The 288,358-nt window shown below is 43.5% G+C and overlaps 5 protein-coding genes across 6 annotated transcripts; 3 read left to right on the forward strand and 2 right to left on the reverse strand.

The window, feature by feature from the left end:
- Window positions 1–27,294: 27,294 nt before the first annotated feature.
- Window positions 27,295–71,581, reverse strand: LRRC9 (leucine rich repeat containing 9). The gene is given in 33 exon segments (XM_050897933.1): window positions 27,295–27,518; window positions 33,118–33,184; window positions 37,745–37,840; window positions 39,726–39,787; window positions 39,979–40,203; window positions 40,796–40,932; window positions 42,341–42,360; window positions 43,609–43,716; window positions 44,972–44,998; window positions 47,004–47,108; window positions 47,610–47,732; window positions 48,465–48,522; window positions 48,524–48,683; window positions 49,080–49,229; window positions 49,232–49,256; window positions 51,543–51,680; window positions 53,426–53,617; window positions 54,716–54,775; window positions 54,777–54,836; window positions 56,135–56,147; window positions 56,314–56,501; window positions 57,560–57,681; window positions 58,662–58,750; window positions 58,752–58,806; window positions 59,931–60,013; window positions 61,496–61,604; window positions 63,354–63,367; window positions 63,945–64,094; window positions 65,549–65,671; window positions 67,007–67,203; window positions 70,749–70,850; window positions 71,428–71,475; window positions 71,477–71,581. Coding segments are annotated over 33 exon segments (3,435 nt in total).
- A 29,828-nt stretch (window positions 71,582–101,409) lies between these two features.
- RTN1 (reticulon 1) lies at window positions 101,410–223,637 on the forward strand. Of its 2 annotated transcripts, XM_050897223.1 has the most exons (9): window positions 101,410–101,599; window positions 169,796–170,533; window positions 174,975–175,757; window positions 218,297–218,504; window positions 219,646–219,784; window positions 220,680–220,749; window positions 221,135–221,181; window positions 221,272–221,330; window positions 222,851–223,637. In XM_050897223.1, the coding sequence occupies exons 1-9, from the start codon at window positions 101,410–101,412 to the stop codon at window positions 222,891–222,893; spliced, it is 2,277 nt and encodes a 758-aa protein (XP_050753180.1). In that variant the 3' UTR covers window positions 222,894–223,637. The 2 variants fall into 2 exon arrangements, with proteins under 2 accessions (XP_050753180.1, XP_050753181.1); XM_050897224.1 differs by lacking the exons at window positions 101,410–101,599; window positions 169,796–170,533; window positions 174,975–175,757 and adding an exon at window positions 206,552–206,612.
- A 41,702-nt stretch (window positions 223,638–265,339) lies between these two features.
- On the reverse strand, window positions 265,340–270,427 carry JKAMP (JNK1/MAPK8 associated membrane protein). The gene is made up of 7 exons (XM_050897226.1): window positions 270,415–270,427; window positions 270,111–270,202; window positions 269,227–269,381; window positions 267,974–268,180; window positions 267,306–267,487; window positions 266,517–266,593; window positions 265,340–266,198 (listed from the first exon to the last, which is right to left on the reverse strand). The coding sequence occupies exons 1-7, from the start codon at window positions 270,425–270,427 to the stop codon at window positions 265,980–265,982; spliced, it is 945 nt and encodes a 314-aa protein (XP_050753183.1). The 3' UTR covers window positions 265,340–265,979.
- A 242-nt stretch (window positions 270,428–270,669) lies between these two features.
- L3HYPDH (trans-L-3-hydroxyproline dehydratase) lies at window positions 270,670–274,406 on the forward strand. Its single transcript, XM_050897225.1, has 5 exons — window positions 270,670–271,210; window positions 271,493–271,662; window positions 271,991–272,113; window positions 273,011–273,148; window positions 273,908–274,406. The coding sequence occupies exons 1-5, from the start codon at window positions 270,670–270,672 to the stop codon at window positions 274,031–274,033; spliced, it is 1,098 nt and encodes a 365-aa protein (XP_050753182.1). The 3' UTR covers window positions 274,034–274,406.
- Window positions 274,407–276,116: 1,710 nt separating this feature from the next.
- GPR135 (G protein-coupled receptor 135) lies at window positions 276,117–277,400 on the forward strand. The gene has a single exon (XM_050898483.1). It carries the CDS (start codon window positions 276,117–276,119, stop codon window positions 277,398–277,400), a length of 1,284 nt encoding a protein of 427 aa, XP_050754440.1.
- The last annotated feature ends 10,958 nt before the right edge of the window (window positions 277,401–288,358 follow it).

Below are 288,358 nucleotides of genomic sequence, written 5' to 3' on the forward strand. Positions count from 1 at the left end.
TTGTACTATTTCAAGCCATTGAAAGTTTCTTAAGGGAAGGAGAAGGCAGCAGTCAGTCTCAATGGAAAAGACACGTTGACAATGGAGAGGGGAATTCATCGCAGTCAGCTCAGGAATTTGAAAATGTAATAGGGACACACCCAACTAAAAACAAATTTCAAATGTAATTTAAAAAAAAAAAAAATCACAATTCAGCCAATCTTGTTTGGAAAAAGAAACACTCTTTAGAGGGCTACACAGGCATGAAACTAAGTTGCTGTGAAAGTTACATGCAGTAGAAGATTTATATGCACGTAAATGGTACAAGCTGAGTTTTAAAAGAAACGTAGAACCAAAAGGTGCATAGTTTTCCTTGAAAAACAGTTTTCGGGCAGCTGTGTTTTTCTGCTCTAAGAACGGCTATTTTTGTTTCAAGTTCTAGTCTGCATTTGTGTTTGTCAGTTTATATTGCTAACACAATATTAACAAAACATTCCTCTTACAGTTTCTGTGTAAACAATAGACATCTTTGTGTGAGACAAAAATCTACGCACATAAACAATATAGTTCTACTTGGCTATACTGCAAAACGAGCCATAAAAAGATGTGAATTTATTTATAAATGAAAATCCCCAGACTGAAGCTCACAAACTATGGAAACGATACCCTTGACTATCCATCTGGCTTCCAAATAGTCAGGTAGCACGTTAGGACTTCAAAGAGGCACTCATGCGTGTCTCGTTATTTCTGTGCAAAGCCCTAGCAACAAGACTCCACACATTAGTGAGTGTTTACAGGACCTGGCTTCAATATACATTCCTAACATACAGGCCTGGCCTGACTTTGACAACTTGCCTGGTTACCCAAGCAATCCGCACCACAACAGTTTGTCATCACCAGCAGGGATCCATGCAACTTAGATACTATCATAACAAGGATGGCAAAAGGACTTTAACACCATAAAGTTTAACAAGTTCCCCTCTGCAATATCCTCTCTGTGCCCTTATTACCAAAGGAAACAAAGCAAATCTTGCTCAAATTCAGGCAGAAATTCACAGGAGGGCATGAATTTTTGTCTAAACGAACATCATCCTTCACGTCCACTGATGGTGGATCCGCTCAGTGCTGTCTGGTTTTATTTCAAGCAGATTACAGGAGAACACATGTACAGCTCTCAGCCATCTAAGCCGCTGAAGCACATAAGGCTTAAAAATACTTACCTCAGTGGTCTTCCAGGTCTTTTCATGCGAGACTAAGTAATGGCTATAAACCACCTGCTAGCACAGGAGGGAGGAACGCCAGCGCGGGAGGCACAGGGGGTGCTGCGGGCAGCCCCTCTCCAGGCAAATCCCGACGCACCCCGTGCCCGCCTGTGTGCCCAGACACCCGCACCTCTACTCCACGGTTAAAGATCCAGCTGTGCGGCAGGCCGGCTTCCAACCCAGGAGCCAGACCGAGCAGGCTGGGGGCCGCTCCTCAACAGCATCGATGCCATCCCCCAGTGAGATCGGGAACGCAGTGTTTTAGGCCAACACGCTCCATCCAGTTATGGGAAGAGCATCCCGGGACCACCTTTGGGAAGGGCTGCAGACCACCTCCTTCCCGAGACACCTCTGCACCTGACCAGACGGCCTCCCACCAGAGCCACCACACTTCCTACCCAGCTACCTCTCCCTCAGATCTTCCGCAGGAACAGAAATTAAAATAATCAACCAAGCGACCAAAAATAAAGCCTCTCCTGTTTTCAACTCCGGAGGGGAAGGGAAACCAGGCAGCCACTGGGCCCGCCGACGCATGGCCGGTGGGCAAGCCCAGGGGAGGGCAACGCCGGTCAGGCAGAGCCAGACAGGACGGGCTGCCTCCCTCGACCGGCCCCCGGCTGTCCCCGCACCGCCGCCTTCCCGCTTCGGGGAGGCCCTGACGCCTCTGCCTGCTCCAGTGAAGGGCCCCGCGGCGCCTCGGCTGCTGCTGCCGCCCCCGGGGGGAAGCGGGCAGGTGGGGGTCTGCACCCCTGCGGCGAACGGCCGGGGCCGGCGAGAGGCAGCCGCGCTAAAGAGCCTCTGCGAGGCGGGCACCTACCTCTGGCCCGGACTCGGAGCAGGTCAGGGGCTTTGCGGGGCGGGGGGAGAAGGGGAACGGGGCTGAGCCTGCGGCGGGGGGAGGAGGAGGAGGAGGAGGAGGATGGCAGAGCGCTCCCCCCCCCGCCCCAAGGCTGTCCTCAGGGAGTGTTGAACGGCGCAGGCCGCGGCCGGGCGCTCCTCCCCGCCGGCGGTGCCTCTCCGCACCGGCGTTGCTGCTGCTGAGAACGGCGGGGAAGGGGAAGGTACAGGCGGCGGCTAGCGGCGGCGGTGAGGCCCGGCCTCGCCGCAACGGCCCCCTCCTCTCCCCGCCCCCTCTTCCCTCCCCTCGGCCGCGGCCGCCATTTTGCCCGCCTGAGGCAGCCGGTGGCGGTGAGATGCTGCGGGGGTTCGCGCTGCCTGCGGGAAATGGCCCTGGCCCGCGGGGTGGTGGTGGTGGCGGCGGGGGGCTTCCCCGGGCGTCATCTTGGCGGGGTCGGCACAAGGGCTGCGAGCGGCGGCGAAGGCGAGGGGCTGATCGCCTTCCTGCTCGCCTGCGGCGGGGCTTGTCCCCACGGCAGGCTGGTTCCCCGAGCCCGGCGGCCAGCCGCCGCCCTGCCCGCCCGCGCTTCCCTCGGCAGTAGGGGTTTTCACAGCTCTGCTTTCCACACGTAACCATCGTCCTTCTGTTGTAAAATTAGGCGTGAGGCATCGCTCTGGCTGTGGCCTGCCAGCAGCTTCCCGCAGCGAAGAAAAAGAGAAGGGTGAAGAAAATCCCTCAGTCCGCAGAGGAGCTGTGTCAAGGCAGGCAGGGGCTACCTGCGGCCGCCATCGCCAGCCGTGAGCCGGGCCTTGTGCCTCCCGGGGCTCCTCTGTCCGCATCAGTCCGTGTCCCGCCTTCCAGCAGCGCAGCTTTTCGAGGCTGGTGCCTCTTTAGCTGATTAATTTGTCACCCAGACGGCTTTGGTTTCCTCAAGTTTCTTTCCGTCCGTCTGAGAGCTGGCATGGAAATGTCAGAGGCTGTTTTTTATCACTTTTTTAGTCGTTTTCATAATCTTCCCACATTAACAAAAGTGCAAAACCAACCAAATTAGTCTGTTTCTTTAATTATTACAACATTTAACATTAACATTCAATACACAACATTCTAGTATTACATTAAAACGTTTAGCACAAATACTCAATCCACAGCATTCTGACATGATACTTGAAATACTCTTAAAAGTTTCCTTAATCTTGAATGTTAATGGTCTTTCTCTGTTTATGTATAACTAATTCAAGATGAGAACACTGGTTCTAGCCTCAGGTAGAGAAAAATGCATTCTCAGTTTTCTTCTAGGTTAAATAAACTTGAGCATTCACTGGCAAATTGAAATGTAAATCTAAATACTGCAATACTACTTACCACTTCAAATTACACCCATTAAACATTGAGAATATTTAATAGAGTAAGCATGCTTAATGTAATTTATATCTAATAATACTAAAACGTATAATTCACTGTATTCATTAGAACACCAGGGCATGCACGTCTACCTTAATATCTATGTTATGACAATCACCATATAAATTCCTAAAAACAGTTACATCCATTTTAATCTGAATCCCTAATTTAACACACAGGCACATGCTTAGAATTTTAGGTGGACTAAAAGATTTGCTGTAATTGATTCTTATCAGAAGCATCTTAACCTTTTTGTAGGTCTGTTAATCTTTATTCTTCAGAGATAAAAAAAGGCAGGCAGATTGGAGTATCCAGTGTAAAACCTTGGAAACACTACCAAAGAAAAATGCTCATTTACCTTTACTGAATTTCTTTTAAATGAAGTTCAATGCTACAAATGATACTAGAGTCCAGCCTCCTGGAAGACAAATACAAGTATCTAAAAAAAAAAAAATTGTTTTTTTTCAGGATCCTTGACTTAAGATTTATTCACCCTGTCCTTCAAACGTATCTGTTGCAATCCTATTAAAATTAAGTGTATGTCTTATAGATATTCCAAGGTAAATAGCATCTCTACAATTCACTAAAGGTCTGTAGCAGGTATTTAGTTTTTGGTTGACAAGTTTCATCCTGTCCCAGTTTACCAATTCAGTTATGATTTTGTAAAGATGATGATTCTTTTCTGGAATATGTAAATCCTAAATAACAATTGCAGGGGGAGAAGCAGACATTAGATTTATTTCTTTGCAAGCTCTGCCACTTGTGTTCCAAAACTCAGAGAAGGCTTCTTGCCTGTCCTCATTTCCTATTGATTTCGCTCTTGCTCAAAAGAATAAATCAGAATTTCAGTCAGTGCAAACTCCAAGCTATTTACTGGAGAAGGGAGCATACTAATTTATTTCTCTTAAGAGTTCTAAGAATTTTCTTGGTCCTATAAAATAAGATAAAACCTGCTAACAGAGTAAACTGTTCTAGGTAAATTCTGCCAACCTCCAGCTGTCTTTTGCAGATAATCACACAATGTGTAACTGCAAGCATGTGAACTATCCCACTGAAATTAATAGGACTCCTCATCTGCTCAAAATTATGATACATGTAAACTATTTGCAGACTTGGGACTTGGTTTTTGGCTTGCTTCTTTTTAGTTTGTGAAAGGACTATTAGTACTGACTCCCCAAATAATAATTTTGCATATTTCCATATTTTTAATTTACTTTGTTTAGAATGATGCATGCAGGAGCAAATATTTTTCTTACTGACCTTTCTCCTCTTTAAGATAAACGGGAAAAGTGATTTCTATTTTGGAATGCATCTTTGTATACAGCTATAAGGGTAGGAGAAACAGATGCTTCCTTGCATTTACTGATTATTAAGGAAGACAGAGCTTGTAGGAAATGATTCTTTTAAAGAGAATTAGTGCTAGGTAAAAAAAATGGTTACTTTCAAATCAGATCATGGAAGTTATTTATTCTTTTTCCTGACGCCCAAAGTTAATTATTGTTATATTGAGATCTGTAGGCTGGCATTCCCAAACAGAAGATGTCAGAGTGAAATCTGACTCCTCGTTTTACTCAGTCCTTTTGTTCTGCATCCCATAGGGGACCCACCTTGCATTTATCTGTGTAGCTTTCTGGAAAGCTGCGTATGCTGGATGTATGTTATCCATGTCTACTTTTCTATGGCTCCCTTGGAAGTAATGCCTTTTGACAATATGAGCTTAGGCTGGCAGAAAAACATACTGAGGAGCTTGCTTCTTTCTGGATGACTTTATCGCTTTAAAATAAACTTTACGAAAAAGTACTCCCTTCCTATATGTGAAAGATACCTATGTTTTCCTGAAGGCAAAGGTTTTGATGACATTTCTGAGCTACCATTAAGAGTTCAAGGGTAACGATCATCCATGTAATGAGTTTTATCAATTGAAGTATCAACTCCCGTTCAGCTACCCTTCCTGTATGGCAGCTAAGCATATGCTTCAAGTCATTTCAGAATTGATATCTAGCTATTTATTATGACATTAAAGCAATATGAAAGTATTTCTTATCAATTTAGTTTTGTGTATAATGTGGTTTGGATTTTATGAGAATCGTATTCTTCCAATATTGCTCCCAGTGAAGGATAAAACAGTCTGAGTTTGCAGATTTCCTTTTAGTTTGTGTAGGATATTCTTAAAATCAGGAGCTGTGAGCTGAATTCTTTTTGTTGTTTAACAGAGCAAGGTTTTCCTTTTTTTTCCTCCTTGCATCTAATGCTGAAAAAGTCTTGATTATGGAAGCAATCTAGTTAAATATTTTATGTTTTGGGAAAGAATCACTTGCCTTGGAAGTCTCTTTCAATTGATGTGTTTTGAGAATCTCTCACTGATCTGAGGAGAAAGGGACAGAGAAAGAATTACAAATTGCAAATTTGTGTACTACTAGAATCGTAAGTGACAACCCAGGATTGACTATGGGATATTCTGCATCTTTAGTTTGACAGGGTGCAACAGTCCTGTGGCCATGCAGACTTCACAGCTGTCATTTATACCACAGTCTGTGACCACACAGATGTTGTGGTTATAAATGGAGACAGATAGTGCGCAAGACACGCCACTCCAGCGACACACAACCTTTTACGGCTAGACCTTAAGGACAATTTGTAGCTGCCATAGCAGTATTAAAGTTTGTATCATCTACATGCAAGGCAGTGTATCCTATGTCCTTGAGCACTTCACCCAATTAAGAATGGTCATATTCACACGTGCTAGTTGTTAAAGACTAGGTTCAGATTGCCGCCATCCAGCATCCAACTTTGCACCGACTTAAAAAAATATTCTTGACCCCAAAAAATTAATTCAGAGATCTGAGAGAGACATTTGGGCTTTGTGCAAGATTGGGAACAGAGCGAAGTAGGTGTCTCTGGAGGATAGTTTGATGCTCACTAAGTGGAGAGCTGCCGATGTTAGCCATTAGCAAACATCACTCCAGGAGCAGGTCTGAGCTGCTGTCTTAGTGCATCTGGTTTGTGGTTGTGCCTGAAGTGCCTCGATCCACTTGGAGCAGTGATGCCCCTGGCAGGGCTGGTGCCTGCTTAAGAAGGACTAAAAGGCAGTGGTATGGTGCCAGGAACTGCCTTTTGTGAAGAAGGCTAGTGGCTGCCCGCCCCGAGAGGAAGGAGGCCAAGGACCTCTTAGCCTGAAAGAGTCCAACTCACTGTGCCACTCTGTAAAAGATGTCCGAACCGTGAGGCTACAGACAAGGCTGTGGAAGAGCCATTATCTGCTATTCTCGTAAAATCAGACTAGAGAGCGAGCCTGATCCCATCACCCAAGGACAAGCATTTCCCTTGTGTGCCTGACTTAAAGTATTAATTAGTCCTTACCTGTTGCTTCTAATTATGTCTTCAAAAAAGCAGACCAGCGAGGGAAGATCTCAGTGTGAAGATTCTCATGTGAAATTCCCACAATATTGAGGAGTTCAGCTGTGGTGTCTTGGTATACACCAGAATCATCACTTGCTCTTGCAGCATTACAGACTGTTAGGTCTGCTGATGAATCTCCCACATGGAGAAGAGATTCACTGCCAGCCATCAAAATGCTTCGCGGGAGCAAAGCTGGCCCTTCAGAGCTCTTTTGGGTGGCAGTATTGAATAGTATGCTTAGACAGTAGAGGAACATTTTGGGTCAGTTGGTTGCTCTTGAGAGGAGCTTGTGAGCATGCCTCTGTTTAAGCCTGTCCAGGTCTGTCCTAAGTAGTAAAACAATATATAGAGAGACACAAATGGTAAAGTACTGTTCTGTGCTGGTGCTCAGCACACTGCAATACTGTTAATTAAGCTTTGTTAGTTTGATGTCCAGTTTTTCTGACATGGGTTTCGGTCTAATCTTGCAGAATTCTAAAACTCTGCCTTTTTTCTTTTTATGTGCAAGTACATTTAAAAAAGATTTTCATAATTTCTTTGTGTCCAGCTTCTCTAATGAGGTTGGACAGATTCTCACAGTTTCTGTTGCTAATATGATTCCTGGCAAATAGAGCAGAAGGTTCAGGAGAACAAAAGAAATGATCTAATTTTAGTAATGGTGCAGACTGAGTCTGTCATTTTTCTCTCTCTTTTATCCTCCCACCCTTTCTGAATGTCAGAACCTCTCCCAGCACTGCCTCTTTTCAGTTTGAATTGAATTCTTGTTCTTCGTCAAGGGCTGGGCATGATGAGTTTTTAGATACTCCTCTGAACAGAAGCTGGAGTATTTGAGAGGCTTATCAGTGAAATTCTGACTTGTCACAGGTAATTTGCTAGGAATGAACCACTTCCAGTGAAGCTGTTTTTGCAAATTAGAAAACCTTATATCTGAAATTTCACTTAAAATGTATGTTATATTTCTATTATCCATTTTAAATCTTAAATTGAAGTTTGAGTCTATTACAGTGTAAAGACAATAAAGGAATTTAGTTTCTGAAAGGCAAAGAGGGTTGCATTTAGTGTAGTAGGTCTGCTCAGCTTGCAAGGTGCTCAGACCTCGATCCAGTGAAGTTCTTTAGCCTGTGCATAATTGAAGTATGAGAATTTCTATAGAAGCCTTAACATAAAACGTATTCTTTCAAAGGTAATGGAAATACTAACATGTTTTAAATTAAATATATGCTTACAAACTTTGCTAGGTTTGGATTGCGGGGGATTGTTCTAGTGAACAACAATTACGTTTGTCTTAGTCCACCTTTATTCTTATTCTTCTGCTCCTGTTTTGGATGTGAGAAATAAATGGGCTGTATTTGCAATTTGGAAGATGGCAATTATAGACATCTGATGTGCAGAACTGGACAAGAAAGCAAAGAGTAAAGAGTAACACGGTTTGAAGTGAAAATTGCTTAAGGAGTAACAAAACGCAGAGGACGTCCTTTCTCGGATGTTAATTTATTGAGTGTACAACAAAACCACCAGTATGGTTAGAAATAAATTATAGTTCAACATTTAGAGACATAATATATTACAAAATGAAAAATAAAGCCAGCCTAAAGATTAATTTTGTTCCTGAACAGGTCTACTTAAATAACCATGTCAAACTTCATTAAAAATGTGCAACCATTTTTCAAAATAAATCATTCCTTAGTATCTATCTCCAGTTTGTTTCATTTCATGTCATCTATGTAGAAGGGGGCAGGCAAGCATTGCAATTAAATCTATAAAACCTACAACCATATTCACGTTAAAATAACTTCCTGTGATTGATGTAACAGACCACACTATTAGGCCTAAAATTGGGCTTCGGAATACACTTGATGTACTTTAGAATAGTATTTTCATCTGCAAATGCTCAGTAAATAATTAGACAGACCTCCTCCCCTAACTTAGGTGATGGACTTAAAAACTAGGCAGAACGATTTTGAGATGGGAGAAGTATTGCTTCTCAGCTCTGTGTCTTTAGGAATTATATTTACATTGCTTTTTCTGAAATCATTAGGCCTGAAAAATTGAAAGCTTAAATGTATTCCAGGAACTGGAGCTTAAAAAAGCCCTCTGCCAAACAGGCAAGGTTTGCAATGAAATCTCCCTTATCTCGACCAAGCAGCTCATCATTTAACCAGGAAATGGGAGGGAAGGACCATTCTCTCTCCATTCCTGTTTTCCACGCATGAAGAGGTTTGGATGGTTCCACCCCGATGCTCAGCTGAATGCAGCGTTCAGGCTGGGACAACGTCCCGTACCAGCCTGTGGGGCTGGACGGGGCAGGTTGAATGGTGGTGGCGAATGGCTACACAGCAACGTGGCTGTCCACCGTGACACAGTCCTCCGTGCCCGTTGCACCACGCAGCGTTAACAAGAGTCAACTGCCTGCTTCGTCTTCTCCTTCTCCTGCCACAGTAAATATACGCATGGCTGCCAGCCCACCTCTTCCCAGCAGTGTTCAGTCTTGCTTATCCCTTACCTCTTTCTGCTCTGGTGCCTGGCCATTACTCCCAGTCCACCTACAGTCATGGAATAGCACAATATTTCTGTTTAAATGAATGTTCATGAAACGCTGCTCATCCAGGGGCTGGGTGGAAGACTAGAAAGGGACAGGAGGATCTGGGGGTTGCTGACAGTTTTCCCCAGAGTACAAGGTGGTCAGCTCTCCCCGGCCTCTCTGCTGGGTGCTCTGTAACCATAATTCTTTCCTATATCTGGCACATGTTTGTCACAGGATGATTTTCTGGCCCAGGCTAAGGCATCCGTAGCCCTTTTGCTGCAGCAGAGCCTGCGGCACAGGCTCAATCACCATTTTAGCTAGCCTCTCCCATTGCTATCACATGCAGCTCTTATCAGAGTGCTAATACTGTGGCTAACGATGTCTCTGTTCTTGAGGCACATTAAGAGATCTGGCATATAGCCCACGGCTAGAGCTCAGATTCTGCAACAATAATGTTTACGTTGGCAGGCCTTTGAACAGAAACTCGCATTCACTCCAGCTGGCTGGTGTGATTCTAGTAATTAATTCAGCTTTTCCAGTGGCAAGAGTTTGTTGATACAGCTTGTTGCTCTTCCTGTCGCAAAAACACATCAATAACTTGGAAAAAAACTGGCTAGGCAGTCACAGAATCACAGAAGCGTTAAGGTTGGAGGGGACCTTTGGAGGTCGTCTAGTCGAAGCCCTGCTCAGAGCAGGGTCAACTACGGCAGACTGCTCAGGGCTGTGTCCTGTTGGATTTTGAATATCTCCAAGGACGGAGACTCCACAGCCTTTCTGGGCAACCTGTTCCAGTGTTTGACCTCCCTCCCAGTAAAAACTTTTTATGTTTAAATGGAGTTTCCTGTATTTCAATGCATGTCCGTTGCTTCTTGTCCTCTCACTGGGCACCGCTGAGAAAAGCCTGGCTCTATCTTCTTACTTCTTCATATCAGGTGTTTACATACATTAATAAGATTCTCCTGAGCTTCTCCAGACTAAACAGTCCCAGCTCCTTCAATCTCCCCTCATATGACAGATTCTCCAGTCCCTTAACCATCATCGTGGCCCTTTGCTGGACTCATTCCAGTAAGTCCATGTCTCTTTTGTACTGGAGAGCCCAGGACTGGACCCAGCACTGCAGATGTGTCCTCACCAGTGCTGAAGAGAGGAGAAGGATCACTTCCCTTGACCTGCTGGCGATGGTTTTCCTAATGCAGCCGTGGAGGCTGTTGGCCGCCTTTGCTGCACGGTCACCTTGCTGGCTCATGGTCAGCTTGTTGTCCACCAGGACCCCCAGGGCCCTTCTTGCAAAGCTGCTTTCCAACTGGTTGGCCTCAGCCTGTACTGGTACTTGGGGTTATTCATCTCTGGGTGCAGGACTTTGCAATTCTCCTAGTTGAACTTGATGAGATTGCTGTTTGCCTGTTGTAAGTCTTTATAAAGAACCACTTGGGAAAGAGCTGGAGGGATGGAGATTTAAGTATCTGAGGTTCCTACAAAATCCACACATCGTTAGTTGTCTAATTTTTTAACTCATGACCCTCACATCTATAAGACCATGTCATCATCCTGAGCTCTGGAGGCTGTCACAAATCTGAAACGAGGACAAAAGCAATCCATACAATGATTAGCTTTGCAAGTCTATACAGAAAGAGGAACTGCAGGTATTTAATTCTCCGTGTTGTAATCTGAGTCCTAAAATTTTGTGTTTATAGCGTTTCTGTTTTAACGACAGGAGTTCTGCCCAAAAATAAATGTGTGTAAATGGAATCCTCTTGGTTATGAATAAAACACTTATTTTCTGTATGTTTATATAACTGAAATTCATAGTTTCTTCTGTATACTGTGTTTTTTCTGCAAGGTTGTTCTTTCCAACAACAAGGCCTCACCGCCTCTGCCCTCGGCTCACCTATGGTGAGGAAGTAGAGTGTCCGTGTTGTTTCCCGAGTATACAAAATAGAGCGAAATGCTAGCTGTGAAATGTCACTGACTGGAATCGCCATCAGATTGCCAAATGTCCTGAATATGTCCAATTTCTTCTTTGCCTTTATCATGTTGCCTGTTATTTTGGGGGTAGAAGGGACCTAGAGCCTCATGGAGCAGTTTGATAGAGCTCTTGGTTTCTTCTTTTACCCGTGCCATTCACATTGGACAGTCATCGATTCAGGACATGGATTCACACCCAATTGTGAAGATTTGTTACTTTGGGCCCTACCTTGGATCCAGACTTTCCAGTCTATAATGGATGGCTGAGACAGTGCATTAAGGACATTGGGAGCATAATCTTGGTTTCTGGGGAGTCAATAATGAATATGTGTTGGAGGCAGCCTGTCTTTTCAACCCATTTGGAGGTCAGGAGTACCCAGGCCTGTTCTTTCATCCACACTGAGAAATTTAAGCACATTCAAAACCCTCTGGCTACCTTTCTTTACCCAAACTCACTGAGTAATTTTTAACAGATAAAGATAGTTTACTTACTTTTTAAATTTACTTCTTTGGTTTGAAATGTCTTTGGTTTCCTTCAGGTTTTATGCTGCAAATCTATCAATAGCACCAAAAATTAGATTTGTCAAGAAGGTGTGCAACCAGAATAACAACATTATAAAGTGAATGTAGCAAGGAAAGGAAGTCAAAATGTTGCTAAAATTCATTTAGGATATTTACAATTAATCTGCTCACTCCTAGCTTCACTGTTGGAGCAGGTCAGGGCATAGGGTCTTCATGGCATGGTAGTGTGAATCTCTTTGGGTTCATGGAGGTCTGGGCTGCAGATATTAACCCCTCAGCTCCATTCCTTGCCTGGCTAGATGTAGCCCAGTGCCTTGCCTGGGGCTGCCTTGCTGTCTGCCTGCCCTGCAAGTACAGTGCCCCATGCCTCCCTGCTGGGACGCTTTGATTCGGAGGGTGGAAGAATGGCCTTGTGTTTAAGTTACTGGATTGAGATGCTTCCAGGCTAAAAAAGTGGAAAATTGTTTTCTTTAAACAAATGTGGCTTCATCTGACCTTCAGTAAATCTGCTAACTTCAGCTTTCCCCCTGCAAATTAGGTACTGTCAGGCTAAGTTGGTTGGATACCAGGTGGTAGGAGGGAAAACACAATTATTTAAAAAAATCCCAAATCCTGCTTCACAGACAGAGCTCATCTCTTGTAAGTAGGCCAGAGTTGTTACAGAAAACGTAGCAGTAGCCACACTAATGATAGGCTCCGGTTTGTTTAATATGTCCTGTTAACATTTAAGACTTTTTTCCCCCTTTTAAAATTTCCATTTTGAAGTCAGATGATTCATGATAATACGTTTTTCCTTTTGCGGTTAACACGTTGACCCGGTGTCTTGGCAGCAGCGCTGGGAAGCCGTGGTGGTGAATCCAGGTCCTCAGGTCTCTGAAGGAAGCACCCATGAACGGGTCCCTGGGATTAAGGAGGAAGCGGAGGTTTTAATGAAGCAGACTCCATTCTTCGGAGGGGTGAAGGGAGGTAAGGGAAGCTTCTGTTGCTTATGTGATTATTGCTAATTACTGTAATTGAACATCCTCATGACAGGAATATTTGGTGCCTGAGGTAAAGCTTGTTTGCTTCCTTTCCTTTTTTTTGACTGTCTCGTGGTGCCCTCTCGAGGTAGGAGAGCAGCCCATTTTATTCGCTATTTTATGGCAGCTGGAACACAAACTGGAAACACAGACCCCGGTGAAGAAGCTGAGAAATTGCTGTTTGCTTTGAAAAACAAATCAAATTTGCTGTAACGCGATGCAAAGTCAATGTTTTTTGGATTCCCACTTAAAAAAGCACGCCAGTCCCTTTGCCTCCAGCTTTTGCACTGGAAAGGACACGAAAAGCACGGGGGATGCTGCTTCGCAGTGCCCTGAGGCCACAACTGTGCTTTTCCCCAGAGTGCGAGCCAGCGGATCATTGCAAGGTTAAAGGCTGGCCGTTTCCACAAAGGAAGGGAACGCATTTCCCACAACATGCTCTTGTGCCCTTGAAGTTTAGCACAAAATGCATCAGGAAATGCTGACATGTTTGGATACTGAAGTGGATTAGGAAACCTTGACATACTAGGAAGGACGGCCTCAGGGCTCAAGTCAAATAGAGAGTATTGTGCTTGTGGGGAAGGTCTGTGCCTGAGGTGCCTGTCCCTCCTGGTTGGATGTGATCACCACCTTACTGTGAAGGACTGCAAACTGTAAGTTTCTCTTTAAAAGTGACTATTAGATGCTTGGCCTTGAAATATCTCTTGCCAGGTGACAGCAGATTGTCCTTCCAAAAATGCCTCATCTTAAATCCAACAAGGAGCAAGGATTGGCAATATGGTGGGTCCTCAAGAGTCAGTGAATTAATCACTTTTGTTTTGGACTGGGATAGGGTTGATGCTGAGTGTTGGGGGCAAGGACAGCCTGTTTGAGAGATGAGCGCGCTATGGGTGCACGCTGATTGATTAGTAGTCTCCCTTACATCTGAGTAGGATATATTTAACCTCACTGTGCAAACTCTGCCGTCACCTTTTCACAGGATCCTACTGAATTGCTCCAGGCTGTTTCTATTTCCTCCCATTCAATGGGGGTTTCAGGAGAATAGGCACAGGAGCCGATTGCTGGCTGTATTTTGTTAAAGTCTGAGTCCTTTCAGACCTCCTGCCCCTCTAGGTGCCCCAACAGCAGCAGTCACTATGAAGTCTGCTATGTCCATTTGACCAAAACCTGCTTCTTTGTTTCCGATGTACCCTTCAGACTAGGAGAGCACAGAGTGCTTGGTACGGACTTACGTTCAGACCTGGGAGCAGCAGAGGCTGTGGCACACCACGGAGGTAATGGCACCCAGCGCCTGTGTGCCCACAAGGCCCACCAGCATGGTGGGGTGACGAATACGACTCCGCTTGGTTGTGTTAGCAAGCCGTCCGACACCTTTTCTCCTCCTGATAGCGTGACAGCTGTGATTTTCTGAGGCACCTGAACCGGTAGGCACCTGGGAAGCAAGATTTTCTCCATGAAGGGGTTTTTGCTCTGATTTTCCTCTGCTGCTATTACAGACTGGGGACTTCATGAACTACAGCCCCTCCTCCATCCCGTCTTCTATGTGCAGCTCGGTTTTGGAGTTCGGAAGGCTTTTCATGTGTTGATTTTGTGCCCATATTGGATACATTTTAAAAATACTTCTTTTTTTAAATGTCTCTGCTTCTCATAGATAACTTTTGATGGGGACATTTGGAAATAAATGTAAACAAATGCTGAACAACATGCTGAATCTGAAAGCATAAATCTCCTCCACAGAGCTGCAAATTGAAGACTCAAAGCTCCTGTTGTGTTGAAAAGAGGGACTCTTGGGCCCGACAAGGGGTAAGATGTTAATAAAACCTTTGTTCGCTGTTACAATAGGGAACAGCTAAGTGTGGTTTGGGGTTTCTGCCAAGTTAACCCTGACTTATTCCCATTGTCATAAGTACTACCAAGAAACCCCTTAACATGTTATTAAAGATAAAGAACGGAAAACAGTTAATACTTTTCATTTTGAATGCTGTATTTAAAGCAAAAGCTTTCATTTTAAAAACATCCTTTATTCCCTTTCCCAGTTGCTAGACTAGGGGCTTTAAAGAAAATTCACATTTTATGTGGCATTAACTTTCTTTTTGTGGGGAAAAAACAAAGTTAGCTTAAATGGAATGAAACTGGCACTGTCTTTAATATTACTGGAGTCTTATTTTCTCTAAGATAAAAGTGCAGGTGTTCTGAGTCCCCCCGAACATGCTAACCTGGCTTATTTGATTGTTTCCCTCCCTGTGGTCTGTTGGGCTCTGCCCATCCGTGGTCTCTCGCCCTGTTGTTGTTAGCTCCTTGGGGCAGGAACCGTGTGCAGCACATTCAGATCCATGTCCGGACAGAATTGCTATGATAATGTGAATAATAACAAAAAGCCATGGTAAAATAAGAAAACATTCAATCAGCATGTTTGATTCAAAAAATTCAACTTTTTATTTCTTCAGTGAAGAAAGGCAAAAGAGAGACAGCTTCTGTCTACAGTCCTGCCTTTCGTTTGCAACTGTGCTGTTAGGGAATGAGAGGCTACTCAATACGTGGTCTTGGAAACCCTTTGGATGAGTATTAGGTTGTAGGAGGCATTGTTTTATGTGCATCTCCACAAGAAGCTGATAGTGGTACGATGACAAGTAGTATTATCTTGACAACTAGGGAAGAAACGAAGGAGAGAGGTGGCAGGTGTACCTGGGTACTCTCTGGTCAGTTCAGGATGTCTTGAACATCGGGGCCACAGAGGTCCAGTGGTGTCATGTTTAAAAGCAGGCTGACAGGATACGCTGGGGTGATAGTCACATTTCTTCCAGCCCTTATACCCTCCTCTGCTCTCCTTTGTGCCACCCGCTCATCTAAGGAAAGGTGGCATCTTTATTCTGGTAGAATTAACTGATCAAAACACGCTGTTGGTGATTTCAATTATAAATGTTTCCTCCTATTCTTAAAATGTTTCCACTTGTTTTCTTGGCAGGACCTTGAGGATCTCTCCTGAGAGTTCCTTTCACGTAGATATGCACAGAATGAATAGTTTATCTCCAGCTCCTGCTGACTTTCATGAATAATTTGATGTAAAAAGCTAAGTTGGACTTCTGCTGTGTCGGATAACTTGGGAGTACCAGCTTCTAATATTCCAGCCACAGACCGAAACAGACTTTCTAGTTTTAGAGGCCAAAGTGGCCTCTCTGGCTTCCACTCGCCTGCAACCTTTCTTGGAAATTTCCGATACCTTACCTTTCCTTCCTTTAACTACCTGGCTGCTTTGGGCTCCCCAAAAAACGAGAGAGGCTCTAGAGCTTCCAGCTGACAGAACTTCTTTTGTGAATGAAAGCTATTTACTTAAACAAAGAAGATTTGGTGGGACATACGACCATGATTTTTACTGTTTCTTGTTCACCTCCTCAGGTATATGCCAGAAGATACTGTGGTCACTCCTGAAGGTGAGCAGCTTGTGTTACGAGGTGTATTCATCTGCCCAGTCTCATTGAAGGCAAACAGAATTGCTTATCTGAGTAATATGTCACGCATGTGCCTAAATGATTGCAAGAGACTGAAAGGAGTTGGGAGTAGAAATAATAGCACTACTTCATCTCTCACAGAGCAGCGCCAACAAAATAATGAAGCCATGTGAATAAAGAACCAACATAATAATCAAGCTCTAACCATTTTTGGAAAATTAGCACTTCTTCCATAACAGTAACAGCTGCTGGGAAAATGGTACAAAATATTAACTGTCAGGTTAAGCACACCTTAATCAACATGTGCCGAGTCCCATTGATGTGTCCTCAAACCTGTTACTTAAGTACTTGTTAAGGCCAATTAAATAAACAAAATTTTAAAGCCTAATAGCATAAACCACATAAATAACATAAAAGAGCCATAATGGTTGAATGGGTGGGTGTTTAGCCCTTCTTGATTTAAAACAGTGAAGTGAAAAATGTCGGAGCCCTTGAAGGTGATTTTGAAGACGAGGAAGTGACTGTGCTACACAAACAGCAATCAGAGACAATTAAGAGAACTGGGACAAGTGCCTCATTCTCTCCGCAGACTGCATGGGAAATTGCGCTTTACATTTCAGTCTCGTTGCATTTCAAATAAAGCCCCCAGCTATGTCATTTTTCAAGTCCAACTCAAATCAAAAGATATTGCTTAAAATCTTCCTATTACTCCAGAAGTGAAAGGAATGATTGTCTATGCTGATGAGCCTGGAAGATTGTCTTGGAAAGAATTTGACAGTTTTGTCTCCCAGTCCCATTATAATGTTATTACTGCCCCTGAAGAAGACTGACAGAGCCTGAATACCAGCATAAGTACGGGGGTAGTTTAGGATGGCTCTCTGCTGCTGCAGATTTCATGTTGTTTCTCTGCACAGTAGAGAAACTGTGTGCTACGCTGTGCATGTGTTTTCTTTTAAAGCTTAATCTGATGAAGAATCTTAGCGAGACTGTATAGTAACAAAAGAGCAGAAAATACAAGCAAGCTAAAAAAACCCCATAAAAATGGAAAGAATGAAAATAGGGAAATTTGGAAATAATTATCGACGTCTAATTATAACCCTATCCCGACGCAGAATGCGCAGCCCATGAGTGATACTTTTTCAAGAACTTTCTGGTGAGCATGGAAAGGTTTCAGTACGTGATTCAGAAATTTCCTGACGTGCAGAAGTGGCCTCACTTTTGTAGCCTTCTTCGCAATGGCAGGAGTACAATGAGCTTTCAGAGCTCTTGTAGCTGTTTTGGTTTGTCATAACATACTATGGTGCCTAGAAATGAGCACCTTTTAGTTTTTAAACGTGCTTAAATACCTATTTAAGTGACTAAGTTTCCCCTGGTGCAAATGCTTGTCTGCATGTCATTTGTGTAATACAATAACTTTTGCTGGTGTTTATCCTCTTAGTTATGAAGAAGAAGTAATTGGGAAGTAAGATGAACATACTGAGTTAAGTTCCTTACTAGACTGTCAGTGCTTTTTAATGTGATGCATACGCAGGACAAGCTGTTTACTTAAAAAAAAAACCAAACAACAAAACAGAGGGGCTGGAAGAGGGGTTGGGAGCAGGGACATGTGCTAGAGGCACCGCTCGCTTGTGCCGTCTCAGGAGCAGTGCTCAACTAAACGCCGGCGTCTGTGTTTCCTCCTTGCTGCAGCCTGGGAGAGCCCCGAGCCCTGAGGAAGCGCAGTCCCAAGTGCCACTTGCTTCCCCCGGCCTCCGTGGAACAACCCTGCCTTCATCTCCGGCCGCCTGCCGGGGCAGCGAGTGGTGGCCCAGCCGCTGCTGTTGCCCCGGCACACGCTGGAGTGCAGAGGGACACGGGGGGACTCTGCGCTTCGGCTGACTGCCCGTGTGGTGCCCAATAAACCTTCCCTTAACCAGCCCTGACTTCTCTGCTCACCGTCATGAAAACTGTAAGATGGAGGGGCTGTGTTGTGTACATAGAAGTAATGCAAGCTTTGCCTTACAGCAATTTTCCCAAGGAAGTATCCATGTCAATCTCATTGTACTGTTTTCTTTGCATAAGGCACTTTTTTTCTTTTAAAGACTTTTTTAAAATGAAAAAGGCTCTAAATGTAAATGTTCAGTTGTAATGCTAATTAATAGAAAGTTAGTATAAGATCTGTCCACTCAGATACAATCAACTTTGCATAAGCCAGGTCATCTTAGAAAACAAGAACCTAAATCAGTTATTTCCAGATTAAAGATTTAAACTTTTACTTTTCACTGTATAACAGTTGACTGAGAGAGAAATTACGGTTACAATGACAACTTGGTACTTGCTCTCCTCAACCAGTACATAAGCTACCTACATCTCTGAAAAGAAAACCAATGCCTTGTTGATTTTTGCGGGCTGCAGAGCAAATATGCCCACTGAAAATAAGAGGAATTTGTAAAGGAAGCAGGCTGCTTCTGAGCCAGGGATTGCAGAAGTCATTTACAAATTGCGATGACCCCAACAAGAAGCCTTTCCCAATGTGGTGTCAGAAAGCAAGTCCAGCTAGATCATTCACATATGGAGCTACACAAAAGAACGAAAAATACTGAAAAACCGTATTCACTGCTCTCAGAACCTTACCCTGGTACCCAGAGTCGTGATGGATAACGTCTCCAGCAGAAATCTCATTCATTTCAGTGGGGCTTCCTTGGAGCACAGTGCTACTCAGCTAATGACGAAAAAGTTGGCTCCTAACCTGCTTGTTTTAAACGAGCTTTAGCAAAAATATATTTAGGGGCAAATTCTTGTCACAGTAAGACCAATGGGAGTTTTGTGACTTAGTTTCTATATTATATGACAATTAACTTTTCTTACATTTTCATGTACCTCAAATATGTAACTCCTAACTGGAAGGAACACATTTATGTACATAAAAATGATGTATATAAAAATGCAATGTTTATTATTTTGTATTCACTAGTAACTCTATGGCTCTGCATTAATATCTCTCTGTCATTTTCTGAAACGGAGCCGAAAGGCCAACGGGAGCGAAATACCAACCTGAGATAGCAGTCTAGCAAGAAAAGCAATGCTGTCACTGCAGAGGGACTTCTAGCAGAAGAAGTGACACTTGCAGTTACTGAGACTGTCAGTCCAAATCCACGTTGCTTTGGTACCCCGGATAAAGATCAGGCCAACTTAAGAGCTGGCGACACGCCACGCAGACAGATGGACAGATTGGTGAGCAACACAGAGACCGTGTGGAAGCATCAAGTGTGGATTCTGAAGGCAGCGTTCCCAGCTGGGAGACTGCAAACAGCTGGCCAGCCTGAATTTTTTAAAAACATTTTCTGTTTTAGGAAGTGCCACAGTTTGTTTGGTTCTAGATGACGTGACGTACTGAACAAGCCAGAGGTAGGAAAGGGTATTGTTATTTAGTGTTGGTAAAGTTGGCTTGAGCTGCACAAGAAGGAAGTGAAGAAGGGGCATTCCCTCCGAGCCCTGGGAGAGCGAGGATGAGAACTGGTAATAGAATTTCCCTGTGCTTTTCTGTGGCAGGGCAAAAGAGATCCCACACACTGCTGAGCAGAGCAGCAGAGGGAGTGCCAAAGCTGCTCATCAGAGATGGGGAAGAGAAACCTCACCTTGGATTCCGAAGCTGGAATTCATCATAAACTCACACTTCAGCCTTCCTCTCCAAAGAGGATCAGTGTCGAGGGTAGGGGCACTGTGGGACAACTCCTTTCTTGGGACAAGGGTAGCATTTACTACACAGGATAAACTTGAACTCTTATTACAAGCTGGAAAACTGAAATCCAAAGGTGCAAATCTGATGCCAGTGCATTTTGTTTTTGAAGAAGATAGTTTAGAAGAGTTTATCTGAATTTAAATATTTAGCTTTAAGCAGTTTATTTCCTGGCACGCCAAACTTGAAACAGTTAAATTAAATGATTCAACTCTAAGTAAAAATTGGGCTGCTATATAGGAATTTGAATGATTGGTCCTCACGTGCATCAGCATCCCTTTGACTTACAATATTTCATCCCTTCTGTTTGCAAAATGGATAGGGTTTTCCCAGGCAGATACTCTATATCTGGACTGTGCTATATTCTGGCTTCTCATAATCAGTCCAAGCTGCATTTCAAACACCACTTCTACTCCATTTTCTGTATTATTTCATTCTTCATTTCTTTCAAATTCCTGGGTTGCCCCATGTATTTTGCCAGCGTTGATGCATATTGGGCAGTCAGGTCTAGAGTCATTCCAGGTTGCTCTTGTTTGTGTTACTCTGGTTGTGAACTCAGCTTATATTTAACCTGGGAATAACAGTGATAAAAGGCCAACACACACACACACACACAAAAAAAAAAAGAGAATGCATCCAGTGCAGCCAATATCATGTCCAGTCACAAACTGGGTTAGAAAGGGACAGGATGAGTGAAGGGACTGATAAAGGGCACAAGTTTCTAGTTTTTGGACTAGTTTAGATTTGCTAAATCAGAAAACTTTTACCAACTGTGAGCACTGATTTATTGCTGGGTTCATCTCTTTGGGTGCACTAAAGGGATAACAGAAGAAATGACACCAGCAGACACCCCTGTTGTTGGTCTTTGCAGTAGAAAGGAGTGTATGTACTTACCTGAAACTTTTGTTCTCACACATGCACGGGATCACATTCATGTTGTGGGATCTGAGTGGGGCCGTGCATGTGGCAATTACAAAATAACACACTGGGAGTTTATTTTGATGGCTAAGAAAAAATTTAAAGCAGCACCTTTAATGGACATGAGCATATTACGTGACTTTTTTAAGAAATGGAAGAAGAAACCTTTCCATTAATGCACTTAGGCCTAAGACCTTTGGTCTTCTATCAGAGACAACCAGTTCCCATTAATTTTGCATTGAGATGGGCATGCAGCTGCACTTTTTGGGCTTCTACAGATTATGCTTACAAGCCTAATAACAATTCTATGCCTACAGCACATTAAATAAAAGAAATACATTGAAGGAACATACAGGGTATGAGGATGCCAGCAAAACAGTCGAGTTGTTTATACTTCAGAGTGAAATCCTAATCTGAGGACTTCAATGGTATATCTAAACCAGCTGACCCATGAATGCTTCTAGTGCCATCTCAGGACAAGACTTTGGGACATTCCTCCATCCTCCACGGCCTCTATAGTTCCCACATAAAGGTAACATGCACAAAGGCTAGATGGTGGTTGTGTTGTATTCAGGAGGGCTCTGATTTGGATCATCAGAGGCCCAAGACCACAGCTATCAGTGTAGACATTATCTAACTGTTGGCCCTATCTTGGCTTGAAAAAGATCAAGTGCAGAACATTGTGCGCCACCAGCAAAGAGAAAGAAAACATTACCGTGACCCCAGCTCTAAGTCAGTGATGTTACAAAGGGGTGAATCTGGATTTAAGTCTGCCTCGGCCTTTTTAAGGTCACTGATTCTCTCTAAAGAAACAAAACAACACCTACTTGTGTGTGCACAAGCACACACATATACAATAATTAAAAGAATTAATGTGGGACTTAGTTTGTGTTGCAAATCAAGATTCTTCTTAAGTGGAAATTTGCCATATGCTCTCCAACACTAGAGACAAAGAAGAGCCATTTTCCTAACTTAAACCTCAGTTTTGCTGTAGGACTGGAATGCCCATTGCTGTGGACTGGCTTGTTCCATTTCGAGCGTTAATGTTTATTTTGGGGACTGTATATCAAGGTTACTTGGAAGAAGTTTTGAGGAGAAAGTAACACAAATAATAAAATGCAGAGGTGCCAGTGGGCTTAGTGTAAAGAAGACTTGGAGGTTTATATGTCTTCTTTCTGGTTTTTTTTTAAACAGTCCAATTATGTACCACATAGCAGCAACTGGGCTAACAACAGCCATATGATGGAATAGCTTGTAATCCGGTTGCGGGTCTAGCTCCATGAGACAGACTCCAAGTAGATGAGTTTTAAATCTCCTTAGAATTAAGAAGGGTTTGGCAACCAAATTAATTGTTTTGGAAAAATCCTGCTTTATGGATCATGAAGAGGATAAAAAGGGAAAAAACATGTCATCTGTAGTGCTTAGTCAGATGTTCTTTTGGAGTTACAACGATTTCCTCTCTAATTCCTCTTCTTGTTGACATTCCCGTTAAAAGAATAATGAGTACTATGTTCGTTGCCTTAGTGCTACTCATCCCTGTGTACATTATGAAATCTTTGCATTACGCTACCCAAATGGATTGAATCATATTGTAAGGCAGACATTAAAAACAATTGTACTCAACTGTAAGCATGCATAAAAGCGAAGTATAAACTGATACGCTATGATACAAGTGATAATAATCGCTGGTACCCTGTACAGTAGTTCGTTTTGAAGAAGTGGTGGGGCCCAGACAACCGAGCGAATGCATCAATCTGGTTTAGCAGGACTGAATTATTTTACTCCTTGGATTTTTAATATTTATGTAGTTACCCTTTTACCAGTGAGGTTGCGATGCTTTGGAAAAATATGTTATATGTATTATTAACGCCATGTTTAAATAATGGGAGACAATTAAACAATCACTGGGTAATAGTTTCCCAGGTGTATTTCTGTTTTATATATTTTGTAGATATATAATGTATTCTCACAGAGGCTGCATTACTTAATTACCCAATGCTTTTAAAGTATTTTGGTAAAAATAGGTGTGCAAAAAAAGGTATTATTATTTCACAGGTGGCATAAAAGCAGCTTCATTAAGGAGGCTGGTACTAATAGTCCTTTAATACAGAAAGGCAGGAGATGGTTCTTCACATGGTACATTAAACAGTGAAATATGCCAATTTTGACTTGATTTCTATGCTGCTAAACTACCCCACATTCATTTGCTTCAGCTTTAAGCCCTTCCATTCTAGTATTCTCTAGCCCCGGTTACAGAATTGCAGCTTGCTTTTCACCTATCTTCTAACAGTTTAACATAGATGTCTGGGTCCAGTCCATTGTTCCAATTGTATATAGTTTAAAAAGCTCTGCAGTATTTTACTCTTTCCATTATATCTTGGCTTCCCTGAGCGCTCTGCTTGCTGCATTTTGCTTGTACTGGCTCTGTTTTCTAAACCCATTTATGGCTTTTTTTCTGTACACGCTTGTTCATTGGGGAGCTTAAATTGACTTCTCTCCATTCTGTTTCCTTAACTAAAAACGCACCATTAGGGTTGATTGAAGTCTTTTGAAAACACTTCATAAAAAATGAAAGGCCACAAGAAATTAGGCTACCAGTGTTTGCAAATACCTGTTTTCAGCCAAATTGATGGGAAGGAATAAGAGCTGAAATTTAAAAATGCTACTGATATATATTTGTTTGCTACTTATTTTTATATGAATAGAAAAAGCATGTGTAAAGCATTTTGAGGAATAAAATACTGAGACATTAACAAAATACGCCATGCAGTAGCTTTTTGTTGCAGAAAGCCTTTTCCCCAAAAAACATCAGGCACAGTTCTGAAGAAAGCAAATGGCAGAATGAACTGAAGTATCTGGATCAGTTATTTTCATGATTTTCTGTTTTACAAAAATATTTTTTATTCTCAAATATTTCTCTTCAGAGACTACTGAAAACTATTTCTTTTTAAGAGTAACATTTGAACCATGGAATACCATTTATCAGGAATAGGAGGAGTTCTTAATAAATTGCTTTACAAATGGGAGAAAAAGGAAGGTTAATTAAATCAGCGAAACTTTGAGTGTCCTTTCAGCACAAAAACATCTGTGCGGTGGTTGAGGATATTAAGTATGTTTTACATTATGTACATGTACACTTAATAAACAAAGTAGCCTCATTTCACAGATCACCCAACAGGAATAAGGGAAGTCATTCTGAACAGCATGCTGAATTGTCAGGGAAACTTTTATGGACATATGGAAATGCATCTGCTTTAAAAAGAGAAATATCAAGAGGGATTTGCACAAAGTTAAAAGCAAAGCAAGTGCTTTAGAATCAAAAGTGATTACATAGAAAATAGCAGCTTGCTTGTCAGAGCAGCTGGGACGGCTCCTCACCAAACAAAATACTCATCGTTCCAGCTGTTTCCAGGCTCTCCTAATACTGCTGCTTATCATTAAAAAATATATACTTGAGAAATGTGGAAAGCTCTAAAAGAAAAATTATTTGATTTTAGTTTATTTTTAGATAATTTTTCACACAACTGCCAAACATTTTATTTACAAGATCTATTACTTCCACGGCTTTTTCTCTTTTCAGAAATATAGATATTAATTCTGACAGTCATCTCACTAAGTGGAGACGTCTAAAATGCAGAAGACTTTCAGTATAAGACTTCTGTTACAGAACAGCAGCCAAAAACCTGCGTAGTGTGAGTTGTACAGTTTTAATAGACTTTTTCCAACAAAAAAAAATCTTAATATGGAAAAAAACCCCTACTTAGCCCCAAGATCAAACTCAGGTTTGAATTCAAGATCAAACAAACTTGTAAATGAAAGCTGTTCCCAGGCTTTGCCTTTAATAATACGATCCATTTAAGATTTTTGTTCCTTTTTATTTTATAAAAGCAATAGAATAAGCCCGCCAGCCCTCAAATGCGGTAGTATTTGATGGTGTACGTGAACACAAATTGCAGCATACTGTATCACTTCCTTTAAGAATTCTCCCGTTAATGGAGGAAAAGAGCAGTGAGATCAACAAGAAAAGTAGCTAAGTACCAGGAGGTCACGCAGCAGCGTTGAGTTCTGTAGCAGAGGTACAAGGAAACCCTGTCAGCTTCCATCCCATTAAACAAGCTATGAGCTATGTGTTGGACTCGCTGGGATTACCAGCAAACCCCTACCAAGCTGTGTGCTAGCTCTTGCTCACATCCTCTATCAATTATTCAGCTCCTTTTATGCAAATAATGTTTCATAGAAGCAATGGAGATCCATAATGGGCAGAAGAGTAACATCCATTTAGAAGAATTAAATGGTAGATGAAAAGTGTGACACTTTGCAGGCAAAAGCTATTGAAATGGTGCAGTACCAGTACCTTTTAAATGTCTGCATGCACGCACAGATGGGGATATTCAAAGTTTTGTTTGCCTTTTTTTGACGATCAACTTTATACAAAATTAAATAAGAAGGCAATAGACAAAGACTCCTGCATTCACAGTTCTGCCCAGGGGACAGTTGCAGAAGTGAGGCCTCTGGAGCAGATCTGTCTGTGTTCTTCAGGCTCTAAGCTTTCATTTTGGATTTTACAGGGAATGTATGCAACAAGCCTGGATGCAAATGGTGTTTATACTAAAGAGGGGCTTCACTGTTCTTTAGAGTCAGGAGTCAGAAAAAAACTAAGGGCCACTCCTGCATCCTTTTATCAGGCAAAACATCCCGTCAATTTCAATGTATGTATGGGATCAAAATTTCTCTGCTGCAGCACCACTACAGTTCACTGGGCCAAATTCGGTAATGGTGTATGCAGAGGCAATTCCGTACCCGTCAGTGGAAGTAAGCCTGCTGAGTGAGATTCAACAAAGATGCTCCAAGAAGGCTTGCTTTCCTCTGAGATTCTTCCCACAGAAGAGATTGATAAGTAAATCCTGGGTGCATCCAGCCAAAGAACCGATCATGTCTCTGTTGCAAGCCTTTAAAGCCTTGTCTGGGATTTTACTTGACGGGTTATCCCTTTTCTTGTCAGGAAAGTAATTATAGTCTTCCTGCTGAACTGTCTGTGGGCTGTTTGACCACTTACGTCTGGGTCTGCACTGGCATGTTTGGGAGTGGTGATACCCCACTAATGTCTCCCCACTGCAAAGACTGTGGTGGAGCTGCTTGTCATGAACATAAACAGGTCAGTGGGGGTAAGAAGACCGCCGTCATCCTGTGCGCTCCAACATCAATTAGAGAATCTCATAATAACCTTGAATTTTATATCAGAAAAGCAGTGTTTAATAAAGGCAGAAGCACAGAAATAGGACCACAGCCTCAAGGCTTCTATCTCTGTCCTGCTGCAACCCCTTTGCCACACTTTGCTAGTGCTACTCCTTGTGTGCAAGGAGCGTGAATCAAAAGCAAACAAGATGTTCTTAAATCTTTCAACTTAATTTTGGGAGACGACACCCGAATGCTAAGAAACTTCTCACCGCTTGAATCTGTATTTCCTGGAACTCACATACATGCTCCAGTGTTGTACCTATGTCTTCTAGACACGAAGACATCTCTTCTAAAAGCTTTGTAATGCGAGTGCCCTGTATATTTATGGTGCTTCTGCATTTAACTGTCTTTAATTATACTGTTATTCGCAAGGGAGATTTTTTGCTGAGACAGGAGAGACTGAAAGTGTGTTTAAATGGAGTGCAGTTAGTCCCCCAAACAGAAATATGCTTCCATTATAAAATTCTGCACTTAAAAAAGCCCTGGCAATAGGCAAAGGTGGAATTTAAAATCCCTGAAAGAGATGGAAATTTGAAAGAATGTTACGCACAAGCACAGATAAGTTCAGAGAATTAAAAAGAAGCAAAGCTATGGGGGGTACACACATATTTCTAATTTCACATTCACCACACTGTGCTTTTACAGCCTACAGAAATGAAAGCTATTCACCTGTAACAGGCTGGCAGAGCAATGCTCTCCATCTCAGATGGAGGTAGCATGCCACAGCAGCTCCAAGTCCTTTAGGAAACTTTGGCTGCTTTAAGGCACAGGATATTTCTGCTCAGGATTATACAAAGGGCTTTCTGTAGGGTTCAAAATTACACAGAGAGCACAAGAGCAAAAAGCTGCACTGAGCAGTCTCTGCAGAGAGCTGAGCTCACCCTCATCCCTTTCCTCTCCCCTTATCCCTAGTTAAGGCCAGTTGTTAAGTCTTGCCTTAAAATTCAGTTGTTACCTGCGGAGGGCTGGGACTGACCTTGTACAGAGATCAGTTACACAAGGCCATGAGTATCACATGCTGCATGAGCAGTCCTACTCTTCTTTTTCCTCCACATACTACTTTTACAACCAGTTCACTCCTAAGGGGCTCTCATCCGTTTTGTGTTGTTCCTCTGCCTGCATCCGCTCCACGTGTGCTGCTCTCTCCTTTGGGCTCACCTTAGAGGTACAAACTGTTTTCCCTGACACCGCTGTGTCCTTGTTCAGGTCCCTCTGGCTCTCCTGCAATGAACAAACCTGACTGCTAGCAGGGCAGCGACCTTTAGGTGCAACATGATGCAAGTTGTCTGTACAAAACCCAAACCAGTCACACTCAGACCCATTTCCCAAGAAGTCAGGGCTCCAAATTAATCAGAAAGCAAAAAGAATCTGACCCAAAGGCTGCGCTGCTCTCACAGACCCGCGTCGAGCTCTGCAACACTGCAAGTGGTCTTTCCTTGCCCTGAAATTTCAAGAATGGGATTTAAATCTTTGATTTATTCTGGTGCAAATCTGCCATAAGCTGGCTGAAGTGAGGGGGGAGTCTCTGTTACCCTGTGTACTCCTGGCATGTCTCAGCAGCCCTGATGTAGCAAATCAGCAGTACAACAAAGACACCTCGTGGCTGTCCTGCAAACCGCACACGAGACAAAGGAGACTTCCCAGCCAGAAAGGGGATCTGACCCCAACAGGGATGTCTGTGGTCTGGTAACAATCTTCACGCTTACTGCCTGCCATCTACTTGGAAGGATAATTAATACTAACCCCTCTTTCAAATCACCTAGGAGAAACAAAAAAAACCCAAACCAACCAAAAAAAAAAAAGTATGAGTATAATAATCTCTTAATTGTAAAAATTAAATCATATCATTCATAGAAATTTGATGATGGCTTCCCAATTAAGCATAGAAACTCAAATTATTAAATTAAAAAACCACAGTAATTTAATTTGACCGGATATGTGAAGTGAGTGCTATGAAAAATTTATCAAGTCTGGAAGTAAGCTCTTATATTAGAGATAGTACTCTAAGTCTTCTAAGAACTTTAATTTCATAGTAACATGGTAAGTTATCAACATTTACTTTTAAAATACTTATAATTTTATTAGAAATCAGCAGATATATAACATGTTTATAGTTTTGTATACCAGTATATTTTTTAAAACCCTATATAATCCTATACACTATACCCCAAACCATATATTTTAAAAATTATAATATGAAAATTGAAATGTATTTTTAAAAAAATAGATGGAATAATAAAGCCCATAATTACATTCAGATGTAGTTTCATTGCTATTCCTTGCATCAGTTCACACACACACATATATGAGAAAGGCTCTATAGATACAGTAAGTGCAGCTATTATAGCAAAGTGGCAATTTTTGTGATTATCTAAAACTGTATTTCTGAACAGCAAAACAAAATCTTTCACGGTAAATTTACCAGCATAAAACCTTGATCTGAGACATACTTATGCTTTTTCTTCCTCACCTTTACCTTAAAATTCATTGTCATATAACCCATGATATTTTCCCAGTTTAGTGAAAAGGAAGAGTAATTAATTCAGATCATAAAGCTCCTGGAAAAAAGACCAACCCACTATGTAGTAAAGGTGGAGAGATCAGACTCTACCCTCTGTTTTTCCAGTGCAAATCTGAAGGAATCATATTGAATTCAGACTTCTTGTCAACTAAATTCTGAGATTTTATTGCTGATTTATACCAGGGTGAGTGAAAACAGAACAAGCCAAAGGGATCTCTTTGAGTCCTACAGGATCCAGATATTCTGCATGTGCATAAATGGTTGCTTCACTGAATTAAATAATTTCATTACATAATTGATATTTCTGATTCATTATACATTCACAATCACTGTATTAAAATAAAAGTACAAATGGCCAAATTCTCACTTCAGTAACACCACTTAAGTCTGTGGAGCAATACTCAGAAGATTTTTTTTCCCAGAATTTCTCTAATTTTCACAGTTCTTTTGACTCCTATGGTTGATTTAGTGTGGAGAGGCTAGAAACAATTCCAAGTCAAACCACAGAGACTTTTTTTTAAAAAAATCCATTAATTTAGAGAAGTAATAATCATAATAATACATATTTAATACATTAATAACATGATATTCAGTCCTGTCATGCACTCCCATGACAATAACTTTATTATGTGCCCTTCATGGATGAAATCAGGACTTTGCTTAAGTAACTTGGAGATCTACTGCTAATACAGACAAGCCAAGATTTCACCATGTACTTCAGTACATCCCTCTACAAGCCTTTTTAGAACTTTTTTTGTTTTATGAAGAAGAGATTATTTACAAAGAAGATGAAATACTGAATTCCCTTAGGATCAGATCTGTAAACATACCTAGGTATTGTTCTGTTAGCCCTGCAAGGCCTAAATGTCTTACTAGTTTTAATCCTACTGAAAATCAGCTCTCATATTCCCCATATTAACAGGTGCTTCACAAATGACGAGCAGAGAAATATGCCATTAGTGGTTCATAAACACCCTGTTGCATCTTTTAACTCCAATCTAACTTGCTGAGGTCTCTGTATAAGGAGAAAGCTTTTAACCCTCTTCCAGTTGTGATAACATGAAAACAGTACTCCCTCATACTAGGGAGCATGTGTCCCAGAATGTGACCTGAAAGAACTGGTAAGACAATAACGTATTATCTTATTATCACTCTCATCTACAAGCAGCTGATGGATGGAGTGACCGCCTACTGCTTTGTGCCATCGAAGGATAAAAAGCCAACACTCTTAAAACACAAGTGTTTCCATTCGGGTCCAAATTATCTTTTTTTAAGCATCTCTTTTTGGTAGACTTTGCTTTCTATTGAAATATAATTTATAACTATAATATATAAAACTGACCAAAATGAAGCCTGCAAGGTCTTAATATTCAGAAAGGCAAACAAATGTGATGTTCTGTTTTAAGCAGGGGACTGTAGAGGGGACTCCAGTGGCAAAGTGAAGTTGATTTGCACATTAAGCAAGGATTCAGACTCCGTCTTTTGTACATTAAACAGCACATGTCTTTGTACATTAAACAGCACATTACCAGCTCACTAATAGAATGGGAAAATTCAAGCAAATTCATTTGTTACTTTTTGAAATAAAATGAGGTGAAACTCTGCCTTTTAAGAGCTTTGCCTTCCTAAGTGGGTTGTTTCTCTTCCTGATCATAACAAAGAAAAAATACACGTGCTTTAAACTTTTAAGGGAAAAAGATATATTATACATAGACTGCACTTGAATAAATTAGTTGGCAGTAAATTTAAGTTACTAATAAAAATCATACACAAGTGTTATGATAAACTAGGTCACACATAAACCTAGCACAAAAATTCAGTTAACTCCAAAGGGTAACTGTCTTAATATGCATCCACCAACCACTCACCCTGTGGCCTCCAGTGCTAATTTTCATACAGCATTTCCACATGCTGTAGTGGCTCACTAGCATAAAATTGTTAATTGAATGTTAGCTGTTCTAAGAAATGTCATGGCTGCACGGTACCATGAATATTAATGGAGCAAAGGACAGTGGGCTGACTTTGGGCATTGAAAGAGCATTGTCGTAAGACCTGAAGCAACCTTAAAACCTTAAAACTTTTTGGACTCAGGAAAGTAGGATCTTCCTTCCTACACAGATGCACAGTCAAAGTGGAACTTAGATTACCATACAAACTAACTCTTTGACTACCAAAGATTAAGGAAGAAATGCATGGGTTAACGAGTTTTCTGGTGATGGAATGCAACTATAAATTTAGCTTAAATGATTACTGTAGTCTTCCAGCTTTGATGTATGAGTGACTCTTCCCTGGAGTTCAAAAAATAAGTACTGATTAAAGACAGATCCTGTAAACAGAAATAATGAAAAGTATCATGTAACAGCATTCTTGTTTCATTTTTACTTTAGGGTTGTGTGCAGAATTTCTCATTATTAATAAAATGCAAATAGAAATTAATAAGTAAATATCAGTAACAACTGTAAAATGCTAAGAGATGCTACAAATATCATCTAAGTTAAGAAATTTAGGGAAGATAATACTTCAAAGAAATCTAACCACAGTAAAGTAAGAATTAGGCTGTTAAAACACCTGAATAGCTTTAACTCTGCCTGAAGAGATGCCATGAGGGGAAAGGTTAAAAAAAGGCCTGATTTGTCCTAAAACATCACTTCATCTAACCTGGGATGATGTGACTACTGTTGCTTAATCAGAGGCAAACTTTTTTTTTGTTTTTTTTTACTATCTGGGTGCCTTTGTGGTGTTCTTCTAATTTTAGCACGTTGGATTTAATAAAAAGTAAGATTAAATTGGAAACACCCAGACACTATGCATAGTTTTGTAATGTTACAACAGGCTGAGAGAAATGGGAAAAGATCAAAGAACACATGTGGCATGTGAGGAAATGCAAACATAGCTACTGATAGAGGATGCTTGCTATAGCATCTCATCTACCTTAAAAATACATGGCCTCCATGTGTTTTTTTAATGTGTGAGGATCAATCTACAAGATGGGGAAAAAGTCATACATGCTGCTTTAGAAAAGCCTACTTTTTAAGTAAAAGAGAAGTACCTGTAAAAGGATCCTGGACAGTATGCAGTTAAGGTAGAATCCAGTCCTGTGAAGAGGCCAGCTTGGATCAAGGCTAGGGGCAATTTAGTTCTGTATCCATCAGTCACGCTGAGGAATGTCACTTCCTCTGACCACTGCTTTCTAATCCGTAACATCTGAGTCAGCATGGCACTACTTGGTTTAAATAAGGTTTATTTAAAGTGTTTCCCCTCTAGAGGTTTGGTGATATCAGTCACCAAAAATATATGTTCCTTTGGAAACTACTCCTATCGCCTCTGTGCATATGTAAATACCAGTTGAAGATGGTTGTGGAGAAACACCTTTGGGAACAAGCCCTTCATTAGCTCTCTCTTTTTCATTGGCAAATATGGCCTACAGCTTTTAAACACATTTTTCTAGCAAGGAAAAATCATAGCTTATGCCATGGTGTATACGTATAATAATATATTAAATAAGCCTAAGAAAAATGCTTGTTTGGGTCTGATCTTACACAAAAAGCAACTATGCATACTGATTCCAGAAAGAATCACCTCACTGACTTACACAACTGGTTTTGACGGAATCTCTTTAGGTAGTAAATATTAGTAATCAAGATGGAAATGTAAAAGTCCTAGTGTGAGACCTGTTTGTTCACTTCCTTGTCGTGGAGAAACGTTTGATACAGTAAGACATGTTGGTGTAGCATTCAGTCACATACTAGCTCGTTCCAGCTGCCGGCAGTCAGTAATAGCAAGATACTGCTGTTTGTATGACAATTATTAGATATATTTAACCACAATAACAGCTTTACCCTTGCATTTCTGCTTCCATACTTAATATATTTAATTACTAAGCAAAACTAGACTTCATGTAACAAAAAACAAACAAACAAACCGGAAAGTCTTGAGTTAGTGATAGAACAGGATTAAGCATGGATTTGGGAGATACCAGTTTATTTCTGTTAAACAGCTGGCTCTGTTTTATAGTATAGTCATTGTTCTAATTGCAAAATTTTAAATTGTTGTCTAGATGTTTTCTTAGATGCATTGCAAGTTTTATCAGAAGAAAGAGAGTAAACACATTTTTGGTGGATCTGGAAACTGAGGTAAAGAAAATACAGCAGCATTTAGAGAAAGAAAAGCGATGTTTGAAGAGAAGTGCTTTGGCTGCACACCCCCCGCTAAAAAAGGAAAGGAGCAGCAGCAGTGTTTAGGGCTGGTAAGAGCCTCACCTGCCTGCATTTTCTGTATTGCCCTGATACAGTTGGCTGGTTCGAGAAGTAGCACTGTGATGCACCAAATGGTTTAGAAGATTGGTTGCTGCTCCTTTGGCTTACCTAAGAGCTCTTTCTGCATGGATGCTTCAAAGATTATTTGTTGTAGTTCCTGGGTTCTTAGACTTATCTGTAATACAAAATGCACATGGATATTCTCCCTGCACAGCCTCAGCCCAGCTGCCAATCATCAAGTACTGCACTCATTCTTCTTTTCTTCTTCTTAATTTTCCTCACCAGAACAATGTTACATCATTTCCTTTCAGTTCCTAGCATAGTTAAAACTTGAATTTACAGACTGAAATTGATTAATAAAGTTAAAAACCCCACAACCCAAAGCTTTTGAAGGCACTGAAAGGCTAATTCTTCTATCAATGATTCAGACTGAATCTGAAGATCCATCCCAGGGTGAAGAACTGAAAAAAAGATAGGTATTCCTCCAGAAAACACATTTCCCAGCTCTGGAAAGGTTGTGAGAAGCTTACACACTTGCAAGATACCCAGGAGGTTAACAGCGGAGCGGATATCCACCTGCAGCCCGTGGAGGACCCCACGCTGGAGCAGGGGGATGCCCGAAGGAGGCTGTGACCCTGTGGGAAGCCCACACTGGAGCCGGCTCCTGGCAGGACCTGTGGACCCGTGGAGAGAGGAGCCCAGGCTGGAGCAGGGGAAGAGTGTGAGGAGTCCTCCCCCTGAGGAGGAAGGAGCGGCAGAAACAACGTGTGATGAACTGACCCTGTTCCCGTCCCCCTGCACTGCTGGAGGGGAGGAGGTAGAGAAAATCAGGAGTAAAGTTGTGCCTGGGAAGAAGGGAGGGGTGGGGGGAAGGTGTTTTTAAGATTTGTGTCTCATTATCCTACTCTGATTTGATTGGTAATAAATTAAACTAATTTTTCCCCAAGTCAAGTCTTTTGCCCATGACGGTAACTGGTGAGTGATCTCCCTGTCCTTATCTCGACCCACGAGCCTTTTGTTATATTTTCTCTCCCCTGTCCAGCTGAGGAGGGGGAGTGATATAGCGGCTTTGGTGGGCACCTGGCGTCCAGCCAGGGTCAACCCACCACGTTATGATAGAAACGTCTTTTTGGTTTTGCAGTAATATAAACAGTAATGATCAACTTTTTGTGAGTAAAGAACTGTAGGATCAGTTCTTGAAATTACTGTTGTGAGCTTAAGATTTGACTATTGCACTTTCTAGATCAGCTGTCAAACACAGAAGCTATGCAAGCTGTGTACATTAAAAAGCACCAGTAGCTATGAAACTCAAATGCTTGAGACAAAATTGTAACAACTTCAAGAACAAAGCTACTGTGATGCACTGAAGCTGTTTTTACTGAGAAAGATAGAAAACAATACATTTTCACATGTAAACTCATTACAGGGGATGGCTTGCAGGGGGCTGATAAAAATTCAGCTTTGGAAGGATCTTTATAATATTTAAAAATACTTAGTAGTTCATAAGTCTCACTTTGTGACCACCACTTCTTGTAGCAACTGATTTAAGGCTGTGTGCCAGTCTGTGCTGATTTGTTAATTTTGTTAAAACTGAGTACAGTACAATGACAACGGTGATTGATTGCCTCCTGTAAATCATCTCTAATTCAGCCGTGACAACGTTAAAAGAGATTTAATCAATAGCATGAAAAAAGAAAATATTACACACAGTGTGTTCTGGTGTCTACCTAAAACAGTACTAAATAAAGTGCTAGCCTACTTTCTGCTGGGAAAATCTCTTTTGAAGCTTAAGATCAAAAGCACTTTTTAAGCTTAAACACCACCATACGGTTTCAATTCTTGCTTTCTAACAAGCACTTTAAAAAGCACAACTAAAATGCAACTGACAAACTTGAAAAATCTTTTGTGTTGTTCCACTTGAATGATCTAATGAGAAAATGGCTCAGTTCTGTTGTAGCTAATGAGGTATAACATCTTCACTGAACCTGAATATAAAACAGAGATTTCTCTAAAGATATAGTCTTAACATGCTTCTATTGCTTTACTCATTCTGCCATGTTTTTATTTAAGTGATGTCCAATGAATAAAAGCACAGGTCAGTTTTGAAATAAAACATTTACACATGAAATTACTCAATCCAAAAGTGCTTTGAACTCTGTATACAAGCAGTGTGGCTTCAAGTGGGAAAATGTGTTTCACCAGCTTACTAAGGTCCTGAGTCTACAAACAGATATATTAATGTAGCCAGACAGAGACCTGTGATAACACATTTTTGACAGATGAAGTTCTGAGACAGAACCCAAATGTACACGGATTTTAACCTATCTGGTTTCAGCAGTGACCAACTATCAATGTGAAGACTGAGATGTGGCAGAACAGTGAAGATACCACTAATATCAGTATCAAATAATAGCATTTATTCTGGTAGTACCTAGAAGCTAATATCCTGCTGAAGGGCTTTATTTATACAATAAAATATTTATGCCAAGAAATTTATACAAGGATACAATAAGGGCATAACCCATAGGTGTGAGAAGCATAAGATAACAGCAAAGGAGTTAGGTTCAGTGCATCAAGCAGCATTTGCAGCTCAGCAACAGTTTAGATGTGGTTGGGCATGGTGACAGCATCATGGCAGTAAAAAATTTAAGGAGACAATTGGACTAGAATAACCTTGTGGTGTAGGTGTCTACTGGTAGTGCTTCTTATCTATAAAGCAAAGAGGTTTGAGGAAAAGCTGGACAGGTTGATGAGGATGGGAGAATAAAACCGATCGTACTGATGCTTCTCATCATCCTTAGTACTTATGTTTCAGATGTGTAAAAGAACTGTTTCTGTGCTCCATAAATATGAAACTGAGACACGAAGAGAGAACTGGCTTGCACAACACAGAGTGGGAACAGACTGTAGATCTCCTCATTACTCTATTGATCCTTCTGGGGAAACCAATGGTTAAAATGCATACTGCAGTCTTTTGAGCTGGAAGTATTCCGTTCATCAAACAAATCTCCAGAGAAGTTTCATGCTGTGATACAGAAAACACAGGTCTGCTGTGGGACAACAAACTCTTTCAGTGAGTGGGGTCTGAGTGATAAACAGATCCACAGAGACAATGAACCTTCTGTTCGTAGGAGACACGTGCTGGGCTAGCCTCCTCTGACTCCTTGCTGTTGTTCCTGTTATTCTTGTATTTAGGAAACCTAACAGTGAATCCTACTAAAAATCTCTGTTCCAGTGAATTTATACTGTAAAATGAGATGAGGCACACCCAATGAATTCAGACAGACTGACAGATGGGTGAGCACAAGAAAATAATGAGCAATAAAATTGGTCAGTGTGACAGACAATGGTCACAGCAGATGCCTAACTGTTGTGAAGCTTTCTTTTGGTTTCATAGTCAGTGAGAATTTCAGGGCGAGGTCTGGAGGAAAACAAGGTAGCTTGTCCAGGGAGCCCCTTCTCAACAAAAAGAGTAGCAAAGGTAGAAATATGGCAGTGAAAAAGGGGTGTGGATGACCAGAACAGTGGTGAGCTCATGGTATGCAATTGCACCTCAAGGCATTAGGACATGACCTCACTCTCAAGAAGAAGCATGGGGATAGGCAAGACTGAACCACAGCGATGGAGACGAGTACTTTGATGAGGAGGGACAGTGTGAGCTAACACAAAGCAACAGGCTTATGGGCAAAGCAATAAATGAAGAATGTTATCTGTGTTAAAGTATTTCCAATGGACACAGATGGGACAAGATAGTATCTTTCAAGACAAGACAATATGATGTTGCATTATCAAATTACAGTTGAAAATAATTATGAAGGTAACTATCAGCAAGAGGAGAAATTGGAATCAGGTGTGTCAAGAATCCCATTTACCGAGAAAAGATGGACAGAGAAGTTATAACGGTGAATACTGCACTTTGAAATGACAGTTTAAAACATTGACGCAGCATTGCTGAAATACTGTATTATGTAATAACATCGTGAGGTAAGAGAATTAGGTTCCTCTGAAACTTTTATAAAAAATTATCAGACACAGATACCCTGTGAAAGTATGGGTACTTCCGTTCCTTCTGTTCTTGTTCCACATGGACATACTTGCATGACACTGGTAGTGCATCTGCTTAACCTACGTATGAGGATTTGGTTCATCAAATGTGCACCTGCAAATTTAATTTCTCCCCATGACCTCATTCTACCTGTAGTCCAGACTATCCAAAAGCTGTGTAAGTGCACAGGAGTATGAACTGAGGGTGAACCCTGCTGGAAAAAATGAGTGGATTTACTGCAGCATGGAACTTCAGGGTAAGTATAAATTACTACTGGGGGTAAATTTCACATTTCTGAACAATAAAATCTATGGTGTTATCTGTAACTATAGCTAGATAAGCCTGAGACTCTAATGGGTCTCCTGTAGTGTTTAAATGTTTGGTTTGTATTGCAATTGCCTACCACAGGCACCGCAATGAAGGTATCACAACACCCAAATAGTAGGCACCTTCCTGGCAGGATGATAGAAAGAACCTGTTATAGGTTCTCACACTCATTTAATTCTGTGATAAAGAAAGGGAGCAGATAGTATGTCTTTTGTTTTTCCTGACTTTACAAAACCTGAGATTGCTTCAGAGAGTCTATCTAGAAGGAAAAAAAATCTATTCTAATGCTATGATAACCACATTAGGCACCCATTATAGGTGACATGAATATTGTCCTTGGAATTTGAATAACATTTGCTTTACTTGTTCCAGGGGCTGGTAGTCAGCTCTCATCCTCTCTTCTGCATTTACTGGCAGTCGAAACACAAGCAATGAACAGTAGTTCTTCTTGAGAGAACCCTGTGCAAAGAAATACAAATTAACCCAGAAATGAGGTTCTTGTCCAAGAAGTCAATCTGATAGTATCGCGGCTCCACCAGTAAATGTCTGAACCAAACCTTACACCAATGCTACTCTCCTAGAAACAGAACCCGAACTGTGCATAAATGACTTTGAGCAACATTTTTCGGCTTTAAGTGCCCATGAATAACTGACACTTTGTACTGACAAAGTGGCATGCTGTGGGCAAATTTATACCTTCCTCATCAAGTTAGCCTGGACCATGGCAGCTTCTCATGGCCCTCGGCACGTACGAGGATTCGAGTGCACTGTGTGCACTGCGTGCACTGCAGAGATGTGACTAGGAAACAGCCTTACAGAAGGCCAAGTGTTGAGATGCAGGCTGTGCTGCAGACAGAAAAGGCTAGCAATATTTTTCTGTTTTAATATACAATGTTGTTGAAAATGACAGGCGATAAGTTATCTGAAGTGTGAACCATGGTGGTGGGTACTAACTGATGCTTACTAATACACTGTGAGATGTACCTCTTAATGCCACATTGTATAGGAGACAGCTGAGCCCACCACCTTGATTCCCTTCAGGAGAAAGTCTAGGCCTGCAATTCTAAAGAAGGAAGCCCTGGATTAGCAATTTCGCAAGAGGAATCTGTTTGTCTTTTTTCCTTGCGAAGAGCATGACTGGTCTTGCCATTACTGGGTAACATTCAGTTTGCTTGACATTCTCCTGCCATTTCATCACCTATTTCAGAAGCCAGTTCATTTCCCACTCTGTATAACCCTCTGAAAGTTGGTTTAAAAAATGTCATAAGTGCAAAAATATTCTTTTGAGTCAAGCACTGAAAACAGAGTGCACGACTGCACCATATGTACTACTGCTCCAACATGTCCCCGCCTTCTCTCTTCCTTGTGTTTCTAGCTGTTGCTTTAGACCAAAAACTGCTGGTTTATGGTAAATGGAAGTTAAGGGGCATTTAGAACTTGGACTTTCCACCTAATCTTCAAGGGTCTATTTATGAAAACATGCCGTATGAACTATATTTTCAACTGAAATTTAGAAAGCCACATTTTTTCTCAAAACTAACAATGAAAAATATATTTTTGTTTCCATTTATGTTTGATGCTTCTTTAAAGCTCAGCAGTGCTAAGATACTTAAATACATGAAGCTGAGATCCTACAAACTTTATTCAAACACTTGGCCCCACTGAGTTCCACTTGTCCTTTTATGGTTACCAGGAAAGCCTTTTCTAGTGTGTGAAAGTGTTAGCTGTCTTCTGTCCCATAGCTATGTATTCATAAAATCAGAAAGGCTAGAGTCTTCTTTACTGTGTTCTAATAGTTTGTTGCCAGGGATAAAAAAGGCAAACCAACATTACTACATTGAAAAACAGAAGCATGTCTGGAAAAAAAGAAACCTGAAATTTCCCTTCGGGACTTTTTCAAGGAGTGATGTGCAAAACAACAAAAAAGATTGCTATTGAGCCATTTTAAAAATAAAATCAAGTATTTCAGAAATCCTTTAACATTCTTTGACCTTTCTTCACAGATCTGACCTGCTTTGGAATATTGAAAGGACAGCCTATCACTGCAACGTACTCATGCAAACACATACATTTTAAATTTATCTTGCAGCACTATGAAGAACAGTATGCTGAAGAATGAGTGCCTTCTGATCACAGTATGGCACTGAGACAGGCACAGTGAGGCAATGTGATCATCATGCATACTATGAAGCTTTCAACCTTAAAACAGTAATAGCAGATACTTAGGCATGACCTGGTTATGCAGAAATTCTTAACAGTTTTAATGATTAAGAAGAGTAAATATTCAGTGTATTAAGTGAAATACACATCTAGTTTATTTAACAATGCAAATGAATATACTCACTGGATTTCTGTGTTTTGAGAGCACCTTAAGACTGGGAATAACTTGAAGTTTTTCTAGTTCAGGTGATTCCTGTCCAAAAGTTAAAAAATACACCATATGTCAGGAGTTCTCAAAAATCTTGCAACTGGTATATATATTTTGGGGAAAACACTGGTAATTTTACTCAGGCAAATCCATAGAAGAAAATGGGAATTTTGTTTGAAAACAGTCCACCACATTTAGCCCACTGAATCTACAGCATTAACAAAAATATATCGTATTTGAATTCTGTTGAAGTCCAGAAAGAGTTTCTGTGATTTTACCAAAGGTTGTAAACTGTTCAGTTCTTGTATTTGGTTTTGCTCCAGATGAAGAGTCAAAAGACCATTCTGACTAGCAAGGAAACCTTGTGAAATCATTGTAATGCAGTTATGGTCCAATACCAACTCCTGCAGAAATTGGACACCTTCAAGTCCTTCAATTTGGCTGATGTAGTTTCCTAATATAGCAAGAGTAAATGCATGGAATCATCATTAATGGATTTGGATTCCTTTCCAGCAAAAAATTATCTTAAGCAAAAGCAGCTCATGAACTTTCTGAATTACTTGTATGTTGTTTTGGACCACTTCAGTGACACTGGACAACAGTGTGTTTGATTTCATCTATCTATCTGCCATCTCTATTTAAAGCAAAATATCTTCCTAAATAAAATCTGGGCATCTTGAGGAACAAGACTTAGGTCAATCGTTATCGTCGGTATTGCTTATAGTGAGGAGGAAATTTCCTCAGTGTGGAGTTTGCTGCTGGCCATGAGCTGACAAATATATCTTCCACATGCTGGCTACCCTGCTCTGCCCTTGTCTTGTAAAAGACAAGTGAGGCACAGTGGCGTAGTATGGAAGAATTTCCCTGTTCAATATCTGAAGGATCTTGGAGCCAGGGCAAGAATTAAAGCTAGGATATCATTCTTATTGGGGTCAAGACCAGAGAAGACTGTCCCCCACAAATTCAAGGCACAGAGTGAAGACTGGACATAAGGAAAGTACTGTAAAATGCTTGAATGAATGTACAGAAAAGCTGCTACCACCTACTCTGCAAAAACAGAAGTTTCAAGTTTTTTAGCTTGCTAAGCTGTAGCCGGGCCATGTTAGTAATTCCATTATAGCCCAGATGAAAATCTTCCAAACTCTGCATTATGAGGGGCAGGTTTTCTCCAAATTCTGCATCCCTAAACCAATACAGCAAATGAGTATGATGCCACAATTTTCCTTGGACAAAAGAACTTCAGCATTTCCCACCCCCCCCCAAAAAAATTTATGAGGGGTATATGTGGGTGAGTGCAATTTCGTTAATCACTGGAACAGGTTTCATAGGAATTACACCTATATATGTTAAAAAAAATCTGATGAAAAATGAAACAAATCCACTACTTCAAGGTGGAAATACTCCATATATAAACTTCTGTTCTGTGGAAGCTAGGTCAAGTTTTCTGGATCCAGACCATGGAAATCAAACAAATAAAAGAACCCCTCCTGTGCTCACAGAAGTCTGAGGACATGAAAAGAAAACAGCTGTAAACTGCTGCTAAATTTAGTAAAATACTTACGGCAACCTTTGGGTGTGTTCTCACAACAGCTGAATGACAACAGGGCAAAATAAAATAACATGCGCTGTTCTACTAATTTGTTTGTAAAAGTTTCATTTCTGTTATGTCTGACCTACAATTAGGTAGCATGAACTAACAGATGAAGAAAGAGAAGGGAAAAAAGGGTTCTAATTTTAGCTTTGCTTCTTCCTTATGACCCAGCTGATGAAACAATGTGCTTAGCAACCTCAGCTTCCATAAAAACACTAAATATTGGTGACTGCTGAGCACGTAGTGACTTGATTACAGTCACACATCACAAACAAAATGATATCCAAGCTGTATGTGAATATGTAATATTAATTTGTGTTAAGATGTGTAAATATGTAATATGTATATTTTATGCTTTACATAGGTTTATCTCACAAGGCTACAAAAATTAAGAGTTAATTCAACTTCTGAAGAAAGTGTCAAGAGGATCTGGGGAAGGTTTAAGAACATTTTTGTTCCTAGAATATTTCACAATTGAGAAAGAAGGCAACAGTCATTAAAAAGACAGTATCCACATAGTGGGAAAATAAAAGCAGCTATAATAAATGGAAAAATAAAGAAATTGACAGTAAGAAGTAAAAATGTGCAAAAAATTGATGAAAAGAGCAAATGCACATAAGGGGACATCAATGGCTTGTAGCATTAAGAACAGTAAGAAAGAGTTTGAAAGTATATCAACAACAAAAGTAATCCTGACAATGGTATTGGATCGTTACTAGCTGAAGATGATAGAAGTATCAATAAACCTGAAATGAAGCATAGTTGTTCACTAAATACTTTTGTGCTGCATTTGTGGGGAAAAAAAGGGCAATGTTATTCATATCACACAGTAATAATGAAATAATTTCCGTTCCAGCGTCGACTTAAAGGTTGTTAAGTAGCAGCTACTGAGCTAGAATCTGACATGTTTAAATCAGTGACTCTGAGTAAGTCACATTTGAAAAAGCTGGCTGAGAAACATCATGGAATATTTATGTTGACTTGCACTAAGTTTGGGTACATCAGCCAAGTTTCAGTGACCTGCAAGAAAGCTAAAATTTGTCAATATTTAAAAAGGGAAAGGGGAGGAAACTAGAGGGCATTAGTGTAAAAAAATCCCTCCCATCAACAAGAGGGGCATTCCTACAGTTACTGAACAATTATTTCAAGTCCTTTTTGAGCCCCCAGTCTATATAAAGAATGTTCTTCTCTCATGAGGAAGCAGATAAGCAAAATGAGCACAGATATTTGTCATACTATGATGGAAGCCCAAACAGCCCATATCCATGTGTGCTTCTGCCAATATCCCTTTTCCCCAGAAAATCTGAAAACAAATTCATGTTTTTCCCACACTCTAGATGCTGAGCATATGCAAAGAATGAAGACAAGAAGAGCTGGGCGAAGTCTTTAGAAGTATGCACACAACAACTAGGTTTTGCAGGATTCTCTGATGCTCTGTCACTGTTACTTTTATAAAACTTGACCAATGTATAGAAGGAACTCTGCATGGTGACTTTGCAAGACTTGTCTGATATGATAAAACTGAATTTGACTATGGATGTTGTCTTATTCGTGAAGAAATAAATAAATGAATCCTGACAAGTCCCGGAAGTTTCAGTCCTGAAAGAGTGCACAGATGAGAAATGCAGACTGAAAGGTAATTTGAAAATGCTCTTTAGGACACAGGCTGATCTAACGTTGATGGCAAAAGGAAGATGAAAGAAGTATGACCATCTCCTTCAGAGGATGATGAAAAGAATATCACTTATGAAATGAGCAAAGGAAAGGAGGTTTAATGGCAGGATGAATGACTGCTTAGGCTACACATGACATTGAAGAAGAACTTTGGATGAATATACAAAAGCCTTCTTTATGCTCATAAAAGTTACTGTAGTCTGAACTGGCTGAACTCACTGTTTCTAACAAGGGGTTGTGACTGCCATCAGAATACTACACAGTGTAAGGCAGCTGAATTTTCACAGGTCAGGCTCAAGGGACTGAAATACTATCTCAATATATTCCTCACTATCTGAATATATTCCTAAAATTTTGTAGTGTAGTGTACAAATTCAAGTAAAGAATGAAAACAGAATATCAATGATCAATCTGATCAGAGATACACGTCCACAGTCTCCAAATCAAACCAGCAGCCAGAGAGAGGTAGGTGGTTCCCTTACTCAATATGAAATCCTTTGTAGGAAGGTGAAAAAACGTCAATGTATGCAGTATGTATGTAGTTTATCATTAATATTATTACGAAAAATAGAAGAGACTGTGTCATGAACCCACCTTGGTATTAGGAAGGAAGATTAAACCACTGAAAGACATGAGATTATTGTTCTGTAAATTTGCGCTGCAGACATTTCTAAACTGGTCTGCTACACCAGCTCTACAGCTCTGAATTAAGTAAAAAAAGACAAATATGGATTGAGAATACAAGTAACATGGAAAAATAAGATAGAAATGAGATATATAGCATGAGCAGATCCATAACATGCTGGCTTTGGGGTAAGAAATGCAACATGCTTCTATGAAAGAAGCACCCTAATGAAAATCTCACAAATTCACAGTTCTTTTTCCAGTAGTAAACAATTGATTTGATTCCGACACCAAAGGCGAGGGCTTTCAACAGTCTGCTCTGTTTGCTTCTATATCACATTACTGACATTCCAGTTCCATACCTCTTAGGGTGTTCTCATTGCTTTCCAGCGGCACTGGAGCTGCAATTACTCAGATGGAGTATTCCATTCTCCACTTACCCTGAGGCCTGCCAAAGCACCACACAGACTGTAATTGTGTACCTCAGCTGCATCAAAGCCTGCTTGCAAGGTATTTGTTACTGCTTAATGGTAGAAGCAGGATACTCTATTGGTCAGAGAGACATTCCTCAAGTAATTTTTAGGAATTCATAACTGTGCTGTTGATACATCTCTTCAAGAAATTCAAAGCTTGCAATTGTAATACCTTAAAAGGCACATAGTCAGTGTTATAGTATTGCTCGACAACCTTTTACAACAAAGCCTGCAGGGAATGAATGTCCTTGCAGAAAATAATCTTGACAAGAATGTTTAAATACTTGTATCTGTCCTCACATCTTAAAACAGTCTCTCGAAACCAAGAGTCAAACTAAAAGGCCTTACAATTTCTTTATGAGCAACCCCTACTCAATTCCACCAGAGTATTGACAATGATATTCCTGGCATGGTGATTCTGTTGCTGAAGGCCGCCTAGGCTGTTTAAGATCAAAAGATGAAGATTGTGGACTGTGCCATAAAAATTGTCTTCACATGTTACATCAGGTAGGGACTTTCACTGACAGATGCAGGATACTGGGAAAGAATAAAATATAAATGTGTCTCTAAGAAGACAAATACATACATACAACCCATCAAAATGCTTTCCTAAAGATTAATATCAGCGATGATGTCTGCAAACAAGCGTGACTAGTACTGTGTAAAATACTTTTGTTGCAGAACAGTGACTGTCCCACTGGGTGCACATACTAGTGTTCCGTTAAGGATGCATTTAATGCAACCAATCACAGGTCATTCTTGCTCTAAATTCCTGTAGATCTACAATGGACAAGGCAGCTTTTTCAGAAATCAGAAGATTGCAGAAGCAGCACTGCACATACATACATGTCTGTTCTCACTTTGGCCGAATTTGTTCTGAAACGAATCAGATCAGGTGGGTTTTGATCAAATAAAATCTCTCTTCTAGATATACTTGGTCTGGAGCCAGTACCCTATCTCTCCTAGACATTTTCTGTCAAGCTGTTGTTACGGATGAGTGATTTAGGATCTTTAAATGTGTAAGACTGGACATGTAAATCTGTAAATCTGCGACTTAACAGAGTTCGATGGCAAAGTTCACTCTATTACTTACTACATGGGAGAAATGTACAAAGGAAAATCGAGTTAGAATTGATTTTCCATGATTTGTGGAGATCAGAGATGCTAAAGGGTAAGGGAGATCCTCCCTTTGAGTCACGAGGTTCAGAATGGAGTCCCTTGCTTTCTAAACTCCAATGGAGCTTAGGTGCGGCTAGATCCAAACTTAGTCTCAGACTTGGTCAACAGTTTACATCTAAGAGATTCAAAGGGTAAGGAAAACCTCCCATTGAGTCACAAGGTTCAGAATGGACACCCTTGCTTTCTAAACTCCTCCTCAGAGAGGAGTCTAGGTGCGGCTGGATCCAATCTTAGTCCCAGACTTGGTCAACGGTTTATGGCTAAGGGAATTATATGTGCACAATCAACCCTTTATAGCATTTAGTTAGGATTTCAAAGTTTAGCATGCTATTAATCACTTACTGATCCATCCAGGCATCCGGTGTTAGTTTGCACTGAAGTTCGAGCCCTCAGTTTCCCGAAACAGACTCTCAGGCATCGAGTCTTACAAAAATAAATAATTTAATAGAGTGGTACAGCAGCTGGGTCAGCTCTAGCTGGGTGCCCCCAAAGAGGGGTGGGGGGGGAAGGAGAAGGAAAGAAGGAAGGAAAAAGGAAGGATGGAACAACCCGAACAAAGAACACCCTGGGCAATTATACCTTTATAGACTACTCACCCACCCCTCACGCATTCTTCACTCTCTATTCGTGTGTCTTCCACACGCCCTTTGGTCCAATAGTGATTCTCACCTGACAACTTCTGACTCATTATTGGATTCCTTCACTGTCTCCAGACAGGCTGTTCATTATCTTGGCCAGTTGCAGGTGCTGTTGGCAGTTGTAGCCTTGAAGCCTCCTTATCTTCTGATTTATGCTGGCTCTGGAAGCCCCTGTTTTGACTAAGTAGGTACATGTTCTGTAAATTTAAGTGAAAGTTTACAGCTTGTGGTCTAAGATTTCAGCAAATCTAGCTACTCATGCAAAGTAAGTACAGCTAAGCAAACAGCATACTAAATCACACAACATTATAACTTTAAGTGATTCATTCTATTTAAAACTTACTTATTTAAGCTAAATGACTAATCTTTCTTAACATTGAGAGGCATCCCTGCTCAATGGGAGAGTTGCCTGCCGTGCAGTCCAGTTGCCATCCAAGGAGAACTCAAATTGGGCTCATCCAACAATCTGTCGTCGGTAAAAGATCTCATTGCTGGAGATCACCGCCATGCAGCCATGCTGCCTAGCACGGAGAGCTCAAAGAAGGCTCACTTAGGCTGTCATATTTATGGGATAAAGTGGTTGGCTTGTAGTCAACTTGCATACAATGGGAGAGGTATGCACGAGACTCCTTGTTCCCACAACTTTCACTGTGTCGCTCTGCTCCTTTGTGGGTCTCCTAGAGGAGTTCTGGGCCTGGCTACGGCTCAGGCCTTTACCTCCTTTGGAGTCTGTACTGAACTGCTGCTGGTTTGGTTAAGGGGGATCGAGTACATCGGTCACAACTGTGTGCAGGCAGCACCTCTCCCTAAATGAAAAATGGAAGCATCTAGAGAAAGAACATTTCTTCCACGGAACTGTGGAAAATAGCCCTTTGTGATGAAAAATTACACTTATTTTATGGGTCAGTCAAGAGAATTTGGCCTACAAATGCTAGGGAATTATATCAGGCATATTTGCTAAATACAGATTCTAGCTTTAGATTTTCACATTCTATCCACAATATTAGATGCTACTTTTAATAGACAATGCAATTCTGAAAATCATTCCACCTGATATTAGAAGCTGTCCTATTTAATTTTGCATTTCTGTGAAGTCTGAATGTCCCAGTCTATCTGCAATCATGTCAGAGGTGAGTTTGCCTCCAAACAAATCTTTTGCACTTCCTCCTTCTGTTGGTTCCTGTTAAATGCATTTGAAGTGATGTCTGCTATATTAATGCAGATCTAGAACTATCATAGTAATATAGGCAAGAAACATTTTACAATTCAATGAATTAAAAATGTTTAAAATCAAAGTAACTTAAAAAGTGTTATTTTGCCTTTATATGAGCAGACCTGGATGACTGTTTTCTTATGGAACAGATTAAAGGAGATAGTCTGTGTTCTCTCAGTTATGTACACTAATTTCATAGGTGTTAGAAATGATTAAGCTCCAAAATCATAGTTAAAGCCTTGGGAATCCTAGCAATGTGCCAGGACACTATTGTGCTAGGTACTATTACAAAAAAAGGCAATTTCTACCCCAAAATGACTAAAGAGAGACAGAAACAGACAGTGGAGTATTATGGAGTATATGAAAAGATTACACACATATTAACAAGTCTGATCAGCTGGGTCTTGATTTGTTAAAGAACTATTTTAAAAAAAGTTATAGTAATAATCTGCATACAGAATAACTTACTACTGCAATGCCATCTAAGGCTTTGAGAGAGGGAAGATGGAATAATACAAATAGTTGGTAGTGATCTTGTTTCCAGACTATTAAATTTCTACTCATGTCCAAAATTATCAGATTAGTTAAACCCTAAGTAGAAAAAAAGCACAGGTTTATTAATATAACTTTAAAACATCCATATATAGGTGCATTCAGACTACTTTGTTTTCAGCTCCTTCTTCAGCCATCATCTGCATGACTCAAAACTGAGAAATCACTTAACAAAATCCAGATATCTTCATTTAGATTAATAGCACTGTTCAATACTCAAGCCACAAAGAAAGCTCTTAAAGTGAGTGAAAACTATACCGACATTGCCTTAAAAGCCTTTGTGCTCTCACACAGTTTTAGAGAGTCTGAACATAAATAAGAATCAGGGCCTCAGTCTCCAATTAGTGTCTGAATCCAGTCAACAAAGTTTATAATACGTACATTAGCATTTCAGGTAAGCTGAAAAGAACTGGAACTGCTGCAGGTGTAATTGTTTGTTATTTGACATGAGTTGCAGAATTATTCCACGGATTGTAAATCTTCATTTAGCCTACCTGGTATAAGTAATGTTTATCTCTGCAAAACATTTTGAGCCTAATCCACCTGGAGGGTTCAGCACCTCCTTCTCAGGAGTGAGTGTCAATCCAAAAATGTTGGACTGGGGTTCTCATCAGTTTGGGTTCCACTGTAAAGATGGATGAATGCAGCACCCACAGGCAGAACCTCCAATTATGTTTAAGTTTAGCTTCCTCTATACTTGAACAAGTGGGGAAACACTGTATTTCTAATATAATAAAAAAAAAAATTAGTTTTGAAATAGTAAATATTTACCTTTAAATGATGTATCTCAGGGTTGGTATAGACAAAGTTATTACTTATGTATAACTCTTAGGGAGTAAGTTTTCTTCAAACCAACTAAAGATGTGATTCTGCTGTTCACAATGGAAATGTAATGAGGATAAGACAGATTTTCAAACACACGTCTTTTGAGGCTGATAAGATGGCTATTGTTTACACTATGTCTTGTAAGTTTGGTGAGCTTTGAAATTCCTTGAAAAATAAACATGATGCACTTAGTATAAAGTGAGCTGTAATAGAAAAAGGTGGCTGATACAGAAGATAAAACAAGTTACAAGTGACGCAGTTTGTGTTACTGGGTCCAACTGTAACTAGATCAATGATCATTAGATCAATTAGATCTTTAAACATAGATAAATATGCACATTTGAATAAGAAATACTTATTTTGCTGGAACATAACTGTTCTGCCTCACTCCCTTTCTTCAGTTCTGCTAAAGATATACTCAGATCTTTTAATATTTGAAAAATTCACTCTATTGGCAGCGAGGAAAAAACTCACCCTCTATAATATTTCACTATAAAGAAACATTTCTACTGTGTCCCAGCTTAACAGCCTGCATTATCACTACCACGGTAAATATAGTACCATTTGGTGTTGAAATGTAGTTTTCATCTAAAGTGAGTTCTTCGAGGTTAAGACAAGACTCTATTCCTTCTATTTGTGTGAGATTGTTGTTGCTAAATGACACCCATCTTAAATTCTCCAATTTTTCCAAGTTGGAAATTTTGAAGAGCATTGGTGATCCAGATTTAAGACAGCGATCTGTAACAGAACTCAGAATTGAAAGAAACCAACCAGTCAATTAATCTGTAAATTAATTCTACCTATTTATTTGTGCTCATTTTTTATGTGTACATTTCCTGTTAATATCAATGGCAACTTCTTGGATGCAGGATGTGATATTTCCCCATTATGCAACAGAGCTACTCATTGTCAGTACATTTCAAAAAAGTTCAGCTTCTCCTCCAAAAACAAGAGCTCTACAACATAAGTATGCCAGCTCCCAAATGTACTTCTGCAGTTGAAGCTATCTGAACATAGACATTTTTTTCTTGTCTGCATTAGATCTTAGATAGTTTTGTTCAATTTAAATCCTTCTGCAATACATGATTATTTTATTGGCTAGTCTGCTTTACACATCCTCATTCTACATGAGGACTTTAATGGAAACAGGATTTCAGCCCAACACCAAGGCTGGATATTTAGTCTAGAAAAGGCTGAGTGCAAAGTCAGAGTCGAATTTATCCTAACTTTATAGTTCTTCATGCTTTTTATATACAAACTAAATACTCTTTTCTCTGTATCATAGATTAAGAAATTCAGTAATTTTCTTGTTTGAAATATTCTTGAACAGAAACAAATAAATGTCGAAACCAAACATATATTTTGCTGCCCAGGTTGTCAAATGACTTTCTTACACAGGATCTGACTTTAGACGCCTGGCAGCAAGCTTCCTGTAAAGACAAGGCTGTTAGTGATCCAATCTATAACCTGTTTGTATGACTATGACTCCGCCTTTCCAATAATATTACAGTATGTTAGCCAATCATTGCACAATAGAGAAAAGAAAAGATCACAGAGTCCCAATCAAAAAATTCAAATTGTATTGTAGGGGCCCAAAATATCCAGTATTGTATCATCAAGATTGTATCTAAGACAAATAATCACTTAAATATTCAGTGCCATTAGACTAGCTTTGGTGATGACTAAAGAACATTTTTTGGCTGTATTATTTTATTTTCCAAAGTATTTATCTTACCCTTTATGAATTCCTTCTCTCAGATGTCACAAAACTTGTATGACATATGCTAAAGCATTAATTTTCCTGGCAATTTTTCTAAACATGAATTCCCTAATGCACACAGAATGAAATGCTACGCTTATCAGCAGAAATATGTTTTCCGCTAGCTACTCTATAGTCTAATAACAAATTGAGCTGACAGAGGAGCTTTTAACCTTTCATACTGGGTAGATTAACATGATTTCAGCTGATGGATCAGAACAGGTTAGGATGACCTTGGATCTTCCTCCACTGACTCTTGTGGCTTTTTGTTAGCTCAGTTTCCTAAGGAAACAAGGCTAATGTGATTGTGCTATCTGTATATCCATCTGCTAGCCTTACCACTAATTTTTAAACCTATTGGTAAATTTCAGCCCTATCTGTGAGACAAATACTACTTGACTTCCTACAAATTCCATGAAAGCGAGCAGCTGAATTAGAGTTATAAACTGATGATCCCAGTGAAGGCTGCAATATTGGCTCAGCTACAATGCCAGACACTAGAGGATCCAGGAGAGACCTGTTCTGAATGACCTGAGAAACTCTGAGGGCTCACACCTGATTAGGCACTAGATAATCCAAAGACAAGGCTCTGTATTAACTATAGTCTGTTTTTTTGTGAAGATATTTATCCAGGTTTTTTTAGAAAGGCGTGATCTTACTCAGCATATGAGCAGACATAGTTTCATTGTGACTGTGTTGTGATCATATAAAAGTTGTGTTAGCATGATGCTGAGTTCAAACCTATACAGCTCATTGAGTGTGTTTGCTTAGAATCAGCCTAGGATTCAGGAGTGCTTTGGCATGTAGTCCAGAGCTTAAGTAGAACAAGTTTGTGCTCAGGGGTTGGGAAGGACTGCTTCATATCTGCATATAAAATACTCTGAAAAATCACCTACTGAAAAGACCTTAAGACAAGGAATTTGGCACTAGATACTTAAAAAAGCATGTAGAGCTGTTGGTTTATCCTGTTATTTTCCTCCCCATTGTTTCTATTTGGCAAACATAGGTACTTTCTTGCACTCTGAATTGAGCAGAACTTGAACATGACTGTTTCCAAGGTCACGCCAGAATATAGTTTTTGGTACCAGCAAAGATCTTCATAAGATAGGTGTTCATTAAATAATTCCTGACCTACTGCCAGAGGCAAGAACAAAACTTCTATCTTCACAAAAACCAGAAAACAAAATGTTCTTTTAAAAGACAGGTGCAGAACTGTTCCTAAAGCTTTCCTTTTCCATAGCACTTGCTACAAGTTACAACAAAACAGAACATCAAACCTGGGTCATCTTTGATCCTGCAATATGTTGTAATGCTTCTGCAACTTCTTCATTAGAAATCAGGACTCCATCTGAGTTAGTGAGAGCCTTTAATTGGCCAGTGACACTCAGCTGAAATGAGGCTGGCTTGAAGAAAGAAATTTTTTTAAATTGCCAATATAGTTTGCATACAAGAAAGAGATTTTAATTTCCTTTCTGTTTAGTGTACTGTCATCTCGTGGATGTCAAGAGCTAGAGCTTTGCTATGAGCTTCAACAGAGCCACTGTGTCATCCCTGCTTACGTAGTTTGCTAGAAACACATGAGACAAGGGACCTTTGGGCCAGTTTTGATTGTCCTGATTTTATGTGACATTGATGGTAATAAACTGCTCTGGAGTCACATGGGCTAACTCAGAAGTTTACTAATCTTACGAAGCTCACTAATACATAAGATGTATTAGTATTTGTTTTTATAATCTAGGAGTTTCATTTATGACCTAGAAATATTACAAAAAACAAAGAAAGCTTCATAGGACACGTGGGAAATGTTTAAAGGATTTGGAGGTGTCACCAAAACCTCAAGACATCACCACAAACCTACCCTATACATACAGAACATGTTAGACTGCCCACTAGTTTAAAATATAATACATGAAATATACACTTCTCACATAATGAATAATAATGTCTTTGTTTGTGAATGGAATATAGAAGTATTTTGACAGCCAAATAAGCCAAATGCAATCACTTATGAGCTAGATGGTAGAACATCCTCTGAAAGGTAGTAAGGATTTACTGCTTTACTCTGAACTGAACTAACTAGACATTGTGGTTGGATGCCTAAGAAACTCTGGAGAGGCACAAGTTTAGTGATGTGTAATACTCAAGAGTACCACGTTGACACACAGAGCTGACGGCAAAGAACACAGCAAAATTAAAAGTTTAATCTGATAAAAACCTAAGTAATAACAACAAAGAACCAGAGACCAGAACTGGTAGCTCTTATTATTTCTTTTTCTATCGTAGCGTGTATTGAAACGATTCATTGAAGCTTAACTGACAGGCCAAATAGACAAGGCAGCATCTTTCTGGATGCCTCCTGGGTGCCCCAATGGAGTTCTGTTTCTTGTGTTGGATTGTTCAAATTATTTGAGAGGTATTCTAATCAGATAGTACTCTGTTTGCCTGACTTTGACTTGTACAAAATATTAAATTTAGTGTTAAATGATCATTAAAAAAGCTTTTTTAAGAGTCTTTCAGTGCCTCAAATTTGTAAGGTTTAACTCTGCTGATTCTGACTGAGCCCTTTAAATAATGTTAAAATGTACTGATTCAAAGGGAATAAAGAACAGAGAGAAACATTTGTTCCAGAAGCTGGTTGGACAATAGGAATGAATGAGAGTCAGTAAAAGGGCTGAGTATTGGCTTTCTCACCAAAGCTCCAGCCAACACAGCTGTGCTGCTGCAGCCAGATACATGCAGTAACAGAGAGCCTAACAGTGTATATGCACGTCCCCAAGGCTAGGAACTGTCTCTGCTCCCACCCCTTACTCAGTGCAGCTGAGACAGCAAAACTAAAGCTAGGGCTTGGTTTTTGATATCTGGCACAGGCCACCAATAAATTTAATTCTTAAGGGAAGCAAAAAAGAAAGGAATTATGCCTCAGATATGTCTCTGAGCAAAAATGCCACAGAGCTTATTCACTTAATTAGGCTGTGACTACAAAAAGAAGTGAAGGCCCTGTGAGAACAAAGATGCCGTAACATGATCATAAGGCTTCTTACATTGCAAGGGCCTTAGAATTAATAAGGTGCAGGACCAGATTTTAAGCCTTTATAACTGCGGTCACAGTTAGAAGGCTTTCCCAGGAATTTCAGGTGCTGCTATGTACCTTATGCCATGGGTTGTGTGTGATGTCAAGACTGAGTAAGTTGGGAGTGTGTTTCTGTAAGATGTTTATATCTTCCCTGGACTTTTTCAGCTGGTTCCAGCTCAGCTTGAAGAACTGCAGTTTGCTTAAGCCTCTAATGCCCTCAGAAGTGATCACATGGTTGTGGCTCACATCAAAATATTCCCTGTTCGGCTGCAAGAAAATGCAGGTTTGAAAATACTTGTAGGGCTAAAAGTATCACAAAAGAAACTTTGGTTAAAGTAATCAGACACATTTAATCTTTAAACAGACTTAACTGGATCCAGTGCCTGGTATTCCCCTTGCTCAGTATTGGGTCTGTTGAGGGAGACCTAGTGTGCTCCAGCCATGTTACTCTATTTGTTAAAATGAAATGATCATTATAAAGGTCAGATGGGTGATAAAGTGATACCACTGTAGTATTGTGATTCAAACTGGAGACAATATCAACAGGCACCAAAACTGTGGGCTGCTAATAATATCACAGTATTCATGATCCTAGTTTAGTCCCCCTTCTGTTCCCCTGCATGCATCCTGGCCCAATCCTGTCTTGTGAGTATCCTGGTTTCGGCTGGGACAGAGTTAACTCTCTTCTTAGTAGCTGGTACAGTGCTGTGGTTTGGATTTAGTGTGAGAATGATGTTGATAACACTCCGATGTTTTAGTTGTTGCTAAGTAGCGCTTATCTTAAGCCAAGGATTTTTCAGTTTCCCATGCTCTGCCAGCAAGCAGGTGTGCAAGAAGCTGGGAGGGAGCACAGCCGGGGCAGCTGACCTGAACTAGCCAAAGGGGTGTTCCATACCATGGAACGTCATGCCCAGTATACAAACAGGGGGGAGTTGGCCAGGAGGCGCGGATCGCGGCTCGGGAACTAATTGGGCATCGGTCAGCGGGTGGTGAGCAATTGCATTGTGCATCACTGGTTTTTTTCTCCCCCCCCCTCCTTTTTTTGTTATATTCCTTTTCATTACTATTATTATTATTATTTTTCATTATTACTATTGTTAGTATTATATTTTTTTCATTATTACTATTGTTAGTATTATATTTTACTTTAGTTATTAAACTGTTCTTATCTCAACCCACGAGTTTTACTTTTTTTCCTTTCCTTTCCTCCTCCTCACCCCACTGGGAGGGGGAGGGGGAAACGGCTGCGTGGTGCTGAGTTGCTGACTGGGGTTAAACCATGACAGTGAGCACACCCCACAATGTAAGAATATTTATGCTAGTAAATGTTCCTTAAAAAAAAAGAATTAGAGCTTAATTTCTCACCAGGTCATAAATATTATTTAAGGAAGTAAATTCATTAAAGCTAATGATAAGCTTTTGAAGTGTTTTTAAGTCTAGAGATGTCCTGCAGCATGCTCAGCCTGTTCCCATTCAAATTCAAAACCTAGGCCAAAAGTAGATCAGAAATGACAATTTTACTGGACACGCAGCCAAATTCTGTGATACTCCATGGCTGTCTTTAAAATGAAAAAGCTTCAACTGATGGAGTGCAAATACAAATACTATGCTACTGGTAAACCATAAAAAGACTATAAAATGTGAATGCAAACTAACATGAAATAGTGAAAAGACAATAAAGGCTATGATGACTCTTTTTCACTTATTTGAAGACTATTTATTCTCTAACTTCTCCCCAAAATAAAAGTGACCTGGGTAAGATGGGGGGTCAGACAGTCAATCAGTTCACAGGAAGAGATGCTGCCGACACTAAGGAACTGGCAACTCTTCCATTATGAAAGAGCCGTATGGGAAGAGTGGAGCCGAGCAGAGACAGGCAACAGATCCTTAGGAAAAGGCAAAGTGAGAGGAGAATTGCTAGTATCTCGCTGCAAACACAGATCACTGGAAAGATGGCACTTTGGTAAAATAAGAGAATTGTTATTCTCCTCTTTCTTAACATTGTCTCTAAATAAGCTTTAGAAAAGACAAAGTTTATTTGAAACTGTAATGTATACCATCAAATATAAGAAATAACACCCCCTCGCAAACTAGAGTTAAAAATGGGACAGTTCAGAAACTATTTCACAGTTTCATGTATCAGATATTTAGCAGGGCTACTTCATCAGAAAAGGGGGCTACTGAAGGTGCCACACAGTAGTTATGCATATGAATGCAATGTCAGAATTATGCATATAAATATCCACCTGAAGAAGTGTTTTTCTGTACAGCTATTATAACAATATGTATTTCTGAAGCTAAAATCTGTATCCTGCTACAGTTTTGATGTGTTTTTTTCCCCAGGCTACATTCTTGTGATGTCAAATCTGACAAAAAAAAAAATCTTTTCAAGAACAACTGGCATAATGGCATGAAGTCATGTATTTCATAAAATTCAAGAGAAAGGCTGATAGTTTAGGTCGTGCCCTATTCTCATATGCATTCTTCTTAAACTGTTTTTCATTGAAATTATGTGTCCTCTACACAATAGGAAATGCAATTAGGATTCAGCCCAATAATTGTAATTCACATTGCATAATAACTGCTAGGTGGAGGAACACAAGTTCTAGTGATGTTAAGTAAATGTAAGCAACATCAGAATCAAGCCCAAATGGAAACATTAATTTTTAACTTTTGTGTTTGGTTTAGGTCATGAACCAACCTGAATAACAAAGTAACAATTCGAATCATAGAATCATAGAATCGTTTAGGTTGGAAAAGACCTTTAAGATCATCCAGTCCAACTGTTAACCTAGCACTGCCAAGTCCACCACTAAACTATGTCCCTAAGTGCCACATTACACATCTTTTAAATACCTCCAGGGATGGTGACTCCACCACTTCCCTGGGCAGCCTGTTCCAATGCTTACATAGTACTTTTATTTTACCAAAAATTTGACAGCAATACCTCACCTGTACCTGACTAAATATTGGCCTTAGCCACTGAAAATATTGTGTTATTTTCATTTAAGCAAGCAATCTGAGGCCTGACCTTTACTGTCGGTTCCATGTTCAAAACTTCATCATCACGTTGCAAATCATGAGACAGAATAAATCTTTCTATGCTTCTCTTTCCCTCTTCCACAATTATATTGCACGTAGAAAACAGACACTGGTCTTGAGCTATATAAAATAAAAGGCATTTGAAATTTGTAAACTTTCTAATTTTTAATTAAATAATAAATTTAATACTGAGCATAAAATGAAAGAACTTCAGTTAGGAAATTAATAGCAATTAAGTCAGGAAATCATCTTTCTGTAACACAGATCTGCTAGAAGCTGGGTTTAATTGCCTCATAATCAAAGCATTGCATAATGTTTTTGCTTGTATGGGTTGTTGTGTACCATACAGAACTCTGGCTAGAGTCAAAAGAAGTACACCTATGCACTGAAATTCCCAAAGTCCAAGAATCACAGTAGAGCAGCCTAACACGGGACCATGGGACCAGGCAGACCTGACTCATCAGTGAATTCGACTCTCTTCTTCCTTTCCCCAGAGCTGAACATCCCACTTCCCCATACTCTCTTGTTTCTAATAGACAGAGTAACTCAGAGTCTGAAATGAGCCCTTCTAACTTGGCAGCAAGTTATGAAGTTAGATGAGTGAAAACAGCAGCATTATATGCTTGTAAAAATGAGTCGAGGGAATCAAGGAAAAACTTGTTCAGAATACCAGCTGAGAATAAAATATATTTTTCTTTTTTTCAAAACTGCACATCTCACAATTTAAGTTAAACAACTAAAGATCATTTGCTCCTGCAAGACCCCAGGAAAAAAGATCCTTTGCACAGCCAATACTCTAAATTTTACTTTGCATGGTACCTCAGAGAAAGTAGTTCTTAGTGAGAGAGGACTTAGTTTTCAGCTGCATTTCATTTAATCTGTTGAAACTTAGAGGATCTTTGATTTCTTTGTTATGCTTTTTATAAGTACAAAATAAGATCCTCAGCCAAATCTCACTACAATGACTGGAAAGTTTCTCACTGACTTCCACAGAAGTTTTATCTGGCTCTGACAGAATGGACAGAGAGAATCAACCTTAAATTTGGGCTTGTCAGGTCACGTTAGTAGAACAGAACTTAATTTTACCTACTTGTTTTTTTTTTTTCTCTTCATCTGTGAAATCCAAAGCTTGCCTTCTAATATCACAGTAGGAAAAAAAATTCACACCGGTGTAATGTACTCAAACTCAGCAATGTATTCTGGCAGGACCAGCTCATGGTCAAACACAAACCACTCGCAATGCCAATGGCTGCAGTCACAATTCCTCTGTTCCAAGGAAGCCCACATTTCTAAAGTGGATGAAACAGGGTAAATGTATTATTGGTTTTTAGCTAAGTTTGGTATTAATTTCAGAATGTTAATGAGTCAAAGGTATCTCCTTCCATGAAGATGCATCAGTTTTATTCGTTTCTACCATTAGACTTCCTTTGCCATACAGACTCGCACAGGCTAATAAAGGAATTTAACTTGGCTCTCTAATACCCTAGGTAGAATAAGCAACTGTCAGATTCCAGCATGAAGATCACAGCCTGTCAAAGACTAGCTTAGATCCTGAGGGCATGAACAGCTGTCCTGCAGTGCCTTCATTGCTGCACTGTCCAAAACTACTCTATCATATTATGGTGTGATCACCTTCCAAATTAGCTTTCATTTCCTCCCTTCTAAGAAACCAGAAACAATCCCAGCTCCCAGTTTATAAAGAGACAGATGTTGCTCCCTGTTAGCATCTGAAAGTTTGGACATCTGAAAGTCAGAGTGAAGAGGTAAAATTATTACTCAATTTCGACTCTGTTCTCTTGCAAAAAAAAAGAGTAAAGCAGAATCTATCACTCAGATCTGGTTACTTATAACAGTGTATTTCTCAGCAGTACTCATTTTTATTTTACTTAAAGATAAAGGCTGTGGATTTTACGGGTGAAGATTTCCTCTGCAGTATATGCATATTGCCCTTTGCAACACTCACTCAGTCCCGCTGTATGAAGACTAGGTATGAAACTACATGAAGTGAGCTACTTTTACTGTGGACTAATGGCTAAATAGCAGTGTGGCACAACACACTTTCACCCTGTGAACTAAACAAGCACAAATATTTATTCAAAGACGAATCTTCTTGCTTGTTATTGTCTTTGAAAAAATGCACTTCAGCTGAGCAGAGACTGTGTTCTGAGGAATGAAACTTCTTGACACAACCCAAAGTCAAAGATGAGTTTAGAATACAAATGTTAATTTAACCTTAACTTTATGCTAACAAGTGCCTACAAATATGTACCATTGCCAGAAGTAGATGCATCACTTTCTAGGCATTTCCATGGCCTGAACACTGAATTAGCTTCTGCGTAGTTGACTTGATAGATGGGATTCATTGCAAGCTGGAGCACTGCGGCCAAGGAAAACTTTTGCAATTATCACTTTCCCTAAGTGAGGGAGAAAAGACACTTAATGCTTCTAATTCTAGCTTGGGGGTACAGACAGGATAATACAACAGTGATGCTTAATGTAATAACAGGCAGGCTGCATCTTGGGCTGGCAAATGAATGCTCTAATATGTATGTAATACAATTTAATAAAAATACGTATTTTTATATATGCTGTGATTCTGGTTTTATGTTTTTTATGAAAACAATATACTTTGGCAAAAAAGATTACACTGTGAAATCTAACATTTGTAGCTGGCTAATATTTAAAGCCAGTGAAATCCAAAATACAAGTAATTTCATAAACAGTGGAACCTGTGAGGCCAGGTATCCTTCGGACTTGTGTCTTCCAAATTCTTTCTTCCATACTGCAGTAAACCTAGCTTCCCCAAGCTCCCTATGACACCAAGGCCAAGCAAAAGGTAGTACGTGCAGTGGCTAGTCTCGAGCTATATATATGCTGACAAACTTGCCAGAAGTCCATGCTGACTGTCCTGTTGGGTGATGCTAAATGAACCCTAGAAAAGCTGAGAAATGTCTCTTTTCTTTGTGAGAAGGAGGAGAGGGAGGAGAGGTGTCCTAATTTAGGTTAAGCCACATTTCTACAAAATTCATAAATACTTAATTACCTTTAAAACTTCTATATGTTTTTCAAATTTGGTTGAAATTTGATCATTCCTAAGTCACTGCAATGACAGTCACACAACATGACTGGTGTTTTTCCCTTCCGTGCCCTGTCCTGGACACAGGTTGACCCAATGTATTTGTGTCTTTCCTCACTCATCCGGTAAAGATCAGGCATATCTAATTATTTCTCACATGAGGACATCTCTCATAGACACTTCAAACTCCTGCCTGTGAATTACTCCCCATAGCCGAAGTCCTTTGTGGAGCTTCCTAATACACAGAAATGCCACTGGGACAGATTTCAGCAAAGTTTCAGAGCTCCTTTCAAGGCTGCATATGCCACCTCATGGCCATCTACAGTATTTACAAAATGTCCTTTGTAACAGCAATTATACAAGCCATACAGCACGTATTTTACAAGATCTTTCCAAACTTTGAATTACCATACTTGAATGACTTCTCAGGATCACTGCTGTTTTTGCCTTCTGCCTTAGCTTATTGTTTCAGAAACTCTGTTCTTGGACATTCACATATGCTTAGACTGTTACGGAGAAGAAAAGCTTTTTTTTTCGTCAGACTGCTGCAAAGATTAAAGCAAGGGCCAAGTATCCTTATTTGACTGAGACCATCCCTTGAAAATGTAAACAAATTTAAGCAGCATGAAAATATAGCTATGAATTATGATAAGGGATGGCAGGCAGGGAAAGCGAAGAATAACGAATAAGAAAATAGTTTATGGTGTCATTATTCCAACAGAATGAGAGACATGGACAAGAAGATCAGATTGTAAGCTCTGTGGGAACAGGGCCCATCTTCCTGTATGCTTATATCGCATTTGACATCACAAAAAGGAATCTCAGTGGGGCCTCTGCAAACTAGCATGATATAAACAATAATCAAGCAAAACAGGACAATAGATACTGCATTTGAAGATACAATCTTGCCACCCAAAAATCTGATCTCTTCTCAGAGCAAAAAAAGAAAGGCAGGTATGCAAAAGGTTGGAAAGAAGAAAAGGAGAGCAATGGAAGTTGAGCAATTCTTCTCAATGGAGAATCTCCTTGAAACCTGAAAAATACCTTGAATATCTTAGATATTCAAAAGCTGTCTGGACATGGTCCTGCATAGCCTGCTGTAAGTGATGCTGCTTGATCAGGTGGGCTGGGCAAGATGACCTCCAGAGGCCCCTTCCAACCTCAACCATTCTGTGAATCTGCAAAAATACTTCTATTCGTAATTTCTTACTCAGCATGAAATAATATATTCCATCTGTCTGGCTATGTTACAGTCTGGAGATGGAAGGGGTCACTGGGGCAGGACTGACAGTTTCTAGGGTTATGACTGGTCTGACAACTAGAATCCATTCCAGAGGGACCCTGTGTTTAGGGCTAGGTATCTGGAGATACCAGACATAAATGGACTAGGATTAAATTTAAGATTAAGGACAAAGGAGGCAGTGATTTAAAGTTAGGATGAGGCTTGCAAGCCAGGACCTGGGATGCTATATTACTAGAACTGAGACTGAAAGAACTGAAAACCCATGCTATGCTTTGTGCTTGCACTGGTAGGAAGAACAAAATAATACCAAAATGATACTGTGTTCAAACAAATACAAATGAAAATTATAAAATAAATGGCTGAAGAAACCACTGAGCCAATCTGTTCCACAGGCAGTAAATACAAGTACTTCATCTGTTACCGTGCAGACTTCCAAACTAGTCCTGTATCAGTCCCTGCAAACTCTAGTGGGGGCACTGATGAGAAGTGGTGAGTGAGAAGACACAATATGCAACAAAAAGAGAAAGGGCAAGGAAAGGACAAGAAGGTGATGAGACAAACTGGAAAACGCTAATCATGCCTTTGCCACAGATGGTGTAAAGATGTGAAGAATGCAGCAGAGGTAACACGAAGAAATATAATGAGAACAGAGGAAGAAAACAGAAGAAAGATTAATAGAAAAATGATGAAAGGAGAAAGGAAAAGAGAGTAGCACTTTTCTGCCTGCTCTCTTCTGTGCTATCCTTTACTAAACAACAGCATTCTTCTGTCCACAATGCAGCACACTCTATCCACTTCCAGACCCTGGAAACTATCCTCCAGCATTTGTAGCAGCTGCTTTTCCTTAACTGGCAATTCAGGGCTGCATACATAAGAGAGAGATTCCATCTTTTCTTATTAAGAAAGTACAAAGAGATAGGGAAAGACTCCAGGTTTTCATTATGCTGTTGCAAAAGCAGACAAAAGACAAGAATAGACATTCTGACCATATAAAGTTTATACATTGCACAATATTTACTAAGGATAACAGACTATAATTAACACAAATTCCATAATACTGATGTTCACAGTAATCATGAGATCACTTGCAAGACTTTTTTTTCCCCTGCTTCTCAATAATCAGTAAGAGTAGTCTCCATGTTCTGTATTACATTAAAAAAAAAGATCTATTTGTTTGCCTCTGGAACCACAAGTCTTGTCTTTGCTGAAGATCCCTAGCAGGAAGGTAGCAACAGCATGAGAAGAAAGAGAATAGTACAATAAATGTTGACAGCAGATCCAGAACCCCATACAAATACTACAAAACTGTTGATAACTTATTTTCTTCTTGAAATTCTTTTTCATAAGGATGTAATTTCTGGTGATTTAAAACACTGCAGTTTGAGCATCAGCAGGTTAGAGTGAGGATTTGATTAATTATTGCTGGACTTCTCTGCCAAAATAAGCATCAGACCATGAGGTTTCAATTTAAGAACAGTGTTGGGCTGATAGTTGCTTCTCAGGGAAGATGCATAAATTGCCTATCACCACCTGAAATGGGGTCTAATACATATGAATGGAGCTGATCTGGCTAATCCATAGTAGGAGCTAATACAATGAGACAGTTTTTCATACAACCTGGAGGATATCCTACCAGCATGATACAGAGTGCATTGGGGAGCTTCCTGAAAAGTTTTGTTCTCTTCAGGTAACATGAAAAGAGCTGCTAAAATCATTAGCTGTGCCAATCTGACTTCCCCATGGGCCAAAAAAAGTGCTGGAAGTGGGTAGTTGAATTGTCTGATACAGCTTACTACCTCAAATAATTTCAGATAAAGCTATAAGAGTGAGGGTCTTTTTGTGATTCCAACTTTATGTGAAGAATAGCAAGGGGTGAACAAATCTGTTTTATGTTGTATTGGAAAGGACTAGAAGCTCAATAGTGGTGTTTCAGCTATGGAGGAAAGTAACTTTTAGCTAAAGGCTTATAGGAAAAAATTTGAAAGTGGTATGATTCACAAGATCATCTCTGCCCACCTCTGAATGTTTCTCATGGCTACGCTGTTTCTGGGTCAAACCATACCCCACCCCCCCAACCCCTAAGCAAACAAAAAACCCCTACCTGCCCCCCCCCCCCCATGCTGAGCCATGTTATGCCATTAACTGGAATACTGCATCTCAGAATGGGCATGCTCTGAATCCCAGGGAATTTGTTTTGATCTTAGCAGCTAAAATGTCCTGAGCTCAGAGGGCACCTGTTGTCCCTCAGGGAGATAAGATTTTGCTTTCAAGATTGAAAAGATCTTCCAGCTCCCTTCAAGCATTCAGCTCTGATTTCTACACACAGAAATCACACATACATTTATATGTATAAAATAAACTTTCACATACATATAAACATAGTAAATGCACATAAAAAGATTAAAAGCACTGTATTAACCGTACTAAAATCATAACAATACAGTCACACATATCAAGTCAGTGAACTGCTCAGTATGCAAAGAAAGAAATGGGTTCAACAGGAGTTCTGTCTCATAGCTACAAGTGGGCAACTGGGTGTCCTAAGACCATTGCTCCACTGGTGACACAGTTCTACAAGCTGCTTTGGGCAGATGTTTCCCAGTGCTTATGACAAAGATCATGGCTGCATCACAAGTCTCAACCTTGGAGGTTGATTCTTGGAAGGCAGTGAAATAAATGAGTACAATCACACAAATTTCAAAGTTGAGACTTACCCAGAAAAACTTAGGACTTATCTGCATAGATACAAATCTACCTTGTCACTGTCCCGACATATGCATATACTCTCCTGTGTGATACAGATGAAATACAGATGCATATACATCTGGGTGGGATTTGTTTTGTTTCTGCATTGTTAATCTACCACTGCTTTCCACTTTCAGAAATCTGGCCATTCATAACAATATTTACTCTGTTTTCACAACCATATTAGGAACAGATGAGGTAAGACCCAGATTCTAACAGCAAAAATCTGAACCAATTCTCATGCCTGGTATTTTCTACCAAGCTACGGACCTCTGAAGTCCAAGAGCCAGTCATAGAAACACCAAGCATAGGGACTTTGGGGGACTTCAAGCCACCTCTATCTGGGTAAAACTTCTCAATAATCCTAAATTATTTGATACTTTGCAAAATGTTTCTGTTCTTATAATCACAAAGTTAACTTTGTTCACAGGGCAGTGCTACACTAAATAGCTCTTAAAACTTAGGCACTTACACTGAAAACTTTTTACAGAAATATTTGAAATTTCTCCTTAAATTTCAGCCTCAGAATTTGATTATGCACTCTAAAGATGTGATTTATTTTCATTCCCATGATACTGTATGCTCTGAAGTCCCAGGTACAGAATCATGATTGAATTATGTAACAACAAGAACTAAACCTGTGTGCAGAAATGCACAGAGGAGAGCACTAAGTTAATAATATTTTCTTCTTGTTTTGCACTGAATTTTTCAGTGCTATCTACATGATTTTCTTCTGTTTCCTATTCAGAAGAAAGAATCGCAAGCAATACCTCTAGCCTGTTTCATTTCATTTTAACTTTGTTCTCTCAAGTGGAGACAAATAAATTTACCTTATTTTATTTAAATGCTGCATTCAAAGTTAAGCATCAAATATCAGTATCTAATCATATGTGATCCATTGTGTTCCTTTTCTCTATTCGCACTGTCATATTTAAAATCTGTTTAAATCCTTCTTCACTATGCAAATGAGCAGTGCCACTATAGTAAGCACAATCATGCATAAAGCGAGCATGGTTTGCAAGAACAGTTTCTACAGTCAAACTTGAGAAAGAGGAGACAGTCCGCTGGCCAGCCAGGAACCTGGGGGCAGAAGCTCACCTATTCCCTGTGGTACACAAGTCAAATCACTTAAAAATATGTGGCCATTTTCTCTGTGTCTGACTAGGAAGACAATAAACTCTTATACTTCCATCTGGTACTGTAAGATTCCTTAAAGATTATGGGGTAATCAGACACCTTAGAAAGAGAACCAACCTAGAAATGCAGTAGGTTCTCCAGCTTTTCAATCAGTGGGAAGTTTTCTTAAAAAAGAAGATATAACAGTCAAAATCCTTACTGCAACTAATAATAATATCGCTCTTTCTCAAAAAGATTCTGTGCTAAGATTACTCATCCAAAAACCTTTGGTTTGGTTTTCATCCCTACAAGAGTCATTTATTAATTTCTCCTTGCCAAAACAAAAAGATCCTTGGCTTGAGAAAGTGGCATTAAAAGTAACCAGAGTGCTATTTATAAACAACCTCAAATGGAACTTGTAAGTACAGAAGTACCTGCAGCTCTAACAAACATCCCTGAACACAAAAAGAAGGCATACCTGAGGTGGACAAGCTTGGAGTACTCAAGCAGAAAACAGTCCTTGAAATACTGCCAGTCTAAATTTGAATCTCCCCTCAACTGAGCGCCAAGGTTATTCATACAAATATTATGTAAACAACTTCTAATGCTTCTTTACAGGTAAAGCTGTGTAGGAACTTAGAATAATCATTATCACTGTTGTTAAAAAGGAATTGGATAGCTTGCTTACTCTTTTATCTGCCTTTTTAAAAATCAAGGCTTCATAAATAGGTAATAAAAAAATAAAGGCGACAAAAAAGTCAGTCTTTGTGGGCTCAAAGCTTCAGCCTAGTACACCACCAAGAGAAGGAGAGGGGAGAGAGTGTTTCCTTTCTTGTCAGCTAGCTGCAAATGGAGTCTGTGGAGCACTGATGCTTCAAAATAATCCAGAACCCTGTAATAAATTTGTTTTGTTAAAAATTATTAACTTGGAATCATAAGAAACAGGTTCTAGTTTCAGGTTTCTTTAAAGGTTTACCATGGATTATTTGATAAACCTTCTTCAAAGTGAATGTTTCCCACTGTTTCCAATTCCATCAACAAAAATTGTACTACCAAATTAAAACTCTTCTTCATTTCCACTTGGAAATCTTTTTAAATTCTGCCTGGAACAACATAACAGGACAAATAAACATAATTTTGATTTTTTTTAGAACAACAAATTTAGATGAATGATTACAGAAAGATTATTATTTTTTTAAGTCTGAAAGACTACAACTGTGGATATACTGATCCTAATATGTGCATATACTGGTCCTATACTGATCCATAACACCAAGCTTCATCCACTTCACCCTCAGCATTGCTCTGTAATCATTAACTTAAGGGAATCACCTCCTCAAGTAAGAGAAGGTTGTAGTTTGCTATTTAGTATTCATAATGATGTCAGTCCAAACAGCAGCACTAATGAAACCGTGCTGGACTTGGGTGCAGTGTGAGGCACTGGCATGAAATCAGTGGCAAGTAACAGCAACAAATTTCACAGTATGGTTATATTCTCCCACACCTCCATCAGTTGTTCCTTCCTCGAGATGATTGACGGTCTTTCCCTCTCTTTATTAACAAGCTTTAAAACAGTACTACTTCAGTATATAATTTCCACCCAAATGCAAAATCTAAATGATTTGATTCTTTCGGGGCCTGATGCACTACAGACTCTTTGTACTACCCTTGTAGATAGGAACAGTGTTCATTAGTCTTAGACGCAAAAACAAAGGAAAAACTGGCCAGATGAATGGTATGCCTTAGCTGTCCTGCAGAGCATCAGAGAGAGAACAGACAGCTTTCTACTTATCAGAAGAGAGACATCCAATTCTCCCTTCATAAAAATTCTGTAGAATGAGCTTCAGATCCGTGCTGGCATCCAGCACTAAGTCTATGGCATCACTGATATCCTCCACATGCCCTATTATGAAGGATTCTCTGTGTGCAAACTTTGTGCTGGCCATTGACTTTAGAGTGAATTTGACTTATGAAGTCCTAAGCCAGAATTATGAACGACAAGAAAAAGAAGCCATTAAAATCACATTGGAATTACAGGGGGAAAAAAACCCAACAAACAGAAACAAAAAAACCACAGCACTTTGCTGGATCTCTACTGTTTAAAGGCCCAGAACACTTTTCCAAGCACTGGTCCAATATAACTACTCATTGCAGCTATTTTTGTTCAATCCTTTACCTATTTACTGAGATCACCAGTAATGGAAATGGCAGCATCTGCCTACTAGAAGCTGGCCTGGATTCAATAATTCAGACCACATAAGAGCTGCCACTTTAATGATATTTGCAATACTCCTAGTTTGGACCTTATAAAAAACAAATGTGAGACAGGCTTCAAGTCCTGTCATTAATCTCCTAATCACCAGCCACCATAATACCCAATTATTAATGTCTGAAAATATCAGAATACCGTTCTTGTACAATTCACTAAACATACTCATTCAGTTTTCTGTTCCGGAATGTTATTCTTTCCTCCAGTGCATTTTATTTTTGTAAGAATGACTTTTCAAGACATGTTTTTTCTGTATCTTCATTATCATGAACTGAATTTTCAGTTTCCAGATTCTTACTCCTTAGAGATTTATTACGTGATGTTTTACCCAACATTTGCAGTGTGGCCAATTCACGTTCCAGCTGATAAAAAGACCCCATTAGGATTCAGAAGCAAGAGGTTATGTTAAAGTATGGCAGGAAAATTATCTTATTTATGTTTCCTCAAAAGATAAGCCCTCTAGATGTGTACGAAAAAGCATACCTGAAAACATCAAAACAGAAAATTATTTTAATAAATTCAAACCCTTGATTGTCAGTAGAAAAAGCTGAATTACTTGGCCAAAGGGACAGCTCTGCTCTGAGCAACTGCCCATACTCTTCTGTTGTATACTGGCTCATATCCCAGTCCTGTTCATATCAATTAGACCATTGTTTCACCCAGGCAGGATGACCCCTCAATGTGACTTCATTATGATGCAAGTCTCAGCAATCAAAAGAGAGTTAGAGGGTACAGTTAAAATGGCAGTGCAGCTTTTCTTCAGACACCTAAGGGCAGGGATAATTTTTCTCCCCATGTGTGATCACTGTGTGGCATAGTAATTACTCTCTGCTTTGTGGAAGCAAAACTCTTTTTGCATTCTTTTTAAAGAGGTAAATCTTTAGGATCAATCAAGCCGCTATACAGCCGAGATTAGTTAAAGCAAGAAAATAAACTACTCATTCCTTTTGAATAACAAGCAAGGATTTGGCTCCCAAGTATAAAACTTCCATAAAACTCTTCTTAAAGAAAGCAACTTGGCTCACTCTGCATACACACCCCAATGTGAGTATTATTTAAAATATTCATATATGCACTAACTATAGGCACTTCTGACAAAGAGATGAGGTGACTGAAGTGTATGTCTGCTTCCTAGATACTACCTGATCTACATATGGCAAGCAAAGGAGGAAGATATGACCATAAAGGCATGAGCCTGCGCTGGCAGAGTCCTTGGTCTGTGCACCTTTGATCAAAAGAATCTGTTGACTCTTGATCAAAGTACTTTTAAGGGGTCCTATTTACGTAATCAGCAATATTTTTTCAGTTATATTTGTATAGACATATGTGCAAAGAGCTCACTCAAAGTGCATTAAAGACCTACTAGGAATGTTTACAAACTGCTGTACAGAAAATCTGTGACACAGGTCTTTTCATTTTAGAATAACTGCAGTTGCACTGATGCAACTACAGTCTGACTCTGAATCATTATGTTGCTTATACTGTTCTTAAAAGAAGGGGAACAGACTAATCAGTTGGAAATCAGAAAAAACCCCCCAAACAACCCAGTAACTTGAGAGCTGGGTGAGAAAGAGCTTTCTAATCTGCAAAACACAGACCTTTCAGAAATGTTTATAGTATCAGCTAGAACAGGCAATAACCATAGTAATCTGGGAACTCAGCAGGAAGGTCCTCTGCAAACACCTGTACTGGATGAATAAAAGAAGCAATCTGAAACTCAGTTTACCACATTAGGTGAGTATCTTATCTAGTCCACTGTTCTGGACTGGATCTCTAAGGCTTCCTTCTTGGTGCAGTTCCATTTAAGAGTCCATTGGTCAAAGCACTTACCTAAGGCTTGAGACACCAGATTCAAATAATTATGAACCTGGCAGAACCGAAACTGGAAATGGTTCCCCTGCAACACATTAAGTGTCCTAGAAACTTGGCTGTTGATTATTCTGAAGAATAATTAACACAAACAATGACATCATATATGTAATATATTATTTTCCATTTCCACCCAAAGTGCAGGGATAGCATTTGGAAGATCTTGTTATTACAGATAAAGATAAACCAAGAAAAATTAATAGATTCTCTAGTATCTGTTCAGAAATGCAGGCATGATTTACATTTCCATTTATAACCAAACAGGCTTGATTTAGATTTAAACTAAAAGCCCTTTATACTAAAGGCAGTGAAAAAGAAAAATAAATACATGCACAAATCCCACTGATGCCTATTTTCTGTCTTCTTTGACATGGCTACAGCAATGGAAGGGAGTTTGGAGTAAACAAAGATGAGCCCTAGGGAGTTCTGACACAGACTTTGGGATGATCAGGGCTGTGTATATTGGATATGACTCTGAACCATGCAAGTTGGTAGGAAATTTTTATTAGAATGAGAGAAAGATTAAACCATGTACATAAATCCTTGGTAGTAATCAGAATGCTCATGCTAGAAATGCCAGACTGATATCACCTTCCTAGTTTTTCTATTAAGTTTCCAGCAAGGTTGTCCTCTTGCAAATTCTGGAGAGTATGTAAGCCCTGTGAATGTTTTAAACAATACAGTTTTAATCTAATATAGCACTGCAAATGCTGAAGAGCCTGTAGGCTAAGAGGCAGATCATTCAAATGTAAAAACAAATTTGACTGGAGTCTAAGCAATGTTAGCCTCTGTTGTAAACTATAGCTTTTTTTTGACATGGAAAGAGAGAATGCATTTTGCCGAAAGGCAATTAGCTTGGAAAGCCTTTGTAAATGATACTGCAATGAAAACAAACTTAGTCCCCCAGCCTTAGTTTCACAGCTGTGCATGAGAAACCTAACAGATCATGCCCCATGTCATGAGTACTCATTAGCTTTTGGCTGCAGCCCATGTCTTGGCCTCGGGATATCATGAGAACCAAATCACTGATGTCAATCATTTCTCTCCATGATGACACTGCAGTTCTCTGCAGTGAGATGCCACTAGTGTTTGTAGTGTCCTTGCTAATAAATAATCATTTCTGGAAACACTCTACTGCCTTTACACTTGTACTTTGTCAGCTGTAATTTCTCAGTCTTCCTTTTCCTTCCCTATCATCATGCCCAGCTTTGATCTCTCTCCTCTCTTTTATGGCTTTGAAGGTTCACAGTGATCTGGTCTCATTCATCCCTATCAGCATCTCCTCCTGCTCTAACTGCTTTTATCTTGGTATCATTATCTCCATCTGCCTTTTTTTCATGTACTCTCCCAAGGGAAGGTGGACTGAGCTGCAGCACTTCTGTCTCCCTGTGGGGGTGCGATGACTTGGGTATTTAAGAAAGCTACATGGTCTTTTGCTAGAAATGGACATTTACACATTTCTTCTCCCTCTACATGCCAAACAGAGCTCTCACTGGTTCTGGACTAGCCTCCAACTCAAAGGTTAGCATGAAGAGTACTAATTTTTTGGGGAATAATTCGACATATGACAGCATGAGAAAAAGCCAGGATAAAGCTTCTCCTGAACAGGAGTTAATCATCTCTCCAAGTTATAAAAAAATAAAAAATCCAAACACTAAAATAAAAATTAAAAGGCAAGCTTTTTACATAATACTGATTTGCAGACAAAAATCTGCAGTTATAAGACTAAAAAATCTTTTCCTCATCAAGAATCTGAGGTCTTTGAAAATGAGTGATTTAGTTAACTCTGCATATGCAGAAAACCTTGACAGCTAATCAGTTCCAAATAATGTTTCAGCCTCAGTTCTTATAAATTGAAGTTTAAAATTGTCCTTTCTGTTGTTCAGTAATTCTAAAAGTTAGCCCTACTTACTAGACACATTTATATACCATACTATTAAAATACCATACATTAGAGAAATTAGAAGAAAAGAAATCATAACAAGGACACCAGACTCACCTCTATATTCTTGATCGGGTTATTATTCAACTAAAGAGCATTCAGCTTTGTTAGGGCTTCCCAATTTTCAATTCTGGAAATTTCATTGCAATAAGGATAAAGCTTTTGCAAATTTACACATTTTTGTAGACCATCTATTTTCTGCAATAGAAGAAGAGGTATTACTTTGCAGCACTGAACAACAAAATGTCACTCTTTTTTGTCAAGATGTCATTAACTTGCACAGAAAATTGTTAGGTAGTTCCAAATGATTTGAGACCACACCCTCTGTGCAGAATGCTGCTGATTTAGAAAGCTTTTCAATTAAGCCAACAAAGAAAAAATAGTAGCAGCTACAACGGTTCATGATAAATGATTATGCATTTTTAAATACAGTATTATATTCATTAAAATGTCTTCATTCTAACCAGTTTCCTGGAAAAGGTTTCAATGTAATTATTCTAGTTTTAAGAAATATTGTTTCTAATGAGAGAGAAAAAAATCCAACAATAGGTTCTAAATTACAAAAAACTGTAATATGTAACAGACGTAATTTGATCCATATCTAAAATGGGATTTTTGGATACTTAAGTAAACAAGTGCCACATCCTGACTCCTTCAAATAGTACCTTCTTCCTTGAACAGACGAATGGAGTGTTTGTGAAAGAATATGATACTCATTGTAAGGGACTGGAAATTGGCTAAACCTGACAAGAAAGAAAACTCATAGTTAACTTACCACTAAACAGCATTCAGCAATCCACAGGTCTTTCAGCAACAGGCAGTACATCTAGGTCTGAAATCTTTTGAATACTTTGTCCAATGAGAATGACAGTAGTTACATTTGGGAAATATTTCATGCCTACAATCCTGGGATAACCTGAGAAAAACATCTCTAGTACTTTTGTTTTTATCCCTCTTGATCAACGTTCTCATAAGACAATCCATTACACGTGTACTGGAAATGAAATGCAACTATTATTCTCTTTATGTCCATGCTGTAAAAAATACATTATGAAGCAGAATGTCTTACTGCCATTACAGTAAATTAGAGATAGCTGCTTAACATCAGTTGTGTCTTTTAAAACTTCCTCTGCAGTAAAAAGTGTTTGCAATTTTGGCCACATTCAGTCTATAGCGGTTAAGTAGCTTTCTGCTGCTCCCAAAACACGTTTGCAAAGTATTACATGAGTGCTTCATATCACACCTCAGAATGCACTTTCAGTTTAAAACAAAATAATTTTTAATTCTGCTATTCTTAATGAAAATTAAAAACTGGAAATCCCTAACTTTATCTATAAGCTAGTATATATGTGTGTATACATATACATGCATACATATACATACATATATATGTATGAGGATAGATGGTGCGCTTTATCAGTCTTGTAGTTTTCCACTTCTGGAGTGGTTGTATCAAGTAAAAATAATAATAAAAGCTTTTAGCCAGGAAAAAATAAAAAGTTTACATGGACTTTCATTAAGGGTGAGATTCAGTTTGATTAAGACACAAAACAATATGCATCCACATGTGTGCCTCTTGCCTAAGCTCTCATGTTAGTCAAGAGATTTAACCAATGTAGCCAAAGGATCCTGGAAAGCCATTCAGATGACCAGATAGGAGGTGTTTACGTTACACTAAATTGACTTATTCTATAGGTTCCCTTGACTATATTGACTAAGCATGGGATTCAGAATATCTGTTGTGATTTCAGAGACCTTAAAGTATCCTGCAGCAGCTGTTCCAGTAGGGTGCAGTTTTCTGTATATCCTCCTAGATATGTGTGGTGTTTTAGATACCTGGAGGCAAGTAAAATGGCACTAGACGGCTGTATCTATGCAGCTGAATCCTATCCTTGATTTCCACTGACTGTAATGACAGCCAAGAAATGAAATGCTTATGTTGACAACTACCTGCAGACACCTAAATGAAGGTGTCTTAAACTGGAGTGGGACTCCATTTTAAAATTCTAAGCGGTTCGTAGTAGACAAAATTTCCACTATCTTAGTTAATCACCCGATTCTGCTCACAACTATCCATTGTCTACCAAAATGGAGGACTGAGTCAAAACTACAAGATTTATTTTGATCAAATTTGTATAACAAGCTTACTTCTGTTTCTATATATGAATATTTCTGCAGGGTACTTCACAAGAAACAGAGACAAAGCAGGGAATTGTACCTTAAAAGTAATTTACTCTGAAGATACTCTCTTGAGAGATTCTCATTTCTGCATCCTAACTACCAATGTGTTTCCCACAGTTCTGAAATGTTCAGATCACCACAAACTGTTATTAATGCATGCCCTATACCACCTTTGGGGCATTCCAGAATGGAGACAACCCTACAGATGGTATCTCTAGAGAAGCAAAGATAATTGTATATTCTAACAAGGACACTGATATTTACAGAAGTACTGAGAGGGGGAAAAAAAAAAAAAGATTAAAACCAAAACCAAATTAATAATTTACCAGTTCCATAATTATTTCCACAAGGTTCTGGTTTTAGTTATCACTTGCATCATCTCTTGAGTTCTCTGCAGTGACTATTATTTCTTAGTAAATTCCTAAAAAAAGTACAGTAATATTATCAGCTGTGTACCCACCCACATAATTTATAAGTCACAGGATTTCCAAGAAGTTTGGAACGAAGATCTAAATTCCTAACAGATTGAGTTCCAGAATCTGTATTTCTAATGGAATCACAATGGAGATTACAACAGAAGAAAGCTGAAATTGCCTGGAATACTTTATTACTTTTTTAATTAACTTTTTTAGATTCTAAAGGTCCAGAAAGTAGTATAGTATAAGCTATTCTGGCCACCTTCATAAGGAAGGGTGAGGAATTGCACCCACTTATCTGTGTATTGGACTCAGTAAATTGTATTTGCACAAAGCATAAAGCTGTGGTAAAAAAGAACCAATCAGAGCTCCTAATTCACCAAAAACCTCAATAAAAGCCCCTCTGCATGTATGTAAAAATATATCAGAATATAATTGAAAGGATAAAACTTCTGCTACAATTTTTTAAGTAATCACACAGCTGCTACAATTATTCTTTATAATTATCAAACACATTAGTAATAAGAGTATGATTGTTGCAGCAGCTTTTTTTTTTCTTTTGAAAGCACTTACATGGTGTATTAACTACAGTATGCACAAACTAGACCCTTAATATACCACATCCCCGCTGCTTTTGAATTTCTGCCACAGTATTTAATGACACACAGCCCCTCTAGCGAGTAATTTAGGACAGGAAACGAAGAATATATTTTTCCATTTAGAACAGCTAAGGAAATTACATTAGACCTGAATTAGATTTGGGTGGATGCCTGCTCCTCTGGGCTCCATAGGGGAGCTCAGGGAGTTGTTCTACCTTGCCTAGAAGGGGCACGGCTTTGCCAGCATCTCTTCTGGAGCACTGCCTCCACAGAGAGCTTCCATATAGTACAGTCCCACAGAGTAATGCCACGGATTTGCCCACTGCGGCCTAGTCAAGGCCTCAGCCACGGCCACCGACCCAGCACCCAGGCCCAGAGTGCTGCTGGCTGTGTGTGGGAGACCGCCTCGCCCCGCCCACCGGTGGGCTGCTAGCCAACCAGAGGCGAGTGTGTGATGCAGTGACCCCACCACGGGCCAGGTGGGGCAGAGCAGCAGCCAATGGGAGACGTGTGTGTGAGGGGGGGACAGATCCTGGCTGTGGCAGGGACTGCAGCCATGGCAGGTACCTCAGTGAGAGGAGTCTGCAGGGGTAAGCAGTATGGACACATCCCAGAGGGCTCAGCACCAGTAAGCCCAGTGAAATGGGCCAGTGGAAACTGGGTCCTTGCAATCCTCAGCCGTGCTAGGCCAACAGTCTGGCAGCAACACACTGGAGACCTTCCCCATCCCTTTTCCAGGCACCTGGCCCAGTGCTGGTGATTAATTTAAGCAGCAGTGACTTTTCCTCCTGCTCTGTTAGTGTGTGGGGTGGTGGAGTGTAGCTGATAAGCTGGCTTGTGAAATGTCAAAAAAAGAAGGTTAGAGAGTTTTATTCTGGCTTGTGTATCTCCCTTGGTCAGGGAGGGTGTCATGTCTGTGCAGCAATTTATCTTCAGGGGGCAATGTAAACTGACTGTGCCAAACTGCAGCATGGAAGCTTACTGCGGCTTAGCTTAAATCAATTAGAAATGTGAGCGAGATAAAATAGGCCATTCTTAAACCAAAAGGACCGTGTTCACTGAGCCGTTTGCACTGGATTAATTTTATCAATTTAAGAACAATTATAATTAAATCACTATGTTTATTTTTTTGCATGCAGTGAGACCAGCTGAACATTTTCCAGTGGTAGGATTGCTCAGCAGAAAATTGGATCCTCACTGAAACAAATGTCATCAAAGATGTCTGATTTGTGAGTAAGGAGGTTAAATTTATTGAAAATTGCAAAGATTTCTGTTAAAGTCTTTGTATTAATGTTTCTTAACATTTTTAATGGAGAGGGAGAAAATTGCTCAAGCAGCTACCAAGGTGGATCAGTCTGTAGCTCGTTACTTGCACTGCTTTTTCATGTCACCAGATGTCACTCCAAGACCACATAAGGCAGACAGCTTCCGTTTATTTCTACATTGCAAAAGATGTTCTGACGTGGTCTTAGACTTCCCTATCCATAGGTGCTACATTTCACTTACTCAAAGACAAAAATATATATATACTGCTGCTTTTAGCAGGAGTCTGTAACAAGGTAAGTCTATGAGTCCAAGTATGCTCTTCTGAATTAAGATATCACAACAAGTACATAATGGAACAATTTGAAATTAAAAAGGGGATGTTAATGCTCTGAAAACTGTGCACACTTTCTAATTCAAGGAAAAAACCAAAACAATCATGTACTCTGAGCCTTTTCCACAGAAATTTTTATGTAATTTTGCTTAAGGGGAGTGTGTTCTCTTCCCTTTACACTAGATCCTGCAAGAAAGAGGGTCTTGTTTAGCAAATTACTCCTTTTCTTTCCTTTCTCATTGACAAAGAATGTTAGGGGCAACCTTCTCAGTAAATTAGTTTAGGCAGCTAGGCCAACTGATACCATTTTGTGACCTGTTTAATAGTTTTTAAACAGTAATTGAATGAATAAGCATTAAAACTGGACATTGCATCCAAATTCAGATATTCATTGGTACTATCAGTAGCAAAATGCAACCGCTTTTGTTTCTGAGCGTCTAATGGAATGACTCATTATTGGCAGTCAGGAAAGCCAAATGATCTAATTTGGGTATGGGGATTTCTGTTTGACTGGAAAGCACTCCTCTCTTACCAGAAGGGAATTATGGTAAAAATCAACATTATCGTACAACACTTTCGGTCCTTTCTAGGTGACTGAATCATCTCAGAGTGACCTGTTCTGGCAGCCTAAAGTCTGTGTGCGTAATATTCCTAATCTCTTCAACGGCAGCAAACATGCAGGGCAGCATTATAATATTAATCATTAACTCAGCTCATTAAGAGCTAGCTAATGTTACTGCTAGATAATTTTGTGTTTGTTTATAAAGTCATTAAAATGTATATTTGCATGTACAGTATTTAAAAAATGTCTGGCAGCAGTTGCTAGGTTTCTCTTTTAATATAAAGGATTTTCAAACCTATCTCAGACTGTTATCTTTCATCTTCTGCTGTGGCACATTCTGCTCTAATTCTGCTAAAGCCTTTTAGTATAATTTGAAATCATTTCACAGCATAGTCAAAGCAACTGTTTAAGTGCTGATGGTGCTTTGCTGCTGTATATTTACTTTTGGAATTGTCCTTGTAGTTTTGCTGACTACCATAGAAACTTTTGAAACTGATGTTCATCAGATTCTCATGGATCACTGTGCATCATAGGCACGTGTTTCTGCCTCTGCCTTCTACTGATGTTGATATTTTTATAGGCTAGTAGACGATTTGGTTTCACTGGCATTGCTAAACAGTCATCATTGTATTTGTCTCAGTCCTTACAAAAATACTGTTTGTAATCTATGTGCAGCTTTTTGTCTGCTTCTGCTTTGTATCACTGGAATATTTCTGACTTCCACTGTGTCATTTATTAATCCAAGTGCTTCTGGTATCATCTCTGCAAACCAGTGCATATTTAGATGAAATGTCAGATTAAGTGGCAAGAAGTAGTCATGATAGACCTCATGTAAATGTTTAAGAGAGATTACATTTTAGAAACTAAGCTCTCTATGCCTTAGCATTAATAAAACTGTAAGCACTTTAGCTAGCTTTTAGTATCAGGTAAGATATATGAGATAGTTTTTGGGTTGTTTTTTCTAATAATTTTAGCAGTATAAATATTTTGATGTGAGACATAGCTATGTCTTTTGAAGTATTTAAAATAATAGATTTCCCGTTAAGCACCTGGGAAATGTCACCCTTCAGCTGTGATTGGAAGCAGTTAGGTTAGCAGAATAAGCATGGACAGTAGTTGGAAACATGATCTAGTTATATTGATGTCTCCACTTAATAATGCAGAGTCCTTACTCCCACTGAGGTCAAGAAAACTATTGCTGAGACAAGACTGAGGAAGGCTTCTAGGGTTTGGCCCAGCAGTGGTGATGCATTAAGTGTGTTCACAAGAGTCTCATGAGCACAAAATGCGGGGAGAAGAGCACTTGCTTGCTTTTGGCGCTGCCAAAAATAGATGTTATTCGGGGAGCATTCTCGCACGTATCCCAAGCTAGTTACAGCTTGACCTGCACGATCGAATAGGATAAAAGTGTGTTGTCTCAAGTATGTCACTAGTGACAGACAGTTGTCACAGACAATCCAGAATCATGACTTTAAATGCATATGCATTAGTGTTTTACCTAAAATAACTCCTGACTTTCTATCTGGGTGGAAAAGGCCATTTCCCAGCAGCTCTGGCTGCATCCTTGTGCCACAGGGTGTATGATGCAGAATGAATATCAGTGCTGTGTGGCTCTGCTCTCTCTGCAGCTCACCTGATTTTACAAACAACTGTTCATTATTTTTCTAAAGTAAATGAACTAAACAGAAGCATATAGATGAATATGTATGTCTGTGCTTTGTATTTTGCATGGTTTTAGATCATCGGAATTGCTATATTTTCTCGTTGCTTTGAATGACAGGCCATAAAAACTGAGGAGTGAACTCGGATGGGCACTGGGCATCTATATGAAATTCCCTGTGGAACAGGGCAAGCTGCTTCTTATGTATCTGTCGATAACGTGTAGGAAGGAAGACTGAGTTACCTCAGATTACTTTGTCTTGGGGATAGCTGTTGAAAGTCTCCTGTAAGGAGATGAAAAAACCAAACCCAAACCAATAAAACTTCATTAGTGCTTCTAAAAACAATAGGTAATACATTACTTATAGAATGTTTTATTATTGCAGTAACTTCTTCAGCCAGCTCTAGACCGGATGTCATGCTAACAGACAGAAATGAGCTCAGCATTGATCTATAAATTAGCAGTTGCCTAGTGACTCATGATCTTGGCACTCGCTTTATGCAAACAAAAAATAGCACTATGCAGTAATGGATATATGCCAATTTTTTGTTAGGGTCACTGTCCCAGAGCTTACAGCAATTTTTGACATAAATTTTGACAGAGAGAGTAACTTGAAAATGGAAAATGTCAATGAAAGCAGGGAATTGTTCAGAAACCATCAGCTAGGTACCTACAAAGGAATGTTACTATAAACACACTGCAAGAAAAAAAAACCGCACACAAAAAATAAGGCCCAAAATATATGAAAATCAGCAATGTAGCATAAAATAGAATTTGCAGGGCATATATTAAATGGATTAGAAACTGGCTTAAAAGCAGATGTCAAAATGGGAAAAATCATTTTAATGTTTATTAATCAATTTAATGAAGATATCTAATCATTTTATTGGCCATCCAAATGGTAACATAGGTCTCTGCCAGTTAAATCTGCAGATGGCACAGGCTTGCTGAGTAGTAAGTAATGAAGTTACACCTGCAGAATGATTTGAATCACCTAATTAAATGGTGACAGTCCAGCAATATACACTTCAATACAGCTAGATGCAAGCTGATACACTGGGGCTATATGGGCTAGAGCGACACAATGAGAAACCCCATCTTGAAACGCTTTGACTCAGGAAAGGGATATAGGGTCATCCATAGCAAACTAATTCAGCCTGAGCTCCCACTGTAGTGCTCTAGTTAAATTAACCAACGTGACCTATGGGTTTATCAAGTAGATGAACACAGAGAATAAGACAGAGAAGGGATTTTTCTGTTGTATGCAGCACTGATAAAAAAGCTCCTGTAATGGTGTGTTCATTTACTGTGCCTTCCACTCCAGAGAAGAAGGCCACAAACAGCCATGGACTGGAAACCAAACCTGATGATACACTGCTAACAGACCCTCACTGATGAAAGGAAGGTTGAGACTGAACTGAATAGTAGTATATAGATAGCTACGGAAAATTACAGCTGATAGCAGAAGGCTTTTGAGTCTGACAGGGAAAGGCGCAACAATATCCAGCCACTGAAATGTTAAGTTGAACAATGTATTGTAACATGCATGTAATGTATTGTCAGCATTAGTAGGGGTAGCGTTGTGTCAATGCTGAATTCTTCTGTACTATTAATCTCAGTGGGATCTGAGTTAGGTTAGAAATCAGCACCTGTGAAAATTCATCCTAGTAGTTTCATGGACAATCTTGAAAAAGAAGTTGCAAAATTTGCGTTTTATTAATTTCAACTTTATTCTTCCTTGTAATCTATCAATAATATCCAACCCGTTAAGCTCTTTGAAGTTGACAATCTATATTTTTCAGTGCTTATGAATGGTAAATAATTTCTCCAAGAGGGGGATCAAATTCTTCATGCTTTCTAAAGAGGATCTGCAGATATAGGAATGTGAATGTGCTTCTCATTTTAGTGGTGAATATTTCTGATTTTTATAAGAGAATAAACTCTGCTTGCACCAGTACTTTGAAAATCTTTACCTTTTTCTGTCTCCATCCTTTTTGTCTTTCTCTTCTGTCTATGCATCAAGGGCCTCAACAAACTCTATTGAAACAAAAGTAAATCTTCCATGGGACATGGTGTCATTACAGGCTCATGAAGTCACAAGGGAAGTAATTTTGGCTCTAATCTGCAGTCTGTGTATACTCCTATAGCTCCACTGAATCCCATGGAATGATGCTAGTTTTGTGCCTGCTGAAGGCCAGAACTGTTTTATGGTCATAGTCTTGCCTGCTATTGGCTTTATTCTACACACAGGGCATTAAACCTGACCACCAGAGTAGGTGTGGAAGAATCATTTCAGTCTTATGAAGCATCCTTACGAATCATCTTTTCCCAGAGCCTGGTTACACTGAGATCAAGACCACTAGTTACAAAGTGGTAGGGAGAAGCAAACAAAAATATTCAAGAGAGTTCTTGAGCATATGCTGCAGTCACACTGTAATGTCAGTTACCAGAGGTCTCTAGGAAACGTGAACCTCAAAAAGCACCACAGAAGTAGCATTGGAACATTTTGGCTAATATCTAGGGCAAAAGAATTGCACTTGAAAGCAACAATGAAATGCAGTGAGGAATTTTCACCTGCTTTTCTTTTCTTGCATTTTTCCATGGTGACTAGCACATCTCTTTGTCTCTGAGGCACAATGGAAATTGAAAACCTGCCGGACTGGAACGAGTGCAGTCAGCTTTCCAGGATGAAATAATACCTTAATTGGTCTGTCTGAATGGATGAAAAAGGGCCAAGCCCTATCATCCCAGTCTGAGAGATATGATGAGAAAAGCATCCTAGATCTGGTATCAGCAAATCTTCCTTGAGCTATTTGTATCTTTTGATGAAGAGACCTGGTAGCATAATTCACAGAACAAGGATACTGTAAGACTTATATATCAAAACGTTGTTTTGAGCAGGTAATGGACTTCCTACATAACCAGCTTAAGGAAATCTTAAAAAAATATTTTTTTTTCTTTTGTATTTCTTTTTTTCATCAAACTTTTTTTTCCTGAATCACAGAAAGGAGACTAGCAAGCACCTTGAGAAGTCACCTAATTCACCCCTTTGCTCCAAGGCAGAATGGACTTTTTCCAAAGCTTCCCTGTGTACTGTTTCTGTAACCTGTTTTTAAAAGCCTCTGGTAATGGAAATTTCAAAAGCAAAGACTAATGGCAAATGTTAATCCCAATGAGCAGAGAAAGTTAGTGAGTGCAAAAGAAAATAGTGGTATGCTCAATGGTACTTTGACATTACATTACCTTTTAGATTTTGCTGTAGGAGAGCAAGAACCTGGAAGTTTCAAAGGCTCTCCTGACTATGTCAGGAGCTCGCATCATGTCGCTGAACTATTTGTACAAGTTTATATCCCTTTATGTTGCATAAGGAATACATTCTTGTTCAAATTCCTGAACTGAAGATTGATAGCAGGAAATGGAATGAGTATGCTTTTGACTTATTATTATGATAGAGGGGAAACCCCCCAATTTATAGTTTTGAACAGGTTCATGTATCAAAAACCTCCAAAACATAAAGCCATTTTTGAAATCATCTAACAGGTAATCATATTTAGCTGTCACTAAGTTCCCACTGTAAAAAAAGTTATAACACAGTCTAAAGGACTCAAAATTACTAAAAATATAAAATGAGTATTCTAAGTTAATATTCTGAATGAATAAATTAATGAAACACCCTAAAGGCTGCTAAACTTTGTTATACTTTGGGCAAAGGAAGACTGAGAAATTATCAACTTGTATTACTATAAAACAGTTCTACTTTTCAAAGAAGGACATAAGGCTCTCTGTTTGTGTTATAGTTAATTAAAAAAAAAAAAGGTGAAGAATTCCTGCCCAGTTCTGAGAACGACAATTGATGTATTTCTTTTGAAAAGATGCAGCCAAAATGTGTCTTTAATTCTTCTTCTTGTATCGCCATAGGTAAAAATGTTCTAGGGCAAAAAGATTATGTATGAATTTCTGTTATGGAAGTGACTGTGCTCTGACAGGTTGAGATACTGATATTGCCAAAGCAAAGGAGAATTTTCAGAAGCCCAAGTGACTGAGTCCATCTGAAACATAGAATGACTCCGTCAATAGATGTGGCAGGCCTGTGGAGCCCCTGACTATCAAGAGTCCTGACAACTGCCTTCAGTTGCTCTGGGAGAGGGATTATGATTTCAAAAGTGCAGCTGAAAGGCTGCACTCACATTTCTGGAAAATTATTTTAGCAATATAATACACCAGTCTTTCTGAGCATAATATAGAAACTAGATACTAGGGCTCAGAACACTATTGTTTAATTTTTGGAGTGAAGAATGTGTCTTTCTCTGATGCTTCTATTGGTTCTGTGATGTCTGATTTTGAAAATTTCATGTACACACCATTTCCAGACCTTCATTTTACCACCTCTGTAATCATTTGTAAGAGTCACACCTGAACCTGGATCTCCTTGCTCTTTTAAATGCAACTGGAAAAAGAACAGGAAGTAAACCACCCCACCCCCCCCAACAAAAAGCAAAACAAAGCAAAAAACCCTACAAAAAAAGCAAAAACCACACATAAGGGCCACATGGCCTAGTACCACTCAATGTTCATTCCCAGAGTGGGGTAAATCATGGGTGTGTGTCTCAGTAGAGAATTTCCAGTCAGTACAACCAAGAAGAGAATTCCTCCGTTAGGAGAAGAAACACAAACACTGATAGCGTCAGATGCTTTGCTTCTTGCAGAAAAGAGGAAATGTGGCTCCCCAGAATGTTGATCGTAGTACTGCATCATATTCTTGACCACATCTTGGGCCAGCTGTGATTCAAATTATTTCTTTCACTAAACTAAACTCCTTATAAGAAGCCCACTAAAGCAAGAGTAGCAAAGGCTGGTTTGCTATCTACACTAACATACACATGCGAGCAGAAAAACTGCCTTCTGGGATTAAGAGGGAGAACAGACATAATGAAGACAGCTGATGAGACTTGTTTCTTGATTGTGCTTCCCACAGACCAAATTAATTCCGACAGATGAGTAAAAGATGGCAAGACATGCTAATTAGCAGCTTTTTTTTTATGAACCAGTTCTGCACTTCAGGATCTAATTAGCTTTCTAGATAAGACTTATGTTGTCTGTGCTTTCAGAGGCAAAGGTAGCCAAGTTTCTGTTTCTCCAATACAAGGGTTATGTTTATGTATTTCCAATGTTTGAAGAGAACTGCTTCAGATGATGAATATTTACTTATCTAGCCATATAGACCCTCTAGATGATGAGAGCCCTCTTTCACTACAGCTCTGGGGAATTACACAGCACAATAGATTCTACAAAGACAGAGAAGGTAAAGGGAGCATAAAGGGTTGAAAGTCATGCATAAGACTGTTGTACCAGAGTGGTGGAGAACAGCTATGGTTGTGAGACAATAAACAGAGGGAGAACAGAACAGGAGGAGTCTGGGGGGAACCACAGTAAGAGGAGAAAAGCCAAGAGAAATAGCCAAGATCTAATTGCTTTGCCTACAGTTTATATTTTGAAGGAAGAAAACAGAAAATATTTAATGGAAAACAAGGATGGAAAGAAAAGAGAAATCTAGAGAAAAATATAAAAAAGAACTTACCCACTGAGATTAAATTGGCTACAAGCATAAGATAATTTCCTGGGAAATATATGCAAGTAGTTGCTTGTATCACATCTCTGTAAATTTGGGGGGAGAAGATAGATATGATAAATAGTTGTGCTGGAAGAAATTGAGACCTAACACTCTGCTGTTCACAGCCCAATGCACTGGATTTCCTACCATGACAAATGTACTTTTAAAAATTCAAAGCCATGCTGACAAGTAATTTCTTCCCAATTTTTATGCTGCAATTTGTGATCAATTAAGATGTTTGAAAATAATCAGGAAAACCATGAAGGAGGCTGAAATGCTAGTTCAGGGCCAAACTTGTCCTAAATTTTGCATCAAGTCTGACTTCAGAAATACTCAGATGTTTAAAGATAATGGGATGCTAAAATGTTTGCTGACTCATGACTTCAATGAATAAAGCCACAGAGGAAGTGTATGGTACTGTACTATAATGGTGGTAGCATGTAGTGAATAAAGCCTTAAGGACTGTCTTAGCATGTTTGGAAGACAAGCTCTGAGCCTCAAGACCACAAAAGTAGAGGACAAAGGTTAATTAATTGGTTACTGTTACTTGGCTTTGGTACTGGTCAACCACAAAGGATGCATTAAAAAGGCCACCCAACACCCCAGCAGCTTCTCGCAGTGTGACAGATCTAGGACTATGCTGCCACAGAGGTAATAAAGACAGACTCAGGCAGCAGCTTTTCTCTTCCAAAACTAGCTCACATTTCTAGGGAAATACTGAACAAAATAGAGGGGAAAGAATGAGAAAGATATTAAATTCGGCGATGATAATGAAACTCTGCATATTGAACTAGCATCACGTTAGACTGATTCTCTCTTGCCAGGCAGATTTGATTGCTTTTTTAATAGAATTATAAAATGTAATGGGAAGAGGGAATCCAAAATCTGCCTTGTATTTGATGGAATGTGTATTTGAAACAGATACCTCTCAAAACTTAATTCAAGGGGATTTAGGTGGGGGGACTGTCACTGGCAGAGTGGTAACACCTGTACAAGATCTTATAATGAAACTGGCCATTGATCAAGTGAAGTCTTCAGCTTTCCAATAAAACAAAGAAATCTCAGCTTACTGTTTTGACAGATATTACTGAAAATATAACATATTGCTGCCTCAATCAAATCAGTTACAGAGAGCACAGGAGTATGCAGATGAATGCTGCTTCTGCTGCAGGGGAAGGAATGGCCATGCTGGTTTTCCTACCCAGATACATCCTGTGAGAGGAAACTTCAAACACAGTCCACACTGTCTTGATCTGTTCCACTTAAAGTTATGGCAAAATTAATCTGCCTGCATGACATGTGTCCCTGAGGATTATTTATGAGATTATGGTGTGAGACACAAATCAGAAATTGGTGACGTGTGGATGGGGAAGCAGCAAACAGTGTGCAACATGCTTCTAAATTCTGGTTCAATGGTTAAAACATTCACTGCTCACTGACTGCAGTGAGGTTTGGCATTGGCAGTACTCTTGGCAAAACCAATTTCTTCTTTCTGTCCCTTTCTAATGCCTCTAGACTTTCAGTCACCAATGGAGATAGCAGAGGTCCAAGCTGGGTGGAAGCCAGGCAGAAAGCAACAGCTTCTTTTAGCATTAGTTTACACATCGTTCTTAGTCTCTAGTCTTCTGGGATTGCAGCTGGATTGAAAAGATGGTTATGTGGGTTAGATCCTGTTGCCCCTCTGCCTACTGTTTCACCAGAAGAGGAGGAGATGGGCCAAACTTCTGTTAAGACAGTTGTAACAAATCCAGGCAGCCTCTCCAGCTGTTGGGACCTGCCTGCAAAGCTGCAAACCCTATTCTCCAGCCTTTCCCACAGGACCAGAATATCACTAGACAGAATCAGTGAGAGGTTGTCGTGGTTTATCCCCAGCCAGCAACTAAGCACCACACAGCCGCTTCCCCCTCCCCCCTCCCAGTGGGATGAGGAGGAGGAAAAAAAAAGGTAAAACTTGTGGGTTGAGATAAGAACACTTTAATAACTAAAGTAAAATAAAAGATACTACTAACTAATAATAATAATATAATAATTGTAATGAAAAGGAATGTAACCAAAAAAAAAAAAAAGAACACCCAAGAAAAGACAAGTGATGCACAATGCAATTGCTCACCACCCGCTGACTGATGCCCCAGCAGCAATCCGCTCCTCTGGGCCAACTCCCCCCAGTTTATATACTGGGCATGACATTCTATGGTATGGAATATCCCTTTGGCTAGTTCAGGTCAGCTGCCCCGGCTCTGCTCCCTCCCAGCTTCTTGCTTGCTGGCAGAGCATGGGAAACTGAAAAGTCCTTGACTTAAGATAATCGCTACTTAGCAACAACTAAAACATCAGCATGTTATCAACAGTATTCTCACACTAAATCCAAAACACAGCACTGTAGCAGCTACTAAGAAGAAAATTAACTCTATCCCAGCCGAAACCAGGACAGAGGTGATCTTCACCCTTTTGTGCAAAAGGACTTCTGTCACTCACCATGCCACCAGAAAAAGATGAATGCAGTGAGGGTCAACTTAGCAGACATGGAGCTGCTTCATGCATGCCTGAGTTTAGCGCTCATGTGATGTGTATCCTCATTTGCTGTACATGTGCGATGTCCAGCCATGTCATGCCGTTCCTTACTGTGCAGGAGCAATGGCTGCGGCATATCCAGAAGGATACTTCCGTTGCTGCAAAGTCAGGGTCTGAAGCAGGCTGATGCCACCATGCTCCTGAAAGGGCAGAGTCTCCAAAACCAGAGGACACAAATGGCTAAAATTATCTCTGTCACAGCGAGGTGCTGGAGCATAGATTTAGTGCTGTGAGAAGAATTCGCAAGCTGGGCATGAGGGAGGGAAATGGCGGGGAGGCTTAGTGAGCTGAGGGGCAGGAGAGTGCGAAATGATGGCTGAAAAGAGGAGGCACAGGGGGCATAGTGTTCAATGGATGGATCCTCCCAGTAATGTTCAGGGGGACATGTGCTGGATACGTGCTGCTCGTCATACTCATAAATGATGTGGAAAATGGAGAACAGTGATGTGACAAGGATTACAAATGATGCGGAATTAGGTTGGTAAAAACAAAAGCTGTCTGCAAAGAGTTGCAAAAGGGACCTCATAAAATCTGAGCAACTGGATGGTGAAAGAGTAGATGAAACTCCATGGCGATAACTGCAAACTGCTGCACATGAGGAGAAACAGCCGTGACTACAGATATGCACAGATGAGCTCTAAATTAGCTATCACATCTCAGGAAAAAAGATCTCAGAGTCATTGTGGATAATTCAATGAAAATATCAGTTCCACGTTTGGGAGCAATGAAAAAAGCAGACAAAAAGTTAGAAACCACTGAAGGGGGAAACAACAAAACATCACATTGCAGCAGCAAATCCCCAGTGTACCTACACCTTAACATCATACAAGCAGTTTGGCCTCTTCCCAGTTCCTTCTTCCCAAAAATTTTTTAAAATATAGCTAGAAAATGCTCAGGGAAGAGTACTTAACATGACCGGCAGTATGGAATAATTTCCATATGAGGAAAGCCCAAATAGAAGTGTTCCCCTTGGAAAGCAGATGACTAAATCACAGAGGTATATAAAATATATATAAAATACATATTTATATAAAAAAACCATAAAATATGCCACACAAGTGGCATGAAGATGTAAATAGGGAACAATAGCCATTACTTCTTACTATACAAGCGGATCATGAAATTGTCAGGCAGGTTCAGAACAAACAAAAGGAAGTATTTCTTCAAGGAGCCTATAATTAAATTGTGGAACTCGTTGCTACAGGATGTCATGGAGGCTGAAAGCATAAATGAATTAAAAATGTGATTAGACAAATTTATGGATATACCTCCATCAAAGGTTGTTAAACAGAAGGATGCGGTTTCAATATCTGACTCGGGAAATCTTTCAGCAAAGATTGCAGGAAATCTGCAAGGATATATTGAGGAAGGATGGCAGAGGATTTTCATTCCCTGTGAAAGGGAGTGATTTTTGCTCCTGGTTTCCCTCTCTGTGTGCACTTTCTCTAATCAGCTGCAACTGGACCCTCTCAGAGACAGGATCCTGAGCAATCCTTTGGCGTGACTCATTATGGCTCCTTATAATTCTTACTTTATTTCCTTTCTCCTTTCCCTTTATCTGTCTTCAGTTTTTATAACCAAACCATTGGATTAGCTAAGACTGTCAGTAGCATAGCTCCTGGCTGACCAGACTTTACAACCCGTTTTGACTCCTGAGAGTGTTGGACAGTTTACCCATGTCTTGTCTTAATGCTCAGCACCTGGCAAAATGGGGAGGATTTTTAATTAGCTCCTGGGTACGTGAGCCGTAGAGTTTGTTTTCCTTGATGCATCCTCGAAAAGTTTTTGAAGACACTGCTAGGCAAGTGTGGGCAGTTGTCTGAGGCACACAACAGACCGGAGTTACAGTTCTAATTACTGGTGATGTGCTCCTGGAATGACTGTGATAGTGCACAGTGACAATAGTTAGTGAATTGAGCTAAGTTGAAAAAATCTGTGTTAGAGCTACACTTCATGAATGAATTTCCATTATCTAAAAGAGCACTTAAAGGCACAGTTAAAAAATGTGTAAGTGATCCAGCTCTGGAACAGGATGCAAACACCAATTGGGGGAAAAAAAGAGCAACTAGGAAATGGCATCTGGAAATTAGTTTTTAAAAATTACCTCTCCTTTGTAAACTGATACATCTGGAAATCGCTCTGCCCTTCCTTCTCTCCATATTCCTGTTCTCAATGGGAGGTAGAAATGTCAGTGGGTACATAGAAAAGCAGAGGTTAAGTGAACAGCAACAGGAAAATGAAATGACAGTGGCATATTAAAATGGAAATGGGGATGATCGATTTGGTCTGCATATTCAGAGGCATTATGTCATGAAGTCTCTTTTGATTTAACTGTAGTAAAAGCACATCTACAACACTGCAGCTAGTTTCAGAAGACTGTTAATAATAAAACCAGAACAACTTACACAAAGTTTAACACCTGCAGCAAAATTAAGATAGGGAGTGACTTTTGGGAAGCTATGAATACATCAGCAAAGAAAACACCAGGGAGGGGGAAAAGTTGTTTAAGCTAAAGTACCCTGTTGGCACAAGAACAAATGGCTGTAAACTGGCCATAAATAAATTTAGGCTAGAAATTAGAAGAATTTGTCTGGCCCTAAGAGGAGTGAATTTTTGGAACAGCTTTCCAGTAGAAATAAGACAGACAGAACACTCTACCTTATTTTAAAATGACAGTGAACAGTTTATATGATATTGTTGCCTGAAATAGAAAAGGACTGTGCATGGCAAGCCAAGAAGTCCCTTATATTTTTGTATTTTAAGCAATTCTGTATTATAAGATGAAGGTAGATTTGAGAACATAAATATCTGAAGGGCAGAGGGAGAAGAAGTACTTTCTTGAGAAACTTCCTGAGAGTGAAGTGGTTATGCAATATTTACTCAAAGGAACTCATGGATGACTCATCATTTGGGTTGTCTAAAATAAGACTGAATAAAGCAGCAATCCAGGTACTTTCAAGATGCGCCCTGCAGTAGCCAGTGTAATGAACAAGGCAATTTAAATTGGTCCATCTTCATCATGAGTCATGTTACAGGGCCTTGAAGGTTCAAACCCTGGACCCCACTGACAAAGATGTGATACACAGGGAGATGGATTCTCTGCAAGTTGCTGAAAAGGAGGAAATAACAACCAAAAGTCATGGCTGTTGGGCTGGGGACTCCTACCTGCTCCCCTCAGCTTGCAGGCAAGCGGTGTCAGGTTTCCACGTTGTTGGTATGAGCATGGTCTGCATCCTGCTGAGAAGACTGCAAGGAGGTATACATTTCAAAAGGAGCTTCAGAACCAACATTTCCAGCTACGTGGTTCAAAATGTCATGAAGGAACCTCAGATTGTGAGACCAGGTGGCTTCAGGAAAGTTCACATAACTAAGGCACTAACCATGGAAGTCGGTACTTAAAAGATCAGACCTCAGGTATAAGGATTGGCCAGTGCAGGCTACAAAATTAGCTTCTAATTTTAGTTTTATCTTTAAACACTTCTCTCTGAAGATGACTTTTTTTTAATATTAAGCTGTGTCGTGGTTTAACTCCAGCCAGCAACTAAGCACCACACAGCTACTTCCCCCTCCCCCCTGCCAGTTGGATGAGGAGGAGGAAAAAAAAAGGTAAAACTTGTGGGTTGAGATAAGAACAGCTTAATAACTAATAACTAAAGTAAAATAAAATACACTACTATCTAAGAATAATAATAATAATTGTAATGAAAAGGAATGTAACAAAAAAAAAAAAACCAACACCCAAGAAAAGACAAGTGATGCACAATGCAATTGCTCACCGCCTGCTGACCAATGCCCGAGCCGCGATCCACGCCTCCCGCCAACTCCCCCCAGTTTATATACTGGGCATGACGTTCCATGGTATGGAATACCCCTTTGGCTAGTTCAGGTCAGCTGCCCCGGCTGTGCTCCCTTCCAGCTTCTTGCACACCTGCTTGCTGGCAGAGCATGGGAAACTAAAAAATCCTTGGCTTAAGATAAGCGCTACTTAGCAACAGCTAAAACATCAGCATGTTATCAACAGTATTCTCACACTAAATCCAAACCACAGCACTATACCAGCTACTAAGAAGAAAATTAACTCTATCCCAGTCGAAACCAGGACAAGCTACCATAGAAATATAGAATGGTTTTGGTTGGAAGGGACCTTAAAGATCATCTCATTCCAACCCCCCTGCCATGGGCAGGGACACCTTCCACTAGACCAGGCTGCTCAAAGCCCCATCCAGCCTGGCCTTGAACACTTCCAGGGAGGGGGCATCCACAGCCTCTCTGGGCAACCTGTTCCAGTGCCTCACCACCCTCACAGTGAAGAGCTTCTTCCTTACATCTAATCTAAATCTACCCTCTTTCAGTTTAAAGCCATTACCCCTTGTCCTATCACTACATGCCCTTGTGAAAAGGCCCTCTCCAGCTTTCTTGTAGGCCCCCTTTAGGTACTGGAAGGTCTGCTCTAAGGTCTCCCCGGAGCCTTCTCTTCTCCAGGCTGAACAACCCCAACTCCCTCAGCTTGTCTTCATAGGAGAGGTGCTCCAGCCCTCTGATCATCTTCGTGGCTGTCCTCTGGGCCCACTCAAGCAGGTCCATGTCCTTCTTATGTTGGGGACCCCAGAGCTGAGCACAGTACTGCAGGTGGGGTCTCACGACAGCGGAGTAGAGGGGGAGAATCACCTCCCTCGAACTGCTGGTCACACTTCTTTTGATGGAGCCCAGGATGTGGTTGGTTTTCTGGGCTGCAAAAGCACATTGCCGGGTCATGTTTTGACCATCTAATCTTGTGTTTTATTTTGGGAAAATATGATGTTGGAAATGCTCAATGATCCCCTCTCCTCTTTTTCGGGCACACAGGAGGGTCTTCTGTCATCTGAATGACAAACATAGCAGTGAGTTTTCTGTTTAGAGCTGCTGGAACATTGTTTTCCAGATCAATGGTGAAAGTGATGGTATGGAGACTGGAACATGTGGAAGATACAGTAGTATGGAAGAACAGGTCAAAATGTTTTTCTCTTACAACAACAGTCACTAGTGCTTAGCTCTAGTGCATCTTTGAAATAATAGACTGGATCCTTTGTAGCGTATCACTGTGGCACTAGGCACAATGCATGTTTTAGAGAGTGTCATTATTACACCAAAAGGTAATGGCTTCACAGTGGTGTTTTTAGTGAACTAGAACAGTTCTTTAACAGAGGATGAAGATACAAATTCTAACTTCATTGATTGTCTGTTTTAATGGAAAATAAGCCATGGTAAAAGCAGACATATTTGGGAAATTAAGCTCTCTGAAAGAGTTTTCTGATTTCAATTCAAACTAAAGTTTTGATTCTTTACATTTTAAGACTTGTTCCCATGCATATCAGTAGGTCATTTAATTGTCCTCAGAGAGATCTTTTAATCTACCCCCTTGACATTTGCATTCGTTGATTAAATAAATATGCACTGCGAGCATTTAGTATCTGACCATGCACACTTACACAACAGATATCAAACAGTTACCCTTTATTCTTAATATACAATCAAATTGCTAAAAGCATTGAAATTTTGGGCTCTGTCCAAGACTGACATATGAATAATTAAAGTAAAAAAGACTTCAAGTTCTCACATTTCTTTTTCACGATCTCACTTGATCTATCTTTCAATACTGAGAATAAGAATACTGGAGCTGGACAAAACCCTGTCAGTAATAATTTCACCACTAAAAATACAGGTTCAGAATCATGAATTATCTCCTACTGATTCTGCTGAACTGCTTCAGCTGCGAGATGGAAATGCAAATCCAGAATCCAAACCACTATTTTGTGATAGTATAATTTAAAATATTTAACTTTCACAGAAGTTATCATATTAACAAAAACTATTTCAAAATTTATTTGATATAAAATGGTGAACATTTAAAGATGCAGGAAAAAAAACATGTATCCACCATTAATGAGCACAAAAGCAATTAAGCTAGTAGCTTAATACAGCTGCAAGTAGGAGATGCTAAGAAGGTTCTGAGAAGTCAGAAAAAAACAGAATCACAAATGATTCCTCCCTGTTTCCACAAGGCAAACCTCAAGCAGCCTCTTCACAGCTTTTAAGTTTTCAACTCTATATTGAATCGTGGTCACTTATTATGTGTTCATCTCATTTTGATTTCTCACCCCTGGATGGAGAGTCAGAGTTGCAAAGATTACTCCCTTTTTCAGCAGCGTCTTTAGGAATGTCACAAGAATGGTGTACATGACACGGAGGAAGGAATCAATCGTGTCTTCCAGGTTAATTTTGTCCAGAATTGTCCTGTGAAACCTGTTTTACTAACAGCTGAACAAAGACACTGCTGACCTGAAACGCTTTCTATTAGCATCACAATCCTCCTTCTATTCGGAGTTAGCCTTTCTCATGCTGTCCTGGGAGCCCAGTTATCACTTTTTTTTTTTTCTCTAATGCCTGTCTCCAGTTTACTTTGTTGATTGAGGTCCTCACAACATTGGAGCTCACAAAGCTCCTGCTGCCCGGGGTAGATGACAAGATTATGCGAACATGCGGTCCGATCCTTAGGAAGGGTTGATAAGACTTCCAAATGTAAAGCACAGAAAATATTCAACTCGTTTCACTTGCTTGAATTTTTCCTCACGAACTCCTCACGCTGTGTGAAGGGCAAAAGCTCATTTCCTCTTACAGCATCTTTCACTGGCTCTTGTCTATTTCTGTTTTCTTATCTATTTCTCTACCATGTTCAGCTGTAATGAGTTGATAAGAATTCAGATAAGGAAATTACAATGAATGGGATGTTGTTTTTTTCTTCTTGGGCACAATAAGGACAGATTCTTTATGCCTTACTCTGGGAAACCTTCCCTGTAATGTTGCTTGTGAGTGGCAAAACCCACTTTGTTGTAACAGAGATGAGTCGTAACCTGTAGTTCTATTTTCATAAACATAATGTTGATGGCCAAAAGTTGTATGTTGATGCATACTATGAACTTTCCAAGGCAGTGATTCATCTCAGCATTTTGAGGAAGGTAACATTTTCTTCACAATCCAGCAGAGGGCCCTGGGTCTGATTTAACTTTTTTTTTGGCAGAAGATGACTTTAATTGTACAATGGGGCTGTTCACGGGAAACCAGCAGAGCCCTGTTTTCAGTTCAGGTTTTGATTTTTGCAAAAGTTAAGTTACGTTAAGAAAAGAATACGCCACAAGTTATAAAAACAAGTAGTCAGACTTATTTACTTATCTACCCACTCTACTGCAAAATGCAGAGAATAAAAATGATGATTTTAGGCGTTATTTATATCAGGGATTAATCCTGGCTGGTTTTGCTTTTTCAGCACTGACATCAGCTAGAGTTTGGGGAATGCTTGTGTTCATTGCAGACATTTAATTCACAAAATAAAGCCGCAGATGAGTAGAGCTGGTAAGAATTTGCAGGTTGTTCTCTCCAATTTGAATAATGTGAGATACAGAATGCACTACAAAGTGATTTTGAAATGTAAAGCAATAACGTTCCCTTTGAAGAGCTGATATCAAGTGCTAAATGATATATCAATTAAGTGCAAAAACAAATCCCAACCCTGCAAATATTATACAAAAACAGCTTCTTTGAAGTCGATGGGACTAATTACAAATATAAAATAGAGCCTGGTTCTACAGCACTTCTGTTAACTGGAGTTTAATTTCACGAATTTAATAAAAAATAGATTAAAGGTCTTAGAACAACTCTAGCTTGGCTTCACACTGGCAAAATGTAATCCCTGCCTGACTCAGCCATCTGTGGGTCTCTAGCACCCAAACACCTCCGAATTGTGTTTAACTTTGCACTGCAGAGCATTACAGTTCTCATATGATAGATGAGGTGTGTGGGCACTGACTGGCAAAGGGTTATATTCAGTATTATCGCCTAACTATGCAGTATTATAACACCCAACCTTTAGGCAGGCAGAGCCAGCTCAAAAGGGCAACTAGACATATCTGTTATTTGCTGTCTATTTTGAGATAGAGTAGCCGTGCTCAGGGTTGACTGGGCAACAGGCAATGGCCTCTTGCTCAGATAACTTCTTCTCATAAGAAATATTTAAATGAATAATTAGAAATGGGGAGTTCTGAGCCTGATTGTGATTTATGGATTGGCCCCAGTGGCTGCTGTAAAGATGTTCTTCGTTCTCATTTGTATACAAAGCAAGAAAATTAGGTCTGTGCTATAAAAAATGGAAGAAAAGGCAAGTGTGTTGCTCATTAGGGGAATATAAATCCCAGCTATCAAGGTTACACTGAGGCAGCTATTGCAATGTTTAGTTTTATCATATGCAGACTTATCTGTCCTCAGACCTCTTACATTAAACTTGATCTCTCAGGTTACTTATTAGCACAGTATCTTTAGATGAACCAATGGCATGCACGTAGATACCCTCATAGCAACTATTAGAAGCATTGCTGATTACCTCCAGGTGAGAATTGCTTAGAGGTATCTCTGGGCACAAAGCATTGTGTCTATCAAGAATGTGTTCCCTTTCACTGCAGTTTTGTCAATATTTGCATATTGCAGCAGTTCTGGGTCTTAGGGATGGTGGATGTGCCTCGCAGTTACACTAAAAGGTGTAATCTCTTGTGTGTTTTAGAAGTGATTGCGGGTCTTATCTCAATAGGCTGATTCTCTGATACCCTCTGTGCCATGCCAAATCCTAAATGAAAGCATATCAGGCCATTTCTGTTTCCTCCAGTGTGCAAGCTGTAATCTTTAGCATCTATGAGTTTCCAGAGATGTACAAATGGTACATAATCAACACTCAGAGTCTGATAAATGCATGTACTGTATCAGCATAAATCAGGACTCAAATGCTAACCTCTAATGGACTTGCTGCGGTGCACAGAGCACTTTGTGCACAAATACCTTCTGATGTAATGCAAGAGAATGAGAATTCATGAAAAAAACTGTTCCTGCTTCTCTGGCAGCTGGCTGTACCTTTTGGGTACCAACCTAACTATCCTATGATGGAAACAATTCTGGTTAGACCTTTGTCTCACTTTCTTCAGCTTCTCCCAAAAGCGAATTTGTGGATATTTTTATTGTAGTTATTTTTGTTTTACTTTCACTGTTTTACCAGTATCAAAACCATTGCCCATATAAACTTCTGGCCACTGTATGATCTGTTCAGAGCTCACATAGACTGTCTTGTCTGATACTTTCTTTTCAGCTGGATCATTAACAGTGAAATTAAATAGCACCAGACCCATTGGTGTCAGTCCGAACATTTTTCTCAGTGATGACTGGCCTCTGAAACTGCTCTGCCAGGGCTTAAAGAAGGAAGTCCTGTTCCATGCAGCTGGGAATCTCTGACAGGACAAATTCTAATGCTTCTTCTTTTAATAACCCTGGGCTGGGCTCCCAGGATGAACACTGTAAAAAGAGAAAAAGATTACTGTTCTGAAGATGCTCGTGAACAACACTTGCAATAGCGCGCAGAGATCCTGCTGCCGCATGGAAGATGTACTTGCAAATAATATCACCAGCTAAGATCATGGATTCAGATTCAGACTCCTGGTCCAGTGCCCTCCAGGACAGGGAGTCATTTCAATAGACATATATTCTAGAGGTGAGTGCAGAGCCTTTCAGACATGGCACTCGGATGGCAATTCAGCTACCAAGCACTGCTGAAACTAGGCCACTACTGAATGTATCTTGCATATGCAGAGCTCCCACCTACTCACCTGTCTACTCTGCTCAGCTCTCCTTCTCTACAAAGAGGTTGAAGCTGGAAAGAAGGGGGAAACAGGCTGTGTTCATCAGAGGCCAGGTGGGTTTTCTCCTCTCTGACACCTGATACACACACATCCCATGGCTGTGCCTGCTCACGTGATCAACAGTTTTGCTGTTTAAGCTCCTGTCTCTGGATTTCCTTGTAAAATTCCCTTTTCAGAGAAACAGAGGTAATCCTCACTGTTCCTAGAGCGGCTGTTGATGTGGAGGGGATGAAGGACAGAGCAGTCAGTCAGGCTTACCCGGGGAAGGCACCACCTTTAATCACATTTCATTACAACTGGAGGGCTAGAGATGCTGAAAGCATGATGTGGGAATTAAAGGGCCAGGCAGGGACTTTATATACTGCTGTGGTACAGCTACAGCCAGGCAGACCTCAGAGCAATGAACTGTCTGCTAAAGACTGTGGCTGTGAGCTTTGAAAGTGAAGGAAGCTTAAATTACACAATATGCAGTAAAAATGCTACTATTTAGACTCTGGTATTTTTGAAATTGCACTTACTAGAGGCCCCAGCTGAACCAATCTCCCCATTTTGCAGCATGTGGTAAGTGATGGTCCTCTCCAGGAGATCATTTTCAGAGCTGCAGTTTCCGACTGAGTAGCTGTCTCATCTCTGCAGCCGTTCATTACAAAGGAGAGCACACCCTACACAGCTGTTTGTCTGGGAAGGCTGTTATTACACTTGTACTCAAACTTCTGTCTTTCCTGGGCTTAACCAGTTTTGCTGTTGCTTTCCTGGCACTGGGATGCTTGTTTCAGGAGCAAAATTGGGTCTAAGACCCAATGGCTGATGCAGAAACTTACTCCAGGTTACAAAGCAGTGGTGGGATAGGAGCCTGTGTGGCAGGTCTCAGGAGTGCTGTGGGGGAAGCAGGGAGGTGGACGATGCCTTGAAGCTCTATAGGAAGTTGGGGTACCTATTTCCAGAGAGGCCTGAAGCATTGGCCTTGGCAGTTGTAGCAGTGGGAAGAATAGGTGAAAAGGACCTTGGAGAGGCTGCCTGGCCCTGCTTCATTGCCAGAGCTTGTGGAGATGGAGAGGGAGAAGGTGTGAAGACCAAAGGTCCAAGGGGCTCTCTTGGAAGGACCACTGTGCAAGAGCTGCTTGGTGGACCGAAAGATGATGGATGGCCTTTGCTGTGGGGAGAGCCACCACCACAGGCCAGCTTTTCTCTCAGGCCATTTGCCTCTCTGTAGTGACAGTTTTGAGTAGTTTGGCTTGCCCAGGAGGAGTCGTTATTCTCACCAGGTTTCCAGCCTTGCTTTGGGAGTCCCAATAGCTCTCTGTGCCTTGTAGGGCAGGCGTGTGCATGATTTACCCCACAGCGTGGCTCCTGGGGTTTCTACCTGTGTCCCAGTGAGACCTGATTGCATGCTGTGGAAGGAAATTCATGCACGCTGGCCAGGCCAGTGCTGTCATACACTCCCAGAGGTTTGCCTGTTTGGGGGAGAGGATGTGAGAGACACGTGGAAACCAGGTGGTCTGGAGTGCAGATGTGGTGAATTGAAAACCAGACTGTAGCTGCTACAGTGCTGGAGTCTTTTCTATGGGGTAGGGGGAGGTTGTTTTACTTATCTTCGTTTTCCTACTTATGTCAGAAGCCTCTTTTCTTTTTTTCCCTTGCTTTTTCTTATTGCAATTCATTTATTCTAAAACCTCAAGAGTAAATCCTCAAGGAAGAGGAGATGATTTTTTCTATTGCTGAATCAGTTGATATATCCTGCCAGGTCCTATGCTCTTTGCCGGTAATGTTACATCTGAGACCAAAAATTCCCTCGAGGTTCAAAGTCACTTTGGCCCAGCTGCATACATCAGCCCCAGAACACAAAGGGCTATAATGGAAAGAGAAGCAATTTGTGTGTGTATGTTTTCAGACTTTATACATTCAGAGACTTATAATGTCCAAAGGGAAGAGCGAGAGAATTAAACACCAATGAGCAGAGATAGATGAGCCCTGCACAAGTCAGTTTTCAACACAATACAATACAAACTACCAAGAGCTTTTGTAAATTCGTTGAAAACAGAAAGAAATCATGTTTGTTCATTTGTGCCGAGTATTACTTAAACTCACACCTCTCTTAAGCACATTTGATTAAATCTTCATCCAACCTGATCTTCCTGCAAGGATCTTAAAAAAGCCTGTAAAATCTCTAGCGACTTAACCTTATACATGACAGCCGGTTGTGCCAAGTTCAAAGTCTTCTGTACAAGCATGCAAAATGGATCGATCAAGCTTGCTGAGTATTTGTCCTGTTGTTGCTGTTGATTTCTTTTTTTTTCATTCATCCTGGCAGACCAAAGTTTTACTATCAGAAATGTATGTACCACACCTGTGATGGTCAGTAGGAGCCCAGGATTTGTATCCAAGGTTTGAAATCGGACCTCTAGTTTCCCACCCGATATTACGTGGTGATGAGCAGGGCTGATTGTATTGCATGAGACTGTTCCAGGTCACCTGGGAACTGTACAGGAACTGGTGAAATAAACCCCTGGGTTGCACTACAATTGGGATCCCTGAAGCAAAAAATACTTTTTTGCTTTATTTATGTACTTATCCCTGCTTGTCCCCATTTCTCTTCAATAAGCAGAGCACACAGTCCACACTCTTTCCTCTAAATCTTTTACTATAGTAACACTGTCTGTGTTCATGCCAGCAGCCCTCAGATCATGATAACCTTTTTGGTCTGTAGAAATGAATCATTCCTAGCATGTGTGCACACGTTCTGATGATGCTGCATTATCGGAAGACCTTTGTGATCGCATATTGCTCACACAGCAAAGCTGTCAGGGGCTCAGTGCTCTTACAGGCCTTCTCCTGAGCCCTCCAGTCCATTACCAACTCACACAAATAGTATCATAGGGCCGTCCCAGAGAGTGATGGACACAAAAGAAAACCGGGGAATCTGAACAAGGACATGTATTAAGATCTATGGGACGAAATATTTTTGAAAACATACTGTATATCATTAACATCATTAATAGGAACTTTGAAGTCATCAGAATCTTGCCAGAATCATAATCAGACAATATATAGTGCATGACATGGTATATGTCAAAGGGGGAACCATGAATTAGGTAAATTCATCTCCTTTGCTTATGAGGTGAGGTTTAGGTGTGGGATTTGGCAATACAAACATGATGACTAAAATCATATGCTACTGAACTGCAGCAAATACCGTCCTATCTTGACATAAACAAATAAAGAAAATCCAATAAGGCAGGTTGAGCACACTGGAGGGTCATATTTTCACCATTGTTCCACAAAGATGTTAAATAATGCTTAATTAATAAATGCTTTATGTGTGAGTTACAGGAGAGTCAGAATTCACAATGACAAGTTCAGCAGAGCTGCATGGTTCAGGCAGCTTTTTCTATAGTGGTACCCTCAATGAAAAAACTTGAAGCTGGTATCAAAGATACGTTTTCTGTCTGTCTCAGGTGTCTTTGTAGTATGGATTACCTGGAAGTAATTCACAAATAAAGCTGAATCTATGTTGTGTGACATTTACCTCTGTAATTGTTTTAACAAAGCAGTGGCTGAATAGGAGATTCCCTGGCAGTCTTTACCCTCTGGATAGCCATATTTCAGCGAAGTGGTTTGGAGTACTTTTCTTGTTCTAGCCCAGATGGTCTTGCATGCTGTGTTAAAGCATATGTTGCCCTGAAAGTAAAATGACCTATATAATAATGCTGATCTTGAAATAGGGTGCAAAGCATAGAAAAGGGAGAAGTGGGTTTGATGTCATTGTTTTTCAGTAATTAATCACACTAGGAAGCTCAAAACGAGAAAGAAGTTATTGGTGGTGAAGTCCACACTGTTGAGATCTGCCACAAGTACTAACTCACCGACCTATACCATGAGTTTTCAAGCGTGGCTATCAGGGCAGGCAGAGCCTCTAGAGTCCATGGGACCTTGTGTGTACAAGTGCAGTTGATGATGGTATGTCATGAATCATGTTTGCAGAAGCTGTCCCACAAGACATCAGAGCTTACAGGGCAGCCAGAAGACAGTACACTTGGTTTATAGCTACTTCTGAAGTGTTTTTTCATGATAATATAGAAACAGTCATGTGATTTCCTTTTTTAAAGCCAAATCTTGCTGATCTTAGCCTACAGTATCTCCACGATAGAATTGTACCATGCAACCCCAACCAGAATAATGTCTTATTCTTTAAAATCACTCTTGCTACTTAGAGCTTGAGACAGCAGAGTTTATCTGAATTCATGGCAGTCACTTCACTTCCAGTGTGATTTGTCTAATCTTGAGCATGTTGCTCACAGTGGCACCTTTGACTGCAGACCTCCAAAAGGACACCCCAGTCCCTGGTCCACCCGACTGTGCTGAGGAGCCCATCTTTGAAGGGCCATGCTGAGCTGGGACTGAACAGCATGGACTCAAGCAGCAGCAGGACGGCTCCCAGAAATAGATTCTGGACTGGAGTGAGGATAAGGGTGGCGATTCCATGGGATGATAACACAAATGGAAATGCTGGAGGCTACTTCTGAGGCTTTTCATCTTGCATTGTGGGCTTACCCTGAATTTCCTCCCCACCTTGCCTGGCGAGAGTAGAAACGTGTTAAGTTTTCAAACCCAAGTATAAAGCATGCTGGAGCTGGAGAGGGTCTGAAGCATGCCTAGGGATGCTGTGACATAAAGATCACAGCTGGAGATCTGTTCCTGAAACAGGCAAAGAGCCAGACAGAGGTGCAGTCTTCTGCCTGGGGCAATTACTCTCCACTTTGTAGCTTGACTTGTCACATCACAAGAGAGGGGTCCTTCTGCAAGACAGTTAATTCCTTAGCAAATTCCCTACTTTGACCTGTCAGTGCCAGAGCTCCATGCAATGCAGGAATGATCCCATACCATTTACCTGACTCCGTTTCCTCATCTGTAAAAGGATGGCAAGGATACTGGTTCCCAGTGCACCTGAGAAGTGTCACAGATCCTGTCCTGTACTTTCACCTTTGCTATATCTCATGCCACTGCTGCTGTGACTAACAGCAAGGATCCCCGAGAGTTCACACTGCTTCTGTAAGCAAGCAAATACAATGGCACACTAAAAAAAGGAAAGAAAGAAAGAAAGAAAAAAAGGCACACAGACGCTTGCTGTGAGTTTATTTTGACAAGTGTCATTTAGATGCGATCATCTCTCTGGCGTGGCTGCAGACAGAAGGGAGCCAACTGGGTAAACCAACCCAGGTGCTCGGGAGCAGAGCGCGGCTTCTTCCGCCAGGTTATGGGGCTGGCGGAGAGAGGGGGGAATGGGGAGCTTTTAGGATGCGCTTCGCCGTGGGCTGTCTTTCCCCTCTCCGCCAAGCCTGGAGGTGCAGGAGGAGCCAGCGGCATTCCCACGGCGGGAGTGTTGCTGTGCCTGGCTGCGGCGCTCTGTGGGATGCTCTAGAGAGGAGGGGATGCAGAGGAGGGGGATGCGCGCTGTGTGGGGGACCGCAGGAGAGGAGAGGGAGGCGTGTGCCTGCCTGGAAGGGGGCATTTCTTCCCTTACACACACAAGCCGATGCCTACCCTGCTGAAGCAGTTAAACGGGGGAGAGCAGCAGCCAGGCTGGCAGATTCCTGCCCTGTGATATGCCAGCCACAGGGTGACGCAAGGGCTGGAAGGCTCCAACTAACAAGCCATTTTCACCTGCGTAATAAGCGCTAGTGGAGATACAGCAACAGCAGCAGCAGCAGCAGCGGCTCTGAGTCCCCGCAGCCGGCCAGACTCCAGCGCGGCCGCAGCACCATCCAGCCCTCGGCGGCCACCGCAGCTTTTTCGGTGGCTCCCGCTGCAGCCTGAGAGCCGGAGACCAGCGGCCGCCTTGCAGGCAGCATGTCAGCCCCGCCGGACCCCCAGGACCTGCTGCTGGCGGGCACTGGGGTGCACTGGGCTGCGGACGGGGCGGACCAGTACGCAGCTGGCGCTCCGCTGCGGGATGGAGATGGGGCTCAGCAGCGGGAACAGCTGGTTTTCGGCTCCGCCAGGGAACACCCGCCCGTTGCCATGGCGACTGCATCCCCAGGTAAAAGGCGAGGGGTACCCAGGGATGCTCAACAAAGGGGCCCTGGCAGCAGCATCTCCTGGTTGTCTCGTTCCCATCCCTTCCCCGGTTCTTCTCCCAGCCTGGCTGCTTGGAAACATTACTGATGAGTTAGTGAGCGCATGTAGGAAAACAGAAAATAACGAGCAATTGCGGCCTTTGCAAATAATCATTTTTGCTGATGTGGGGGAGGGGGGGCGCAGGACCCAGCCAAGTTCCCTAAAGGTCTTTGCAGTTTGCTAGGCACAGGACATCCAGATTTCAGTCAAATGTTGGAGGGCATTTGATTTCACCTGACTTGATGGGGCTCTGTCCTCATTTGTCATACACCTGTACACATCTGGAGTGACAGATCTCAAAGGAGTTACTTCAGCTATTCTCCATGCACCTGGAATTCCTGCATGGCCGCTTATGTTATTTAAATATGTAGCTTGTAATGGAGTGCCTATTCTGAAGTGTTTGTGTATTTTCTGCATGCTTTTGAGACATGTCCATTTAATCGTGGACTTTTGGTTGCTGTGTTTTCCTCCTTTTGCTTTTTTAGGTGTATTGGACGTAAGGTGCATTTAGTTTAGCTAGGGTCTGCAGGTTTATTGATTTTCAGTTTACTTTTGGGATCTGCTTGAATTCCCTTGGTTTAGGGTTCCTTTCTTTAGTGGGTGTATTAATAGCAGGTGTATATCTATTAATGAACTCCAGAAGGCTTCAGCTTCCAGTAGCTCCTGGTAGAAATGTTGGGGGGAAAATGACTCTATTTCCCACTTGGTGACACTTCCCTACTTTCTTTCCCATTGCTGCCCATCACAGAATCCAAATAACCAAATAGCCCAGCCCTGAGGAAGCTGGTGGATCCCATCTAGATTCCTCTTCACTGGGAAGTAGATGCTTCCATTATACAGCCTGACAGCATTAAACTTGTCTTGAGTAAGTTGAGGGTCAGGGCTTGGGATGGGAATTGGTCTCCGTTATGCAATAGCTGCAGGAGCATTAGGAACTGCGTTTTTGGGCTGAGTCCTTTCTAATCCCCTCCAGTCAATCAGCACAAAGAGTAGCTGGCCAGAAACAACACAGTCTGCATGACTACATGTATTATTCCACTGATACCCATCTGTATGGTTTTTTCAGGGTCTGAGTGTGCATCTGTGCATGTGTGTGCTCTCAACATGGATGTTTCCCTGGTGCTTTTCTGTCCGCTGGATGCTACTGAGTTCAGTAGTAAAATGGGATGTAACGCCCATCGGCTGATGTGGGAAATGTTTTGCTGTTTTGTAGCTTTGGGTAGGCAGCTGATCTTCTGATGTGCTGCTCATTCGCTGATCTGAGTGGTAGGTTGTGAAACGTGACTTTTTACTGGAGGGAGAGGCAGATGGCTTGTAACGTAAGGCTGTTCTAGGTGCAGGGGGCATGTGTGTGAAGAGGGGCAGGATTGGGGTCTCCAGGTAGGGTTGCCTCAACAGTATAACGACATGAAGAAGGGGGAAAGGATCTTGTGAGCTTTTGTTGTTCACTGATGGATAAAAATATGGCCATGCTGAGTCTTATCGTACAGAACAAAGAGGGGTGGTCTCTTAAATTGTGTAAATCCCCATTAAGTTGAATGACTGTGATACTGCTTACATTTAATGAAGGCTTCTTCAGGCTTAACCTGATCTGTAGATTCAGGCTTATAGAATGCAGAATAGACAGAAAGAAAGAAAGAAAAGAAAAAGAAAAAAGAAAAAGTAAGAAAGGAGAAAGAAAAGGAAAAAGAGAAGCAAACCCCTCAATTTTTGGCTTTTGGAATCCTCTGCAAAGGGGCTTTAGACATGTGTGTTTGCATGTGTTAAACTGTGGCAAGGTGGAGATAAAGTGAGCAATACAGACCTTTTTCGGTGTTTGCTAGCTGTGGATTGACAAACTGTCAAATTAGCAATATCATAAGAGTAGTAATGTGTTTTAAATATTTCCCATTTTGTTCTCTCTGTTTAATAAAGTAACTGTTATGTGGTTGTGTGTTTGTCTAGCCAACCATGGCAGACAGAGCAGCATCCCAACCAGTGCAGTCCTGCGCATGCAGTCTTCTTTTCTGTTTGTGGCTGCAGCACCTGTATTTCTGTTCCACATTACCTAGGCAGCTACAGCTCCCGCTCCCTTCACCGGGGGAAGTAAATAATTTCCCTGTTCTCTCTGTGTGACTAAATATTCTTAAGTTGCTGAATAAGAGGCCTGTCATATTGCCAAATATCTAAAACTGTCAAGTATTTCAGAAAACTTTAATTCTCCTGCTCAGAGGGGAATTCCTGCGTGTTGCTAAGCTGTAGGAATGGACCCAGCGGTAGCTCCAGCAACTTACAACACTGCCATAACCTGCCGTAAACTTACAACACTCCCTATACAATGGGGCACCTGGGGACACTTTAGACAAGGAACAATGAATCCAAACAAGAGTGAACTGGATGGTATGTTTTCCAGGTAGTTTCCCAACACATCCCGTATCTTCTTCCACACCTCTCAGACCAGTCTTTTTTGTGAAAAACATGGTTATGTTCTTTCAGGCAAGAGCAGGGTTTGGAGACTGAGAGATTCTCCCAGCATGAAAATAACTGAAAATAAATGGTGGGAATTTATCGCAAGTTGTACAGAAGTTTTCTTATACAACCTAAAATTGTGCAAACTTTCCCTGATCTCGGCTTTTGTTTTAAGTTTGAAAACCAGCCAGGGATTGTTGAAAGGTTCAGGAATATTTTCAAGCTGGCCGTGGGCCTGGCTTTGAGCCAAACTGGCTTTGTGTCAAAACCTTGTGAGTGGTTTCTGAATGATGAAAAGCAATGGATTTCACTCCCCATTCTTTGGACCAACCAAAATCAGCAATGATTGGGACTGCAGAAAAAAATTCCTGTGAGGAGTGGAAAGCTCAGAGATTTCTCAAGCAAAGTCAGGGAAATAAGGAGCTGCAGACCCCATATCTGCTTCTCCTCCTGCAGAGCTACAATGAAGATCGACTCCAGTAGCTTCTGGACAGGGACAAAGCAGTTTCTCTTGCTTTTATACTTGGCCCCTGGATTCTGCTGAAAATGTTTCTCTCCCTCAAATGGAAAGTTTCTCTCCTTCCCAAAGATTAATTTGGTTCAGGGTGAGAGGAGCTTGCAGGCAGCTCCTGGAAGGACTGGAGGCTGAAGCAGTCCTGAAAGGCTGGTGAGCAGTTGCATGTTGGTGAAGAGAGCCCCATGTCACCCAACACACCATCTGGTCACAGATTCTGTTATTTATTTTTATACATCAACAGTGATTAAAATTCCTTGAAAAGAATTATTTCCAAAAATATTACACAGGCTACCAGGCATTCCCCAGGATAAATACATATGGTTTCCTTCAGAGAAATGGCAAACTGTAAGAATGGACTGTACCTCCACGGTGCAGGTGTGCTTAGGTGGAAAAAGAGGGGAAAAAGGACAGGAACTCATACAAATGGTGATTCCTGTGTCAGGATCTGGGAAGTTGTATGCAGCCTTGTGCATTGGTGGGTATCTGTAGGATGATTTAAAGACAGCAGTGGTATGCCCCTACATCCATGTAGCTGAGGTTGAGAGAGCTGCCAGTGAGCCCTGCCTGCTGATACTTATGCCAGGATGCTCTTTGCTTTCAGACTGGCCGCAGCAGTCAGGATATCCCTGGCAATCCTGGCCCATTTCCAGCTACCTCCAAAGACAGGTCGCAGGTGGGGTCCAGCTGCCCAAAGGAGAGGTGGCCAGTGCCACAGGAGATGGCATTAGTAACTGGGACGTGTCTATGGGGACACAATGGGATGGCAAATATGGCCTATGGGAACCCTTCTGGAACAGTAGCCAGGGGCTGGTTGGGATCCCCAGGGTGCCTCAGTGGCATGAAAGTCCTATGATTATGGGACTGAATGGCACCCATGTGGTATGTGCCAGCGAGGCGAGGTGGGAAGGAGGGACTAGAAGCTGCTTGGATGAGGCAGGTGAGTTGAGGAACAGCCTCTGCCTGCCGAGGAGCAGTGAGATACCAAATCCCAGGAGTGTTTCATGCTCTGCTGGGTGTAGATGTAGCACACAATACCATGAGTGGTCCTGGCTGCTGCTGCTCCGTGTTGAGGGCAGACTCTAGGCTCAGTGCTTTTAGTAAAGACATTTTTAAAAAACCCTTCTAATTCACATGATTTGTAGAGGTTGAGTTTGAAAACGTGTGCTGTGTACCCACATGCTCTCACCATGAACTAACCCACCAACACCGTGCCAGCAAGGGACTGCAGTGAGGTGCTCCTAGCACAAGCCTGTGTTTGTACTGATAACGCTTCACCTGTAAATCTCAGTTTATTGTTTCTTTCCAGTTACTGGAGAGGGTGAGTTACTGGCAGCTTTACACCTCAACATGAAAGAGGTTTTTGATGGTTTTCAGGCAGCTTGAGAGCCCTGTGGTTCACCTGGGTGGAGAGAAGTGGGTATGAATGTGAACGTCTGCACTGCTTGGGTTTGGCAGTGACACGTTTCGGGGATGTCAGAACACAACCAAATGCAGGAGGTTCCCCAGGGCAACTGGCTCAGCTGCTCTTTGGGGCCTTCCCACCCCTCTCCAAGTATTGCTTTAGCAAGAGCTCCCCCTCCCTAAGCATCCATGGCAATGTACTGCTCAAGGCCATGAGCACTGTGAAGGCCAAGATCCAAAACCTGATTTTTCAAGTTGCTGTAGAAAGAGTCTTGATAGGGTGGATTCACTGACCTAAGCATATGCCACAGGGGAGCCTAAGCAGCTGTTTGGAAATATGTCCTCAACTGCCAGGCAATCTTGCTCAGATTTAGCCAATTGAGGCCAGATTTAATCTCACTTTGGAAGAGTATATATTCACACCAATTCTATTATTTACATTTTAGTCCTTCGTGATTTAGAGAATTGAATTTTTTTTTTCTCTGCTCCCTGGATTAGTCCCTCAGAACCTCTGACATACTGGTGTGAGTGAAGGTGATGGAGATCATTTGGTGGAGGCTCTCCCCATTCCGTGGTGTTTCATGAGAGCAACCAGATTTTGCAGAGAAGAACAGAAACACGGCGGATTTCTTCTTGGATCCTTCTGTTCCTGTAATTCTCATGAAGCTTGACAAAGTGGCCATTTCATCACAGCCCACAATCAGTCATCTAAAAAAAATTCCTATTGAAATACCATCCTTCATTCCCACTTGAGTAAAGTAGGAGCGACAGCTTCTGTTGGTCTCCTTCAGCAACTGCTCTGCATCTGGGGGTGAAAAGTGCTATCGGAGGTGCATAAAATCTCCTGGTTTAAAATCTGTGCAGCAATGTAGTTCTCAACCCATACAGATCAAAATGTAGCTGTCTTTGTCCTGTTCACCACAGGGATGCAGGTAGGTCCAACCCCGCTTCCATGCTGATGAATTTTCTTCAGCCGTCAGGGCTGCAAATGGGTTGAGGAAGAGGGTGAGGCAGATGAAAGAGCAGAGTAGTACCAGGGAGGGTGACTCACCTGCCTTATTTTAATCTTCATCACTTGGTAATGAATTGTTTTATTTATAGGCAAGGAACTGAGGAAGAGAGGTTGGGGAGGAGGAGAACAGCATGGAGGGGAGAGGCTTTGTATGTCCCAGTTGTGGCAAGCATTGGGTTTTGCGTGTTGCAGTATTTCCTGGGCTGTGAGTCTCCCCTGGGCTGGGTGGTTCACTATTTCTCACTGGTGTAAGGGTCCTGGGAGGCACATCTGACTCCTTTTTTCTGCAGCTCTGGAAATGCCATTCAATGACATGTCTTACACCTTATTTTTCCCCCCAAAACTGTAGTGTGCAGTACATGCACACTCAGCGTGTGCTCAGTCTGCCTGGGGATGGCAATCCCAGCAGATGCCTGGGAGCTGCCTCTGGCTGAGTCCTCCTGGAAAAGTTTGGGCAGATCCCACAGGTCTGTTTATCGTGTCTTCACAGACTGTCCCACGAAACGATGCCGGCCCAACTGCATGCCCTGGATCCACTGGCGATGCTCAGGACTAGCATTTGGCTCTGCTTTAGGCCCTGAGACCTCATTTGGCCCCAAGACCTAATTATTTTGTGCACGTGTGTTTTAGCTCAAAGTTCTTGAAATACCCAAGGAGTTGTGCTGCAGGTCCACATCATCAACAGGGAATGGAGGTTTTTAAAAGGGTGACTTCTTAGGAATTTGCCTCACTTCCCCTCCTGAGTAGTCGTTACCTCTAAAATGGGCCAAGTACGCACTAAGCCTTTTTCATTTTTAATGTAGCATTTATATCCTTGTGTCTGTTTTTCATGTTGTATTCTCTTACTGCCAGATCAGGGCTGCTTCTGGGGGTTCTTGTTTTTCTTGGGTTTTTTGTTGTTTTTTTCAAAAGAAAAGAAGGCTATCACGTAGCAAACCATGTTCCAAGTAATGAAGCATTATTTGTAATTAGTTTTCTAATTTAGGGAAAGTAAATATATGTGCTGCTGTAGACTTGGCATGATTCAGCACTCAGGAACACACTCCACATTTAGTATTCTTGTTTTTTAAGACAATTCTGGTTTATGGTTAGCCTATTGCTGTAAGAAACCCCATACCTTCAACAGTGAGAATAAATTCTTGGCACTCACCTGCAAGACAGGACTCGAAATAGAGGGGACCTTAATCACCTATTTCAGTCTCCCTTGTAAATATAGTATAAAGTACTTAAGATCCTAATTATATGGAACATAAGCATATTCTTAACTGCTTTAAGAAATTAGGATGGTCTTAAGCATATGCATAAAGGTGAGCATGTGTTTTGCTGAATTTAGGGATGAACAAAGTAGAAGATATATCATGGATAAATTGGCTTTATTACCCATTAGACCAGACTGCTTCAGGTCACTTGTGTGTAAAATGGAGGCACCAGCACTTACCTATCTCATTACAGCACTGTGAAAATTAACATTTAAAGACATTGAAAACTTGGAATGAAAATCATTATAATGTTGTTGTTTATTTTGATCTATTGTGTGTGTCCAGGTGAGACTAAAAATTGTTGGAAATGACTACGGCCTTCATAAGCCTATCTCTTTCAAATATTAAGGTGTTATCTCATAAGCATTGGCTTTATACTTTAATATTCCTTAAAAGTGGGATTTTCCATCTTTATTTAAATAACAGCTGCTAAAAGAGTTCTTTGAATATTTCTTTCACTGCTGTAATGAGACGCCTGCCCTTGATACAGCCTCCAATTATCATGAGATCTCGTATCAGAAAAGGTAGCCGGTTCTTCAGAGGTTATTTCGACACAATTGCCGTTAACAGCTGCAGCATTCGCAACATCTCCTTCGTGTAGCAGTGACTCCTGTCCCGGATGCGGTGCTGCAGCTGAGTGTTTGCTTGGGTACAGGTGAGGATGGAGCGTGGAAGGATGCTTGCCGAAGGATGCTTTCTGCGCTGGGGTGACTCTGCAGACCCGCAGAGTTATGTCAGCTTGAGGCTTTACTGTGCCATTCAGGACATGAATTACATCTTATTTTTCAGCAGTGCTGAATTTATTAACTGCAGTTGATTTATTGTTGGTAGATTTAAAGACATTGAAGGGCTTCTTAACTACGGCCAGCAAAAAGGAAATGTATGGGGCAGCCTTGTCAGGCTGGAAACCTTCCTGCTCCCAGCCCCTGGGGATCTTGTGCTTCTCTTGTCTCTGAGTTTTTTTTCTGTGCGAGTATCAGTCCATGTCTCGGGTGCACATGTGGGCGCCCCTGGGTGAGCCCTGTGGCCGAGGAGGAGGAACCGTGGCACTAGGGCACAGTCTCTGGCCATGGGGCAGGGCAGGAGCCTCTTGCTGCTAGTGCTGGCAGTGCTTTGTCTCCCAAACACAGCCCGGGGTGGCTGTCCCTCGCCCCATCGAAGCACTCTTCATATGCACATTGCAAAGCCATAAATGCAGAAGTTATAGATCTGAACGACATCCCCAATCTTTCCCTGCCTGCGCGGTGTTAGTCACTGGCTGTATGACCAAACAGCCTAAAAATCCTCACCCTGGGCAGCCTCTGCAGCACAGCTGTGCAGAGGGGGGCTGCAGACAGCCCAAGCTGTCAGAGTTTGTACTGATTTTCTTCTGCTGAGCCTGGCCCCTTCCACACTGCTCCCAAAAGCACTTGGGGGAACCTGTAAAGGAATTGCTGGAGAGACAGGCTGCATTTATGGCTTGCAATCAGCAAGGGAGTTTTGCCATTTACAGGCCTAATCCTGCCCCCCAACTTGGAGGTAGCAAGGCTGATGCAGGGAGGATGCCTACACCCACCAAAGACAGCATTTTGCATGCCAAGGAGGTGGGGAGTCCCTCACCCCATATAGGTCCTGACACGCACATAGCCAGCAGAGCAGCTCTGCTTGGAAATGCTTTTAATCCCAAGCTCATTGGCAGGCCAAAGGGCTAGATCCTGAGCAAAGCCTAAAAGTTGCTCTAAGTCTGCCACCACTGCACAAGTATTCATCCGTATTCGGGTCAGCTGTGTCCCCCTCCCTGCGTGAGGAACATGCACCGAGGCCACTGCCGGGGCGGGAGGTGAAAACCCGCAGCAGGCAGACCTGGGGAGCACAGTGTCTCATCTCTGCTCTGATCTACTGAGCAGCATCCCCATGTGCTTTGTAGGAGGGTGCAATGAGGTTTCACAGGTACCATCTCTCCACTGACTACTGATGTATGGGGGGGTCTGAATTCCAGTAAGTCTTAATTAGGTCTTTCCCTTGATGTCCTTAATTTAGAGGCAAAAGAGATGCACTTGCTGCTCATGTGCATAGGAAATGTTTTGCACTTCAGGATATTTTCATTCCTGTTGACTTCAGCAATGAAGCGCAATGCAACATGCTGGAAATTAAATGTGCACTTCAGCTGAACTGGAGGCTTAGCGGCTCTGTGTGCAGGTGTAGCTGTATGATATGAACAGTAATCGTATGTTATTTGCAGACTGATTGTAGTAAAAAGGGAAATGCCTTCTCCCACCCCTTATAAAAGTTATAAAAATCTGTGTCCCAATTTTGCTCACCAGTTTTTCATCTTCTGGTTAGTGCTCATCTCTATCTTAGGATATAGCATGTTAGCCAGTTTGCTTTTTTTTTTTCCTTTTTATTACAAAGGTTTGTATCTTCAGTAAACATGTTGACCAAATAGATGCTTTAAACTGCAATATTGCTGTGCACTAAACTTTAATTGAGACAGTTGCCTTTGATGTGGGGCTGACCTAAAGCTGAGGCTGATTCCTCTCTTTTGCAGGTTTTGCAGTTCTTTGAAAAAGTCATAATGCAGCATTCATGTTGTAGCTGTTTTCTCTACTGCTCTAGCAAAAGTATCACTGTGGTTGAATATAGAATTGATTTCTCAGAACCTCCTGGTTATCCTGAAAGTCTGTGTGTATAATCTGTGATTCTCAGACTGTAATTAGTTTTTAGGAAAGGTGTTGGGCCCAAAGGCGAAGCTGCAGGATGATGTGTGAGAGTCAGGAGAGGTCCCAGAGGAGTCAACCTCCTCTGAACACATTATTTATGAAAGTAAATAGGGTTTTGGATCCTCTATGCAGTAGCTCTGTTTATCACTTTCACTAAGCAGAAATCATTGTATCAAAATGGCTGGTAAGTGGCATCTTGGTTACAGGCAAGATAGGATTTTTACATCGCTGAACAATTTGGAGTAGATCTTTAGTAGGTGGTATCTAATTCTCTGGTTAAAAAGTTTCATGTGTGTTTAACGTGAGTATGTTACATACAGGATTGAAAAGTCAAGCAAGCAAATAATTGGTCGCATGCACAGATGTGGAGTCACTGATTAAAAACTGGGTTGCTTTTACATGGGTGAAATAGGAGCTCTGCCTTTGAAAATGCATACCTATCTCTGCTGATGCCAGAAAAAAGACCAAATTTCCTGAAATTTAAATTTTTTGAGAAACTTGCCATCAGACAAAAGCATCTTTCCACAAGAGATACATGGATTAAAATAATATTAAAAAAATAGTGAAATCTTAGAAATCAGTATATATATTTTCAAATTCTTCCCAAATCAATTCATATATTTCACCTGATTTGGCTGGAAGCAGTGTTTAGAAATGTACGTTGTCTACATTTGGTTTTATGGTAGGATATTTATTCCAAATACACATAAATTCCATTTTAAAAGCACTAATTCTGGCCTGCAAAGTTCTCTATTCTATTTTAGAATTGCCATGTCATGCACATTTTTTCTGTTTTTTTTTCCTACCCTAAAAAATACTGCTGGGGATTACAGTGGATCATCTGAGCAGCTATCATAGTAAAAGCCAGTTGCCATTTTGGGAATTTTTTTTTCTTCAAAGTCTTTCTGACATTAGCCTTTATAATTCAGTTGCTGTGTAGTAGAAGTTCAGGTCAGAGCTAAGGAGACAGGCTTGGGGATTTATGCTGTGTGAAATACATGCAATCTCCTCTCACTTTGAACATGGTAAACAGACCATGTATAATCCCTGGAATATTTGGTAGATCTGCCAGGCCATGAAGATGGCATTTGTAATATTCATCTAGCTACATGTATTTTTACATGGTTGTCCATCCCTATGCCATCCAAACTCTGTTCAAAAGCAACCTGAGGAGAGAGGGCTGAACAAAGAGTGAGAAGCAAATATATCATTCCCAGTAGGAGATTTCAGAGTTTGGGCTTCTTTTTTTTTCCCCTTTCTCTCTGCTGTTGCTTTTTAATAAATCGTTCTTCTAACCTATTTTAAATCGAGCATCTAGCATGCTAGATGTTTTGCAGATGAATCATACTGTGCAATGCACTTATGCATATCTGCTGTGCAAGTACATTTTCAGCTTGTATTTGATAACCTACCAGCAAACAAGTTTTTTTTTCTGGAAGCCTGGGATACTAGCATCGTTCTCCAAGTGAGAATAATGCAACCACTGTTAATAAATCAACCAGGGTCCAAGGATGTTTCACCACTTTCACTGCCTCCTTGATTAGCGTTATCCTCAGAGGTATAAATTAAAGAGGAAAATACATAATCTGGGAAGCTTTCCAGCATCATCTTTGAAAATGTGAGCTCAATGCTTTGCTGAGATTTCTTTGGTGGGGGAATGCTAATAGCAATGCTGAAGATGTGCTCTGATTGCACCCTAAAGAGTAGGAAGGCGCACAAAATAGCTTAGTTTCTTTTTCCTTTGTCATCAAGATAATTTCTAATGTGATCTGCACAGGATGAATCTTGAACTGTTTCTACACAGTTCTGTGAACTGGTCCCAGAAGTGCAGCTTCGGTCGCTCCCTTTTCTACTACTTGTTCTCTTTGTCTGACATCTGCATAAAATATGTTCCATGTTTTCCCATCTCAGCCTGCGGATAATTGCCTGCAGCTGTTAGCAGCGAGTGGACACGGCCCCTCTGCTGTATCGGTCAAAGCCTGAGCTTCAGCAATAAGGATTTCAGGAATTTCTTCTGACTGTTCCTACAAAGTGTCATCACAGCCGGATGGTAACTCCTGACGCCTCCCTCCCCACCAAGGGAAGAAAAATGTGCTGCAGAATGTGCTGATTTGCAAAAAATATTTCACAGGGAGGGTTTGATTTTAGCAAAGTTCCAGCTGTGCTAAATGAGCAGAAAAGGGATTTTTCAGCATATCAGCAACATCTTGGAAATGGAAATGCCACATCCTCCAGCACTTTCTTAGGAGTCAGTTTTCCCCTTCCCCAGCCCTTAACCCGCTTGGGTCTTTGGTGGACTGAAACTAGGAGTTTAGCAAAACTGTAGTACTTGGAGCCTTGCTTTATAACGTCTCTGTGTTTCTATTTGCTTTCTCTTGGCCAGCTCTCTGCCAACATCATCCTTTGCTTTCCAACAGACGGTGAAAAGCGCAGAATGCAAGACTAAGCTGGTGTTCCTCAGGTTGCATTTTGGGGAGGTGTAAGGAAGTAGATACCTTTATTACTATTTTGCTGATGGGACAAATGATGCATAGTGGAGTGAAGGGTCTTACAAATAGTCCACAGCAGCTGCATTTGAACTAGGTCTGGGTCTGCTGAGGCCCAGGCAGTGCCAAGCTGCTCCAAAGGGGTCTCAGCTTCATCATAAGTGACTCTTGTGGGGCCTCTCAGGCTGAGATTCCAAAAAGTCATTCCTCTCTCTGGAAAAATGTAGGGCAGCTATTTTTACTTAGGTACATGAAGATTTTTTTTTTTCTGCCTGTTTTTCACTTTTAAATTCATATTAATGATCCTTAGTTATGTTCTGCAAAGGCATTCACCCTTCCAGCTGAAGAACATAGAGGGAATACCATGTGCTATTTGCCATCACTACCGACATCATTGCTAAATTTGCTGAAGCAACGTGTTTCAACATTTCCAAACATTTTTCCTGTGGAGCTTTCTCTTCCATAGAAAGGTTTTCTCTTTCCCCTTGATTTGAGATGAAAAGAAAATTGAAAATAATATGAAATATTCCCACAGGACAGAATTTCTTTTGCAATAGCTCCACTTCCAGCTAATGTGAGGAAAAACACAAACAACCGCAGTCAGTATGCTTAATTTCAACCCTGCATTTATGACTTATTCTTTGCCGTTGCTGTCTGAAGAGCAACGACACCAACACACTTTACTCTCAGCTTGAAAATACCCATTAAATCCGAGAGCTAGTGCACTAGCAAGTAGGATTTGTTAGCACCTATTTAATGCGATCAACAGGAGTGTGACCTTGGTTCTCTGTCACTGGTGAAAATGAAGTTGCCTCCTGGTCCAGCCCATCTAACTGCTGCTGAACTACAATACCAAGCAGGTTCTTCTCTCTTTATGGCAGATGACACTGCTGCCACTGTGGTGAAGAAGGCATGAAGCCAACAGCGTTCCCCACCCTAGCAGCTGCCCAGTGTCCTTGGATTCAAATAATTATATAGTGCTCCCTCCCTTACTCACTTAAAAATGTGACTTGCCTATTGGTGCTGAGCAAGGGAAGGAAAGCCAGTGAAGACAGCAAATCTGACTCTTTCTTCTTAGGCTCTATACAACACAACTTCTTTTTTAAAAGCCCTCCCCTTCTCACTTTGTGTGAGCAGGAATGTAACACGGGCTCCTCCGTGAGTGGGAAGTGAAGTCTTTAGAAGCCATCAGGTTCCCTTTCCCAACCCTGCACTTGGAACTGCAATGACCACCTCTTCCTCAGCCTTGCTGTGCTGTGTGTTTTAACCAGCATTTTACAAAAAACCGGGCTGTTCCAGAAGTTTTCAACCAATTTCAGACCCAGTTAGCTGGATGGCAGTAACTGCCAGAGCAGGTAAGATCCAAGGCTTCCCAGGAGTCCTCTGCTCCTGCCTGCACCCAGCACCAGATGCCCCAGGCTTCTGTAGCCTTTAGAAATGAAAAAGCTGCATGTGAGCAAAGCACCATGTTGCCTGCAGTGTTGCTTGCTCGGGTTTCTGGTCACAACTGCTCTGCTGTGCCAGGTACAAGCCAGTTTCTGAGAAGACAGGTTAGAGGAGCTGGTTTCTATTCTTGTCTGACAGAAAGTTGAGAGGGAAGGGGGTGTTTGCTCCTGGTGCTTGGGGCAAACAGTCAGGAGAAATGAGCTACGCTAACAGTGAGTGTAAGCACAAGGATAAAATTGTATGCATTGGACAGGAGCATTCAGATTGAGGAGGAGAGGAAGTCAGGATGGGGAGAAAAATGAATAGCAAGAAAAAGAAATCCAAACTACTCTCAAAAGTTTGGATTTCTCAAGTGATGGATTTCTCATCAGTTTATGGAGGGAATTAGGTAATGTGATGCTTGTAGTGGTAGGGGGTTGAGCTTAGACACTCATCAGGTACCTTCTGCTCCACTTCTCCTGTGTTCATGAGCTCTGGAGGCAGACTTTCCTAGCAAAACCATCTCCCCCCCCCGCTTTGTTTAGTTGGAGCTATTAACATAATTTCTCTTAAAAAAAAGGTTTTGAATGCATTGTACTTTTTCAGTTATTTCTTTTACTCAACTGGAAGGGCATAAAATCCCCATTCTTCGTGGCAGAGGTAAATTTGTTCAACCTTTCACCATGCAAGTACTACCTGGAGGAGTGCTGTGCCACAGCAGGACCTGGTGTGCTAGCTTCGCTCTCCAGACCCTTGGAGACTGGCCGACCTCTCCCAGCTCCTACATCTTGCACTGGGAAACTACAAGGAAGACCATGAAAACTCAAACTGATCTTGGCCATCTGTATAAGTGGTCTAAATAAATAGGAAGGGGTTCAGCAGGGACAGGACATCTCAGCAGGAAGAGCCAACTTCATAAACACAGGATGGGAAACCATAGATGAGTCCATTCAGAGAAGGATTGGGGTGTTGAGGGTCACAAGCCAAATGCAAACCACCATAGGCTGTAAAGCTTGTGCTGTTTTGCTGTTGCTAAACAGCAGATGCCACACTGAGATATGGTGATGTGGGTTGTGTGTGCATGATGCAGCAAATGGCCTGGGGAGGAGCGTGGTGTCCAGTCTGGAGCACACCACTTCAGGAGCAAGGGAGAAAGTCCGGAGGAGAGCAACCAGGGTGATCAGATGTCCAGGAAACATGATCTAGGAGGGAAGATTGAAAGAACTAGGTTTGTTTAAGCTAAAGGAGAGAATCACCAGGGGACAGAACGAAAGCAGTCTTTAAGTACATGAAAGCCCAAGCAAAGAGCCTGAGTTAACCTGATCTCCAGGTCCATGACGGGCAGGAATGGGTGTGGCTTCAGTTGCAACATAAGAGATTCAGACTAGTTGTTTGGAAAAAACTTTTGGAGAATGTAGACGTGTAGGACAGAGAAACACATGTTGCTGGGGGTGGGGTGGCTGCAGCTCCATTGCTGGAGGGCTGTACGGCCAGTGCAGACGGACATCGCCCAGATGACATAGGAAGCGGTACTGCTGCCTGGGGCCAGCGATGGAGCTAGGTAATGTCTTTCAGGCCTTTCTGGCCCTATTTTTGTGGAGTCTATAAGATGGGGTGAGGGATGGCAGCAGGGAATACACTAATTTCTTCTTTTCCCATCTTAGTTTGGTCCCTGTCCTGTTCAAACCAGCAGCTTCTTCTGTTACCCTTTGAAAGTGCGCACCAGCCATGAGTCACAAAAAAGTAGGAATGGCTGATGCTTTTGTGTTTCAGTGTCTTTTGATGGTAATTATTTATTTTTTTAAAGAAAAGTAGCTTTTTGTTTGTTTTGCAGGAAAAGCCCTGCTTTCCTTGGGGGGGTGAATTGACTCCTGCAGACCAACCTAAACATAGCATTCAATGGCTTAAGTTGGACAAACAGAGCAATCTTCAGCATAAAAGAGTAATAACAAGGATTTTTAATAAATGCAGGCTTGGCAGGGAGAAATTATAAAAGATGAAGTGTGCAGTGATAGTTGGAGATCCACAGCATAGTGCCTGCATCCAAGGAATTAGGAAAGGGAAAAAGATACAGCAAGTACAGGCTTATTAATTTGATATAATTAGTATTGTTAAGAACATTAAAGTAAAAGACAAATGGGAAAAAGGCATCACTGATTTATAAATGTGGACTGTGAAGACAAACCTGATCGTTTACTTCAGTAAGCTACCGATTGTTTTCTGACTGGGTTTCAGTGAAGTGTAAAACCCAGTGCTACATGGAAAATTGCTGGCTGAGCTGGAGAAGCTGGAGGGCAATACAGTCATGGCATGCCGCCTGTTACCCAAAGAGCAGACAGCTTACGCTGAAAGGAAAACGCTCAGGCAGCGTGGGAATTGCTGGTGGGGCTCCTCAGTCAGTCTTGGGGCCCGTCTTATTAAATACCTTTGTAAAATATTTGGTACCAAAAGCCAGAGCAGACTATGGGAATATGCTGGGAGTTGGGGCGAGAGGCGGCTGGAGCATCTTACAGGGGAAGCTGGCTGAGCTGGGCAGCCGTGAGCTGTAGAAATATATCCCAACACCCTGCAAGGCTGAAAAGAGCTGTGTTTGTTGAGGTGTATCCTCTCTAGAATGAGCTTGTAATGCCTTTGTACAAGTGCTGGCTCAGCTTCTGCTTTGACCTTGGGATCACCACTGTCATTCAGTGCTGTGGGTAACTCTGCACTGGTTGTGTACAGAGTCACTATTGCCCTCTGACGAAATGATGAAAGCAATAAGAAAGAGATCAGAGAAAAAAAATTGAAATGTTAAATATTTGACACTTGGTTTTGACATTTCCACCCCCCCACCCCCCCCCCCGCCTTTGCTTGGAAACAGTTTCAATTTGACCAAAAAAAAAAAAGAAAAAAGTCCAGTTTTACTGAAATTACTTTTTCCAGCCAATTCTTTTAACTAAAATTTTCCGTCCTCCTCAAAGGATGAGGAAATAATCAATGAAAGTAGTTTTGAGAAATGTGGCACCTCTTCCCAGCTGTGTTAATATCAGTGAGCAAACAGCATTTCCTCAGACCAACTCGTGAGCCAAATTTGGAAATGATTCCCTTTATATTTGGGGTCTATGGACTGATCATGAATATTTGAAATGTGAGCTGTACTGCTTAATTGTAGCCTCTTATACGAGTCACATGATTATTTAACGAGGATCCTTGATTGGAGGAATGAGCAAACACATCTTTTATACATATTTGATTGTGCCAATTTCAGTACTTATTTTCTCTTGATGCTGATACAGACATGTTTGTCATTGGCCTTGGCAAACATTTCTTTGCCAAAAAAAAAATTCTCAAGCTTTGATGGAAAATAATATATGGATTTAGCTAATATAAAATCATTTAAACATGTAATAAACTGAAAAATGTTTGTATCATCCCCTCTGTACCAAAATTAAGAAAATAACACTACGATTCACTTGTGAGATACATTTGGGTGGCAGCATTGCATGTGTCCAGCTGTGGAAATTTTATTAGGTGAAATCAGAACCAGCTTCAGGAAAGGCCAATTCAATTGCTTTCTTAGCTCTGCTGTAAGTTGGAGGCTTGGGGGTTTTTTGCATTTCTTGTACGTTTAGGTTTCTCCTGGGCGTTAAGGTGGCTGTAATTTTCACCTCAGAACAAAAGTGGGTGTTGCAGCTCCAGTATAGCTGCTCCAATGCCACGTCTTCTGCCGGTCTGTGGGTCTCATCCTGCATGCAGCATTAATAGGGAACCACAAGATCCACAAAAGATCACCATGCGAGGAGACTTGTAGTTTTACCATTTGTCATACACTGCTTGTTGCAACAATTTTTCATAAAAGTTCGTTTATTAAGTTTGGGAAAAAAAGACTTTATCTTTCCTGAAGATCTCATTAAAGCATTCAGCTACGACAGAGTTCAGAAGAGCCTTCTCTGCAGTACCTTTTCATTGGATTTAAAGATGTGTTTCATGAATATAAACCACAACATATGTGATCTTCCTTCTGCTCAGCAGTAAAGGCTGCTGCTGATCTAAGACAGAGTCAGTGAGCTGCCTGGATTGAAAAATAGTCTCAATTTTTCACACTGTAAAGGTGAGTACAGCTGCAACAGTCCAGGATACCTGACTTACTTGATCCCTGAGGTTACAGGGTTTTTTTATATGGTACAAAGGCGAGAGTTTATCTGTTTGGAAAGTGACTCCACAGGTACAACACACTCATTTTCTGTCCCAGCAGAGATTCCACCAAACATTGACGATTATTTCCCAGTTCAAGTGAATGTTGTAAATTCATCTTGGTGGCATGGATATTTCCAAAATTCCTTGGTCAATGTCTTGGTTTAAATTATTAACAAGCTGTCCTTTCAAACACTGCTGCCAAGCCAGCCACAACCCCTTGAACCACAAACATAATAAAAGGCAAATTCTTTCCAAAAACACAATACTGTTTGTTGAATAGCTTCCACTCACTGACCAAAGGAATGACAGATTAAGTAAGAAAAAAGGCAAAGAAATAACAGGCTTGGAAATCTGAAGCTGGGCATGGATAAACAAGAGGGGATCATGACAGTCCTTTGAGTATGCAGAAAACACACATTTGGGAAGAAAAAATGGAGAATGTTTAGGAAAACATCTGGAAGGAGCGGTGCCAGATGGTTGTTTCCTTTTTGATCGGACTAGTATTTTTCTCATAAAATATGAAGACCCAATTTTCATGTTTGTCAATATTTACAGATCTCAGTCTGTATATAAGGAGGAAAACAAGGTCTCAAACAGAACTCTGTGCATGCTTAAAATAAGCTTGATATTCTGTGCTTTACTAACTCAACTTAATGGCCTGAGATTTTTAAGTGCTGGGAATGCGTAACACCTTTTCCAGTTGCTGGCATCTGAGAATGGTACACCCCTATTACAGAAAGGCTTTTATTTAGAGGAGCAAACTCCAGGCACCCATGATTAGAAAATTTTAACTTATGTTCCCACCACAGCAAAGTCTTGCTGAGCTGGTAGCAGGGTGGCGTTGCCTGGAATCAGCTTTCTTAGTTTCTGGTTGTTGCTGGTGGTGCAGTTGCTGCTTGAGAGATTTGGGACCCTGGCTAATATTGCAAAGCAGGGGGAAGCTCCAAGAAACAAAAGGGGGCAAAGAAGAGAAAGAGTGTATCAAAATTGGCCTGTGCTGAATATTTCATTAAGTGTTTTCAACTGCAAACATACACTTTCCCCCATCAACCACTATGATAAGTCAAGGACAAAATCCATTTTTTAAATAGCTCCCTAGAATTTTGTTATATGCCTTTGGGGTAACATTGTTTTCCACACTTATAAGGGAACATACCCATTTTATATGAGCTTGAATAGCTACAATAAGCAATGAATATGTTTTCTACCAAATGTTTGGGTTTTCTTTCACAAATCAATGGTCTTAAACCTATGTTTATAAGACATGCCATTGAAGTGGTGTTGAACGGTGGGTATTTTTTCATTTCATTGTATGCAAGATTGAGAACTTCCATCCAGTTTGAAATTCAAATGCTGGGGTTTGAGTGGGACTAATAGTTAAAATCATTATCCCATGAGGCAAAAACACGATTTCTGAGGAATTTGGAGAAGTTCTTCTGCCATTTTCCACCTGAGGCCTTTCCCTGAGGATCTCTGGAGGATATTCTGAGGATGCTCCAATTGAGCATCACCAGGTGATGTGCCCATCCAGCCGGACATCACCTTTGCAACACAAGATGCTACCACATTTCAGGGACCCGCAGGTGCAACACCACCTACTGAGAGCCTCATATTTTGGGGAACTGGGGAGAGGATGTGACATGGTTGTGGGTGCATGACACCCAGGAGGGCTCCAGGCTCTGCTGTCCTGTTCCAGCCCTGAATCACCCTCCCCATCACACGCCTGGTCCTGCCCTGTGGCATGTCCCTGGTGCCATGTGGATCACTGAAAGAAGGCCAAAAATCTATGTTATGGGGCACTGAAAGCAAATCATTTCCTAAACAGGGAGTGAATAGTATTAGAATTTTTTAGGGTCTTTCACAGGATTTTATTGGACTTTATTAATTTAAAATTCATTAGAATTTTGCTAGCATAATCTGAATAATGCATTTATTCATGCGAACGTACATTGCAAACACATAGTGCAATTGTTTTGTCAGAATGATCTGCAAGGGTTCTGGTGTTCTGGTGGTCAGTAAGTTGAGCTGGAGTGAGCAGCATGGGCTGTATTAGTAAGAGCAAAGCCAGCGAGTCAAGCAAAGAGATTATTCCCTCTATTCAGCCAAGGGTGGATAGAAGGAAAAAATTGAGCAACCTGAGCTAGCTTTGAAATACCCCTGCTTTGCGCAGGGGTTGAACTGGAGACCTCCAGGGGTCCCGTCCAGCCTGATTTTTTCTGTGTTTCTATGACTTTTAAGACTCGGCTATATTACCTTTTTTTCTACTGTGTTTCTACCTACTATTCCTGACCACTTCCACCTGTTTTCCCATTATAAATATAAAGGTAATTAGGGCTATTTTAAAAGTTGGCTGCTGGCCCTCGAGGCAATTCTGCACCAACAAAGGGCTTGGGTTGCTTCTCAAGCCCAGCTGGGTGTCTTGTTGCTCTGCTGAGTAAGTCCTTTCTCTCTTTCTGGTTCACAGACTGAATTAATGAATTAAAAATATATATATTTCTGCAGGTCAGCCTGAGACAAGGAATTTTCAGTTTCCTCAGGAAAACAAAAAACAAACAAAAAGTTGTTTTTATTAAATCCCAGGTGTTCATTTCTTTCCCTACCAATTCCTTTCACTTTGCTTTGGAAACTATTTACTATTTTTGTGAAAAGTCAGCTTTGGCAAAAGACACTGTTTGAACATAAACAAATTGCAGTGCAGTTTGCCACAACCACTGTGCACTACATGCAAGCCTTTTCAACACAATCTTTTTTCTTAGGTAAAATTATTGGCTGAATTTGGCAGAAACTTCCAAACATTAGGGTCGATCTAGTCTGAGCTCTTCACCAAATGAGCTATTGAGCCCCAAAATCTTGCCCATCTTCAATTCTGGAAGTGCAGCAGGGAGATCCTGTAGCCCATATTTGTGCTACAAACTCCATTTTTTAGCAGGGTAAAGCAGAGATTTGCAGTGGTGAAGCTGCTGCTGGTTTCAAGGAGGAATAAGCTGGCATGGAGTGTTTTTTCTTGTTTTATAGGAGTGAAAAGCTGGACTGAAGCTAAGGAGAAAGGTGAAGGTGCAGTGATGAGTTTTCTGTGAGGCAATTTGACTGGGCAACTGAAATGGGGACAGCCACCCATTGTCCCAAGTGCTAATGTGTTCAAGACCTGTGCACATGTCTTTTTTCCTGTATTTCTCTCTCTTTTCCTCATCCTCAGAGATGAGTAACGGTTGCCTCTCAGAGCTGGCAGCATTTTGTGCGGATGGGTGGTGATAATAGAATAAGGGCAAGGTAGTGATAAAAGTGCTGATGTTTGCTCATGTGCTGTGTTATCAGCTCACGGGTGGAAAACTCGATTAACAGTTGAGAAATCTTGATTTCTCCAGAGGAAAAGGTGTTTGGCCACGAATCTGCCTTCTCTGCATGTTACTCCAGTTGCACAGTGGTGGGACTCAGCTCACACCAGCTGGTTTGGACCAAGGCAAAGGGAGGAGAGCAAGTCTTCGGGGCTGCCACATCCCTCTTGCTGTGGGTTGGCTTGTTTATTTTCTGGTTTAATTTCCATGAGCAATGTGCACTTCTCCTGCTGTTCTGCTCACCATGGGGTCGTTACAACATTTTAGCAAGACAGGAAAGAAAAAAGAAGCACCATTATCTATCTCAGCTAGTAGCTGCTTGCATGAGGGGAGCTAAGCGGGCGTGCTGGACCCCGAAAGTGCTGTGTGTGAGATGGTGTGATGCAGACTGTCCTTTCACCATCAGCTAGTGACTTTGCATTCCTCAGGCCTTGACTAGCTCAGGAGAAACTCCCTCTGGCAAATGCTGTGATCTGAGGACAAGGTGCCACGTGTGATGTGGGGTGGGTATTCCCAGGGAGCCTGGCCCCAGCAGAAACGCCGCAGTGGGGATGAGAGTGCTGCAGATGATGCGGAGACACAAGCAGGATAGAGAGAGAATGGGAAAGTGGTAAGAGAGATGTTACTGAGATGTAGGGGCAGTTCAGACCAGGCAGTAGCAAGCAGTGTACTATGGATGAGCCATCTGTCTGTCCATCCTGGGCAGCGCCATGCTCTGTGGAGGTGCCATCTTGGCCTTGCGAGCTGAGCTTCTGCAGTGCTCTGCCTGTCTGGACAAAATAAGCCTCTCAGCAGGACTGAGTAGCTGAGGCTTAATGCTGCGCTGCCGTAGTGATGCAATGTGTTCTTGGGCAATGCAGATGTGCCCGAGGACAAGCCAGACATTTTCCACCATCCGTTTGCAAAGGGTGAATGGGTTTGAGAAGACAGACAGCCTCCAGCTTGTGGTGGTAACTGATCTACAGAAGGTTTGGGAAGTAAGAGGACATTCATCAGGAGGTTCTGGTATGGAGGATTGCATGGAGATTGTAGGTTAAGTGGAGGATTGGAATGGCACACACAGGTTTGTAGAACAGAGGGATGAAGGTATGCCAGAAACCTCTACTGTGCTTTGCTGTTGGTTTATAGAAGCTATGAGGTGTGCAGCCCTGCTGTATAACATTTCATTCTTGAGTGCAATTTTCCAGAAGTCAAACTGTGCTCCTGAGCTTTAATTTCCTAAGTAACCTAATACAGTCTGCCCCAAACATAATCTGCTGTGCCATTTATCTGCACAAAATAGAGTATTTTCTAATGACAGAAACTCCAGCAACCCTTAATTGGGTGGAGTGGAAGAAAACATATATTTGAATCCTGAACAAAAAATGAAGCCTATTGTTAAGCCCTAAATGTGTTTTGAAAGCAGAAATATTTACCACAGATATTTACTGCCTCTTTTTGCACAAGACTGCATCTCTGTTGTTTCCTTTAAAAATGTCTGCTGGAGTTTCTCCAGTAAGACCAATGACATCCATAACATCTCTGCCACCCCTGCATGGGCCGTGCCTTGCTGTAAGTACCAAGGGTGACATGTAGGGTGGCAGACCCAGACCCTTGGTCACTGTAAGCCAGCAGAGCTCCACTGAGGTCTCCTCTGGTTCTTTGAGTTCAGGCGGGCCATGGATTTGCAAAGACTGATTCCAAAAGCCGCCTCTGCCCCTAGCCTATCCTTGGGAAGGGTAGATCTGATCCCTCACAGTTTGTACAATGTTGACTTTTCCCTACTACATTCCTATCTCAATTTTTCCAAGAAGATATTTGGCAATTGCTTGGAAGGCTTTTGGTCCCCTGTTTCTGTTTTCTTTGGATTGCAGGCATGGAAAACTGCATACACAATATGCTAAATACTTTTATTAATTTCACACTGTTTACGAGTTACTCTGTCTCCTGACCTGTCACAGCAGCCGATTAAGCTGGGGTTGACCTTTCTCTAATCTGCAAATTGAGAAATTTGTCGGCTATATCCCTTAGTTATGAAACTGGGATTATTCCAGCAAGGATAAAATCTGAAGGCCATCAACTGGTCTGGCTGAGCTCCTCACCAGCTGGGAGCAGGAATACATTTCCCCCTACTGTAAAATTAGCTGGGTGCATTGTGGGAGAGTGTTCACCATCTCTTTTAAATGCTACGCTTAAAGCCAGGATGTTCTTTGTTTATGTCCTGAGTAGGAAAATAAAGCTCCTGGCACCATGCTCTGTTACTGTAGGAGTTAATATGTGGTTTTGTATCCAGGCCATTTCCAAGGAGATGTGATGTTTGCAGGTCATCCTTAGCATCCGGGCTTGTCCTACTTGGAAGCAACCTTGCAATTCTGCTTCTGCTGGGGACTGTCACTTCATCAGGCTCTTTTTTTCCTCCCTTTCTCTCCTGAGCATCAGCTGGAGATCCCTTCATATGCTCCTGTAACTCCCCACATAGGAAACGAGTCACAGGGTCCCCATCGGTGCCTTTCTGCCGGCTGGCGAAGCCCCAGTGTCAGACAGCCCTCTTCTCCACCAGCCCGTCACAGCCGGCCGCTTCTGACACCGTGACAGTGTGTCTGAGATGCCTCCCTCTTCTCTCTTTTCCATCTGTCTCTTGGGGAAAAGCACAAAGAGCATCGTTATCTGCTGTGACAGGCAAGGTTATGCAGAGGAGAGCTCCTCCTGGAAAGCAGATGGGACAAATTGAGAGTGGACAGGCAGATGCGCTAAACAAATCTGGACCAGCCAGTGCATTGGGCAGGTGGTAGGGAGGACACATGTGCCAGGAATGGAAAGGTAACCACCATCCACAGGCCTGATTTTCGGCTGTTATAAACTGGTAAACATCTGGGAACTCAGGGACAATGTTGTATACTTCGTATTTACTGCTAGCTCTACTGAATGATAAAAAAACCCCCAGATCATCCTGTACAATGCTGTTTACCTTATGGGAGTGGCTTCAGCCGAATACATGTGCTGTTGAGTAGGACATCAGGATATCCTCTGCAACTGTGAACGCGGTTTGTGTGGCCTCTCTGGCCCATCTGGGCAGGCACCTGGGGATCAAGAAATAGTTAAATGGATCTGCAAGATAAACTAGGGAAAATAAATGGCCCTTGAGGCCTGCGAGCAAGTTTCAGAAATTTTTCTGCTGCTTTCTTTGATCCGTTCAAAAAAGGAATTGGCTGCTGTTTCTGTGTTTGGAAATAAACTGTGGAAAGCTGCCTCCTCCAGAAAATATTGAACTGTGCAAGGGGGGTCACACTGGGATGCTGAAATTGAGGGCAAAACCCCACTGCAGCAGGCAGAGCTGCACTCCTGGAGAAGGGTGATTTTCCTGACCCTCTCCCCTGTCCCTGCTCTTATGTGAAGCCAGGGAGAGTCCCAGGTTGGTACATGGCAGTGCCTCGTAGCATGCACAGGGGCACTGCCCTGGCAATCTCCGCGGGCATCAAAAAACATCCCTGTAAATACAGCAAGGGAATGTTTTCCCTGTCCATAATGGGGAAAGCTCCTGGAGGTGTTTGAAAAAAACATTGTATTTGCCATAACTTTGTGTTGACATTTTCCACAATGTTTTTCATGTTGTTTGCTCCCTGAAGCCCAAATCTCCAGGTATTTGTTGCTCAGAAAATGGAAATTCTTTGATCTAGGGCTGTTGAAAGCACACAGAGACACAGTGCAGGACAGGGAGAGGAAAGGGGGTTAGAAACCCCTGTCGGGAAAGGGGACAGCCTTCCCAGAACAATTTCCATGTCATCAGATTGCAACTTTTTCGTGTTTGGAAGGAAAAACGAAAGGCTTTGACCCAATAAAAACTCAAAGTCCAGCCTGGAATAGCTTCTTTTATTTTCTATGTTATTAGGTGCTTATCTCCATCCCTGTTAGACTGTGAGCACCTGATAACAACCATTATGTGTCTGACTGCCTGTTACATGTCTGACTGCCTCTCCATCACCGCGATGCACAAGTAGGATACTGCAACAAGCAGACCTCAAAGGTCTGCTGGGGTTCAGCCCTTATTGCCCCGACCTGCTCTGGAGCCAAATGGTTATAGCAGCCTGTAGAAACCCCTCAGCCTTCTGTTTTGTGTCTCTCTTTATAAATAGCCAGGCACCTTAAGGCAGACAGGGAAACCCTGCTGGGATGCTGCTATCTTTGCAGTCCTCTGGATTTGAAGCATTTGCTTTGCAGTTTACCTTTTAAAGGACAAAAATGCTGATGAGCTAAGGCTGGCCCTTGGCCATCCTCAGGAGCCCTGTCTGGTGTCGATCATGAAAATCTTGCAAGAAGGACTAATGTGGCCCAGGGCTGCTGCTCTCTGTGCAAATGGATCCGGTCCTCCCGCAGAGCCCAGACGCTGGCATAGGTGCCTGCCTGTGTAAATGAGCCTGTGGTGTTGGCCACTAACATTTATTCCCTGTGCACTGCTCCTGTTAAGGTTAATGGGAAGCTGTTCTTAAGAACATTTTTAAAATACCTTTGTAAAGGGAGACAATTTTAGATCAACTGTTTTTCATTGTCTTTTGGGCTGGTTTCCTGCCATTCAGTGTAAAGGGGTGTAGATAGGAAGGGACTTGTCCCCATGGGGTTATAATCCTGCTGAGTTTAAAGCATGCCCATTGTAGAGTTTGCTGGGGGGGGGAGTTATATGAGACAAGGACTCCATCAAACACAAAATCAGAACAGCTGATCATGAAACAAAGGGAGGAGGTTTTTTCCACTCTTTTCAATTGAAAATGTATATTTTCCAGCAGCAGTTCTGCCAGATCCTCTGCAACTTGCAAGGAGCTGAACAACTGTAATAAAAAAGAGAACAGTGGAAATAAGTCTTATACTTTTGTTGTGGTTTTGCCATCATTGTGCCTTTTGACCGCCATTCTTGTTGTGGTGGGAGTTTCATTGCAGCTCAGGGGACTGAGCAGCAGGGCCGGGCTTTACAGTCCCGGCACGGCTTTCCTCCTCCACCCACTTCATTGCACGCTGTGTCTGTGCAGGTGGCAGACCCCAACTGCTGACTTTGTGTGGGCTGGGGGTTTCCAGAGATGCTTGAGATGTTTAACTAGCAGCTTTTCTAGGCAGCTGAGCATGCCAGGCACTTTGTTCACCTCCCTAGAGGCAAACATCCTCAACTGCTCTCCTGGGGGACCAGAAGCGAAGGCTCTGTGGGTCAAATCTGACCCCCCACCACCCTAGCCCAGGTCTGAGAGGACACAAAATTTCCTGAACCGTTCAGAGCTGGTGAGTGGGCAGTGGCAGGCACGAGCACGAAGGATTTTGGGCTGTGTGTGCCACACAGGGCACTTTCTGCTGTCAGGAGAGCATCCTCCGTGGGCAACGGTGCGGGGAGGTGAAGCCTCCATTTACCCGTCAGGAGAGATCAGCCCAGCAGGCTTGCCTGCCTCAGCAAGATGCAGGGATGACCTCTACGTCTGCAGCTTGTGCAATATTTATGCAGCTGATCTGGTAAATGGCATGGTTTTTACTCTTTGTTAGGTAGATGAGTGCCCCTCAGTCCCTCAGCTATCCCAGCCCGGTTCCTCCAGAGAGCTCTGTGGCTGCCTAAAGAGAGATTATGAAGCATCGTTTCCACAGCCCTGTGCATATTAAGTAGGTTGCAGATAGCTCACACACAAGGAAGTGCTGGTTTGGGAACACACAGGTTAGCAATGTTGCGGCTTGATAAAACCTGTGGGGGTAAAGAGATACAAGCATTAGCTGAAACTGCAGCTAGCCTGTTTAACCACCAAGGAAGGAGGGATCCACGATGAAGAGCAACAGCCCTTCCCTAAAACAGAGGAAATACCTGAGAAAAGAGGAAAGTATGGCAATGAGGACAAAACCGGAGGCCTTTGCCTCCAAGCCATGATCTGCAGCAGCCCAGGGTGGGCTCAGGACTGGGGTGTCCCCTGGGAGCCCGAGCCACTACAGCCCCTGCCCTGCTGTCTGCCCTGCAGGGAGGAGGAGGAGGAGGAAGAGGAGAAGGAGAAGAAGGAGGAGAAGGACAAAATCTCCAAGGACTTCCCTGCAATGTAGCGGGAGGTGCGGGGAGGCCCTTCTCCCAGGGGATGTCCCCAAAAGGTCTCCTTTTACCAATGCAACGTGCTTCTTGCGCTTCCCCTTTACCGTGCCGCACTGAAACCTCAGTTACATGCTAATGCTCAATCCCAGGCTGCTTTCTGCGTTGGCGTCAGCAGGAAATTAATCTCTGCCCCGTGCCAAATGTGGATGTGTGGGAGAGCCCCTGCCTTCACTCCCTGGGCAGGGACTGAACTGCTAATTAGGAGCTCAGACTGAGCCTGTCAGGACCACCCTGAACGGGGATTTGGAGACATGCCTTGCATTAATTCTGGTGCTGTTAAAACCAGTGGAAGTAAGTACCTGAGCCCAACACAAGACACCTATCTGCACCTTAATCTTGGAGCTGGGTGTCTCATTGTTGCCTCTCCACCTCTCCTGAGATTTCCCTCTGTGTCACTCTAGCATCTTGCAGGCTGCACCAAGCATGTTTAAAGCTAGCTTTCACCCATGGAGAAACTCTTGAGGTTATTTGGTGGCGAGCAAAGTGACACACAGAGACCATGCCCCTCCAAATGATGCCTTCAATAGTGCACTCTTAAGGGGAGTGCAAGGAAGCGTGCTGGATTTTCACTTTTATTACTATTCACCCATGGAAAAGAGCAGCTACAGGCCATGAACCAGTTACGTGCATATGCATTTTCCCATTTTTTGCAACCCAGTTTCACATGACAGCTATAATGCAGATAATGTTGCTGCAATAACAATTTGTTAGAATGTATTGGATTCCAAAGCTGCTTGGTAGTGACTTTCTCTGGCAGAAGGAAGAGCCCCTCGTCAGCAGCACACAGAGAAATGATGTTGGAGAGTTTCTCTCCAGCAAGCAGAGCCCTTCGAACCAGAACCCTTACGTAATTATGTGGGGTTTTTTGACTTCAGATCCTAAGAAACTCTCTCTTGAATAGTATGTTTCTTGCTAGTTTGTTCATCTGTGAATTTCCCTGGCAGGTAGCGTATAAATAGCTCTGAGGCACAAGCGATCCACGAGTTCTTTTCAGAATACAGTATTGAGTCATTTTAAAGCCTCCTACTGTAGCTCTTTTAAAGATGAACTCATTATTTTAAGTGTAAGATTTATGCCCGAGAAAGAATGAGAAAATCCTGGCTTAAGTTGTCCTTCCAACAAAGTACCTTGTTTAAAAACGAATAAAGAATAAAATCGCATGTGAGCTGGCCAGCAAAGCGAGCAGGCGACATCTGCCCATCCCTGCCGCGGGTTGTGCTGTTAGTCACCAAGAGGCTATACTGCTTTCTAGAGCCAGGAATAGAAACTAGCGTTCCTTATTCCCAGGAGCCCTTTGCCATGTAGGACAGAGCAATCCAGCTGGATCCCTCCGGCCATCCTTTCTGCCTGACCCCAGACACCATTCAGCTTTCAGTAATTAGGGCAGAATTAGGGCAAGATCCCTGGGGACCGAGGCTGCCAGAGCAGGGCTTGCACAAAGGGCAGAGCTCATCTATATATTGAGCTGAGCCTCCTTTCCCACCTGGAAATTTTGTCCAAAGAGAATTAGAGGATTTGATACTCTTGTACAGGCCTGGTATCCCAGCAGGTTATAGCAACGGCTCTGTCATTGCCCCTGGATATCTAGAAATATCAGATGTGTCTACAGTGCATATTCAGATAAATGGCTGCTGTCGGCTGCACTGGGTATCCAAAGCTTCCACTGACAGAGGCTTAAAAAGTAAAGCAAGTAGGAAAAACAAAAAGAGATCATTTCTCTAGCGCCACTGCCCATGGAGTGCAGTGTTAGTTGCCCAAGGAACAATGCAACGCAGCTATGGTACTGACTGCACACATGAGATGAGTAACATATTTCGTTCAAACAGTAGGAGACCTCTTAAACAGACCAAAATGTAGTGACCTGCTATGGAAACCGCCCAAGACGCTTCTTGCCTTGTGCAAAATGCCACTACACTGCTCATGCATAAGTAGTTAAGGGCTGTTTCACGCATTAGTTTTTCGTATGGATGAACCCCAGCACAATTTTCAAGGGGTGGCTCAGGATTTACTTCCCCATTAAGTCAGACCAACATCCTTTTTTTTGGGGGGTGGGGTGGGGAGGCTCTGAGATTGTATGTAAGTCTGAAGTGGGATATGTGACCAGATTAAACCTGTGAAGGGCATTTTAATAGGATACCTGGGTGGAATTTTCCTTTCTTTTGTCATCAAAACATGCCTGACTGCCCTGCCCAGAGCAGCTATCTCCTTTGCTAGATGCATTGTGCACACATGTATTGGAATTAGTACTGTGTGTTCAGTCCATCTTCCTGCAATGTGGCATCCAAATTCTGCCCTTGGCATGAAGTGCACTTTTAGGGGTCTTTCTTGGGGCACGTCTGTCACTGCTCTTTCACTGCCACATCTGCTGCGAGCCAGGGACTGAGCCAGGGGCCACAGAGCAGCAAGATGCAAAGGCGATGTCCACAGGGATGCAGTTTACCTGGGGCTTGTGGGCTGGAACTGACACCATAAGTGGGAATAACCTGCTGAAGATTCGACACCCTGTGCTGTGTTACAGATGGACAATCTGTAAAGTCTGTAGTCTTAACGGCTGCTGACATTATGATAAAGTAAAATATCAAAGTAAAAAAATGTTCCTTCTTAAGAACCAAGTGAATAGATTTGAATCTATCTATTATTGAAAAGGCAATAAGCAATATGCTGTGGTGGGTCTCCTACAGAGACACCCTAATGCATTAGTGCATCGCTCCTTGGCTCAGGAGGTTACACAACTCAAACTCGTAGTTACCTTCCTGGTGAGTTAAGGTATCCAGGATGGCTGAAAATACATTGGGAATTGCCGTGCATGACCGTGGGCACTTGAGATACAGCAGAGTTGAGACAGAGGTGCAGGCAGATGAGCACGTGGCCTTCTCCACTCACCGCAGCAGCTTAATGTGAAGAGAGAAAAAAAAAGAAAGCAAAGATAAAGATCAGTTGCATTTAATGGATGGAGGGTTACTGGTGGAAGGAAATGGTCCCTCATGGACTTAAATCAGAAGAAAACAGTGCATCATTTAGTCTGACATCCTGCAGAACTCATGCTTAAAGATTTCATCTTTTGGTGGTATGGCAAGGTCAAACTCACTCTGCGAGTAATTACCTTGGAAGTAAGAGTGTGTTTCTGTGCGTGTCTATACTTGAAAGGGATGGGAAATAGAAGAAGCCTTTTCATTTCTTCCTAGCATTTGGTATATTTGAAATAAGCAACTCCCCCTGTTTTGTATGGTTCTTCAACATTTTCGTATGGATCATAATTCACACATGCTGCCTCTTCCCATAGCAGATGTGGAAGTACCAGGGCCAACTGAATAAACAGATGGAGAAATTAAGTATGGTGCCCAAAGCTACACGCCTCTCCCAAAACCAGGCACAGCATGAGAGTTTGCAGCCCTGCGTCGTGTGCAGGCTGCCTGACCCCATCCCTCTCTTCGGTATGAAGAGAGAAAACACATGGAGACTTCTCTTTATCAAGTCCTCTTCTGCTCTGTGGCTCAAAGCTGGAAATGATTTCACAGTGCCTCTTTTAATCTTCTTTGACAACTTTGTTTAAAAATAAAGCGGTTAGGACAGTGGGATAGAGCAGCACTCACAAGTGTTTGCTTAAGTTCTGATCAAGTGCTAGGTGGATCATCCAGACCCCTGTGCACCAATATGAAAGCGATGCTTCTCTTCATTTGTACAGGGCTATTCCTTGATAATAGGGATATTTGTTATTCATAATCTGCTGCTGATAATTCTCATCATCAGCTGAAGGAGACGACATCATGTGAGTTAATTGTTTAGTTCCACAGCGGCTAATGAGAGTGTATATATCCCAAACTAACAATTTGCCATAGCTCCACAGGAGAGAGAGTATTAAGTGTTCAGTGACAACATGAAAATAATGAATGTATTTATAGAAAGCAGAACTGAGGGACAATAAAAAGGCCCAGGTTTCTGGATAATTTATTCAGAACTAACAATATGGTAGTAAAGGAGATCCAGATTAAAAACGTACATATGCCATTTGGGAACTCAAATGAAATTCCCAGCTTTTCAAAAGTTCAAGCCTTTTGCAGGTCCCATTGAAAACAGTGGGAGGACATCTGTGAAAGACGCGACTGTTCAGTGTCTGGTTAAAAGCGATCCAGCCTTTTTGTCTGGCACTGGTGATACAGTTTCCTCCTAAGCAAATTTCTTGCCAACATGTTTTCAGCAAGGCAGTGCTCGATTCTTACGTCCAGCCCTCAGAGAACCATGGATCTCAGGTGAGCATACTCAGAAAACATCTGTCATTATTATCATATCTAGCTTATCACATCAATCAACGTCAAGGCACTATTGAGATTGGTACTCTACAGACATGTAGTAAGAGAGATCCTTCCTCTGAGGTGCACATAACCGAAATAGTAAATGGTCCCAGTTACACTGACATGGCTTCTTTGTGTTCCCCATTTCTCCTTCACTTTCTGCCTCTGTCTTTTCAGACTGTAGCCGTTTCGGGCAAGGCTATCTTCTTTGCTCAACTTTCAGCATATAGGAGTATAAGTCACTATTGGGACTCCTAGGGTTTATTGAAATTCAAATAATTTGAATAATAGTACGTGCACTACAGTTAATGGATTGTATGCTTGTGTGCAAGTGCATGTGTTTTTATAGACTTAAGGTAACATTGCACCAGATGTGCACCAGAGTGGCAGATTACATTTTTAAGAACGTTTCTCTTTGGAAGCTATGGCTTGAAAGTCAGGCTTGTCCATTTGACAAAAACTATTTTGAACCTATTTTGAGCACCCTACACTTATGTATCCTAAGAACAGTGTCGTGTGGAGGCAGGTGAAGCTCTTATGTCCTATTGGCACTGCATGAGACAATAAACCCACCTGCAATCCACGGTGGCCGAGCACGAGTGGGGAGCAGTTGTATCTTCTCACCTGGATCAGCAACAACAGTTGCTACTGCTCCACCTCTCCTTTTAGTGAGCACAACAGAGCCTTTGAAGAGCTCTTGAAATTCCCACGTTGCTTTTTAGGAGACCGGCAAGGCTTTCCAGGCTGACTTTTTTAAAGGGTATCTCATTGTAATTGTCTGTTAAATCTAGATTATTAGAGGTGAGTTTCATTGACCCCTCAACACAGTGATCACAGCATGTTAGCCACACTTGATGGGAATGACAGCCATTGACTTCAAGTAGAAGGATAAATGAATTAGTTGGGTGATTGGTTTCTTTCTTTCTTTTAAACACCCAAGCCAGAATCAATCCTTATAGTGACAAGGTTTAGTGTGCTAAATTCCCTTGGCATTACTAACTTGCTTTTTCTTTCCCTATCCTTAAAAAAAACCCAAAGCAGATATAGCTAATGCTGTGTCGCATCCCACGCACTCGTGTTGCTCCTGCAGTCTGTTGCTTTTTCAGATTCACACACACATTTGCATTTGCAAGCGCCACTATTGCTTTGCAGTAAACACTGCTCATGCCTCTCTCCTAAGAGGATCCAGATGTCTTTCTCTCAGGACCGTGCATTTATTTTTAGATTTTTCTGCCCATTGCTGCATACATTGGATGTTCTTTGCTTTTGCATATAACCCTTGGTCCTCATCACAGACATTGCATTTTGGGGTGACGACAGTGATGGGGATTGAAAGATATTTGTCTTCCAAAAAACAAATTTTATTTTCATTCTCCTGATTCCATTAGGTCCCCACAGACAGGTCTATGCTGTGAGCACTTTTCCCATACAGCTAACTCTGCCTCTATCAGCCATGATACATAAGTGTACTGCTAAATGAGAGACATGAGTAAGGAGAAGATCAGGCCAAAAGATGGTTGCACAGTGGAGGCACTCAAGGACACTGGTTTCACATGAGACAACTGCAGAAAGGGAGAGAGAGAGAAAAATATGTCCCTATTACTACATTGTTTGCTACATGCAACCACATGCAAACCTCCAGTGAAAGCTCTGTGGAGCCGTTAAGGTTATACATGATCCAGTCATTGCATGGGAAAAGGCTTTTTAACAACCTACCATGTGAATGGAAACACCCTGTGATACACCCTACTATGCCCTGTGCACTCTTTGATCCCAGCAGTATCAGAGGGGCATGTCTCACCACTCCTGCACTGCTTCTCTTGGCCCTAGCCCCCCCACGTGTCTCAGCGCTGGCCACGGGGTTGGCCATGCCACTAGCACGTCTCCTGCCTGACTTGGGCCCTCTGTCTCCTCTTTCCCTCTCTCTACAACTTCTCGCAGGAGGGAAATCATCTATTGGAGCTTGGTATTTTGCTGTCTTTTTTTAGAGATAGATGGAGAGGGGAAACAAGAAGGTGATTTGATTTTTGATGATCTTTCACCCTTTTGTATACTTTATAACCTTGACCTGCAGGAGAGGAGTTCTTGTAGGAGGAGACTGGGAGGACTACGATGTCCAGTACTGGGCCTTTATCAAGAGGAATTAGATTGACCTGTAATGCAGTGAGTTTTTATTTGGAAGATATTTACTGTCACTACCGAAGGCCAGTGTTTTCCATCTTGCACAGGCCGTGACTCAGCTGGTCTCATGCATGTTGAAGATCAGGGGCTAAATGGGGATTGGGTTTAGCATATCCTGCTGTATCAGCTGTCAGCTGGTACACATGGTTTCCATAAGCTCACAACTTACCAAAATGTGTGCCTGGAGCTGGGCAGAGGATTCATGTCTAATCTGTCACTGGATTGTTAGTTTGCAGATGGGGATGCTGTTGAGGTAGCGTGGCTTTGGGTGAAGATTTATAACAGGACAAATACCAAAACAACCAAAAATTGAGAGCTGATGTTTTCAATGCATCACTTGTGGATGGAGCTGCTGACAGCCAAATACTTTAGCAGATATACTGATCCCCTTCATTAAGTCCTGTCATCACTTGCTGAGCCAAAGCAGAGTGAGTTAACCTGCTGTGAATGGCCCTGTCCTACGTACCCCCCTTATTGCACATTGTACCTTAGCGACATACTCAGTCTTAGTATAGACTAACATCTTCATGTCTTAAAATATGAAAGCTTTTGCCACTGCATGTGAAAAGCCAAAGTCAGGGCTCCATCTACCACCCTAAATTTCCTTTGAACTGGCCCATGCAGAAGAAATTTGCCCCATTTCCCCACACTAGAGCATCAGCACTCCCACTCGTGCTGCATTTGGAGGGCAGATTCCGGGCCCCACAGGAAGGACCTGGGGGTGACAAGTAGCAAGGACAGGACTCTGGGCTGGTCCAAGCCATGCAAAGCCAGGCTGCCTTCTGCACTTACCAGGAGGAGCAGCTTCTTTAATGCCTGAAATGACTGACTACAAAACTCACTGTTTCCCCCTAACAGTTACAGAGCACAGAAGTTTCAAAGCTAAAATTTGGAAACTAAAAAAGCATCTTAGATCCTTTTTTCCCCCCCCCTTTCTTAAAGGGTATTGAGGATTACCACATTTGGTTACATAATAATTTCCCTCAGCCTGAGCTTTTTAGCAGTTAATTAGTCAGGGATTTGAAGGAAAAGATGTCTAAACTGTTGAATATTTGCTTACTGGTCCACAAATGTGCTCTATTTTGTTGTAGCTGCTGTTCTAAAAGCCTCAAAAAAATTTCTTTTAAAAATTGGAAAAATCCATGACATCATTTTTGGCTTTCATTTTCTATATCCAGTGACCACGGGTAGGGAGGGTATGAGAAGCTAACACACGGTTAGCAAGAATACCAGTGCTAGTGCCAACAGGTTATGCAGAGCCTCTTCCACCCAGCCAAAGGGATTCAGGTACTTCTCTTTCTTAAACTGCTTTTCCCTCACTGCATGTCTCAGACAAAGCACTTCTCTAACCCTCAGTGTGGCTCCAAAGTTGCTCAGAGCTGAGGAGTATGAGAGATCTGCTTCATTCAGTGCCCAGGATCAAAACCATCCAGGTTGTTAACACCAGCCTCTGAGCCATATAACAACCTGCTCCAGCTGTGTCAGCCGCAGCCTTTTAAAGCTGCTGTTTCCTAACAAGCTTTGTAAAACCTTTGACTGCTTCGAGATCTGCAGGTGAACCATGCAATATAGAGGCTTGTTTTTATTTACTAGTGTCTCCCACCAAAACCCTTATGAGGAGAGGGAAAATCACTGGGATTCCTTGGCTCAGAGGGGAAACCCAACTGTGAGCTGAAAATAGAGGATGTGCCCTGACAATATAGGTATCTACAGATACATCTTTCAAAGCATAGCTGCATTTTTTCAGCCCAGTATATACTTTGTTGAGATGTTCCTTATCCTTTGGAAGATATTGTCACTTCTTTCTCCATCTCTCTCCTTTCTCTATGCTAAAAAGGGCTGTAGAGCATCTTTATCCCTAATACAGATATCACTGAAGGAGCACTTCCAACTTTACGGGCTTCCTTTTTTATTTTTGCCTTCAGACACCAGCTCACAGCAATGTGATGAGTGGGTGCTAATTATGGAGAACTACATTTCGACAACAGAGTCTTACTGCTGGTGAATACAGAAAAATTGCTCATTAGAGCAGCATGGTATTTAGTCAGATTGGCTTCCCTAGATTTTAACATTCTGGCATTAATGCAGACTGGCAGTGTAATACTTGAATAAAATGATCTCAAGATAATATACACAGAAGGACTTGTACAACTGTTGTCCAACCTGTGGGGTTTGCTAGGCGTTTCTGCAGGGGCTCCCACATGCTGCTTCTGCAAAAAGCTGCATCCTTGGATTTCAGTAACTTACATATACAATTTCTTAGTGGTTTTTTTTTTAAATAAGATGCACCTCACAGGGCATGGTACATCACGCGTATGATTTATTTCACTGGAATGAAACATGCTGTGCTTGATTATTTTCCCAGACATCCAACTTTTAACCACGTTGTTTGGTATGACTGTGCTGTGTCCATGATGCAGGTGGCATGGCTGTCTGCTTGATGGCTCTCTGTGCACAGCAAGGTGTGTGCAATGTTGAAACCACCTTGGAAAATGCATTGTTTGTACCTGTTGCACAGAATAACATGATAAAAGAAGCTCAGCAAAAGCTCTTGTATGAACACAAAAACACCCTGGAAACTTTAGGTGCCTTGTTTTAATGCAGGGAGACTGTGGGTTCGTAGAATACTTTAGCACCAAGGTTCTCCTGTGCAGTTTTATAAGCAGCAAACACAGAGTCTGCCATTTGCGTTCACAGTGCTGCAAGGAGAGGTGCCTTTGCTTGGACATGGCTCCCTGGTCCTCCCTCTGCAGCAGCAGGGGCATCTCCAGCTTGGCTTCCTGCTTGGCTTTGCAGAGCTGCCCACATCTCTAAAGCTGTGTGGGGAGAGCCAGCAGCTCCGCTGGGTGCATGGGCTGGTGCCTGTGCAGCTGTGTGAGCTCCTGCTGCAGAAGCCATAGCCACAGGGAATCCCTTGATTCCATCTCCTACCCACTTCCACCTCTGAGCTTACACCAGAAATAGCCGGTCCAGTAGGCTAACATAAGTGATATAAACATACACAGAAAGGACATAACTATTCAGCAGACAGCAGTACTCATCTATCCACACATATACCAGTTTCCTCTTCTGCAACCTTCTGGGCTCCCCTTTGACTTGAACACCAGCTTTTGCTAATTAGCTCAGCTTTATCTAATTAGCACCCAAATGGGAGTGCCTCCCTTAGCTGCCTCTGAGCTTGCAAAGAGCCCAGAGCTAAAGATTTATGTGGAGGAGCAGGAGACAGCTCTTCCTTGGGGTTTGTATAGTGTGTCCTCATCTCTGTGCACTGGGAAGATGTGTGAGTGTGTTCTTGTACTGGTGTTACTCTGTTGGTTGATACAGAAGCTGGACAGTATCTGCACCGAATTGTCACTGTCTCATCTAACCTGTTTTTTTCCTGTGAGTTCACTGTGTGTGTATATATATATATATTTTTTTTTTTTTTTTTTACAGTGGTCATGGTATTTTGCCCATAGTTTGCCTTGGGAAATAGAGTGTGTCCTACATCCATATCTATTTTAAGACTCTGCTCTGTTGCCTCCTACCAGCTGGGGATGTGGCTAGAAGGAGCAATGGTTTCATGTTATAAGAGGAAACACTGGATGTTTCTAGGGAGCCTGTAACTGTGAGATCCTATATATGTTTGTAACCCAGAATACAATGCTCTTGGGGATAGTACTCATCTCACCTGACTTTAGTATTTTAAAAGTTGGCATTCTGGTTTAACTTAATTGAATAAGATCTGTTTGCAGACAATGGAGAATGAGGCGCACCCAGAAAGCAAATGATTGTGTTTTTAATATTTGTATTAAGAAGAATATTCTGTTCCTTTGTGTTAGTTCTGCTCAGACTTACTTGGGTTTTGGGGGACCAGTAGAGATTATGTTATCTTAATGATAAGAAAAATTCTGTTTGCTTAGTGCAGAGCAGTGAAAAGAAATTGGGATTTACCCCTCTAGATGGTTTAGGCACTCTTCATGACTCTGCCTCTCTGCAGAAGTCAGCAGAGCCCAACAGAGCAGTGATGTCTGTATGTTGCCAGATGCTTATGTTTGTGGGTGGCAAATGTTGTTTCAAGCCAAGGTGCATCTGCATGGCTTCCTTTTTAACAATGCTGTGTGAAGGGGAGACTGAAGTGAGCTCCCAGTTCGTTGCAGCAGGTGATGAATACCTGCGGTACAGTCATATTAACCTTTATCGTATTATAAGAGTCTGTGTGGGGTTCATACTTAGAGCTGGAACTGCTCAAGTCCTCCTGATTAGTGTAACCAAAGGAAGTTGTTTAATGGTGGTGTTGCACACCTATGTTCATGTACGCGCTCAGTAAAGGTTGCTGTGAGTAAGAACTCATGCAGAGCAAATCAGTCCTGCTCTTACTAACAAAGTGCTTGCAGGACCCCGTCCTTTACCGATGGAAGCCTATTAATTTCAGTGGTCTGTCCAGATTAAAGTAGCTGAGGGTTACATGCATTTCCTCCAAAATTGAAACAGCCAGACAGAACCACTGCTTGTCAGAAAAACATGAGGATGAATTTCAGCTGGGTGGACGTAAAGATTTGGGAGCAGGAATACTTACAGATGCCTTTCTTAATGTTGTAGATCTTGTGTTCATGCCTGTGAGAGTCTCTTAGCCCACAGCTGTCCAGCTCAAACACTGGATCATTATCATCCTGATTGCTTAGTTGTGTTCCCGCATGTGTGCTTTTCTGGGTGGGCTGATTAACATGGCTTTAGCTAAATCCCAGTTTAAGGAGGAATGTGGGTTGGAACTGGTTCCAGATGGGAGTTCAGGGGTCTGGCTCCACCCTGTGTGTGCATTGGCCCCATCCCAGAAGGTTTTATGCACTCAGACACCCCTGGGTGCTCTCCTGTCACCACTCTGGGTACACAGTCTTAGGTGATGTGCTCCACAAATGCTGCTCTGCTGCAAGGCATGGTGCTTGTGTTCACAGATGCAACCAGAAAAGGTTAAAAAAAACCAAAACAAACCAAAAAACAACAAACACAACCAAAAAAACCCAACAAAAACTTTATGGCCAGAGACAGGTCAAGAGGAATCCCAGGGCAAGTGCTGTGTGATGTCTCTGGTCTTTTTTTTTTTTTTTTTTAGTGCCGTGGCCTGGGTGAAGAGAGGGACAAAAGTACATATATGTGACCCTTTAGCTCAAAGATGAGCAGTTACTTGGTAAACCTGACATAAATGTAAGCAGTTCCATGGTTTAGGGTGGGTTTTCTCGGAAGTGCTTCTCTTTTGGTTAAACAGCTCTTTGCTTCACAAGAGCTGGACGGTCAGTGGGTCAGACCTGATTGTGAGAAACTGCGGTGTGAGATTGCTGCTCTAGTGCCAGGTCTGAAGGTCAAAAATGGCCCCACCCTTCCCTTGCTCCTAGTTCCCCTGAATATCTGGTGGCCCCAACTGTTCCTCTGCCTGCACTGATGGACAGACCTGGCTTCCTGGATTTAAGCCAACGGCACTGGAAATAGCGGAGAAGGATCATACTGGTTTTAGTGAGCTTGTCCTGGTGAGTAAAGAGGCTAGAGAGGAATGCTATGAGTAGATTTGGACCAGGCAAGGTGATTTGGAGGGGAGGCAGCCAATATTTGTATTGGCGTTGTCCTGTGCTGTATCAAGCTGGTTGTGAGTCAAAGAAAGTAACAGCCTTGTGTCTGTCCAGCGTGCGCCGTTCAGGAATTACCAGGTAATGCTCGGTGCTCTGAACGGTCTTTCACAGTGTTCAGTGACTCTTCTGTTTTTCTTCTCTGGGGAGGTCCAAAACCACTTGCAAACCTGAAGCTCACTTCTGAGATTGAGGAGGAGGAGAACTTTCTCAGTCAAACAGAGGTTTCCATCCATTTTCGTCTAATATTTAAGACACAGCATAAAAGTTACAGTTTATGCAGTAGTACTGGAGAGTAAATTTTGTATTGATTTAAAAATTAGGCATTTTTAGCTTACTATTTTATGCATCAGAAAATGGCCTTAGGTTTGGTAAGAATGCTGTATATTATTAATATACATCATTAATTTATTCTTGGCATTGGGCTAGTAAAAGCACTTAATTCATTGCCCCGTCCTTAAAGTTGGACAAGTGAGATCTTAATAAAATTGCGATGGGGAGCAAAGCTGTTTTGGAACAGGGCTGTGGTCGCACTCTTGTGTTCATCAAACACCTCTTCCTTTGGGGGTCACTTGCATCTCCAACTGAGTCAGCACAACAGCGGTGAGTCTGGAGGTGCTGAACTTGCTGGCTGGAAGCTGCAGGTCCGATTTTGGCACCCAGGCCACCTGCACAGAGGCTGGGAAACCCAAATAGTTGATAAAGCAGCTGATATGGGTTGAAGAAAAGGGATGGGGTGGGAATCTCCCCTTGCCTGGGACATCAGTGCCTTACCCTCATGTTCAGGAGGGCTGGGTACAAACCGCACCCTGGTTGGGTAAGCTCATGAGCCTACGTGCAGCCAATCGGAGATGAAAAGTGCTAGTGCTTCAGGCAGACCTCCAAGGCAAAGGACCTCAATTTCAGTCTCTGTTCATATGCTGGTTTATTTATAAGCCATTACAGATGTATAAAGTGATTTTTGGAGCAGGCAGTGGAGCCTGTGTGTCTCTGCTTCCAAGTGCATGGTCTGACTGGTTACAGACTCCTGCTTGCTTTCCTGCGTGCCTTTTTTGTGTCAGATCCTCCGATACTGGACACTGTAGTTGTTCCATTGACATAAAAATTGAACCTTTGTAGGGTATGGTTTAGCTAAAGCGATGAGCAACACAACATATAGTTTGTTTTAATTTGCAAGGAAATGCATCCTGGTAAATTGCCACCCTTTCTGTGCAGGGTGTTTCACATGACACTTTCCACCTGAATTGCTGGTAGTTGTATTCATGCTGACTGGAGATGGCTCGGTCTCCTCTGCCAGCTTTGTGGGCAAGTGGCACTCACTAATTTAAGGGCACTTTTGGTTCAACTTTTCCTTGCAGAAGAGCAGCAATTTCAGCAGTAGATGCATGTTCCTCCCCTCTAAAATTATTTTGCTGCTCACAGCCTGCTTGCCTATGGCATTCTGAAAATTAGCTTCTTTTTCATTGGTCTGCAAATGCAATTAAAAGGAAAATGTAAACAGGGCCTGCTGCATCTGAAGAGTGTACTTGTTCTTCTCTGGCAGGAATGTATTTTACACAATTGTGTGATATTGTAGCAAGGCTACCTTTAAAAAAAACAAAACAAACAACCCTTCATAGGCATCATGATTCATCTGAGTTATTTGCTGAGGTCTGTTGTTGCACAGATATTGAGGTGTGACATCTGAGTTGGACTAATGGTGCTTTCAACTATCCCGTCCTTTGTGATGTTAGTTCAAGAAATATGGCATCATGACAGACGGCACTGTTTTAAAGGCTTGAAGAATGCACTGCGCAAAATACTAAGGAACCCTGAACCTTAGAAAAGGCATTTTGTAAATTGGTCTTTTAAAGTCTCTTTAGTCTGCTGCAGGATCCTTAGCATCGCTTGCAGCTGGACATATGACATATAGAGAAGCGCTGCTGATGTGCCATTGGGAACAGCCAACAACAGATCATTTTAAGCTCTTAGATATATGAGGGTGCGTGAGGCAAATAAAGCGTATTACTATCATGTGGTTTTATTGTTGTAAAAGCAATTGTAGTAAAAGTTACGGTAATTCCTGGTGTTCTGCTCCAAAGCCCCTTGAAGTAAGCATAATAGCTCCATTGAATTTTAGCAGCCTTTGAATCAGGTTTCCCATTGTAGGATGGTACTGATCAAAACCTGGTGCTCCAAAGCTATCTTCAGAAATCTCTCTCGCTGCTCTTTTCCTGTTCTCCTGGCAGTTACAAACACTGACACAACCAGCATTTAGAAAGCTTTCTTAGATCTACTGATGAAAAGGACTGTCTAAGAGCTAGATATTATTATTCTGCCATCATAAGTCAGGTTAGTGGGTTACAAAGTCTGCGCTACAGCGAGGAGCTTGCTGCCTTAGATGTCTGCATGAACCCATTCACCTCCACTTTTAAGCTATGATGATGGAGCTTTCCTTTTTTGGGGGGAAAAAACCTATTATAACCACTCTTTGACCAAGTTCAATAAAGCCCTCTCCATTGCTGCTGCTTTGTCTAAATGCAAAAGCAATGCCCTAGAAGAGGTTTTTAAATTTTGAAACTTGCCTTTTTGAAGACCTTGGGTCTGTTCTGAACATGGTGCTACAATAGGTATGTGCAAACCCCCAGCAATGTTTGCTCTGTGGCTGTAAGAAGTCCTCCTGCTGAGTGCAGCCACTTGTGCACGAGTGAAGGGACACATGGAAGGCAACCATTTTGTGGGGTGAGCAGTGACTTGAGATGGCTATTCACTTCCTTGATCTCCCAGTGTGGCTTTGGGCATGTCATTTAAATTTTCAATCTCATGGTTTCCCCCCTGTAAAATGGTAACTACTTCTACTTTCCTGTACTGGCCCTGTGCAGGGTCGCTCCCTCCAGCAAGGATACTCTGCTGAGTGGGTGCAGCACCAGATTGTTGGTGAGGAAACAGGTTGGAGACTGTCCCTGCTCTGCCACACCTGGAGTGCTTCATGGCTTCGGAAAAGGGGATACAAACCTGCAGCACTGCCTCGTAGAGTTGCTACTTTCCACAAATCTGGCAGTGGTTCTCTGTATTGTGCAGTGCTTGAGCTGTTTGTGTGCAGCCTGATGGAGTGCATCACTGTCTGTATTTCCTTCACTGAACAGCAGGCTGTTAGCTTTTTTTTTAACTGACTTTCTTGCTAGTCTTGCCAGTGACTTGGTGACACGTAGAAATGCATTTTCCAATTTAATTGTTCTGACAAACCCCATTATTGGCTGATTGGGGAGCTCCCATCCTGCACTTAGCAGAGATGCAGCATCGATTCAGTGCGGGTCTTCCTGAGGCTGAATTAGAAGAGCAGCGTGCCTCTGCTCGCAAGCAGCAATTCCTCTCCTTGTTTAATAATGTCTATGGGAAAATTCCCAGCACTGAGCACAGGCTTTCTGTCTGCCTGTGCACTGTTCGGATCATCCCAAAGGGTCTTGTAGCTAGAATGTGTCTTTGTGCCATTTCTGGGATAATTCCTGTAGAAACTTATTAATTCCTTTCCTGTTTTGTTCCTATAGGGGATGGAGGTGACCTGACTGAAAGCTTTAGCTAAGTAGAAACAATTCAGACTGGTTTCACTGAATTTTCGGTTAGGTCTCAAATATGTGAATACCTGCAAAACTGGGATCTCCTTCCTAAAAATCACTATAGGTAAAAATACAGTTCGTAGCAGACCTTGGCTCTCAGTTTGCTGCAATCACGCAGCTGGGTGTGGAGAGCAGTTTAGGTATACAGGGAATGGCCCATGATCAGCTAAATACTGTGCTGAGCTGTGCACCTACAGAGACACCCAAACCTATAGCATCTGCCTTTTTATGTTAGAGATGTGCTGGTTAGGTAGCTCTGCACAAAATATATCCCAGCCTGTCTGCACTGCAAGCAGAGACCATGAGGGCTGCTGCTTTGGAGGACAGTATAGATGAGACAGTACTGTGACTAGTTCTTTATTTACAGCTTCTCAGAGCACAGCAGACAGCATGTAATTAGAGCAACTGTCTCTGATGTTAGAGAAAGAGAGGACAACCTTGTCGATCAGTGTGTGAGAAAGGCAAGAAAGTACATGTCTGATGGGATCTAGAAAGAGATGATGCTTTTGGAGAGGGAAGCAGGATGTATTTGCATCTTGCTTTCATTATGGATGGAAGAGAAAATACTGCATTAATGTGAAGGTATTGAACAGCCACTAACTGAAGCTTTTTAAGCTGAAAGGGTTAGGAAGAGAATGGGCCAAAGAGATTTTTGGGAATGGGGAATGCTGAGTTTGAATGCACTCTGGAACATAGAGGACGGAAAGGACTGGGGAATAAAGCAAACGTGGTGGTGGTACTTGTAAATACGGTAAATGAAGCAGGATTAGCCTACAGTTGAACGGAGGGAGTGCTCTGGCAACCCACGGGGGAGGTCACAAACTTGTTCTGAATTTTTGCAGGCAATCCCTATCTCAGTCTTGTCCTTAATCCTGTGGAGAAAGAAGAGCTGCCTCTGATCTGGAGGCAGTTCTCATGGGTTCGCATCCTAATGGCTGTGTTGCTGTACTTAGCTGGTTTGCAGCTACTGCATTTAGCAGCTCTGTATTTGGCTGGCTGCTTCTGCAGGCTTTTTGTTTAGGATTTGTCAGCATCAGAGGTGGTGTTGAACACAAAGACCCATGGATGCCTTGGAATGTGAGGTTAGTGGAAAACATTATGTCGATGGGCCTGGTGATCTCTGGAGCAAGAGAGCAGTGAAAATGGAAAAAAAAAAAAATGTTTTTATTGAGGCCTGCTAGGTGAAGAAATAGCCAGAGGGCTGAGATAACCTAAGAGCAATACAGTTCTTTGGGAGGGCTGGGAACTGAAGAAGGAAAAGCCTGAGTAGGATTGATTTATAGGCAGTAAAGACCTCAGTTTAGCTCATGAGTCACAGCTTTTTCTATTTGCTATGGCTTAGCAAAGCATGGGCTTGTATTCTGGCTACTCCTGTGTTTTATTTTAAACATGCAATTAAGAGGTCTGAGTAAGAACCTGTGGGCTCTGCAGAAGTAAGCAGCTTGGTGCAGATCAAGTCTACAGAGGTGGAAACTCCAGCACAAAGGTTGGAAGCAAGAGCAGGGCAACACAGACTGAGGACTGCAGCCCATGTCCACCTGATCTTCCAGCCAGGGATGCCACAAAACACTGAAGGCTTCCTGGGGTCTGAGCTTAGCATTTAACCTGTCCCGAATTAAATAATCTTGATGGGGAAAATGGGCATCAATTCCATGGTTTGAAGTGCTGCAATCCAGGGATGGTGATAAAATAGGCAGCACCCAGAAGAAGAGGGTAGTGGGACAGGGAGCTTGCAAGTAAGCCCAGAGCTTAGGTGCCCAGCAGAGCTGAGGGCCTGATTTCCAATCGCCTGTGCCCTGGGTCTCATCAGGGTGCTGAAGTGACTCTTCTGGAGGTGGGCCAGGCTGCTTTAGCACCTCCTGAAGTCTGGGACATGAAAACTGGCAAGAAACACAGCCCATAGCTTCCTGGTTATGGTACCGTGCTGGGTGGTGGGAGACCCCAGCCAGCTGTTCTTGGCTTGGAGCTGGATATGGGTTGGGGATCTTGTCATGGGTGCTGGTGAAATACTGTCCAATACGATAGTTTATCCTGAGATGTATTTAACAAAACCTGGCTGTGAATGTTACACTGATCCCCTTTGCGCTCTGATGCAAGTGGGATAGAAGGGAGGAGGAGTGGGGGAGTGTCTACAACCCTAGTGCAGTAGTGGTTGGGCTCCCTGGATCTCCAGGCATTGAAGGCAGTGAAGGTGACAGCAAGCGATGTCCCCTTGGAGTGAATGTCCCCCTCTAAACCCTGCAGAGGTGTGTGGGTGCATGCAGCTTGGTTTGAGGGGCAGGGGCCAGGCAGGCAGGCAGACCCCACTGCTGCCTCTGTGCTGTGTCCTCCTTGCCTGAGAGCTAGCAAAGGCAACTTCTCTGCATGCCTGGGGAGGTGATGCTGGGGTTGCTGGGCCCTTCCCTGCAAATTAGGCTTGTGGCTTTGCCAGAAATGACATCATTTGTTAGGCAGATTTCTTCATTAGGAAGCTTTCTCATCTCAGACATGAGCAACACAGAAACCCTCCCCATACCCCAAGCACTGAGAAAGCTGAGCTGCGTTGCCAGTCTCTGCAGTACGCTTTGCTTATTTATCATTCATGGCATCATGTTTGTTTTATGACAAATGAACTTAATCACGATTTTCACAGTGGAATACACAGGAACATACCCAGGATAACCATAGCTGCAGGTATAGAAAACCAAGCTTAATTTAGAAAGGATATACAGAAGCAGTCTAAGCAGCTGAAGAACTGAATTGATCTAATAAAAACTCAGCTGCATATAATTCTTCATGCTGGAACAATAGCCCCGTGAGATAGGATGGTGCTCAGATTCTGCATTAAACTTGTTTCTTGTATGCTTAATGCTGAACCGAATCATTATCATTATTTGTTGCTGAAAAGTACATTTGGGTGTTGGGAATATTTTTTCCCCCCAATATTGCAAAGTGGAGGAGGGTGGGAATTGCAGATCATTTATTAATGCTCTGCTCCATTGTGGTCTTAATCTCAAACAGATGGGCCACGATGCTCTGGCTAAAATTCAGTGTGAACATGCTGACTTGCACAGAGCTTTCCATTTCAAGTACGGCGATGCAGGGACTGGACCAGGGCCCTGAGTGTGGTGGTCATCCAGAAATGTGATTCCAGAAATTTTGGAGGCTGACGGTTAATCATTTCAGCTTGGGAGAGAAAGGGGTATGCATGTAGGGGTGTGTGCACACATATGCATGCATACATAAGGATGTGCTTTGGAGTATAGTTTGGGTTTGATTCTTTGATATGGTATTTACTGTGTGGCCATGTGTTGTGGTTTAACCCCAGCTGGCAACCAAGCACCACACAGCTGCTCGCTCGCCCCCCCCCAGTGGGATAGGGGAGAGAATCAGAAGAATAAAAGCAAGAAAACTCGTGGGTTGAGATAGACAGTTTAATAGGTAAAGCAAAAGCTGTGCACGCAAGCAAAGCGAAACAAGTTCATTCACTACTTCCCATCGGCAGGCAGGTGTTTAGCCATCCTCAGGAAAGCACAGCTCCATCACGTGTAACGGTTACTTGGGAAGACAAATGCCATAAGTCCGAATGTCCCTCCCCTTCCTTCTTCTTCCCCCAGCTTTATATGCTGAGCATGATGTCATAGGGTATGGAATATCCCTTTGGTCAGTTGGGGTCAGCTGTCCTGGCTGTGTCCCCTCCCAACTCCTTGTGCACCCCCAGCCTACTCACTGGTGGGGTGGGGTGAGAAGCAGAAAAGGCCTTGACTGTGTGAGCACTGCTCAGCAGTAACTAAACCATCCCTGTATTATCAATACTGTTTTCAGCACAAATCCGAAACATAGCCCCATACCAGCTACTATGAAGAAAATTAACTCTACCCCAGCCAAAACCAGCATGCCATGCTTGCCAGGGAAACTCTAATAACTGCTTGCTTGACACTGAGACTGCTGTACGTTTCCAATTTCTGCATCATTTCTGACCCTTATCAGTATTTTTCTTCCTATCGTGATACCAGAGCAGAAATTATGATGGTTGAACCAAGAAGAACAATGCTTCAGAAACTAACCTACTGCTGTCAGTGTATTTTCATGCTACTCCAGCCAAATGAAATAATGGTGTGAGCTGTCTGTGCTGCGCTAAAATGCATTTCTGTGTGTAGAAACATCATTAAAGAGTGGCTTAAAGTACATAGCACTAAAGAAGAATTTAGGACAGAAAATAGAAGAAACTTCCCAGAGCATGGCACCAGGCATCCTAGACTTTCCATAAGATTTAGTGTCAGGATGTGGAGAGCTTTCCTTAGGAGACTAGAGACAGTAATTTGTTCAGTCTAGCAAAGTAAAAGCTCCAAGGGAATGATTGCTTCCTATAAATATTTTCAAGGGGCAAAAGCCAATGCTGACAGAAGAACTAATGGATGTAGGTTGGTGATGAATAAATTTAGGCTGGAAATTTAGGAGACTCCTAAACACCAGAGCAGTCATGTCGTGGACCAGTTTTCTAATGAGTATAAGGAGTCAAAAGTCAAATTGCTTTTTAAGACAGAGGTTAACGTCCTGAAAATGGCTCTGTGATAGTGTTCACCATTGGGGAAGGGGATGGCTCTACTTAGTGATCCAAACATTCCCCACTTACAGCTTTACATTTTGTTGAAGACTGGCTCCTTTTCCCATGAAGTGTCCTTAAAATGTGTTGGAAAGCAGCAGGCTGCCATGTGACTGAGCAGCTTGGCTCCAAAAGTCTGACTCCTTGGTTTAAAGCTGTTGTAGCTGGAGATAAATAGGATGGCCTTGTCTCATTTGATGACCCCAAAAAGTGCAGTCAAGAAGCAAGGTCATGGAAATGCAAGTCACGGTGGGGCTGGAAAGGGCGGGAGCTTACAGTGTATCACCTTGTGGTGTGCAAGCCCTACCCTCTTGCACATCTGGGAGGCATTTACCCCGCTTCCATTATCTCCTTTGAATAGGTTGCCATTCCCTTCCAGCAACATAAGTAACTCTGGACTCCTGCCAAGTGGTGGTAGGAAATAGGTTTATTTTTGAGGGCTGAAGTGCTGGTGAGCAGAAGGGACCTTCAGCCATTTCCAAGGCTGGCAGCAAGCCTCAGATAGGAGATATCTAGGCTCCTTCTTTAGCTGTGGTATCAAGGCAGACTGTGTTTGAAAGCCTGCAACAGGGACCTCTCCCACATCTCAAACCCGTAAGGGTTTTGTTTCTGTGTTACCCATACTCTGCACGGATTTGCCTGGGATGGATGACAAAGGAGTACCACAGGAGAGACTGATTCCCATCCGGGCACTTGTGTATTCTCCACTTTCTGCATCTGCATGATCCATTGTATTCACTAAGAACATGCTCCTCCAACCCTCAAGCAGCACTTCTGCACCTTCACAGCCTTTGCGGCTGAGCCAAAGCCCTTCCTGGAGTTCAGCACTGCTGCTGCATTTCCACCCAGCTTCACCCTCCTGACATCTCCCTGCATCTCTGGCACACTCCTCTGGCCACGGGACGCAGCTCAACCCGCTAACTTCATTAAATCCATCTCTGCTGCAGTCAGGACCTCTGTGGCTCTGATCCCAGAGACTTTGGGAATGGACCAGAATTGGGAAACCTATCAATTTTTAATCAAGAATCTGTATCTTCTGAAAGAGCAGTGAAGGGATTTGGGAGCCTCACATCAATTTAATGAGTATAAACTGTGCAGGCACTCAGAGTCTGGTGCACATTACAGATATTTTCAGTGTCTGGACTCTCAGGAGGATGCCTCTCTCATCCCAGCTACTATAGGAGGTAGTTGAGTAAAGTCAGATTGCAGATGGACAAGTCTTGTTTTGTTTTTACCTCTCATGAAAGTGAGTATCTGTTGGAGGGACAACACAGCAGGGCATAAGCAATCCAGGAGGTTCCTGGAATGCATTGATGACAACTTCCTTCTCCAAGTGATGGAGGACCCAACGAGGAGAGCTGCTGTGCTGGACCTTGTTCTCACCAACAAGGAGGGGCTGGTGGGGAATGTGAAGCTCAAGGGCAGCCTTGGCTGCAGTGACCATGAAATGGTGGAGTTCAAGATCCTTAGGGCAGTGAGGAGGGCACACAGCAAGCTTGCTACGCTGGACTTCAGGAGAGCAGGCTTTGGCCTCTTCAGGGATCTGCTTGGTAGAGTACCATGGGATAAAGCCCTGGAGGGAAGAGGGGCCCAAGAAAACTGGTTGATTTTCAAGGATCACTTCCTCCAAGCTCAGGAGCAAAGCATCCCAACAAAGAGGAAGTCAGGCAAAAATGCCATGAGGCCTGCATGGATGAACAAGGAGCTCCTGGACAAACTCAAACACAAAACGGAAGCCTACAGAGGGTGGAAGCAAGGACAGGTAGCTTGGGAGGAATACAGAGAAATTGTCCGAGCAGCCAGGGATCAGGTTAGGAAAGCTAAAGCCCTGATAGAATTAAATCTGGCCAGGGACGTCAAGGGCAACAAAAAAAGTTTCTATACATGTGTCGGTGATAAAAGGAAGACTAAGGAAAATGTGGCCCCTCTCTGGAAGGAAACAGAAGACCTGGTTAGCCAGGACATGGAGAAGGCTGAGGTACTCAATGACTTTTTTGCCTCAGTCTTCACCGGCAAGTGCTCCAGCCACACCGCCCAAGTCACAGAAGGCAAAGGCAGGGACTGGGAGAATGAAGAACCACCCACCATAGGAGATCATCAGGTTCGAGACCATCCAAGGAACCTGAAGGTGCACAAGTCCATGGGACCTGATGAGATGCATCCGCGGGTCCTGAGGGAACTGGCGGATGAAGTGACTAAGCCACTATCCGTCATATTTGAGAAGTGGCAGTCCGGGGAAGTTTCCACTGACTGGAAAAGGGGAAACATAGCCCCCATTTTTAAAAAGGGAAGAGAGGAAGACCCAGGGAACTACAGGCCAGTCAGTCTTACCTCTGTGCCCGGCAAGATCGTGGAGCAGATCCTCCTGGAAACTATGCTAAGGCACATGGAAAATAAGGAGGTGATTGGTGACAGCCAACATGGCTTCACTAAGGGCAAATCATGCCTGACAAATTTGGTGGCCTTCTACGACGGGGTTACAGCGTTGGTGGATAAGGGAAGAGCAGCTGATGTCATCTAGCTGGACTTGTGTAAAGCATTTGACACTGTCACGCATGACATCCTTGTCTCTAAATTGGAGAGACATGGATTTGATGGATGGACCACTCAGTGGATAAGGAATTGGCTGGATGGTCACACTGAAAGAGTTGCGGTCAACAGCTCGATGTCCAAGTGGAGACCAGTGATGAGTGCCATTCCTCAGGGGTCGGTATTGGGACCGGCTCTGTTTAACATCTTTGTTGGTGACATGGACAGTGGGATTGAGTGCACCCTCAGCAAGTTCGCCGATGACACCAAGCTGTGTGGTGCAGTCGACACGCTGGAGGGAAGGGATGCCATCCAGAGGGACCTTGACAGGCTTGAGGGGTGGGCCCGTGTGAACCTCATGAAGTTCAACAAGGCCAAGTGCAAGGTCCTGCACATGGGTCGGGGCAAGCCCAAACACAAATACAGGCTGGGCAATGGGTGGATTGAGAGCAGCCTTGAGGAGAAGGACTTGGGGCTGTTGGTTGATGAGAAGCTCAACATGACCCAGCAATGTGCATTTGCAGCCCAGAAAGCCAACTGTATCCTGGGCTGCATCAAAAGAAGTGTGACCAGCAGTTCGAGGGAGGTGATTCTCCCCCTCTACTCTGCTGTCGTGAGACTCCACCTGCAGTAGTGTGTTCAGCTCTGGGGTCCCCAACATAAGAAGGACATGGACATGTTGGAGCGAGTCCAGAGGAGGGCCACGAAGATGATCAGAGGGCTGGAGCACCTCTCCTATGAAGACAAGCTGAGGGAGTTGGGGTTGTTCATCCTGGAGAAGAGAAGGCTCCGGGGAGACCTTATAGCAGACCTTCCAGTACCTAAAGGGGGCCTACAAGCAAGCTGGAGAGGGCCTTTTCACAAGGGCATGTAGTGATAGGACAAGGGGTAATGGCTTTAAACTGAAAGAGGGTAGATTTAGATTAGATACAAGGAAGAAGTTGTTTACTGTGAGGGTGGTGAGGCACTGGAACAGGTTGCCCAGAGAGGTTGTGGATGCCCCCTCCCTGGAAGTGTTCAAGGCCAGGTTGGATGGGGCTTTGAGCAGCCTGGTCTAGTGGAAGGTGTCCCTGCCCATGGCAGGGGGGTTGGAACGAGATGATCTTTAAGGTCCCTTCCAACCCAAACCATTCTATGAAGCCTCCAGTGCCATCTTATAAAATGTATCAGTGTCCTACTTCATACGCTTCCAGGTGAATACGGCTGCATAATTTAGGTAATCAGTAAAATATAGCAGCCAAAGGGAAGGAATGTGTGGGTAAACAGATAATCAAAAGATGCTTGCATGAGTACTGCCAAACCTTGTTTTAGCTCCTCTGTCGCAGCTCATGGCTGTCCTCAGCCACCTCCCAGGGAGAGGGGCAGATGCTTTTCAAAGCAGGCTGAATGTACTGTATAGTATGGTCAAATTGCACGCAGCCTGGAGGGGGTGCTGGGGGCGGGGGGATAGAAATGGCTTTGGGCATCTCCATGTGCTACTACTCCATGCAGAGCCACTCTCCCAACGTGGAGTTAGAGTAGCCTTGAGGCAGGGCTAAGTTATGTCAGCCTCAAGCAGCCCGAAGGGGAAGAAACGGGAGCTGATCTTTGGTCAGACCCAATCCTTGCCTTCCTTGTTGTCCTACCCAAGAAGGGATCAGTGGCTTATACAAACTTCTGAGTTCTTCCTCCTGTAACTGGGTAAATCGACCTCAGCTGATGCTTATAGTGAGGGGCAGAGCAGATGTAATGTGCAGGGAACAGGACACAACAGCTTATTTGACTGATTCAAGCACAGAGATGACACTGGGGGGAGGAAGGCTTTTAGCCTTAAATCAGCACATTTCTGCCTTAAGCTAATCCCCTCCCTGCACCGTGTTTCATGCTGCAGCCACGTTAGCCAGCAATATCCCAGCCCTGCTGATGAGGATGGCAGCACAACAGCACAGAGCAAAGCCTCCTGCCTCCCTGCTCCCTCCAGCAGCGGGTCTGCTCCATCCGAGGTCCTCACACCTGATGTGGAATGAAAATAGCATCAGACTGGTGCTGCTGAACCTGTCGCAGGCTATTGTCCAGCAGACTGGTGCAGAGGGCACAGGATGGCCATGGTGCAAGAAGGAGCTGCCTTGGTCCAGGCAGCAGGACCTGCACAACAGCTCACATGTTGACCATGTTCCTCTGCCTTTGTGTACATGCTGCTCCTCATGCCCTTTGCTGCTCCAGACTGGAAAAGCTCCGTCCCTGCAGGAAGGCAGGTAAAATGCCCGAGCCATGCAGGGCTCGTGGCAACCACCTCCTCAGTCACTCCCAAGCATCCTCTTCTTCAGGGCTCTGTGCGCATCTGAGAATAGCTCCTTGCCACAGCCTCCTTCGCAGGAACAGAGTTATTTATTCATAGGCATTGGGTTTGCTCTGATAGTCTTTCTGAATTTGTTCTAAAAAGAGATTCGCCTTGTGCCTGGGAAGTGCCTGGCCCTTCCTCCAAAATGGAAGAGAGGAAAGCTCCTAGTGAGTTTTTGTACATGGTTAAAAATAGTGTCCCAGAAACGTATGATGGATAAACATGAATGAGGGAAGTGTAGATCAAATGTAGTAACCTTCAGACTGTACATACAGACAGGTATGTGTGTCTATCCTAGCACTTCTAAAATTTCTTCTGTCTCTTCTCATCCATTTCATACTTCAGCCTCTGCTTTCTACCTCTGTTGTCCTTTGTTCCTATGACTTTGTTTTAATTCTTCTGCATCACTCTTCTTTCATTTAATTCTCACTCTGCTCTGCCTATTTCTCTCTCTCCATATCAGTGTCCTTTCCCCCCTCTGCTTTCCACCCCATTCCCACACACCCCATCTTTTTCCTCTCTCCCAATACTTCTCCCTGTTCTTAGCACTAAGCTCTTCTCCCTGTTCTCCCTCTTGTCTCTGCATCCTTTTCGCTTCGTTCCTCAGCTGTTTCCTTCTCACCATAACAACCCAAAATCTGTTGGGGATGCTCTGCCCATGTAGCCCCTAGGGCAGGTGGGTGCCAAAGATCTCTGGTGCAGTTTAGCCACCTGGTACAGAGATGGCCAAAACCTATGTGTCAGCTTAAAAGCTAACTTGAGCGCTAGCTGAAAGATGCAGAGACTGGGTAAACTGGGCTGGGGGATGAAGCGTGTTGCATCAAGGTGACCACCTGTGGTTAGGCTGGAAAAGCCATTTCTGCTCTCCCCCTCGAAGACCAATCTGACCTTGGTCTGCAGCTCAGGTGAGACCCACCTGGAGATAACCTGAGATAGGTCCAGACAAGAGATGGGGGCTCTTGATCCCCAAAGGTGGGGGCCTGGCCTGGGTTGCCAGCACAGCCTTTGGCTTGGGACATGGGATGGCATCCCAGGGAGGTGTTCTGTTGCATTCTGGGTGTGCAGACAGAAATATCTCACTGGAATGGCTGTTCACACTTGTCATCTTGGTCAAAAGCCAGCATAAAATCCTTAAGCCTTTATCTGATGTATTTAAGTGGATGAAAACACTAAAAATGAAGAGTCTGCCCATATGTTGTGAGTGCCTTACAGTGACAGACCTGAATGTTTATCCACATGAAGGCCCTTTCACACTGCGAAACAGTGTTAAATGGCTTCAGGGTAAGTGGAAGTCGAGCCAGTAAGGGTATAAATAGCCTGTTGGAAATACTCTTCATGCAGTCTCCCATCTCCAACTTCCCTTCTCTCTTCTGTTTCCAGTTTTTAAAGGAGTAAAACATTGGTTATTGTCTTTGGGCTATTTCAGATCAGGCTGGGAGATGTGTGGACCTCAGAAGCTCTTTTTGTGTTATAACCCCACAGCTGATGTGGACATCTGCTGGCCTCATGGGCAGTGAGAGATGCAGCACCCGAGCCATGTGGCATTTGGATAAGAAGACATCAAATGCTATTTAAAACTTCCCAGAATTTCTAATTTATTGTGGAAAGCCATTGCCTGAATTAGTTGTATTTAACTGCTGAAACCCAGTTTTCCTCTTGGAAGAGGAGTTTAGTGGAAGAATGTAGTGACTTGTGTTTTAGAGCAAGGTGCAGCCTGGTTCTTCCTCTGTCCAGTCATTTCTGTCCATCCTCAGCCCTGTAGTGGCTTAATTTTATGTTTCCTAAGGAATGTGCACCATTCTAACATTTAACATCAGAAAAAAAATGTTGATGGTTCTTTTTAGTAAAAGGGAAATGTTCAGGAAGGTCTACTGCAAAAATTAATCTCTGCAGGGTCGTACTCTAAATTCTTGTGAACAGTGGAGGGGAAAGGGGCTGAGATTTTCCTTGTTTGCTTGGGCTAACAAAAATACCCATTGTCTGCATTTGAATTAGAGCATATTTTGTTCATTCACTTCTGGAAAACGTGTAAGCAAGTTGCTGTAAAGAAGCAACTTTAAACAGCAGCTGCTTTGAACAAGCTGGGCCAGTTGGAAGTGGGGTGCACATTGCTTTTTGCACTCCACATCTCAGTGCTGCAACCGATAGTGCTGGGGAAAGATAGGGCATAGTTAATCCACCGCCTGGATCACCTGCTGTTGAGAGCTATGGGGAACGGAAGGCTGTGCAGGCGAAGATGGCTCTTACGCCTGCTGCACAACTCCTTCCAGTATATGGGATTTTGGGACAGTGATTTCTAATAATACTCAATAGGATGTTACTATAGCAACTATATGATATGGCGAAATAATTTCATGGGCTCAGATCCAAAACACTGGGAGCTAAGATGGGTCTGAGCATGATTTAGGACTGCCTGTGAACTTCCGTCCTGTGGGTGCTATACTGAAGTGGCTGGACATGGGAAGAAGTTAGGGAAGCAGATAAAAGATGCTTCTCTGACTCTGGAGGGAGCTGTAGCCTGTTAGGTGCAGCTGGGGTGGGGTAGGGAAAATGAAGGCCACCCTGCGGAGTCCCCCTGCATGCACCATGTTGCGCGTGCTTCCACGAGGGACCCTGATGCACAGCATTTCCCTTTGATATTCAAAGTTTGCTGTAAACCAGATCTGACATTTAGCTTCAGGTCAAATTAAATTGATTTGACCTAGAATGATTTTTATTGGTTTGTTTTTGTGTTTCACTTGGAAAAAAAAAAAAAAAAAGGAAAAAAAATCTGTTACAGCTCAGTTCCAAGCAGAATTACTTCCCTTTAATTTTCTCTCTTGCCAAACTTCATCTGAAGTGCTAATGTACAAGAGGCAAAATTGGGCTATCGACAGTGGTGCCAGAAAAAGACATCTGGAACCCCCTCCCAGGGCAGAGCTGGAGTTCATTCCCTTTTAAGGCCCATCCAGATGTGCGGTAATGGGGAGATGGTATATGGGCACATCCTGTGCTCCTTACTCCACTCCTCTGCCCTTTTCCATCAAGAAATATACCTTGACATGTAGCCTAATTTTATATCTTAACTTCAAGCCATTGCTCTTTTTCCTCCCATCCTCTAAGACTGTGACTAATTCTCCCCCTTCACTTATACTGGTACCTTAAGAGTATTTATAGACTGTGATCCTGCCCTCTCTCTCCCTTCCCCCTTCCGTACAATATAAATGTATCTCTGTTATTCCCTCCTCCAGACTGGTCCCAGGTGTCCTGCCCTCCAGTACTTATACCACCAGCATCTTCTGTAGCTTCTCTGCATCTTTCTGTGCTTTTCCTAAATGAAGAAAACAAACCACAAAAGTACCTGACTCCTGGTTTATCTGTGCCAGAGGACAAGCTACAGATAAATAGTGGGAGTCTCTTCTCCCTGCCCTGCCCATCCCTGTTCGGGACTTTCTTTGGTTTACATTGTAGGGTTAGTCCATGAGCTCTTATTTCTTTTTCTGTCTGGTCCTGGGCTGCGTCTTGACTCCTTTCATGTCTACATGGGTACTTAGTCATGCTCAGTCTGCAGCACTGCATACACCCTTGCACTCTGGGCTTCTGCCCAAGGGAAATATGCTACATCCCTGAGCATAGTGTTATCTGCTGATGCATTTACACTACCCTGGCTGAGGTTTTTAATGCAATGAATGATTAGCCAGTATCTGATATTGCATGTGAAGAACTCACTCCAGGACAACTTAGTGTCTTAATTCCCTTAACACTTTGTCCATTTGACTTTCCTGTACATACATTATGAGTTGATAGCCAGAGAGGACTGAATGCCGAAAATACAAGAGAAAGTTAAATTTCCTACAGTAACTACTTTTCCTTTGCTTCCTAACACCAAGCTTGTAGCCAAGAAGGCTATTAGATTTTTTTTTTTTTTTTTTGTAAGCACAACCTAATGCTTAATCTTAGTAGTCATGCTCTTCCAAATGCCCTCTGGCTCACTCGCTGTGGTAGACTCTCAGAATGGGCTTTTCCCAGAGGACATATTGCTTCACTTGCCCTGAAGTTTTCTGGATGTTCCCTTCTATCTCCTTGAAAACACAGCAGAAAAACTGCTTGCCATATTTGCTTTTTCTCTTTAGACATGTTTATCATTTTGGCACAAACCTGTAGGTGAATCAGCAGTATCTGCAGAGATGTCCTGTCCAGAACTTGATCTAGAAGCTACTTTCTTCTCAGATTAAGCACTCTACCTGGGGTATCTGCTGGGATGGAAAGGCCCTTCTTCGTGGTCATATCTGCAAGTCTGACTGTCGTGTGGCTGTCCTCCAAAAGTAGTTCATGCTAGAGCCTAAAGCAGGAGAGCTGCTGTGGAGGTCATGTATTTATCCTGTCTCCCCAAACAGAAGCACCTCTACTGATAGCATTCAAGAGTTACTTTTGTAACTACTCTTAAAAACCTTCAGTATTTGGGATCTGAAACCTCCCTGGGCTGAATAGGAAACTATTTCAGTGCTTTCTGCTTCTTCTAAGGTCAGGATGGCAGCAGTCTCAGAGATTTTCAGGTTTGGAGTCTTGGATGTTTCACTGGGGGAAGGGACATTCTTTGGAGGAAAACAGACCTCCCTGTGATTGAAAAGCTAAGTTTTTGTTGCAGCTTTTAATAGAAATCTTCCAGCAGATGTGGGTGAGGCAGTGGTGTGCAATAACCACTCCACAAGAACTGCTTCAGCAGCACTGTGGGTGCACGGATGGGAGGTTGGGCAGATGAGGAGAGCAAGGGCAGAGCTCTCTGCTCCTGCCTTTCATTGCAGCTTCCACAGTTACCTGGCAGCTGACCCTTCCCGTGTGGCGGATACTCTAGGAAAGCTGCATGAGGCATCACGATCTGGGTAATTATCCCCAGCTTTTCACTTGTGAAGCCAAATGCCGGGCTGTGCTGCTGAATGCAGAGACAAGCGCTCGTCAGAGAGGTTGGTCCTGGCACTGTCGTCAAGCTGCTGCCCCCCTCCTGCTTTAATAACATGCAATAATTCCAGCAAATGGTTGGTTTGAATCAAGATTGCTCTGCCACAACCTCAAAAGCTTTCTGTAGTGCAGCCTCCACTGTCTTTAAATCTGCAGAAGACTGTGATTTAGCCACCAACTCTGACTGCGGGCAGCTGGGTCCCCTTGCAAACAGCAGAGGCATGACTTTGCCTTGGCCTTCCTCCCCTCTTCCAGAAAAGCCGTGATCAGCAGCTGCCTGCCCTAGAGCAAGGTAATTGCCCCTATCCCTGCCCTGCTGGCTGCTGCAGCAGGACAGAAGAGGGCCAGAGCCAAAGATACCCATGTCCTAGGTTTCCTTATCCCAGGAAACAGTGGATGAGTCTGCAGTGCTGCCCGTGGGGCTGCCTGCATGGTGTGCACGTATAGAGGGGAGAGGAGCTGCTCCTTTCCCCCAAGCCTGGGGGTATCCAGGAGTGAGGAGCTTGTAGGTGACATCCAAGGTGTCTGTGAAAGGTGCCCAAAGACAAGCCAGCCTATTGACCAGGCCCCAGCTCACCACAGAGGTCTCACATCACCCTTGCGAGCCTTCAGTCTTTGCAAACGAAAAGAGATGCAGAGCTGCTAAGTAAGGAAGGAGCAGGAGCTTCTCCTGGGCTTTCAGGGAGGGGGACAGTCCAACTAACCTGTGTTCCTTGAAATCTTAACTATGCCTCTGCTCAAAGTACAGACTTCAGACTTGTTGGGTGGGCAAATGTTTTTGGTGTCACGTATTCACAGTCAGGAGATGGAATGGCTTGTGCTTGTATCGGTTCTTCACTCAAGTAGAGCGAAGGGTGGGATAAGTCTCTAAAAGTGTCCTTCAGGGAAGTGAGATGTCTGGGGAGGATTTTTCCTGTCTCTGCTTAGAGTAAACTCATCTTTTACAGAGAATAGACATAATGGCAGGTAAATAAAGGAGAGACCTTGAAGAAAAGGTCATTTATAGCATTAGTTATAGCACATATGGCCCGATCCTCCTTAAGCAGAAGCTGGAGCCAGCAGGTTGATGCTGATTTATGACTGCAGTGGCTCTGCCCCACATTCTGCACTACTTTGAGAGGTTTAACTTTTAATATACTTTTGAAAACTTTTTGATTGACTTTCAAATGCACCCTTGGTGCCCCCACCTTCCAGAAACAGAGAGAAATCACTTAATGTGCAAGGAAACCACATTAGCTCTTGGATCAGAGCCTGCTGCCTCACCTGCCTCAGCAGAACCTCCCTGTTTCTCTTTTTATCTTTTTTTTTTTTTAAATATTTTCTGACACTGCTCATATTTCCTTGCTCCTCCTTGTTGTTACATATTCTAGATCCTACTCGATGCTATACAGGGTCTTTTCTCCTAATGTTTCTATTGCTGCCAATAAAGGTGGTCACCAGGAGCCAGCATGCGCTGGTCCTCTGGTCTTTCTGTTGCAGGTCATGTTGTGATGGGAAAACCTTGGGTGAAAAGAGAGTTAGATGGCGATTTTTGAGCTCTGTCTCTTTGTCTGCGTCAGCCTTGCGCCGCCATGTCCTCTCTGACCTAGATTTCCCTGCTGTCCCTTGGGTATTAGATTTGATCCTGATTTGTGGCCAGTAATGCCTTGTCTTCAGACTCTATTTGTTGGCTCCCAGGGCCTCGTACTTCCTTCCCTGGTGACAGTTTTATCCAGGTGTAATTCTAGTGCCTTTGGTGGAGTCGCTCCTGATTTACCCCAGACCTCAGCGCCTGACAGCTGGTTTTCTCCCTGAATTACTGTGCCTGACACATCGCTGTAGGTGTTATGCGTTGTCACAAAATTAATTTTCCTCTTGAGAGCCCTCAGTGATTTCAGCTGAACTTCATTGCAATTGTCGGTCTGTCTCCCTGGAAGATTCATGCCACTGGGGTAGCTTCAGCCTTGGGGGATGGGGAGCTAAGCCCAAGTGCAAGGCAACCCTTTTTTCCTTTTTTCTCATTTTTTAATAGCTGGATTTCCATGAGATGTTGCGGTCAGGTGGCATAGAGAAAACTCAGCTGTCCCTCCAGATGTGCATCAGACTCTTACTGAAAGACTCTTATTTCAGCAGAAGCCCTTCTCCAATGCTGGCTTTTACCTCCCTGCTGCTGAGCCCTCTCTCCCTGGGGGTGGAAGAGCCTGAAGCCGTAGGGCAATGACTTCTGTCCTGGGTTTATCGCAGCATCAAAAGCAGCTGGCGTTGGCATTTTTCTCTTTTCCAGGCTAAGTTTGAATCTGCAGCTGTGCGGCTGTGGATTGCCTTACAGCAGTCATGCAAAGCTGAATTTATAAGTAACTGGGACGCAGCAAAGGTGGGGCTGGATGTGCAGGAGGGGCCTGTGGCAGAGCCCTGGGATGGAGGCTGGGCAGGGGAAGAGGGTGTTTCTGCAGGGGTATTGAAAGACAACTTGGTCTGAGTTTGGAGAGTGACCGACTGCTTTGTAGCAGCCTGGAGGCAAAAACAGTGAATAGCTGACATTCCTAAATCATGTTTGAAATGGGATTTAGGTATTTTAGAACTTAAAGATGAATGAGACTTAGCCAAACACATACAGATTTTGTGAGATACTTTGGTGTCTGGTGCTCTAAAGGGAGTTGGGCCCCATTTCAAGTCACTGAAAAGCATGATTTAGGTGCTAATTCACTTAGTGCTTGGAGTATTTTTGTTGTGGAACTCGGTGGAGTTTGATCATTCCAGGGGAAATGTGACTACGGTGAAATAAGAATGAATTATTCTCATAAGCGGGGTTTAATTATCCTTAGCAAACTGCATTTGATAGCATTTTAGGCAGTACCTTAGTGTCGCTGAACCCTACCGACCAGTCATGTTACTCCTATTGCAGGAGTGAAAACCTTTTTTCCTGAAACAGATTTTTGTTAAACCTTACTAAATGACATTTGTATCCTTTTTTGATAATTATGAAAATCTGCTGCAGCTGCACTTTTAGCAGGAGCATTTGCAACTTTATGCATGTTTTAAACAGTTCTTGTGCTTCTCTCAGGGCTTTTTTTTTTTCAATGTTCCTGATTTTTCATGCTGTTTAGAGTACTGGGAAGGGCTGTCATGGACCTTATACCGGGGTTTTACCGCCAGGTCAAATTGGAGCTCTCTGAGACCATTTATTGAAGCAGAAAGCCTGGAGGGCATGTTGGGGTGGGAACTGCTGAATCATTTACTATGGGTTCACTTTGCACACTGGCTGGTTGGCTTTGGGGAACCTGCAGAGCATCCCCTGTCAGATGCCATGAGCTCTGTGGATATCCATGGGAGCTGAGGATATTCAGCATCACCAAACCAAGCTCCACTCCTCTGTTTGACTTGGCTTGGTGTGGGGTGCACCACAACACCCACAGTGCCTACTCAGCAGCAGCAAAAAGGTGGACCCTGGTATCTTTTTGGAGCAGCGCTGGCAGGGAGATGATAGCTGTTGTGGTGCAGAGCCCACGACAAAAAAAAAAAAGATGCTGTTAATAGCCTGCCGGGATGACAGTGCCGGCAGCACAGTGCGTCCTGCATTCCCCAGAGTGGATCTGTTTTAATCTTATTAAAAGCTCATCAGTGTTTCCTGCACATCCCTCCTGCAGACGGGGCTGTAGCGCTCAGCAGCTGAGCTAGGACCTGATCCGTGCCTGCCCAGTTTTTGGAAGAAATCAAAAGTTGGCTGGGGCAACAGGAGAGACCCTGGGGCAGGGTCTTGGGAAGCCACATGGAAGAACCGTGCTTTGGCATAACACGATGGTGACCTTGACACCAGCTGCTGGGGGGAGTGTCTCACCCAGGCAGCCCCCAAACTGAAGCTCCCAAAAGCGTTAGGGCCTCCAGGGGTTGGATCCTGAAAGCAATTTGTCCCCTCCTCCAGCCTCCGTGCTTACGAGGAGTTGGTGAGTTGATAAAGGATGCTCATCCTCAGCAGCCAAGGTTTTTTGAGGGCTGGGATCCCAGCTGACCCCCACCCCCACATATACTTAGCATATGGAGGACTGAAATGGGGGAGACCTGGAACTGGAAGCTGCAATGCCTGCTTACAATAGACAGCTAAAGCGCTGGGGCTGGAGGCTGTAGTAACTCATATCCTCTGCATATTGATCTGCAGGAAGGGTTTTACATGCATCAAGGCATATCATTAACTTGTTTGAGTTTAGGACTTGCTTTCCATCTCAGGCGGGATGAATCAGAAGTCACGCCAATAAAGTCAATGGAGTAATCGGAGTGTAAAGAGAATTAAGCCTGTTTTTTCCACCCTGTCCTTTTACCCTCCTACCTGTGCAGGAGACAGCACCTGCTTCTCTGCATGGCAGCATTTCCTCTGGCTGCTGCGGGATCTCAAGGGGAAGGATGAATAACTTGCACAGCTGATGCACTGACTCACTCCTGTTCCCAGGAGCTAAGGTGCAGAGCTGTCAGCTGCTCTGAGACGGCGGGAAGCAGCCTTCTTGCTGCTCTGTGTTTCCCCAGCACGTTCAGGACCCATGCAGAGAACTAGGGGGAAATAATAATAGAATAGGAGCATGTATCCTTCTGATACATCTAGTTTTCTTATAGCATTTATTGTGCAAATGAATCCCAAAATGACTTTCGGAGTATGGCCATTCATGTTTGCAAATGCTGTGACTTGCGGAGGTGTATTTTTCCCGCAGTCAGGATCATAAGAGTTCTGGAGGAAAAGAAGTTGCTAAACCTGCAAACCCCTGTAAAGTGGGTTTGCAAATCCTGAGCTAAAACAAAGAGCACCATCTCCTGGCAGCTGGGAATATCTGGCACTGCTGTCAGGAATGCATGCCTAGTGCAGTTCTCTTGCAAGCAGCTTGCTTTTCTCTGCATCTAACCTATAGCACCTGGAGGTAGGAGAGCTCAGGGCTGACAGCTGGCTCTGGCTTTTGAGAAAGGCTGATCCAAGGGAGACTGAGAGCTGATTTAGTGGTGTTATCCACAGCACGGTGATGCCTGCACTTGGCATGAAGGGTCTCAGCTGTTTGGGTTTCAAGCTCTGCTTGAGTTGACACACAAGTGCTCAAGTACTTTTGAGGTTTGCATAGATATTGAAGTGTCTTGGGTTAGAAAATTCATGGAGAACAGTCTTGCAAAATTGAGACCATGGCTCCCAAGTGGTAGCCTGGGGGTAGCCAACCTACTTCAAAGCATTGTGTGATTTGGCATGGGGCTGCAAGATGCCTCTGCCACTCGTGCAAGCTGCCCTTGCCATTGCTGGGAGTGGTACTAGCAAAGGACTTTTGGAAGTCTGTGGAGCTTTCCTGAGGTTTGAGTTGGACCTGAAATCAAGCAGAGAGGAAGAAACAACTTGGTCTGGATCTAAGACGACAGGGTGTGCTTTAAATTTGGAGATAGACTGGGGACTGCTGGTCCATCTGGGTGCTGTAAAGAGACGTGGAAAAGTGATAAAACACTGAACAGCTGTATAAAGATGTATATTACTACAGATGAGAACTTAGGCAATATAATGAGTTTTAAAAAGGAGGGTAACTGAATTGGGAAACTAAAAAGAAACAATGAGACATCATGTATCAGAGTTAAAAGAATAGGAAAAAGTCTTTCCCTTTTTTTTCTCCTTCTTTAAGGATAAGTTAGGAATAAAAAGAAGCCAAGGTCAAGCACAGGCTTTTTGCTAGTGGCTGATGACAAAATTGTAAATTTGGTACAGAAAAGGCAGGACTGCTTAATAGCTGCTTTTGTTGTGTATTTGGAAGAAAGCAGGAATATGCATCTATCTGATGGTCATGGATGAACAATAAAAATGAAGGAGAGGCTGGAACGTAAGCTGCTGATGTGGGGCTGGGAAACATGGTCTGTGCCGGTCATCAGAGAGGACCCCAAGCGGTGGTTTGATCTCCAGATACAGATGTTTAGGTGGTGGCAAGGTCTGGGCAGTGGGACTCTCCTGCATCACTGTCAGGTGCAATGGGACGCCATGATGGCTCCTTGGATTTAGACAGTCAGCCTGGCTATGAAATCAGCCTTTCTAGGCGAGAGGGTAATGATAAAATAAAAAGCTTGGCAAAGCACTGAGCCACCTCCCTGAGCCTTTAAGACAATATAGGATATCTTTTTAAGAGCCAGGCTTTAGTCTGCGTGCTGAAAGTAAGTCACTGCATATCCCTGAGCTCTGTGGTGCCTTTGGGAGTCTTGGATCAGAGAGCAAAGTTGCTGTGCTGGAAAATGCTCGTCGCTCAGTTTTGGCGTCTTTGTTATCTAAAATCTCTGGATGACAACTAAAGGGCCAAGATACTGGGAGTGACATGTGGCCTGAGAGACCCTCTAGCATCATTTGGGGCCAGTCAAACAAGAGTACTCCCCTTCTTTATGGGACTTTGCTCATTATTATCTCTAGTCCATAAGTTACCGTAAGTCAGGGACTGTCCAAACAGGACAAGGTGGACCTTGTCACCGGGAGGCTGATCTGCAGGATACAGCTGGGGAGACCCTGCTCCTGGGAGCTAGCAGCCCTGCAGCACTGGGGTAGCTGGTAACAACTCCTGAGGCTCAATATCCAGCAAAAGTCAGAGCCAACTATTTAAAAGACTTACAGGAATTTGCTGGAAGCAGCTTACTCACACTATTCTGCTTTTGTCTGAAAAGGTCGCTGAAACCTTGATTCCTCCAGTTGCAACCAAAGATCCTTCCTCTTCTCAGTGCAGCTCCAGGCTGTAAAAACAGCATCATCTAATTAAAGATTAGTTCCCCCTCTCCTCTTCTGAAAAATTAATAATTCTGACCAAATCACTGACACGCAATAAATACTGCACCTCGCGTTGCGGGGTTGCCAGCTGTTCCACAGAACTGAAATTTCATGTCCTTCTGTGTCAGTCTGTCTGTGCCATTGAAGGTCACCAGAGTTGCATGTGGAGGTTAAGAAAGGCAGGTTAACGTGGAAACTGGTTATTTTATTGAAAATTGAACACAATATTCTGAAGTGATCAATTTTAAGAAGACTAAACATACTCTAGTTGGGGGGAAAAAAAATCAGTTTTATTTATATTAGCTCTTTTGCTGGTCTGTTATCCTCAGCTAACTTTTTGTTTCCTCTTCCAGCGTGCTGCAGCAGTGCAGCTTGCATTGATCCAAATCGGGCTTCAGCTGCCTTTCTTAAATTAAGAGTTACTCTGCATGGAACCAATGATTTCTAAATTATTTCCTGTGTCAATTACTAAATAGCTCTAAATCCAGTACTGTAGGAGAGGATTTCTGGAGCATTCACTTACTTATTCTGAGGAAACAAAACAGTAATTTTCAATTTTTTTTTTTGTTTACAGTTGATGAAAACACATGTAACTTGCTGAGCATCTCAGCTGTGCTTGAATGATTGAATCAGACCCATTACTTCTTAGCTGGTCAGAGGAAGTGAAATTATTTCCCGAGGGCTCGTATTACAAGAAAGCATGACTGCTACTCTCAGGCGCTGAATAGCTTTGCTTTACCTGAATTGGCAGGCAAGTTTTTGGGCACATCTGAGGGAAATCCAGATTAAAAAAACCAACCCTTTGTAACAAGGGTAAATTCAGATCTGATACTGCCATCAGTTACCAGTGCTATTCAAGGCTTCTCCTTCCCACGGATATTGAACTAAATAAACTTAAAGTCAGAGAGGGCATTGCTTAATCACCAGGCTCTGAATACACTATTCTTCAGCAAAAACCTGCTCAGCTATTATAGGTTTCCATGTCTTTAATAGCCAGCCTAGTAGCTGATAGATTCACACTTCCCAAATAAGAGACAGTTTTACCAATAGCTTTAAATCATTCCCTGTGGAAATAAAGAGTTGCATTAAATTCTAGTAATTAGGCAATTTCAGCTGTCTTCAGTGCTTTTGACTCTGCCATTGCCTTGAGAGTTGGGATCCCTCTATATCCGGCTAATGTGAACCCTCTCTCTACTCACACATGTGCATGGACATGCTCACACACCCTTTAACTCTTTGTTTTCCTCCTGAACCCCAGTAAGAAACGCATTTTCTGGTTTCATCATTATTTGCAAAACCAATGCAGGGGAAAAAAAAAAAAGGTTTATGATTGACAGTGAGTCCATTTTAAATCAGCTCTTGTGTTAACATCTGCTACAGCATTGGTTTTGTACTGTTTGAAAATGTGAAGTGATGTTTCTGTCGATGACTATTTCAGGGTTATTTTTTCTTTCTGCTGATGAATAACAAAGAATAGGATGATATTTTCCCAGGCTCTCTTTATCACAGTGGCTCTCCTGCAAGCTCTCCTGGCTTGCTGTAACTCCTGCTATGAAGCACCTGACACAAATGCATTAGAAACCCTTTCATTGCTCTATTGATCAGCATTACTAAGTGCTGCAAATGCATGTGCATCTGGCTCACATATACTGTGGACAAAGCAGAAATGAAAGCTGCAAACAGCATCCATGAATATTGGTTTGATGGCGACTTCAATCTCCTTTGGCTATGCTTGTGCTCCCTCTTTACTAGCAGTAGTGGGATGTTTGTAGAAACGGATTTTTGCTCACTGATGGTGTTGTGATGGTGTATTTTTCATAAGCGCCCAGAGCAGAAAGTATCGCACAGCCATCTTGAGCTGGTCCAAAGCCACTCAGAATCAATGGGACTTTTCTAGTGAATTCAGTGGGCTTTGGATCAGGCCCAGTAGTCACCGAGGAATCATCTAATGAAAGAGCAGCCCTGAAACCCCATGATTTAGACAGACACTCACCCAGCACAAATACTAAATTACAAACAGCAGATACTGGCAGCAACAGGCATGAATAGTCTGTAGTCAGCAATTCACAGCCTGAAATATGTTGGCATAAACAATGCATCAGGTAATTCCAGTTAACCAACACATTTGTGAAAGTTCATGGATAATTTTCAAAAAGGCAAGCTCAGCAAGAAAGATATTTGCAAGAAAAATAACCTATTCCTTTTTTCTTACTGATCATTTAGAAATGTTTTTTGGGTATGAACTGTCCTTGAGAGGCACTGGATGACCTCAGGTGGGACCTGATGCAAGTGCTGGGCAGCCCAGCTTAGCCCTTATTCTGCTTTGGTTTCACTGTGGTTTTCCGCTTAGGCTCTGTTCTCATGTACCTTTGCTGATGAGACTGAGTCATTTGGAGCAGCGAGGATGAGAGCTGCTTGCAGCGAGTTACAAAAGGATCTTGCAGCCCTGAGTGAGCTGGCAGGAAAATAGAAGGTGAAATTTAGAGTAGGTAAATGTAAAGTTACATAGCTAGAGAGGAAAAAAAGTCCCAAATTCACATGCGTAGGAAAAATCTCCGCAGTGACCCTCACTGCTCTGAAACAAGATCTTGGCTTGATCATAAACATTTCTATGAAAAGTTCTATGCAGTGCTCCATAGAGGTGAGAAGAGCAAAGTGAAGGCTGGGAATGACAGAGAATGGTGGTTATAATTTTTCACCTGCTAGCTACAGCACCTTGCTCTGTGCTCTTGTATGGCAAAGGCAGCTGCCACTAATCCCTGGCCATGGGCTCTCGGGGTGTAGGGATGGAGCTGCTGTCAGCATCATGTGTGCAGTAGCAGATTAGTGGTGAGGGTGGTGGAGGACCAGCAGCACCCAAAGTCAATGAGGATGGACACACAGGAGCAGGTAGCACAGGTGGGCTGAAAAGCAAGGTGTGGCACTTTTGGTTTGCTTTTTCCCCATGCCACCAGGTTTCGCCTTGTAGAAGGAGGAGCATGCCGCTCCCACCCTAAAGGTGGCCCAGGGAAGAGAAGTTGCTTGCAAGTCATCATAGCACTGAGCAATGCAAAAATATGAGTGAGGGAAATGGTCATTCTGCCTTTGTGAAGAGCTTGGGTTGTGCATGTCAAATCCATCAAGGTTGTGCAGTAAAATAAAGCCTGCAGCTACACGCTGAACAGTGTTAAGGGGGAAAAAAATTGCTTCAGGGCTCACTAAATGAGCTGCATGTGCCAAATGCATGGAGGGCTGTGGGAAAAAATAGTTGCAATGGTATTTAGAGATGGTATCATTATGTATGTGCAAGGAGAAAGAAAATAACCAAATGCAAGTAGCTCAGGAGCTTTCATGCTGACATTTCCCAGCTTCTGGCTTTACAGCTGCAGTGATGTCCCTTTAACATTACTGTTAAGTTTGCATTGTGCGTGGTAGCCCAGGACACAGCACATGTGGAGCAGGTCAGGAGCCCCACGTCCCTTGCAGGGTGATAAGCAGAGGTCTGAGAAAGCCGGCCAGCCTCTGCGATGCAGCGTGCATCAGCGCACAAGCGGTTAACAGGCTACCGCCCTCCTATAGGCACCAGCTCCTACAGACTTTAGCTTTGTTTCTCTACATCCCCGTTCCCTCAGCCCCTATAAAAATTTGTCTCCCCACCTCCTGCCTCACTCATGGGGGATCTCACTGTTCCCGTCGTCGAGCTGTGCTTTATATTAATGCTGCAAATAGAGAGGGGCCGTTGTTTGTAATTTAATTAGCGTCATCGGCAGGAACTTAAAGCATGACAGAGGGAATTAGAGGCGGTGTATGAAAATGATGCATGGGGGTGGGTGCAGGTTTAACCACTTTCATGCTGGTATGCTTTGTAGATGATGCACACAGGATACGGCTTTCTGGGCATGTGGAAATCACTAAATGAGGATGTTTGGTCTCTGCTCTGGTGTGTCACAAATTTAGGGTGGCTACTCTTAAAAGAGAAAATGAAATCTAAAGCTGCCCAACAAGTTTCCATCTGAATTTCTGTCCAGCAGAATTTTTTTCTTAAAGAAAAATTTCCTTAGGGTGAAACTCCTTCATTTCTCTGTATTTAAAAAAAAAAAAAAAAATTTTGCTCAGGATTGTTTTTGTATTGGATGTTAGATTTTTTTTTTTTTTTTTTTTTTAAGGATATTGGATGGTGAGCCCCTGAGTCAGATTGTGAGGGAGGTTGTGGGATTGCCATCACTGGAGATTTTTATGCACAGGTTGGGCAAACATTGGCCCGGAACTCTTAGCAGCTATCAGGATTGTTATAGCTATTTTAAGATACAACAACAGCTTGAAGCCTCGTCTGACAGATGTGCCACTATGTTGCCCAAAGGTATAGTAAAAGACAGTCCCAAAGAGCTTGCAAGCAAAGCCAAGCCTGGTGCACAAACCGAATCTAAAATCAGCGGGGAGTGAGTACGGCTTTGCAGAAAGATTGATGCATGCAGGCACTTGTCTCTTCACTGCACATTATTTTTGTGTCTTTGCTTTAGGTGTCACAGCCTCATCGCACCTCTTTGACTATGGCTCCACTGCCAACGGGGGCGACAGCTCCTTCTACACCTCTCTGATCTCGGATGTCCACTACACCACCCCGCGAGACTCCACCTATTTCACGGGCATTTATCAGCAGGAAAACAGCCCTGTTCCCTGTTCGGGCAGCACAGAGGGGTTTAACACGCTGGGGCATCCTGTTCAAGATGTGACTGGGTTTGAGTCCCGTGGCTTGTTTAGCTCAGATTCAGGAATAGAGATGACTCCTGCAGAGTCTGCTGAAGTCGATAAAACCTTAGCAGATCCCATGAAAGTAGAAGCTTATAAATACATGGACATAAGTAGATCAGAAGAAGTAAAATACCAAGAAAAACATGACCCTGACTCAGAAGATGAGAGCCCAGGCCTTATCGATAAGTACAGGGGAATACCCACCAGGTCCAGCCACACTGCTGAACCTCAGTGGACAGCTTCGGAGAGCACGAAGGCAGCCAAAGAGCAAGTCCCGCTTGAAGACACAAGGTCTGGAGATCAGCGCAGTGCCTCTGTGGTTACAGCCCCTGTCAAGATCACACTCACCGAGATAGAAAGTGCCGGGGAAGCTGCCAGCAAAGAGTCGAGCCCGACTCAGCCAGAGACCGGCCTGAAGCCGAGCCATGAGGTGGTACCAACGGTGACAGTGTCGGAGCCAGAAGATGACAGCCCGGGGTCTGTCACACCACCGTCCTCTGGCACAGGTAATGCTGGGGCATGGCACTGGTTTTTTTGGTATTCAGAGAGTGGTTGCAATTGTAGCCCTGCACATTGGAGAATTACTACGGGTTTGTGGGGTGGGTCTAAGGGGGTGCGAGCAGACATTAATGGGTCTCCATGGCTGGAGATGTTTCTGCTCTGCTCGGGCACCACTTTGCATTGCCGAACCGAAGGGGGATGTGAACTGTGCTGCCCAACACTAACGCACTGCTCAGGATGGGCTGCCCTTTTGGTATGAAAAGAGGGGAAGACAGGACTGGGGATCCACAGAAATAAGTTGCCGAGAGCTGCTCAGGAGCACAGCTGGGGTCAGATCCAGGCTTGCTGAGCCCGGTCCCCATGGGGATCTCTCCTCGAGGGGAAGTTGTGAGCTAGCAGGTGTCATTGGGTGTATCGTCAGCCAGGCGACAGTTTGGGCTGGATCCCAGTGATTTTGAGGTCTCTTGGTCACCCTGGCTGCCCATGCTCCCCAGAGGAAATGAGGTGTGTGGGACCAGGGTGCTGCAAATGTCTGGGTTCATTTTTTTAAATTTTAATGGCTGTTTTAATACCTCTTTGCTCTTGCAGAGAATAAGGTTAAATTGTTAAAAATAAGTGGTGTATTCAAGTGAAAGTGCTACTTTTGGAAAGTGCTACTTTTGCAAAGTGCTGAGGAGGGAAATGCTGTCACCTCATTTACAAAGGGGACTGGAGGGACAAAAGGCCAGTCTCTTTTAAAGGGTCCTGATTTCTGGGGGGGGGGAGGGGGGGCACCAAAATCCCATGTTTATATATTTTCTTATTGTCTGATTACTGCAGTAGTACATAATATCTATTCCTCATTTTCCCTATTATACACTGCTAAAATGTGAAAGTAGAATAGTGTTTTTAAAAGGAATAAAGTTCTGTGACAGGAAACAGAATTTTCAGACTTGAAACTAAATTTCAACATCCTGGATCAAAACCCTTTGACAATGAGCAGTTGACATTTGACAATGAACATCCCCAAGCTGAAATTTCCATTGCTTTGATGGCATCTAGAAGCATTTAAAAATCAACTGGAATTTCCTTAAAATGGCAGTTTGGGGTTTTCACCCACACTAATACCCTTAGAGAAATACCTAGTTCCTATCCAAAACTGAGTGTGCATTTGTACACTTTCACACAAAAAAAAGAGATAGAGTCTACTGCAGCTGTGAGTTTATCCTGCCTGCACCAGCCAGAAACTTTAGATAATAAATAGACTTTAGAGGCCCATTTTTCTTCTTTTATTTGACTAGGTGACATCACATGCTACTTCTGAGATATGCCATTTTTTATTGGTTTACACTTTTTGCACTACAAGGTAATTAAGAACTTCAGGCACTAATTGTTATTTATTCAGTCTTTGGCGACTGTTCAAGGCTGCGTTTGTGACACTTGATAACTGTATCCCATCAAAACAGCTGAATAGTGCGTGGCTGAGCCTCATGGCTGCTGCCTTACTGGGAGGAACTGGTGTGGCCGGCGTAATTGCTGGCACAGAAACATTCCTGTCCATGGGCAAAGCTGATCCCCAGCACTGCCTGAACAGTCCTGGGAGGTGCCACCGCCTTGCATTGGGGTGCTGGAAAGCCAGAAGCACTGCTTATCTATTGCGTTAAGGAAAGAAGCAGGCATCTTCTTTTAGGGGCTGGCTCCCACAGAGTGTTTTCTCTGGATTTACCCCCTTTCCGCAGCCGGGGACACGCTGCGCCCAGACTCCGCGTTGAGAAGCAAGGAAGAAATGTAAAACCTGCCCTCACTATTTATACCCAGTGACCCAGCAAAGTCGTTGCTCCTAGATACCCCTCAAGCATTCTGGCAAAGCCCCCAGTTCCCCCCTGCTTGGATCAGGACTTTTGAAAACGGTTTGCTTTTAATTACTGGCCATCATCTTTCTGGGGAAGGAAGATGTGGTCTGTTCATACGCTGCGTTGGCGCTGAAAGGCGGTGGGTATTTATAAGCTTCCCCATGCCAGTGGTAAATGTGACACCCTGCTGCTGGCCACAAAGGACTTTTTGTTCGGAAGGTAAACGCTGTGGCTGAGAGTTACAAACTGCCAGTGCGGGCAGGAGCGGGGTGAAGCCGAGGGACGGCGCGTTGCTGCGCTACGAGGGCTGGCGGTCACATGCCTGTTTGGATGCAGGCCGGATTAAGTCATTGCTCAGGGAGAAAATGCTCACATGCGATAATGCAGGAGAGTGGCGCAGCTCACACAGGCTGCTGGAGGAAAAGGATGCACAGGCTCCTGCTCAGTGCAGCCAATGCAACAGAAACTTCCCGGCATCCAGACAGGAGTGTGCCGTAACAGTCCCAAACACCTTAATCCTGTCTGCGGCCGTACTCTGGGTTGCAGAAGGACTTTCTCATGCGAGAGGGATGTGTTACAAGAGAGCTGTTTTGTCGGAGGAGCTGCAGACATGCCAACAATACGTGCTCAAAATTGCCGATGATGTGTATTGGCAGATGCACAAACCAAAATTGCTTGGAGGGGTGTGGGGAGGTTGTTTCTCTTGCCCATCTCCCAGCAGGATGTCATGGCTCAGGTGCTATCATTAAAACCTCCCCTTTTACCTGATTCATCTTGGGAAAGGCATATGATCAGGAAGAAATCAGCTATGCTATTGCCATGAGAAATTAAATCAGGAAATATCCAGAAATAGTGGTTTTGTCCCAGGTCATGTCTGATGCAATCTCTTTCCCACCCTCTGTTGTAGAGGAGCTTCCAGAGGTAGCCAATGCAGCTGGGTGGGCTCGGGGGGCCGATGCCAGTGGCTGCACCCGAAGCGGGGCTGGGCTGAAGGCAAATACCCGCTGTGAGCTGGTGCAGGTCAGCTCAGGGCTCCCCACACCTGCAGCCAAGGGGCTGGAAACCTTCCCCTACTCCGCTGCGGTCCCCAGACATGTGGATGCAGGTGGTGTCCTGCCATGGGTCTCTTTACCAGCATCAGCAGGAGGAAACTTGGGGGTCTCTTTTCCTGATGGCTTTCTTGAACCCTCACCACCTGCAACGCCACTTAGTGACCCCTGTCACATTAATAAGGATATAAAATCAGTGAATGAGCACTCGAGAGTCCAGAGGACAAATTTCTGTGTGTGCTTGATGGCTGTTCCAACATGACAGAGGAATTCAGCCTTTTTTTCCCCCAAAAGGGAGGGTCTTACATATGGTGGCAGCAATCGCTGGGTCAGTGAAGTGCAAGGCAGAAACCAGCGATCAGGAGGCGGCGGTGGCCTCCTGATCAGGTGCAAGGGGGATCGGGTGCTGGCAGGGGATCGGGTGCAAACTGCCACCGTGGTCCCCCTTGGCAGAGACAGGCTCAGGTGGCCTGGCTGGCCTTGCTGCCGACGCACCACGTGCAGTCTGGGTTAGAGGCTGGCTGATGCTCTGCGAATGATCAAGTGAAGCCTGTTCCCCATGCAGTAACTCAAGACAGCTGCTGATGCACCTCATGCTGTCTCCGTCGCTTCTTATTGTGAACACTTTACATGCAATTTTACTTTCTTTGTTATTTCATTACAAAATCCCACATGGTAAAGTGAGGTGCCTCCACAGGGAGGCAGAACAGGTGGGAAGTCTGGTGCTGGGTTGCCTTCTAGTACGGGATGTGGGCTCCTTGCTAATCCTGGGTGACCAGCCAGCCTTTTCAACGGCTCATTTTCACTCTCTGAGTATATCTTCTTCCAGTGTGAGCCAGAAAATTCAGAGAAATTTTTTTGTTTCAAATTTTGGGTGACAAGCTGGTCAGTCATTATTTTGGTTAATGTGGTTCTTAATGACATTAAGAATTACAGTAAAAAACAGAGTTCCATTCTTGGACCCAGCTGAGATAAAAGCAAACAGAGAATTCACCACCCACCCCCCGCAGGGGAAAAAAAAAAAAAAAGAAGTCTGAGAAGAGTTTCTGACCTGGAACTTTCCACATCTGAAAGTTAAAGTTTGACAAAACTTCTAGTAACTACACATGGGTTATTATGATCAGTGGTGTCAGGAACCCACCAGCTCTGTGTGCGTGTTTATCCCCAGAACAGACCTGTATCCATCGGTGACAGTCAGATGCTGTCACGTGTGGCCTGAGCCCACGTTCCTCATGACTGGTGATTTTCCTGGTGAAAACCATATTGCTGAGCTACTGGCCAAGCACTGACCAGCATTACCTTGTGCCTCAGCTTTTTCCTCAGTAAATGATGCTAATGATACTTCTTTTATGACAAGTATGTGCATGGGAAACGCTCTGTAAGGACAAGCTGTTATTAGTGTTAGTCATCCCAGACAGGGAGACTTTCTGCCTGTGTTACCAGCCCTGCTAGAGGGATTCGTGCTGGCCTGAAATCTATTGTGTTTGTTGCCTAAGCAGCCAGAAAATCTCATTCTTAACAATTTTTTTCTTTTTTTTTTTCTCCCTTTTCTTGCCGGGTGGCAGAACCGTCCGGCTCAGAGTCGCAGGGCAAAGGCAGCCTGTCAGAGGATGAACTCATCAGCGCCATCAAGGAAGCAAAAAGCTTTTCCTTTGAGACCTCGGAGGTGCAGCGGTCGCCAGCCCTTTCCACTGAGAAGAGAGACCAGCGGGTCAAACCTGGGCGCCCCGCCGTCTCCTCACCCCTGGATAACGAAGCCAGCAGTGCCGAGTCGGGGGACTCAGAGATTGAGCTGGTCTCGGAGGACCCACTGGCTGCTGAGGAGGTGCTGCACTCCAACTACATGACCTTCAGCCACATTGGAGGGCCCCCTCCATCGCCCGCCTCCCCCTCCATCCAGTACAGCATCCTGCGGGAGGAGCGGGAGGCCGAGCTCGACAGCGAGCTCATCATTGAGTCCTGTGACGCCTCATCGGCCTCTGAAGAGAGCCCAAAGAGGGAGCAGGACTCACCTCTGATGAAGCCCATGGTCATGGACATTATCAAGGAGGAGAATGGCTCACGCACTGACGCCTCAGACTACGAAGCAAGTAAAATGACAGAGAGCAGGATGAACAGGGAAAACCTGGCAGAGTCCGCGTCCTACCTGAAATGCTCCTTTGTTGCACCGAAAGTAGGTGCTGAGCCCCCGACCTCCGCTGTCAGCACCGAGGAGCTGAAGGAAAGAATAATCCTGAAGAAACCCATCGAAGAAACTGTTGTTAACCAAAGTAAAGTGTCTTCCAAGGACTCTGGCAAAAGAAGTCCCTTGGCTTCGCCCCTCCTGCCGTTTTTAAATAAGCAGAAAGGTAAATACAGATGTTTATGTTGGTTTTTGCAGTGCTGCTGAGAAGGGGGAGGAGGGACAAGTGCCTGTTCCTTGCAGGGGAGATTTTAGTAGTGTAGAGCAGAGGAAGCTGCTGGCACTGGATAACCTCAGCTCAAAGCTGGGCACACCTGTGACAATGCACACATCATCTCTGACCTTCCCATGCTCTTCTTTTTCTCCTTTTCCTTCCCCTTTCCCTTAGGGAAAAAAAAAAAAAATACCAGCAACAATAATTTTTAGGCTTAAGCATATAGATACTGGATCAAGCTGGAACCACAGTAACATAAGGCCGATTCGTACATCAGGCATCTGGAGGACAAAGACCAACAAATGATAATTTTTCCTTTGAAATACTACCTACCTTGCCCCAGGGAAGGGGTGCAATCAGGGAGGTGGTCCTGCCCCTCCCAGAAATGTGAGGATAATGTTTTTTGAGGGTACATTTAGGAAAAAAGAAAGATTCAGAGGAGGAGAGGGGTTGGGTTTGGTGGGTGTGGATGTTTCTGAAGCTGGTGCAGCTTAAACGAATCTCTCTCAAGGTGGCTGACACCCTCCATCCTGAATAATGAGGGTTTTGTGTATGCTTCCAGGCTAATGCAGGGAGGCGGATGGCTTGAGGGTGCTCATCCCAGCTCTGCGTGCCTTGGGGGGCGTCCTGTGTGCCCCTCTGAAAGCCCCTTCCTTAATCCAGCTCTGGGAGGGGGAAGGGCTGGACACTTCCCTGGTACTCAGGTGAGCTCAAGGGCACTTGTCTCCCCGTAAGATCCCTTCAAAGCCAGTGTAGAGCCAGCCAGGTCTGGGCTTGCTGTGCCAGGCACTGAGGTCTGACTGGACCCACCAAACCTCTAGAGCCACCACCAGCTTTTGGTCTGACCTAGACCCTGAGGACCAAGGGGGTAGCACACGGTCACTGCGCACTGACACTGCCAGGCGTCCCCGCAGCCTGTAACTGGCTTAGTTCACAAGGCACACAAAAGAAAAAGGCATTTTATTCTTTGCAAGATGCCAGCTCTAAATAGCCAGGACCTTTGTGTGCCTCTGGCTTTGTAGGCTGGCGTGGGAGGCAGGGACATTGGGCCTGCCCCACGCCTGCCCTGCTCCCCCTCTGTCTCCTCTGGCTGGGCTGTGGGCAGTGGCTGTCCACAGCTCTTCTGTCAGATGTTGTTTTGAAATTCAGAGAGCTTCTGCTTCCTTGCAAAACAGCTGGATGGAGATGGAGCGGGGGTGAACCCCACCTGTGCTGCTTAGAGAGCATCTTTTTCCTCCGTCCGCGTTTGTGCAGACGTTTGACCACATGATGGCCTAGAGATGTAGCAGACACGTTAAAGTGGCACACTTTTACAACTGATTTGTCTCGCGCTGTGAACGCAAGCATGCAAGTCTAGTAAGGAAACAGCCCGAACTTGCATGATGTACTAAGGACTGCAAGATCTGCAGTGCAATAAAATATGTTAATACTGATATTCTTAGTGGTAATGAACTAATGACATTAATAGGCTGAATAAGAAACATATGATTATTGCTTGTAAGTATGTTTTTCTGCCAGATTCTCAGAGCTCGCAATGTCAATGCTGTGCATCTCTTAGCTCCCTCATGAGTAGGATGAGCTCCAACCATTTCTTTCGCCCTTCCCAAATTCCCCTTTTGTAGGACTGGCCCAGGCCCTGCCCAAACCCTAGAAGCTGTAGGGCTGACTGAATTTACCTTACACACCCTTCCTGCAGTGCCTAGCATTGGGTCTCTGCAACCATGTTGTGTTCTGTATGTTGTTCTGGGCAGGCGACTAACAATTTGGTCTTGGATTTGGGGAAACTAGTTGGGGAATATCACACGGGCAGCAAGTTGCCTGTCCCTCGATTTTGAGATTTCAGGCCCTATTACAATTTTCAGTCCCCTTCGATCATATTCAGATTTTTTTAGCCTAACTTTTGTGTCTCATTTAATTTCCATCATTACCTAAACTGATGCTAACAGAGGCTTGTTCTCATATGGTGGTCAAAGAAAATCCCTGTGTGTGAGCAGACTTTCTCCCTGTGTTGCAGTGTGTCCGTGTTTCCTATCTGTGCTCCCATAGGACAGTAGTGGCAGGAACTTTTCCTCCAGGACAGACATAAGACAGCTAATTACTATTTGGTGGTGTGTAGAGGACTATTTCAGTATGTGCTTTTCTCCCTCGAGACACTCCGGTGCCTAAGGCAAGGAAAACAAAAACATAAAGCCTCTCAAGAAGATTATTGCTAAGACTTGTGGAACTTTTTAAAGCTGATTTCAAGGTATGGGGAGGTGGGCTCAAGATAAGAAAATATGGATGATAGCGGGGTCCAATTTACGCTACCTTCCAGTCATGGGTATTTGCTGCATGGGTTGCTGTGTCTGGGTGCTAGTTAAATTTTTATGTTGAAGGTAGAGTATGGGGCTCTCCTCCTGACCTGGGAAAGGAGAGTTTGTCCCTCACTTGGAGAATTCACGTGAAACCCTTCAGCGGTTTTTCAGTTATCAGAGGTGAACTGGGGGATGTGTTAACTGGCTTGGTGGAACCAGAGCATCCCCCATGGGTCCTTCCAGGCTCCATCAGCCTGGAGCCACATTGCCTGGCAGGGAAATGATGTGGCAGAGCACATCCAAGGGGTCAGGGACTACCTTCATAGCATCAACTTGTGGTCTTGGCAGAGCTGTACATCACGGCATCATATATGTGTCATACGCCAACTCAGATGCACCTGGCAGGCATTTGGCACAGGCCACACTCAGCCAAAGTGACGAGAATAGAGAGATGTGGCAGTGCTGCACAACGGAAGTGCAGCAGAACGATGTCACCCAAAGCAAGAATAGCGTCATCGTTCATTAATTAAGAGAATTATCTTAATTATAGTTATCTATCATTAAAAGAATACTAACAAGATGTGACTATGTACTTGTTAAAAGATAGACAACAGAAAAACCTTCATTGTTTCCTGTTACCTCCTTGTTACACGTCACCTCGGAAGTATTATGCTACCACCGCACATCCTTATTAAGACAGAATGGTTTTAGTGATGTTCACAGAGTCCAGGTGGGGACTGATCCCCCTATGGCCATGGCAAGTCCCACCTGAGTTGAGGTCAGTGCTAGCCCAGCATTCCTGGAGATTCATAGGAAACTGATGGATCAAATGCAGCTGTTTGACACGCCTGCCTGTGTTTTTGACACCCCCGCTGTAGATCTTTCTGTGGCCCTTGGCCAGCTCATAGCCAGGTATATGTAATTTAAAAATAGTCAACCATCAGTTTCACATGTAAGTGTTAACTATTTCACAGTGTGATACTGTAATTCCACCAAGGAGTTTTTTACTCATATCCATGGCATTAAATATACTTTGCATGGCTCATCAGAAGAGTTTGCCCTGGGCTGGCAAGGTGTCCTGGTTTCGGCTAGGACAGAGTTAATTTTCTTCCTAGTAGCTGGTATAGTGCTGTGTTTTGGATTTAGTAGGAAAATAATGTTGATAACACACTGATGTTTTTAGTTGTTGCTAAGTAGTGTTTATACTAAGTCAAGGATTTTTCAGCTTCTCGTGCCCAGCCAGCAAGAAGGCTGGAGGGGCACAAGAAGCTGGGAGGGGACACAGCCAGGACAGCTGAGCCAAACTGACCAAAGAGCTATTCCATACCATATGACATCATGCCCAGTATATAAACTGGGGGAGCTGGCTGGGAGGGGGGATTGCGGCTCGGGAACTAACTGGGCATCGGTCAACGAGTGGTGAGCAATTGCATTGTGCACCACTTGCTTTGTATAGTTTAATTCTTTTAGTATTGCTATTGTCATATTATTATTATCATTATCATTGTTTTTCATTCCTTTCTGTCCTATTAAACTGTCTTTATCTCAACTCACGAGGTTTTTTTCCTGATTCTCTCCCCCATCCCAGGGGTGGGGGGGCAGTGAGTGAGCGGCTGCGTGGTGCTTAGCTGCCGGCTGGGGTTAAACCACGACACAAGGCAAAAATTGATTTTGAGTGCACACTCCAGGAAATACATGGAGAAGCAGTGCAAAGTGAAAGCCCAGCGTTCAACCTGACCCCAGGAACAGTCTTGCTGATGGTGTTGCTGCCAGCCTGTGGCTTAATCCCTCAGAGACCTTTCTGGTGTGTCTGCTAGGCATGCTGAAATCACGGCCGTTCCCCTAAATAACAAGGTGGAGCACAGCAAGTGCATGTGTGTGTGGTTTGCGCAGTGATAACTCAACGTCTCTGCTTAACGGATGTTGCCATCCAGTGGCAATAACAAAAATGGGCAGTGACTTCCTACCTCCATTTTACTGGAGCTGACTATGGTGTTTTGAAAGAGTGGAGCTATTCCCATGCCGTTAACCGCTAAGCAGCCTCGCTCGCTCTTCCACATGGTCAGAAAGATTGCATTGCTTGCTGCAACACAGGCTTTGTTTTGGCCAGAGTTGTGCAGTTGCTACCTATGTTGGTGTTACCAACTCCTTTGACTCCTGTAGAGCAAAGAGGGGAAGGCAGAGCTGTAGCAAGACATTTGCTGTTTGTCTGTCGCTGCCCCCACATCACTCCTGGCATTTCCTCCCAGCGGTGGACACAGCCCTTACACAACAGGGTTTAGAGCACATCTGGCTGTGCTCCTGTTTCGTGCCACAGACTAATTGATTTTACACAGTTTCTCAAGGAGATGGTTTTCCGGCAGAGATCCGGGAGAGACCTTAAGTTATTGGGAATGCTTTTTGTTCAGCAAAACATTGTCTGCATCACGTTAGCACGTCCCTGCTGTTGGAGGAGTTGCTAGTGAGGCATTTTTCCGTGGGAAGGGGATGTTTGGTAGGGTGATTTAGCAATCTGAGGCTCATTTCTCATCTGCGTGCTTTCACCAGGCTGGCTCTGCAATCAGCAGCAAGCCAGGCCACGGCTTAAGCATACGGTAATGTTAGTTTAATATTTTAGTGCCATCTGCTGTAAGTGCCTCCACACTCCAGCCCATCTGTTTTGTGTGCTTCAATTTGCTTTTTATGGGGCTCCGGTAGCTTTGCATCCTTTGGAAAGTCCCTGCTTCAAAAAGGTGTAGGGGAGAGGGATGTACTGCCTGGGGCTGGAGTGTCTTCACCTTGCGATGCTGTAGGAGGAGTGGGGTAAAACCTGCCCGGAGAAGTAAACATGAATCTAGGCCTGGCCTTGCCATGAAATCTTGGAGTAGATTGGTGCACTTGCCTCCCACATGGAACAATTTAGGTGGGAAGGGACCTGTGGAGGTTTCTGGTGCAACCACTTGCTCAAAGCAGTTCGGTCAGGTTGCTCAGGGCCTTGTCTACCTGTCCATCTTCTCAGCAAAGGCAGAGGTTTGGGGGTAGCTGAGAGTTGGAGCCTGCAAATCTGGGTCAGTCCTGTGATGCCGCCTCAGTGCCATTAGCTGCAGGCACACTGCAGAGCACGGTAAAGGAGAGATACCACTCAGTGTAGCTTCATACAGAGTGGGCTGGCAGGAACTTCACAAGGTCCAGAGAGCCCATCTCCTGGCCCACAGCCAGGATTCCTGGTAGATCACTCTTGACAGATTCTTGTGACTCATTTGGAAAGGCCTCTGTTGGCAGATACCCTACCAGCTCCCAGGCATCTATCGAAAACAGTTGCCATTCTTCCATCCTTCTTTACTTTAGGCTAAGCAATTCTAGCTTCTTCAGTTTTTCCTCTCTGGTCACGTTTTCGAGCTTTCTGAATTGTCTTGTTGTTTCCTTCTTTCTTTTTTACCATTGGTTGAATTCTCCTTGAAGCAAACTGGAGAGGATGCTTGCATGGAGGCTGTCCTCATGTTGATGATGGGTTACTTGCCTGTCCTACAGGCTAGGACGGCTTGTAGAGCCCACTGCAGCAGCACAACATTGAGTTCCATTGCTGCAAGAGGGATGTCTTCCATATTGCTTGGGAATGTCTGTCTATTCAGACTTCTGTAGCAGGCTGTGCTGACCCATCTTTCCCTACTTGGACTCATTTGACTCTGTTAATTTTCTGCATGATAACAGGAATGGAGGAATTTTTGAATGGTTGGGGAAGCCCAGTGGAAAAAAATGAAGTTAACCATGATAATCTTGCCCATTTCTGAGAAACAGAGAACTTGAATGACTTACTGCTGCCAGCTGAAGTGGGCTTGCTCGGTTAATGCAGAGCAGATGAATCTAAGGGGATGGGTGTTTTCTGAGAACCATGAGCAGGCATTGAGTGGAAGAGGTCCTGCAGGCATGACTTACAACTTTTCCACAAGTCTTACGGACTCTTCCCCTGAGCAAAATGGTTTCTTTTTCTCCTGGGCTGTCTGATCCCACAGCCCACTTTGGTTCACAAATCTCCTCTTACTCTGCTGTATGCACAGCCCTTCCCCAGTCTGCCCTCTTTAGGAACTGATAATGTGCACTCTCAGTTGCAAACCAGTGAAATAGCTTAAGTATAGAGGGTCTTAGAGGAAGAAATGACACCTGCATTGCTGAAGCCCATGCTAGGGACACACCTGGAGCACTGGCCATCACTCTGTTGTCCCGGCGAGGCTTCTCCTTCCATACCTCTACTTGACTGCCCTGATGTAAGGTCAGGGATGAATTTAAGACTAAGGTGGTGGGCAGGAGAAAATGCAGCTAAGGCATGCTTCAGCCTGCTCTTGTCTCTCTGCTCTGATGCATGTTCTTCCTTGGCTTTGTGGCCTAGCAACCCAAAGTTATGGCAAAAATGGCCAATTAGCTATTTATTGGCTAAATTGATCAAAAATGGTCAATAAAGAGTAAGAAAACAGTTTTAAATGAAAGTGTCTGAGGCATGCAGAGCTGCAGCAAGGAGTGAGAATAGTTTCAGACCAGGGATTCACCTTTCCATGGTACATTCTTGGTATTTTGGCAGGTTTAGCAGTAGATTGGTAGACCAAGAGGTCTTGACTTCCAGCTGCTTTGCAATTCTGCTTTTGCTCCATTCAAGGAATCTAAAAAATGACTCTGAACACATGATAGGACATAAACAGCGAACTGTGATGACATGGACTCTGCAGACACATTCACATGGCTTCATTTCATGGAGTCTCACTCCAGAGACTTTTGAACAACTGAGGCAGTGGGGGCCCAGACACGATCTCCAGCCACTGTGACTGGAGGATTTTCCCCATCCCAGATGAGCTGCCCCAGCAGAGACTCATGGGCATGTTCTTCTGCGCATGGAGGAGGAGAGGGAACTTCACAGCTACCCTTTTTCACTGTGGGCCAAACAGTTGGAAATGTTTCTGCCTTTGCAGCAGGCTATGGCCCGCCTCCCCATTTCTGGCCAGTTAATGCAATTCAGCTGCCACCTGACAGCTTGTTATAACTGTCAAGCTGTGATAACTCAACCGGAGCTGACCTGGAGAAACCTGGAGACGTGCAGGTCATGGTGGTGGAAATAAGCAGTGTGCACACTGGCAGGTTTGTGCTCTACATGATTCTCTTCCACTCCTCTCAGACTCTTCCTTTTCAGGGAGGGAGGAGTGAGTTTGGCACTTTCTGGCTTCAGGAGTGGTTGCAGGGTCACCTGTCCTCTCTGCAGAGGGGACAAGGAGAGCTGATAGATAGTCAGATGCTGGTGCTGGGGTTCTCCCTGGAGTCCTGGTCTGGTGGGAACATAGCAGGGTCTCCTAAGTGTGAGGAGCAGTCACTTAGAGGAGATGCCTGAGCCCTGGAAAGGATCAGAGCAAGGCAAAGAACAAGGGATTTCCTCTCCTCTCCCCAAATGATGGTTTGCTTGGGCAGTGGCTGGGATCAGTAACCACCAAGTGCAATGATGCCCTCTCATGATTAGCACCATTCACATACAGCAGAGCATGACCTTGATATGACCTTCAGAAATGTCTCAATAAATCTCATGCCCTTCAGATCACAACCTGTGCTGTCCATAGCCTGAGCATTTGGCCCATTTCACCTCTGGCATCTGTTTCCTCCCCTGATTTTTGGCTGTACTCGTGAAAATTACTCCCCATGTGTTGGGTAAGGTCAAACTTTTAACGCGTGTCAAAGCATCTTAAACACAGTGGCTGGATGCTCAGAGGCACGTTTAAAATTGGGCATAGCTTAATGTAGGAGGATCATATGTCTTCTCTTGGGACTGCTATCCACTCCACTGCCTGTGTGTGAGTTAAATACGGAGCTATAAAAATTTATAGGCCTTAGCCTTCCATTTTCATATATCTTCCCTTTAAGAGCAAAGGACTGTCTCTGAAGAGCCGTCATAAGTCATGGCACTCAAACAGAAGTATACAGACCTTTCTTATAGATATGACACAAGATGGTGTTTATAAATTGTTTCTGCCAGGTTAAGATTATATCATGACCAGTAAAAAAAAAAAAAAAGACGCTACTTGTTTGACTGTATACAGGTGCCTGATGGTTACGTCAAATGTTTCAATATCAAAGCCATGAATGGCAAAGTCTAAGCCAAGCACAGTGAGTTGGTGTGTATCTGTATACAAACAGGAACCTGCTGAGAAGAGGTCCGAAGAAGAAAGATGTGTAATGTGTGAAGACCTATCTCTGCAAGCTGGGCTGCACAAGCCCACTGCTTGCTCTGCCCCTGTCCATGTCCTTGTCCATGTGCATGCCCTGCCAAGCTGAGCACCCAAGGTCGGCTCAGTCCTGCTCCTGGGGAAGGCTGCAAGGAGCCAACGGCTCTGTTCACGAGTGATTTTTCTGTTCGTGCGGACAAAAGTCAGTTGCAGAATCACTCACAGCTGAAGCACGTTTTAGAAGCCAAAATCTTGACACGGTGTCCCTTTTGGTGTCTCTTGGCATTAGCGATCAATGACTCAGCTTTCAGGGAAGGCTGTGACACTGACAATCTGATGACAGCCAGTTTTTCCCAGATGCCTAGATATAGCGATGCTTTGCCGGGATACTCCCAGCAGATCTCAGAGATTTGTTATTGACAGAGAAATCTAAAACCTATTGATAGGTTTTCTGTGGCTGACAGAATATACAGGAAGGAGAGATGTTTATTCTGGGTGTACAGAAACAAGTAAAAAATGCAGTATATAATGAAGGGGAAAAGTTATACCACCTGCAAGGCTTTTCTGTAAATGATGTTAAAGAGCTTTTTCCATACCAATTCATGTTTTTAGCTCAGAAGGTGCTTAGGGAAGTTTATATACTATAAAACAAATTAGGCGAAGGAAAAATAAAAATAAAACAATTTGGTTTTATTAACAAAATATTTTGCCCATTAATGCAATTTTCTCATAAATGTAGTATTTTGCAGGGAACTTCTGGAATATTTTGTTTTCTGATCTACTAGAAGTGCTGCTTCTGAACCTCTGCAATGCTCTGTGAGCTGGGAATCATGGGTTTTCACCAGTTTTATTGGTTAATTCAAATGAAGAGTTTGGACTCATTTCAGGTCAGATTTAAATTTATGATTAAGGTCTGGTGATACAAAATATATCTCTAGTTCTCAAGGAGAGGTGAAATACAAACTTTTGAGCATCTCTGTTTCAGGGTGGCTTAACACTCTAATTCTTCAGAAGTTAAGCAGAATAAGGACTTCCCTGACTACTGCTATTCGTGTCTGGTAGATAGCATGAGGTTAAAATTAATGTATTTGACTGTAGTGAAGGAGGGGCGTGTGACAGGAGGTCTCCACTGGGAATAAAACCTGGAGGTGGATATTGATTTTAATGGTGTTTTTCCTTAGCTTTTGAGAGTGCACTGCTGATTGGGACATAATAGCAATATTGACTGAAAAGGGGATTTATTTTTTTTCTTTTCCTTGGGAGGCTGCTGTGTTCATGTCAGTTCAGAACAATATAGACAATAAGGGACATGCAATGATCCAACAATTCAAAGGGCTTTTGTTTCCCCCCCTGAAGAAAGAATGTCTGGTGTTTTTGTCATTTTGACTCTTAATCTTACCTTGATTGATTACCACTTTCTTTTGTTTTAGTCCTCTGCAGTATTTTTTTTTTTCTAACTCTCTTGACCTTTACCCAACTTGGGCAATTTTGCCCACTGTTTTTTCCAGAGAGGTATCACAGATATCCTCTCTTCCCTCTCTGGCTCTGACAGCAGCTTGGTGGTTACATGGGAACTGTAGCAGTGAGAGGTCATTCTGGTGTTTTGCTTTCACAGCATTTCATTTGTGTGTGAGGAATACAAACAAGTACGGAAAAAATTAATGCTGCAAGAGGAGAGGTCGGTTTGGATGGCAATAACTTTTTACATCCACCACAGGTCTGCCAAACGCTAGCCTGCCTGTGGTGGGGACATTTGGTGATGTCAAGGTTGCTTAAATCAGCTCTAGCAATGAAACTGAAAGTTTGTCATTTTGGTAGCAATGATAGATTTCACAAGTGCTCTGAGTCTGGGCTGTTCCATCGTTTATGAAAATTGGGCATACAAAGATCCCCGTGCTTCTGAAATAGGCGTTTCTTCCTTCAAAAGGACTGAGGGTTTGTTTCCAGTGTATTCAGGGCTCAGAAGACACAAAGCATGAGTGATTTGAAAGCCACATTATGAGGCAGTGAATATTTTGTGGGGAAAAACCCTGCCAGTTGGGTTGCTTTTAGGTGAAAGGTTCTTTGCTTTCCCAGAAGCCTCATTTTAGGGTTTATCTTCCTTGCAGCTTCAGCTTGACTCACAGGTCTATGCACTGAAAGACCTTTGGTACCACTTGCTTAGAGAAACCCTTTCTCAACTGGTGCCACGTGATTTTATGTGGAATTGGTGATCTCTTCCAAAGGTTCCAGCTGGTGTTGGAGTTTGCTTCACATTGCAGTTCCCTGTAGGAGTCTTCTGTAACATGGGCACTGGTTAGGTCCACCTGGGCGTTACCAGTCATCCAGTACTTTCCTGCAATTCTTTAACATCACTGGAAAAGATGTACAAGCTTTCTCACAGTTCATATGGAAATAATCCACAACTTAGTTCATTAGAGTGCAAACTACTGAGAGGTGACCTCAGGAGTCCTCTAGAGCTGTGGTAACTTGAGAGGCACAAAAAGGACACAGATAATCAGTATTACCGTTGCAAAAAGCCATGCCTTAGAGAGAGAGAAGGCTTCCAAGGCAGCAAATTTAGCTTACATTAAGGATTTGGCATTAGACTATTCAGATTGCGAGGTAAAGTAGGAATCTCAGTAAAGACTGTCCCCTTTCAAACTGGATCCTAAAGAATAATTTGCCAGGGAAACAGCTCTTGGTGTTGCTACATCATCTGGCTAGATGTAAACACTCTTGGAGCAGCACAGTTCATACAAATGAGCAAAATGTAAATTTTTTTAATTGCTTCTTAGCTTTTGAATGGAAGGTGTAATGAGATTGCAAAATTTAAGGGAAAAAACAAATGCAGATTTCCAAGGTCTGATACCACCCACGGCCTGGCTGGTATAAACCCTCTGCCTTGCTTGATGTTACTTGGGATCCACAGTGGTGTAAGATCAAAATCCAGCCTCTGACAATCCCGGAGACACTGTTTTCACAGCGACTCATTTAAAAGCAGCCTAGGATCTATGCTCACTCAGCGAGTGCTTTTAGCAGAGGCAGGCATTGTACAGACAGGTTTTTCTGCTCTCTTTTAGAAATAGAGACAGTTCCTTACAGAGGCAGGGAGGAGTTACTGCATACATCCTAATGAAATGCTGATAACATCCACAAAACAAGGTCTGTATCTGGGCAACGAGCAAGGAGCAGGGTAGGAGAGCTTACAGAAAAGCCAGTGAAGATTAATAGTCGGGATTTCTGAAGGTTACTTTGTCGGCTAATGTACCATTTAAACACGAGCAGCTATGCTTACTTGCTTAGGTTAAGTGCAAGAGCTTTTCCAAAGAATGGAAGTTACTTCCCAAAGCAAGAAAATGAGCTGCCTTCGCTGTTCATCTCAGACGCCTGCACTGGAGCTGCTGGAGCTTTGCTGCTGCTGAAACAGCAGGCCCATACATACCCTTAGCTGAAAGTGAAAGGTTTATTGCTCCAACCAGGGAGTCATAAAATGAGTGGGATTTAATAAAAGCCATAGTAGCAATTGTGCCTTCTGAAATGAGCACTCACCTATACACTTTATTTGCACAGACAGTTATTGCAGCTGGATATTATGTGCTGACTCTGCTGCCTGGTGCTCTCAGACATGGTAATTGCACATGCAAACTGGGTCAGAAATTGCATGTGCAGTTATGTCTGGTGTTCCAGAGAAACAGCCCTTGGTCCTTGCAGGGAAAGGGTCTGAGTAGTGCCATTTTGGGGGACTGAAGTAAAGATGGTTCAATCACAGTGACAGGACAACTAGAAGCAGTGAACCTACAGGTTTTGTCCATGCTGAGAGCCCCAGTTTTCTCAGCACTGCAGGCTGGCAGCGAGGGACAGTGAAACAGTCCAAATCTCCAGGCAAAGCGAGAAAGGAGGTGATATTGTCGTCTTATAGATGGGATGCTGAAACACGTGCACACCCGTCTTAAAGCCCCTTTGTCTAGAAAAGCTGGTGAAAAAGGGACTTAGATTGACTAATTTATCATATGATTAATTGATTTGTTGTGCATGATGAATTGATTTTACTGCAATAACACCAGGAATACACAACAGAACTAGGACATGACCTCAGGTTTTTCTGAATCCTGGTTTGTGAGATCATCCTTATTGCCTCGTTATTGACCCTTACATCCAATAGATGTCTGTAAAAAAATAGTGGGTTTCTCCATCACTCAAAGTGGCAGTGAGCAGGAGCGGCAAAGCACCATGCATCGAGCACAATGGTTAGCAGCACACCATTTCTATCAAAGGGGTGATTTCCATATATATAGCTATATTTCCATATAGCTATGGCAATGTACTTTCTACTTGTAGATCTTGCTCTTCCAGCAGCAATGAAGGGGAGATTATGTTGGAATGAAGTTTAAATGGATAAAAGGGCCAAAGAACTGATCCTACTAAGTGCCGAAGCGGCTTTGGCACGTGCTTAATGGTGCTGAATTATTCATTGAGCTGGCTGGGCAAACTGACATTGCAAAGGGAAATAAATGAGGGTGCCGGAGAGAAAATGCCAAACCATGTGTTAGCCAAATGCCTCAGTGTCACAGATTTCACAGAGGATCTGGCCTGCGATCCCACGCCTTAAGTGCCAGTTGCTGCTGGGTGCAAGCCTTTTGTAAAGGAGAGAGTGAATGTTTTGACCGTGCACCCAGGTGTGACTTTGGTGATGCCCGTGGGCCCAGATTAGCTCAGTTTGTGATGGGAGACCTTCCCTTTGAGGGGAGGTATTGCAAAGAGCAGGGAATGGCCAGCAGGCAGCTGTCTAGGGCCAGAGGCGTTGGTGGGGCAACTGTGACATAGCAGGTAGAGCCATGAAGTCTGAAAGATTAACCCTTGTCAGCTGCATCTGTCTGGAGAACATGCTGTCTCCTCTTATCCCTTTTAAAGGTGTCTTGCTTTCTTCTGTTCCTGCACCCCTGGTTAAAACTCAGTCACAAGTTTTGCAGTGTCTTCCCCCAGTGCTCCTTCTCCAGGTGAGCGCCCCTTTTCCTGACCAATCTGAGCAGCTGTCTGCAGGTATCCCCCCATCTTCCCTTCACTTCAAATTCCATAGAAACAGGGGAACAGTGTCTCATCTAACTGTTCTGCATTACACCACTGTGTTTTGAGGGAAGGGAGGGAACTGAAGCCTCATCTTTAGCACGGTTAGGATCTGACCCTCTTCTCAGGGACAGTCTGAGCAGAGGTATTGCCTTTGCAATATTCACTGCACTACAACCCACAGCAGTAGCTAAGAGGAGTATCTGGGATGAGCAGTAGCCATCTAACACATGCTTGATGCTACATAGGAGGGGGCTGAAAAGATCAATGTGATAATCATGGACTCACAGGCCTGGCTATGCTGTGGTTTGAGTCCTGCCTGGGGATCAAAATCATTTCCTGGCACCTCTCTGTCTGCTAAGACTAGAAATGTTGCCTCAAACACCATGTAAATGGCTCTGCTACATATAGCCGAGCTCTCCCGGGTATTCTGGAAGAAAATATTCAGAGCACTTGGCTTCAGCTCCTGTTGTTGTTGCTCTGATTTGGAGATGCTGGCAGCTGAGATTTTCAGGATTTATTCAGATGCAAGCTTTGCTTTTGCCCTGTGGGCAAGGGTGGAGTTCAGGTCTGCAGTTTCTATTCATGGGTTTGAGTCAGGCATAGATATGTATCATACCTACATGTATAATTCTATACCTAAGCCTTCCCATCTCCTCCTGCCTGCTCTCTGCTTGCTCAGTAGAGAGAGTTCCCAATGCTGCTAAATGGAGGTTTTGCAGAGAAAGCAAGGGGACAATCATGCAGCAGAAACATATACAGCAGGAACTGTCTGGGCCTTTGCGAAGCCAACATCAGCATGTCCGGCTGTGCTCAGCTGCATCCAAATACCACGTCCTTGGTTTCTTTGGGCTCCTGCAGAATCCAATGCTCCTTCTTGTTTCCAGAGCCGAAAGCAAAGCAAGCCCCTATGCCATGCCCACCAGAGCTGAGCCCCACTCACACCTGAGGGTAAGACCATCCCATCCACTTCCAGCAAATGCCACAAAACAATTGTGACAGTTGGGGTTTGTAGCTGACCCGTCTCTAAAGATGTCCCTTCTGGGGCATGCTGTGGTGAGCCCTGACGTCCTGGTCCCCATCACTCAGGACAGGGACTCATCAGAAAGACCTACAGCCCCCACCCAGCCTGTGCTTGGGTTTCCTCGGGATCTCACATCCAGGTCAAGGCAGGTGTGACCAGGCACGTGGGCCAAGTTATCATTTCATCCCTATCAGCACTGGCTCGGGAAAACAAGGTACAAACAAGGAAGCGTGCACAAAACATGTGCATCCTAAGCCACCAAGGTTTGTGTTTTCCCAGGATCAGTTCTCCTTTCCTCAGCGACAGACCCTAAGAAATGGGGAGAGTCCATCTCTGTTAGTTTATCTTGGGTAATCCCCACCGAAGAGAAAAGAGATTTGAAAAATCAAATCACTGAAGAAGGTTCTGCCATACACTTTGGTTTTGTGCAGTTTTTTAAAACAAGATTTAACTGTAGGGGTTTGACTATTTCCAGAAAGGTGAGAATGCAACACGCTTTTGGCTGTCACTCCTGCAGGATTTCGCTTTTGCTGACCGAAGTGAAGAGTCTGTAAAATGCTGAGGCACCCGGTGTGCATCCTTTTAGCATATTTCAAACCAAAATAGGAAGAGAGGGGATGTAAATATTTACTGGAATTGTGTATCGGAGAGCACCCAGGGATCCACATTTGGATAATCTGCATTGCAAGAGAAGTCAGGGGAATAGCAGATGACTTTGAAAGGCTGTAGTGCTAGACGTGTTTCTTAACATGCACAAATTGCTCCCTGATTTCATAAGGAAAAAACAAGCTCTGCGCTGATTATTGGTTTTAGATCTTATTTTAGTTGTAGTGCCTGGAGACCCAGTCAAGATCAGGATCTTTTGTCAGCTGAGATAAGAGCATGCAGTAAGGTCCTCTCCTTGGAGAGTTTGCAGGATGAATTTCAGTCTAAGGAGGATTGTTTAATGCATGAAACCAGGAAATTCCACCATTTTGTGTTGGCTTAGGGTCAGCCCTGCTTTGCCTGGTGCCCACTCCTTTTTTCAGTCCCCCAATCCCCTCACCGTGGTGTTATCCTTCAGGTAGAGGGGTGGGTGGAAAGGCAGGGGAGAGGGGAGACAAGCGAGGGGGCTGGGGTCTGGTCTGCTTTGTTCCCAAACCTTTTCCCTAATTGGGTCCATTTGAGAAGTGAGAATTGGTAAACTCTTGTGCCAGTGGGTCACTACATGCCCGGCAATGTCAGTCAGTCCCACGTACCTTGACTACACCTGTCCCATCATGAAGAGGAAAGATGAGGAAATGCGTCTAATATTTGCTTTATAAAACAGACATACAGAAGTCTGCCCGCCTCCGTTGAAAGATGAGATGAGTCTCTCTTCTTCAGGAACTGTTTTGGCCCATTACTTGTAGGTAACATGAACAGGGGATGTTATCTCCAATCCCTACCCTTGCACATGTTTGCTGCATGGTAAGATGGGGCTGCCTTTACACCCCAGGTCTCTCATCAGTCTGATTCAAAGCTGCTCCCATTCCTGTTATATTTGAACTCAGTTTTAAATACAGCTCATGGAGGAGGATGCAGTGGGTTTGGTAGGAGATGAAGCACAGCCAGTCCGTGCAAGTGCCTGATTCCTCCTGCCACGTACTATAAATGATGCTTCTGCTGTACATTAGAGGAACGGAACTACGTAAGGGCTGGAGGACCAAATGGTCTGCTTTAATTATTCATTATTAGCAGTAGCCATTATTATTTAAGAGCTGCCCTTCTTAGCCTGAAATATTAACTGCTAGCCTGTTTCTTTCCTTGATTGCTACCATCCAATGCCCTGCTGTATTTGCTCTTGAAGTGGGCCACAGCAAAGGTCTTCTCCATCAAGCCAGCTCCAACCCATTGCCGTCCCCCAGTAACCCAGGCCTCCTGGACCTCCTCTCAGGGCTTTTGCTTGCAGTAATTCATACCAAGCCAGCCAGTGCTTTGCTCCTCGTGTTGGTCCCAAATGTGTGCTGGGTTTCCCTTACTGTGCTCCATTGATATCCCCCTGAGCCTGACTCAGATGCTGTGTACGATACGTTCAAGGGAAGAGTTCCCACCAGCGGTGCCAGCATGCCTTACTATTATCTCCACTTCTCCCTGAGAGGCACAGGCCTTGTTTACTCTTCTTTTAATAACACAGATGGTTTTAATAGTTCTCTGCCTTCGCCCCCAGTTCTTTCTCCTTGTCTGTAGTCTGTTTAATGCTTCCTTCTAAGTGATGGCTTTGTCACTTAATCTCATTAAAACTTCTCTTCATTGAACTCCGTGAGCTGCTTATCAGACCGTAGGCCTAATCTCCCATTTGTAATTAATTTGTTCTATGCCTCCTACAATTTGGCATCATTAGATAATGGCATCACTCTCAAGGTCACTGATACACAGCACGAGGTAAACACCCATGGCTCCAGTGCTAGCTGCCCTGCTAGCCTCCTCCTTCCTCCTCTCGTTGCCACACAGCTTGATTTTATTGACAGCTTTCTCCCTTTCCCTCAGCCAATTTCTGATGCATTTTGGATGCTTCCTGTCCAGCGTGTGCTGCGATGTGACTCTGCAGATCGATATCCCGCACTGTCTAGAGGCAAATGCTTTTCTGATATCCTCCAGACTCATCTGCGCTAGTTTTCTGCTTGCCTTCCAGTTCATTCCTACTTGGTCCAAGAATTTAGGTGCACTGTTCTTCCTTTGCTGAGTTACAGGTTTGTAAAACTTGCAGAGCCTTGTCCATGTGGGCTCAGGGTTGGGAATAGGGCACAGGAGCCTTTCACGTTCAGGCCATTGGGCCCAGTGGACACTCAATGGCTCGCTCATCAATGGCATAGATAGAAACAAGCCACAAATCACTATTATGATTTGATGTCCGTATTTTTAAAAAAGGAAGAAATCCTGGATTATCACAGTTTATGGTACCAACCAGTACCACCAGGCAATTCCCATTAGTGGGATGAAGAAAGAAATCAAGCACTAACCAGAGAGAAAAACCAAACCAGTGCTTCCCTACGCCCTGCAGGTCCTGCCGGGATGCTGGTACTCAGCAGCACCGCAGAATTTGCCTCCAGCCTGTGCATAAAGGTGTTTGCAGGGCCCTGCCCTGTCTGGGTCTGCTGGCTTGAACCCCCCTTTTAGCAATGAATTTCACAGGCTAGAAAAGGCAAAATGATACCTTTGGTGATACTGCCATTTGCTCATTGGGATTTGCTGGTATAGAGTTGTCCGGGACCTTTGCAGGCTCTGGAAACAGGGTCAGTCCTGGTCCAAGCTAAATCTCTTCATTTTCCCCAATAGATTTATTTTCATCTCACGTATTTCCCTGTTCAGATATAGTATCTAACAAACTCAAGTTAACTTGAACCATTCTTTCAATTTTTGCGGTTGTCCCCCTGAAAGCTATCTACTGAACTTAAGTGATAGATGCACACAGAGCTGTCATTAGATCATAGGTATTGGTATTCAATACAGTATTGATCACAGTATTCAGAAATTCAGCATTCAGGCAGCTACAGAGAACAGCTCCAAATCCATTACACAGAGCTGTGGGGAGGAAATCTCACAAGCACTAAAAACTCCGGATTTTTAACTCACTAGAGTCTGCAACTATATTTTCTAATTGGCAGTTTTTGTAAGTGTGCCTAATTTTTCTTGCCCAGTAGTCAAGAAAGACAAAAAAAAATCTACTGGTGAGAAATTCTGCTGCCTTTTGGGAGAAGGCAGGCTGCTGTAAAACAGATATATATTTTTCTGAGGAGGGTAAATGCAGGAAGAACATTTTGCATTTGCTCATGTAATGGCTGCACATATATCAGCCCTGCTGCCTTGCTGGGAGCTGGTGTGAGGCGACCGGGTAGATCCAGCTCAGTTGGTTGAGAGCAGCTGTGTGGAGCGGCTGTGTTCAAGTCTCTGAGTGCAACATTTTGGGTAAGAGGCAGCTCTTACCTGAGGATATATGGTAATTACTCCCAGTGAAACGTCCCTGGCTCAGCAGCAAGATGTATTTGCAACACGCTTGCAAGCTGTTAGGAACTGCATGTTTTGTTTGAATGCGGTGATGCCTCAAGATGCTAGTTTAAGGCCAGGAAAACTTTGTGGCCAAAGCAGTCAAAAATAAGTTTCTGCTCAAAGGACATGTTGATAAGAGCAACTGACTGACAGACAGACTGAATTCAGGAGACTCACTCCTGAGATCAGATCCGAGTTTGGATCAACAGATAAACCTTCCATTTTCCTAAACAATGTGTATTTCCTAAACCATCCTTGTTTTGGTCTCTCTCTGCAATACACTCCTCCAAACCATGCTGAAAACATCTTTTTAATCCGTTTATATAACTCCTTTTGTGTGCTGTGCTGCCATTCTCTGTGCTCACACAATCACTACACCAATGTGATCAACGAAAGAACAAAAATCATTTTATTCAGTGCATACTCCATTTCCTCTGAGAATGAGCCCAAGTTCGGTTTCATTCAACTGTGATGCACTTGGACCCCGGTCCCTAAAAACAACATTGCAGCACTAAATATCAGCTGTCTACTATCAAAAGGGATTTTTTAATTTCAGTTTTGTTTTATTTTTAATGATCCATTTGTCTCTTCAGACTTGGGAGCAGGCAGTGAGATAGCTGTGATTTGCAGCCACAGGCTGCCCACTCCCTCCTCTGCTTCCATGGAAACATGTGTTGGATGAGGCAAAACCAGGCATAGACTTAAAGTACATGATTTCCCAAATATTTGCTTTTCCTTGCAAGAAGTCCTTTACCTCTTGTTTGTACAAAACTCTGGGTGAGGAGGAAATCCCTTTAGGGAGAGGCAGCTTTTTGAGGTGCCTGACTGGTGTTGCTGCGGGGGTTGAAAGCATCCTCTCTGAGCATGTGAACGTGCCCCTTTGCTGCTCAGAGGTGAAATGCATGAGGCAGGGCAGGGACGGGGTTTTGGAGCTGGTGTCGTTATGGCTGTGGCATTTGGGGTCAGGTGAGTTCAGCTTTAATGTAATCCCTTTGATTTACCTTCATCTCCTCCCTGGAGAGGGGAAGATCATACCCTCCTCTGCACTTCGAGACCCCAAAGACACCCAATTTGCTCATGTAATAGCTCCATGTGTCTGCTGGGCAGCCTCTCTCCTCCCTGGGTCATGGTAAAAAACAGATCATTTGCAGTTTGAGGGCAAAATGAGGGAGGGCTGGAGAAAGGGCGGTGGCTCACGCAGACCTGCATGGCATAGGCAGGGCTCAGTGCAGCTTTTTGGGTGGCTGGCGTGTTTTGTATGGGGAATTGATTCAGAAAGAAAGAACTTGTAGGAGAAAATGGACCTTAAGTGACAGCCACCAGCTCTTCCTGCATCTCTCATGCAGCAGCCTCTCTCTAGAAGGGCTCTCACCCCGCAGGAACACCAGCTCGCTCTGCCGCCGGAGGCCAAGCTGGAAACCCACTGCAGCAGGCATGACTCCATGGGGCCTGATCCTGCTGCGGGAGCCAGGTCCTGCTGTGGTGGTCTGGTTTGCAGGATCTGAGCCTCACCCGTGGCAGCTGCACACCCAGCATCTTCTACTTGACCCTTGTTGGTGAGAGGGAAAAACGCCTCTTAGATGTGGTGCCTCTAATGAGGCACTGAAGTGAATGAGTTGCTGGGTGCTACTTATGTGAGATGTCTTTCCTGCATGGAAAAGAAGTGTATTTTATCCTCCATCACTTGCAAAGCATTCAAATTTTGAAGGCTGCTTCTGTCTGTGGCAGCCTAAGCACAAAGCAGGGCAGAAACCTTCTTTTCTGAAATAAACCCCAAGCCAAGCCCTTTCGGCTGCAGGACAGCCTCCCATTTTGGCAGCTGGGAAGCCCATCCATCCTTGGCCTCTTAACAAAGCCCCATCTCAGGCATCAAGAGGTAAAAATAAATGTCACTGCATGCTGTCTGATGATTCCACAAGATTCATGCTAATCAGAGCCCTTCATTAATTATTTAGCTTCAGGAAAATGTGCCAAAGGGTTCTGACACTTCAGACGTGCAAAGTAATTGCCACGTTTACTTCCAGCTAATGGGGAGGCCAAAATAAATTGTACTGGGCTGAGTGGGTATGCATGGGTGGGCAAGGGAGGGGGGGCTACGACCTTCCTGCCCTTGCATATGGTTTCATCCATACCCCGGAGCCCACAGAGCTTCACCGTGTCTTGAAGGTCTCAGGGCTGTCCTCTGGTGTGTCAGCGTGGGCTGGGCATGTCACAACGCTCAGCCACGGCCGCCTCCATCATCCCCTCTGTGCATCCCTGTAAGCATTCTGTCTCCGTGCATCACGCCTCCTTTTGCTTTCTGCCCACTCCAGGGTTGCTCTGGCTCCTCGAGCCAGCACGGGGGCTGCTGGTTAGTTTGCTCCAAATTGCCAGAGCAGGATTGGACCCCGTGTTGCGAGCGGTGCGGAGCTGCACCCTGCGTGCAGGGCTGTGCTCCTCCCTGGTTGCTGAAGCACGTGGTGACAAGCAGCAGCTCTCCCTGCTCCAAAATAAGTAGGTCTCAACTGCAGGTTTGCAACCTGAGGAAAACAAACAAATGCAGAGCAGCGTGGCTATATTTATCTGAAACTTAGAAGCTATGGTTCACAGGAAACTTTGATCACTTGAAATGTCAGAGGACCTGGGAAAAAAAAGGAGAAAAAAAAGCACAGTTAAAAAGCAAGTGTTTTGGAAAAGGTAAGAGCTGCTGTTTCCAAAATGAAGTACAATCCCTTCTCTTCTGGTCCCTAGTACTAGACATCCTAATCCAGAGAGGGCTGATGTCTCTCGGCTTCAAGCTGGGGGTACTCAGAGGCAGAGGTTTCCAAAGCCCAGACCCGCAAGTGCTGAGGACCAGCAGGACTCAGACCTGCCTGGCATTCAGCAACGGCTGATCACATCCACCATACCTGTGAAAGATGAGGTTCATCCAAAACAAAACATGGCATTTGGTTTGGGGTTTGGGTTTGTTTTATTTGTGTATACAAAGATTATAGTTTTCTTGAATTTATCATAATTGAAAATTAATGTCATGCTGTTATGTTTTATCTCTGATTCATTTGCAAGAAATTAATTTTAAGTATCTGGCATATGAAATGCAAGAGCCTTAGATGGGACACAGGGATATCGTGCTTTTGGTCCCTGGATGTTTTTATTTAGAATGAGGTATCTGATACAGTACAAAGGGGTATTTGGTGGTACCTGTCTCAGTCAGGGAGTTTCAGGAAAGCCCCATGTACTAAAATGTTTGCAAGGTGTGAAACACGTGGGGAAAGCAGTTCAGAAATCCCAGCAGACCTTTTGCAGCGCTCACCCAGACCTATTTTACTGTTCTTTTTGGAATTCCCCACTTTCTGCAAAAGTCAAACCTGTTGCAAGGGAATCCACTATTCATGCAGAAAACGTAGTATGCTATCCTTCCACCTCGCATTGTTCATGTGCAGTGCTCTGGGATGACAGCTATTCCTGTATCCCTGCAAATCTGCATTGTTACTCTGAAATTACTGCTACTTCTACCATATCCATGTACTATTCATTATTGAAGCAGAGTGGTTAAATGTACTGTGAAATAAGGAAAACATTTTTTTCCCTTGTTCAGCTTTGTCCAGTGAACTTTCATGCTGCTTGTTAATTGATAAAGGCGGCAAAATAATTCCATTTTACAGAAATACATTCAAATTCACTCTATACCTCCTGTTATATATTCACACTCATCCCAGAGTAAAGGGCTATTATTCCTTTGCAGAAGCAATCAGGAAAATGTGGCTTATGGTGTTTAATGGTATCATCAGGGAAATCTGAATTCCTTAGGCCTTTTAGTTTGGTTTTCTAAATGTGAAACAGTTTTGCTGATCTATCTTTAATCCTTTGGCCTTAAGAATGGGAAATTAAATTGTCTTTTCTCAGATACTCGACGTCAGCATCCAAATCAGGACTTTTTCATTGTGTGCAGAGAGGGGGAGCGAGGGTACATGTTATTCAAGTACTCTTAGATGGAATCTGTTTTTCAGAGAGAAACCCATTTCCACAAATTCAGTGGGTTTATCTGGGTTCTGCATTTTTTTCTTCTCTTTTTCCTCATTTTACATCTATATGCATAAGGTATCTAGTTTTAGGGATGACTGATGTTAAGTTCCTAATGAGCTGGCTCCAGGGTGTGGATTTTCATTGCATATTTTGCTGATTTGACGCTGGAAGCTTGCTTGACCTTGTTTATGGTATCTTCCATAAGATATATACATATGATCCATCCTTTACTCTTCCCTCTGCCCCATGTGAGGGGATGTGCCGGGGCAGGGCCAGCTCCGCCAATACTCAAACCTTCACTGCTTTTCTGTGTAGCTCTTCTTCCAGCCGATGTCCTAAAATGCCCCACAAAACCATTTTCCCTGCTCATTTCCCCAGCAAACACAACTCTCGCCACTTTCCAGGCAACACTTCTGGCACATCATTTCCTGATCTAATTCTTCTAATTACCCTAGAGGCCCATAATAACATTTAAAAATCAGAGTGCTCCTTCACTGTCCGAAGCGTTTCTCTAGCCGGTGCTCATATTGGCTCTCACCAGTGCCCTGCTCATATTCTCTCTTTGCTTTCCTCCTCCCACAGCCTTGCACTGATATTCCTGTCTTACACACCAGTATTTTATGTCCTTCATTTCTCCTTTTGTTGGTTTTTTTTTTTCCCTTGGACAGTACTAACGCACTCCTCATTCATCAGCCCTTCGTGCCACGCAGCACTGTTAGCACTGCTGCAATAAGCAGCCTCACTCTCTGCCTCCTCCATCGCCTTTGCAAGCACTGTAGGGTTGTATTTGCTCAGGACAGGAGGGGCTGCTTTCTAACCTGCCCCTGCCCAACCTGTCCCCCCTTCCTCTGCAACCTCAGCCAAGATTTTTCCATATTAGCAGCTGACTTCCCAGCCCGAGTATGATCTAGAGCTGTGGCTCGGTGAGAGCCATCCCTCCCTTTGCAGAGAGCATTTTGGTACCCAGGTGTCTCGCATCCGTGGAGCAGGCGGTTGTGGCTATTGCGTCCAGCGGTGTATTAGTGATCTGTTGCTGTTTTCAAGGGAAAGCTGGGGTTGCCATGACAATTGTGTGGCGGTTGAGCCTGTGTGTGCATGGCCACAGCATCTGCACACCTCCGCCACTAATGCATTTATTCCCCCCAGCCTCCCGTGCAGTGGGGTGAGGGCACTGGTGGGGGATGCAAAGATGTCCATGCTGAGATGCTCAAAGCAGCTCTCCAGCACGGTGCAGAGGGGTGAGCAGCTCAGGGCCTGCTGGGTGATTCCCTTCCCCAAAGAAAATTACATTTTTGGGGAACAGGGGCTGGGGAAAGGGGCCTGGTCTGCGGTAGGTCTTTCTGCACCTTCTGGTTTGGGCTGGCAGGAGGAGCGCTGGCTACAGCAGCAGAGGAGCCAGCAGAAATGCTGCAAACCACAGCTCATTTGCAAGCACCCCTGGCTGCTTATGAGAATCCCAGCCTGAATTAAGGGCTTGTGGCACTGCTGCAAATGAAACCTCCATCTCCTGAGCCTCTGCCTGCAGGCTGTTTAATTTGCAGTCACATTTGCACAATTTGTAGTTGCATTTTGCACTTGGACAGAGCATCCCAGCCCCTGAATTGGCACCTGGAGCTTCAAAACTTGGGCCTGATCCCAGCAGGGCAGGAGCAAGGAGCGGCCCCTGTAAGCTGGAAGCAAGGCTTGGGGCATTTCTGTGGGCACATCTTTCCTCAGGGCTGCACCAGAGCTGCCTCAGCCTAGGACCTGGATGTATGGAGGAGCAAAGGGCAGGACTTGACCGGGCAGGACCTGTCTAGTGCTGCTGTGCGGCAGAGCAGCGTTGGTGTGGCAGTTTGCCTGGGCTCGCAGCAGGGCTGCCTCCCTGGGGCATGGCTTTCTGTGCACCACCACGCCGTGTGCCTGCATGCTTCTACTGGCATGGTCCTTGCTCACACTCTTATTTCTGCCTCTTATTGCCTCCCCCTCCCAGCAAAGCAGCTCGGAGGAGCTGTGCCTGCCCTGCAGGGTGCCAGCAGTGCAGGGGGAGAGCCAGTGATACGAGCTGCTCTGCGGCTACCTCCTCTGCTTGCAGCACAGGACCTTGCCCAGGCAGGGACAGGGTCCCTGGTGGCTCGTGGCACGCCCATGTGGCAAAGTCCAAGCCTTGTTTCCCCAGCTCAGGCACTGGCCGCCAGACCTTGCTTCGAGAATTTGCTAAAAGTGTGTCGTCTTCATCTCTTCTGGGCATGCTTGGCCAAAGAGGAGGCTCCTCTGTCCCCCAGCATCCTTGCACAGCACCAGGCAGGATTTCACCATTTCCAAGAGCAATGCAATCCCAATTCATCTTTACGATCTTGCTTCATCTCCACTGGTCCAAGAAGGACAGCCAGTAACACGAGCCTGCAAGTTGTATTGCAAAAATGAGTGAGGCTCCTTTGCTAGAGCAGCGGATCTTGTGCTGGGTGCTGCAGAAATAAAGCTTAAAAAGCAGAAGATGCCCCAAATTTAAATAGACCAAGCAGACCCAGAGACCTAAGAGAGATGATTCCCAAGGTCACGTAGAAGCCTGTGGCAGATGCGAGGACTGAACATAGATCTCCTGAGGCCCAGCCACGCTGTGGTCTCAGGACTGTCTTCTCTTTTGTCTTCCAGTCCATAAGGAAGATCAGTTAATGAAATGGAATTAATAATGCCAGCTGCAGCACCAGCAATGCTACAAGACAGAAAAATTTAGCAGCACAGGCTTAAAAGCAGCAGGCTTGAAAATGAGGGTAGGCTGCAAGCGCCATAAGGGCCTGCTATAATGGGGGAATGTAGTAGGTCAGCCAGAGTTTTAGGGTCTCATCAGCTTTACTGGTCAAATCTTAAAGGAGGAATGAAGATGTACCCACTACCTCCCCCAGAGGAGAGAAACACACGATTTTAAGGTTCCCAGCAATTGAAAAAAGTAGTCCCACTGGAAAGAATCAAAACACTTTTCTAGGTCAATGGCACGAATAGAGCCTTCATTTCTATGATCCTCATGGTTCAAAAATAACATTAAAGAACCAAGAGAAATTATCCACTGCTGAAGAGCCAGGAGTAAATCAAAACTGATTCTTATGTGTTAGAGGTGCTGTGCCTGCAGTAGTCAGTGAACTCAAATGGCACTGCAGAAGTGCCAGCCATCTCTGGGGTGGCCGGTGAAGAGGATCTGTGCGAGGCTGGCTGAGGGACTGCACATCAGCAGTTCAAAAACCAAAATGGAAAATTGTTTCTTAACAATAGCGCCAAATCTAAGGACTTACCCCCAAATGGCTCATTTACTAGGATTCAAGGACAGGCCACCTCATTCCCAGGGAGGGAAGCAAGTGCAAAGTGTGTCTCACCTGATTCTTTCACCAACTCATTTGGCTCATGTCACATGGTTGTTGCCGAAGACTTTATGATAATCTCAGACTTTGAGCAAAAATGGGCGTGAAGAACAGTTCTGCTGAGCAGAAAGTGAAACAGAGGCAGCAGAGCAGAAGCTTAGCAACACATCTCAAAACACACTTCTTGTCCTTGTGAACAACCCAAATATTTTGACTGATGATTTAAAAAAACCCTCATAAACCCAGGCATTTCAAGACTTCTGAAAGAAATCACAGGGAAGCTGGAACATTATGTGACATGCTGGGACACGGGGTTTCTTTTGTTACAAGTATTCGGCTCCAGACTTAAAATTTTTATCAGCTTATTGATTCCTTTTGTGGTCTAAAGACCTGAGAAAAAAAGTAATTCATCACTGCGTTACATCTCCTAAGAGAATATACCAAAGACCTGGGGCAAAAGACAGCAAGGACAGAGCTGTCTATGTACCACCTGTACTGTGAATAGTGATGGACCTGAAATAGCCGTCAGCATCTCCCAGCTCATGGCCTTTTCACCTGAGCTGCCTCTGAGCGATTCTGCAGCCCAGAAAATGTGCAAGAATGAGTGCAAGACAGCGGGAAGGATGAGAGCAGAGCCAGGATCTGGCCCATCCCTCTGCTATTGACAGCCTCCTCATGAAAATGTAATTGCTGGCTGCCCTTGGCTTGGAGTACTCAGGCAAAAATTCCCCGTTGCTCTTTAGAGCTTCGAGACATATTAATGCAACTTTTAAAATAGTATCCCCTCTATTTTTGTTGCTAATGCTAAGAACAAATTAGCTTAGAAGAAAAACCCAATGATCTCCCTTAATGCTATTGTTCTCCTAAAGTGCTAAATGTCGGGATCTTACAGCACCACATTGCAGATCTGGCGCTGCCCTCAATGTGTCCCACGATGCGTTGATGTGGAGTGATGCAGAGCGCTGTTCTGAAAAACATAATCAGTCCAAAGTGTCTTCAAAGTCACTGCACTTAGAGCAGAACTGGCAATGGTTTCAGCTCTATCTTTGAATTTGTTATCATTAAATATTCTTTGAAGCCAATGCTGATTTCCACCCTGCCCGCCAGCAGGATTGATAAGGGACAGCCCTGAAGTTTAGGGCCATGTGTGATTCTTCCCGTGGTAGAACAGTGGGTACTTCTGAGCTCTTACGGACTGTTATGTCAATTCAAGTATATTTACCTAAAAGGCCTTAAATATTGCTAACTCTGACCTCATCAGAGCTCATCAATGGTGCACAGGCAGGCTGGGTCACTGTGGAAGTGGAAGGACCTTCAGAGGGAAGCCAGGTAGAGGTGGAGAGCTAGTCCTGACGCGGGGCTTGTTGTGTCCCTGTAAGCAGCACAACCCTGGTGGCCCACACACCATGGCAGGGTGGTCGTGTCCTTTGCTGAGCTGCAGTCTGCACCTCATCCAGCAATCCCTGCTGGGGTTGGAGGGATGGAAAGAAATGAGGCAGACAGCAATACCCTACTCATGTGTTAACTTGGCCAGAGGTTTCCCTCAATGGGAGGTTAGGATGGGCTGAAAGCAACCAGGTAACTTTATTTTACTGAGTCCTTACCCCACACATCCTACATACATGGGTCATTATCTCCATCAGAGCTACTTAACAGGCAAATACTGATGAGCCCACTTGGTTTGTGGCTGTGCCATCAACACTAAGCTTTAGGTGACCTCACTAAAACATCTTAAGATCTGTAATCATTTCAGTAACATCCTGTGGCAAAAGAGGCTTCCCATGGACAGTGCTCTGAAGGGAAGGGAAGCAAATTCCACTTACTGTTTTTAATCCTGCTTCTATTCATGATCACAGGAGAACTCTCCTCCAACACTGCAGTATCCTGTGGTTGCTGCCAAGATCTCTGACCTGTGCATATCTCACCCTTTTAAGATCCAGGCAGTGCTGTGCTTATTTGTGCCTTCCAGTCTGCTCAGTAAATGTTTAGTTGGTGGTCCTGGTTTAGTTCTGTTGCGAAGAAGTAGTTCTCACCTTCAGTCTATTGATGGCCAATGGCTCAGTCCTAATTCTGGCTCACTACTTACTGAATGCATAATTTAAATTCTCATTGTAGGAATGCATTTTTTATCAATTGCCATTTTAGTCCTGGATCCACCCAGTGCTGACTGGGATTTTGTTAAACTTTTTGTGCACGTCTATGTAGACACAATACAGCGTTAATGCCAGGCGCTGCCTCTGTCCCTCACCTGACTCAGCTCCTGGGATAAGTGAGTGCACGCTGGAAGACCTTAGCCCATTCACATTTTCTAAGTATGTTCATCTCACAGTTCCAGTTCATTTCTGTTTCTGACAGAAATGCATTGTTCTTGTTACTGGTAGTAAAGTGATGGGTTCTGGTGCCCATGAATTAAAATAGCTCTGGAAGTAGCGTGGGACAGTCCAATCACATGGGCCAGGTCTGAAGAGACACTTTTCCAAAGAGAAGTAAGAATTTAAGCAGGAAAACTGATGGTATGGTTCATTTTGGTAGCCTGGGGAAGGAGATGGAGACCTGAAGTCTGGGGCAAGAAAAATCCCTACTAACAATGAAGGAAAGAGGAATCATCACTGTTTCATATAACACTGCGATGTTAAATGTACATGGACCACTCTTCTGTCCAAGAGGAATTTGTCTTTTATACCTGGCTGAGAAATGTGGGTTACAGTGAGACTAAGCAGAGATTTTGTGTCTTCTCACTGCTGTGTTGCTGATGCTATGTGCCCAATAACCATGAGTTTCACTGATGCACTAAGTTTGAGGTCTCTTTGGCTTTTTTTCAGGGACTCCAGGATTTAGGAGTTTCATGTGAATGATGGCTCTGTTTTATATACATTGCTTGTAAATACCTCGTATTATGGATTGGTGCTGGGAATCTCATTGCAAAGCTGCAAACAGTGTGTGGGGCAAAATGTATCAATAGGGATATTTTCTGGTCTTGCAAAGGGTCTAAACCAATCAGTCCATGCTGAGAGATCATCCCTTGCCAACCTGTTTCTTCCTTTTTTTAACAAAGCCAGGAAGAATACAAAATCAAGACTTGTAATACTGTTTGTAGATGATTTAATCTTACCATATGCAATGACAACTGAAGCCAGTTCTACACCAATTAGTTAATTGTTTTCCTGTTAGAGGACTGAAAATGCTGGATTCAAGCCTAAGCAAGTCTTTTGGGGGATTTCAAAGACTGTTTTGAAACATGAACCATAGCTGTTGGCCTCCATAACCCCAGCAGAGTTTCCTAGGTAAAGGTTAAGATCACACTGTGGTGAATCTCTCCTTAAATTTTGGCTTTCTTCTATGAGATGAGTTACCTGAGGGAAGGGTAAGTGACTTACTACTGCCAGTGAGAGGAGATCTCTGTTAACTCAGGCATTAAAGACCGTTTGTTTTTGGAGCCAAAAGAGCAGAGAGGTTCAAACTCTGTTCCCCATGCTGATGTGTACGTGACCCACTGTGTCTGTGCTGGTTTCTGTCTCCATATAAAAAAGTTAAACTCAGTATAACATGGCTAAAGTAAAATTATTTCATAAACTAGCATGAACTAAAAGATTAAATACAGCCTCAGAGCTGAGAGGTCCCCAGTTGGGATCATTCTGCCAACGATGACTGGACCAAGTCTGATATGCTGTATCTCAGGTCACTCTTCTGTGAAATGGGGTGACTTTTGGGGGAGTTTCTTTGTGATTAATAACCACCCCAAAATCTGAAAAGGCAAACAGGTTGGGTGGATGTAAAGCATTTTCTTTCCCAGTATTTGCCAAGTATGGCCATTGCTTAGTTATGACATCTCTGCAAGGCTACTTATAGTAGTTTATTGATGGGGAAACTGAGGCAGAGGCAGTGTCTTACTGGGGGAGGAGTGTCGGGGATGCTGTTAAAATTCAGCTATTAGTGGGCTCACAGTTACTACAGAGAGCACACACTTTTTCACAAATTGTCCTGTATACCTGCGCTCTTACACCTTGAATCCTGGTTTATGCAGCATTTTGAGCAGCGAGAGGAGGCAGCGCTCATACCCTGCACAGCCTAACCTGGGTGCAGCTTGTGGTGCTTGGCATCCTGGTGTAGCAGGGCTTGGCACAAGGGGCTGGGGGGCCATGGGGGTCACCTCATACCTGTGGGTGCTCATGCCTGCAGGGGGAGAAGGGTGATCCCCGGTGGTGTGGGTACTCTGCTATTTTCTTTTCTGTTTCTGGAATGGTTTTGAAAAAAATAGCAAAATGGGGGTTGCTCTGTTGGGGTCAGATCCTGGCCTTGGTTTTCTCCTGCCTGCTCCCCGACCTCACCCAGCTGGGCAGAGGAGAGGGGGGCATGAAAACCTGGAGGGGTTGGGTGAAATTTGGCCCTCACAAAAAAGTGAAGAAAACACCAGATTTCATCACTCTCAAGAAATTTCTGGAACATGAATAGTCACAACCATACAGCCACATAGGAAACGCTGCTCACCCCCCCGCCCCCCCTCCACCCACACCCAATTTGTTTTTATTTCTTTGCCGTCAGGTTGCCTTAACCATTTCGATGGCTTAGGAGGCTAAGCCGCCGAGCGCAAGCTTTTGATTTGAAAGGGGACTGCATCCCCTTTTCAAAGGAGCCTGCTCCCTAGGGCAACCACATCACACTGCTGATTTGCTGCAGTGGAGACCGCAGCGCGTACAATATGCCCTCCCCCCTCCGCCTGTGCTGCTTACAGCATCAGTCCGGAGCCGAGCGGGGAGACGGGAGCGATACCCGCTAACCCACCCATGCTCGGGAATGCCTGACTGGTAACGCAGTGCCTCCGACGAAAGGACCGGCAATTCCTCAGCTCTCCGAGATGCAAGCCAGTGCCGATTCCACCAAGATGGACTGTCTTTGGAGCAACTGGAAATGTCAGGGTATTATATCTATTCTAGTGTTGCATGCTAGAAGGACTGCATGTCAGAGGAGGCAAAGGCAGGATCCATCCATTTTTGCATTGTTCACCTGTGGGCCTTTGCATGCTGTTTTCTCTCCCTCCCTGTGAAGCTTTTCTTTGGGGGTAATTTAAGAAAGAAAGATAAAAAGCCCTTAATTCTGTTCTTTGAATGTATTTCTCCCGTCTCCAGCTGTCTCACCCTGAAAGCATCCAGGATACAGGACCTTCCTTCCCACCTTACAGCTCATTCCCAAAGCATCTGCCCTTGCTGTTAGCGGTGTCATTTCTTATCCCTGACTCTCTCCGTCGGGCTGCTGCTGGCATGATTTCATACCTTTCGGGCTTTAGGAAAGCCGGGTGACGGTGAATTTGTGCCTGCTCGGGCTCGCGAGGGTTCGAGGTGGTTGCGTTGGGCGCCTCGGTGCATCCTGCCCACGGACACACCCATAGTGAGGGCTTAGCCTAGTGTCGACACAAAGAAAATGCAGCTTCGGCAAGAAGTGCGATAGCACCGAGGCGGCCACGGCATTGCCACCCACTTTGTACTTTGCTGTAGGATTGCTTTAAAAAAAAAAAAATAATCCCTTCGTTGTGCTTTTGAGCACTCCGCTGAGCCGTTTGGGGGCAAAATATTGCGATGATGTTGTCTTGCTGCAGAGCAGGCGAAGGGAACAATAGCATCTCCTTTTTGGGCTTATTTTCAGCTTATTTTGAGCAGGTTGGTGTCTGTGCTGGGTGGGGCTGGCTACCTTCCTGGGTGCCTCGGACAGCTTTTCAGCCATTTTTAGTCTGCTTCACACTTCCCAGCCAGCATCCAGCCTTTGTTTTGATAAAAGACAGTCTCTGTGACGCTGCTTGGTGTGCAGATTAGAGGGAGAAAAGCTAGCGGCTGATCCTGCCGGGCAGGCTGCTGTCTGTTTTGGGCAGGCTTTGTTTGAACGTAGTTTTTAATTTTAAGGTGCATGTTTACGCTGAATAGACAGTACATGATGTCGATGGTCACAACAGGGTCCCTGGGAGAGAGATTACTGTATAGCATCATCTCATTAAAGGGTCCAGGATGTTGGCAGACGTAGTTTCATAAACGCAGCTCAATGTAACAGAAGCCAGAAAACCTTCCTAAAGTGTTTTTTGGGGAGGGGAGGGCAGGGGAAGATCTTTCAGACAGACACTTGTCTCTAGGGAGCTTGATATTTTTGCAATCTTAATTCAGCACCTAATTGGATTTACAGTGTGAAGGTTTTTTTAAGGAAGATGAGTAGCTGGAAAGTAAACAGATGCACCTGTTAAATGCCAGCCTCCAGCAGCTCGGGCTTTCCATACCTTAATCAAGGGCTAGGGTTTTCTGTAGGATTGCATGATTCGTTAAGCTTATATGGGAGAGCCACAACCAAACTTCAGGGTCTTTTCATCTGAGCTTTGCAGATAAACTTCCTTGTTAGGTGGGGTTTGGGTTTTTTGTTTGTTTTGTTTCCAAAAAAGCTCAATATTTTGTTGAACCTTATAAAAACATTAATTTGCTGAGTCAGGTTGCTGAACCACCTGTATTTAGAGGCAAACTAAATATTTTCCCTCTTTATTAGAAAAAATAATATTTTTTCATAAATTAAAAGAGGGGAATAACAAAGGGCATGCTGCTATTGTTTAATTAATAATAATAGTGGGCTTTCTCTCCTTCTGTGCTCTCCTTTTTGAAACTGAGGTAGATTTGCTGAAAATTAGATGACACAATATGTCCCATGCTGATTTGAAAAAAAACCCAGATCTGAAAAAAATCAACGCAGCTAAAATAAATCACTTGCCTCACTTCCACATCATTTGCATATCTTTTTCTTTTTCTTGGGTGGTGCTTTATGATTCAAAAATGATCCTGCAGAAAACATGAAATAGTCATAGAATATTATTTCTGTCAGCAAAATTCTTTGATCAGTCCCAGATAAAATAGAAAAAATGTAAAATTCAGAAGAATGAAGACTAAAGACTTGATTCATTGATTCTTTTAATATCTATTATTCATGTAGTCTCTGTCTCAGCCCAGAATATCAGTTTTGTGCAAACCTGAAGTTGTATAATTTTGCCACCTTCATAATCAATGGAATTATGGTTCCTCTCTGAAAACTCTGGAATATGTCTGTGAACGTAACAGACGCAGACATATACAGAACATATTACACAGCATATTTTTGCTGAAATTATTGAGATACAACATTGAGGTTAACATAAGTTTTAATTAATAAACAGTCAAGCCTGCAACTAGCTGTATCATTGGTTTGCCCTTATAGTACTTATAATTGGTGTAAAATTGGGTGGGGATCTTGAGAAGCTGCAGGGACACTTGGTGAAGCTTTGGCTTTGCCCCGCTAAATCAACGTACTGTTACTTGCCTTGCAATGAAGCAACTGATGCTGCTACGTACGTTTAGAAATATTGCAATGTGTTTTACCTACCCATCCTGCAGGTACAGCACGATTATGTCAATGGTAGATCATGATACAGCCCCTCGGGGGAGCAGGAGAGTAATTCGTCCCTGCTGGGCATATGCTTCCTTCAAAATATTATCATAGGTGGCCTTGGGGAATTGCAGCCAGCTTCCACACCCAAGTCATCTTTCGCACTGGAAGGTGATGCATTTGAAGTAGGCTGGGATAAAGCCATGCATAAGGCATGAGTGTGCGGAGAAACGTCTCCAACTGGGCATGCTGGCTGATGTGGGCCTTCGTGTAACAACTTATAGCCAGTGCCAGCCGTGTGACGCATCGCAGTGTGCAGCTTCCAGAGGGGAGCTGCTGGATGAGGTGTGCCTCCAGGTTCAGGTGGCGGAGCAGGTCTCTGTGCCTTTCCCAGGAGCTCTGCCCAGCTCGGCAGGACTCATCCCCATGCCTTGCTGGAGAGGTTTCTCTGGATTAGGAAGGTCTTTGCACCCCAACTTGGTGGAGCTATTTGATGTCAGTACGCTGGTCCCCATGAGTATTCCCTCTTCCACTATTTCTTCTACAGGCCAGCTCTTGGGTGGTCATAAGTGACATGTTTGTTCCTGCAGCTTCACCCTCCTGCAAGATTTATTAAAAAAGAAAATCTGAAAGATCCAGAGAAAAAGGCCTCTGAGCCGTTCATAGAAATGATCCTAAATATTATCCACATTGTAATTATAACTTAATGTGGAAAAGGACTGCAGACTTCATCGAATTCATCTAGCTGACATAACTCCACTGGGACTGGAGTTACTGAGTAGCATTCTCTTGGCAGCTGTTTCAAGAGAACCAGCTTCCTTGCTTGATTGATATATCAGTCGGTTTCCAAAGGGTGCTGAGAAGCTGCACCAACTATTCATGGCAATGTTGCCCACTTTAAGACTGGTAAAGAAGTTCAATGGCAATAATATGGATGCATGCTATTAATCTATAATCTTATTGACAGTTCTGAAGTTTGTCTAATTACAGCTATTATCATGAGAATATAACTTCAGCCAGTTGGTACCTTCAGTGCTTTCCTGAAAATACTGTGGGCTGAACTCTCAGCTGAGATCCACTTGTCTTGCTCAAATGAGCTATCCCTCTTTTCAGCAGCTAAAGATCTGTCCCAGTAGTTGGTTCTTATGTTGGACCTTGGTAGAGCTAAAATCTTGGAACCAACTCATCATCTGATGTAACCAATTTAGCTAATTGTTTCACAAAACTACTCTAACTTATGAGGAATTGACTTCCTAATTTCACAGTTGATTTCCTGTGAAATTTGAATGAAAATTGTCAAGGTTTTTTTCCACTTTCAGATTTGCTTTCACTTTATTGTCGCTGCTGCAGAAATTGTATCAGTCCTTCCTCAAGCCCATTCCTGTTGATGGCAATACAACTGCAAGATCAAGAGCTTAAAGTTCGAGGACAAACTCTCTTAGACGAGTTTCACACTGTTTGACTGCTAACCATCCCAACAAACACCTTGACCTAGGTGGTATCAAAAAATCAGTGAGATTTCAATAGTTCTGCCAAAATACCTGCTGTGCCATGTCTGAATGTAATTTTTTTTCTTTTCTTTTAAGAATTGATGGACACAATATTCTTTCATTGCCAGAACAAAGAGAAAATTCCCCAAAAGTAAGATTATTTTAAGGTATTCCCCGAGGAGTAATTTAAACTCTAGCAAGAGGGTGATGATGGGGCAATAGCTGAAGGCAACATTAGAGGGCTGCTTTTGCTTTCATTAGGTCTCTGAGAAATGAGTTTTGGTGAGGCTTTTTTGGTATCAGAAGGGATACTCTCTCCATGTCATAATTAATCCTCACAAATAACATAGGTCTGAGCAATTCATTTTGAAAATCTGCAGATTTTCAAATGTTTGGACAGAGTTAGGAAGGGTCCAGGTCTGTTATTTTGGTCCAGGAGCATCTCAGGAAAATCTTAACATTTCCATAGCATTATGTGCATTCAGGGACTGCATTCAGGGACTCTGCTTGGTCTCCTTGGTTTCTGCTCACTTAAGGTGAGAGCGATAACATCCTCCATAGAAACTGGCCAAGGCAGGTAGTGATATGGTTTGATGAGCAGGAGGTGTGTGAAGGAGGTTTTCTCCTGCTGCTATGTTAAATCCTGGTCTTAAAGCATCTCTCGTGAAAATGATAATAACAATAACAACAATAACAATAACGACATCAATAATAATAATAATGCTAAATAATACTATAATAGACTTGTGTGCAGCACGGTTGTAAGGCTGATTTTTTATTGCCAATCCTCTTCTGTCTACCCAAGCCCACTCTGGTGCCTCACATAAGGCAATCAATCAATACTTTTTTGCTCACATCTTGATCTTGCAGATGGAGTAGGATATAACGTGGAGGTCATCCTATATCAAGACTTTTCCTTTTCCCTGGTCCTATTCCTGCTCCGGGTCTCCTCTCATCAGTGTTTGGGGACCAAGAAAGTCTGAACTTTCAAGTTGAGTCTTGGGGTAGGTGAATGATAAAGATATAAAGCTGAACTGAGGACAGGAAGTTAATGGACAAAGTGTGTACAAGAGGTAGAAGAAGTATGGAGAGATCCCTCAAGACTGGAGATAAAGGATAAAGAGAGATGTCTCATCAAACAGCACAGATATTCTGTCTTGGCTCTGCTGTTAATCACAGCAGTCTCCTGAAGGCACCAGACTGCTCATTAAATGGTGTATCCATCTGTATTACATTTGAATCAGATCTGTTGTGGGGAGGAGAGTAATGATCACATTGGATCCTTCACTGGAGAGAAGAGGGAAAGCCTGGTCCTGCAGTCTGTGGTTAAAGCTGCAAACCAGAATTTCTTTGCGTGTGAGCAATATTTACTTCTATTCAAAGACTTACAGCTTTGTTGCATTTGTTGTCAAATATTGCGACAATGCTATAAACAAGATTGCCCTTCTTAAATCATGTTTCCTGATCTTTTCACTTCCAGTAGGAAGTCATAATATTACACTGTATACAGAATTAAAGGCTGTGTGTAGACAGGTTTTTCTCACTTCTCATTAATACTAATATTACATGGGGAATGAAGCTGTACAACCCATTGATTTTACCTCCTAAGGAGGCCCAATGGGACCTCCATTGTGGAGAGGGCAGCTTGATCACATCCAAGGGTGTTATTAGTATGCTGAAGAGCATATAATCTTTTATTTGATCATCAAGGCCCATGGGCCTCATTTGAAGGCTGGATACAAGCATTTTGCACACACTTTTGTACTAAGTTCCATGTAAATGCTGCTTGATGCATGTTCATTTTTCATACAGTTGTTGCAGTACAGGAAAAACGTGCAAAGTCAGAAGAAGAGAGCAGAGGTTTTCAGAGGAATGGAGGGAGAAACTGTGGAAGATGTGAATTGTCCGGTCTGTGCTCAGTTGATCTTCATTAATTTTCATCTTAAAATGCTTTCTTTGAGACATGGAATGGAAAGACCCCTGTTTCTCTTACAAAAGTATTTTTCAAAAACATAACCATGCAGGAGTCTGAAGGTGTGAGGACATTTTAGCTACAAGTTGGTTTGGATCCTCTATTCTCCCTCTGGGATCTCCGCTCAGGAGCCTTGGGCTGCAGCTGCCCCACACCACGATGCTTCTGGGGACCATGTAAACCACCAGAGCCCAGTCCTCATGTTTCCACCAGGTCCCGAGGAGAACAGATTCAGGAGCATCACTACTTAGTCCACCTCATCTGTCTCAAGTCGTTCACCCCTTGCCTCCAGCACTGCCCTTTCCAGCCCCAAGCTCTGTCTTCTGGCTTTTTTGATGCCAAATATTGAGGAGCGGAAACATTTTCTACTGAAAGCCATGAGAGCTGGGAGAGCTTTCAGGCACTGTACTCAGGAGCAGTTCCTTGCTGGCACAAGCATAGCATGCTGCTGCTGTTATTTATATTTGTGAGGTTACTTTTAGCTTGCCTCACAAACATGGGTGTTTACCAGCTACTCATATTAACAAGTGGTTTCTTCTATCATAGGGTTTACCTTTGTGCATCGTTAGTCGGGGGTTTGGCCCCAAATGGAGGACTCACATTAGTTTAATGAGACGAAGTTATACCATAAAGTATAACTGAGACACAGATTTGGCACCCTTGAAAACTTTTTCTTTCGAATAGAAGGCTACTTGAGTAACATTTTACAAGTTCTGCTGTCAGTTAAAAAACATGGGCAGGTGATACTTTCAGATAAATAGCTCATCAGACTTGCTTCTCCAGAAAAATTCTTCAAAGGCAGTTGCAGTGACCTGCAGCACTGCTGTCTTAGAGATGGCTGGCAAGTCCTCCTTAATAAATACAAATACTTTTGAGTCTGAGGCAGTTCTGGCAAAACCCAGAGTCCTTTTATACCTCCACAAATGAGCCAGAGCTCTGGTGTGTTGTACTGGAAAGAGTGCAAAGTGACCGACGCTGCTTCCCTCCTTCCAGGAGGCTAAAGGGAGATCATGGAAAGCTACAGCTGAACAGCTTCTGCATGTTAATGGGCATGGTCAGGATTTTACAGTTGGGATTTTCAAAACAGAAGGAACCCAAACCTCAGTGAAGCTGAGGCTGATTTCAGTGCCTGTTTTCCAAACCCTGTTTGCAAATCCTAGCTGCAAACCTTAGGTTGTTTGAAGTTGGCATTTTGGCTCTCAGAAGTGTATCTTGCTTAGCCAGGCAGATTGACCCACTGTCCAATTGCATGCACATCACATATCGACAGGCTCACGTGGCACCAGCCTCCTGCTTCATGCATATTCAGCGTGCATTGCTCAGAATCGTGCCATTGTAGTCTGGTCTGGGCAGTGCCGTGCACACACATGCACGCGCTCACACACACACACGCTGTCTGCAACACACCCAGCGCTTGCGGGACCCTTCACCACACTAGGACCTTTTATTCTTTCCCTGTGGATTGACCAAGGCACTTAATTATTATGTCATTAACTCATGCTGTGAGTGATCCCCTCTTCTTTAATTTATCTGGGGAACGCTGTACCCGCGTAAGAGCCAGGCTCGAAGCCTATCTCAGCCTGGCCGAGCATGGGGCCAGCACGTGCTGGCAAATGGCTCTGCAGGGAAGTGTGTGTGTGAAGGTGTGCAGCTCCAGCTTACCTCCCGGCCTCTCTGTACTCATACTCACTGCATCCCCATGTGCTAGGGAGGCTGGTCTGAGCCTGGGTGATCGTCTCTTCAGCGTGCAAAGGAAGGGGCGCAGACATGAACAGGCAACTAGCCTTCATCAAAGACTCAGGCCACCACTTATATTGCGTGACCAGTTGAAGGGCAGTAAACCCATGGGGCCAACGAGTGTTTGAGGGCGTTGTTTGCTATCTTTACCAGTTTTATATGAATATAGGATGAGATGAAACTCAAAGCAGACATACCAATGTGGTGGACAACCTCATCTTTTATTTTCATTCCTGTTCAGAATTAAAAAAAGGGTGTGGAGGGGGTTGATGCACCCAGTTCTGGGTTCACCTGATGGTGAAGGAGCAAATTTCTCATTCCTTTGCCCCTTGGTATCTATTTACAACACCAGACACCGATGTGACAAGTACTTTTGCTCTGATGTAAACGGTTACAGGAGAAAATGGCACCCTGAGGAAGCCAGGCAAAGGATCCCAGCTATGGGGTTCTGCACCCAGCGTGCCTCTGCCTGCTTTTAAGGGAGATTTGTTTATGTAAGGAAATGTAGGACAAAAATATGTGTGACCACCCTCTCAGTAAGGAAGCATTTCTTTACCGAGAGGATGGTCAAACACTGGAACAGGCTTCCTAGAGAAGTGGTCGATGCCCCAAACCTGTCAGTGTTTAAGAGGAATTTGGACAATGCCCTTAACAACATGCTTTAACTTTTGGTCAGCCCTGAATTGGTCAGGCAGTTGGACTAGATGATCGTTGTAGGTCCCTTCCAACTGAAATAGTCTATTCTATTCTATTCTATTCTATTCTAATAATGTAAAAAGCCTTTGAAGTGACTGAAGCTGCGACTGAAGGAGCAAACATGGCTCTGACATGTAGCTCAAGTGTTTTCAGCAGCATCTAAATTCCAGGGGAACTGATACAGCTCAAATCCTTGAGGCCTGTCGGCAAAAAAAGTGCTTTCTCCAGGGAAGCCCTTGGACCGTGGCTGGACCCCACAAGTCTCCACTGATTTCTAGCTCTGAACTCTCCTTCTCCCCCTTCCCTGCCCAAGGAGCCATGAGGTTCACCTCCCCCCTGCACCACCTTTTGCAAGGCGGTTTGGCTCACCCTCTTCTCCCTAAGGGAGAGGAGGAGGAATGGCTGCAGGAGCCGCAAATCCTGCCCAAACAGCTGGACACAGCTCCTTGTCCCTGTGAGGGAGATGAGGAGAAGGCCGATTTGGTTCCTGCCCTTGAAAATCCTAACTGACCTACTGCAGGTTGTGGGTGGGGGGGTTGTGTTCCCAGGCTGGACCTGGGCACTGGGACAGCCACGTAAAAATCATTCAACTCGTATCTCCCTCCTCTGCGCTGAGATTTTCCAGCTAGCATTTAGCACTTATTTTTTCCATGCACATGGGAATATTTGCCTCAGGTCTAAAAGACACAGGATCCCTCTCTCCCAGGTCTCATTTAGCTGGTGAAAGAGGCCAGCTGCCTTTTCATCTCCTCTCTCATGCATGCACGTATCCCCAGAACTGTGTCGTTTGGCCTCTGTCCATCTTGCTCTGAGTTGTGGCAAGCCTTTCCTTACCTGATACAGCTTAGTAAATATCCCAGTCATTTCATGGCAGAAAGGGGCAAGTTTCAGGATATACACACACCTGGTCAGGTCTGTCTTGAGTCATTCAGCATCTTCCTTGTTGAGGGGAATGAGAAAATGCAGATTGGCATCTCTGTGTGAGAATACAGCCCACTTCCAGTCTGCAGGAATATGAGGCAGAAGATCCTTGAAAGAAAGAGAGGGGGCTTAGCTGCTCATTTTGGGTCTTATCATCAATTGCGATTGGCTCAGGGAACTCTACTGAAGTGGGCTTTTATATTTTTTGGCTCAGCTGTCATTTGTCTGCCTGTCTACTGCCTGCATCCCAGGTAGCGTTTTCCCCTGGTGCGTGGCCTTTTTCTTTCATCAGCAGATGATGTTCCACGTAGCACATCCTGAGCTAGCTCACCTGTGCTCATTTCATTTAACGTGAAGGTATTGTGTGATATAAACTTTAAGTATCTTAAAAAGTGAGATTTGCATAAATTTCCAATACTGTCCTCTGACAGAGGAATTTTTAAGCACAAAAATCATCAGGCTGTGAACAATACCTCCTATCCAAATGCTGGCTGGTGGTGAAAGCACCCCAGTTGCTGTGTTGTGCTGCAGAATTTTGCAGCGCCTTGACTGAAAAAGGGTATGAAAAATGGTAAAAACCACATACTTGTGTTCTGGATGCCATTTTGTAAGGATGGTTTGTGAGTCGCATACTCCAGCACCTCAACACTGTAAGCAATTTGTGGAGCTCCAGCTGCCTGCATCAGTACAGCTGGGGCTGCTGCTAACCTCCCCGATACAGGTGCATGCTCTGACTATGCTGTAACTGCATTTTGGAGCATTCCCTAGTCCATGCCCCTGGGTTTCTGCAGGAAGGAGACCTGGGCATATATCTGGAAAGACTCTGGCCTGGTCCCTGATTTGTAAAGTCAGCACCCAGGACCCCAGCACGTACCACCAAGGTCCCCTGTCCCTTGGCTTCCATGCAGCCCATAGGTCTATTCATGCGTGCTCATGATCACAGGTCCAGTGCTGAACGCTGGCACTTAAAAACATGAAAGAGTTATTATATTGTGTATATTGATGGAGAACATAGTAGGATGTGAATGTTGCATGAAGAGAAAAGAGCTCAGTAATACAATAGCAATTTGCATTCAAGCCCATCACTTAGAAAAGCAATGCTAATATGTGTAATAGTAATGACTAATATAGCTCATTGACTCAAAGCAAACATGCTGTGGTGACTCACAATTTTTGGAGATTAGTTGACAAGAACTACTAGGCTGGATTAGTTTTGTTTCTTTTTGTATTTGTGAAATTTTTTTTGACAGATTGCAGTTTTCCTGAATATACTTTTTGTTCAGAATGATTTGACAAGTGACATCTATGAAATCTGTTTGGCTGGTGGTGTGTTCAAGCTGTTCATGAGGACTTGTGCAGTGTGTGAAATTAAAGCTGTTTTGTTTAGATTGTCACAAGCATGTTCTTTGGCTGAATGAAGAGTCCTCTCAGAAACAGGTTATCGGTGTAAAGAAATTAAATTCACCTTTGTGCACTGGACATTCAGCAATCGTTTCATAAAATTTTGCTTTTATAGTGGCTATTCCTGATGGTAAGATTGTTTACTGGAGGGGTTGGAATGAACTATACAAACTGGGTGAAAAACACTGTCAAAATTAACTGCTTTACAAATGTAAAAATATATTGGTTGAAAATGGTTTTCTGCACTTGCTTTGTTCTAACTAACACCTCCCATGGATCTAGACAAGGAAAGTTATCTAACAAGCAGAAAGCTTTTTTTTAATATTTCTGAGATGGTTGGATTTGAGTAGCAAAAGGGATTTATTCTATATTTTAAGGTCCCATCTGAAAAATGGTTTCCTACCCATGTAACTATTAAGCAGTGGTAAAACCAGGAGTCTTTTCCTTTCTCAAAACTTAGGAAATAACAAAATCTTATTGTCAAAACTTTGAATGGGAAAGTGGTTTATTGTGGCTAACCCCAAACTTTCTCATTCATTTATCAACAACCAAAACTTGAAAATGCTTTGATCGAGCATTTGGCATTTGGACTTGTGACAAAAGAACAATCCAGAGTTTCCAGAGTAAGTAAATGCAAGCTAGGATGAAAACTTCCATACAACCCTAGCAACAACACAAACCCCAGCTTGCATTTGCCTTGCTGCTGCAAGAGAGCCACCGTGCTGTGGCTGGAAATATTCATCCATCTTATCTAACCCAGACACAGACGCATGAAATACAAGGATTTCAAGTAGGTCATTGGTTGTAATTTCCTCAGTGTGTCGCTGAAGTCACTTCACTGCTTCTGTTGAGGAGTGCCTGTTGATGCTGATGTGAGCAGGAGCATCACTCCTCCCTTTACCCTCCTGCAAGGACTCCGAGCATCGCAGTGGCCATGGTGGCCATCCTCGATGCCCTTCCAGCTCCTGCATTTAACATGTTGGTCTTCTCTCCCCAGCTATCGACCTGTTGTACTGGCGTGACATCAAGCAGACAGGGATCGTGTTTGGCAGCCTCCTGTTGCTGCTCTTCTCCCTGACCCAGTTCAGCGTCGTCAGCGTTGTGGCCTACCTGGCCCTCGCCGGCCTCTCAGCCACCATTAGCTTCAGAATCTACAAATCGGTCCTACAGGCTGTGCAGAAGACGGACGAGGGCCACCCCTTCAAGTGAGTGCTTTGCAGTCATGGCCAAGGGCCGTTTGTCTTGCAAAGGATCCATTCCCAGTGGCAATTCATGTTTCTTTAGGTGCTGCTTTTACACTGGATAAAATTCTTTTCTTGCTTATAACAGGGGAAATAATTTTTTCTGTTGTCCAGTGTCTCAAGAGCTGTAAGGCTGTATTGGCCCAGATCCTGGGGGAAAAAAAACCAACACAAAAGCCATCATTCTCTGAGACATGGGAATTTTTTTCCTGAAATTCAAAAGATCCAGAAAATTTTAAGCAAACAGAGAAAAAGAGTTTCATTAGAAGTAATGATAATACAGTATCTCTGCAAGCAGGAAGAGTATTGTTTCTGGGCACACTCTTTTGAGCATAGAGGGAAACTATTTATATCTTTTCTCCAGCACTGCTTGGCTGTGATGTGGCAATCCATTATCCTAGGTGATGGTGCCAGTGCCAGTGCCCTCCCCACCCTCCGCAGGGTCTGGGTGGTTTGCTCCAGGAGAGCAGCGATTCTTTCTCCTCTGCTGTGCCAACAAGTTGGTAAACCAGGTCATGAAACCGGTCTGGTTTGCAAACACACAGACTGAGAAAAAGTCTTGTTGGGCTGCTGCTCCTTCTGTTTCACTTGGGTCAGTTCTGAGATGCGACTCACGACATGGGCATAGCTCAGAGAGAGGTGTAGGGATGGCGCAGGGATGGAGGAGAGAGAAGGAGGCGTCACTGCCGAAGGTGACACATGGCCAGACAGCAGCTTTTGTTCCTCCAGAGGCTGCCAGCTGGAGATGTCCCCTTCTGCAGCAGCAGTGTTGCACAGAAGTTTGTAGGGATCCCCCCCAGCTAGGATTTGCATCCCCCTTTGGGTGGAGTAAAGAGAGACGTCCCAACAAGACCAAGCTCTGCATGGGGAGAGGGCAAGGCTGGAGGCAAACAGCCCCAGCGCAGCGTGCGATTGCTCAGGGAGATGGGTCAGGCAAAACAAAGACAGTGCGTGCTGGTGGCTCTGTGCCTGCAGGAAGGGGGACATGTTGCTCCAGCGCAAAGAAAGGAGGTCTGGGGAGGAGGGAGTTATGGGGTAGACAGGCATGAGCGTGAATGGCAGGTGAACCTGCCTGCGTTTGTAACTGGACCTGTGTTTCTGGCAGAGCCTACTTGGAGATGGAAATGAATCTTTCACAGGACCAGATTCAGAAATACACAGACTGTCTCCAGCTATACGTCAACAGCACAGTCAAAGAGCTGAGGAGACTCTTTCTTGTTCAGGACCTCGTGGATTCTTTAAAAGTAGGATTGCTTTAAATATTTTTAACCCCTCTCTAGAGGATCAATCTACATTTCAAGTGCTGCTTCCCATGTTGACAGTGTCGTCATAAAACCTAGTTTTGTGTAGCTCCAAATATAAAAGTTGCTCTCATTTTTGATTTCCAAACTGCTTGCTTCCAGCAGTTTAGAGGTTTGGCAACCTGCATTTGAATTTATCAATACGTAATACAGGAGTTATAAAAGTTGCAGGACCAGCTTAGCTCCACTGCAGTTCTAGAAGCATCCCTGCATTATGCTTTCTATGACTTCACCACAAAATAGTGTGTTCTCCTCTAATACTCTGTTAATCTGGATTTCCTCTAATGGTGGCATTTCCTGCTATCGGAGGAAGGTCTTCTTTCCTTCCCTGCTGAGATAGTTATTTATTTTCAACCTTACACCCAAGTAGGTGTTCTTCAGAGCAAAGGGAAGATCATTAAGAGAGCAGACATGGGTTAGGCTCCTAAATTACTGAAGATTTTTAGAAAAATGTACCCATCTCCCAGCCTCAAGAGTTTTCAATCACTGGGATTATCACTGTGGGGCTGTGATTAACCTGTGTGGGATGACCCCTGCCATCATCAAAACTGGATGCAGAAATCTGCCTGTGCCATGCTCAATGCAGAGTCCTAAACGTATGCAATTAAGCCCTAAATATACGTGAAAGCTCAGCTAAGAGGGTGAGAAGCAGTGAACAGCAGAACGGAGAATGGGGTTTATACACCCAGAAAAAGTACGTAGTTCCTAATGTGCCTTACTTAACAACTCCCCTTACACATTAAAAAAGGCTAAAGTGCTATTATGTTAGCTAGTTAAGTGAACTAATTTCTTCTTATGCTGACACTGGCGGTGATGTAATGATCTGTCTTTAATTTAGTTTGCAGTACTAATGTGGCTGCTGACTTACGTGGGAGCCCTCTTCAATGGCCTGACTCTTCTGATAATGGGTAAAAATCAACATTTCTTTTAAAATCTATTTTTAACTTTAACTCCCTCACGATTTCTACTTAGACAAAACAGCCTATCCTTGTTGTGCCTTCCCCACAGTTAAACCATCAATTTTCATTTCCTTTTCCAGTAAATATTCATTATTCCCATTGCATTGTCCCTCCTGCTAGAACTAATTTGTGTTTTATGGTTTTGCAGCTATTAGTCCCAGAGCAATGGGAAATTCTGTATTTGGGAGGTTTGAGCAAAGTTCATTTTTAATACAAAGATCCCTGGTGGATCAGCTGACCAAGTGGCATGATATGTGTTTGTCACTGAAGTAGGTCTCTTCTCTGGAGGAATCTGATCTGCAGGAATATAACAGTGTGCTCTTTTTCTCCTCAGCTGTGGTCTCTATGTTTACTCTCCCCGTTGTATATGACAAGTACCAGGTAAGTCTGTCCGCACGGTGTGGTTCGGGTGTCTGGGTGGTTCTGCCTTGTTGCTGCCTGATTGACTGGGTCTCCTTTTGCTCTTTGCAGGCACAGATTGATCAATACTTGGGACTTGTGCGGACCCACATAAACACTGTTGTGGCAAAGTGAGTTCAGCAGCAGACTTGACCAGAAGTCTTGCTGTGAAGCTGCGGTGCACTGGGGGTGGCTAAGAGCTGGGTGGTCCTGGGGACAACGTGCCCTATGAATGATGTCCTCCCCAGCTCCTGGCATGTAAGAGACTGCGGGAGGGCAGATCCCTGGAGAAACACAGGCCTTCTCAGCTGAGGGTAGGCTAAGGCAGAGCTGTGACCCTACATCCTTCTCTCCCCTCTCCTGCCGTTTGGGGGAGCTGTGGACAGAGCGGCCCAACCAGGAACTCATGTCCATACTTTTACCCGGCCAAGACAAACAGGAAGGAATGTGTTAACTCCCTTCCCCACTGACCACCCCAAGCCTGGGTTTTTGCATTCAGGGACTCTGTCCTTTAGAGTTAGTAATACCCTTAATGAACAAAGTAGGAATTAGAACACCACCCTGTTACAGAAAGAAAATACCTGGAAGCACCATGATCTTGAGTGTTTCAAACCACCATGGAACGGATGGAAGACATGGATGAAATTTTTGATGCAGTCTGCTCTAGTTCCTAATGCGTTGCCTGTATGAAAAGCTTTTGTGGGATCCCTAAGGGCACAGCGAAGGTCTAACCATAGTTCTCAACACCTGAGAATTACTGAAGCAGGATGGCTTGTCTAGAAGGTAGATCCATATATCTCAGCAGTTTGTATTCGTGGCTTTGCAAAAGTTCGCTGAATAACAGGTATCCAGTGGAAGGTTACAGAATGGTGAGGTACAGAGAGCAAGTGACCCATGAGGAGATGCTGAGGAAACTGGGCTTGTTTAGCCTGGGAAGGAGGGAGCTAAGGAGTGATTTCATAGCAGCCTATAAGGACTTGATAGGAAGTTACGATAGAGCCAAACTCTTCTCAGCACTGGCAGATGTAATAACAAAGAGCAACAACATAAATCCAGCTTAGGAGGTTGATGTTGGACATTAGGAGAAATTTTTTCACTAGGAGATTAGGACAGCACTGGAGCAGGCTACACAGGGAGGTGCCAGAACCTCCTTCCTTGGAGGTTTTCAAGATGCAGCAAGACAAAGCTGTGGCCAGCCTGATTTAGCATTGGTGATAGTCCTGCCTCATGTAGGAAGTTGATTCAAAGACTTCCAGGGGTCCTTTCCAGCCAATATTTCTGTGATTCTGCAAAACCCTTAGCCTTGGGCAGGACTAAAAGTTTGTACTGAAAATTCTTTGTTTAAACTTCATTCCTGGCTTCCAATAGACAATAGACCATGGTAGAATAAAAAAGAGGGGGAGAATATCACTGAGCTTATCCCATGGTTACGTGAACCACCAAAACCCAGGCCATTTACAACTAGGGGCCTGTAAGAACACATAGATGGGCATCGTCTCTTTTCTTGTTAGGCTCTAGTCCACCTGTTGTGACGATGCATTGAACGCAAGCTAGAGATTACCCCTGGATAAGACTCCAGGTGGGGATCCGCTGGAATGGAATAGCTGCCTCACCATATAATCCTTCTTTTTTTTTTCTTCTTTATTTCTAGGATTCAAGCTAAAATCCCAGGTGCTAAGAGAAAGGCAGAGTAAAGCAGACATCAAGAATGCATCGACTATAGTAGCGAATAACAGGGGCATCTGGAGTGAAACAGCTCTGTTCTTACACTTTACCGCAAATTTATCGTTCTTTTTTTTCTCAACACCATAACCTTAGAAACATAAAACTCGGAAGCAGTGCTTTTCCCCTGCTGCTTCTGCACTTAGAATATTTGCAATCACTTGTGTCAAGCACTAAAGTATAGTAAAGAGAAAAGTGTACTAGATGTGGTTTTTTGTGTTGCTTATAAAGTGCATGATGGTGAGAGCCTAAATAATATTGACCTTTTTATTTTATTTTTTTAGTGTTTTTCCTTCTTCTATTGGCATTGCTTCTATAACTTTTAATGTTACATGTGGCTAGGGGCTTTCCTGCTTAGCGCACTGATGAAATAGTTAAAATTGCTTCTACGTCACTGGGTTGCTGGTTGGATTCATCTTTATTAACTATATAGAATTGTAGACTGATGTTTTAGTGTTTTCCAGCACAAATAAAATAAACAGTAATCGGTACTTATGGTAATCAGTTTTGTATAACTCAAAAAAATGAAAACGAAACCCAGTACTTTTGTCGTAAGGGATTGACAGGCTGATTTACATGTATGGTAACTGGAAAGTTCCAGCATGTCAAATTTATTACAATTTGTATTACATTCTCTGTAGTTCCTAATGGACTTAATTATGGACTCTGAATATTTGCACTTATGTACTTGATACCGAATGCAGAAATAAATGTTACTAAATGTAAAAAGTTCTCCCTCTTGTTGCGACTGGGATTATTTTGACATTTACAAACTGGACACATACCGTGCAAAAAAGAAGCATTTTCTCTCTCTCTCTCCCCTTGAGATCCGCGCACACTTTGCCCTTACAAAATGGTGCAGTCCAACAAGATCATCTGTAGCATGTAGCTCATCGATCAGTTTCACATCTTGATGAGTACAGCAATAAAAGAAGGATCTTAGCACATAGTCTGGGTTTTTTGTTGGTGGTGTTAGCAAATAACAGGAACATGAACAATTGTCTCTTCCTCCGTTTGCACGTTTTGCAAATCATAAGCAACACGCTGTGGGAGGGGTCAGCACAACACAAAGGAGTTTTCAGTTTCCTTATTGTCACGTTACTCTCTTATCCAAAGCTGTTCTTTGAAATCTGCTTTAAACTGTGGGATCAATACTGAATCCGGAGGCTGGGAACAGAAATAAACATTTCCTCTTGTTCAAAGGTGAAGGTTTTTAAAAATTGGCACTTGGTGTTTGAGAACCATCAGACAAGAGAAACACATGTTGAACATTATCTAAAGTGCTCCAAAACAAACAATCGGTTAAGTGCTGAATGATTTGCCTATTTGTGGAACATACCTGTGGAAAATCTTTTTTTCGGTATAAAAATGTGAACATCAAAACATTTTCAGCCAAATTGCAGTTTTTCTCTTTTTCTATCACAAAAGTTTTTATGCAGAAATTATTTTTTCTACAAAGAACTAGCTCCTTAAACACTTAAGTCTTTCCTTAGATTCATTCAGTTAACTCACCTTTACCTCAGTTACACATGGACATGGTGACATCTGTCCTAGGTCAGGCTGCAGTTCTGTTTGTGTGTAAGCGTACAACCCAAATGCACATGAGGAGGTGGCAGAAACATTGGTATGGCTGTGGGCTAGCTAATTCTTGTGATGAGTCTCAAATACCCTTATTTCATTTAAGGTTTATATTTAAATATTCTTCTTTGCTCTTATTTAAAAAAACTGGACTGTCTTTTAAGTGTCACCTGCAGCTAGATATGAACATTTTTTCTCAATAAAAAACTGAATGCCTCAAAGCAACATATGTTGCTTTTGATCAAATGGAATATGTTTGGTTTAGCACGTGTAGTTTGCATCCAGGAGTTAAAATTCGACATCTACCCCCTGCTTTAACTGCCTCTTAGACTTTCCTACCAGTGCATTCAAATAACCAGTATATACCCTGTATCTCTGAGGAAGACAGTACAGCCTGTACGAGTGTCCTTGAGGATAAAGATTGACCTTCAGAATTCTTATTACTTACAAGATGAGTAAGTAATGAGTGCGTCCAGCAGGTTAATTTTGAAAAAGAGCACATTTAATGTCCCATCCCACTGGTCCCATAAACACATTCTTCCCAAGCACCACCAATGCAGTCATATCCAAGACTGGCCTTTTGCAATGCCGAACCCTAAGCAGGATTTAAAGGCTACATCTCCTGTATATTTGGAAATCAAACAAAATAAAACCTTCCGGCAGAGTCCAAATATTCTTAAGAACCTAAATCAATAAAACCCAAGAACCCCGTTCTTGTCTCCTCCAGCATCACCCTCTCTCAAAACCCACACCCCTCCACTCCAGGCCCTCATCGCCCTGACTGTACCCCTGCACATGCACCTCTCAAACCCATACCCTTTACTTCCATCTTTTCTCACATTCCACCTTTCTAACCCAGCTCCCAAACTTCCTTGCAGCCACCCTGACTTTCCATATATTTGGCAGTAACAGCCTGCAGGTGGGCAAGTGCTGCTGAGCAGCTGGGGTGGGTTAATCTGGTGGGTGGAACCAATTTGGAAGACCACGCTGGGATGTACCAGAAGCAGAGGACTTTAGCCAGGGCTTGGATTGTTTCTGCTGCCCACGGCTACTACAACCTTACTGAGATCACAGCAGCACTTTCCAAGATACCTGTGAATATGGAAGCTTGGAGAAAGCCATTGTGCCCAAAGCTCCCATAAGCCTTGTTTGCAATCCTCTGCTAACTCATGGTCTTGCTATACAGCTTACAACAACAGAGCCCCTGTGCATATAGGGAGTGAAAGCTTGTGGCGCCTTTACTGTTCCCTGATAAGTCTCAATCACAGAGCAACACTAGGTGGGGGGGCTATACCTCCATCTTTTTTGGTTTTCAAACAAGTGAGGGAAAAAAACAACACTGAGCTCTACTTTTTAAAATATTTTAGTGTGATTACCGTAGGTGGCTGGAGATACTTACCACAGTGACACACATTCATGGGCTGAGCTGTGCTCTGAGGTACACAGGCTGTAAAGCCCGTTTTGTTTCTGGTCTTCATTTGCATTCAAAGTGAAGAGCACCGTAGACAAGCTTGAACAGTAGAAGCGGCAAAATTGTGAGGGTTTCTAGGCAGGTGAAACCTTGGAAGCAGCTCACACTGCCTGGGTAAAATGCAGGGGTGGGGAGGGCATTAAACTGTTCTTTTCTCTTCAAAATGTTCCTTGCCAGAGGAACCTGGACATCACACCACATCACTAGTGCTTCAGGAGTCAGCTTGTCCTCCTGGTTCAAAGGCTGCTTTAACAAGATATGCAAGTGTATGGATGTTTTGAAGACCCACCTAACCAAGTGAGGTTGTTCAGGTGGTTGGAGTTAGGTGTGTGCTAAATGCCTTGCCCAAGCAGTGTCTCTCATCGTCTGTCTTCTGGGTACTTTGAGAAGCTGATACTCCCTTTCTAGAGAGGAAGCTGAGAGGTTTCTAAGGTGGATGTCTCAGCTGGGAGGCTTGTTTAGATGCAAGGACAGGTCTGGACCAGGCTTTTTCATGGCTGGGAACTGGCTGGCTAATGTAAAGAAGACAGCTGTGTTTTGATCTGCTCAACATGGTGCTGCCTTTCAAGGAAGATAACAGGTCTACCTGCTGAGCTTAGCTTTGAAAGCTAGCCCACATGACTCTGCTAATTTGAACTGAAACCAGTTTAACTCTGGCTTGGGGATATGAAATCAGGAGTGGCATGCTGGTGGGAGAAAAAATTTTGTTAGAACATCTACACCTACAAATGTGTCTTTTTCAGGCTTTATGATTTTAAAATGTCTTCTCCATGGTTTCACCTGTACCTTCCAGAAACTTTATAAGCCTGCTCCTAAACTGCTGCCTGTTAAGGAGAGGTTCGACAGTTACTGAAGAGCTCTGTCAGTGCTTTATGTCACTTGAATGTCTGTCTATGTACCCTGAAATGAATACTCCATTGGTAGTTTAATGTGAAACGTGAATACTCTCTAACGTTGTTGGTTTTGATTCCCTGCTTCTTGGTGCCTCAGCAGTATTTCACTCTTCTTCTAGTCTATGTATTTGCCTCTGAGCTGTTACTGATCTCTTTTGTGCTTCCTCTGCTCTTTAATATTAATCTAGTGAGAGCAGGATCATAAAATACATCAGTGTCAGGAAAGCCCTGGAACTGGGAGGAGATAAAAATGATATAAAATTTTGTGAGCAGCTAATCCAGTTAAAGAGAGTCTGTCTGCTTCCCTGTAGCTTTTGCGATCTCCCTGCACTCTTTCAGATGGCAGCTGGCTCCCATCCCTGTCCTGGTGGGTTACAAGTCAGTCAACTGTGAGCTTATCAGCCTTTCCTTCTCCATATGGGCCCAGGGAAATATGTGGCAAGCCCATGCGTTTGCCCAGTGCAGCTTTGAAAACGCCAAGTGTGATGTATTTCTTCCTGGCTCTTCTTAATACATTTTTTTCTCAGGCACAGAATTAAAAGATGCTCCATCAGTGAACTTGCACGTGAGCTTCCTGGGATGCCGGGAATCAGTGGAGTGAGGCTGCTGGCGTGAAGGAGCCTGGTAAGACTGGCTGGCACATGCAGCCACTGCGGGACATATGGTATTTGGATAAGGGTGAGACATGTCCACTGATAAGAGAGTCAATAGCTGCAGTGCCTGAAAATGGAAGGAGGAATGGTCTCTATTCATTTCTGCCAGGCTTTCTTGCTGCTCAGCACCTTTACAGGAGAGAGTGGCAAAACCCTGCTCTCTGCCACGGCAGGAGAAAGATACTGAGAGTGGGCAATCCTTCTCCACAGGTGTCTGTGGAAATGGGAGTTGACTGTAAGTAGGTACATGGGCTTGACCTGCTTCTCTCTTACCTGAGCTGTTCATTTCCTTGTCTTTGGTGTTTGCTCGTAAGTGAACAGTCAGCTCACCGTCTGTTGGTGCTCTCCTCTGGCCAGCATCTAATCCAAGTAACTGCAGGCTAGCAAGTCAGATGCCTGTGACTTGCCACTTCTCCAACTCTGCTTTCTTCTTTGTATGGGTAGCTGTTATTGGGGGAGGATGAGCTCTGTAGAACCAGAAAGGGCATCTGAGCCCCCTGAACCTGCTGCAAGCCCAGCTATCTTCACCACCTCTGCAGCTCCCCTAGAAAGAGTGCTAAATCTACAAGTATGCCAGATTTATAATCCAGGGGACATCACCCTCTGTGTGCAAGGCAAGGTAAAGTTACATTGGCAGGCAGGTACGTGGGTAGATGGTTTGGTCTAGCATTCTGGCAAGCCCCCATTGACTGGGATGTGCCCATCTCTGCATTGCCCGTGTTTTCGTCTTCCTTTTCACTCCTGCTCTGCCTCAGCCAAAATGCTGGGAGATGCTGAAGGGACCAGGATGAAAATAAGAGGATGGGATAGAGTTGCAGAAGGAGCCTATCTAGGAAAACCAAAAGAAAAAGCAGCCCTGTGCTGACATGCTTTCATTGCTTTTCCCTCTTGTCTGCCCCTTAACTAGCACGTCAGACTCGTTTCTCATGTTCACTGAATATCAAAGTGATCCAGCCTCAAGGCTGCAATTTATGCCTTCTCATGGCTCTTTTTGTTTAAGTTGAAAAAATAATTCAGTCCAGTGAAGCTAATCATCGTTCACAGTAAGGCCCCTCTGCATATATTTCCCTTTATGAGGGAGCTATAAAGAGAGTATTAGTTACATTTTTACTTCTTTCATATAACTCTCTAATTTAGCTAAAGTGATGTAAAGTAGCCCAGACCAGTCCAAAAATGTCTATAATGTTTTACAGATGTGACTTTAAAAAAAAAAAAAAAAGGATATGTAACATCCAGACAGTGGAGTGACTTGAATAGCAGATGTCTTTACACAAAATATTCTTCATTTCCAAGTTACACATGAGGCCTAATTTAATTTCTCCTAATTCCACAGATGCTCGCTTGGAGAAAGCAGCATCCACACGATTATTAGCCTGTTACACTGAGTGAAAAAGTATCACCTTTGGCACAGGCTAAACATAATTACTGAACCTGCCAGCAGAACATCAGCTTAACTTGACAGTTATCAGCAAATTTGCAGCACTTAATTAGGAAGAGGTGGGTCTGTAACCTTCTTAGAACTCATTTGAGGAAGCACCTCTTGTATTCCTTCTAGTTGGAAATCCTGAAGTCCTGGAAACCTTCCTCACCTCTCTCCCCCCCCGAAAAGTAGACAATTTACAACTTTTTCAGCTGAAATATAGAGCTGTGATGAACTACGGAAAGCAAAACTATCAAAAAGTATACTCCAAGTTTTCATATGTCAGCTTAAAAAAAACTTAAGGAGTATAAAATCCTGATACTACTAGTGTCACTTTTGAACACCAGACTTTCAGTAATAAGCTTAAATTTTAATTCTGACATCAGGATATAATCAAGAATCTCTCTTAGTCTCAAGTGTTTTATCTCGCCCACTTTTCCAACCGCAATCACAAGTCTATGACTCACACACTATACCAACAGTGCAAATTAAAAGAAAACATTGTTCCTACTGCCATTTAGGCAAAGGTACTCCTACACCTCTCCAGTCACAAGAGGCCTGAGTAAATCTTCCTTCTAGAGTGAAATGCTGTGGACTCTGTTATGCAGGTTGAACTTCGGTATCATAACCTAAGCTTTGCAAAAGAAATCAGGCAGAGAAGCTGCTATACAGTCATGTACCTGGAGTCTGTGATATGGTGCCATGAGAGAAATTAAGAGTGAACCAGATAAAACGGCGCTTAATAGAAGAGTTTAAGAAGATCTTCAGGAGCAGATGGTAATCGGTAGTGTTAAAAGGAGAGGTCAGTAGTGAAGTTTCCCAAATATCAGCCATATTTCAACTTTGCATACATAAGATGAAAATAAATAAAATACCCCAGATGCAAAGGATGCTAATGAGCTTTGCTAAAGATACGAAGTGGTGAAGTATCGGAGGAGACCGTTGGGATGCCATATGGAAAGAACTGGATAATCTTGAAGCCCATGAGCAATAAAAATCAGATGATATTTTGCGCCACAAATGCAAAGTTATGTCCTGGATTGATAACAGAAAATTCTCTTGTTGGCTAGAAGGTTGCTGGTTAGAAAGAAATATTGATGAGAGAACCCTGGTCGAACACAGTATGAAAGTGCTCAGTGGGGCAGAGAAGTGCTATTGGCGGTACCCAAGGGAACGTAGGGGCCATTACAGGAATGGAGTCCAGAAGAGTTTGGCTTCATTATGCTAGCAAAATGAAGGCTGGGAAGGGGGGATATAGTTGCTTTTTACACGTACACTGGGGGTGAACACCAGGAAGGCTAAAAGTTGTTTAAGCTGGTGCTTAATTAAGCTGCTTAATGATGACACAGGAAAAAAATTACATTCCATGGTTTTGGTTGGAAATTAAAATTTGTTATTGGTCAGGGAAATTAACACTAGCTCCCAAACAGGAGTTAGAAACAAGCATTGTGAATCTAAGAGTCATTCAAGGTAGGAAACAGATTACATACAATGCCAATTGCCTTGTTGATAAAATAAGCAGATGGCAATTCCCCATGTGGCTCTTTTTTGTGCTGAAAGTGAGTTTACAAGAGATGATTGAAGGGAATCACACACGTTTTTTTCCCCCCAGCAATTATTGCACTAGTGCATTAACCATTAGAGAGTCTCTGTGTTTATTTATCAGGAAGAGAATATTACAGATGCTCATCTGATCTGGACAAGTAGATCTACTGAAGTCAGAGCAGCTCTGTCCAGATCATATGAACTCAAAATTTGGCCCTTTCTCTTTGGGAAGAAATGATTGCCCTTGTCATTTATTATTAACTAGTAATCTTTGTGATCCCAAGAAGGGTATTCCAGGCTCAGCAGAGACATCCAGGCACCAGTGAGGCCATCATTAGACTTGTGACAAAATTTTGAAGGCCTGTCAATTCTTGCAAATGCAGATGGGGCTTCGTGCCTCCTCTTACTTCCTGGGAGTTAGGAAGATGCTATAAAGAAAGACTGGTCCATGTCTCCCTCTATGAATCCTGTTTGCTGTGACATAATTTTGCACACAGGGAAAAGGGTAACCAGATTAGATTCAGGTTGTGATGGATAGGTTAATAGAAATGAGGGCAAACAAACCAAGTTTTTTTCTGGCATAAGTAAACAGAGGGGGAAAAATCTACTGGAATTCCCTTCTTAGTTTTTACTCTAATAAACTTGTCAGGAAGCAGATGATTTATGAGAGGTGTAAACCTTCATTCATGCTGAACATGTATTTGCTTTATCCATGTTCAGACTGTGAATTGTAGTAAAAGGAAGGAGGGAGAAGATCCTCCTAGGCAAAATTACCCCTGCTTACTTAGACCTAATATCCTGGTAGCTCTTGTAAGCTGGTGCTGCGTTGCCCAGCTACTCTCACCATAAGACTGGGCAGGGATTTGACTTTCCCCATTTGGTCATCAATGCAGTAGCTAAACTTGTTTCAGATACAGGGCAGCAATAAATTCCTAGAAGTCTGGAGCTAGAAATCAAAGTATTTCTTAGTTTAAATGTCCTGCAGCAGTTGTAAAACCATCCCAGTTTATGACCTGTCCTTTGCTCAAGTGTGCACTTTATATGTCTGTACTATATTTACCACCCTCATCTTTGACAGGAGTTTGAAAGAAATATCTGCAGATAAGGTCTTATTGGACTTGCACAGGGAGCATGATGGCAACTGAAAAGGTATGTCTCTAGGAGATGAGATAGCCCTGCAGAGGACCTTTTGTGTAAGAGCCACTAGAAATTTTCTGTTAAGTGTTAAAGAGCTTGGAGTCCTTTGCAACTCTGCAGAAGTGTTTTAAGTTCTAGTGAAGCCCTGCCTTGAAATATCTGCTGGAAAAAAAGTTACTATTTCACATCAGAAGTCCTGATTTTGAGGCTGGTTTTGCAGAAAAAATTGTTATATTTCATAAGGAAAAAGGAAATTACTATTATTTTTCCATTAAAATCTGTAATTCCACTGATACATTTTTACAAAGCTATCTGTACCACCACAACAGTGGGACCATAATATTTCAAAAAAACCCAGGAAGAATGGATAAATTTTCTACCTAGAAATGCTTAATTGCTTGAAAAGGAAACAACCTATAGTTTTTCCTCAAGTATAATTTCCAGTTGAGGGGCTAAATTCACCAAGAGAATTGAGAACTTGCCCCCAGTACTCTGGTATTATAGAAATCAATTTGTTTACTTGGCCCAGAGGTGCCTGAATTTCAGTCAGGGACAAAACTGCCTGCGCTCTGTAGCCACTGAGTTCATTGAGGCCTGACTCCTGCTTAAGACTTAAAAAGATTTTCAGAAAAAGAGGGGCCTTCCCTTCTTCCTAGCAAAGGTTTATCTTGTAGTTACCAAATTGGCTGTCATGCAATGAACAGATGACTTTTTTTTTTTTTAAGCCAGATAGGATAGGTCTTCTACTAGTCCAGGGATTACTATGTTCACCTAGATAATGGTATTCTCTCTGCAGTGAAATGAAGACATGGATCCATCTATTTTGGGAGTTAACTGGAGATACTTTGCATATTCAAACTGCAGAAGAGCATTACCACAGTCTACAAGGCAGTGGGCACTGATTGCCCCCATCTCCTGCAAACATCAGGAGGAGGGGAGGATGCTCATCTCACTTGGGATCAGGTCCTGTGCGTGTACCCAACATACAGGATTAACAGCAGATCATTTAACACATGGCTGTTCTTGGCACAGTTCAATTTCCAAAGCAATTTCTCAGAGTGCTGGAGGTGAAGGATGGCACCACCTTTGCTGATTGTCCCTTGCTGAGCCATAAATCGATACTAATTGTGAACGAAGAAGGTCTTCAGTAATAGCTTGGCAAGGTGGCAGCAGCCATAAATATGTAGGAAAGAAAGGGGCCACCTCCTAACAAGCTGGTTATCTCCCAAGAAAAGTTGCGGCACTTTTTATTAGATCTTTTTAGATAATTAAAAAGAGGTGATATTATCCTGCTGATTGTCTCTATGAGCTTAGTTCACACGGAAATAATCAGCAGTGCCACCTGATATTTCCTCATACAATCACTATTTTATCTTCAATTTTGAATAGAGGATATTTGTTATTAAAGCCCCTGTTTTTGCAGTGATAACTGTAAAACACAGATGACTGCCTTTTAAAAGATCCATGGGAAAGCTTCAAAATGCAACCTAACTACAGCCTGCAGGCTTGGAAAAGCAAATAAAGAATCTAAGCTTTATTATTAGTATTTTTAAATCTTGCGTGTTCTGAAAGGTTGGGATGGCAGCATAGTCTCCAAGGCCAGAAATTACCAAGTTTAACTGCTAGGACCTAAAAGTACTATATGCACTGTGTTTTGTGAGAAGGCCGTTTAATACGTGGGCCAAGACTCTTCCAGGCTTATTGTAATATTTTGATCTAATCTTGAAGTGATTCACTGTCCATGACAGAGGAAAGCCTTGAACCAGAAGCACAGAGGTTGCAACAATGAAGAAAATTCCTGATCAATCATCCGCTCCCCAAAAATGACTTCTACAAGGAACAACAACCCAGCCGTTGTCCCCATGGATGCGACGTGGGGAAGGTGGTGAGGTCTTCTCCTGCCCAAGGCCTCCCTCGGATGCCTGTGCACATCACAACCTCCTCATCAGCACCTCTAGGAAGCTGGCATGGGGTGAGGGCTACACCCCCCCATAACCCTGGCAGGTCTGTCAGGGGGACAGACACAGCCTGAGCCCCCAGGAGGTCTGTCCCTCTGCCCCAGGGTGAGGGGAAAGAGCGTGGCCCTGGGCTGTCAGAGCCTGGTTGCCTGGCAACACCGAGGCCTGGCCTGGCCGCCATACTGAGGTCTGGCCTGGACGCCATGTTGAAGCCTGGTCCGTCCACCACAGCGCTTTCGTCCTCTGCGGTGGCACCGGCCGCCCTCAGCCGCCTGCAGAGCCTGGGTGGGTGTGAGCTGGGCTTGGGGGGCTGCTGAGGTGCCTCCTGCCCCAGCACTGGGAGGGAGGGCTGGTCTCCTTAGGGACAACGTCCCTCCAGCCCTGGGCAGGCAGAAGCAGAGAAAGGCCCAAACCTTGTATTGCACATATATTTTCTGCTGTGGGGATGTGTGGAGCCAGGGCTTAATAGGGAAAATGGGTATTATTTTGCCTTACTATTTTTTGCTGTTTTAAATATATGGCTAACGTTATCCCCATGGCTGCAGCGGCCGTGGACTGTCTTTTCCTGTTTACCTGCAGCCTGGTTTACTGGGGTTAATGTCGAAGACAAAATCCGAAGGGAAGAGTCACTGCAAGTGTTTGGTGGGAAGGGCCATGTGTAGGCCATGTGTTTCTAAATGAGATGGCTGCCATGGTTATTAATGCATTTCCTCCTTGTCTTTTTGGTTTTACTATCACATATGGGGCCATCTGGTTCCTCTGTGGGACTCCCAAGACTTTTTGGCAAGCACATATGTGAAGACGTCTAGGGTTTTTCCTCTTCAAGCCTTTCTACTACATCTTATTTCTGGAAACCCTGCTTAAAAAAGAGTTTTCATGTACAGCTGCAGTCTCTACCTGTAACACAAACCTTCTCGCTATCACCAGTGCTGACATTGTAGGGCAGCGTTGAGAAAAATCCTCCTTCAACTACCAGTCTGGCGGCACATTAAGAAAGCGAATGCACTTTGCATGGTGGTTCAGGCGCTGTGGCAGGTGGTGCGAGACAGATGCATGTGGTCCCCTCAGCCTCTGAAGTGAGCATGTGGCACGGTATCTGAAGTCAGAAGGAAATTTTAAATATGCTCAAAGCACAAATTCATTCCTTTCAGGTCTTGAGAAGTTAGAAGCCCTTGAATTGTCTTGAATGTTAATTTTTTTTCCTGTGCTGTATCAAACAAGAACCTGCTTATGGAGCTGTTGAGCCTTCTTGGAAGATAAATGTGACCTATAGAATCACATTTATCACGGTGTCTCTTGTAAGAAATACAGCCTGCTTTCAGGGTAGCTGGATGGATTACAGAGATGCAAAACTGGGACAATTCAGCAATCAGCAACTTGGTGCGAGGGCCTTCACGAAGGAGATGAAGCAATGACTAAAAACAGAATAAATTTCCCTTAGAAGGAAAGATTAATCATCATGCAAGAGAAGGATTGCTTCAAGTGTAAGCAAGGAAATTGCACTGTGAGTAATAAAGTTAGCCAGAGAAAAAGCACCAAATAAACTAAGTACCAGGAGATACATTTCAAACAAGTTTTATCTGGCTCTAAAATACTCCTCTTTGAGAGGTACGGGCAGATGTGTATTATGGCTAGGCAGTCTCGAGGGATGGATTCCACGCTGGGGGACACTGCCTCTGGTTATCATTTCGAATTTTCCAATTTCAGAACATTCAAAACTTTCCATCGCTGTCAAATCTGTTTAACTGCAGTGGAAAGTTATTCTTGTCTAACAAAACTGGTTTCTTATAAATAGCGAGGATTGGGCACAGCTTGTGGTTATAGATGTGTATCACGAAATATTAACTTCTGGAGGCCTCAGCTGTCAGACTAAGGACTGTATGGAACTAGGGCCTGAGCTTCCATGTTGCCTTTGAGGTGGGTTGCAGGGCATTATCTCAACAGCTTGGTTTCAAAGGCTGTTCAGTTATAATGTCCCTCAAAGAGCTTATAACCTAGAGGTCAGAAAAAGACATACACAGATGAGACAAATGGCTTGGGGTGACATAAGCGGTAGTGTAAGATCTAAGATGATGTGGAAACACTTCACCAGTAAATGTCCGTGGTCTCAGTACTCTGCCCTCCTGGCCACTGTCAGGCTGCAGTACATCCCGTGCCCGAAGGAGCCAGGGGGTTGAGGAGGGATTTCAGGTGGGACTAAGCAGTGACTATAGCTCTTGAGAATATGGTATGCAAGTAATGCTCTGCTGTGGAGGGAGGATGAACTGACGCTGTTCTGAAGCCAGAAGTTTGTGCCTGTGGCACTGAATGAGAGAGGCCAGAGGGATGGAAAATGGAGAGCTGACACTTTTTGCCTATCACCTTGATTTTTATGCCACTTTTAAAAGGCTTAAAGGTTTGATTAGGAGAAGAGTTTTGGCAGTGGAGAGGGTGGGATAAAAGGCTGGCTGAATTTTGGAGCAGCATGTAGGAAAAAATGGCAAGACTTTTCAGAGGGATCTTTTTTTTTAATAAAAACTCTGCATTTGGGAAACCTATACTTCACTAATGTTAGTTTACATCTGGCATTTACTTTTGGTTTAATAACAGGCATAGAAGGAAATTTAAAATATCTGAATGCTTTATCTCAACTTTTTTCTGAAGGTGATGTTTTATCTAGGAAATACAGATTTTGAGAGAGCAAGTGTAAGTACAAAAGAGGAGAGAAAATCAAGTAGATAAAAAGAAATCAGGAGGGAATCTGGAAGAGAGAAGACCTAAAGGACTGGAAAAAGGGTCTTCACAGGCAGAACTTAAATTAGATTTTAAGATGGATTTTAATTTTTGCACAATATGCCTTAAATTTTGTTATGTTTCTGAGGAAAATCACTCATAGTTCTGTTGATTTTAAGGTGGTAGAAAGACTGATTTCAGACTGCTATCATTAGAAAGAATTGTCTGGAATTACTACTAATTGGTGAAGCTGGGGCAAATTCTGCTCTTAACGCCACCCACTCTGCTGTTTGCTGCATATATAGGCTTGTTTTCTGACATCTCTCCTGCTGATAGTTCACAGAAAATGCTGTGCTGGTAGGTGATCTTCATCAGGCCTGAAGATGGGCAGGTAGGGCAGAGGTAGCGGCTGCTCCTGGCCTTTGTTTCCACCAACTCCGAATGAAGATCCTAGTGAAATGGGACAGTTGCTAGTTTTCAAACAAGTTAGTTGGTCAAACTAAAAACAGAGCTCTCATCTCAGCTGGCTGAGTGCCTCTTCTTCACTACAAATTCACTTATGCTTGGATTATGAATTTTATTTTTCCCTCTCCTATGAGGATTTAGTCTCTGTTACAAAATCAGCATATAAAAAAATTTCATGCCACTGTAACAGGTACAATAATCTTTTGGATTAATTCAAATCCTTGCAATTATTATTCCAGCTCAAGCTAAATTAAATTTAACAATACAAAAAGTAGCTTCTGGAGTAATGTAAATCTCACTTCAGGCTTTGATGAATCCGGATTAGTATTTTTGGTTGGAAAGAGACATAATGAAGCCATGACTGCTTGGAAAAATTCTAAAGATTAGCTACAGCCTGCTTAAAAGGAAATTTTTTTGATCCACAGCTTTTACTTCAGTTTAATAACTTCTGTAAACTTCTCTGAATGACTCTTTTAAAAGATTAATTCTGCAGAATTTAAGTTGGAAGCATGTTGTGACTTCAAAGTTTACCAGGTCCTGTGGATTTCATATGCCACTTGTGCATCTGCCTTTTCTGTGCACCAGGAGGAGGAGTGTGAAAGGTGCTGACCTACTTTAGAACAAGGGAAAAAAGATTTAGCAAATAATTAAAAAATAAATTCTTCTCTTTCAGAATAATTCTTGCAGAACAATAGAGCAATATTTGAAGCTTAAAACCTGTACATTCTAATTTCACTGTATTTTTCATTTAGAAAAACACTTGAAAAATGAAGACTCTACATTCAGTGGGGAAATTGTGCAGCGTTTTGAAGATACTATTGCTGCTATTAAGAAATTGGTAAGAAAAATCTTGTCTTTAGCTTTAAATATATGGGAGAGAGTTAGTTGGTAACCATGAAATTAATCTTTTATGGTTGTACTACTAGAAGCGTTCTCTTGTGTGAGTTATGCTCTTACCTTAAGAGAGAGATGGGCAGTTTGGAGTGAAGTTAGTGGGTGCTTGCATGCACTTTGCTGCCTGCAGAAGTTTGGCTACAATAGAACAAACCAACCTGCCTAGTGTAGATCACACAGCTGATCCAAGCCTTAGCTCACCTGCTGGTGCTTTAATGGGGGAACAGTAGATGCCATTTACACTAGGGGCTAGTGAAATTTGAGGTGTGCCCAGACTTCTGTTGAAGTAAAAAGAGGAAGGGTCTTATGCTCAGCAGAGTAAATTGGAACTCAGGGTTGAAATTTTGTTCCCAACTCTATTGTGTCTTCATAGTTTGCTTTTGTGCAAGAAGTGCAAGCTCTGAACCCATAGTGACCTAGTAGGAGCATCACAAAAATCACTTGAAGGCAAAGGTCTGCTTGTGTAGAGGTTTTTACGTTGTAAGGGCTTTAACGCCGTTGATGCAAGGGGGAAAAAAAATGCTTCCCTCTCAGGGCTGCTGTGAGGATACACCCACCAACGTTAGTGCGTTCTGCAGATGGTGCAGAGTTCAGCAGGTAGGTGGTTTGTCCTGTGACTAGGTGCAAAGGGATTTTTTTTAACTATATTTGTCTTTCCTTGAAACAATTGCACTGTGTGTGATAATAAGAGACCTTATAGCAATTATGAGCTGAGGATGGCTGTTCATAGGTAGCTAACTTCTGCTGTAAGACCTCTGAAGCTATTAAAGCCAGAATGGCTTCAAACAGAAGGTATTTTAAAAGTATCTCCATAATGTATTCGTCTAGTTAGGTATAAATCTTGTAAAACTTTCCTTTCTCCTTCAGTAGGCCGCTAAATCATCTATTTCAGACCAGCTCTGCATTAGTCTATCAGATGAGTGTTTTATGTAACATGCTGAAATCATAAAGCTGTTTTCTTTTTCACTGCTTCAGCTAATTGAGGGTGTAACTCATATGAAATTAAAACCTTTTACACATTTATTTTACACCTCTAAATATTTCATCTTCCCAAGGAAATGGGAGTAATTTATATGCGTGCATATAGAATTTGTTCTGTAGACAGTAAAATTCAACAGTATCTTTTCTTCCCACAGTGTCTCAGCTGGTGATTGTAACCGCTAGCAAAACTGAGGGAGAAAGCTAGGATTGGTTTTATGCATAAGTTATGATGCCAAAGTCAATATCCATTTAAGAACTGATTTATTTCCCCCAGACATTCGGGGCTTCATCAACGCACCTACAATTCTCAGCCATACAAATTTGGGGATTCAGTTGTTTGAGGGCTTCTCCCACAATCAGTTCAGTCTGTTTTCTCTTGCTCCACCATCACTCTAAAAGTAACCCTTCTCATATCATTAACCATGAACCAGAAGATGACTGTCTAGTGTGTCTGAAGGCCAGCTAGAGTCCCCCTTCTTCAGTATAGCTTCAGGCCACAGGCAAATGAGGCTCTTCTGTTGCTTAAATAACGCATGCACAGTGGCAGAAGCTGACAGCTAAGACCTTCCCTGCCAGCACAGCTTTTGTAGCAGAGATGTAGGTAACAGCTTCCTGAAGATTCTTAACAGTCAGAAGCCAACAGTTCCTGGAGACAGATACATAGGTTTGTTCGCCTGCCTGTAAGACAAGTTACTTGTTATTTTGAAGAGTGAAAGAAAGGAGGAAAGAGACCAAGTATGAGCAAGGGGAATGATATATCTAGGCATGGACAATATCCAGTATCAACTAACTGAAAAAAAAAAAAAAGAAATTATGGTTTTGTAAGGAAGAAGTGCTTTTTCATCTGTTGTATTACTTGGTTCTCACTTGTGGGTTTTTCAATTGTCAGGAAGAAATTCGAAGGCATACCCTTGAATGCCTAGAAGAGGAGACTATAAAAAACAGCAATCTTCGCTTCAGAATGCGGAATTTTCCAGGAGAGATTATTGCAGAGATGACAGGTAGTACTGACTTAACCAGCTTCGAAAAAATGAGAGTTGAATTTTCCATGCATTTGAACAATTTGAATTATTCTATAAAATAAATCTTACTGCTAAAGGTAAATGACTTTCAATAATAACTTACTAATGAAAGAAGATACGTGTTTGCTGATGTGTGATGCTGTGAGGGATTATTCTCTCATGTAAGAGTGTAAATGAGAGATATCTTCCCTGAAGACCATGCACAAGCACTAGAGGAATGGAGAACTGCAGCATACAGGTCTGATCCCAGCCGTGCCACAGCCTTTCTCTGATACTTGAGATGGAGCACTTGAGTGCTCTGTGCTGCAAGTTCCCTCTTTGTGAAGTAGGGATAATAACACTTATCTGATGTGACATTACTTTTGGGTGGGGTTCATCTGACCAAATGGTTATCAACTGTCTCTTTTAGACAGTGAAGAGAAAGAGGCACTTCTAGGCATGATTCATCTCACCCTAGAATAGATGTTTAAAGCAAGTCAGAAGAATCATGAGCTGGAAGTGCCTCTTTCTCTCCACTGGCTATGAAGGGAGGCTAAAGCCTTAGCTCAAATGTAGGTATCTAGACGAAAATAAAGTTTGAGCTGTATTTCTCTTTTTTTCCTCAGGTATGGCTTGGCTTTTAAGATAACCAAGGCATATTCTGATCCCACCCTTCTGTTTGCACTGTAGTCACAAAGCAAAGTGGTCAGGGAGTTGATCTAGATGAATGTTAGGATTTCTTCTTTTTGGGAGAAGCAAGGGAGTTGGAGTTCTTTATCTGGCTAACCATGAGGCTGCACGATTGTTAGTGGTGGCACAGGAGGAGGAATGGCAACGTGGCAGGCTGGCCAGGGAGAGCAGGACTGCTCCTTTTGGAGGACTAAGGAGTTAGATCGGCTTTAGGTTCATCATGAAACAGTGACCAGAGCTTTTCTTTCCCCTCCCTCCCCCCCAGCTACATTCTATGTTTGTTGATTACTTTCTTATAGCCAGTTTCCTCCCTCACCTTCTCTCTGCCTATAGCACGTGGTTGCTATGCAGTTAGTCGGTTGTTTATACTAGCTGCTCCCATTCTGCACTGCCTAAGTGTTTTTGTGTGGGTGGAGGTACGCTAATGTGACTGTTATCTCAGAAGCTGAAAAGATGCTGTAGTACAACGCCCCTGCACAGAGGAGCTTTATCCACAGTACCTCTTCATGCAGGCTCTTCAGCTTCACACAGCCGTGGCTCTTTTGGGAGAAATGCTATTGAATTTCAAGCCAGGTGATCCTGCTCCTTGTCCCTGGCTGCCAGAGCTGGTTGTGCAGAAGATTTCTTGGGAGGAAAGGAGTAATTTTTATCAGTTCACTACATGTCTGGGTAATTTCTTAGACATATAGTATGAAAAAGAGCAGTTGTTCTGTGAGAACACAGCAGGCTTCTTCTCGTTGATAAATGCAGATGACTCAGGGAAAACATGGGAAGACTAAACTACTGAAATAAAGTATGTGATTTCAGGGATGTTAGTGTCTTAGAATCACAGCTATCCCTTACCAGGTGACAGTACCAATAGTACTGAATTAAAGATCATGGATCAATCCTTTAATGCATTATCTCATATATACCTGTTTATAGCTAAGAGGCTTCTGCATGTATTGTATTTATTTTTTAGCTCTTGTTACTGCTGCACGTGAATCTAGTGCTGCTAAGATACATCAGCTGCAGTCTGCACTGAAAAGCATTGCTTATGAAATTGAATTACTGAATGAGAAGCAAACCCTTTGTGAAAGACAGAATGCTGCACTGTGGTATGTATTAATTTGAACAAGGGAAACCATACCAGCAAGATGATTAAGGAGAACTGAAATGTTATCAAAACATGATGAGCAGTGCTTGGCCCTCACCCCTGCAGCTAGCTGCAAATGTTCCTAGGCAACTCTTTGCTGCAGCAGCGAGCCTGGTTTTTAAGATCTTGTTTCTTGAACAGCAGAGCCTGCCTGCTGCGAAAACTGTCTGCAGCTTTGCTTCTCACACTGGCAGGGAGAGTTTTCTCTTTCAGCAATTAATGTTAAGGAACTACTACAGACAAAAATAATAGTTTTCAGTTAAAAAAAGAACTGTGGAAGGAACTCTGAATCAGTAACTGTGCTAGAGATCCATCTTCCTCTTCAAGAGTTACCCCAAGAGGATACAGAGACTTGGGACATATTTGTTTTCTCCCTGCTAGATTTCATGTTGCTGTCACCTTCTGCAATGCTGCTAGAGCTGTTAAAAAATAAATCACAATGCATTTTCTTAGGGGAAGCCTGCTTTCTTTGTTCTTCCAATGCTTGCAAGCAGCCCTTCCATTTTTAATGAAACTTGTGGAAAATAACCACATCAGTAAAACTTTGAAAAAGTTATAATACAAATAACTGAAAGCTGTTTCGTTGGAATGCAAGGTCTTAGATTGTCTTCATCACAGGTACTGCTGCATGTCATGCTTTATAGTTTGTATAGTGCTATAGTAGACTGAGTTCCTAACGTATGGATAGGCAAGTATTCATTTCAACGAACATCTGAACCAAGTCTTTGATCTGAATGAATGGTAGGAAATACCATTTTCATCTTCCCCCCCCCCCCCAGTGAGGAACAAGAATACTTGCGGACACAGTATAAAGAAAGAGTAGACTTGCTGAATGAAAGGATGGCAACGAAAGTTAACACAAATATTCTCTTAATTGAAACTTGTGATAAAACAAGAGATACAGAAAGAGAAATAATCAAGGCGAAGGCAGCATTAGCAGAATTGAAAGAAAAAATAGCTGAAAAAATGAGTAAACTTGAGAAAGAGAAAGAAGAATGTGATAAAAAGGTAAATATTTTGAAATGTACTTCAGTTTTACAGATAGTTATATAGTGCCAAAAATGAAATGACCTTAGAAATTATTCCAGATGTTGTATTTTGCTTTGTCGTATGGAGCTAACATATGTCTCCACAGCAGCACAAACAGAAAAGTGACTCTCTTGACATTGGGTGCACACATGCTGTTTTGACTTCTGTATACATGTGCTTATGTGTGTGTGGTGTGTATACATATATATATATACACACACAAACATGCACACATCGGAATTGCATGGTATACGAAATTTGTTTTCTAGCAGCACATCTCAGAATGTCATGTCTGTATTGGTGCTTCTTACTGACTGTGCGACAAAAAATCATGTACTGGGAACTCAACCCTTCCAGGCAAACTGCTTAAAATAAAGGTACCTATATTTTCCAGCAAGGTCTGAGGTAACGTTTTGCTGTTTTTTATATTCCACCCTACTTTCAGTTGTGTATATTTGATATCCTTTCTGAACGATAACATAAAAACAGATGATCAGATTAAAAGAAGACTTTCTAGTAGAAAATATGGTATAATCAGATTCCTACACTGGAATAAAATCACATGAAACTTTGACAGATCAGGTCCTAATTTGCATGTTATATTAATTCATTATTGTTTCTTTTTCTTACAGAATTTTGTCATTTGGTACATAGCTGTGGCTTTTGCAGAAAATTATTTTCTTCCAGTGTAAACTTTGTGCTCATTTAATTTTGGAAGGCTTCAGATGTTTTAATATAAATTTTTAAACAACGCACAGTACTTTGCTCAATTAATTGTATTATTTTTAATGTAGAAGAGAGAAATGAAAAAAATCCTTGATACTCAGGAGGCAAAAACTTCCCAGAAAAAGCATGAATTTGAAAACTTGAATATAAAATTTTTGGACCTACAGCATTTGATAAGTCTGAATTCAACGGTAAGTTATATACAAAATTGTTTTCGTTCATTAGTGCAAAGATCAAAATTCAATTTCATCATTGGCCAAAGTGAGGGGAATTTATAGACAAATGCAGTCCCTACCTTTTAAGAAGAAAAATAAGCTTGCATGATGTCTAATTGACTGATATTATTAACTGTTAGTTACTGGGTTATAAAGTAATTTTCAAAAACAGAAGGTCCACATAGGCTGTTTTTACCAGCTTAATGAAAGATTTGGCTACTCTGTGCTGGTCAATCTACTTACCAGGACATTGTTATAGGGAATATTAAAAAAAGTCACTGAGAGGATGACTTGGGTCCCAGTCCTGCACATGCCTCTGGTGGAGCTAGTTGGAGGACTAGCTGAAAAAGAGAAATTATAATCAACAGATGTTTAGTGGATGCAAACTATGATATAAGGGGAAGAAATAGGAAGAAATTTAGAAAAGAAGACTCTATTCAGATATTATGAAAGAGTTTGTACTGCAAAAAGTGTTGTAGAAACTAAAATAGGCAAGGAGACTATATTATGCTCAACTGCCTGGGAATGCATTCAGCAGCGGAAGTAACTCCACACTGGTGGACGTGACAATTTTAAGGAGACAGAGGATCTGGAAAGTCAAAGCTAACAGAGCTAAAAGACAACCAGGCTTTCTCTGCCTGCCATCTATTTAATATTGGCTTTCAGTTCAACCCTGCCTACTCTAGAACTACTTTTCACTTTTTGCAGGGATAACTTATCAGAGAAGAGTAAGGAAAGATCAGTGTCTTCATCTTTCCTTTTATGATTTCTTGCAGAGTTAACTCAAACTATGTGCATTCAGTTTAACATCTGCTGAGTTACCTCAGCACTACTGAAAGCAACCATACTGCAAAATTAATACTGGTGTAATGAGTTGAGCCAAATCGAGATGTAAAACATCATTTTCTGCCCTAGTCTTGCCAACTTCTGTTAGAAGCACTGCTGCCTTCCCAGTAAGCGTCCTTTCTGTCTGAATGAGTATCATGTTCGTAAAAATTCCAGAATTGTACCTGAGTTAACACTGCGGTGAGTTTCCCTTAAATGACAGATTTCATAGGTTAATTTTTTAAAGTTTCTTTTCATTACCAATCTGCATTGATTTTTTTTTTTTTAAACTCTTTCAGTGATTAAATACAATAAATACCGCCTTAACCACTGTTTTCTCAGTATTCTTTCTTTGCAGGCTGTAGTAATTTTGACTGTGAAATCTCAGAGCGGCTAGAAACTAGTAGAGTCTCCTGCAGATGTTATGAAATCTTAAAAAAACCCCACAAAACATCAGTGGCAGTAAAGGGATTCATTATCTGCTGTTTTGGAAATTTCATATGTTTTGACATAGTCTGTTATATTTTTTTATAGGCTATATTTAATGAGGAAATTCTCGTAGCAAAACTGAAAGAAAAAAGCAAGCAACTGGAAAAAAACCTGGAATTTAAAAAGACAGACGTGCTGGCACTCTCAGAAAAGAAGTAAGAATTATTAGACCATTTGATCTGATCTTTTTGCTAAACCTGCATCAGTGTTTTCTGAGGGAATTTTCCCCCAATATTTAAGAAGAACCAGCCAAGTTCTATGGAGTATGTGAATTACGTAATGGGAATCTTTCTGTTGGCTTCAGTGGGCATACAGTAAAGACTTGGAGGACAGCTGGAGTTAATCTAAATCAGCTGTCAGGGACCAAATATTCACAAACAGTGCTCTATGGACTAGAGTTATACTGTTATTCTAAAAATGTGCGTGGCAGGAAAGTCAGTCATTACTCCCTGCATGTGCTATCACCATCCTATCAGCTGGTATACTTACATCTGCTATGGCACAGAGATTTCTTCTTCTATGTGTTACCTGAGATGCAAAGCATCACAGATGATGTGAATAAGCAAAATAATCCAAATATCATTCTATGGGCTTGTCTATGTTACACCCATGGAGCTCAATGTGGAGATCTTCAATTTAGCATTATCCAGGCTAGCTCCATAGCTGCTTCTCTTCTGACTCTGCCATAGGCCTTCTGAAGGGTTATAAGACCAAAGTGATGGGGAAAAAAATTGAGACTTTTCCTGGTGATTCAAACTTCTTGTTTGAACCCATTTCCCTGTACAAGCTGAGCTAAGAATCCTTACAAAGAAGAAAATATGAGTTCTTGGAAACTTGGGTAAAATTATTGCTCTGAACTCTACTATTTTTCTTGATGGCAGAACTAATTCATTAATGTCTTCATGGAATGAATGTTGCCATTAATTAACAATGTAATTACTGTAAAAAATGAGCTGCAGCCAGCATCCGGCTGTGGCCCTTGATCCTGTAGGCAGTTATAAATTGCTTATCTTTACTCTCCTGAGTATTAACTTCAGTAGAAATAGTTGTGCTAGGGAAGTTGACCATACTCGTGTTTCAAGGGTCCAAACAGTTATGATCTGGTGATGACCACAGAGCTGTGGGCTATGGTGAATTTCATAGCCTGAGTGTAACAGAAGTGTTGTCTTTCTGCTCTTTTTGTGCTGCATTTTTATAGCTGCTTAGTGTTGTGAATGTCTTTATTTGTTTTAGAGTGTTTGTCCTTCATAATTTATTCTACTATTTGATGTAACAGATGAGTTAGGCAGTTGAGTTAAAGAAAGGATCTGGTCAACGTATTTTTTCCTTCACAATGTTTGGCACATGCTGTCAAAGCCTGGTCAATATGGATTTCTGGTTCTATATTTGTTTGCTATAAGACTACTTTATATTTTATAAGACTACTTTCTATTCCTCTTTTTTCTTTTTAATATCCTCTCCTCCTCTGCATCAGATTTCTTTCTTCAAACACTTCTTTAGGTAGGCTCATGCTTCTTGCATAACTCCTGTTTTGTATAGAAGATAGAAAAAGGAAGCAAGTATCCATTGTTCTGACTGCATCCTGTAAAACATATAAATGCACAATGTTCGTCCAAGCAAGAAGTATAAATCTATGCTCAAACTTTCCCATTTTAACCTGTAGGTAGACCTGTTGCTGGTAGGACTTATCTACCTGAAAGCCTGTCTGCTTTCTCCTTGTGTACTTTTTCTATCAGTTTGTCTATAGAAAATATTGCCTCTCCCCACAAGCCTTCCTTGGCTTGTATTTTAAGATCTTGTAGTAGAAAGCCTACTAGTTCTGTATGTCCTTACCTTCTTTGCAGGTTTTATTTTCATCAGATATATTAGAGGGAAGTAATGAATAAAGATACCTGAATGGAATGGAGCTCAAATGTGTGTAGACTTAGCTTATGTTCGCATGAGGGCCGTGAGAATAAGAATGCATAATTTTTTATTAATTTTTTAAATTTTTTTTTGTTAATACCCTCCTAAATATGTCTACATTGGCTTTGTTTAATAGGATTCAGCTTGATTCTGAGTTACTGCTTTTACAATCAAAAATTGCTCAAGAAAAGGAGGATTTCAATAAAGAACTTGGAAAGGTAAGAGAGATATTTTTATTCTGGCTCAGAGTTTTTACTAGGCCTTGTCTTGTTGAAACACTCAACGAGAACAGGCCTGCACAAAGTATGACACGTGAGGTGCTTTAGGTGCTTTGATTTGCCTGTGCCTCTGTGCTTGATAAGTGTGAGCAGGGAAAAGGAGCACAAACATTTGCAGGACATGTGGCCTCTATCTTCTACTGTACTTGGGCTTTGGAGGTCATGCTGGAGGTAGGGGCAAGATCTTCTCTTCAACTGAGGCCATGGGCTGATGTTGAAAGACTTAAGGGGCACTGGGAGGTGGGGTGAGCTTGAGGGTGTGGTCTTGTGTGCTGGGATGCAAGGGAATAGAGGGCTCTGAGATTACGATGTTGATTTGGGAGGGAGTATGTGTGCAATAAGAGAACGGGGCAGACACATGTATGTAGGAGGATTGTGGGGACATTTGTTAACAAGGATGAGGTTGGGCTCCTGGTCTGGAAAGCTGAGTGTGCAGTTTTCATAGTCATTCTTGCTGACTTGCTCCATGCTTTTTTACATTATTATTAACTTTTATTGCGTGTGGGGAAAATCTAACTAGTGGTGGCACTCCATCTGCTGAACCTGTGAAGGAACGCCAGCTGCCTGAGATTATTGTTGTTACGTAGACTACGTGCACCTATTAGGGGGTGGTTCCCTAGTTGTGTTCATAACCTCTCCTCCGGAGGTGTACATATCAAACACGACGTTGGTCCATTAAAAATTCTGCCATGCTGACATTAGGCAGCACTAGGTACGAGCCACATTCTCCCCATCCCATGGCCACCCCACCTGCTTTTCTACTGCATTCCTGCCATCAAAAGCCAGGACCCCAATCATCATCTTCCTATTTCCTTTTTCTCTTCCATCTTCCCGCCCTTGCCTCCTTCAGCCAGGACCCATGACTCCTGCTTCCCTCCATCTTGATATTGTATGCCCACCATCCCAGTGTTCCTTCATTGTCAAGCCTTCCCTATTTCCACTTCATCACTCTTTGTAGTCTACACAGTGGAAGTCACTGCCTCCAGCTGGAGCAAGGTACCATGTGCCTGGGAGCAGCACACAGCTTGCAGGCTGTTTCAGAGTGGTTGGTTTGAATGGAGCCATGGAAATGAAGATCCAGAAATGTGATCTTGATGTGATATCCATATATATTAATTACATGCATGCTGTGAATCTTGATTCATTGTAAAGTTCTCTAAGATTTTTTGATTAAAGGCACTATAGCAGTATAGAATGTTATTATAAGGTAAAACAGAGACAGAAATAATAATAATAAGCTAACATCTGTGGTCCATATTTCTAGACTAAGGAAGATCTACGCAATGCTAAATGTGTGAATAAAAAACTTAAATTAGAAAATAAAGCTGTGCGCCAAAAGTACGAACAAGCACTGGAAGAAGAAAAACGCTGGGCTACAGAAAGGGATAAGATGGTGGCAAAGTAGGTTTTACCTGTCAGCTTTTAAATACAGATTTTTTTGAGTTTGTGATTTTATGACTAAGGCTTTTCTTGCTACATAGTGAGATTGTGTTTCTGACAAAATATCTAACATTTCTTTTTTTTTCTGGTAGATTGGGAAAATTATCTGTTTTGCTAGATGAAAAGCTTGAATTTCTGGCAAATCATATGATGGAAAAGAAAAACCTAGAGAAAGAAATTGAAAATCTTGAAGGCAGCCTACTGTATGTAATCTTTCAATACTGAAAATAGTAAATGATCTCAGTACCGTTTACTCAGGAGTTCAGCTGGTTTAAGAGATTCTGAAATGTAACACTCAATAGGGAAGTTAAATGGGTTTATAAACTATACTGGTAGGCTGGTATGAAACTTCATACAACAAAGAGGTTAGCTGCCAGTTACCCTAATTTAATCTGCAGTTTCTTATCACCGAGCAATGAACATACAAATAATGAAACATATTGAAGCAGTAGGGAACGTAAAACTTCATGAACAGTTGTGACTGTGAACTCCATACTGTGGTACCAGGTCTTGGACTAAGTCACTACCCTTTTATAGTGGTATCTGAGAAAATCTGCTTTTACTCAGATAAATCTAAGTAAGCACAGATTTGCCCTGTGCACAGAAGTGCTCTGAAAAAGAAATCTTTGGCTTGTGTAGTCTAAGCAGAACAGATGTCCTGTGCCCTATGCAGTGGGGTATGGCTGGGAGGAGCGTGGCCAAAGCACTGCAGCTCTCTGTTAGCCTGTAGTTGGTGGAAGAGATTTAGGATTTTACTGCCATAGGTGAGGGCAGGCATGTGTATATTGACCCCAGATATCCTGCATTGGACCCAGTTAACCTATTTGCGAGAGAATCAGGAGATCAAGGCCTTATGTTGTACGCAGATAATCAAATTCTGTCATGTGAGAAGGGTAATCTTGACAAAAGGGAGAGCTTTTCTTTTTCTTTCTGCTGGAGTGTCATCCTTTGCAAGAGAAAGTAAAAAGGTTCAGCCAATTAATCTTACACCCTCCAAACCTAGCAGAGCCAAATATTTGCACACACTCTGTGTTTTGAGTGACACTAATTGTGCTGGTTCTGTGCAACATTTTCACGGTGTAGCACTGAAGGGGCTGTGCTCCTAGGGTCTTCCCATTATCGAAATCCTCCTGAGGAATGTTTTGTTAATATGGAGCTGCCTACTTATGGATATAATTATAACTAAAAAGTAAGAAAATAATTGCTCACCTCCCTTTTCATACTGAATAAGAAAACATACAATACATTTATTCTGCTTTGTAGGAAGAGAAGTGCATTTCTATCTTGATAGGATCAGTGTCTGCATTTTTCCGGACAAAGGAGATATTGTTGCCATGTAAATGTGGGATGCAAAAAATAAGACCATGAGGTAGCCACACACTGCTAAAAAGGAGGTAGCCATGCACTGCTAAAGAGGAGGAGAACTTGTAATGAAGTGCAATGGAGTCTACAGTATAAAACTAAGTTAACAAGATAATGAGGTGAAATAATCATCGCATAGTAGATATCCAATTAGCGTCAAGATATACTAATGATAGTGAACGAAAATATTGTAAGAGCTTTCTCCCAGAGTCAATCAGCTCTTAATTTCAGACTTTTAAACTAGACTACATGGAACTGTGCAAAATGCATCACAGCTCTGACCTCTTAGAAAAACTGATTGAAAAACCCCCTTTCCCCAGTCCCTGTCCCCATACTTTCCTAGGGTTTTATTTTACGTTTGTACGTAATTATCTTGTTCTGTGAATTTTCACTGGCTTCACAACATCCCTCTACATCAAACCCAAAATAATTTAATTTCAGTGTACATCACACAGACTGCCCAGTCACTTTAACAGGGCCACCAAACTGGAAATCAAAATTAAGATCTCTTGTTAATTTTTATTTTCTATAAAAGTAATATGCAAGGTATTCAGAATCTCACCATTCACCTTACAAGATTGACTGATTTTTTATTTTTTTATTTTTTTTTTTAAATGAGCAATTTGAAATGAAGTCTGTCAGGTTTCATTCAAGGAGGGCAATCTTCAATTGATTAAACCCACTGAAATGGGAAACCCACTGACTTGACAACAGTGAACATAGTTTTGGAAAGTATGGAATAGAAGTAGTATGATTTTTCAAGGGTATCTAAGAATGATTTGGATGCATTCCACTACTATTAAAATTTCTTACAGTACTGGCTTGATACATTTAGCTTTGCATTTGGAACAATAAAACCTTTGGAAGAAAGCCCCATACTACCTCTTTGTAAATCCTTGTAGGGTTTGGAGTGGGTGCTTCCCAACGCCTTTGTGTCTTGAAGGAGTGAGAATCACTGGTTTCACACTACCAACCTTTTTTATTGTATTGAACTCTCCTAGCATGTGTTGAATACATATAAAGTTCATGCATTTTAATATTTACCACACATGGCGCACTAGAAAATACATACTAAGAAATTCAAATAAATTGATTTGTCCGTCTGGCCAGAAGTTATACTTCTGAAAATACTCTTTCATAGTACTCGCTACTAATACATTAGAGTAATTGTTCATTTCTGAAACATCTGTTCTCGTGGTTTGCATTTGTTTATTGTTTCTGTCTTGAAAAAAATACTCCTGGATTTGCCTTGGTTCCTAACAAGAGCTAACAATTTTAAACTGATGTTTCCAACCTGAGAAACAACAATATGTAAACACACAGCTATGGTTCAACACTATAATATGTGTAGGTTTTTGAGATGTGACCCACAGGTACCATATTGTCTCTCTCCAGCTAGTGTAAGTGCTTAGCATGTTGATTGGTGGGAAGGAAATTTTGAAAAACTATACTAAAATTTTAACGTAGAGTAAGCACTCTCCAAATCTGCAGCATTTTTTCTGAAAGTTTATCTTTCCCCCGCCCCCAGAAATATCAAGGAGAGCTATGCAAAAGAGCTGGCATCTCTAAAGCAAGATTTGAAGACAGAAAATAAGACGAGGTAGGATAAACTAGGAAGTATGCATTGTATCTTTAAAACAAAGCAGCAAATTAATGAATCACTGCATCTTGTTGCAGCTATTATATCAGATATAAAACCAAAGCCTTACTATGTAAATATTCAGTGATATAATGGCAAATAAAAGGGCATCTCCTCAAGGATATCCATAGTTTCATTTGAATATTATTGCTATACTGCCAAGTGGTGAGAACCACTGAACTTACTGTGTAAGTGGCTTTTAATCATTATGACACTAAATGTTCTACTTTATTTTGTAAGCTATTTGGGATTTTCCCAGGATATGGACACTTACGTAAACTGTAAAACTGGTTTTTAAAAATTTTATTTATTTTAATTAATTTAAATTAATGTTCATTGGTAGCTGATCCTGCACCTTTGAGGTCAATGAGAGCTCTGCCATTAAATTAAATGAGAAAAAAGTGTCTCAGTTCCCTGTAGTATCAAGCACCCACAGCTCCAGCTAGGAAGTATGGGAGCTTTGTGTGCTGAGCAATGTTCAAAATCAGGTCCTCAGACTGGTGGGATCTGAGGTTCCAGCTGTCATATAGATAAATCCTTTGACAGAGTCCATAAGAATGAGATATCGTTGTATTTTCAGGTATTTCATCATTCTTCCTTGGACTTACAGATTTTTCATTAGTTCAGCAGTGTCTTCTACTGAATCTGTCTTTTTAGGAAACTTTTAGAGAGAATTGTAAGGAGCATGTTACGCAAACGTCACAAAAAGACTAAGGCTTATTTTATCTATATTCAGAACATCTGCCATGAAGTAGGTTGCATCACTCTTCATACATGCACACATGTCTGCCCACAGTGGTGTGAGGTACCTCTAGAAAAAGCCTTGAGTTGGATAAATCTAAGTGAATGACTGTAGCTGGAGTTAAAATGAGAGTGATATAAAGCTTTCCTGCTGTTTTTGAGTTTCTCAGCAACTGCCAGATTTTAACTGAAGCTCTTGGGGGTCTGTTCATACTGTTTGTCTAAACTCAGTTTTGAGTGTCTGGTTCTTGAGGTGTTATCAGTCCACATCAATATGGAGATACCTTCTTGTCAGAGTATCAAGACCTATGTACTTGATAAGTGGGGTTTTTTGTTTGTTTTCCTTCCATGAATGCCTCCTTGTATGTGAGATCCCTAATGGGATTTTTACCTCCTCTTTATTATTGGCAAGAAAAAAAGTGGATTCAGGAAAGCACTTAGCCCCCTACAGTTGATAGGATACTCTCCAAAATAAGCCCATTGTCTGATCAGCTACTTCAGACTAGCTCTGCAGCTCTGACTTCTCATTTGATTATTCTGCCATGTAAGGTGCAAAGAGATCTGGAGATTTCTTGGTCATCTAGTCCAGTCTGGTTCTCCCCTGCATATTACATCATAATTTTGTCTTCAAAAAATAATCATGCTTGATCCAAAAAGCCATTGTTGCTTTCCCCCCTTACTCTCATTAAGATGTCATTTTAAAATGTTATTCTTTTGATGACTAAGAATAGTTTTTTCTGACTTCCAGTCTGCATTTTCACATAGACAGCTAGTGCCTTTTTGGTTTTGTATCACTGTTGTCTTTTATCCTTTTCATAGTTTACAACCCCTAGGGTTTTATGAATGTGAAATCTTGTCCCTTCCAATTTGCTAAGCTAAAAATTAACCAAATTATTTCGTCCAGACTTATACTAACTAATTTTAGGCACATAACAGAGGCACTTAAGTGAGACTAGTCACCTTAAGGCTCCTCCTCCAGGTTCAGTACAAACAGAGAGGCACTTTAGAAAGTTTTTATGTCTTTTCATGCATCTCTCCTAGATGTTGTCAGGGTCTCAGACTTCCATCTGAACCACTTTGATTGTAGTCCTGAAGTTACAGAATATATGTTTGAGTCTTCCAATCACTTAAATTAGGCTTGCAGTGACTCTGATAATGTTGTCTCCCTTCTCTGTTTTTCTCCCAATTTCAATTTATTTCTGCTTATGTGTCTGTCACTAGAATAATGCTTCAGTGGAAGCTACTATACTTAGCAAAGCAGAGGAAACACTTTTTCTCAGAGGAGGAGAATATAAGCAGAAAAGTTAATGAAAGAATAGAGGCTGGCAAAAAAAAGCATGCTGAACTACTTCTGGAGGTATGCTAAACAGCAGGTATTATAACCCATTACATCCAGTGTTACAATGCGTTCATGCTGTACATAATCAGAGTAAACTGATAGCTAAGTAAGTAACCTCCAAGGGCCAATTCTTTGTAAGCTATTAAATATGATATCAGGTCTAAAGATCTTCAGTATCTAAAGATCTAAATACCTCCATTCTTGGAGATATTCAAAAGCCATTTGGACATGGTCCTGGGCAACTTGCTCTAAGTGGCCCTGCTTGAGCAGAGGGGTTGGACAAGATGACCTCCAGAGGTCCCTTCCAACCTCAACCATTCTGTGATCTGACCTTAACTCCTATTAATAACAATTTTAAAGCAATTATTTATCTTAGCAAATGTTGTATTTTAATGCAGATTGCTCTCATTTTGCTCTAATTGCTTATTTCTGAGTGGTCCAGGTAGACATTATGTATTTCAGAAATCACTGACCTTAATTTTGCTTTCCATTATGAGATTGAAGACCTTGAGAAAGAGCTTTTTCAGTCTGAAAAGCAAGTCAAGGCCCTGAGTGAAGAAGCAAGTAAGAGGGAAAATGATTACAGGAATTATAATGAGGATTTTACTAACAAAATAAAATGTCTGCAGGTAAGTTTTATTGTTCTTTTTATTAACCTTGGGAAGATTTCTGATGGATGAATTGGTAGTGTTTGTGGCACCTCATTGCAGCTATGCTCATTGGAGCTATGCTCAAATGTGACCCATCTGTCAGTAATTGTTTCAAGAAAATTCTCTACTTTTCAGGTTGGTGTTTTGGGCTTTTTTAATGGTCAAAAGCACTTAAGACCCTCAGATTAAGACACTGGAATCAGTACACAACCATATATGTATATGTGCATGTATATACTCAGGTACATATGGGCATCTATGTCAAAAGAATGCAGTGAAGGTGTTTCTCAGAAGAAATGCCTCCCGTTTTAAAATAAGAATATGTGCAGGACCAGATTCAGTCCTGAGATGCATCCAGTTTAGCTTTGTAGTGAGCGTCCCAATGTGTGACCTGTTAATGTAGAATTTGTTTCATCATTTTTGGGTAAACAGGCCAACATTCATGGAAATATGACAGCTTGATTTTAGACGCTGGTCAAATTCTCCTCTGAATTATTGCTGTTGTAAATCTATTGGAGTTACTGATGGTGTGCAAGACATAACCTAAGGCTACTTAGTGTCAGTGTTCTTTAAAACACTGATGAGCTTTCTTACCCAAAGAAAGTAGGACACTGAAATGCTGAATATGAACCATGCAGAGCTTTCAAAGATTTCAAGTGCTTCTCTGATCTTTGGTATATAGCATATGGTCTATCCCCAGGGGAACTGTCTGACTCTTGGTCAACAGTCTGATTTGAGATAAGATAAATCAGATGCCAGGAGTGTAGGAAATATCCTCTTTGTATGTCTGACCTTAGAAAGGTAGATGTACAGAAGGCCTTGAGGATCTTTCTCATTTTGCTGGTGGAGAGGTTATGCTCCCATATCACACAAGACAGTTATGGTCATGTAACTGCTCAAGCTTCCCTAAAAATCAGGGCTGAGACTGTCACTGCTAAGTAAACAGTTGTGCTGGATTCATTCTCATGCTCTTTCTGGCAGATGAGCTATGCAGAATATACAAGAGAGATGCTAAATATACCTTGATACTTTCTCTGTCTTTTCTTTAATATGATTCATTCTAAAAGAGTTTTTCCTCATCTAATATAGCGCTGATGAAACTGTTATCAGAGGGTTGCCCTTTTCTTTGTGGCCTGGACAGAGACAGGTTGAAAAAGTAATTGTAACTATTTATTTTCATTCAGTGACACACTCTAATGTTTTCTCCATTTTAAACTGTTTTCCTGCTTTGCTTTCAGTTCCTACCGTCTTGATGAAACAATTGAAGTTGCTTTTTTTTTCTTCCCCATTTTGCTTTTGGAGCTTTCGGCATTTTCTTGTGCTTGCTCTCCACTATTTTCATCTGCAAAATGATTCTGTCTGAATGCTGTCTCGCGGCGGTGGTCTGTGTAAGGGGAATAAATTCCTTTGTAAGAGTCATGTCAGATCAGGTTCATTCTGCTCTGTCTGGAGCGTCACGATGATGTTATTGAAAGAGTCCATAGAAATGAGACTCAGATCGTCTTTCCTTCTCTGCCTTCTTCACATACTTGTATCTGCCACTGGAGCCATTTCATCTGTTCTCCTCCATATTTTCCAGTTTTTTCATTCTTTTTACCCATACTTCTGCTAGAGTCCTTAAAAAAAAATACAGCTCATGAGCATATCCAAACATCTCTACTTTGAGGTTTTCTGATATTTCTAGTCTTTGATCACAGGAGTGGATATGACTTACCTGACTTCAGAGGGAACAAAAACATGTAGTGTAGTGTTTGACATTAATGACCTGTAAAGAAGCAAGTTCAGAGTCCTGGTGTTACTTCACATCCTGGGCCCAGTTTCATTTCTTTGTATGGCTTTATTCCCTGGGTATCATCTTGTCTCTCTCTTAACATTGTTCTTCAAGTCTCCCAGTTTATATAGGTTGTTCCCATTCTCCCTTTCTGTCTTTTTACCTATTGCAGCAAAAGAGAAGAGATGTATTTTTCCACTGAAAAGTCATTTAACTCGTGACTTGTGTTCCTTTGGCCCTAGCCAAGATGAGGTTCCACTATGCTGAGAGACGCACATACATCGAATTAGATTTTTTTTTTTTGCTTTAAAACCAAAGGTCAGAATTTTTTAAAGCTAAGGAATGAGACAGAGAAAGATTAAAATGTACAGATTTGTAATGGTATTTAGGTGATGATCTGCTCAGTCTTTAAGAGCTAATAGTTGTTCTTCCCCATGTTGATGTAACAGAGTGCAAGGATTCCCAGGCTGGTAAGTCTGTGCAGCCCTGTTATAGGGGGATGTACAGCTCAGATCCAGGAGCATTGTAGTTACATTTGTATTAAACAAGTATTAGTATGATTGAAAACATATGCTTGTGGCTGGGCATGGAGCAACAACATGAGACAGGTCAAGCCACGGAATGACATGCTGATAGGAAAGGACATGTGGAATAATGTGAAAGCACTCCATATTTGTGGTAAGACAAAGAAATATTTAAGTTTGTTTTGCTTCACTGATGGGTCAGCAGGATCAAATGCTTAGTGTACTAATGCCAGCATCAGAAAAGTAACGTCTCAGGCAAGGATAGGGAAGGAACCAGTTAGCAAGTGTACCTAGAGAACTTAGATGCCTTCAGATCATCTGAGTCAAGTGAAATTCACCTTCAGGTAGTTAAGTGGCTGAAGCCATTTCAGAGCTACTCATGATTATATATAAGCGCACATCAAGAATAGGTGAGTGAAGCTCAAATCAACTTCAGTTCCCAAAATAGCCATATGGGGTAAGACACAATGTTGGTCCTACCCGGATCCTGTCTTCTGCAGTGATCAATAGTCCTGCTTGGAGAAGTAATGTAAGAACATTCAAATATAGAATGACCCTTCTTCTGTATAATTTCCATGACGAATGAAGTGTCAGGAACTTCTTTGGATGGAGACGGCATCTGCATTTAATAGCTTTTGATGGAATTTTATGCTATGCTGGATCTTCAGTGCAATATTCTCCTATCACTGATTGATCCTTTTAGCTCACATATATATATTTATCCTCCATAACAACCTGTAACATATAATTTATTTAATAAGGACAAGGATTTTCTTTTGTTTTAAACCTGCTGTCTCAAAAGTTTATTTGCATCTTGCAGTTCTTGTGTTATGAGAAACAGTGAATAACTGTTGTCTTCTCATCTTCTCCAGCAAAGGTGTGTGATTTTACACACCTTTATTGTGTGTCTCTTCAATTGTCTCTTTTCCAGGCTGAAGAATCTCAGGTACAAAAACAGTTGGAAAATCATCCTAGATAATAGTTACCCATGCTTTACTGACAAAACAGAATAATGGTCCCTGTTAGTTTGCAGAAGGTCTGCTCTCAGACTGGAATTAATCTGTAATTTCCTTCATGACTCAAGTAATAGGATAGAGTGAATGCTTATCGTATCTGCAGATGACAAATATGGTAAGAGTTGGGAGCACACTCTGCAAGAGAGAACTAAAATTCAGAATTATTTTAGCAAGTTGGAGAAGTAATTTTGGGGAAAAAAGTTCGTAATAAAAAAAAAATCCATACGTTTGTGTGTAGGTAGAAACAGTTTCCTGTACAAATCCATCATGAGGGAGGTGTTTAGGCAGTGATAAATAGGACTAAAGCTGACAAGCTGGACATAAGTCAACAAAGATTTGTAGTAATGAAAAAGACAACTGTCAAACCAGTCTGTATAAAAAGGCAGATAGCCTGGCAAGGCTTATGATGTAAGTTTTCTACTCTACCTGGTTTTGGTAGGACACAGGTGGAGCACAGTGTCTGGTATTGATCACCTCATTTAAGGAGGATGTAGATTATTTTGAGGTCCAAGAGGAGCTAAGTAAAGATGATCAGAAAAGAAAGATGTGCAGCTTTTCCATTTAAAATAGGTAAATCTAACAGAAGACATGGTAGTAACTACCGAATAAATAAAAATTGACAGCAAGGTGATAAGCTTTTCTCCTTGTCCACTTGTTGAGACAAATAACAGGGAACAGAATAGATTTAACTTAAGAAAAAGTCAATGCTTTCTTAGGGCCTAAGAGCACAAATAGTAAAACCCTGGAATCAGTTGTCCGAGACATGGTATCTCTACTGCTAGGGCTTTTAAGGACAAATCAAACATCTGTCATGGGTACTTAGGTCTAATTGATTCTGCTGTACAGCAAAAAGATGGACTAAGATGACCTTTTGGGATCACTTCCAGTATTCTTTTCTCTGTTTTTTTTTTTTTCCCCTCTGGATATGTTGAATTATTTATGCATTAAATGCTGCTTAGATAGATTATTGATTAATATTTAGTTTCATTAAAGAATGACATCAAAACTGCAACTGAAAATCTGCTTAAAAAAGAACAAGAATTAAATATAAGCAGGCTAACCTTGGAAGAAACCCAGAGAGAAAGAGAACAGAAGTATACAAAATACGAAGAACTGAGAAAATCATTTTTAGGTAAGTATTAAGTAGCTCCTCCACACAGTGCGGCTTTCTTTTGCTGTTTCCAAAACCAGCATGCCATAGCCCTTTGTGTGCCTATGGCTCAGGTGATCTATGAAACAAGTATAAGCTGAGCTCTTTGCAACAACTGGAAGCTGTAGACATGGCCATAACATAAATATGAAGCATTTTTTAAAAATGCCAGACTAGTTAAACAGATCACTTACTGATAGAACCTAGTTTTATTTATAACAGCTTAACTTTAATGTTCAGTCATTACACTGTCTAAAAACCCTTTCCTTGCTTTGTAGAAAAGAAAGATGAAGAGGTACGAGTCAAAAAAGCCATTCAGCAGTCAATCAAAACTACTGGGAAGCTCAAGGAGGACACGGTAATAACTTAAAACTTAGCTGTACTACTTCTGCAAAGTTTCTACCACCAGCTTTATTTCCTCCCAGTAAAGACCAGGCACCCATGGAGGCTGGGACTGGAGGAGACAGGCTGGGGCTGGGGACATACCTTCCTCTCTGTTGCTGTGCTCCCATCTGGGGCATGCCTCAGACCTCAGTGCAGCCTGTAACCCAGCATTTATATCAAGCTGCCCTTGTACTTTTGATTTTGCATTCCTTAGGCACATGAGCAAGTCAAAAAGAAGCTGGTGAACTAAGGGCATTTGTGAACCTGCTTCTATTCAGATGCTTGCTCTACTGCTAGGGCAGGAACTTCTGCCACTTCAGTAACTCGTATTTGAAAAATCTTTCTGTATCCTTGCCTCTTTACCTGTATTTCTCATTTGTGACTTCAGGCAGTCAATCAGCACCAGTGTGAGGAGAGAGAAACTTGTATAGCTGTGGGGGTAGCTGCAGTGGCTCAAAATGTCTGAGGCATGGGGCACCTACTGCTCCCAGCCAGAGTGTCCCGGCAGAGCTCACACAGTGAATCTGCCTGTCAGCCGCCCTCAGACCTGCTACAGCTGAGTGCAGTAGCCACAGTGCACATCAGACCTGCTGTGCCCACACTGGCCATTTTTATGGTGCATGCACAAACAGCCCCAGTATGTACTGGGGCCATTTGCTTAGGGCTGCTGGGCATCAGGCAGCCTGGCCAGAGCTTGCTTCAGCTGGGCTGTACATCCTAGGCAAACAATCAGATTGCTTTTGGTGTCTGTTTCTCTGCCAGAACAAAACTTTTAGGTGGAAAATAAACACAGTCACACCTTCTGTTGCTAATAGGAAGAATTAAAGTGCCTTTAGTAACTAAGAAGCATCAGACAAGCTCAATAAACTACATACAGGGCTTTTATGAGGCTGCTCAGGTTCGTGGCCCAGTGGTCTGGTAATGGGCAAATCTCTCTGAGCTCCACAGAAGCCACATCAACACAGAATTGTCTCTGTTCAGAAAAGGGAGACCTGTTTCTCCAACCATATTAGAATAGGAATAGCACAACAAAACAATTGTGTACACCAGAGCCTCCAGTGACAGGAAAGTGATGCTCCTGTCATTGGGTGACCCTGCAGCAGGAAGGTCACTTCGTGTCAGAGCTGGTTCCTTTCTTGTGGACCATAAGCAATCGCTTCCCCACTCTGTATCTCTTCCTCCTCGTTGGTAAGAGGGCATAGATACCTGTCTCAGATGGTACTTTGAAATTTTCAAATGAAAGCTGCCACATAACAAAAACTCTTTTGACTTTATTTAATTACAAATATCCTATATAAAGATCAGTTAGCAGTGAAGAGTTTATTATTAACAGCTGGAGCTGAGGAACAAATTGCGGATCAAGCGTGATGCTGCAACTGGCCAGTTGAAAAACCATACAGAGAGTATGAAGCTGCTAGAACGAGACATCTATGAGATCAACAGGAAACTTGACATTGTGAATATCGAGAACTGCAGATTCAAATTAGTGAGTATTTTGAAGCTTGACAGTGTTCCTTCTCAGTATGAAGTTCTCTGTTCATTTTTCATTTCATGGAGGACTAGCCATGGAAGATGCTGAAACATAAACAGCACAGGGCAAACCTGGCCTTTTAAATGAATGTGTGGGCTGTGTTTAATTTGGAAGGAAACTAAGAGGAATATCCAAGGGCAAGGCACCTCCCATATCCAAGGCATAATCAATATTGTATATCTGCTGCATTCAGTCAGGGATTGTAGGAAAAGGCCCTCCTGCCACATGAAGGGGGCTGAGATGAACGTGAGATGTAGAATAGGCCTGTGCAATCTGGAATATATGCTTTTGAAAATATTCTGTGTACCTTTCAGGCCCTCGGCTATCAGAGCAGTAGAATCTCCTTCCCCGTAAAACACATGAAGTAAAAGTGGTCTTATTGCCAGCTGTCACCAGGCTGCCATCCAGACCTGAACCCACATTTGTGCAGCCATGTGGACTACATTTCTGAGACGATCTGAACCCTGTGCACTGTTTGCTGCCTGCAAGCACAGAGCTCTACTGCTGCAAGGGCAGCTGCCTGAATCTGTGTGTGCTAGCACTGCAGATGCTAGGTACCAGCTACTCTGCAGCTCTATCTGATTATACCCTTACGGAAACAAAGGCTTCCCTCAGGAAGAAAAATCTTGGTTACACTACAAACATCCCTCTCCTTATGTTCAATTCACTAACAGAAGCTGAGAAGCTTTGTTTTTTCTGATGCCTATATTGCACGAGGGAATGCTGTTTATTGTGCCTGACCTGGGCCATCTAACCCATTTCAGCCCAACCTGGGACAGTACAAGCTGGGTACTGGTAAAGCTGATCCAATGTGAATGAGTCCATCCTGTTCTGGGGGAGTGAGTAAGAAAGAGATTCCCTTTTTGCACACAACGTGTGCTGCTCTGGCTGTTCTCAGCGTCCTCAGCCATTTTATTTGGTAGCACAGACATAGCTGGCTTGCGTTGATTTTGGCAACTGTTAAAATTTGTTCAACAAGATGAAATGGATGCTGTTGTTGAAGGAAAGCATGTCCAGAGGAATACGTTAACCTTTGTATTGCCATAAGCTAAAACTCAGCTTATTCTTCCTGATCTCTCTAGAAACAGCGAAACTGTTTGGAAATTATTTAGAAAACTGTGGCAAGTATTCAGTTGTAATTATTTTTTTCACAGTGCAATGCGCAGATAAAAGAAGATATTTTTGCAATGAATTCTGAAGCAGAAAACCACAAGTCAGCAACAGTCAAAATCCTGAATGACCTAGCAGTGCTTCATGGTAACTTGTTAATAATGATTTCAAATCCAAAACGTTGACATTGTTTTAAGAATAACTTTCAGTCCTTATGCCTTTTTTTGGCACAGTAATCTACCACATTTTAACTGTTGACTCTGTTGTAGATCTTCTTCTGAAGGGATGGTCAGAGGAAAGCTTTATTCAAAAGGTGAATTTCAATTTTCTATCATACTGTTTTGCATAAATATATTTGTTACCATGTAAAAAATAAAATTTCATATTGCGAATAAAGCACTACAATTTTTGAAGTCAAGCAGGGGCAAAGTATTAAACCTATGTTTTCCAGCATTGTATAAAAGTCCTGGCTATAAAAATAATTTTTCCCAATATTTTTCCTTTTGCTGGTTTTATATTCAGTCCTTAAACCTGTGCAGTCTCCCTGTATCTAACAACATTGTTGCTATTCTACATTCAGGTCGTCAGCCTTGTAATATTTTTCCAGTTGGGGATAGCCTTCATTTTGAACAGGAATTAAACCAAACTATCACGTAAGAAAGTTTTTCACCAGTTATTCTGTTAGAAAGGCAAACTTTGCTTTTTTTATGCAAGGATTGGGTAGTTACTGAAAACTTTCAGCAGAGCGACAGGTCTGGTGACCATTCAAGCTGTGGGAAAACAAGATCAACAAAACAAGTTTCTTAACATTTTGTGAGGGTTTTTTTTTCTTCCTTTTAAGAAAAAATAAATTCTCCTCTGTGTCATTACAGGAATTTCTGGAGAATGAGCAGGAAATACTGAATGCAGTGGCAGCTCTAACAACAAAAATTCAACAACGAGAGGAAAAGATTGGTGATATTAATAGGAGGCTACAAAATATGTTGGAAGGATTGACTTCTCTGTTTGACAAAAAATCTAGAATGGATGATCACTATGAGATACACTAAACTTTTTCTTTTCCACCCTTTTTTTCCCCTTTTTTTTTTTTAAAATCCCAGAATACGTTAATTCTTAGCAGTTTGTGATAAAACACAAGTAGTACAGCCATGTTCTATCTGATCACTCTGCTGCAGATTGAGACCTAGTGGTACATTTATTAGAAGAACTAGGCATGCTTTATAACACAGCCTGGATATTATTATCTTCAATTTGCACTTTTCTAAAGGCTTGTGATGATAACAACAGTGAGGGGGCTGTAAAATAGTCTGAGCATCACTGATCTTTTCAGAACTATATGTTTGCTTTTCAACAAAGGATAAATAAAACTAACAGACCCTAACTCCCGCAGTTTGTGGTTGCATGGTTATCACTGTAGGACTATATAGTTAATTAATGTTTATGTTCTCTAGTATTTTACATGGGGGTAATTTGTGCTGCTGTTTCCATTTAAATGAACAATATTCTATACTCTTGTCTTGGGGAGGGTTGATATTACACAGGGGCCCTAGGCACATGCAAATGACTTGCTTCAGGGCCTCCTTTTAACTCAAACCTATAGCTATCTGCTTTACTTGTTGGTTCACAGAGGTCTCATTTGTAATGAGTCACAGGTTTGGTCACTGTATGACCATTGTCTTGTTACAGTATGTGGTTTTTATACATATTAAAGCTGAAAGGCTATGGCATACAGGCCGCTTTGAAATCATTGGGTCTGGGTAACGCGACAGGAAACCAGGGAGAGGAATGATGAATTTTTAGAGGAAGGGAATGTCCCTGGAAGGAAGTCAGGCAGAGAGGGGAAGGATGGTGAACATACAGCAGAAGAGAATCCTGTTTCATCTGAAGGCCAGTGCCGGTGTTATTTTCTGTGTCAGTTGTGTAGGGCAGGTTTCTTCACAAGGAGCCTGCACAAAGACATTGCTTAGTCATTCAAAACTGCACGTATTAATTTAGCTGCATCTACCTCACTCTTTGGCTGCCATTACATTTTTTTATGCTAGTGAGAGAAGGTGATAAAAAGAGTTTATTAATTTGTATTATTTGACATTCCAGGTTTTGCTGCAGGCTAAAGCACTGGAGCCCAGCAGGAAGGTCGGTGTTTGAGTATGCCTTGCAAGGTCCGCAGGGCGCACTGCCTTCCTGTAAGCTCTGTGTTTTAATAGAGGAGTCCCTCATTCTGCAGCCTTTAAAATTAACATGTGATTCTCTGGACCTATCAAAAGATGTACTTTTTACTACAGCTAATGTTACCTGGGAGTTGTTGTTACTTTTCTTTTTAAAAACAAGATATAGCCCAGTATTTAAACCCAATACATATAGTCCATACACAGAAATGCACATAAAAGTGTACAGTCCTTAGTACTGCACCTTTGCAAATGGCTTTTCCTGCACGGTGCTGCACTGGCTGCTCACATGCCTACTGTGCCGGTACTGATGTGACAGCTGTGCAAATGTAGACACAAAACTGTGTTTAGGACGTTTTAAAGAAAAATATGCCTATGACTCTGTCAGTTATGGAAATGGTATTTTAACACATGACTTTTAAAGCCATACTTTTAGAAGTGTCATCCAGATTAGTGTACTGCAAACTACATATTGTATGTAGCAGTATAGACAGCATTTGATTTCCTTAAGGAGATCAATTACTTCCTTAATCCCTAAATAAAACCTTACTGCTGCATGCAAGACCTAGTTTGTTTGCACACTATTTGGAGAAGCAGTGAACCTGTCAATTGGCATTTCACAGAAAAAAAGTGATCAGGAAAGGTGCATCAGCTGTAATGAAATCGAACCTTCTATGGAGAAAGAGGAGAGCGACATCTCGAGGCAGCCTGGCTGGGATGACACCCCTCAAAGCCCCTGAGCTGCTGGCAGGCTCTGTCCTTAGCAATATGTTGATAGGTAGTAGAATAAAAAAGGCATTACCGTCACACTTAAATATAGAAATATACGCTGTTATTTGCACTGCTACAGCCAATGATCCCTACAGTAGGAAGAGTTTAAGCTGAGAAGATCTTCCTATTACTCTTCCCTGTGTGTTGAGACCTTCAGCACTGCTCTGCACCTTCTTCTAGACCCTCTATAGCACTAAGTTACTGGTGACTAATACACAGGACACATGCTTTGGGTATCTTCCTGTACAATACAGAGAGAAGACTAGAGTCTGTCAGTGGATATTTGGCGTCGGCAAGGCCAAAAGCTCACTTCTGAACAGCCTCAGAAGTTTTAGCAATTCTTATCAAGGTGTTGACATAAAGATTTAGATGAACATAGAGCAGAGATAATGGTATCTATCTCTTTAAGGAGATAAGGAAACTCCAATTCTTTTTATTAAATCTGTGCTGGTTTTGTACTTTAGTCATTCCAGCAGTTTCTATCATTGCAGTGGTCATGATGATGGTGCATAAAGAGCTGTTTCTTTCTCAGCAGCTAAACTCCACTCCTGTCTGACCACTGCTGTTGCTGCAGTAGGGGCACAGCTGCAGCCACACAGCAAGAGACACGAGCTGCTGGCACCACTGATAAACAGATCAAACAGGCACGAAGCATTCTCACAGGAGGAAGCTAAGGTGACTGTGCTGAAACATGCATATGTATGTATGTAACCCATACATAGTTAACAGCTGCTTCACAGGCTTACCCACAGCAAGTGGTTTGCTGACAGCTACCAAGAAAAGAAAATCTTTAATCTGATCTTAGATGGAAATTCATAGTCAAGGTATAAGAACATGGATTTATTGGGAAGGATACTACTGCTTAACCATCTCCAGGAAGAGATCTCCATACATGAAGTACACAGAGCACAAACTACACTTTATAGAGAACTTTACAACACATTTCCTCTCCTTCTACCTAGCACTCAGACTAAAGCAGCATGAGGAATCACGCTCAACATGTATTATTTTTTGATGGAAGATGAAAGTCTGTTTCCAGTGGCAGGGGATAGAAGCTGGAGTATGTGATGAGAAAACCAAGCTCTATGGTATATTCAGGCTCTATTTGTTTTATTGAAAGTCTACTGAAAACCAGACTCTATTGTTTTATTCAAACAACACCTAAAATATTGTATTAGGAAACAAACATATACAAGCAAACCGCTGTACTAGAATGTGTCACAAGCTTTTTATACAGATTCACAGTGATAAATAGATACAAAGACATTCCCTTCCATCTATACCAGATACTTACGAAGAATACGAAGTGCAGCTTTCTAATATTATACAGTCTCACTCAGAGGTGTTTCACCCAGAAGTCTTGTACATAAATAACTTCTTTTAAAACAGAAGTTTTCAAAGTGTAACCAGCACTAAAACTGCTTAACGCAGATCATGAGGACAGCGTTATTGGCACAGGCTCCTTTTAATGTCCATTTCCACCTTCCGAGAGTATGCGCGATGGCTCGGTGTACTTCGCTGTCAGTAGGTAGAAGAGGGCAGGTGCAGGTACCAAGGCAAGCAACGGCAGGTCCTGCTCAAGCTTATCCAGTTTGGAAATGGAGATGATTCCATAGGCATGAAGTAACCAGTGGCTGAAGAGGACAACAAGCCTTTTCTTCCTGACAAGAAGATCCTTGAAAGACTTGCAAAATAAACACAGTATCCTGTTAGCATTCAGCCTGTTACCTAGTACCTGATGTTTAAGAGATGTCGTTATAGGTAGCGCACAGAGACTGTATGAAGCCTCCTGGGTTTGAGCCCTTCCAGCACCTAACACAGTTTTGCAGTGCACCACAAGAGGGAAGTCTCACAGGAGCTTCCTCCAGCTAAGAGGAGAAGTCATAAAGGAAGAGGCTTAAATGCTGAATACACTGCTGAGAAAAGGCAAGAGACGAAGCAGTCTCTGCTCATTCAAGTATTTTATATGATGAGTTTTAACATAGGAAACATGTTTACCTACCTCCACTTCAGAAGCAGACATGTACACAGCCAGTGTAACCAAAGACAACACCAGTATGATGTATGGGAAGGCATAATCTAAAGGCAAACATTGAACAGATTAGCAGGAAAAAGAATGCATGATAGACATTTCAGCAGAGAGAGTTTTTCTACATAAAACCATGGGTGTGAAGTAAACTAAGCTACTGTAGCCCACCTCTTATCATCACATCAAACGCGCACAGCAGTAAGGGTCAGCCAAGCACAACTATTCAACGCTTCCATCTTAGATTTTCAAACTTTCTCTAATGTTTCTAGGTGGAGTTACTGTACACTGAAATCACTAATTGAAAAAGGCAGATAACGAGAAAAGTAATCAGGCTGAGTGGGGATTTTGTGGCACCCGTCCCCTTCATGTGACAAGTATGCTGGAAGCTAAACCAAAACCAGCTGATCTCCCCAAACTTATACTTTAATCCATCTCTGAAATCAGACAAACTCTACCGTAGCAGGAAGTGGAATTAACTCCCTCTGAAGTAATTTCCTGTCATACCCCTCTATTCCCTTTTTGGGAAAGGGACAGGCTCTATCAGCACCGGCAGAGGCAAAGCAGTGCTGGTCAGGAGCCTGGTTAGGACAGGGCTACTAATGAGCAACCTTTTCAGGTAAGACTCCTCACAATAACCTTAAACAATGGTTGTATTCTCAAAGCAAAAGGAGTGTCACGGGAGGGAGGGAGGGAAGGGACACAAGTAATTTGTTAATGTGTGTTTATAGTTATGTTTATTAGTGTTATTACGAGAGAACTCACAGAGCAGGCCTCCTCCAACAGCCTGAAGCACGGTGAGGATAGGGAAGAAGTACAGTGCTGCATAAATGCTTTTAAATCGATCAGACTTTCCTAAACCACAGGCAATTTTCTTAACCAGAAGAGGCCGAAGTAGCATCATTAACACAAGACAGAAGGCGTAATATATAAACACAATGGTGTACCTGAGGGGGGAGAAAAGAAAAGAGAAAAAAAAAAAAAAAAAGGAGAGAAATTCCTTAAAATGTGCAGTTTTCTCCTGCAGACTCAACTCAGAACCAGGGAATTTGGGGTTAGAGTCAGTCAAGTCTAAAGAATTTACAATTAAAGGATGTAAACACAGAACAATGGGCTCACTTTTCCTAGGGGAAACGGTCAAGATGCAGCAAAGGGGAAAAAAAATGAACTCTTATGCTTCATAGACTGGTGGACTATGCCACCTTCTTTTGTGACTCAGAAAGTCATTAGGTGTTGCTAAGTGTTTCATGCATAGAACAGCTCAACGCACGAAAGACTTCAGGGGATTGATACTCATCGGTCCAAGTTATATCTGAACACTTTTTGCAGCTTGGAGAAGAGGCACGGACAGAAACACGGAGAAGAGGCATGGACAGAAACACACTTGTATAAAAGGAAAGGACAGACAGGAGTACAGAAGCGTTTACACTCACAGGGGATAAACTGCTTCGTGAGTGCAGTGCACTGTGGTGATGTAGTCGGGACTTGGGTTGTAAAGCATCGTGTACCAGTCCGAAAGCTTCTTCACCTTGCAGGAGCGGATATGCAGAGAGCCGACGGGGTCGCTGACGAGCAGCGTAACGATCGCTGCAATGCTGCACTCGAACAAGGCAGTGACGTGCTGCAACAATGCGCTGGAACTGTGGAAGGACAGAGAGAGATTTACTATTATTTTGCTAACGCTACAGGAAATCTAAATGCCAACTGGGAAGTGGAGGCCCATGCAGTACAGAACCTTCTACAGAGTTAATATTCACTGTGACCAAGGTTAGGACAACTCTGCTTGAATAAAAAGTTAAGTAATTGAAGCCGAATGTGAAAACTTATTTACAATCTCAGGTGATTTAGCGTGCAAAATGTGACTGAACAACATTCCAGCTTCTTAAATGAAACCTTGCTGTAGCATAAGCATCCTGTCAGGTCAGGGACACCACCACTCATGCTGTTGGAGTTTCAAAAAAAGCAGCAGTAAGGATAAGACACCACACGTCTCAGAAAGGATAACATTGTCACATACGATATAAGCAAAATTTTCAAAGCTTTCAAGTCCTTATTAAAGATGGTGTATATGAATATATTAAACTCTCTCAGTCCCCTGTGTTTTCAGTGTTTAGTACACTCCAGAGTCATTGCTTCTTAAAAGTTCCAGTCTAGCACCTAATGGCCACATCCAGCTGTGGTTTTAAACCCCTTGTTTACAGAACTTCCTTGATGCACCATGCTGACGTAAAGGTTACATCAGCTATGCTATTACGACCAAAACCCAGTACGCATATTCCTAAAGAGAAAACTCAACCCCCTTCTCTCATTGCACGGACGCAGTACTACTGACTGGGGCCTCCGCAGGTGGTAGGTCTGGCCCAGGAGAGAGGGGATGACACAACGTGCTGCTCCTGCCCGCTACTGGGAAACCCAGTCCAGCCCAAATTGCCAGATAGACTGGGCACCACCACATTAAAGAGATACAGGCCATGCCCTGAGGGCAGCAACTGGCAAGAAGAACCTGCAGGACTCTAACATTTGTAAATAAAACCCGCCTCCAGCTGCCCAAAGCTTATGTGCTACCGTATCAGCTCAACCAACAGCACGAACTGCTGGACAGTTCAATTCAGCATCTCAGATTGATCACTCATGGATACGAGATTTCCATTTTTAAATAACCTATCTGAAGAAGGGGTATACAAACCTCTTTTTTCCTGAATACCATTCAATAAAGAACCAGTGTAAAACCAGGGGAAGCATGGCCATGAAGCCAAGGTACAGCCAGTCATAGCGGTCTGGAGATCCCATACATTCCCGGCAGATTTTGTTCTCATCGGTTCTTTGACCTCTAGGGCATACCTACAAAAAGCAGAGACTGTATTTACAAAGCATCTGAGTACCAATAACGAATCACTGCAGTTCCTGGAAAAACAGCTTGAAGTAGTACTGGGGCAAGAAACGTATCAGATTTTTAAAGAGATGAAACATGAACCTTGGCAATTTCTCAGCTTATACTGGCCTTGCTCTCTCTGGTTCTTGCTTCATAGTATAAACAAAGGTGAAGCATGTTTAAAAGGCTTCATCCAAGACTCCCTTTTCCTCTCCCGCTGTCACGCCACCTCCCTTTCATCGCTAAGCTCGCTCACCAGGCCGCTCACAACCACTGCCCCCCAAAGTTTCTTGCTTCCCATTCATTCCTCCCTCCCTGGATCTTGCTCTCCCGTAGTACTCCAATAACATCAGTGGGCAGAGTGACTTCAGCACACCTCTCTGTACCATCCCGTTCTGTTCCAGCTTTTGCAGCCCCTCCGCTCAGCTCCGGTTTAGCACCGAGCCTTCAGCACCTCCTTCGGGGAACGCTTCATTGAGCGGCTCCTGCTTTCGGTAAGGGAGCTCTGCCCGCCCTTTGCAGCCCCCATCTCCACCTGATCCTAAGGCACCTCGGGGCTGGGCCGCGGTGCTGCTTACAGCGGGATCCGCATCAGCCTCCGGAGCGGTCCGGCCCGCGCTGCCGATGCCGGGCCCAGCCCAGGAGGGAGCGGGGACATCCCCCCTCCCCAGGCCGAGTCCCGCCTGCACCGCACTTACCCCACAGTCCCCGTAGGTCTCCACGGAGCCGTTGACCGACAGGACGGTCCTGCCGCAGTACAGCCCGAGGCAGGCGGGCTGGATGTCCACAGCTGCGGGGAGAGCGCAACCCGCGTTACCGCGGTGCTCCGATCTGACCCGGCCCGCCCGGCCTCGCACACCGCGGCTCCCCCGCAGCCGAGAGGCACCGAACGCCACCCCCCCGGCCCGCTCCAGCCGCTGACAACCCCCCCAGCCCCATTCCCAGCCCATCTCAATTCGCAGCCGCAGCCCGGTACCGCCTGCCCGGCCCACCCCGTCCTACCGGAGCGGAACATCCCGGTAACTCAGCAACTCGCCCGCCGGCTCCGCCGAGCTACTTCCGCACGCGCCACTTCCGCTTCCGACGCGGGGACAAGCTCCACCCCCCTGAGGGATGTGGGTGTGGTCACGCGCAAGGGGCGGGGTTGCTCTGCCCGTGGGTGAGGCCATAGGCAGGGGCGGGATTGCTCCGCCTCGGGGGCGTGGCCGCGGGCAGGGGCGCGGCTCGCGGGGGCTCCGCCCCGCCGGGCCGAGGGCGATGGCGGCGGAGGGCGGTGGGGACGGTGCCGGCGCGGGACGGCGGCTGCCGCCGCACTCGCCGTCGGGCCCGGTGCTGCAGACGGTGGAGATGCACACGGGCGGCGAGCCGCTGCGCATCATCCCGCGGCTGGAGGCGGCGGAGGAGGCGGCGGCGGCGGAGGGGATGTCGCTGCTGTCGCTGCGGCGGGAGGTGGCGGCCACGCAGGACCACGTGCGGCGGGCGCTGGTGCACGAGCCGCGGGGCCACGCCGGCATGTACGGGGCGGTGGTGGTGTGCGGCGGGGCGGCCGCCGCCGGCGCTCACCTGGCGGCCCTCTTCCTGCACGGCGCCGGCTACAGCACCATGTGCGGCCACGCCGTCCTGGCCCTCGGCCGCTTCGCCCTCGACTACGGGCTGGTGGCGGCGCCCAGCCACCCCGAGACCGCTGTTCGCCTGCGCTGCCCCTGCGGGCCTGTCACCGCCTTCGTGCCCTGGGATGGCCGCCGCAGCGGCAACCCCGTCCGCTTCCACAGCGTGCCCGCCTTCGCTGCTGCCACTGGTGGGAACCGGGGCTGCTGCACTGGGTTTCGGAGGGGGTTGGTGGTGGCCGTGCTGGGGTTGGGGGCTGGTGGCCTGGCTGAGGGGCGTCTGGCAAATCCCTCCCCAATTCTGATGTTCCTCAGAGGCCGTTAGGGATGGCATAAGGCGTCACATACTGCTCTCTGGCATGGGAGCCAAGTCATCATGCCCGTCTGCCCCCTTGCACGCTCCTTTGCACCACATGCGAGCTGATGGCTCAGCACGGTTTCCCCTCCTCAGCGCCCTCCCTTTCTCTGCCCAGACTTGGCCATCGACGTCCCTGGTCACGGGAAGGTGGTGGTCGACATCGGCTATGGTGGCACTTTCTACGCCTTCCTCAGCGCCGAGCAGCTGGGCCTTGATGTGTGCTCTTCGAAGACCAGAGACCTTGTCAATGCGGCAAGCGCGGTGACAGAAGCGGTGAAGAAACAGGTATGGCGGAGCGCTGTGGTATCCCAGCGTGTTCCCTTCGGGGTGACTGCACCAGACCGAGGCCCTTTATTCCCCTGAGATGCTCAGGATGGGAGGGAGTCCCATCCTTCCAGCCCCATGTGAATTTCAGAGTCCTCCTCCAGCCTCACAAGGGCGTGAGAAGGAGCTCGCTTCCCTGCTGCTGCTGTGTCCGTCTCTGTTACTGGAGAAGCAGAGGTGGAAACTCAGCAGTGTGGCCTTGTCCCCTTCCTCTGGTCTCTCGAGGAAGCTTTGCTGCTGACTGCCCAGCTGGTGCGCGCGTTGGTGAACCTGTGTGTGCTGTTCCCAGTTCAAGCTTCATCACCCTGAAAGTGAAGACCTGGCTTTCCTCTACGGCACCATACTGACAGATGGGAAGGATGCCTTTAGTGAGGAGCCCACCACCAACATCTGTGTGTTTGCAGATGAACAGGTACAGAAACGGGCTCTTCTCAGACACACAAGGCACCACCTTTTTCCCTTCTTACAGCCACTGCAGAGAGGAGAGGCGGTTCTGCTGCTTCTCGGTTTGGGCAGTGATCATTGCTTCTGCTACAGTGATGTCTCTGAAGAGCTGAATGTCACTTACACATGCTGTTTTAGTTCCTGATGACAGAAATACTTCTGTGCATCTTAGATGGTGGCATTTTAAAAAGGTTCATACCTATGTCCCATAGGTCGGAATTTCCCAGGAGTTTAGGGGCTGAGGCGGGGTCCCAACATAGTGCATGTCCTTAAAGTCCTAATCTAGGGAACAGTTGCTGGGGATGAACAGAGCAAGAGAGAAAAGAGGGGGTGTAAACTTCTGTCCTTGCCTGCAGTGCATAAGGTATCACATAAATAGCAGGGGAAGTTTTGGTTGGCCTTCCCAGCAGCGAGGAGTGTGGGGCATTGGGACAGATCACCTCGGAAGCTGGCCAACGCTGTGGTTTTGGAGATTTTAAAAACCAGGCTGGCCAGCAGCTCTCTCAGCGTAAGGAGAACTGATCCCACCTTGACGCGTGAGAATGGGGAAGGTGGCCTCTGCCCCTCTCAGTCTGTTTGCTATGATGCTGGGAAGCTTTCAAGTGCTCCCCAAGTAGCCTCAGTATTTATTATCATTCCACGTTCATCCCTACAAGTTTGCCAAAGCTGATCACAATCCAAAAGTACCCCAAACCTGCTTATTTTGTCTTATTTGTGATGTATCCAGATTCTGTACAAAACCCTGGGCTAGAAGGGTTTCCCCCAAGCACAGTATAAAGGTGGCAAAGAGAACTGACGGGAACAATATTGGTTTCTGTTAAAACCCAAAATACTAGAGCTGGTTCATCTTCTCTTCTGAATGTAGGTTGACCGAAGTCCGACAGGTTCAGGTGTGACAGCTCGCATCGCCTTGCAGTACCATAAGGGACTCATCCAGCTCAATCAGACCAGAACCTTTCGGAGCAGCACCACGGGGTCCTTGTTCACCGGGAAGGCAGTGAAGGCAAGTGGCTTGTGCTGGACTTTCCCTCTGTCTTAAGGACTGCTGGAAAAGTGCTGTTGCTTTCGCTCAGTGGAGAAGCAGAAAAGGCTTTCTGTGCCTGGGGAAGGGGGTATGGAAGGAGGAAGGTCTTGCCTGGGGGTCTTGCCTTCCCACAAGCCTCACGCTTCAAGATTTTTTATTAGAGAAGCAAGTAACAGTAAGACCTTGTTCTGTTGCATGGCTTCCCTGCAAATCCTCTCTCGGCCATCAGGAAAGGACTGGGGTGAGAAATATCTCCAACGCTGATGTAGATAAATCAGTCTGGTCCGTTCTGATTGGCAGCGAAGGGTGGATTCCTGGTTGTCCCCTCTTCCCTGCTCAAAGGCTGAGCGTGTTGTTGGGAGATGTAGAAGCTGGATCTGTGCATCCAGATTTCCAGGCCCAGCCCTGGCCCCCTGGGATCTGGCAGCACGTGGCTGTGAAGGTTTGGACATACCCCAGGGAGCTCTCAGTCTTTGCATGCAAGCAGCCACCAGCTTGTTGGCCTCCTTTGAGGCAAACCCACGCTGTGGCAGTGCAGGGGCAGCAGCAGTTGTGCAGGTGTGGAGCTCATGCAGGCCAGGTGAGGTGGTAAAAGCTCTGCTGCATGCTTTGGCATGTACCTGGGCGGGCAGAGCGCTCGGTGAGGGGTGCTCAGTGCCAGATAGCGCTGGCATTTCATGGGGTTGGGAGCGTGGAGAACCTCCTGTTGCCTCTGTCCTGATCGTAATACCTCTGCAGGAAGCCAAGTTTGGGGACTACAACGCTGTCGTCGTGGAAGTCTCGGGAGAAGCCTTTTACACTGGTACAGCCACCTTCACTGTCGAAGAGGAGGACCCGCTGAAATACGGCTTCTTCTTCAAGTGATCTGAGCCACTGGGCAGTGGCAAAGCCTCACCGATGGTGCTGCACTTCTCCTGCCCACGCTTTTCTGTTCTGCTTCTCCACACAGCTCACTGCAATATGCCAGAGCAACAGGAACAGCCTTTAGTGGTGTGACAGCATCTGCCGTGTTTCAAGATAACAGGGTGTGTTCCCCTGTTGTGATTAGCATATTGGGTGCAATGTGATTAGCATATATGGGCTGCTCTGAGAAGCCATAATATTTTTCTTCTTTTTTTTCAATAATTATTCACAGAAAATGGAGCTGATCTTGGAGAGCTATCTTCAAATTTATGTGCCTTCTCTGTGTCTGCAAATTACTAATTTCAAAGCCAGATTCCTATTAAACGCCAGCTGAAAACACTGCCTTTCTCCTCTTGTTTTCACTCCCGGAGCTCATTTCCAGGACTCTGTTGAGTGTGTCACAGCTGTTGGTTTGAATTGCCTGCTCTTCCTCAATGCCTCCTGCTGACCTGGCCGTGCTGCTCTGTCTCACGCCCCAGCCTCCCCAGTCTGTCCTGCTCGGGCCTGTCCAGACACCCCCTTACTCTCTGCACTCACGTCACCCCTGTGTCACGGGGCTGGATGCAGGTATTTGCTCAGAACTTCCTACTGTCCCCTCTGCGTGTCCACACCATGCTGCGTCCCTAAACCTTCCTCTCTTGCTTATCTTGGACCATTGGCTACGAATACCTTGTGGTTAACTTTCAACAGGAGCACCTCTATTCGAAGGTCTGAGCCATTATGACCTTTGATTGCTAATTATTTACTGATGATTTTTTCTCAGCCCGGGGGCAGCTTGTGCAGCAGAGTGCAGTCAACGCTTGCTTTGCCACAGTCCCTTGAGGAAGGATTGCCGGTGGAAAAAACAAACCAAGCCCTGGGCTGTAGGCAGGCACTTGCAGTGGCAGAAGCAGAGCTTCACACCACTCGTGGCCAGTAATTTCCACTGTGTCTCTGGAAAAAATGGTGTTCGTTTACTGAAGACACTCGTGGGAGCATGCCTCGTTAAAATGAGACATGAAAATGAGAATGATCATCTCCCAGTAGCTCATGCAGCAGAAGGGAGCAAGTCATACCGGAGAGCTTGGAAAAGGTTGGCATAGAAAAGCCTGGGAGGAATTTCTTCTGTCAACTTGAGAATTATAACTTTGGAATGGGAAGAAACAAAAATCCCTTCATTCAGAGAACAGCTGCCCTGCCAACAGAGGTTTTTGAGGCTGGCATCTGGGGCTCTTGCTCCCAGCTTTCCTGTAACCCCCAGATAAATCCCGTACAGCCTCTGGTCTGGGGGAGCAAGAAGTGACACACACATCCTCCATGCTTGCAAGGAGCAAACTCTTCCGCGTGTTTTTAGCTTCTGGGTATCTCCCTTGTGATCAGCCCCCCAGCCTGGGTCCCGGAGAAGAGCTGGGGCAGCAAGTCACGAAGCCCAGCACAGAAAGGTTGAAAGCTCTTCAGCCATTAATTGGGTTGCAGCCTTCATTATTCGCTATCCCCATCCCTAAGAAATTTTTCACGCAGGGGGAGGCAGCTCCAGCATGGCCGAGAGCAGGGGGACAGGGTCCTGCTGCCCATGTGGGGGTCCCTGGCCTGACCCCTGAACCCCTCAGCTTGTGAGACCCCAGCCTGGAGAGCGTGAGGGGTGGTCCCGGCCTCCGCCGGAGTGTCCGGGGGTAGCTGGCCCCTGCCCCTTCGTGATGGGCTGCAGGGCTGGGTGGGGAGAGGGGCCATGAGGGGAGAGGGCTCTGAGGGGAAAGGATCCGTGAGGGGAGAGGGGCCCTGTGGGGAGAGGGGCTGTGGGGGCCCGTCCTCGACTCTGGGATGCCGGTGTGGGGTGAGGGGGGGGGGTGGTGTCCCTGTCCCCAGCCCAGCCGTGACGGCCGGGGTCTCCCGGCCCCGCTGTTCGGCTGCGGGGGCGCCGCTCCCCCGCCCCCAGGCCGCGGGGCGAGCCGAGCCGGGCCGGGCCGGGCCGGTTCCCCGGGCAACGGCGGCCGGGCGACGTCAGCGGCTGGCGGGGAGCGCGGCGGGCGGGCAGCGCCTCTGCAGCCGCGGCGCGGGCCGGGGCATGAGGCTGCGCATGGAGCCGGCGGCGGCGGCGGCCGTGCCGGGCAACCTCTCCCGCGGCGGCGGCGGCGGCAATGAGAGCGGCGGGGCGGCGGCGGCGGCGGCGGGGTGGTCTGCGGCGGCGCTGGCCTCGCAGGCGCTGGCGCTGCTGCTCATCTTCGCCCTCTCGGCGCTGGGCAACGGGGCGGTGGTGCTGGTGATCGCCCGGCACCGGCAGCTCCGCACGGTCACCAACGCCTTCGTGCTGTCGCTGTCGCTGTCGGAGCTGCTGGGTGCCCTGCTCTGCCTGCCCCTGGCCTTCGTCAGCCTGCTCAGCCGCCCGCCCGGCGCCTGGCTCTTCGGGCAGCGCCTTTGCCTGGCCAGCGCCGCCCTCCACGCCGGGCTGGGCATCGCCGCCACCCTCACCATGGCCCTCCTCTCCTTCGACCGCTACTGCGCCATCGTCCGCCAGCCCCGACACAAGATGGGCCGCCGCCGCGCTGCCCAGCTCCTGGCTGCCGTCTGGCTGGCCGCCCTGGCTCTGGCCGGACCCTGGTACGGGCTGGCGGGCGAGGGGCGGCAGGAGGCCCAGCCCGGGGCCTACCGCTGCGTCTATGTGCTGCCCTGGGGCTCCTCCCGGCTGGGGCCACCCTACGGCGCGGCCCTCATCGTGCTCTGCTACCTCCTGCCCTTCGCCCTCATGTGCTTCTGCCACTACAACATCTGCCGGGCCGTGCGGCTGGCCGAGAGCCGCGTGCGGCCCCTCACCACCTACGGGCACCTGCTGCGGGCCTACGGGGAGATGCGCACGGCCACCACTGTCCTCATCATGATCGTCTCCATCATCTGCTGCTGGGGGCCCTACTGCATCCTGGGGCTGGCTGCTGCCGCCGGCCGTCTGCCCTTCTCACCCACCATGGACGCCGTAGCCAGCGGGATGGCCTGGGCCAACGGTGCCATCAACCCCCTCATCTATGCCGCCCGCAACCCCAACATCTCTGTGCTGCTGCGGCGCAGCCGTGAGGGCGGCTACAGGACTAGGAACAACGTGACGGCGTACCTCTCGGTCCCGGGCCGCCAGCCAGAGCCCCGGAGCCGGGCTGACCGCATCCGGGAGCGCTACGTCAACCGGCACAGTGGCCCCCCGGGCAGCGCCCCATCCTCCTCCAGCCCGGCGAGTGGGGGAGAGGTGGCCATGTGGGCCTGCAAGAACCCCGCTGTACTCTTCTGTCGGGATGGGCAACCAGACACCATCTCTGAGGCTGCCTTGCAGGCCAAAGCGGACACAGTCGACACTAGCCTCTGAAGGGATGGGAGTCCAGGATGGAGTCACTGCGCCCTGGGGCCGTCTCCCTGAGGAAATGCGGGGAGCCCCGGCGCTTGGAGCCCTTTGCAGCCAGATTACGAGGAAATGGGAGAGATGGGACTGTGTGAGCCACAGTGTGGTTTCTTCTCCATTGTGTGAGCTCTGGTTTGGCAACCCAGTCTGTGAGGAGCGAGAGCTCCACGGGGAAAGGAAGTCCCCTTTCCCTTTCAGCAGGCCTGACGCACTGGTGATAGCCACCGAGCCCAGCCAGCGCAAGAGCTTGACTGCAAGAATGAAACAGTGTTTGCTCCAGTCCTGCAGAAAGTGCCACAGTGAAGCTAAGAGAGAGAGACACAAATACAGCCCAAACTGACTGACTGTGTGAGCTGGTTGTTAAGTGCCAAAAAAGCAATTGAAAGCTGAGCACTGGCAGCTGGAAGACACTCTGAAAACACCACACTGTGAAAACCGCATCATGGCAGGAAAATGTTTCTTTAACCTGTTATATGTGGAAGTGCTGATAGTCAGAAAGTCAAAGACCGTAGGACAGGCTAAAAAAGCGATCTATTAAGATGATTTTTTTTTTCTTTTTTAAAACTCCCAAGCATAAGAAAACAGTAATTGTTGTGAAAGGGAAGATGTATGATACTGGGAGGGAAGGAAAGGAAGATGAAACCTCAGTTGTCAGAATTTCAGCAGCCGTTTTTTTTTGCAGGTACAGTCAGCTTAAAATACTATGAATATGAGAAACGAGAGTTCTTCAGACAGACTGAGGAAAAGGGTGTGGGTGTAGACTGTGGTATCACTGAGTTTGTGAGCAAGGTGTGCGTTTTCTTTTTGAGCTCATCCAAAGTGTCTCGCATCTCTAAGAGTTTAACCATGTTTAGAGGAGCCATGCGAGAGAGGTGAGTATCTGAAAGGAGAGGCAAAGCAATACCGTGTGCTCTTCGTGTGCTCTTAAGTATGTGGAAATGTGTATATGCAGAGAACAGATATTATTGTATTGATGGCAGCAATCCATCTGGAGTATAATATTTAAAAACCTGCTCTGTTTGCTGTTGAAAAAAAGGAGAATAACACAATGGAAGTGCAATTGTGCGGCATAAATTCCTATGAATTTATCAGTATAATTTTTTTGTCCAAAGGCCTAAAGCCTTAAATCAGTATTTTGAATCAGAAACTAAGATTGGGCCTTCCTTTATCTTTGCCAGGGTTAACTGTGAAAGACAGGCAGTGTTTTTCCTTGTACAGGCTTTAAAAATACAATGTTACAGTTTTACCAGCTTTTTCAACTGTTTGTGACCCACGTGAACATACTATCATCATTTTGTAAGTAAGTGAGACAAGAAATAAACTGTCGTTTATGCAGGAGATAAAAGTGTCTCAGCCTGGCATCATTCTCAGCCCACCCTTGAGAAGGGAACTTCTGTAAAAAAATGCCATATGAATGATAGTAGAGAGAGACCTAATTGTTCGTGAAATTTTAATGCAGCTGTTTTTCATGCTGTGACATTCATTACTGTAATTTTCTTCTGTGATGCTCCTGAAGTCCATGAGGAAAAGATTTGACCCTTGACTACTTCTCAGCACTGATGCTTTGCCCTACAGATCCTGGATTTTGCATGTTGAGCAGTGTATTCGTACTGTTTCAGAGAGAAGCTGTACAGAAAACCCACAGCTTTTCACAGAAGCTGTTTGACAGCAAGTGAACACTAGAGACTTATTAGAAGGGTAGGACAGGAATTTCTTGCATACCTGCCCTTCTGCAGCAAGGTATGGCCAGTGTAAAGCCAAAGAGGTGGTTGTGAATGATGAGATTAGATTTAACTCTTACCTAGGTAGCTGGCAGGTGGTAACAAGGACATTGGTGCGGGCTAATTTGCCATACAGAGCACGCTGGTGTTTGAACAGCTTCAAGAGCTTTTGCCTGAGTTCCACTAGTCATTGACTCTTATATTATCTGTAGAAAACTTTAACTACGATCCAGGAGAGAGCAAAGAAAACCTGCAGGGTTCTGCTTACCCAGAAGGGACGTTTCTCTATGAGTTGTAGCGACAGTCCTTAGAGTAAGTTCCAGTGCTCTGTAACGCCGGGAGGACAGAAGGAAGGAAAACTGTCCAAGCTCAATACTTATCAGCCTTGTGTAGTATAGACAGCAGGCAAAGGCAGACTGCTTGTAATTCATGTATCGCCTGCAGAGCAGCACCCTAACTCCGATCCTCTGGCCATGGTACAGTTAGCATATTTGGTGTGTATCCTTATTGTGGTATGAAGTCTGTGTTGTAGGAGAAAGGATGTCACTGTTTTTAGCCTAGCCCCTCTGCAGCTCTGAAGCAGAGCCTGTACTTTGACCAGAAGTGATCATTTAGAGCCTTCCTTTCTTTAGCACCACACAGATTTACAGGGGGTTTTTGCACTTTTTGCATGCAAGAAGAGCTTTCTCTGCCAATTGGAACAAACTTGGTCAGAGTAGACGAACTAAGGGATAGTTCTGGGGTTAAGAAGATGAAGAAGATGAAGGTCCAGCACCGCTGTGCCTGACTCGTGGCGTGCTGTTCAGTGCTATCTATGGCTGCATTGATCTTATGGCAGAAAGCCCCTGAAAAGGGTGGTCCTGCTCCCCTCGGTGCTCAGCTCTGGCCACCTTCCCAGTCCCTTCTGTCCCCACCACCCCAGCTGACTCTCGCTAACCAGCTCAGGCACTAAAAACCAGAAAACCACTGATTGCCTCTTTTGCATGCTGGTTTAGTTTTCTCCTGATTTAATGCCCTGACCAGTGTACCACAGACCGGGTAAGCATCTTTGTGGCAGTTGCTCCTAGCAAGGGTAGGATTGGGGATGCCAGGACTGAGGTCGACCACAAAGCATCACGGGAGCTGCACCAAGAGTGAACTAACATGGCTTTCTGGGAAGGTGGTAGTGAAGCTGGAACAACACAGATTTCAACATGTTTTTAACAAGCACTGGCTGGTGCCTGTACGTTAGTCTTGTATGTGGAGAGCTGAATGAGGGCAGCTGGCTGCGGTCTTTGAGCTGTCACAAATTAGCACATTTCTGTTAAACACTAACTTGGGCTGTAGCAAGGGTCGATTCTTGACCAGATCCTTTTTGACATGGACCTGCTGCAGCTCCAATACAGAGTCAGCCTGTGTTTTAAAGCTGTGCCTGTCCTGTACTCCTCATAATCATAGAATCATAGAATCATTTAGGTTGGAAAAGACCTTTAAGATCATTGAGTCCAACCGTTACCCTAACACTGCCAACTCCACCACTAAGCCATGTCCCTAAGCGCCACATCTACACGTTTTCTAAATACCTCCAGGCATGGTGCCTCAACCACTTCCCTGGGCAGCTTGTTCCAGTGCTTGACAACCCTTTCGGTGAAGAAGTTTTTCCTAATATCCAATCTAAACCTCCCCTGGTGCAACTTGAGGCCATTTCCTCTTGTCCTTTTGCTTGTTACTTGGGTGAAGAGACCAACACCCACCTCGCTACAACCTCCTTTCAGGTAGTTGTAGAGAGCGATAGGGTCTCCCCTCAGAGCGATAAGGTCTCCCCTCAGCCTCCTTTTCTCCAGGCTAAACAATCCCAGTTCCCTCAGCCGCTCCTCATATCACAGCACTGCTGAGCAAGTCAGGTACATGGGTCTCTGCAGCCCCATTTTTAAAAGTATGTTTTAAAAAATACAACCAAAGGGTGAAGTGTATTAAATAAACCACAAACTGCAGAGCGAGAGAGAAACACACACAAACATACACAAAACACACCAAAGGCTGCAGGCTGCCTGCCAAAACGGTACTTGAAATGCTGCTGTGTCCCAGCGGTGCTAAAGGTTGCTGCCTCTCACCAACAGTGCAGAGTGGGCAAGAAGGTCTTGGCCATGCTAGCACACAAGCCAGCGTGTCAGTCTGTCCTTGTACCTGACAATAGCTCCATGTGTTCATCCGGGAGAAGGAGACCCGAGGTTTACCTCACTGTTTTACTCTAGCTCTGAAAACTCGGCCCATGGTCACAGCTGCTTGTTCCCAGGTAAGAAAACATTGCAGGAGGTGGCTTCTGGCCAGGCCGCTATTGGGGACATCAGCTCCACATCTCTTACATGCCCATGCTGGCATTAGTGATCCCCTTTCTTTGGGCTGAAGGAGAACTCAGAAGGCCACAAGACACCGAGGTTTTAGACACTGCAAAACTAGCTTTCAGGCTCCAACCCTCCAGCGATGGCTCTGCGATACTTCTTTCCTTCTTCCTCCCTTGAGGTGAGCCTGGATGCAAGGCAAACTGCAATCTCATTTGCACAAGGGCTCTGCAAAAGACATTGGGACACTTTTTAGCACCCCAATTAAAAAGTCACGTGGGTTGTTCAGTGCAGGATATTCAGCATAAGAGAGATAGCAGTTCACATGATTTGAAGACCAGTTCAGCCATGGATACCAGTGACAACGTTAGTCAAAGCCAAATTAAAAATTAGTCCTTGGGCTCTTCAGTCCCTCATTGACTTTCCAGCATACTTACCCTCAGTTTAAGAGTGCTATACTATCTGGCAATGATACGCATGCCACTGATATAACTAATGCATTATATCTTAGAAGGAAAACATTAAGTCCTGATGAATGACAAACATTGTAGAAGGCACTGTTCCAACTGGAGTGAGTGGTAGTTTTGATGTTGATTTAATCATCGGATTCATTCCACTCATTTTTTTCCACTCCCTTCCTAATCTCTGGATGAAGTCTTCGTTCAAAGCAAATGCTTTGTGCATAACTTACAAACTGCGAACAATTAGCAGTTTATAAGTGACAGCCTGATGGGCTGTATTAGCTGACAATAATCGCCAGAACTGGAATAGCTCATGTGAATGAGATCCCCCGTTCCCACTTCTCTTTCAGCACTGGTGTTGGTTTGTGTATCCAGTAGATGCCAGCAGAGATCTGAGCAACCAGCACAGCTTTTCCACTAATGATCCTAAGAAAAGCCTCCTTCTATTAATGAGATCAGCCACTCCGCCTTCAGGACTGCTGCATCCCAAATAAAAGCAGTCAGAGTAAGGCTTGCGACCAATGCAGTGCAAGCCCTAAGCGTACCATTCTGAAACCTAGTTTCAAAGATGAATTCAGTAGTCACCCTTAAACTCAACACATGCTGCTCTTTGGAAGGTTTGTCCTAGAGGCTGAATTGAATAATTTGGAAAGCACGTCAGAAAAGTGGCATTTTGTGCAACACTGGCTAATGTCTGTGCTGCATGCTCTCCAGAGCTGCAAAAGCTGCAGCCTGGATGCCTGGTGAGATCAGTCCTGATGCTGGCAGGACGCTTAGTTCAGCGGCAGAGCTACCTCTTCACTCTAGCTGCATTTGTATTTTTATGTGGTGACTCTGATTATTAATAATAAATGGGTGCACCTCTAGATCTGCTTGCAAAGCATTACACAGCCACAAGGTAGTAACTAAGCGCCAGAAGAATAAAATGGTCCCAAACCCTGCAGGAGGAGTAACCTGCAATGGGATCCAGGCTTGGGTGACCCCATGCCCAGCTGTGCTGCGCTGCTTTGCTGCTGCAAGCCATGAGCTTGCCAGAACCAGTGGGGTGAGTCCCAGTGGCTTCACTGGGGCTGGATGTGGGAGGACGAGGCACTATCCATACCATGGCCAGCCCTCTTGCTGTTCCCAATTGGCAAAGGAGCAATGGGTTTGTAATGCCATGCTGCTGGCAGCACACTGCCTGAGTCTTGAAGCATCTACGGCCACCACAGCTGAAGGGCTTGGGGAACAGCTCTGCGTTTCTAGATATTTTTTCCTAGGAAATCACTGTGAGAAGCAGGAGGAAAAGTGACATGGAGAGACAGACTGTAAATCCCTCTCAGTGCCATAAAATGGGTGAGTCACTGGGGAAATCAAAGTGAAAGTAGCGGAAACCCCAGGGTGCAACACCAGGGCCTACATTAGCCTAGCTGGGGAGTGATGGACAATCTGCTCAGCCAAGAAGACCCCAGGAGGCTGTGACTGAAGCCAGAGGAGATTTAGCAAGCGGGGCTCAAAGGCAAAGGGAATGCCAACACAGCATGATGTGCGCTGAGGGTCAGATCTGTGCTGGATTTGCTCGCAAAGACCCCCTCCTCACCAGGCAGCTGTGCCAGAAGGAAGGTGACACCCTCCAGCATTTCTGTCCCAGGGAGCTGGCAGCACTGTGCCAAGCGGCTCCTGGGCCAGGCTGGCGTGTCTGCACAGCCCTGCCCTGCTCCTGTCCCCATCACTGTGGGCATCGCCACTCTGTGCTCAGCTCCACACACCTCAGGGGTGGGATTTTGGCTGAGCTTTAAACCCAGGCTCTTCTAGCGCAATCTGTAATAGCCACAACTGAAGAACAATCTGTGCGTTTTCTGCAGGGATCATTGTGCTCATCTTGTCACCCCAACTGGAGGGGCCGTGCTGGTGCTTGCTGGTCAGGCAACAGTCAAGCCCTGAAGCCTTGCTCGGGGTGTTTGTACTGGGTGAAACAGCACACCAATGTGCCCACTGGCTTCTGGGGTGATCGTGAAAGATGAGCTGGATCCAGCTATGATTCAGCAGAGGAAGTAAATTCACTCTGAGAGGAGCTGTTTGTTATTTGTGCTATTTCTTGACTTGCTGGCACTGAGACCCTCCAAGTTCAGCTGGTTTCAAAAAGGCAAGCACTGCAGAAGCCCACAAAACTGATTGGGGAGCAATTTCCAAATACTTGGGATCCTTAATTTTATGCATCCATTATTCTTGCCTTTATAAACTATTTTCAGCCTTATCTTTTCCATGAATAGTCAGCTCAGAAACTAATAAACAAGGGAGCATCTAAAGGGATTCATAAACTGAAAAGTTTTTTTTAAAGCTTTGCTCTGAGAAGAGGATTGCACCTTTTCTCAGAGGGGTTTTTATTGTTGTGTGCACTGAAGAATTAAAGGTGTTGGCAAATCTTAGTGCTTCACACGTTGTCTGCTTTCCCTTCAGACATGGGGCCACCCTCTCCTCCTTGCCACCATGAGGAGAAGCTGAAAGTTGCAGAAGGGGTTACTTTAGGGCAGTCACTTAGGAAAATGAAACTCCTCGGCTTCCGGGGTTGGAAATACTCAGTGCTGCCCTTCCACATCTGGAGGAACATCCCTGTTTCTCCCAGGGGCTGAAGGCAGCAAGAATCTCTCCACCTGCTTCTGCCAGCAGTACTGATGTGCAGGCTTAAACACTCAGGTTTATGCCGGGGGGGTTGACCAGAGGGCTTCACTGAAGTGTGCACACTCAGATCAGGTGCAAATTGTCCCCAGGTTGGGGCTGCATGTGGGTGCTGGGCTGGATCCTAGGTGAGGCTGACAGCTAGCACTGGGCTTGCCCACCCCACCCCACCATGGCAGAGGGCAGCGAGGGAGATGCTGGTGCTGCAGCTGGTGAGGAACGAAACCTCCTGGATGTGTCCTACAAATTAAAAACCCTCAGGGTCATAGACGTGGACAAAAGCAGCAAGATAAATTTCTCTTAAATCGCTCACCCAGCAATTCCCTCACAACCACATAAATGTAATTTGCTTACGTGACCTAGCAACATACTCTGAACTAATCTCAGCATCAGGGAAAAAAAATGCTCTAAGTAACCAGGTCACTTATTTCCCCAGTGAAAGCTAATGTGCTGCGGCACTTGTGCTCCTCCCTGACCTGCGCCTGTGGCTTCTGTGCTCAGTCTGGTGCATTTTACAGAACATTTGGTAATATACTGTCCCTGAGGTCATGTCAAGTTTTGAATACAGCATCTGAATTGTGGATTCTTTCCAGAAAATGTAACTCAAATGGTGATTGCCCCCCGCTATTAAATTGGAAAGATTTGCCGTAGAAACTAGGTCTTGCCTGAGTGCTTCTCACTCTGATTTCACAGTAAAAAGGGTCTCAGGCAGAGATCAGGAGCTGGGCGAAGCACAAGGCTGGGGCTTCCTCACTTTTCCTCGAGCCCAGGGGATGCTCTGCACAGAGCTTGGCAAAGTAAAGCTGTGTGAAAGTACATGTGGTGGGTTGACCCTGGCTAGATGCCAGGTGCCCACCAAAGCCGCTCTATCACTCCCCCTCCTCAACTGGACAGGGGAGAGAAAATAAAACGAAAGGCTCGTGGGTCGAGATAAGGACAGGGAGATCACTCACCAATTACCGTCACGGGCAAAACAGACTCGACTTGGGGAAAAATTAATTTAATTTATTACTAGTCAAATCGAGCAGGATAATGAGAAATAAAACCAAATCTTAAAACACCTTCCCCCCACCCCTCCCTTCTTCCTGGGCTTAACTTTACTCCCGAAACTTTCTACCTCCTCCCCCGCTCTGAGCAGCGCAGGGGGACGGGATTGGGGGTTTGGGTCAGTTCATCACACATTGTTTCTGCCGCTCCTTCCTCCTCAGGGGGAGGACTCCTCACAGTCTTCCCCTGCTCCAGCGTGGGGTCCCTCCCATGGAAGACAGTCCTTCACAAACTTCTCCAATGTGGGTCCTTCCCACGGGCTGCAGTTCTTCACAAACTGCTCCAGCATGGGTCCCATCCACGGGGTGCAGTCCTTCAGGAACAGACTGCTCCAGCGTGGGTTCCCCATGGGGTCACAAGTCCTGCCAGCAAACCTGCTCCAGCGTGGGCTCCTCTCTCCACGGGGCCATGGGTCCACAGGTCCACGGGTCCATGGGTCCTGCCAGGAGCCTGCTCCAGCGCGGGCTTCCCACGGGGTCACAGCCTCCTTCGGGCATCCGCCTGCTCTGGTGTGGGGTCCTCCATGGGCTGCAGCTGGATATCTGCTCCACCATGGACCTCCATGGGCTGCAGGGGGACAGCCTGCCTCACCATGGTCTTCACCACGGGCTGCAGGGGAATCTCTGCTCCAGCGCCTGGAGCACCTCCTCCCCCTCCTTCTTCACTGACCTTGGTGTCTGCGGAGTTGTTTCTCTCACATCTTCTCACTCCTCTCTGGCTGCAACTGCTACTCCTCTGTAACTTCTTTTCCCTTTCTTAAATCTGTTATCCCAGAGGCGCTACCACTGTTGCTGATGGGCTCGGCCTTGGCCAGCGGCGGGTCCGTCTTGGAGCCGGCTGGCATTAACTTTATCGGACATAGGGGAAGCTTCTAGCAGCTTCTCACAGAAGCCACCCCTGTAGCCCCCCAGCTACCAAAACCTTGCCACGCAAACCCAATACATTACACAAGCACAAATTCAAGCAGATGGAAAAGCTCCTGGTACCCCGCAGCGCCCAGAGCCCAGGTAAAGCCATGGGCACCGTCCCAGCCTGGCTTTGCTTACAGCAGCGTCCTGGAAAGCCAAAGGGGTGGGTTAGGCAGCAGGAACGTAACTATGTTTGGCTGTCCCGTGTCCTCCAGACTTGCTGTCGTGGTGCCCAGGATAATCCTGGTTTTGGGCAGCTCTGCTTGCCGTTGCCCAAATACACAGTGCATGTGTCCTACCCCTCCTGCAGAGCCACGGCTTGTGAGCAAATGCTGGAATATGGGCTGGTAAAGAAAGTAATGGAAAAAGGACAATTCAATGACTTACCTTCACAGAGCTGCCCTGGGAACTGGGAAACTCCACCTTAATGTCATGAAACATGACAACAGAGTGCAAGGAAAGCTGTGTTTTAGCAAGGGGAGCCTGCACGGAACAGGCTCCCAACACAGACCCTAGTGTCGGGACAAGTCCTGGGAGGCACTGTAGTGGAGTGGGGTGCTCTATGATTTCAAAAGCCATGGAGGTGAGTTCAGATGACCCATGAAAGTGTTTTGAGTTAGTTTATCTTACATATACATGCATTTGTGTTGCCTGCATGCGCGCACACAGAGTGCACCAACCTGAAGCTCAGGCAGTGCCGAAAGTCGCAGCGAAGCCACACGTTGTGACCTTTGGCTATTTGACTCGAATTACGATGGATAGAATTAAAATTATCCCTCCTCAACTACGTTGGGGGAAACTTAAATATAAGATTTAGCATTTTGACTGTTCCACAGCCAGAGAACCCTGGTACTTTTCAGACCACAGTAGAGATCTGGCAGAGGAAAGCAAGAGGCAGGGTTGATTTTATGCTCAAGACCGCTCTAAAACCGTGAAGTCCAGAAAGTGCCAGCAGATGGTGGTGCTGCCTTTCCTGAGGCTCTGCTGGGGCCCGCCAGCACAGGCTCCCTGCTTTCTCCCTGGCTCACCTGCACACACTCATCAAGCCTGGTTTCAGGCTAAAAATAATATAAAATGCTCAGACGTTTCAGGTCAGAGCACCTCTAATTAAAACGGAGAACTCTCCTTTTCACATGCATATTTTGCAGGACCCTGAGCAATGCCAGGGAGAGAGCTCACAAGAGAGATGTCTGCAGGATTTGCTGCAGGAGAGAGGATGGGGATGAGGATGGGGATGGTGCTGGCTCACAGCCTCCCTCCTGCACCCGTCAGCCTTCATGTCAGCTTGGCCTTTCCATCCCCCCCAGAAGCACAGCTCGAAGGGCACGTTCATCCCACAGCACAGGCTGGTACAGAAATACCCAGGTGCTTTTACGGGGTTTTATTGCTACACTGGTCTCTGCATTGAGGGATGAGCCTGTTCTGGAGCGCTCCAGCAGTGCCAGCCCTGCACAAGGGCTGCAGATCTGGTGATCCGGCTGTGTGAGATCGTGACATTGGCAAAGTGCAGTTTTACCCCAGATCATCTGCTTGACCTGTGACATAGGGACTGCCATCGGGGACAGAGCCAGGTCCAGCTGCAACACAGGTGGGAGCAGGACTGGCAACATCCCTGTTTTGCTTACCCTTTCCCGAGGGTCTCCAGGAGGGATGTCAAAGCCTGACAGATCCATCAGTCCCATTGTACCCTCCCTTGGGAGTAAATAAATATTTTTGGATATGAAGTCCAGCAAGCTCCTGCCGACTCGGCACCCTGCGACCCCTTGCCAGTGGCACCAAAGCAGCAGTGCTGCTGGCAGGGCTGGGAGC

Source organism: Gymnogyps californianus, chromosome 5 (genome assembly GCF_018139145.2).
Source record: "Gymnogyps californianus isolate 813 chromosome 5, ASM1813914v2, whole genome shotgun sequence".
NCBI lineage: Eukaryota > Metazoa > Chordata > Aves > Accipitriformes > Cathartidae > Gymnogyps > Gymnogyps californianus.

Coding starts and splice junctions, on each gene's coding strand:
- RTN1 (XM_050897223.1), top strand. CDS start 101,410: ATGTCAGCCCCGCCGGACCCCCAGGACCTGCTGCTGGCGGGCACTGGG. Junction 175,758..218,296: donor GTTTTTAAATAAGCAGAAAG/GTAAATACAGAT, acceptor TTCTCTCCCCAG/CTATCGACCTGTTGTACTGG. Junction 219,785..220,679: donor ACCTCGTGGATTCTTTAAAA/GTAGGATTGCTT, acceptor TCTTTAATTTAG/TTTGCAGTACTAATGTGGCT.
- JKAMP (XM_050897226.1), bottom strand. Junction 267,488..267,973: donor CACGAAGCAGTTTATCCCCT/GTGAGTGTAAAC, acceptor CTCCCCCCTCAG/GTACACCATTGTGTTTATAT. Junction 266,199..266,516: donor TGTCTGCTTCTGAAGTGGAG/GTAGGTAAACAT, acceptor TTATTTTGCAAG/TCTTTCAAGGATCTTCTTGT.
- L3HYPDH (XM_050897225.1), top strand. CDS start 270,670: ATGGCGGCGGAGGGCGGTGGGGACGGTGCCGGCGCGGGACGGCGGCTG. Junction 271,663..271,990: donor CAGAAGCGGTGAAGAAACAG/GTATGGCGGAGC, acceptor TGCTGTTCCCAG/TTCAAGCTTCATCACCCTGA. Junction 272,114..273,010: donor GTGTGTTTGCAGATGAACAG/GTACAGAAACGG, acceptor TTCTGAATGTAG/GTTGACCGAAGTCCGACAGG.
- GPR135 (XM_050898483.1), top strand. CDS start 276,117: ATGAGGCTGCGCATGGAGCCGGCGGCGGCGGCGGCCGTGCCGGGCAAC.